Raw genomic sequence first — 262,935 nt, 5'->3', positions numbered from 1 at the left:
GCATCGGTGGACGATGTAGCTGCGTTGAGCAAAAAACTTAAATTTCCTATTACCGTGAAAACGTTATCGGGAGAAATATTATACTCGTCGCCGTATAGATCTCGAGGAGCGCCAATCGAGATTGTCGATCACAATTCCCACGCGTGGTCGCAATCGGTAATGATATTTCCACGGGATCGTATTGTTAAATTTTATCCCGTGGAATTTTCCACGGCGGATGTTGAGAATAATAATTCCGATGCTATGTTCAGATTTATCAAAAAATTAAGCGCATCTGATCCAATATCGACATGGTTATTCTCGAGCGATGAAAGATACGATCAATTTATTTTGCCATGCGGTGATATTTACCGGGGGGAAATATTACACGAGTCGATGAAAAATCTCGCGGTGAAATATTCGTCGAATCCCGATCAGTTACTAACGAATTGCTTTACAATTCCGTCTGTGGCCGCTCATGCCGCTAGAGAGAAAAACTCGTGGAAACCCACAAGGAACGAATTTCTCGCTGATATTCAATTTAGTTGTATCGAATACGGCCATGGCGGATTGTGGAATACCAAGTACAATTTCGAAGATATGATCTCCGTTGACATGAGCGCGTGTTATCCTGGAAGTTTTCTTGGATATGGCGATTGTGCAGATTATTTTGCTAAATTCGGCCATCCTACCAGCGAGATGACAAGAGTAGCGATTAACGGACCATTGCCTGATTTTGCCATGACCGGATTCGCTTGTGTTACTTCGTTCGAGTTTGCTGAAAATTTGCATAAAATTTGTTATATTTGGTTCGGAAGGCATTTCTCCCAGCGCCGTTGGGTTCCTACGGTGTTGTTAAGATATATGCTGGATTCGTCGATGTTAGTGTCGTTGACAGTGAGCGAGGCGATTATATCGTATAGGAAACAAACTAATGTGTGGTTGCCGACGGATTGTGACAACGCGAAAGATATTGGAAGAAAAATAATTGGTAAATTTACTCAAGGTGGATCCGTTGATCATAAACACCGACACGCTAGGTTGTTTATCAACGATGCGGAGATGGATTTTATGATCGCCGATACGGTATCGCGAGGAATATTCTGCAACAGAGAGAATATTATCATTGATGGAGCGAAGTTAGGTACCGTAATTAGCTACCTTGACGGAGAATCGGCGCAATATACGCATTTGCGGTCGTCGATGCTCGCTTATGTTAGTATAAATTTGCTGTCGACGATAAATAAATTTTCTGATATCGCGGTAAGAGTCGCAACGGATTCATTTTATATCGATAAAAAATACCAGTGTAGGCTGGAAAATTTAATTACCGACGGTAGTTCATGGGGAACTTGGAGGATAAAAAATGAAGATATCCTAGATTATTGCGAAGACGCCGATGTCGAAGATTGCGATAAATTTCATCGAGATAAATTTGAAGAATCTTCTGTGGCCGCATCTGCATTTGACCCAATTTCACGCGGCAAATTCGTTTACCTAAATGGGCCTGGTGGTAGCGGTAAAACAACGCGAGGAATAAACTTATTTGCAAACTCCGATATGATTGTGTTGACTCCGACTCACAGATTAGCGCGAGAAATAAAGCAGCGCGGAGTTAATTCGTGCACGTATCACAGTTATTTCAAGTACAGCGGTGGATCATGGGATTCGGCTCGTATGGGAAATAAATATATCAACAAGATTATAATATTTGATGAGATTTGCACGGTGAATTTAGATATATTAAAATCGATCTTGACTTGGCTGGAAGGGAAAAATACCGCTGTGATAATGTGCGGAGATCACGGTCAACCTGATCCGATTGATGGCGAATCTCCTCACGAATGGCTCAGAAACTTCGTTGACTATTATGAGGAAATCGACGCCGATTATAGATCGACAGATATTTTACTGACCGAATTCAAAAAATTAATTCGACTACAACCGAATAAGATTCAGTGTGACGTCATGAGGAGAATAATCGACGAGACTCCGATGAGCGATTTTCTAAATTTGTGGCGTCCCGATCATTTGATCGTTGCTAGTAGGAAAATTATTCGTGATATTATTCAGGAAATGTTATTCAAGCTGCATTGTGAGAAATTTCCAACGTTACAGGTACCGTTATGCTATAGGCCCGCCAATACCAGGAAACAAAATATTAATATTATTTTACCATGCGGAAAGGAAAAGATTTTGGTCTTGAACGATATTATCTTTGTTGATATTAATCTCGTTAATGACGCGATAAACGCAGAAAAATCGCCATGGAAACTAGGATACGCAACAACGATACACTCGTCGCAGGGATTGACCGTCGATGGTCAAGTTTGGATCGTCGATGATAGAATTTCCTGGTCAAATTTAGTGTATTTAGCCGTGTCGAGAGTAAGAAAATTATCCCAGCTAGGACGAATTCGAGTAAATCACATTAGTGACGCTGGCGGTAGTTGAGTATCTTCGGGGATTATTTGTAATTCTTCCTTGGTAAATCCGCGTTGAGGCGCTAACGAATCCAGAATATAAATAGCTGGTCTTCGTGACGATCTTGTTACGGCGGATATTTTGTGTGTTGTAACGCTCCAGGTTGGGTCGGTTGCTCTTTTTCTGCCTCCTTCGGCCTCGCCTTCTTTATATAAATATCTGACTGTGACGCTACCTAGTACAGGCTGAATTGTGGAATCTCGCTTTAGGGGTATATTCGATTTTGTAATTGCAATTGCGGGTTTCATTGCTATTGTTCGAGTTACTTCGTTATTTAGCGCGTTAATCACATGAGGCAATCTTGATACCCAATCGTGAGATCGATTATCTTGAATAAACTCGCGTGCGTACTGGTATCCGAATAATCTTTCTGCGAGCGTTTTGTTGAATCTTTCAACGATAGCTTGATTACGATGAACACCTACTATACCGCGACGAATTTTCACGTTGTTCTTTTTCATCAATGAAGTAACCGCGCCGAGGAATTCTCGACCTGGATCAACCTGGAGAAGATTCGGCCATGTCAACGGAGATCGAGAATAAATTTCGCTAAATGCCTTGGCAATTTCTGTTGCTGTTTTATTCGATAACGGCTCGGCTTCTTTATACCTGCTGGCGATATCAAAGACTGTCAAAACGTATTTGTATGTGACTCCGTCAACGGTATCGTAAGGAAGAAACATAAGATCCGCTTGATGGACCTCATTAGGGACACTGACAGTGAAACTCGCGTATGGTATTTTTTTAGGCGGAGGAAGATATATTTGTCAAATTGCCTGTTTTGGTAACCACGATTCAGCGACGGATTGTTTTACTTTAGCGGCTTTAGCGAGTTTGGCAATTGCTGATTTTCCTCGCCAAAATCCTCGCGGAGAATAATATATTTGTTCCATATTATTTACCAGCACCGAATACTAATTTACCTTTCATCGCGCCTTTTACCAGCCAAGTTGCCAATTTCTCTTTGAAATTTTTATTAGGAATCGCGTCTAGTGCGTGAATTAGCCTGATATCAGCGAGATGTCTTTGTTGTAAATCCCCGCTGCGATACGCAAGATCGTGATAGTAACAAGCGCTATCGATGGCGTTTACCGGATTTTCGCCTTGCCTTGGTTGGTTATTATCGTCGAGTCTGATATCGAGCCTTGTTCCGGGTCCACAATAATTATATCCTGGTAGATGCTTTTCTCCGGGATATTTTGCCCAGGGGGTCCCAGGTAAATTTGACAAGGAGGCGGCAATGTCTCCTCCGGTTCTTCTAGTTTTTTTTTTTACAAATCTGAACTTGCGTGTCTTGCAAACTTCGCATTCTCCTGCAATTGCGTTTCTGTTATTGCGTGTAACGATTTCGGTTGGATTTAACGTAGCTGTGTGAGTGCGACACTTAACACAATATAAATCCATGTATTCTAGTAACATGAATGTAATTGATTTTTCAGCCACGAAGCGACGCGAGCAAATAAAACACAACGCGGTATTACCAAATTCGATTAGAATGATAATAATTGGCCCATCCGGATCTGGTAAGACACAATTGTTATTGAATTTGATAATGCGATGGCTAAAATGGGACAAATTGTATTTGGTTGAACCGTCCGTTGACGATCAACGATGTTATCAAGTGCTAAAAGAATTTAGCGACAATACCGACGAAGGCACAATCGAATTCATCACAGATATCAATGAAGCTCCATCCGTGGAAAATTTGGACGGTGATGTTAATAATCTTGTTGTTTTCGATGATGTTATGCTAGATAAACAAACTAACCCGGCTAGGATATTCTCGCGTGGCAGACACAAGAATACCGATGTTATTTACGTGACGCAGAGATATACGCAGATTCCCAAGGTGATTAGGGACAATTGCAATATTTTGTCGGTGTTCAACGGCGTAGACACGCACACGTTGAGAAATATTCATCAGACCTGGTGCAACGGCGACATGGACATAAATAAATTTAAAAATTTCTTCAGCCGCGCTCAGGCAACGCCGCACGGGTTTATTACGATCAATCTTCATGATCCACGCAGTCGGTATCGAATTGGTCTTGATCAAATTTATTCATGAAAAAGCAGCCCCGGAGACAACAAAAAAATTAACACAAAAAAATCTCCCTAAATTTTATTTTTCCTGTCCTGGACGCTATATTTACTAACACACCGGCGCGACCAACCGATGCATCCGGTCTGAAATGCACGAAAATTAGCTTCCGTAGAAGGCCGTAAAAGTGAAATCTGAGGCTTCTACGGAGAAAGTTCGCGTAGGAAGCTTTATTTTGTCTGTTCACGATGGTCTGTTAAACTTCCCTGCTGCTCAATGTCGGCAAGTTTCAAAATTCTATATGTACTGTTTTATATTTCTTTAATTGAGTGTGCTGTTAAATTTGTCAATTAACGAAACGAAATTGCTGCTATATAGTGAGCAGAATTATGCTTATTGGACTCTTACCAACATTTAAACGAACAGGGGATATTCTGCGTTTACGAGGAGTACAACTGTTATGCAGGAAATATGATAGGAGTGGTGATTTATTTTAAAAATAAGGCTTTGTTTGGGATTCGAACTCCGGCTGGTTATCGGATAAAAGCGAAAGGTGCTGATGGTACCGAATATACTGAAATGTTAATCAAGGACCTTAATTATTCGCTGTTTTGTGAGGAGATTCAAGACAGAATGCGAGTCTATCAGGTGAATAAGAGTATTACTGACAATAACATCGCCAACTTGTCTTTGCGAAAATAGTTTCAGCCACATCCTAGTTAAAATTTATACGGAGCCAGCGACAGAATTGTTATCAGACATTTGTTTTAAAAAGTTGTTGGAAATATCGATAAGTTTTGTTATCTTACTGTGATGATTGGTAGAACTAATACTAATCGGATTAATTATTGGTTTCACATGTTAGTAATTGAAGTTTTAAACGGTTCGATGCCTAGTTATTGACCACCTTAAAAACATCAGAACATATAACCGAATTGAGAATTTAGACCTTGTAAAACAGAAAGAAAATACACGAGGTAATGCTGGAAATCCTAACAGTTTTAAAAATCTAAGACCGGTAGTATCAACTAACTCTGAAACTAACGAAGAAATGTCCTTTCCTTCTATTACATGTACTCAAGGTTAGAAAAATTTGTTGCTGATGGAGTCTATAAATCTACCACGTCGAAACGACATGATATAAAATTATCTTTCGATACAAATCACCTGCTATTTAAAATATTTGCTACCTCGCTATTTGTCAAACAGAAATTGAGATATTTAAATTGTTGTTTTTTTTCGTATTTGACTAGGATCTTTTCGTATTCCAGCATGTGATCAAGTTATATGCTGCTTAACAAAATCAAATTATTTTTACCTCGTTCTGCTTCAAAGCGCTTTACCACGTTAACATAACCATGAAAAATATTTTTACAGCCTCTTCCAGCTGAAAGGGAATTGAAATATTGGCTCGAATAACAAATCTGTCAATTATTTGATAATTAAAATAACATTGCAGTTTATTCACATATTAAATTTCTGAATATTTCTTTGATTCTCCCTTGTCAAACAACAGTGAGCCCATTTCATAATAGTGTCCCTATCATATCGAACAAATATTGTTTTATATTTCTCAAGTTCTGGTACATCAGAATCTGTCAGTAGCACATCAAACGCCGAGCAAGGATCGTATTCAACGAGAAAATTTAAATACTTTTTTCTGTTTTTTGATCACTCATAAACAGCTTGACAGCGTCAAATAATATTTTAGCTCGGACGAGTCTTCTTATTTCCTCCGGCATTTTATTACAGTAATTTAGATAAAAATCTTGTGTATAATATGTCTCAAACAAATTTCTTGTTTGCGAAAAGACTCAGATTTTTTGTGATGTTGATCGCGATACAGTGCATCAGAATTCTTCGAATTCCAATAATATTCATGTAAAACATCTCAAATTTGATTTAGAAACATTTGTATTCCCTGTCGTTGATGATAAATTGGCTGATGAGTCGGGTATAGTATAAGAAGGTGAACAAGTTTATTTAGCATCAAAATTATTGTGTAATGTAAACATCACCTGTCTAACAAGATTAAAAAGTTTAATTTTACTGTCTCTGAGCGTCAGATATTTGGGAGTTGGCAAAGCTGTTTATGAATCGTGGACAGTTAGAAGCTTATAGCTGTCGGAAAAATATAAAATTTGATATTCTGTTTGTTAAGATTTTTAACTTGACGGGAGAGCGTGCACTAACAACAGCACTAAGACACTATTTGATATTGTTGTGCAGGCCAGTGAAATCTAAGTCTGTCCATTTGAAATACGAAAATATTTACAACGACTGGATTGAATCGTTGGATCGCTAGTGATGTCATAAAAGATATTTGATTTCACTAGTTGGTATCCAACTACTAAAACTATCACCGGAACCTCTCCATTAACCAGCTTTGTTTTACCTTTTCTTGTTATCACTCACTTGATAATGATTGTATCCTGTTCTGTCCGCTGTAGCTCCTGTTCATAGAAACTTCCAATAATTTCTTCTCCTAATCAATCGTTCAGCATATACGTCACAGGTATTGTTGTTAAACTTTTATCCAGAACGAATAATGTCTCGGAACAGTTAGGAGTGAACCTTTTCTCAAAAGTTTTCTTCACTAGTGAAATTTTAACTCTATCACTCATGCTAAACTTATTTCTTCGCTACATATTCTCATTTGCTAACACTGAATCGTCGAAAGCTTCATTTGGTGACATTCCAAGTGTTGTATGTTTAGTGTTTTTTTAATCCGACACAATCTTTGGCAGATCATCAATATACCTGTTAGTGATGTTGTCTTTAAGTTGCTTGTAAATCTTTTTCTTAGTGTGCGATTCAATCTTTCGACGAGGACACTTTTTTCCTTCATTTCCGGTGATGTATTTGGTGATGGTATTTTATTCCATAAACTGCTCGAATTGTTTATTAAAAATTTTGGCTCCGTCATTTGTCCATACCTTATTCAGTTTTCTTTCTATGCTGACAATAATACTTCGCATCGCATCAATTATGGTTTTCCCTATTTTATCTGTAACAGGTACACTAAACGCGTATTTACTATACATAGCAACTACATTCATCAGGTTCCTTTTATTGTCATTGTACATAGCAATTGTGACATATCGGCTAAATATACTGCACATATATTATGAACTGAGTTTGCGACAACTTTTCGTCGAGGAAATATTTTTAGGTCATATGCAAGAGCAATCTGCAATCCATCGTCATAAAGTACATTTTTACTGAGTCCGAGTTTATATTTTGCTCCAATTATACCTTGTACTAGCATATTATCAATTCGCTCTTTTATTCCCTTCGGTATCATATCGCTTAGCTCATGAAGCATAATACGGTCGTAACCAGATTTATCGTTTTTGTTGTCACAGTGACATTTGTCATGGCGCATTGCAATTTCATCGACCTGATTGTACGGCTCCTCCTCCGGGATATGTTTGTCATTTCCATCAAGCTGCTTATCGAGCGAATTCCAAGGTCTAATGTACCTGTGAAATGGCAGGGTCCACCCACCTTTGGGTTTCTGTAATTTACCAATTAACTTGTGAATATCTAAGCCGGATCCGATTACAGCTCGTTGATTACAACAATGGCAATAAGTTACAATTTTATCCTTCTCTATCCACAGATCATGGTCAGGTTTACATGTACAGGCTTTACCTAGCATTTTGGTCATAATTTAATCGTCGACCAAAATAGAAATTCTTGGCATTTCCTGATCTCCAGGTACTAGTGAGTCACGTTTGAGAAACATATTCTTTTTACTACCCCAAGTAGCAAAAAACACTTTTCAGCATTGGTTGGTTATTTTTAGTAGTTTCTGTGGTGGGGCTCTCGGAGCCCACGTTTGTATTTTCTGTTTTATTTCTGCACTTCAAGCAATAAGTGGTATTTTTTATATTTGCTTGTTACATAAAATTGCAATTTTTCGTTTTCCGAGCTTGGTTTAGGTGTAAATTGTAATATAAATTTGAGAAAACCACCGCTTTGCACTCTATGCTTGCATTCCGGACATTTTTTTGGTAAACATAACACGGTAATATCCACAAGCTGCAGTTCTAACTGGTTGTAGTTGATTAGTCGAATACTTGATTTTGTTTATACTTTTGGGATGATAGCACGTACTGTTTGATAATATCACCCGGTGGTAGCCTAAACGAATCAAAATAGTTGTTTTTTTACAGCGCTACCCAATGAGTGACAGATCCATCGTTGAATTTTTGGATATTTAAAACACATCTTCTCCCTCCATGTTGAAGTGATAACTTATCTTTAGAAAATACTCCTTGACATCCGTTGATATCTTTCAGTTTATCTACAATCTCAAAGTTGTTTAGTGGATTGATCTCAGACGATCTACCTCCTTGTACCGGGTAGCATTAGTCCCCCACGTCCTATTCCCAGCAGACCGAGAAGTAGACTTCCCGCTATTCCTGCTAGCAACTGACCTATGAATCCACCTTGGACTGCTTTCCAGTTCGTCTTTTTATAGTTGTTTTACGTTTCTTTGCTGTTTTACTTTTCTGAACACTTCGTGTTTTAGGCATTAGTTATTTATAACTGTTCCACAAAAGTGAAATGCTTAGTATTTTACACTAACTGTTTGAGACCGTCACCGAAAACAGCTTATTTCGTTTCTCCGGACATGGCCCCGAGTCAGCAGCTATCCCTAGTGTGCCTAATACTGCCAGTAATTTATGGAGTACAGTTTGTGCAGTAGTTGCCAGTGCAGGTCCCAGTCAACCAGCATGGATCCCTTGCGATTTGGACTTTGCAGTAACTTCGGCTGTTGATACACTTACAATAAAAGTTTTTTTCAGTCGTATATTATTGAGTTGCCGTTTTGTCAGCATTAGTTTTGTAGGAAGTGAATCGCTTTGGGATTTTATTCTGAAATCTATCTTCAGCGAAACAGACTGTCGTTTAATAAAAGCTTGTGTTAGTTTTGTACTTTTCTCCGGCGATAAATTCACTTCATGTACAATGTATTTCATTTTTGTGTTTATTTTACTTGTCTTTTTATATAAAAAATATTGTACTGCAGTCATTCCGCTGCTTGTTAGGGGATCAATACATTCCGCCTGCTTCTCTGATAAAATTGTAAAGTGCAAAGCACCTGGTAGTCAGTCTAACCAGAAAATCAATACATTCCACGACTTGTCCGATCAAGTTTTACCACCCACATTCAAACTTGGAAGGTCTTCTGCACTTGGTAGAATCTATCGTTAAGTATCTGTCAGATACAATTAAGGCGTGTGCATAATACACATTTTCTGGAGCAACTGGAGCCTGTCAAAGTGTCTATGTGACTTCAGTGTCAGAATTCGACCCGATAACTCGTTCACTTATGAAATTTGAGATCCGCTATCAACATCTTGATATTTTTGCATAGCTTCCAGAAGGTACATATACGCACGAGATATGTTTGTCAGCTAATGTTGCAGCATGAGCTGTAAAGTTACATTCGATCACTCTTTCTGGATACCGCTTAGAATTAATTCTAACAAATATTTGCCTAACATCAGGAATATCAAATACAGAATTGTTTTGAAGCTGGCTTCCACGTCTATTCTGTTGTTGGAACACAGCAAAATATATGCCTTAGTAACTGCTCACTTGGTGATGTTGTTATCCGTCATGTGTTATTGATCGAATTCGGGATTGCGGTTTGATAAACTTTGTTCTGTATAAAGATGTATTTTTTTTATGATGAATGTGGTTAGCATAGTTTCAGATTATATTGCAGGTTTGCACATTCCCTCGGCCTGCGGTCTGGATCCGGCCCGCGAACGTGGTCTGTCAGACCTCAGGGCAATTTTAAGCAACACATAAATCTGGCCCGTGTATAGTAATTATATTAACGAAATTAGTGTTTGCGGCCCTCTAGTTGTCTTAGAAAATGCAATCTGGCCCTTTGCCGAAAAAATTGTGCACCCATGTTCTATTGATTTATCTATCGAAAGAACTACACGTGGCATCAACAAGATTAGCTGGGACCACTAACACCAATAGCATTGATCAGAAGACAATCGCTTTGATCAGCTCGGTCAAGTATAACTGTATGTTTTATACCACAAAATACCATTTTTTAGTAACTGTAAAATCCAAGTATTGTGCCAAGCGGAAGATCATGGTGATCTGGTGTAAATTATCTGTGAAAGCTCGTCGTTTTACATAAACTTCGTTATACTCTCCATTTCTAATATTTATTATATTATCATGTTTACTATGCTAACATTGCAGTTCCATCAGCTGCACCAACTGGTGCAGTCATTGTAAGAAAATTACAATCTGCTGTCAGAGAAGTCCTTGTTCAATCTGCATCTGCGTCTGCAGCTGGTGCAGTAATTTCAAGAGATAAAACATTTGTGATGAGAAGGTTCGAGTAAAGCTAGATCAGCATCAGCATCAACGACAGATCCTTTTTCTTTAAGATAATTAATTTCTTTTGAAATAACATCTCAACTCCAGTATCTTTTATCCACATGATATTCATTGCAATAGATCTCGAGTAATGGTCGCTGAACGAAACTATGTTAAGAATAGTACTTGCAATTGGTAGGTGCATATAAATATCTTCCACGGTTGGATTAGCTAGTTTATTTCTGGCACTTCTAAACAAACTCCAACCGTTATTAACAAATATAACTTGTGTACCAGCTGGTATTACTGCACCAGCTGCTGTTCTTACACTTCCACGTACTTTACGTACGGCTTTGTGTTGTAGCAAAAACACGTCCTCGTCTCTTGTATTAAAAGTTTGAATGTCACTTGTGACACGTTCGTTTGAGTTTTGTCGAGATATTCAACATATTTAAATTCTGTTGTCGAGTCATTTGTTGGTATTTCCTCGGTCAGATCAAGGTAATTTTTAACAGATGTTCTTTATCTGTTATTGTTAGACAAAACTTAGAACGCCGCAATATATAGTCGAGTGCTAGAACTATGAGGTCTAGTTTTAGGCTGAGGTGGGAAAGCTTTTGATACGTCTAACGCGATAGGCGCTATTTTTTGTGATTCCAGGTACAGTTCCAATTATTGTAGAGAACATATTTCTATTTACACAAAACTATCTGATAAAAATGACTTTGTTGAGCTCACTTTAGTTACTTAACTGTAGTGAGCAGAGCTCACCGACCTCTGGTGCAGATGAAATGTTACAATTTCGTCATTGAGATTTAGCTGCCGGCCGGATAGCTCAGTCATTGCATCATGATAAAAGGTATTTGATTTTCAACATTAACGGGATAGTAGATTATCTGTGTTGGATTTACTTGCATTAATGAACCAGGTGGTACGTCAGGAGAAAACTTTCAATAAATTGACCTTTACGACTATGTGCTGTATACGACGAGGTGGCAGTATAGCAGATTATTAGGCTAGAATTTACTTCTGTTATATCAAAGGGTGACTTGCCATCGTATAAATTCGAAGCTCTTTGCGATTCAGAACGGTATTGTTTCGAGGAAAACTTAATAAAGGCCCGAAACTATTTATGGTACTGAAATCAACAAAAAAATTTGTTTTTCAAAGTAATTGTGGCACGCAGTGTGTTATAGTTGGGAATGAGCTTAAAAGTATCTAATAACTTTATTGCTTTATTTAGATCTGTAACGGTATAAGTGCCTTGTGGTATCTTAGAATCCAAGCCCGGCCAACTGGCTGGATTGATTGAAATGTAAAATCATTCAAATTAGTTCTGGTATTTGCCATAGCGTGCCAAGCAGTAGCTGGTACTAGGTCTATTTCATATTGCGTCGGGGACGTTTGCGTTCCTGCGTCGAGCTCGATTAGTGGATTATAAATAACAGAAACGTTTCCACTGTCCGCCAAAGTCTGTGATGACTCAAGCAGCAATATAGTTGATAATATTCCTATTTGCTCTGATAAATACGGCTGAATTGCAAGCAGTTTGTGCTTTGCTGTTAGCGAATCAGATCGTTGTATAAAATATAATATTCGTCCGATGTTAGATAACCGTTTGATCTGAGAGTATTTAAAATTTCAACAATTTCGTTGTCGATTTCTGTGCTCGTATTTCTTGCTTCCTTGATGCTATTAATACCATCAAACAGCAACCTTTTTCAGCGGTCCAGCTAAAGATTTTAATTTCACTACCTTCTACTTCAGGTTTTTCTTCTGGAAGACGTTTAGCACGCTTTTTACCAGTGTTATCAAATACCGTATAGAATATCCATTTGCAAGAAAATTGTTTATTTCTATTTTTACATATATCTGATTTAATTAATATTTATTTTAATATTATTGTTTGTCAGCTTTAAAAATTTATTTATATTGTACTTGCTTTTATAATATAATCTTGTTTACGTGATTTAGAAATATTTTCTGAAAATCTGTCTGACCTAACTCTAATTTTAAACACCTAATATTGACCTGGTTCCCGACCTTAATTCAAAACTAGTAAAAGTCACGTGAACAATTTAATTTATTTTTATTGTGGGAATAATAAGGGTGATATCGAGGCTGTATTGAATACGTGACCCTAGGCTTGTTAATAGTTAATGTGAAGTAAACAATTTCTTTTATTTTATTCTTTGAGTAAAATGATTGGTTTTCGTCAGGGCCATGCTGAGAGTACGTGATGTAAACATGATCATGTGAACGTCCTACGGGCACCCATTCTGCGCCTGAAAATTTCTGTGTAACCATTGTTTTAGAGAAATAATCTCAGTCTGGGCTCAAAGCACTTCGTGTCAAGGTGTTCTTTTTTGTGTCAGTCTTAAGTTATTTTAATGTTTATTCGAATTATTTGGATTCTAAAAATTAATTCGTTTTTCTGGAAATCTGGAAATATTTTGATTGCTCATACAGAATTTTTGAACAAAGACACTTCTTAAAATTTTATTTCGATTTCCAACACCGGAGTGTTATTTCTTGTCTTTATGCAAGGAACTGTAGATAACAGTATAGTACAGGATACAGCATACGTCACCGCCTTCCGTCCTGGAGTCTTCGTCGGGATTTGAACTTGAATTCACACAAATATTTCATTATTAGGACTTTCAAAATTTTATTCGTGGATTTTACTTGGATTATTCTTGGATTTGATTCTTGAAACCGCAATTTTTGTTAAAGCTTGTTGTTTTTACTCTTTCTTGTGTTACTGTTTTTTCGAGCCTAAACACATACCATACAAATTGGGGGAAACTCAGGGAAAATTTTGAATTTTGGCTAGAATATTTCAGAAAACTTTGTTTTTTGAAATTTGAAATCCCCATGTTTTTTAAATCTTTAGTGGATTCGACAAGCTTTTTCTAAAATGTCATCAAAACTGGAAATCTTTCTTTCAAATCCTACCCAGGAACAACGAGATCTTTTCAGGAAAGATGAATTGATTAATCTTGCCAGAAAATACGATCTTTCGGAGGTAAAGGCTTCCTTAATGAAACAAGTAATAAGAATTATTTTGGTTCAGTATTTGGTAAAAAAAGAATGTTTTGGATAAAAGTGCTTTGGTTTCGATCAGTAAGTCAGTATCAGACTCTGACATAAAAGTAAACGAATTAGAATTAAAGTCCAGGATGGAATTGGAGTTGAGGAAGCAGGAACTTCAGAAAGATAAAAAGAATACAAAAGCAAATGCAGTTGCAATTGGAGAAGGAAAAAGAACAAATGAAATTGAGGAAAGAAAAAGAACAAATGTTATTTCAAAAGGAATAAAAAAAGTTACAGTTTGAGAAAGAGAGACAGGAGAGAGAGAGAGAGAGAAAGAAAAACAGATGCAAATGCAGTTAGATAGGAATGAACAAGAGATAGAAAGACAAATGCAGTTAGAAAAAGAACAAAGATAGTTACAGAAAGAGCAAATGCATTTACAGTTGGAGAAAGAGAAGCAAGAGAAAACAATCTAGATTTTGAATCAAAATACGGTGTCCATAGTCTGTAGCAATATTGAAATTTCAGCTACGAGGTACAATAAATTATTATTTCGGACAAATAGCAGCAGGGAAGTTGTACAGACCCCCTGGCACAGACTAAAATAAGCCTCCTACCAAACATTTATCCGTAGAAGCCTCAGAAAGCAGAAATAACGCCTCCTACGCAAATTAATCCGCAAAATTTCAACCCAAAGTGCATTTTCAGGCATAAAAAAAACAGCATTTTTTTTGGGGGGGGGGTATTGTAAAATTTGTTTGTTATTGCAAGATTAGATTGCAATTTTATGAGTAAATTTGATCAAGACCAACTCGATACCTACTACGAGGATCATGAAGATTAATCGTGACAAATCCGTGCGGTGTTGCCTGAGCGTGACTGAAGAAATTTTTAAACTTATTTATATCCATATCGCCATTGCACCAAGTTTGATGAATATTCCTCAGCGTGTGAGTATCAACGCCATTGAAAACCGATAAAATATTACAATTATCTCTAATAACCTTTGGAATTTGCGTATATCGCTGCGTCACGTAAATCACATCGGTGTTCTTATGTCGGCCACGCGAGAATATCCTAGCTGGGTTAGTTTGCTTATCTAGCATTACATCATCGAAAACAACAAGATTATTAGCATCGCTGTCTAAATTTTCCACTGATGGAGTTTCATTGATGTCCGTTATAAATTCTATTGTGCCATCCTCAGTATTATCGCTAAATTCCTTTAGTACTTGATAACATCGCTGATCATCAACGGACGGTGCAACCAAATACAACTTATCCCATTTCAACCATCTCATTATCAAATTCAACAACAATTGCGTTTTTCCAGATCCCGACGGTCCAATTATTATCATTCTTATCGAATTTGGTAATGCCTCGGTGTGCTTTACTTGCTCGCGTTTTTTCGTGGCTGAAAAATCAATTACATTCATGTTATTAGAATATTATGGATTCATATTGTGTTAAGTGTCGCACTCGAACTGCTACGATAAATCCAATCGAAGTCGTTACACGCAACAACAGAAATGCAATCAAGGGAGAATGTGAAGTTTGCAAGACAATTAAGTTTAGATTCGTAAAAAAAAAGATAGAAGAACCGGAGGAGACATTGCCGCCTCCATGAAAAATCTGCCAGGATTGCCTTGGGCGAAATATCCAGGAGAGAAACATTTGCCAGGATACAACTATTGCGGGCCTGGCACAAGACTAGATATAAGACTTAACAGTAATAATCAACCAAATCCTGGTGAAGAACCAGTAAACGCTATCGATAACGCATGCTACTATCACGATCTTGCATATCGCAGTGGAGATTTACAACAACGACATCTCGCTGATGTGAAGCTAATTCACGCAATAGACGCCATTCCTAATAAAAAATTCAAAGAAAAATTGGCAACTTGGTTAATAAAAGGAGCAATGAAAGGTAAATTAGTCCTAGGTGCTGGTAATTTATAATGGAGCAAATATATTATTCTCCGCGAGGATTCTGGCGAGGAAAATCAGCAATTGCCAAACTTGCCAAGGCAGCAAAAGTAAAACAATCTACCGCTGCATCATGGTTATCAAAGCAAGCAGTTTGGCAAATTTATCTTCCTCCTCCTAAAAAAATACCATATGCGAGTTTCTCTGTCAGTGTACCTAACGAAGTTCATCAGGCCGACTTAATGTTTCTTCCTCACGATACCGTTGATGGAATCACATACAAATATGTTTTGACGATTGTTGATATTGCTAGCAGATATAAGGAAGCAGAACCATTATCAAATAAAACAGCAACAGAGATTGCTAAGGCGTTTAGCGAAATTTATTCACGATCTCCATTAACATGGCCGAAGCTTCTCCAGGTTGATCCAGGTCGAGAATTTCTTGGCGCGGTTACTTCACTGATGAAAAAGAATAATGTTAAAATCCGTCGCGGTATTGTAGGTGTTCATCACAATCAAGCTATCGTTGAAAGATTCAATAAAACTCTTGCAGAACGATTATTCGGATATCAGTACGCAAGAGAATTTATTCAAGATAATCGATCTCATGATTGGGCAACAAGATTACCTCACGTGATTAACGCACTAAATAATGAAGTAACACGAACAATATCAATGAAGCCCGCAATTGCAATTACAAAGACAAATATACCACTAAAGCGAAGTTCCATAATTCCGCCTGTGCTAGGTAGCGTTATTGTAAGGTATTTATATAAAGAAGGAGAAGCCGAGGGAGGAAGAAAAAGAGCAACCGATCCAAACTGGAGCGTTACAACGCATAAAATATCGGCCGTAACAAGATCATCGGGAAGGCCAGCAATTTATTTTCTAGATTCACTAGCACCACAACGCGGATTTACCAAAGAGGAACTACAAGTAATTCCAAAGGATACTCAATTACCGCCATCGTCGTTAATGTGAAATTTAATCCTACCCAACTGAGATAATTTTCTTACTCGAGACACGGCCAGATAAACTAAATTTGACCAGGAAATTCTATCATCGACAATCCAGACTTGATCATCTACTGTTAATCCTTGTGATGAATGTATCGTTGCTGCGTATCCGAGTTTCCATGGTGATTTTTCGGCATTTATCGCATCATTGACAAGATTAATATCAACGAAAATAATATCATTTAAAACCATTATTTTTTCTTCTCCACATGGCAAAGTAACATTAATATTTTGTTTCCTAGTATCAGCTGGCCTGTAACACAACGGAACCTGCAATGTTGGAAATTTCTCACAGTGAAGCTTAAATAGTATTTCTTGAATATTATCACGAATAATTTTTCTGCTAGCAACGATCAAATGATCTGGACGCCACAAATTTAGAAAATTATCCATCGAAGTCTCGTCAATTATTTTTCTCATCACATCACATTGAAATTTATTAGGTTGCAATCGAATCATTTTTTTAAACTCAGTCAATAAATTATCATTAGATCTATAATCAGCATCAATCTCCTCATAATAATCTACAAAATTTCTAAGCCATCCGTGCGGAGATTCACCATCAATAGGATCAGGTTGTCCATGATCTCCGCACATTATTACTGCGGTGTTTTTCTCTTCTAACCAACTTAGAAATGATTTTAGTATAACTAAATTTACCGTGCAAATTTCATCAAATATTATAATCTTGTTGATATATTTGTTTCCCATTCGAGCCGGATCCCATAATCCACCGCTGTACTTGAAATAGCTGTGATAAGTACAAGAATTAACACCGCGTTGTCTTATTTCTCGAGCTAATCTGTGAGTTGGAGTCAACACGATCATGTCAGAATTTGAAAATAAATTTATCGCTCGTGTGGTTTTACCGCTACCACCAGGACCGTTCATGTAGACGAATTTGTTTCGTGAAATCGGATCAAACGCAGATGATGCTGTTGATATTTCATCGCATTGGTCTTTATGAAACTTATCGCAATCTTCTACATCAGCGTCTTCGCAATAGTCTAGAATATCCTCGTTTTTTATTCTCCAGGTTCCCCAGGAACCATCGTTGATTAAATTTTCCAATCTACACTGATATTTTTTATCGATATAAAATGAATCCGTTGCGACCCTTACCGCGATATCGGCAAATTTATTTATCATCGACAGCAAATTGATACTCACATAAGCTAGCATTGACGACCGCAAATGTGTATACTGCGCTGATTCTCCATCGAGATAAGTAATCACGGTACCTAACTTCGTTCCATCAATAATAATATTTTCTCTGTTGCAAAATATTCCACGCGATACTGTATCGGCAATAATAAAATCCATCTCAGCATCATTGATAAATAACCTAGCGTGTCTATGCTTATGATCAACTGATCCTCCTTGAGTGAATTTACCAATTATTCTTCTTCCGATATCTTTCGCGTTCTCACAATCCGTGGGTAACCACACTTCAGTTTGTTTTCTATACGATATAATCGCTTCACTCACCGTCAGCGATATCAACATCGACGAATCCAACATATATCTCAACAATACCGTAGGGACCCATTTGCGTTGAGATAAATGCCTACCAAACCAAATATAGCAAATCCTATGCAAATTTTCAGCAAGTTCGAATGAAGTAATATGAGCGAATCCTGTCATGACAAAATCGGGTAACGGTCCGTTAATTGCCACTCTCGTCATTTCGTTGGTGGGATGACCGAATTTAGCAAAGTAATCCGCACAATCGCCATACCCAAGGAAACTTCCAGGGTAGCATGCGCTCATGTCAACAGAGATCATATCTTCGAAATAATATTTGGTATTCCATAATCCTCCATGGCCATATTCGATACAGCTAAGTTGAATATCATTAAGAAACTCATTCCTTGTAGGTTTCCACGAATTTCTTTCTCTCGCGGCGTGAGCGGCAACAGACGGAACAGTAAAACAATTTGTCAGTAACTGATTTGGATTTGATGAATACTTCTCCGCGATATTTTTCATCGCTTCATGCAGTATTTCATCACGGTAAATATCTCCTCGTGGCAATATAAATTGATCATATCTTTCTTCACTTGAGAATAACCAAACCGATATTGGATCAGACCTGGCTAATAGTTTGATATATCGGAACATTGCATCAGAATTGTCTTTTGCGCCATCCGTGGAAAATTCCACGGGATAGAATTTAATGGAGCGATCCTTCGGGAATATCATCACTGACTGAGTCCACGCATGTGAATTATGATCAACAATTTCGATTGGAGTTCCTCGAGATTTATATGGTGATAAATATAATATTTCACCCGATAGCGTTTTTACCGTAATAGGAAATTTAAGTTTCTTGCTCAGCGCAGCAACATCATCAATCGATGCGCCATCAGTAACTGTCTTTGCCCATGAATTAATTTTATCCAATCTCAATTGGGTCAGACCAGATCCGCGACGAGCATTTTTCATATGCTCGATGACGCGCTCGGCAACGCAATTTATCATCGGTGATTCTTTCATCGCGGGTAAATTTTTCGCATCAGGATTATTATTCAACCGATAAATTCCATACACTACAGCACTGGAAGGATAAGCTCTAGCGTAATAAGGACCATCAATCCCTAATAACAATCCCGGTTTCGAATTCTTATCAAGAACGACATTTTTCTTACCGCCGCGTACTGGATCTCGTTTGTCGCGAATAATCCAAGTATCGTCCGGCATTTGTGCAATAAATTTTATTCCAAAGATAAATCGTTCTTCTTTGTGTTCAGATTTTATATGCTCGATTATCTTTTTCGCTCGCTCCAGATTCATCGTAGCATCAATGAAGTTAGTTTTCCAAGTTGACCAAACATGAATTGCTCCATCATCGAAAAATTCTTTCTTTGCACGATCAACTTCAGGAACAATAAATTCTGCCTCATCAAGATCAAATAAGTCCATTATTATATTTTAGACAAATATCTAATTATAATAATGAAGCAATGCGCTTGGATAATAGTCGGATCAACAAAATCATGTGACAAATCCTGCAGAGGTGAATATTGCGGTGCTCATATATACGAAGTTCGACGAGGCAACAAAGGACCGCAACGGTGTTTAGTTTGTCAAGTTGGCATTCGAGGAAAGACAAGATTGTGTTTCTCCTGTGGAGGAAAGAAATATCGTGAGCTACGGAGATATTATGAAAAGAAATCTTCCTCAGTAATTTCTTGTGAAGAAGATTATATTAATCGTTTCAAAGCAAATTATGATTTAGAAGTATAAAATATTATATATGGAAATGAAATCAACGATTCCTATGAGTGAATATAGATCTCATCCAACCATCGAGGGGTACGAAGCATCTAAGGATGGAAGTGTCAGACACATCAAGACAAAAAATCTTGTTGGTCATACTGATATGTACGGATATCTCAAAGTTTCAATCAGCAAAAATAATAAACGAAGAAGAACAGATTACTTCGTTCATAGATTTGTGTTCGAATGTTTCCATGGACTCATCAAGGATAATTTGGTTATAGATCACATTGACGGAAATAAACTCAACAACAAACTTTCCAATCTTCGCGCGGTAACTTCGAGTGAAAATTCAAAATTTGGTAACGCTGGAAAACATCCGAAAGATGCCAAGTCAATTAAGTCGGTAAATCAAGAAACAAACGAAGAAATTATATTTGTGTCGATGTATGCTGCTGCGAAATTTTATGAAATTACTCCAGTATCGATATGGCGAGCAGCGGAGGGAATAATTCACAGAACATTTTCCTACAATCTCGGTGAGTGGATCAGATTCTTCTATGTTCCAATAATATTCGATGATGATGACGACGATGAAGAATAATTAAATACTACAAAATTAGTATAATGGACGAAGAAACAATAAACGATATCATTGGAGAGATTAATAATTTGAAAAGAAAAATAGATCTCCCATCGGATCTTGATGTGAATAAAATCAGATCAGAATTCGAAACAATCATCCTGGGGAGACTCGAATATAAATATACCCTGCCGTCAGAATATAAATTAATAAAGAAAATTCAAATTGCGATGTACCAATCACTTGCAACGGTCAGTGATGACCACATCGAGGATTTCGTTAAATTATCGACGCTGGTAGAAAAGGCTAGGTCGGTTTTATCTGACGCATACGAATCAAGAAAAATTACAAATTCGCGCGTCAGACAGTTGAAAAGACTTGTCGATGAAAGTAAGCTAATTCCTAAATAAATTTCACAAAAAATAAAAAAACATATTAATTTTGAAAATTCTCCTGGATTTTATTTATTTTTTTCGTTTGTTTTTCCCTGGGATACAGATTTAGGATTTTACCAACAAGCTGATACTTAATGTTTCTCCGCGAATATCAAGTAAATTTCCATCTTGATTCGTTAGTTTGAAATTTATCCTTGATAATAATCGATTATGACATCGCAGATAGAACGGATTAACTGGCTCTTTTATTATCAGATAACCAGGAGAGATGTTAGGAGAAAACGTGTATAATATAAATCCCTGCTCCGCTCTTGATATTGCAGGATCAACATTATAACTTCCCTCTACAACATCAGCATGAAGATAAACAGCGATAACTTCGGTTATATTAACAATGCCAGGAGAAATATGACGCCCTTGTCCAAGTCCATCATTATCATGCATCAAGACCGATTCTGCTTGTGATTTCTTCTTAACCCACGCGTCGTGTAATTTAGGAAATAACCTATCGACTGTATCAGTGACAAATTTTCTCATCTCATCAACGTTATAGCCGGGAAACTTATAATTTGGCAACGTCCTCTCGGTTAGATTATGTCGTTGCATAAACGCGTTAATAATAAAACCCATACCAAAAACGGCACTATTTTGTATATAGCCTGTTGCTAGGTTGTTAATAAGTTCCATATCAGCGGCTAATTTATTTATCCGCTCTGTTGTTATTATAATTTCGTTACACGAAGTTTGTACATTAAATACGCACTCTTGGAAATAATGTTCCAGTAGATCTTTTTGTCCTTCGTATTTGTCGATAATTCTAACGAATAATATTATAATGCTATCCTCGAACAAATCTAGCATATAAACCGATCCTGATGAAAAATCAAAACTCGCCTTAGTTTTCTCATATTGATCAATATAGTCCAAGTCAATTCCGTGGTAGTTTTTTTCATTGCTGATAAAGTCGGTCTTCTTCGGTTCTGGTGTTGTTATTCGACCAGGCGGAATATCAGGCCAGCCTAATACCGTCCTGATAGATGAACGGTAAATATCTACCATATACGGCGATTTTACTTCAATGATTGATGATAACGTTGGTTCATGTGCTGATATCTTTATTCCTGGATTAGCATCGCCAGTAATATTCGATATTCTAGTGTTGAACTCGCTATTTATCTGTTCAATCTCATAACTGCCAGTTGGTATACTAACGACAAACCAACTAGGAGTTCCATCGGCGTGTTTCTTATCAGCAACAACAAGTGAATTGTTTGATAATAATTTACCGAATGATTTTGATCTGATATTAGGCCAGCTATTATAAACACGCAATTGTATCAATGCCATTTCCTTGACGCTAATTGGAATTGGAAAACTAATACTAAATTCTGGATTAGTTGAGCTTAGTGATATTAACGTTGTTGTCGGCGGTGTTGTGTTTGTCACTATCTGGACTAACTCGGACATTATTATTATTCATTTGTTCAATCTCAGAGTAGATGCTGATCATCGAATAAAATTCTGTATCGGATATAACTCCATCGTTGAGACTTTCGGAAATCAGCGATGATAACTTCGAATATGCGTCATTGATTTTAGTTAGTTTATTTTTGTACGATAATAGTTTCTCACTTGTGCACGAAGATATTTTTCTTGCAATGATATTGAGAACACCAGCTATCGTTGTTGTTGATGAAATTATTATCGTTGCTACGATCGGTGCGATTGTTGTTACCACGGATAAAACAATACCCGCACCGGCGATTATTGCTGATGCGGTATAAACAACAACATCAATAGTAACTAATCTGCGCTGGTATTTCTTTATTTTTATTTGATACTCGTCTATTTGTTTTTTTAGTGAATCTTGCCATGATCGCGCAAGATTATATCGATAATCCGATGCGGTCATTATTAGTTATTTATCTAGCCAATTCTTAGTAAATTTTCAGCTAGTTGGAAGTTTATCTAGCTAAATTTGATTACTGGAATTTTTTCAGCTGGTTGGGGTTTCCCTATTTCGGCAACTATTGTTCCTGAAGAGATTTCATGCCATGTGGCTAAAAATTCGAAAATTACAAAATAAAACACTTGTCCCGTGGTGGTTCTATCCGGCGGTGTTAATCTGAAAGTCTCAGTATCATTTTTGTTCATAGAAATAATAAAAAATCCAGGATAATATTCACAAATGTTGTATTTGACAGACTTCACGCTAAATTTTGTTTTTCCGGCGAGAATATATATTCGATAAATACCTTGTATCGGCGCGGTAAAAGAAAAAGAATCATTTTCAGGCGTCCAGATAAGATCTTGTGCCCCCAACACAAATGACACGTGGCAGGATAAATTATCTGCCACTACTTGATCTGGTATATTAAATTTCGAAAGTTTATTAATTTTCAATTTTGATAATTTTGTGTTGATACTTAGAATTTCTTTGTCGTACAATGTCGTATCAACTTTTTCACTTATTGCTGTATTTACCTTAGCAATTTCTTCGTTGATAGATTTTACTCTCTCGTCAAGATCGTCGTGTGATGTTTTATCGACCTTTCCATTAATGATTTGACGTATCACGGAAATTTCTTCATTAATTTTGATAATATCCTCGTTGATTTTTTTTGTTTTCTCGTCAAGAAAATTATGTGATGTTTTATCAACTTTTTTTTCCATTACGGTATTTATCTTGGTAACATCTGCGAGAATACCAGTAACATCATCGCCGATTTTCTTCGTTCTTTTTAGGAGATTATCATGTGATGATTTATCAACTTTTTGATTTGCTAATACACGAACCGTTTCAACTTCCTTATTGATTTTAGTAATATCTTCGTCGATTTTCTTTGTTTTCTCGTCATGTGATGTTTTATCAACTTTTTGATTTGCTAATACACGAACCGTTTCAACTTCCTTATTGATTTTGGCGATATCTTCACCGATTTTCTTTGTTTTCTCGTCGTGTGATGATTTATCAACTTTTTGATTAGCTAATTCACGAACCGCGTTAATATCATCGTTGATGGATTTTGTTTTCTCGTCGTGTGATGTTTTATCAACTTTCTGAACCATTGCGGTATTTATCTTTGTAACATCGGCGAGAATGTTAGTAACATCCCTGGTTGTTCTTGTTAGTTTTTCACCAAGATCGTCGTGTGCTGATTTATCGACTTTCTGTTGTGTTAATCCACGAACTGCTTCAATGTCCTTACTAACCTTAATAATATCATCACTGATTTTCTTTGTTTTTTCGTCGTGTGATGTTTTATCAACTTTTTGATTTACTAATCCACGAACTGCGTTAATATCATCGTTGATGGATTTTGTTTTCTCGTCGTGTGATGTTTTATCAACTTTCTGTTGTGTTAATCCACGAACTGCTTCAATGTCCTTACTAACCTTAATAATATCATCACTGATTTTCTTTGTTTTTTCGTCGTGTGATGTTTTATCAACTTTTTGATTTGCGATTTGACGCACTGCGTTAATATCCTCATCAATCTTCTTTGTTTTCTCGTCGTGTGATGTTTTATCAACTTTTTGATTTGCGATTTGACGCACCGCGTTAATATCCTCATCAATCTTCTTTGTTTTCTCGTCGTGTGATGATTTATCAATTTTTTGAATCGCTAATCCACGAACTGCGTTAATATCAGCAAGAATGTTAGTAACATCCCTGGTTGTTCTTGTTAGTTTTTCACCAAGATCATTGTGTGCTGATTTATCAACTTTCTGTTGTGTTAATCCACGAACTGCTTCAATGTCCTTACTAACTTTAATAATATCATCACTGATGGATTTTGTTTTCTCATCATATAATGATTTATCGACTTTCTGTTGTGTTAATCCACGAACTGCTTCAATGTCCTTACTAACTTTAGTAATATCATCACTGATGGATTTTGTTTTCTCATCATATAATGATTTATCGATTTTCTGTTCACGTACTGCGTTAATATCTGCGAGAATACCAGTAACGTCCATGGTTGTTTTTGTTAGTTTTTCACTAAGATAATCGTGTGATGATTTATCAATTTTTTGATGAGTTAATCCACGAACCGTTTCAATGTCCTTGTTGATTTGATTGATATTATCATTAATGGATTTTGTTTTCTCGTCGTGTGATGATTTATCAACCTTTTCACTTATTGCAGTATTTATCTTTGTAACATCGGCAAGAATGTTAGTAACGTCCCTGGTTGTTCTTGTTAGTTTTTCACCGAGATCATCGTGTGATGTTTTATCAATTTTTTGGTGTACTAATCCGCGAACTGTTTCAATATCTTTGCTGATTTGATCAATATCATCATTGATAGATTTTGTTTTCTCGTCTTTCTGATTCATTAACACACGCATTGTTTCAATATCAGCACTAATTTTCTTTGTTTTATCGCTAAGATCGTCGTGTGATGTTTTATCAGCTTTTTGAAATGTTAGTGAACGCACCGCTTCGATATCTTTGTTTATCTTGGCAATATCATCGTTGATGGATTTTGTTTTTTCAACAAGATCATCGTAATCATCACTTCCACGTAACGATTCGATGTGTTTATTGATTTTTGCAATATCATCGCTAATTTTCTTTGTTGTCTTGCTAAGATCGTCGTATAACACTTTATCGCCTTTCTTATCCATTGTGGTTTTTATTTCAGAAACGTCAGCGATAATATTAGTAATATCTTCGTTGATCTTTCCTACTTTATCAATGAGGTCATCGTGCAATTCCTGATCAACTTTTTTCTTTGTTAGTTGATCTGCGACGAATGAAGTATCAGTTGTTTTCTTTGTATTATCATCAACTTTCTTGCTAAGTTGTTTTAAGGTTTCATCGAGTTTTTTAAGATCATTAGTTAGTTTAGTTAGCTGCTTTGTAAGTTTTTCCTGATCTTCATTGTAGACTGCCTTATCCAACTTTAACAATAATGTCGCTGATAGTTCTTTATCAGATTTTTCTACGTCTGCGATATTTGCCTTTGATGGTAAACTTGTGATAATATTAGTAACGTCAGTGATAGATTTTGTTACTGAATCTGATAACTGAGTAAATTGCTTGATGCGTTCGTTATATTCATCTCGGCTAATCATATCAGTTACTTTGACATTGCTAGTTTGTAATCGACCTTCGGTGTTTTGAAAAACAGCAATTTCACCAGGATTTATCTCTGCCAATGATAGAAGATTGTTAATGTCTTTCTTGGTTGCAAAATTTGATGTATCGATTTTTTTTTCTTCATCTGTTTCTTCTTTCTTTCTAAAGAGAGATCTACCGTAAATGTCAACCATGATATTTATCTACGGTATATTCAAATAAAATTTTGTGATAAGGGCGGGATGATTTTGAAATTGCATCAAGAACGTTAATTGATTCTGGACCGCATATTGGTGGATCGGTTGATGTTTGCGTTGGAAGTGTTGAATACCAAACTGGAAGTTTCAGCGAGGAAATATATTTGAAAAATTCGTTTGGTGGTGCTAGTCCATACGAATCAAAGTAAATGATTTCGCGAGGATTAATCGCGTACGCAACCCAGTGAGTGCCAGGACCAGAATTTTTATCGAGATTTATTATTCCTGTCTCGGTAGAATTTGGTTTGTCCGGTAATTGATCTCGCATGAATACTCCTCTGAAAAATCTTATTTTCTTTTTCTTTGCTTCATTGATTAAATCTAAATTCGATGATGGCGTGATGATCTTAGGCCGGATCCGTACATTGGAGGTCGTCCTAGTCTCAGGCCGGATCCGCGATGGTATTTTTTTTTACCGTATCTTCCTCCGGTAACTTTATCCAATAATTTTTTAACTCCGAATCCAGCCGTTGCTGATAACGCGCCCGTTATCAACGGAGCTAATAAAGGCAATAGAAAGGGAAGGAAGCCACCTACCTTGATCATGTCTTTCACTGCGCCAATGGAGAGAGTTACATGAACACCAGAATTCGCTGATCTGGCTTTGGTAAATCGTCCGTGTTGACCTCGTGTCAGTGATAGTTTGTTAGGTCCACCGTGAATCTGATTATTTTTCAAGATTAATTTCAAACCTCTTCGCGCTGTTGTTGCTGCTTGAAGTTTTTTTATCTGACCCGGGGTCAGTGTTACGCTAACGTGTTCGTATGGCATATTAATAATCACTTTATCTAAATTTAGAATTTATCACATATTTTCTACGGGCGCGTCGATGACTCTCATTCTACCACTGATGCCTTCTAGGATCATTGTTCTATCACTAAGGATTATTGCAATTACCTTGTAGTTAAGCCCTCCCGTGTTAATTCTGGTTTTGAAATGAATATCGACAACAGATTGTTTTACCAAATCGAGATGTTCCAATGAAAAGTAATAGATGGGATAAAGTTTATTAAAATCTAGTTGTGATATTTGCAAACCAGTATCAATATTTTGATCGCGACCCATGAAACTTAACAATCGATGATACGCACGGGCCGTAGAATAATTTTCAAAATCAATGGATATTTCCTCTGATGGCTCCTGTTGACCGTTTATTCTTAGTGAAACGTTTGTTGCTCCAATATTATCAAATATCATATGACTATATAGTTGATGATATCTTTGAGTACGTAGAAATGCAATAAAGATATGCCTCGGTGCAGATGTTCCTTGCTGTGATGCAATACGCCAAGTGTAATCGCCGTTAATATTGGTAGTTGTGGAATCTGTTGTTGTTGTCAGCCATGACATCACAGATTTACCACCTTGGTTCATGAATGATAATAATTTTTCTTCCTCGATTATTGATGGAGTTATCGCTGGCATCCACAAGGTAAATTTTAGTAATCTTACTATGCCGTTATTATTCGCGGCATCATTGGGACCTATCACGCCGGTAGCGTAATCGACGGCACCTTCTCGCCAAATAGCATCGTTGCTATTTTCTTTTCTAATAAACGTAACTGTGTGTTTTGCTCCATAAATAATTTTTCTAAAATGCCTACAAAATCCAAATATATGAGATAACGGAATAGCACAAGCAAATCTTCTGTTACCCCCTGCTAGCATAAGCTTTCGCGTGGCAAATCCGAGATTGTAATCAGTGCGAGAGTTAATAATCATATCTTCAATAGCAGCGGCTCCAGGATTAGGAGCGGCGCGATCGTTAGGTTGTCTGATGTTAAACGGCCTGCTCTCTGGACGATCAAAATTATCTTTGGCAAACATCATACTAGGACCGGCTGATCTAGTAAAATCATCCGAGTATCTAGCTAGGCCTATTATCGTCGTTGCTAAGTCAACATCGTTGGTAATTGACTCAATTTCTCTTCCGTCAATCATGTAAGTGGCGCTCTTGAATAACGCAATAATGCCGTTGTTGACAAATCCGACTCTAAAATCTGGCCCATAATTGGTACCATCCGTTTTAACAACTTCCCCAATAACTTCGATATATGCCTCAGACGGAAGAAAATATCTTGTTGTATCGTGAACTTGAATTTCCAAGCGATTAGGTGTATTTGGTTCAACCGCAATATATGAAAAATACTGGAAATCTCGTACTGATGTATCCCTACCTACAGGCTCGTCCATGTCAAACACTTCATTTGACACTCTTGCGAACATTATTATTAATGATATCGTCTAAAACGAAGACCATCTCCTGAAATGAAACTTGTGTTTCCAAGATTTGTGTTTGCAATTTCATGCGCTAGATTTGTGTTTGCTAGATTTGTGTTTGCAATTTCATGCATTATATTTGCCTTAGCAACTTCCTGTGCTAGATCGTTTATTTTCTTATTTGCTGCGTCGTTTATGGTTTTGCTAATTTCGGGCGGCATTTCGCTGGTGATAGGTAATTTGACTGGCCGTTTTTTACGTATTAAATTTAATATTTTACTTTTGACAGCGTTGAATCCTTTACTAGCTAAATTGCTAATACCAGAAACAGCGGTCTCGCCAATCTTTCCTATTGCTTTTAATCCTAATTGTTTGAACACAGGACCAATTTTAGGTGCTACTCGAGTGACAAGACTTCCAATGATATCGCCAAGTCCATTACCGTGAACGTATTTATATACTGGCAATCGAGAGTTAACTACGCGGACTTGATTGGGTCTACGTTGATGTTTATGAACAATCATATTATTTCAATTGTATTGTTTTAATCAATGAGCTCGTCAATAAGTTCCTTGTAAATGCGAGAATCAATTACACCGCCGCGAAATAACCGCTGACAAATATTTGATGCCTCGTTGATTATTTCAGGAGAATTATTTCCAGCTCGTTTTCCTCCGATTAATACTTCAAGACGAGAAACATCGTTGACAACACTGTCGGGGCAAACAGTATATCCGCTTCCTGTTTTTGGTTCTTCAGGTGATGCCGATGGCAAGAAAAATTCTCCTTCTTTTTCCTCACGATCTAATCGGTTTATTTCTATTCTAAAATTTTTGTAATCGGGATCATCGACATCAATAGGTTTTTTGATAGAAGCAAAATACACAGTGGGTATCCATTGGTCCCTTGACATTTTTAAATCACGATATTTTGTTTTCAAATAATTTTCTGGTTCTATAAAACCAACCCTTGCGATTTGAATTAATTTATCTTGGTCACTAAATTTTTCAAGAACATCACGGGTAAAATATCTTGATGGCATGATTCTTTTTTGTCCAATTTTTGTAAATTCCTCTGGTTTAGTTTCAATAGATGAAGATAATAATTTTCGCGACCGATCAGTATAACCTGTGTGTTCATAATAGTTTATATCATCTAAAAATTTAGCATAATCTGGATCATTGGATTTAACCGCTGTGACGCCCCTATGCACATAATATATCCACTTTATCCATTTAGTAAATGTTATATTTTCGGCCTCACCAGGTTTCATAAATTTTTTTCGTTTTTCTTTCTCGTAATTTTTTGCAGTAAATTTTACAACATCATCCTGGTTCATTGATTTTATCATTGCGACTGTCTCATCGGTAAATTTATCGGCACCTGAATATCTTCCTCTTCTTTCTTGGGGTTGATCTCGTTCTTCTTCTTGTTTTGGTTGTATTTGTGTTTGTGCTTGTGCTTGTGTTTGTGCTTGCTGTAATTGATCTTGCAACGCTTGTGCTTGTGCTTGTGCTTGTGCTTGTGCTTGTGCTTGTGCTTGTGCTTGACGTGCTTGTGTTTGTTCTTGATGAATTTGATCAAGCTGACCAGGAACAATTCGAGTGTGTTGCTCGATATCTCTTGTCATAGGAATAAGCCCGAGTTCTCTAAGTTCCTTATCTTCCTTTTTACTACCATATGCAACTTGTTCGATCACTCCGGTGACTGGACTTAACAATTTTGATGATATTTCACCAAAATGATATTGTGAATCATCGTACTCACGAACTTTTTTCTTAAATAATCGTTTTGTCGGAATAAGTTTCTTTACTGCTGCTAATTGCTCTCGCGCTAATCTAGCAGATTGAGGCTCTCCAACTGTGCTATTTTTTTTACTCATCTTATTTTTAATGATATTGTTTTATTGTGAAATAAAATTAGCATCCGCAACCCAATCTTGCAATAACAAACAAATTTTACAATACCCCCCCCCAAAAAAATGCTGTTTTTTTTTATGCCTGAAAATGCACTTTGGGTTGAAATTTTGCGGATTAATTTGCGTAGGAGGCGTTATTTCTGCTTTCTGAGGCTTCTACGGATAAATGTTTGGTAGGAGGCTTATTTTAGTCTGTGCCAGGGGGTCTGTACAACTTCCCTGCTGCTGACAAATATTTGCATTTGATTTAGAAGGATTGAATGATAATTTAAGATGGAATACGCTGTATATAACATCGATATTTTATGTTGTGCTTCTCGTCAATTTACAACTGATCCTGTAGAAATCACAAAAATATATGCACTCGATAACCTAGTATAATTCTGGCGTGCTAGCAAGCCGCGAATTTAATTTGATCATAATATATAATGTATATTGATCCTCCATCGATCAGAGTCGCAAAAGAATTTTATAATTTTATACTAAACCAGAAAACGGAGGTGGAAGATGCCACGTTAAAGATGAAACAATTCTTTTCCGAGGTAAGCATATGACGATTATGCCTGACAATGAAAAATACGGCACATATTTTAAAAACAGAAATAAGACAAAATTGTCTCTGGTTCGCACAGAAAATTCAGATTATTTTAGTACGCTTACCTGGGTTATTGTGGATTGTGTTATAAGACAAGATGGCCGCTATCGCTTAACCAGCTTGAAGCAGCTGTTCCGTTTTTTAGTGCCGTTTTCATGATATTAGAGCTTGTTGCCTATTTTCATCTACGTTATTGTGTTCATTATGTATTGGTTGTTAAATTCGTATGTGTTTCTTCATCTCCTTGTTTTGGAAATGAGAACAATTAGACTTTTTCTCAGCTATCTTGCTCCACTGTTTTTGAACAAACCGCCATCACGTGATACTCGCCAGTCAACCCGTTTATGCTACGATGGACCCTGATTAATTGCTTTAAATGATCACTCCTTGGCTCTCCACACTACATTGTGCTCTAGACTAAACGAACTGGGACTCCATTCATCATTACCTAAATATAAACAGAAGCGAAAAAAAGAAACGTTGTTTCAAAGCTGGCCGGCGTAGAACAGGAAGAAGAATTCAAGTTATCTCCCTTATTTCGGCTCAACAATTTAAAAAAAGTTCGACCGTTAATTTAGATCATCATCATCATCATCATCATCAGTCTCATGACCTAGTGTGGTCGTTGAGGCACTGTGCTGCTGAACATCTGACCAGTTCCCTCCACTTGTCTCGATCATGTGCCAATGCCAACTCCGCAAAACTTTTCCTGGTCCATTCTGTGATGTTGTCAGTCCACTTTTTTCTGTGTCTACCTCTCCTTCTGCCACCCTGGACGCTGCCCTGCAGGACTGTTGTGGTTAGACTGTTGGCTCTAGTGACATGGCCATACCATTTCAGCTTTCTCTTTTTGACGGTGGTGAGGAGGTCCTCATATTGGCCTACTTCGCGCCTGATGGTGTTACGCACTTCTTCATTTGTGATGTGGTCCATGTAAGAGATGCCAAGGATGGTTCTGTAGCATCTCATTTCAAGTGACTGGATTATTCGTTGTAATTCTGCTTCCAGGGTCCATGCCTCACATGAGTACAAAAAGACTGAGATGACTAGAGCTCGCAATAGTCTGATTTTAGTTTTCAGACAGATATTCTTGTCTCTCCAGATGGGTCTTAGCTTTGACATAGCTGCCATTGTTTGTGCTGCTCTTGACAAAATTTCTGCTCTTGATCCCTCTTCAGTGATTATGGAACCAAGATATTTGAACTGGCTCAATGTTTCTAGTTCATGTCCTCTGACTTTAATCTTGGCTGAGATTTGTTTGCCACTATTTGTCATCAGTTTTGTCTTCTCAGCGCTTATCTCCATGTCAAATCTGGAAGATGTTTCATCCAGGTTCTTTACTAAGGTGGCAAGCTCGTCTTCACTGCCTGCCAGCCCATCAATGTCGTCTGCAAAGCGGAGGTTGGTGATGGTACGCCTTCCAATGCTGACTGTCCCACAGTGGTTCTCCAGGGCTTCGCTCATGATGCGCTCTAAGTAGATGTTGAAAAGCGTGGGTGACAGGAGACAGCCTTGACGCACTCCCACTGTTATCTGGAACCAGTCCCCCACAGCACCTTGGGCAATTACTGCACTGGTAGCCTTGGCGTACATCTGCTTGATGGTATTAGTTAACTTTTGACCCATGTTATACTTCTTCATTGTGGCCCACAATGCCTCATGCCACACTCTGTCAAAGGTCTTTTTAAAATCTATGAACACATGATAGATGTCTTGTTGGTGTTGCGAGTACTTTTCGCACAGAACCCTGAGATTGAATATTTGTTCTGTTGTGCTTCTTCCACTCCGGAACCCGGCCTGTTCTTCAGCGATTATTTCTTCTGCTTGTGGTTTCAGTCTGTTCAAGATGATCTTCAGCATTACCTTACTAGCATGGCTGATCAAACTGATAGTTCTGTAAATTTGGCACAGCTCGAGATTGCCTTTTTTGGGAAGTGTTATAATCAGTGACTGGGTCCATTGTGTTGGCCATTCACCTGTCTGCCAGATTTTGTTGCAGATTTTTGTTAGTAGCTCTTTCACTGATTCTCCCCCATTCTTGATAAGTTCAGCTGGGATGTTGTCTACTCCAGCTACCTTCCCATTCTTCAGTGCTCTTATTGCTGACTCCACCTCTTCTTTGAGAATGGGGAAATCATCATCATTTGAGGAGTTTGGAACTTCAAGCACCTCTGGGTGTCCTGTGGACTGATGGTTGTAGAGTTCTTTGCAATACTCAGTCCATCTTTCTGCAATGTCACTCGCTTCTGTGAGGCATTTTCCATTTTTGTCTTGAATGGTACTGACTCTTGGTTGTTTCTGTCTGGTGAGGTCTTTCACAATTTGGAATGCCTTTTTGCTGTTATTCTTTATCAGACTGTTCTCCATTTCTGAGCACTTTTGTCCAATCCAATTTTCTTTTGCTTTGCTCAAGTTTTTTCTGATATTCTTGTTTATTTCTTGGTACTCAATGCCCCTGTTGTGTGTCTGGTGTTTTTTAGTTCTTTTCGGGCATCACACAACTTCAGAATCTCTTCTGTAACCCAGGGTTTTTTCTTCGGGCGATGGAGGCCAATGATGTCCTTGGCAGTTGCTGTCATGACTTTGTTGAAGGTGTCTGTCTTCTCATTGACATCACCATCCATCGCAAGGAGTGGAGCAAATTTTCCTCCAATTGTGGCTTGGAATGACTTGCAGATGTTAGGGTTCTTCAGTTGTTCAAGGTTGAATATGAGCCTGATGTTTTTTGGCATGTTAATTTTCTTCAGCCTCGCTCGAAAGTTCATAATCACGAGGTCGTGATCACTCCCAACATCAGCACCTGGGAATGTCCTTGTTTTTGCTCTATTGATGCCAGATCGATAACGGTTTTGAACCAGTATGTAGTCGATATGGTTGTGATTTAGATAACCTAATTCAAATCCCTATTAATTCGTCAACCTTTGTGTCACCTATCCAAGAGATACCTCTGCGTATTGCATTATTCAATGCCCAATCAGTAGGACCACCGGAAAAGCGCACAGAATAGTTAATTTTATCAACGACCAGAATATTGACTTCTTTTTCCTGACAGAAACATGGCTAAAAACATCAGGCGATGAGCCCAAGTGTGTGGATCTAACACCCACTGCTTACTCCATCAAGTCGTTCCCCCGTAATTCTCGCGGAGGTGGAACTGCTGTCATCACAAAGAAATCCATGATAAAACGTCTTAACCACACTACAACATTCAATTTCGGCCACACATCGTTTGAACTAATCCAAACCACACTCACACTGGAGCAAAGGTCAGTCCATTTTTTCTGCCTATACCGCCCTCCTCCTAGTAGAAAAAACAAGCTGGCTGACTCTCTCTTTTTGGAGCAGCTTCCGAATCTCCTGGACTATGGAAATTCGATAGGTGGCAACCTGATTATTCTTGAAGATTTCAACTTTCACTTTGACTGTCCCGGAAACCCAAATACATCAAAACTCATAGATTCCTTTAATGTTTTCAACCTCAAACAATCTGTTAACCAACCCACCCATAAACATGGTCACATTTTAGACTGGATTCTTCATAGACCTGATGATAACATTCTACAGTCCTCCCTGGTATCCCATGACCTTGCATCAGATCACCTCTGCATTATATGCCATCTTGACGTATTAGTCCCTAACCCTCCACCTTTATCTGCTACTTAGAGAAATCTCCGTATGATAAATAGAACCAAACTAATGCACGACATCCAAGCTAACCTAACAACTTGCTTACCTCCTACCGCAGAACAACTCGATAACTGCCTGCGTTCATTGCTTGACAAATATGCCTCAGCTACCAAGTGCAGAGTATCAATTCAAAAGTGTTCTCCATGGTATAGCAGTGTCAGGGACCACCTTCGCACTGCTAAAAACGACCGCCGTAAAGCTGAGAGGCTCTGGCTTTTCACCAGACTCACTATTCATAAGCAAATCTATGAAGCCGCTAAGAAGAATGTCACAAATATAGTCCATGCAGCGAAATCAGCCCACTATACTACTAAGATCATGGAAAGTTCCAGCTGCAAAGAGCTCTTCGAGATTACTAACAAGCTAATGTCAAGGAACAAATCTACACCACTTCCTACTACCTTCTCTCCAGTCGACCCTCCAAACATGTTTGCAAATTTCTTCCGTGACAAAGTAAAAACCATTAGAAGTAAGCTTGACACCACAAGTTCAGTTGACTTGTCGTCACCATACAGTTGGGATACAGAATTTGAGCGGCAAGCATTATCAGCATTTGAACCTGTCTCTATGGATTTCGAACGTACAATCCTGATGAAGAGTGCACCAAAGTCATGTGAACTTGATCCAAGTCCAACATCACTGCTGCTTGAGTGCTTAGATCCAGTATTGCCTTTACTACCTGATGTTATTAATACCTCACTCTCATCCGGGGAATTCCCATCATTTTTCAAAAGTGCCATTGTAAAGCCTCTGCTGAAGAAACCAACACTAAAGATTTAAAGAACTACCGCCCAGTTTCTAATCTCCCATTCATATAAAAAATCTTAGAAAAGGTTGTTCTATCCCAGCTTGTATCTCATCTAAATTCAAACAGTCTTTTTAGCAATGTACAATCTGCATATGCCCTTGCCACAGTACTGAAACTACTCTTCTAAAAGTAGCTAATGACATTTTCTCTGCATTGGATAGCGGAACGATTGCAGTCCTCACCCTCCTTGATTTGTCTGCAGCATTTGACACAATAGACCATGATATATTACTTCACCGTCTCCAGCATGTATTTGGCATTCATGATAAAGCCTTACTGTGGTTCAAGTCCTACTTGGTCAACAGGACACAAATTGTATCTGCAAATGGAATACACTCCAGCCCAGTTGATCTATGTTGTGGTGTTCCACAGGGGTCTGTTTTTGTACCTGTTCTCTTCATTCTGTACACTCAGTCGCTCTCAAGTGTCATAGATCATCATCCAGTGTCTCACCAATTGTACGCTGATGACACCCAAATATACAAATCTAGCCACCCAACTGAAGTTGATGCTACCATCCAAGGTGTAGAGAGGTACATTTCTGATGTGAAATCATGGATGACATGTAACAAGCTGCAGATGAATGATGATAAAACTGAGGCCAGCCATTCTGATCACAACACAAAGACTTTCTCATTCACATCCTTTACCTCAAACAATAAATATCAGCAACACCAACATTAAATTCACACAATCAGTACGAAACCTAGGTGTTACTCTGGACAGTACTCTCACATTGCACCAACTAGTCATGAACATATGCAAGGCTACATATCTTGAGCTGAGACGCATCAGCTCAGTTCGCAAATATCTTTCAGTTGATGCAACTAAAACACTTGTTTGTTCATTAGTATTTTCAAGACTGGACTATTGTAACTCATTTCTGTCTGGTTCATCTCAATATCTGCTCCAGAAACTTCAAAAAGTTCAAAACACAGCTTCTCGGATCATACTTAGAGTACCACGATCAGAGCACACTTCCCCGCTGCTCTGTACCCTACACTGGCTATCCATTCGATCCAGAATCAAACACAAAATTTGTTCTCTGTGCTACGTTTCACTGACAGACTCTAGTCCAACATACCTATCCGACCTCACCCATGTGTACACACCAGCAAGATACTTACTCTCCTCTTCTGACAATCGTATACCCATTATTCCCACTATGAAAACAAAGGCATATGTACAGCGTTCTTTTGCATACCAGGGCCCTGCAACGTGGAATGAATTGCCCACTGAACTTAGACACACAGACACCGTGATGACATTCAAGAGGGTTCTCAAAACTCACTTATTTCGACTGCAAGAACAAACTTAAAGACCTAATAATGTTTCCTACCTTAAATATTCTCAGCATGTTTTTTAATGTTTTCTAATTTCATGGTGTTTGTTTTTGTAATCATATCATTATATGTTTTTTATCTTATAGGTGTTGTCTAATGTTGTAAAGCGCTTAGAGCTTCTAAAGATTAGGCGCTATACAAAGTCCTCATTATTATTATTATTATTATTATTATAGACTCATATTCTGATGATATTGATAATCTTTACAATACAATATCTGATAATAAATACACAAAGATAGCAGCGGATGACGAATTAAAAAATGTTTTGTCGATAAATCAATAGTCATACATGGAAATTTTATCAAAATGCTTGAACCTGGCTCTCTCATTAGTGGTAAGAATAATCTGTACTTGTTTCATCATGAATATGAAAGCTACATAATAGTAAAGCTGAAATTTTAACAATATCTCGGCTATTGGCCGTGTTAAAAGTCGTCTGAGTTTATATTGTGATATCAGATGATCGCGAATGATCTAAAATTTATATGAGACCATCCTCAGAGCGTGTGTATGAAATATACAAACAAAATTGTGTACAATCCCAGCCTAGTTAATAATAGCGGACTGAAATTGTATGTGACTGTTAGGTTTAGTACTTTTATGTAAATATAAATATAACTCGCTGGCGATTTCAATTAAAAACCGCAGTAGTTAGCTTAAAGAGGCGTATCTAAGCCAAACCTATTTTGTATGACGACAGTGATGATTTGACAGGTCACCAATAATAAAATCGACGTTATTACCTAAACACAGTTGTTTTCGTATCTTGTTTAGACTAACATGGGGCCTTGGAGGGGGGTAATCATGCTGTCGTTCTAATACAAAATATGGTTTTGTTTACATATCCCCTTTAAGCTAACTACTGATATCCATTTCTGTTAACTGTACCAGACACACACACACACACACACACACACACACACACGCTAAGCAGCAGAGAAGGCGAACAGCCTCTAATTGACTTACTCTCAAATCGTAAAAATAAGCCTTCCTGAAAATCACAACAAGAAAAATCGCAAAGAAAGATCGCGGCGGTGACTGGGGGTGCCGAGACAACACCCTCGCTGCTGATACTATCCAAAATATTTATTAAGACCTATACGATAACGCAATCGTAGGTCATTTAAGTTTATTGTACAGTTATAAATCCATGTGGGGTTGACTGAGCCTGACTAAATAAATTTCTAAACTTAATTATGTCCATATCTCCCCTGCACCAAGTCTGATGAATGTTTCGTCACGTGTGTGTATCAACATCATTAAATAAAGCTAAAATATTACAATTATCTCTGATCACTTTTGGTATTTGTGTATACCGCTGAGTAACATAAATCACATCTGTGTTTTTATACCTGCCTCGAGAAAATATCCGATCTGGATTTGATTGTTTATCCAGCATTGCATCGTCGCATACAACTAAATTATTAATAAATCCATCAATATCATCTACAGATGGTGCTTCACCGATAACAGTAATAAATTTAATAACATCATCACCGTTTTCATCCAACAACTTTGCGTTTTCGTTAAAGTCTTTAAGTACATCGTAACATTGCTGATCATCAACTGATGGTGCAACTAAGTACAACTTGTCCCATTGGATCCATCTCATTATCAAAATTAAGCAGTAGTTGCGTTTTACCAGACCCAGATGGACCTATTGTGATCATTCGGACAGAATTTGGTAGCGCAGCATGATGCTTGACCGGCTCTTGCTTTCGTGTCGCTGAGAAATCAATTACATTCATGTTGTAGAAATATACTACATAATATGGATTTATATTGTGTGAAATGCAGGGCACGTACTCCCACAAGTGGACTAGCAACTATTACAACAAAAAATAACAGATCAGCAGTTACAGGTAAGTGTGAGCAATGTGGTACAAAGACATTTAAATTTATTTCTAATCCAAACAATATTTTAAAAAAGAGGAGTGATATTGCCGCCCAGTCAACATAGTTACCAGGAACACCATGGGCTAAGTACCCAGGAGAAAAACATCTTCCAGGATATAATTACTGTGGTCCTGGTACTCGACTTGATATCAGACTTGATAACCAAGATCAACGAAACCCAGGTGAATATCCAGTAAATGCTATTGATAAAGCGTGTCACGCACATGATGTAGCTTATAAAAGTAAAAACCTACAAGATAGACATATTGCAGATGTAAAATTAATTCATGCGCTAAATTCCATAAAAATAAATCTTTCAAGAATCATTAGCTAATTGCTTGGTGAGATCTGCGATGAAGGGTAAGCTTATATTAGGAGCCGGTAAATTATCAACCGATTAATATTATAATCGAGTGGATTTATTATAGCCCAAGAGGATACTGGAGGGGTAGAGCAGCGATTAGTAAACTCGCTGAAGCAGCAGGTGTCGAACGTTCTACTGCTGAAAAATGGTTAGCACGACAAGCAATATGGCAAATTTAACTACCACCACCTAAAAACATTCAGCATGCACATTTTAATGTTCGAGTGCCAAATGAAGTTCATCAGGTTGATATTTTATTTTTGCCTCAAAATTGGAAGACGTCAATTAACATACAAATACGCGCTAACTGTCGTTGATGTTGCAAGTAGATAAAAGGAAGCAGAGCCGCTATCAACAAAGACAGCAACCTAAGTAGCTTTTGCGTTTGAACGAATTTATCAACGTGTTGGTCTACGATGACCACAGCTACTACAAGTTGATCCTGGCAAAGAATTTCAGGGCGCAGTATCATCATTAATGAAGCAACATAACATCAAAATCAGACGAGGACATACTGCAATTCATCGTGATCAGGCAATTGTTGAGCGATTTAATCAAACACTTGCTGAGCGGTTATTTGGATATCAATACGCGAAGGAAATAATTCAAGACAAAAGATCTCGCGAGTGGGTTGCAAGATTACCAAGTGTTATAACTGCATTAAATAATGAAATTACTCGAATAACTAACATGAAACCTATTAGCGCAATCACAAAAAACATATACCGTACAACGACGTGATTTCTCAAAACAACCAATATTGGGTAATGTTACTGTAAGATATTTATATGAACCCGGTGAACTTGAAGGTGGTTAAAAAAAAAGCAACTGATCCTGTCTGGAGTATTACGACACATATAATTTCCAGTGTGGTTACATCTACAGATTAGATTCAACTGCTCATCAACGTGGATTTACACGTGAACAATTACAAGTAATTCCTGAAGACACACAGTTACGACCGCGATCAGTTAACTAAAGCCGTTACGTCGATTATACTCGAGGCAGGTCAGCATCACATATTCGCGAGTATGACCAAGACTACTATCTTTTCTATCTATGGTAAATTGTTTTGGATTATTACTCGAGTACTGCCACAACATTACTGTATTACAGCTCGCATAATGATTATTCTGCTGTTGTTTGAGCGCTACGATAAATTCAACTTCTAGATCAAAGTCTCGTTTTTTTTGTCACATTGTTTATAACCAGCTATTTTTTTTTTCTTACGATATCGCTGTCACCTTTTCATTTATCGAGGACATCATTGATGGTTTCTGTAGCGTCAATGACAATTCGCAGCTGAGATATTCTTCTGACTCGAGACACTGCGAGATAAGCTAAGTTTACCCATTCGACACGATCATCGACAATCCAAACTCGCGTATCAGAGATGGTTAACCCCTGAGATGAGTGAATTGTCATTGCGTATCCCAGTGTCCATGGAGTCTTCTCCGCTCTCAGCGCATCCTCAACAACACTGACATCAACTGCGACAACATCATTTAATACAAGATTCTGTTTTCCGTTGAACCGGTAATTTCAACTTCGATATTCTGTCGTCGTGTATCAGCTGGTCTATAACACAATGGCACATGTGGATCTAAAACTTTTCTTTATGCAACTGAAACAACCGCTGTTGAAGTGTATCACGAACTATTTTTCTGCTTGCCACTATTAAATCATTTAGTCTCCACGTTTGCAGAAAATCGTTCATAGGAGAAGTTTCTGAAATCATTTTAAGCATTATTTCACACTGAATATTATTCGGTTGTAGTCTGATTAATTTCTTAAACTTCCTTAATTTTACATCAAGAGATCTATGATCATCAGTTATCTCCTCGTAATAATCCACAAAATTCTGTAGCCATTTGTGCGGAGATAACCCAACAAACGGTGGTGGTTGACCATGATCGCCGCACATGACCACAGCTGCATTTTTCAATAACAGCCAATCGAGAAATTTTTTTAATTTATCTAGCGACACTGTACATATCTCATCCCAAATGATGATCATTGAAATATATTTCTCTCCCATTCGATCAGGAGTCCATGTGTCTCCCTTCCATCGAAAAAAGCTATGATAAGTACATGATCCTACTCCTCGTTGTTTCATTTCTCTTGCGAGTCTGTGTTTAGGTTTTAAAACAACCATATCATCCGAACTCTGCCAAAATAATTCAATAACTCGCGTTGTTTTACCAGAACATCCCGGTCCGTTGAGATAGACCGTCTTGTGTCTGGATACTGGATCATACACAGATGCCGCAGACGATAATTCTGATATCTGATTATTTTGTTAATAAATATCTTTGATTTCAACATCTGCGGATTCAGAATAATTATATAACGTTTCTTGTTTTATTCTCCATTTATCCCATGATGCATCATGAGCATTAAATTGAGTCAGTAATTCTGAATATTTTCTTTCGATACAAAACGAATCCGTTGAAACTCTGATTGCAGTGGTAGGGAATTTATTTATCATCGATTAAATTTATAGAAACATAAGCGAGCGTTGAGGATATTAAATGAGTAAACTGAGGTGACTCAGCTTCAATATAACCAACAATTGTACCTTATCGTGTACCGTTAGACAAGTAAGCGTTTTCTCGACTTACAAATATATTTCTCTTCGTTGCATCGGCAATTATAAAATCATGTTCAACATCGTCTATGAACAATCGTGCATAATGTCGTTTATGAACATATGCCCCACCTTGAGTAAATTTACCGATTATTCTTCTACCGAGATATTTTGCGGTTTTATTTTCATAGGTGGTGGTAACCAAACTTCTTCTGAGGACGGTATGATATAACTGCCTCACTTACAATCAATGATATTAGTATTTTGAAATCAAGCATATATCGTAACAGCACTATTGGTGCCCAAAGTGTTTCTGAAAAGTGCTTGCTAAACCAAACATAACAGTTCGGATGAAGACCCTTAGCAAACTCGAATGACTCAATACGGGCGAATCCAGTTAGATCAAAATCAGATAGGGGTCCGTTTATTGATACTCTAGTCATCTCGTGTGTGGGGTGTCCAGATCTTTTAAAATACCCAGAACACTCTCCGTAACCAAGAAAACTTCCCGGATAACACGCGAACATATCAACCGAGATAACATCGTTGTGGTCATACTTGGTATTCCACAATCCACCGTGTCCGTATTCATAGCAGCTGAGCTGCACGTCGTCGAGAAATTCAAATCGTGTTGGTTTCCACGAATTTTTCTCTCTTGCAGTGTAAGCCGCAACTGACGGAACTGCAAAACAATTATTTAGTAATTGTTCAGTATTCTCTGTTGAAAATTTCTGCACAAGATTTTTCATTTCTTCATGAATAGATTCTTTGCGATATATTTCGCCGTTAGGTCGTACAAATTGATCATATTTTTCATCATTTATCATCGGAACTCTTAAATACAATAGCCATATTGATACAGGATCGTTTTTACTTATTTCGTGAATAAAATCAAACATGTCTCCGCGGTAAAATCGTACGGTTCGATCTCGTCGAAATATTGTTACTGCGCTGGTCCACGCGTGTGCATTATGATCAATAATTTCAATCGGAGCTCCCTTCGACTTATTCTTTGATTCGTATAAAATCTCTTCGTTATCGTTGCTACTTTTATTGGAAATTTTAATTTACTTCCTAACTCGGCGACATCATGTATTGTAGCTTCGGTATCCTTAACCGATTCAGCCCATTTGTTTATTTTTTCACGTCGTGGATCCGTTAACCCATTTCCACGCATCGCGTTTGTAAAATGTTCGATTACCCGTTCCGCTACACAGTTTAGCTTTGAAAATCTCATTCGCGCAAGATCATTAATGTTGGGGTTATCATTTAGCTGATAAATTCCATAAATAACCGCGGTCATAGGATACACTCGAGGGTAATATGGTCTGTTAATTCCAGTCAACACTCCTGGCTTGGAATTTTTTACTTAACGCAGCGGTTTTTCCATTTGCAAGGATAGGGTCACGTTTGTCACGGATAATCCACTCAGCGGAATCTGTTTCTGCTAGTACAACAAATTTTATTAAAAAAATATTTTTGATTGTTGAGATAATCGATAATCGTTTTCGCTCGCTCATCGTTCATTGTAGCATCAATGACTTCTTCGTCGCGTATTATTTTGAATGTCGACAATACGTGAGATGCCCCATCGTCGCGAAATTCTTTTTTGGCATCCCGAATAATATTAATCAGATTATTGGTCGGATCAGCCAGAGCTCTCCTCCGCAAGTCAGTAGTTATTCTGTCAAGATCGAATCTGGATTCAGGAAACGAAGTTTTCCACTGCTCGATTGTAGATAATCTCCCAAACTGTTCCATATTATATTTAAAACAAGTATTTAAATTAAGATATTATATATATACAATGACTCAAATAAAGAATCAATGTAGGTGGCTGATGATAGGGTCTTCAACGCCTTGTAGCAAATCCTGTGTAAATGAATTCTGCGGACAACATTTACTAAGGTGCGCCAAGAAGGTTTTGGTCCAAAACCGTGTTTACGGTGTGGTGTTGGATTTAGAAGGAAAACGCACTTGTGTGTGCAATGTGGTGGTAAAAGACATAGAGAACTAAAACGATATTATGATTAAAAAGATAACAACGTTGACTCTGCTCCTGATAATGTTATAAGAAACCCTTAAGATTATATAGCTACATTTGTAAAGACAAATTATAATTTAGACAAATAATATTATATATAATGGAGCAAAAAGAATTTGTCCGACATCCTATCGTCAAGAATAATGAAGCATCTCGTGATGGTGTAAGCAGACACTGTCAGCGGGAAAAAAACAGTTGGTACTGTTGATATTTCCGGTTATCTTAGATTTAACTCTGCAGTAAAGAGGTATTGCTGTCACAGGTTTGTGTACGAGATTTTTCACAGGGTGATCAAAAACGGTCTTGTGATCGATCATATTGACGGAAAAAACTCAATAACTCCTTATACAACCTTCAAGCTATTATACAGTGTGACAATTATGCACGTGGTAATTCTGGAAAATGCAGAACTTTGTCAAGGAGAGCACTTAAATCCATAAATACTGAGACCGGTGAAGAAATAATATTTCAGTCAATGAACGCTGCTGGCAAGTATTTCTGTATTAGCCCACGCGGGGTTCACTATGTAGCAGATAAAATAACCAAACCAGCGTTTTCTCAGAAGAATGAACAATGGATTTAATTTTATTATGTTCAAATAGTGTTAGATACGGACAACATCCTTGATAAAAACAACGTATACAACTTCATCGAGGTAAGTTTTCTCCGGTAGATTAATTATGCAGTTATCTTTGTTACTGATTAATTATTTTATCATTTTTAGCCACCGCGATCACACAATTTAAATGTCTACGTGATAATAGACATAGCACATTGAAGAATTATACACGTTTCCAGTGACTCATCGCGTGAATTCCCAAAATAGTTCATCATATAAGTTCCCAAATAACTCTCGCGTGAATTCCCAAAATATCTCATCATGTAAATACCCAACGACTCATCGCGTGAGTCACTGGAAATATGTGAATAACTATAAAGACGGAGAATCGCGACTTCCTTGTCAGTTTGGACTGAAGTGTAAGCAGCGAATGTAAGTGAAATATTTTCTTCGGTAATCTAGAGGTTGCGTTTTACACAACTGTATTATATCACATAGTTGAGAAATATACTTTAAAGATATATTATATACTATATAATGAATTATGAAAAAATGTATGATATTATTTCTGCTATTAAAAAATTAAAACATGACGGTATAAATATATCTCATGAACTAAATCCTGATAAAATTATTTCTTATTTTGAAACATTGGAAGAACGTAAATATGAAGGTGGATGCACACTACCATCAGAATACAGGTTCCTAAAACGAATTCAAACGGAGATGTTTCGATTGTTGGCTACAGTAAAAGAAATTGAGGTAGGGGAATTCGTATCTCTCTCTCGCGCGCGCGCAGTAGAAAAAATTAGATTGGAACTGTCTCGTGAATATGAGGCAAAGAAAAAAGACAACACTCGCATAAGACAATTAAGAAAAATTATGTCAGACACTGTCAGTGATAATGTAAAATGAAAGTTAGAGTCATTCGTGGAATTTGTCTTTCTCTCACTGATTTTAGTCGATTTGTCAGTAAAACAAAAGATAAAAAGCAAGGACGGGGATTATCTGTTTTTACTTTTTTTTAATGTGCCTGATCTGTATCACGCGTCAGTGATATTTTTTAGGTATGTAATTTTCCCTTGTCCTTGATAAAATCAAGGGAGACAACACTCTACGATTAATAATCCTCGAAAATCGTAGATTTTTACGATTTCACATAAATTTAGACTGAGCGTTCCATTTCGTAAGTCAAGCAAGTTGCCGGTTTGGTAAGTTAGTTTGAAATGTATTCTTGATAATAGCGGGTTATGCCATCGTAGATAGACTGGATTGATCGGTTCTTGCACAATCAGATATCCGGGTGGTACTTGCGGTGTAAAAGTATATAATATATATCCTTGCTGTGCTTGATTTGATATTTCTGTGTTTGATAACTTCCATCAATTGCGTCACATACAACATTGACTGCGATCGTTGAGGATATATTTACAATTCCCGGCTAGATACGGCGTTCTTGTCCGTGTTGTCCATTGTTGTATCGGAGAATACTTGCCAGCGGCAGTGTTTTTCTCCATTGTTCGAGTATTTTAGGAAAAAGCTCGTCAATGATATCATTGACTGATTTTTTTAGTTCGTCTGCGTTATACCCGGGAAATTTAAATGTAGTAGATCTGATTCATTTATTGATTAATATTTGAGAAATTCTAGCTTGGGTTTTTCTTCTGACTTAACTACAGTTTTCACAAAACATTCGTGAATAAATTTAAAATCAGATAAAATTTGATTTGATATTTCTATCTGTTTGATGATTTCTTTCCTCGGCGATGACAAATCAAGAAGATATTCTGTAAAACTCTGTCGTATTTTTTCTTGATATTGTTTGTGTTTTTCTTTAATTTCACCGAGTAACGTGTTTAAACTTGGTACACCACTACCCCTCTTATAGGTGCTACCATTTTTAGTTACTTGGCAGCATCAAGTAAGTCAAAATTTGACATCGGCGAAATTAACGCAGTGTTCCTGAAAGTCCCAGACCCTTTCCTCGATGAGTTTCTGGAAGCCTTAAGCCCTTTCCCGCTGCTTTTTTTTAATGCCATTCCAGCAGCGGTTCCAACAGCACCTAACGCAGCTGCTTTTGCAACGGCTGGGGCTGCAACGGCTATCAGCGCTGGTATTGTCGCGAGAAGTGGAAAGATACCTCCGGTTTTAATGGCGTCGCTGATAGCTCCGATGGAAAGTTTAAGTCGTATTCCGGTTTTTGATTGTTTGGATTTATCAAGGTGTTTAAGCTGACGAGATGTCAACGACAGTTTATTTTCACCGCCTGTGATTTGATTGTTTTTTAACGTTATTGTGGTTCCGGATTTTTTCACTGAGTGGATTGTAGTTTTTTAATCTGACCAGGAGTCAGACTGACACTAACATGATGGCATGATGACATTTATTAAATACTCCTGTTTTTAAATCGTTACATATTTTCCACTGTTGCATCAACGACTTTTATTCGACCACCAGCGCCTTCAAGCAACATTGCCTTGTCGCTAAGTATAACTGCGATTGCTCTAGCACCCCCAGCACCAACAGCTCCTATACGAGCTCGGAAGTGTATATCAACGACAGATTGCCTGAATAAATCAAGATGTTCCAGCGAGAAGTAATAAATCGGATACAGTGTTGTAAAATCGCGCTGAGATATCTGTAAACCAGTATCGATGTTTTGAACACGTCCCATATACGACATTAATCGATGATATTCACGTCCAACATGATTATGCTCAAAATTCAGCAATATTTCTTCAGATGGTTCTTGATGTGCGTTTATCCTTAAAGCAACTTCAGAAACTCCAAGTGTGTCAAATACCATTGGATTTCTTTCTTGATTGTTTACTCGCGCATTTGCCTGAAGCGCAATAAATATCTGTCGAGGTGCTGTCACTCCCTGCTTTGATACTATTTGCCACGTAAACATCTCAGCGGAGTCAACGGGGGCACTATCTGTAGTTGTTGTAAACCATGACAACAAAGACTTCCCGCCTGTGTTTATGAAAGAAAGTAGTTGCTGTTCTTCAGTGATCGATGGAGTCAGTACCGGCATCCACAGTGACAGTTTTGTTAGTGTCACTATACCTTTATTAGCTGCATTAGAACGCCATATTGCATCGTTGTCAGTGGGTTTTCTAACAAGTGCTACTGTATGCTTGGCTCCAAATAGAACTTTTTTGACATCCCTGCAAAATCCAAAAATATGATCAGTGGAATCGCGCACGAGAAACTTCCATTCGCGTTTAACATCATTCGACGTGTAGCAAAACCCAAGTTAAATTCTTAATTGCCACCTATAACCACAGTCTCTGTATCTGCATCATCGGCGGGGGCAGTGTGCTTTTTTGGTCGTCTTGTAGCATATTGATTATTATTAGGAAAGTCATTTGTATCCTTCGCGAACATCATCGTTGGTCCGGCCGATCTTGTGTAATCGTCGGAGCATCTTGCAAGACCAAGTATCGTCGTGGCAACGTCAACGTGTTCAAGATATGATTCAATATCCTTTCCATCAATCGAGTATGTGGCTCCGTTAAATAACGCCATTATGCCATTGTTAACAAAGCCGACTTGATCGTTATTTCCGTATGGGGTATTATCTTCTTTTACTAGTTCGCCAACAACTTCGATAAACCCTCCAGAGGGGAGGAAGTATCTACTTGTATCCTGCACTTGTAATTCAATTCTTCCACGTGCGTTTTGGTACACGCGTATCATAAGAATAATACTGGTAATCTCGCACAGACTCATCCTTTTGAACTGGTGCATCCGGATATACGCTTGAACATTTCCTATTATAGTTGTTATCGTCTAGCACGAAGACCACTTCCTGCTATCAGACTTGCAGTTATATTATCTTCGATTTCTTTTGTGGAAGGTACAGCAACCAATTCTGCTAATTTTATTTTTGCGGCTTGATTTATTATTTTACTGACATTCGCGGGCATAACTTCGGTGCTTGGTAATTTTACTGGTTGTTGTTGAACAACCTTTCGTCTGCGTATTAATCGTGCTATTCTGTCTTTGATTGCCGTGAACGCTTTACCAGCAACATCGCTGATTGCATCAGCAGCTTTTTCACGAATAACGTCAGTGGCTTTCATTGATAATTGTTTTGCAATTGGCCCTGCTTTGGGAGCTATCCTTGTAAATTATCCCTGAACAACATCGCCAAGTCCATCCCCGTAATACGCGCTGTAAACGGGTAATCGTGAGTTTACTACTCTGACCATCTTGGGTTTGCGGTGAGAGTCATGTATGATCATCTTATTTGTTAGTTATTCGTTTAATCGCTGTGGTAGCCGTCCGCGATTTCATCAATAAGACCACGGTAAACATTAATATCCATAATACCACCTTGAAATAATCGTCGACAAATATCAGCTGCTTCACTGATTATTTCTGGCTCGTTTTCCTCCTGTGAGAACTTCTAGTCGTTGCACGTCATCGATGACACTGTTAGGACAAGTAACAAGACCACTTCCTGTAAAACCGGTGTCAGACGCATCGTGAAGTTATTCTTCAGAATAATACATTTCTTCTTCTTATTGCGGAGGTGGAGGCTCTTGCTTTTCTTTTTGGCTTTGCTTTTCTAGCCGTCGTTGTTCTGCTTGTTGTCGTTGTTCTTGTTCCATTTTTTCTCGTTCCATAAACACAGGGCGCCTTGGAAGGGGAAGTTGAACCTGTTTTTGTTCTTTTTCTTGTCGTCATTGTTCCATTTTTTCTCGTTCCATAAATGAAGGACGCCTTGGGAGGGGAACTTGAACCTGTTTTTTTCTTTTTCTTGTGTTCGTTGTTCTGCTTGTTGTCGTTGTTGTTTTTGTTGTTCTTTCTGTAGTCGTCGTTGTTCTCGTTCTTGTCGTCGTTGTTCTTTTTCTTGTTGTCGTAGTTCTGCTTGTGCTTGTTGCATTTTATCATATTTGTCTACTCCGTCTAAAATCTTTCTATAACGCATGTCTTGTTTGTCTATCTGATTAATACTCTGGTTTATTTTATACACCCAATCATTCCACGCCTCGCGACTTACACATCTAGCATGTTCAGGTTTTAAAAAACTATTTCTCGAAGGATAACTTGCGACAGCAAACCCACCAAACTCGACTATATCACTAGTTTTCATTAGTTGATACCGTTTTATTCCTTTTATACCAACTTCAGTAAATTTATTCATGAAACTAATTCCCCTTCCCTTTTTTGGTTCTCCTGCGTCTTCAGGCGGAGGCGGATGTTGAAGTGGAGGTTTAGGTGGAAGTTGAGCTTCAGCTATACCAGCTGGAAGATCTCGTAAAATCTTTTTTGTTTGTTTAGTTCTTTCTGCTGTTTTTTCAGTAGCCGCTAAAACCCTTTCAGTAACTGCTGTGATAGGCTTAAATAATTGTTCTATACCCGTTGAGAATTCAACTTGTGCTTCTTGACGCGCTTGTCGCTTTTGTTTAACAGCATCTCTCAACGGAATATATTTATTAATTGCTTCTAGTCGCTCTCCAGCTAATCTGGCTACGTAAGATTCCTGCGTTGGTGGCATTATCTGATATAATTTTATTCTAATTGATAGCAGCAGCGAAGGTTTTTTCTCGGCACCCCAGTGACCACCGCGATCTGTTTTTTGCGATTTTCAGGAAGGCTTATTTTTAAGATTTGAGAGTAAGTCAATTAGAGGCTGTTCGCCCTATATGCTGCTCGCTATTGCATTTGCTGCATATCGAGGTCTCGGGTATGGGACCAAATACACAGGACATTGTTCTAACTATCCTGGAATGAAAAGAGATAAAGTTTCTACTAGAAAATGTATAGCAAACTGTGACGTATTGAGGAGGGTATATAGGATTAATTTGAATATGAAATTTCGCAATGCAAGCGAAGACGCAAGACGCATGCGTTTACATAAAAACTACAAATTCAAACTTATAACACGCATAACAAATGACCAAAACGTGGAAACTGTAGATAATGGAACGTCATGGACAATTGGGACTCCCATTATCTAGTGCATTCAAACGTAATTGTTGCTCGTTTTCTTTCTTCCTACAAGACGGCTCCTAAAGAAATATTTGCAAAACTAAAATAACTAACAATAAAAACTATGGACGCACATAACTATTGACAAACATACGGAGAACGTGGACAGTGGTACATAATGGACAACAAGGACACGCTTACACAGATAGAATGAACTATCATTACAAACTAAGGGCGAACACACTTGTTGACAAAATCATGGAGACTGCGGACGTTGTTACATGATATACAATTGGGATACGCTTCAATTTAAAAAAAAAAAAAAACGTTATTGGCTAGTTTTTCTTCAAATTTACCTTAGAAGTCCAGGATTTGAAAATAACAAAGCGGAACCACGAAGCATTTCAAGAAATCAGGACAATCTGTATACTCTCAAACCCAAATTACCTCCATAAATCGTAAATCAAATAAATGGAATTAAAAGTAATTTTAGCAATATCCAAGATATATCAAGTCTGTTTTAAGATACTTGGGTAATCAGTGAAGAAAACGTTAAGATTTATTTCATTAAAAATCAAACCGATTTCGAGCGTCCTCGTCTCTTTTGAGTGCGAGTCGAATAACGTTTCTAAGCTTTTAGTGGACGAGCTTAGATGTGCGAAGAATAGAGTCTTATAACTTGACAGGTCTTGAAAATAACACTTAAGAAAGTTTCAAGAATCAATGAAATACATGTACATTTAATTTCTAATGTTATTTTCGCTACTTTGTAAAAATAAAATTGAAGAAAGTTGGTTTCAGTTGCTTACGAAATATTGCTGTTTCTAGCGTACGATGGAAAAGACCCACTTAAATCAAACCCTGTCTAAAGTACGAAACTGTAGAGCGAAACCGTCGCTAGCAAAGATGTGAGCATCACGTGGTTCACAAGCTTATTGTCAATCTGACTGACTTCAAAACATAATCACCGTCATCTATCTTCCTGCCACTATATATGATACACAAATTCAAATCGTCATAACTTAAAAATTATTCAACCATTTTACATGAACGTTTCCGCATGCCCAGAAATATTACTTTTAATTCACTGGGTAACATTTATTTGTATGGAGTAAGTATAAACATAAAATACTTTGATTTTATATGATGTACTAAGCTAATGAGTAGGGAGTGGTTGTGTCTATTCTGGCCTTAGGTTAGTTGTGGTTTGGTTATTAATCCTGGGCGTATCCCTGGCACTTTCCAGAATCAAAGGATTATAACATTATAATTTTTCCTTTTCTAGGTAATATTTTTATTTGTACTTCATACAGTAGCTTGCTGGTTCCTTTCTTGTACATATATGGAGTGCATAAATAACCTCATGTATCAAAATGTCTTTTGGGATACCACACGTGTATTTAAATTTATAGAATCAACCTATTCCACAAAAGATGAAACACCATATCACACATGATATTTCAAGCTGAATCATTTGTGTTATTCTTACTGAGCTCATTCTATTTGGATTATATAATAGTTATTAAAAATGACATTTATGTATTCAGTTCTACCTGATTATTGCATGCACAAGATCATAATACATATAAAACAGCATAATATCACAATGGAACAAAGTGCACACATAACTGAATATATATATATATATATATATATATATATATATATATATATATATATATATATATATATATATATAATAGTATACATCATAAAAGTTCCCTTATTGCGAAAGCATTGTACAAACAAGTAGCTAGACTAGTCAAGCTACTTGGATTAAGATTTAAATTTTTTTATGAATATTCTATTTTAGGCCATCTTTTTGTAAAATACCTTTCTCTGAGATACCTGTATATATTACATTGTTAGAAAAATGATGTTCATTCTTTCATAATGTGGGCAAATTCTATCAGATATATCAATACCATGATGTATATTGGTCTCCATAGCTAAAAGATGACCGGAACATTAAAATGTACGTTTTAATAGAAGTCCCATAGATTAAAACTTTTCGAGATTTAACAAAACTTTGAAAACATCTGTAGCTTTCTGGCGTTACACCCGTAAGTTCAACATGCCATTTTTGTATCACACAATCTCTAACTCTTTGACGAAATATCTTGATGGACAAATTAATATCTCCAAAACTTTGCTCAATCCATCCAAAATCAAACTCATATGAATACAGGAAAAATTATTCACGCGTATTGCCCATGGAATATGATTTTTTCCTTCAAGATCCTTTAATATTAGATGATATTTATAAGAATACCATATGAACTAAAACGTAGCCAAAATTTAATACACCGTATTTCGTAGGTAACACATAGTAGGTATCTTCCACATTCTCCAATTGCATCAGCAATATTTGTTGTAAGTGAGAGATTTAGGTATCGTTTACAAAAACTTGTGTTAAACTTTTGTATTAAATCTAAATATTCGCAGCCCCAGACCTATGAACTGTAATAGAAACTTGGTTAAACCGATGTAGCGAAAAGTCTAAAAGTATAAAAATTACTAAAGCAACCAAATGTATCTAAATATAGATTCACTATATTTCTGAGCCTGTGCAATCAATGTATATTTATTTGGCTGTGCTCCATATCAGTTTGGGGATACAACCTAAAACCATATATTTATACAAAGAGACACATTAGATCAAATCGCCTCTAAAACAAATGCTGTTTTTCATTCCCTCTCAACATTCCACCATTTCTAAAAATAATTCATTTCATTTTATCTAGATTGATACATGAATTGTGAGAAATTGTTTTGGAATGTATATTTTCCTCCCAATAAAATCACTGTTTCAGCACAGTTTGCTTCACTATCGGCATAAGATCAGTATATTCTGTTTTCATTTATAAAAATGCCATGAGGACATTTTACGTACTGCTTCAATAAAATCATTAATGAAGAAGAAGAACAAAATTGGACTAAGAACACAACTCTGGTAGGAGAAATAATATGTTAAACTGGTTGGTGTATTAGCACATGATTTCAGATTAGCATACATTGTTTTAAGTGTATTCATGAAATGATAATGAACTTTTTTTGATAACGAAATGCAAGGTTTCAAATGAAATATGGCATTAAAAACACTGAAAAATCGATAAATAAACAAAAAATATAGGAGGTTCTAAAAAAAGTGCAAATGTTTTGATCACCTTGTGTATGGGTTGGTCTGCGTTGGCCGGTGTGTGTGTTTGTGAAAATGAAACATTTCCTATGATTACCTGAAGTGGATTCACATTGTATTATCACTCGTGACTTCGCCACTCGTGACAATACACTACTATGTACTCACAAAATGTAGATATCTTCTATATATTATGTTAATTACGATTTATCTCCTTATCTGTCATTGTAATTAATATTCTGATTGAACGATTGTGAACCTGAAAGCATTAGAATATCAACGTGAATGAGAAGTTTCATTTAGTTTTGTTTCCAAAATAATACATATACGCTTTCCATCCTAAATGTGTTATATCATTTTCACAACACAATTTGACACAACCTACGCATGATATGTTTTTTTTCTTCTGGTATTTGCAAAACATTAACCTATTATATGAACTTTTCTCTTCAATGATATAACATAATTTAATATTGTCGGTTAAACTGTTTTTGTAACGTAATGCGTGCTGGGTACATCATTCTCCTATGAGAGTTAACCTTTCTTGTACGAAGCTTTGAAAGAAAAGCAAATAACGAAGTATTATTTGCTTCAAGAAATAGAAACATATAAACAATGCTTGCACTTGTTATCTCCGATCTAAGAAAACGTAAACCGTCTAATATTGTCGGGCACATTGTTCTCTTTATATTATACGTAATGGGTATACCATTATTCTGTTACTGTGATCTAAATAACGTGCAGCAGATATGCTGGTAAATAAATCCACAACAGTTCAGTCTATACTGTTTTGATGGAATCATAAACATGCCAACATCATCGACAAGGATCTCTTGGCGAATTAGGCGACATTCAGTACGGATGTATCCTGTTTTCAATTCGACGGGTTACACACTAATATGTTGGAAGATGGTGGGGGCTAACTGATACAGGTGTACTAATACATCTAAGGTATATAGATGTAATTCCAATCACCTGCGTAATTCCGTCCACTTTCATAGTCTTAATATCAACGCAGAGGCAGCAAGTATCCCACGCGTATTAACATGTTTAAAAAAAAAAAGAAAACAGCAACAAAAACCAGCAGAGCCTGTTTGTTAGCTGAGCTGTTGCACTGGTGATCATGGGTATCGCGAGAACTCTAAAACTATTCTGGAAACGCTCTCAAAGGGGACGATTTAATGTTGGATCAAGGAAGGTTTTGGTTGGTACTAATCTTCCCTGATATAATATATAATTGATCATTCTTAAAGCGGAGAGTTGTGTCTATGCAATCTAAATATAAATATGTGTCCGATTATTCATATTCCCAATATTTCCAAACAAAGATATGGTCGGAATTACCATAATATGTGTCTATACAAGAGGTAATTCCGACCAGTTTTGCTGTGAGATACTTGGAACATATCATAAATCCTTTATAATTGTTATCTATTTAGTCTGCTACCTTTTATGAATATATCAAATAATTGACTAACTGAGCGATGAACGAGCTTAGATAAATGGATCTACTGCTTGATCATTATATTTATAGAATACATAGAAAAAAGTTGCCTTCACCCGATGATACGCCATAAAATCACGTGGAACTAGTGTACAATGGCCCGACAGTCTCTATGTTTTCATATATTCGCCCATTTCACCTTTCTCCATTTTCAATCAAATTATCCACCAGTTAATGACGCTATTTCGAAATCCCTGCATTTAGCCATTGCTCGCATATACTAATTTGTGTCTTATAATACTTGCAATTATCCTCATAATTTGACTTTTTGTGAATTTACCGTAGTGGTGTATTTCAGAGAAGTAATGGGAGGTAAGGGTGCTGGCGGGACTAAATAGCATTCCAGTCAAATTTTCTTCATTCTGCCCAATGTGCAGGAGCTTACGCGTGAAATGATCGCACATAAACATTTTGACGTAATGAGCTGCTAATAAGAATTACGTAGTTTCCAAATTCTGATCCACAGCTTGGAAAGGTAATGTACTATGTAGGCCTATAATGTAGACTACGTTTGAAACCTTAGGAGAATAAACTAAAGGAATTCGTTGTTCACAAAAAAAAAAAATGTTTAATCTAGCACCTTCTTGAGAATTTAAATTAAAAGACTTTCATATTTTCCAGCTTACGATTCCAAACTATCAATGGCAGAATAGAAAGAGTTATGCAGCTTGTTGTCAAAGCCAGTCCCTCAAGCCACATGTACCTAGTGCGGAAAATATCCAGAAGTAGATAATCAGAATTTAGCTGGATTGACAGAAAAACTGTATCCCTCCATTCATGACCAACTGACAACTTCATTCATTGGCGGAGTAATTCATATTATGACTTAATATTTCAATTTTAGATAGAGCGAAATGGGATTTCTTTTTTTTAAATAAGTGACTGAGCGCCTGGTAAGCCATGCAGTTCAAAGGTCGCTGGGCGGGGCTATGTCCATTGTTCTTTTAATGTAGTTTATTATTAAGCCTTAGGTAGTAAAACAAAATGAGCAGATAATAAAAAGGTTATTGTATTTGTATGGGGAAATATAAGCTCGTTTTCGTCTGAAAAATACTGCTTTCCTCAAGGTCATGCAATATTTTTCAGAAAAACTCGTTCATATTTTCCAATTCAAATGCAGTAACCTATAAATATCTGAATTTGTGAAGCAAAACACAAATACAATATTTTCTTCTCGCAGCTTTTTGGTATAATTTTATTAAACAGGAACAAATAATCCTTGAAAATGAGTAAACTGTATTTTATTCCGTAGTAAATTATATCATAAATCAAAAATAATAGTACCCATACATATACACGAACTATTCAGTATACTCTTATTTCAGTTATCTATAGTTCCGAAACTGGATGCATACATGTATTTATGTACCATAATAATTTGATATATAAAACATTTCTTTTAAATGAAGAAAAACTTCCAAATTCATTGCACTCCGCTCCCTACTAAGAAAGCCTTCTTAACATCTCCATTTTTTCTTAATAATATACTTGGATATTTCGCAGTTAACATAACTTATTTTATTGCTGAAAATATCACGGCATCTGTTTTCTGTAAATATACTTACGGAGGATTCCATAATCGGCAAAATGACTTTTGGTTAAACATGTTGTTTCTTGACTTTGTAAACAAAGAAAACAATATCATAACGGATTCAACATGGTCTCGCGTATATTGTTTATACCAGGTGCCATTGTCAATTGATGCTCTGAGTGCAACTGAACTTGCTTCTGTTTTAACCTTTAATCCAAGTTTCCCTGAATACATTTTATGTTCCACATAAAACGCAAGAAAAATATTTACCAAGACATATTTGAAACTGACTGATCTTCTTGAAGTTATTGATGATTGCAGGTGCATAGGAAGTGCGGGCCGAGCTTAAGGTACAAAAGAATGTGTTTTGTGACAAAACTTTGTGTAATTGATGTTTTGCTTTCACGCGCAAATATGGGGGATGATAATTTCTTTGATTTAATTGCCAATTCTGATTCAGTTTTCATAGAAATTGGACACTATTTGACATCAGTGAACAATTGGTTAAATGTTGGCTTGGGTATACTGTAACTGCTTATTTTCTGATACTCTTTATTTAAACTCCTGATGCAATTTTTGTCAATTTTCTTTCATAAAAACAAATTCAAAATATTAAAACAACTATTTAATAATTGAAACTTTCAAGGGAACATAGCAAATACACAGACAAGAAATAAAGAAAATAATAATGATATTATTATTATTATCAAATATTACTAACAAATCAGAGACATAAATTACTTATTGGAACAATAAACATACATATGACAAAATTATATCAAAACTAAATTATGTGAATTCACCTTCTTTCATTGGATGCCAGATTGTCATAATCTATCCATCACTAAAGTATGACACTAAAGCTTTTTCGAAGACAGCTCCATCTGTAAAGACAGGAGTACTCCCCCACAACACATCAGAACAGAAATTACAATTCTACTGAAAATATTTTCGTTTTCGCAAAGCACGAAAAACTTGAGAGCCGGAAAAAGAGCTTAAGTTACAGAAATATCATTTCAATTTTTTTTACTGAAGCTGTATCATTTTTGTTTTACGTTTGATATACAAAAGTTGATTATTTTCATAATTTCAATACTATTTCACTAGGTATATAGTAAATACTTTCACACAGACAGTTCTTATTGGTACAAACACTATTTATTGGTCCTCAAACAACTATAATGAGATGCATTAATCTATTTGTGTATATATATATATATATATATATATATATATATATATATATATATATATATATATATATATATAGCAACAACCAAAGGGGTTTCTTGACCGAGCAATGTCAAACCATGGCGAGAATCCCGCTAGAAGTCATATGTTTCGTTTGATTCTAAAGACTTCCATACAGCTACTGTTGTAAACAGGAAAGTCTAAAATGTCCAATCCCTAACTAATTTTTCTCTAATTATTACAAGAACATAGATCTCACAACTTCCCAATTGTCTGTCAGCCGCACAACTGCATGGTTTCTCTTCATTAACTTTCGCCAGTATTTCACAACTATACAACTCAACCATTTAATATAGGGAACTTGTTTTTACTACGCCACCTTAGGCTAAAAGAGTCATGATTTTAAGCCACATTTCGCCTGTAACTCTACACTATATTTACCACCACAGCTACAAATAAGTGCGCCTGCCGATGACGGAACAGTCCCTTCTCGTTTATTCCACTGTATGATTTGCCAGTCTCCAGTCATAAATACTGCACCTGGAGTCACACCATCAATTCACCCAATTAGATCTTAATAGGGACTACTGAACGACAGGGACACTCATGTGATTCTGACCTGAATTCACCAAAAGTAAACCATGACATCATGAAGTCTCACTAGCACTTAACTCCGTGACGTTTGCCCCATGTAACTGGCTAACTATTTCGGTCTGAGGGTTATATCCCCAGCACCGACTTGACTTTCCATAATCAAACAAATGATCACAATAAACTAAGATATCCTAAAAAGGGAGAGCTATAAACAATATATATATATATATATATATATATATATATATATATATATATATATATATATATATACACACACACAGAGAGAGGGAGAGAGAGAGATACATAAATATACAAACCCAGACAAGTTTGTACTTTTTTGATAACCTGGAAAAAATGTAACTTGCAATATGTTGGACACTTCAACAAGTTTCTAAGTTAATCTATAACCATCGCTTTCATATAAAACATTGTATGGAACTTCAGTTCTCCTCTATTCTTTTAATACATTTTAATAAAAGTGATTTTGCTTTCATGCCAATCGATACTGTGCATGGAGAGATAAGCAGACTAATTAAAGAAAGTTACTGGATTCATAGGTTACATACGTTGTATCACAATGGCATTAATGCCAAGGCATTGTATAATATTGTATAAAATTTTAAATAATTGGTATATTGTAAAGATATATCCTTTATAACTATATAATAAATGGTATTTGTGATTGTCTCTAGATTATTTCACTATATATATATGTGTGTGTGTGTGTGTGTGTCTGTCTGTCTGTCTGTCTGTGTGTATGTATGTGTGTGTCTGTGCGAGTGTGTCTGTGTCTGTGTGTTTAATGAAAATTATAACTATTTTCAAAAACACAAAATGAATGGATAGAGGATAAGAAAGAGAAGACCACAAAGTAAAGTGATAACATTTACAAATGATAGCTTCAAGTTAAAGGTACATATCAGCAGCAACTATTTCTAAGGTGTTGGAGGGGGAGAGGAAATTGTTGGTTGATTGAACTACAAACAAAAATGTTATCGGAAAAGAAGAACTTTAAAACATAGTAATCACAACATATAAAAAAAAATGACGAAGCAGTTAACTTAATCGAAGTATGCATTGTCGAAATAAATATAAAGACCACTTTAAATACCTCCTCATTTGGATAACGCGAGAACAAGAAAAGGGTGATTGCCCATACGTATTTAAAATACATCAATTCAAAATGATAATGTTCCTACAGTGCGGTTTTGAGGAAATTAATATTTAATGAAAGTGAAAATAGTTGGCAGTTTGAAGTACTCCGCACGAATAATTGCAATTAGGTGAATATGGTAAATGTAATCTTGTATGTAGCATTTAGGAATTTCATGTTACTTTTTCTAATAGCCCTTTTGTAGTAACAACCAACAAAGCCATGCGATGATCTAAATCAATATTCGTATGTTAAGTAACAATATTGGAAGTAGTATTTAGTTTGGTTGTGTGATAATTGTGATAAAAATATTCAGTAGCAAGGAGACAAGTTGTAGTTTGGTCACAAATTAATTTTATCGTATTTTGGAATCAAAACAATTTATATGAATTAAATCAAAATAATTTTAATCCAAACTGAATAGTGGTAATAGCATAAAATCTTTATCGTAAGTTTGTAAGTGATAGCTCTGACACAAACTGGTATGATAGCATCAGCACTTTAGCGTGTCCTGTAAACGCGACAGCAAATGAAACAAGAAAAGATACATCACGAATTTGTCTTCTGTATCAGCGGTATAAAACAATTCACGTGTCCATGATCTGAAGATATTTGTAGCAGTCCAACAGACTATGCATCTTCAAATTCAATTTCTGCCGTAATGCATCGTTTGCATAAGCTATCTGAACCAGATATGTACATGTGCAAATGTATCCAGATATCAGGGACAAGCTCAAAATTATACACTTCAAAAATTCTATGTGTCAATTAGGCATGAATAGCAGTAAAATGATGAATTTTAAAATTCCTCAGAATATACACAGTATGCAAACATGTTTAAAATTTACAAATTAAAATCAGACTATATACATCTAACAGCAACTCAGCTTATAAACTTGGTGTCATAGGGCTGGAATGAGACTTCCAACTTTTGACAATACATGATGCAACTTAGTTTAAACAAACTGCCAAATCTGTACATGACAAAATACACCAGATGAATTAAGACAAAACTTTCTACATAAAATACTAACTTCGTTGGTACATAACGTTTTCTTCTAGTATAAAGTAATGTAATTTGTTTATATAAAATACGTTTGCTAAAATTGATTGGTTCTGTACATTCAGTATCCAGCTCATTGCTAATACTTTACCACAATACTGGAAAACACGCCTCTGTTGCAGTGAATTCTTTAGCATAACTATGTGTTGCCATTTTGCCTCGCTTGTAAGTCGAGTTCATTTACAAACTACGGAGACCATTATATCATGCTTGCAGATCAGGATAAATGCGGATTGTTATAATGTTTACTCCTAACAAACTGCATTGACACAGAACTGCCAAGGCATTTTGCGAAGGCAGACACATGCCTGTGTAGTTTGTAGTTGAACTCCACAATAAGTGAGAATATACGATAATATAATCTTCAAGCGGGATGAAAGTAGAGAACCAAAATTCGCTAGTACCGAACCAACAAGTCAATGACCTAGAACATACCTGTCTTGACAGTAAAAGAGCGATATGAATCCAAAGGTTCTGAGAGCAGATCCAACTATTTAAATCATACCCTATTTCATACTTATTTCTTCCTAAATTAAGGTATAACTTTCAACTCGATTCTTTTGTATCCCACAAATTATGACAGCTAGAAAAATAAAACAGAATTATTTGCTCTTAATTTCATATTTTGATCCCAAAACATTTGGCCTGAATAATGATGTTGATATAATTGCAATATTATAGTAAGATCATTTTGGCTGCTTTCAGAGTAAATTAAATTTTGTTGCCTGAAGGACACTTGAACATCATTCAATGCATTGATTATGTCTAATATCCCACACCTAACTAAACTATTGAATCAATTATCTCTTATCCAAGGGTGTAATATGACACACGATTGAATAAAATTCATTCCTAATTACATTTGCGAAGATGAGAGTTTTATATCATGAGGATATGAGAAAGATAGTTATAATATCCCATTTCATTACACATGAAACAGGTACAAACGTAGATATTGTTACGACACTGTAGTCCTAAATTAAGTATAAGAAAGAAGAAAAACCAACAAGTTAACAGATAATTTAGTAATCAAAGTTATAAAACAAAAATTAAGAGTAACTTACAGCATTATGAACTGAATCCAAAATAAGCCTAAAAACATTCTATTCAAGTTCAAAATAATCTGATGTTCTGAATGAATTTTCGATCTTCGATTGCAATCGTCTGCCAACAGTCCTGATGTATCAAAACATCATTGTCAAGAAGTCCTTTGAATAGTTCATCCTAGTCCCAGAATAATATTTTGTCTAATGAAATCTTTATAATTGCAATAAATTATCCAAACAAATGTTTCCTCTCAAATAATATATAAACACAATAATAATTTCAATTTTTATGAATTGACCCCGTTCTGTACAATTTGATTAGATGTAAACGATCACGTGATATTGATCTGGAATATTTTACCCATCGATACATTATGCGGACTACTTTTGGTTTCCTGTTTCCAGATCATTGTATGTGAAGTTATATGTATATCAACGCCTTGGACCATACTAATAACAACAACAATCCCACACCCACCCCTGATTTCCGATCAAATTTTTAATATAAAAAAACCCCATTAAAATTGTCCATTATAGGTTAAAACAATGTAATTGCGCAGACCTCCCTGCACTCCAACACTCACCCCTTTTGCCGAAGAAGGCATATGGCCGGCTTTACAAGCCAATCTTCAGAAATTATTACATTTCGCTTTGATAACATCTTCCAGCAGCTGCTATTAAAAGTCAGGGTCATTTGACGAGAAACGTATCTCACTAAATATGGACACGAGTTTGCTTTTGAATGGTCAAAATGTGCGGAAAGTAAGAACAACGATTGCTATAACAACACCTGCCATATGCAAGCCTAATGTTAAAACAAGAATAACCTGGTTTAACTATTTTCATTATATTAAAATAAAATGATCATAACAAGCTGATTAGATAACTGGCATGACTAGCTCTGACACTCTACTATAATATTACTACATACAAATCTACCACCCTTGGCTAACGAAGATGGGGCTATGTATTCTATCGCAGTGAAGAGGCTAATGAAAGAAAACTTCGATCTAGCTAAAAGTGAACGCTCTGTTAATTAAATCTGCTGATATTGTTACAGAAAGAAAGTAAATTGAAATTATAAGGATTAAATGATCATGGTTGGGTATTTATCGGTGCGTAAATTGTTACCTAAATCACTCACAAAGTGAACATAAACACATGGATAAATATCCAACCATGATCATTTAATTCTATAGTAAATACGTCTGACGACGTCTTACAACAAGAACATAAGAAATAAGACTCCAAAATGGGAATCCGAAATTGGAATGAATGAACTGCACAGTTCTCTCCTTATATACATATCCAAGTGTCAATTACGACTATATGTCACAACATACTCCACGTGACAGACATTACTCAATCTAATATTTCATAATATTTACTCACGTGACCTAACCCATTTAATTCTTCTAAGAACCCACCTGACTTAACCCATCCAATGGGACATAACGGTTCAATATAAATTTAACTTATCAACGATTATTTATAGCTTAATATCTATAAAAAAATAAAATATATAACCATGGACAAAAAATGAATTACATATTATTTTCTTTATAGAAGATTATTTCAATTTATAGTCTTGAACAAAATTTACACACAAAACAGGCAAGTCATATATCAAAGGTTGAAATAAAAATACAGATATACATAACAACATACAATATCGCCATCATTCTGATAATAGCACTGGTCTACAGTCAAAATGCTTCGGAAATAAATGTAGTCAAACTTTGCTAATAATGGGTCACTGAGAACGAAGTTGATGCTTAAATGTGCTGATTGGCTCTAGTTTTAAAGATATGATACTGGGTCAGTAAATACGACCCTTAACTTGGTAACTTCGGAGGATAATTGAGTTATAAAGGGAAGAGATCTCAACTTAAACCAGAAATGACTCAAATACATCTGTGACGGTATCTATTAATAAATCTTTGACTGGGTTTGGACAGTACTTGCATTTAGGCAAAACAATGAATGATGCAATCTGAAGCTGATATTGAGTCATACATGACCTGAATTGCGTCATGTTATCCCATGCAATCATACCTAAGCTTAGATCACTCTGCTGAACGAATTACCCTATATCAGCTCTAGAAATCATACAGTGTCCTGCTCTCTTACTTGTCAGTGTTTGATTTTGCAAAGGGACATATTTCTGTTTAGCCAAAAAGAGCAGAGATGACTTCTTACTTGTGTGAACAATGCAGATGTTTGTGGTGAAGTAACTTTTGCATCACAAAAGGGCAGTATAACCACTATGGTTAAGAAAGCCTATCACCTTTATTTTGGCTGAAAATCGGAAATCAGGACAAGAGGTGGACCCACACGTATGCTGCAACACTTTTGCAACCAATCTTCGCCAATGATTGAACAGAAAAAAGATCTACGCCTTTTGCAGTGCCAATGATTTGGGGAGAACCAATAGATCATATCAGCAATTGTTACTTATGCATGGTGCCTCCAGATGGGAAAGGTGTGTCAAAGAAGAAAAAGTGGATTGTGCATTATACAGCAATTCCATCATCTATACGCCCAGTACCACGCGGAGAAGGACTGCCGGTTCCTGATTCACCAGAATCATTATCACTTGAGTCAGATGAGCAAGAGAAAGAGGATGAAGCTTCTCGTCCTGAACCATCAATGTCACATGACCCATATTTTCTCCCATCCTCCTCCTCTGAAGCACACCTTCTAATACAAGGTGAACTAAATAACGTTGTCGGGGATTTGGGACTATCCAAGAGTAAGGCAGAGCTGTTGGGCTTCAGACATCAGCAGTGGAATCTCCTGGCAGGTGACGTTAGGGTTTCCATGTTCCGTGACCATCAAAAGGATCTTGTCCCATTTTTCATCATGGAAGTTGATCTTATAGACTACAATAGCATTGATGGTTTGATCGCAGCCCTCAACATCGTTTATGATCCAGATGAGAGGAGACTGTTCATTGATTCATCGAAGACGAGCCTTAAATCTGTTTTGCTGCATAATGGCAAAGTTTTGCCATCAATTCCAATTGGTCATGCAGTTCATATGAAGGAAACCAATGAAAACATGAAACAACTTTCGAGGTGTATCAACTATGGCCAACATCAGTGGCATCTTTGTGGCGATTTGAAGGTTCTTGCTCTCTCGTTTTGGATACACAAAGTACTGCTAATTTCTCTACAAATGGGAAAGTCGTGCGAGAGATTCCCACTACATCAAGAGAGATTCGCCACTCCGACAGTCATTGGATTCTGGGATGAAAAGTGTTCAGCATCCACCAATTGTTGAATCAAGGAAGACTTTGTTACCACCCTTGCACATCAAGCTGGGTTTGATGAAGAACTTTGTCAAGGCCATGGATAAAACACAAGCATCTTTCGAGTACCTTCGTGGAAAATTTCCAAGGTTAAGTGAAGCTAAGATAAAGGAAGGTGTATTTGTCCGTCCTCAGATTAGTGAACTTCTTCGAGATGATGCATTTGACTGCGCATTGCATGGCAAGGAAACGACGGCATGGAAAGCCTTCCAGTTAGTGGCAACAAAATTTCTCGGAAACAACAAGGCAAACAACTGCCGGGAGTTGTCGGAAAACCTCCTCAAGGCATACAAAAGCCTTGGTTGCGAGCACGTCACTAAAGATACATGTTTTGCACTCTAATCTAAATTTTTTCCACCGAACTGCGGAACAGTGAGCGACGAGCACGGCCAGCGATTTCACCTGTTCATTGCAAAAATGGAGAAACGCTATAAGGGCAAACGGAGCCCATCAATGCTTGCAGACTATTGCTGGACAGTGACAAGAGATGCTCCATTTAATGATACAAGAGACAAGCCAAGAAGCGCAGAGCAGACACTGAATAAGGACTAAACAATGTACTTATATATACATAATAATTATTGACCTTTTGTTTCATAATAAATTTTATTTATAAAACCCTCTTGCTGTTTGTTAAAGTGTTATATAAACAGAACAGGTGAAATATTATCATGTAAGGAAACCATAAACACATGAAAAGACCTAGATTCCTAGATTTACAAATTCTGAATAAACCTCTGCTATCTACGCAATATATATATATATATATATATATATATATATATATATATATATATATATATATATATATATATATATATATCTGTACAATGTAGAAACTTAATATAATGGAAACAGTAGCCAAGCAGTTGTTTTAAGTGTCATATTTGAATTCAGCACATCAAAATCCATAATAAATAACACATGTTATCTCTGAAGCAGATGACTTCTAAAAAATTATAGACCAGTGTAATTAAATGTACATTTTCTGTGAAGTGGTGTATGGAAAGTACAATGCAAGTGAAAAAAATAATCCTTTAATTGTAACGTTGACGTAAATGCAAGCTATTTAAATTAAATTTGATGTCAACTGAAAGGCTATTAAATGTACCTAAGGCCCAGATATCCATGTAAGTACAACTTCAATAGTAAATGTACGACACTATTGTACAGCTAATATATGCTTTTGTCATAAGTCGTGAAACAAGATAGGTTACTGTGCATATTAGTTTCCTGAAAATGTGGAAAATGCTGATGTAGAAGAATCCACACACAATGTATTATTTATTTCGATAATACTTTTCAAAATAGATGACTTTTAGATTATTATGTATGATATGTCTATCCCTTTTGAATAGGGCGAGTTATGTGAGCATGACTAACACATAATGTACGTGCTCATAAGAAATCCTGACTTCATTTCTTCTGATAGAATGGTCTTAGTTTGTCATATTGTTCTTTACATTTTTTAAAAGCACATTTGATGAACAACTCTGCTATACTGCTATTTAAGTACTTCTACTAGCACCTGCACAAACAGAAAACTGTTAAGAATTGCTTCCTATGAAATTCGTAATTTAACTACAAACATCCCAGTTTGAATTTTAATCATAATTATCATTTGTCTTTAGATTTTGTATGAAACACCTCAGACTATGATATGTAAGATACGTTTACCGAAATATACAAAACTGAAGGCATACACTCCAAAGATAAATGTAATCATCTTTATTTAAAAGAAAAATAAACTTGTTTTCATTACAATGTATTACTGCACCTAAAACTTGAAAAGCTTGTGACCTTCACGATCTGATGTTTAATTGAGCAAACAGAACAAAGTTTATAAACTTTGCTTAACAGAGCAAAACATCGTTTTTGCAAAATCTACGTTGTTCATCTTCTATATTACAGTATATTGCAGAGTAAAAGTGTAAAAGAAGCAAACCTTGCCATTTATAGGGGTCATAAGAGTTTTAAAAAAAAGAGTGTCATAAAAGCATCAGTTCCAGTCTGTTTTCTTAACCGAATCTTGACTCTTCTGTGAACAATAATCCGTCTCACAATATGTCAGTGGAACTGTGCTATCCATACACTAGACTGTTATCGATTGATACTGCACACATCAAATTGCTGGTTATTTTCATTTACTACAATTTTATCACATGCTATAAAATATTCTTTAGATACACACCTTTTCACCATTTGCACTGCCTGATGAACGTATCAAAAATCATCTTCTTTGTCAGTTTAAGGCTTATGTCAAAAATGAGCGATAATGTCCTCAAATACAGATCTTGTCTTGTCCTCTGCCGTCGAAGCCTCTGTGAAAACGAAAAACATGTTCAGAAACAGAATTGTAAAACTATTTTAACATATTTATAGCAAATCAATGTAACAATAGATAGAGAGAGATATCTACGGATATAACATATCACATGGGTCCCCTTACAAAAATCATAAGTTATATCCGAATTTGGTTGCAACTGAGGTTGAATGATGTATAATAAACGGAAATAGGCCTTTATATACATCCGTTATTTATGTGCATCCAACTAAGTGCGTGTTTGGGAACTATCCGGATTAGGAGTAGTATGCGACTGATCCATTGCAAAAGAGAGATTCAGTTATTGTAATAAGACAGAGGTATAAGCTTAACTTTGCATGTCAGTAAAATGTTCATTCCGTTCACAATAATAGTGGGAGAAAACGACGTTTCAATACATACCATTTGTATTAAGAAAAACATTGAGGAATTTGACAGCTTTTCCAATTTAATACCTATATATCGGTCTGTCTGCCGAAGTTTCAAACCAAACATTCAAACTTTAGAAATTTGCACCCAATACAGAATTTAAGGACTAATACATTCATCGAACAGTGTGGTGCTTTATTCATTGACGCTGGCTTAAACAAATGATGGGACTTTATTATGAACCATGAGGACCGCCAGTCTCAATTGTATTATATGCTTTTGTGCCATATTTTGCATTTGTCTGTATATGGAATGAATCAACATAGCGAAACCTTTCTGCTTATGTTAACGACACCACTGCAATGTATCCTGTGGCAATGCTTGATATGTCTATAAAAATAACCAAGAAAATATGAGATATCCTTATAGACCGCTGTGTTGTCATGGAGGTTACGAAAGCTCGCCATTCAAGATGATTTATTAATTGTGGATGAAAACAAAATGGGCAATGCATTGGATATTAACAAAATGCAAAACAAATAAAATTAAAAGACCTAATGAGTGTGAACATATAATCTAATTTATTTATTACTACTAAATTGGCAAAAGTAAGCTATTTAGACTTAGTGTAGACAACTTATTGTCTCTTTCTTGATATATATATATATATATATATATATATATATATATATATATATATATATATATATATATATGTGTGTGTGTGTGTGTGTGTGTGTGTGTGTGTGTGTGTGTGTTTAAGGAAACGTACCAGAAGATCGCTTAGAACGTCCCTGTTTGTTATTCCAATGTGTTATATGTTAAGTTAAATAATGAACGACTTAAATGTATATTTCCAAACGGTGTGTGATGTGATGTGATGTGATGTGATTTTGATTTTTAACGTAGCTTTCAAAAATTTTCAGTCATATCACTACGATGTCTGCAATGTGGCAGTTTATAGTGATGTCTAGCACTGGGGCATCATGCCGCAGACATGTAGCATGATGTCCCACCCAGTCACATTATCCTGACACCAGGCCGACCAATCCTAACACTAACCTCTTAATGCTGAACGCCAAGCGAGGCAGCTGTTAGTACCATTTTTTAAGTCTCTGGTATGACTCGGCCGGGGATCGAACCCACGACCTCCCGCATCCGAGGCGGACGCTCTAACCACTAGGCCATCGGAGCGGTCCCAAACGGTGTATCAAAACAACAATAAAAAGGAAAGAGCCAGATAAGAGTTATATTTGAAAGTATTTAAAATGTTCTTCTTACAGCTAATATCCAAAACAAAAGTTGAAATGAAGCAGACATTATTGTCTTTTGATTAAACAGTTATGATCGGTGAATGAAGTTTGGTTTCGATGTAGTCATGCTAAAACGAGCATTTCTACTTTTATTAATTGCGACACAGTTGCTTTTCCACGAGGTTTCTGGTTTGCTTTTTAAAAAAACGTATTTAATATATTAGTTTACGTTTAATAAGGCAAATGACCGATTGGATGCTTTCAGTAAGATACTTTCAAGGGTAATTTACTCGCACACTTTACTTGCTAAGCACAAAACCTTACCTAGAATTTTGCAAATGGAGTAAAATATAAAGAAGAGAACCATGCACACCTGATGTCGTTAATCTAGCGCACATGACGTAGCAGTTGAAAATTACGCTAACCAAGTTTATCTAATATTGCAAGAACACGACCCTCTATCAACTACCTCCCAACCTTTCTATCATGTTAATAATACATACTTCACTATAGCATGATAAACAGTCTTTGCAAAGATAAAGGCATATGTAATATGCATATTCCACAGTCATAACTGAACGTATCTCAGATCTTTGTAAGAAAAACATATTTATCAAGTTTTATCGAATGCAGATGAGAAATATCTTCCCCAGAGATGTAACGCCGATCCGATGCAAATCACCTCTTTGGTATGATAAGATGTCGCTTATAAAGAGCCCAAGATCATGATCGAAGAATATTTTCATCAGCTGGAGTAATATCCTATCAAAATTCAGTTCCCAGAGTGGTATCTTTCTCAGACAATCTGATACAATATTGCTTACAAAATATGCGTAGATCTTGTTCATAAGTATACTCATCCGACATCTTGATAAGTTTGATCAAAACCTGATCCGAAATATAATAGTTAGAGTACTGAAAAGCTCAGCAAATCATATTTAAGATGAGTACATCAATACGAGTGAACTTGGCTCATGCTCATTCTATTCTAAGATCTTGACAATGTAGGTCTCTTCAGTGGCTTCACTACGGTTGGTGTCACCCAGTGCGGTAACTCATGGTGTCAACCCCACGGACCTCCTTCCTGCACAAAAATTCAAAACTTTTATAGACAGTCATGTGCGGTAGCTCATGGTATCACTCGCATGGAAGGGCCCCGAGTGGCCGAGTGGTCTAAAACGCTCATCGCTCCGAATCACTGCCATCTCACCTCTGTCTGCTTGGGTTCGAGTCTTAAGCTCGGTTAACGTGTGTACGTAAGAAAGCTTGCCAGTAACTTCTCGTGGGTCGCTTGTTCTTCAGGGGGTTTTGGCCGACATGTATAGCCTATCTTGTGCTGAAAAATGGCGCTTACCCTTACAACATCAACAAGAACAAAAATCACCCTCGTGGACCTCCTTCCTTCACAAAAATTCAAACATTTTATACAGTCATGTGCGGTAACTCGTGGTGTCACCAGAATGGACCTCCTATCTACACAACAATTTAATTTTTTTTATAGACAGTCATTTTGGTGTCCCCCCCACCGATGGTGTCACCCGGTGCGGTCCGCGCCCTCTATTGACGCCACTGAAACTATTTACGCTCATCCGTTAAGATAGAAGATCACCGTATGCGTGGACCTCACTCGTAATTGTACCCATTCCAGACCTTGAGAGAATAAGCCTATTTTCCATGTTTGGTTAAATTTGAACCATAAATACATTCTTCATGGTGATAAAAAAGATCACGCAGCCATTCAGATGTGTGTGTGAGATCTGGATTTTTAACAAAGCTTCAAAAATATTTCGGTCATATCGCCACGATGTCTGCAGTGTAGCATCATGCCCCACCCAGTCACATTATCCTGACACCAGGCCGACCAGACCTAACACTAACCTCTTAATTCTGAGCGCCAAGCGAGGCAGTTGTTAGTTCCATTTCTTATAAGTCTTTGGTATGACTTGGCCGGGGTTCCAACACGCGACCTTCCACATCTGAGGCGGACGCCCTAACCACTTAGGTCACCGGAGAGGTCGCCAATCAGATGTAATATCACTTTATTATTACGCTCATATCCACTCATTAGCAAACTTGTGAGAGATCTTGCTAATATAAGCATATTTTCCAAGTTTGATCAAACTCTGTCAATCAGAAGCAAGATCACATCATTGATCACTCTCATTTTCAAAGTTACCTGGGATATATTTGATTATCAGCCGATATTCCAAGTTTGATCAAATTCGGATCAGAAATATTGCCTACAGAGTGGTAACAAGTAACTGTTGATGGATGGAGGATGGACAACACGAGGCACAACAGATGCAGGACCATACCTAAAACTTATATTACCTTATGCACAGATGAGATGAAACTATTTGTATTCCTCCTCTAAAGAAGGAATGAACAGTTGAAAACGTAGTTTATATTGGATGCTTTTACAGTTTTCCATCGAAACATATTGTATCTATAATTACAACCAATGCTTGGATATGACCCACGTTTACTAGTTTTAAAATATTTAATTTCTATAATTGTTTGTAGAAACACAAAGTATGCTTGTACAGAATCGAACACTTTGATACAAAAAAAAACGTCATAAATAAAATAGCTTACTATGAAGAAATTAAAATGATGTCAACTTTACTCGATTTCTTACCGCTCTTTATTCTGTTTTTAACAGTTTCTTGAAATTTCTTTTGCAGAGATGGACTCAAAATGTTTGAAAATTCAATGTCTGGATCAAGCTTGCGTAACAGCACTGTTGTAAGCAAGGATTCTAGTTTGTCATCAGTGCTAGCGCATTCTTTTATTTTATCATGGTCATGTATGTTGATGCTTAAACGGGAGAGCATGTCATCAGCTAGGCGATCAATTTCCTCTTCATCCATTTCTAATAAACAACGGTGGAACGATCTCGTGTTTATGCATCTTGCATATGGTATGTCAGGGAGTACATTGTCTTCCAATTGTTTAAACCCTATAAAGAGAAGGCAATAATTAAAAAAGACTGATACAATTATCTACCCTTTACAGACAATTTAATTATTTATGATAAGTGCTTTTACGGAAAAGTTAGTGCATACAAATGTTCAGTTTATAATGAAATGAACATGACTTAAAAAACTTCGTAAACATTTGAGAATAGGCACTTTTATCCGTATTTTTTATATATTTATAGGTGAAGGATGAAACTTGAACGTATGTGCAGAAAATTTCAGATTTAAATACCTTCTCTGAGCTTAGAAAGTAAATTCCATGCATCAAGTCTTTTCCCCTAGCTAAGCAAACAGACATTTATTATTCTTTTATCGGCTAAATGAAGAAAGACATTGTTATTTTGTTCGACTTTCCCTATATGAACGCAAATAAGAGGACAATATCGATCTACAGTAAAGATGCATACTTCCAACCGGATACTTTTTGATGTTTTGGTTTATTGTTTTGAAAGAGCTAAGCTTTTATTTTCCTCTGAGGCAGGAATGCTTTACACCCTTACGATAATATGCATTGACATATTTTCTATGTCCCGTAATCTGTACCCAACCACTGAGTTCCCTTAATAAATCTTTTGAGCGCAGACAATTGTAAATAAGAATTAAATAAAATATTAAACTGAAGACATTGCATTCTGACAGGTACCTGAACTAACTTAGCGTTCTATAATAATTATCAGTCTCCAGACTCTAGACGGGAAATCTGTATAAATCCATCCACGAGGCCATTAAAATCAACACTATTCCCTCGTATTTTACTAATCGATATTTTGCGAAACTCTTTTACCGCCAGAGAGATATCTTGTACATTGTTTCTGAAACCACACCAAAGGTTTTCGAAATCTCTTTCTTTTACAAACCCCGTACAACACATAATTGAGAAACGGAAAGAGTTTATATTTATGTGATTAATAGAATATAAAAATCGTATTCATTTTACATGAAATTAATGAAACTCGTTGAAAGGTTAATGATTACTGCTTGGCACCGTAGACCTTGTGGCAGTTTGTCAGTCACAACCGAAACATATTTGGACTGTAGCGAAGCTGAGGTCCATATACCTTTAGGGTCTGACTGACTGGTCCATAAACTGCCTTTCAGCACCATGTACTATTTATTATATTAAAGCGAGCGAGTATCGATCCTTTTGTGAGGGGAAGCAATTCAGCAAAGGGTACTTCCCAGTGTTCAACTCGTGAATAGTTCCCGAATGACGTCATCATCAGCCATCTTTGTGGTTTGCTGGTAGATTTACCGTCAAGTTTATATGGTGTTTGGAAGTTAAAATAAATTCATTGAATTTCAAAATACTGTTACAAAAAATACATGCATAAACATAATGCACATCAAGCTTTCTGTTAGTATCTATATTTGTAATGTACAACTTGATTTTAATATACTGCAAGCAGCTCGTGGTAACTCATGTTAATCAATTTTTTTTGTTCAAATGAGAATCTTGCAAGGGGTCTCTCCAAAGAAATATTTTCATGCAGACCCATGCACAAATATTACGTGCAGTCTTCTCCATCGCAGACTTTTGTTTTCCACACGAAAAGAACAAGGCGGTTAGAAACAGAATAAACAACTGAAGCTACGACTGGTTATATTCAATTAAACCGCATTGACCAAAATTATATACTGTCACAGGGAGCTTGAAAAAAAAGGAATCCTGGTTTGATCTTCAGATTTATTTGGATGTTATTCATGAAGTCTGAAAACAAACCTGGATAACTGATGGTGAAGATACCAATATACGCGGTGGTGCAAGTAGATTTTAACTCTTACTTCTACGGTAACTACCCCCACACTCCAAATTTTGGTTACAGTTGTACCGGTAATAAATGTCTTACAGGTGCGGCGTACATGGCCCTACAAGCTTACTTGCACCACTAAATATAGGTGCAACATGTTTCAATATACTGAATTCAAACTCATTTACTTTTCTGCATTATTATGGGAAAAGCTCTGAACTACTAAAGTTTGAGTTAAGCTCTGAACTACTAAATTTTGAGTTCCATAGATAACTCGATCACTTCATAGAATACAAAAATGAAATGTATTCTAGTCAATGTAAAAGGTAAATCATTAACATTATTACAAACAGTAAAGCGAGTTCTTACTTAACAGATCCTCTTGTGTAATATCAGTTTCCGCAACCATCTTAGCTATCGTTGGACTATGTAGTTTCAACCTTTCAAAAAAAACCTTAAATATTCCTTGAGGTCCACTGATGACTGACTTTATCAATACGTCGACAGGATGCATATAACTGTAATTTATATCGTGGATTTCCTTGTAACCAACAAATTCATGTTCTAGAAGATGATGCAAGATCTCGTCAGCTTGTGCGTAGGATAACTTGGACTTGATATTCACATACTGTTTTAAGATGCATATAATGCCTTTTCGATGTTCGGTGATTTCTGCAAAATATTGATTGTGTTTTTATATGTAATTGCAGAAGAATTTATGGAGAATAAATGGAAACGGTGGCCTCAAGACTTATCTTCATAACGAATGTTTTTCTTTCAATCTCTAACAAAAATGGCATTTATCGCTTTATCAATAACAAGATCAATCACTTATTTATAGATATGCATTATTGAATTACCATAAGATACTCCAGGAATTCTTCATAAGAAGCATTACAAAAATAATTTAAAAAACCCAGACCTCACAGATAAATATTATTCGAATATTGTGGGATGACTATATATATATATATATATATATATATATATATATATATATATATATATATATATATATATATATATATATATATTATAAGGTCAAAAAATAAATAAAAGAGTGAGAACCATGAAGTTTTATAAAAATTCAACGTATGATATATTTACCTAGAATACAAAGTGAAAATCTACAACTAACTTAAGGTATTGCGAATTAAGTCCCAAATAATCATAGAATTTCTCACACATGTCCTAATGAATAAAGTTCAGAATACTTTAGTGGTATTCCGAAATAAATCCGACTCTGAAAGTGATGAAGTGCCTGTAGTAGCCGGGAGTCTCTAATGTACTAGTGTATCAATGTCCTGGATTGAACTGATGTGCAAACAGTCTTTTGTTGAATCACTATAACATATAATCCTTGAGTGAATTTTACTATTATTCCAAGTCTTCTGTGTCCAAGAATAACATTTGTCACGTCTTTGTTTTTCCAGGGATGAATAATTTGAAATAAATATTTTCAGCCCCCCAAAAAACAAACAATAAACACTTCAATGATTATAAGACGAATGTCTAATTTTCAAGTAAAGTAATTATGTATGTGTGTATGTATGTATGTATGTATGTATGTATGTATGTATGTATGTATGTATGTAGGTGTGTGTGTGTGTGTGTGTGTGCATGCATGTGTGTATGTATGTATGCATGTATGTATGTATGTATGTATGTATGTATGTATGCATGCATGCATGCATGTATGTATGTATGTATGCATGTATATATATGTTTTTGTGGGGTCTACAGTTACGTATTTCTGCGAGAGTGCCAGGTGCCAGGGTGAGGTTATTTGCATGTACAACATGCATAATGGACAGACAGTTGGCACACATCTGTGTCATTTTCATGTACTGTGGCTAAAATACATAGTGTATATGATCCAAGCACACAGCTAACTAAAATGGTTCCTCCCATGTGATCAAATCTCAGCATGAATTAGTCAAAAGTACCCTATCTTTAGCAGTTATCGCTCGTTTTTATACAATGTACCTTGAAATTATGAAAGTGACATTGACCAAGCGGATAAAGACGTTTTGGTAATTGTACATCTAAGGCCAAACTGTATAATCAATCACCTAAATTACACCCATCAATCATAAACCAAACTAAAGGTTATTAAATCTCTTTAAACAAGACTTAAGATATACAAGGTCGTTTCAAAATAGCGATGATACACAGTGGGTAAAATCGGGGAATTTTTCTTTCTTTAAAACTCTAACCCTATGTAAAATGCGAAACTGTAGAGCTCAACCATATGCATGTTTACCGGTATATCAGCACACTATTGACTGTATATTTCCGAAGGAACGATAGGCATAAAAAATGGTAAACGTAAAATACTAAGGAAAACGAATCTCCCAACCAAAAGTAAATATGCATCCCAAGGTAAAAGATACAAGATAAGGATCTAGCAAATAATTTAAATATGGCTAATCTTGTATCTCGTCGAAAAATATTCCAATGGACTCAGCTCATACTAGCAAGAAAAGATCTGTGCGTGCCCCCTACCTCCACCCTATAATTTACATATTTTGTTTAACCCGTGGTTCGATTCGATATCATTGGAAATAGCCCAAATGGGCTTCATATCGATTGACTGTCTAACGTCGGTCACATGACAGTTGGCTAAACAATAGCAATAACTGAAGGCAGATTTCGGCACTTTTGATAAATTCTGATTTTGTTTTCAGTGTGGCAGTTCACTTTTCTTTCAGTCCGGCAGTAATTTCTCCTTCTAGCCTTAACCGATTGAGATAGTGGTGTCATACTGAGAGTATTGTTTCACCATGATACATAGATGATATCAAATATATTAGATCTTGGATACCATTCTCAGGGGAGGGGAGGCAGAAATAACGTATGCATAGGTTACATTGACAATTCTGTTTAACGTGAACTCAGTCTACAACAAACGAGGAATGATGATCATATATGTATGGTATGACGTTTTATGAGGTTAATTACATGGCAACGAAGAGTTCAAATCCTGAACGGAGTTTATTATTGGTGTGTGGAAAATAAAAGGACGCTTATATTGACCTAAATCCCTTGTTCTTTTATTCGCAACTGCAGCCATGTTTTATATCTGACTGGCATAATTTGTATGAAAGCTGATTTCCAAAATATCGTATCTAATTCTATATTTGTTCCAGGATTATCTATTGATTTTAGTTTTTGGCAACTATATCTGATAGCTTGTTGATACTATTTGTGAAGAAACTGAAATGCTTCAGTATCAGGATGTCCTTTGTCAATAATTATCAAACTGTTCAATGGTTTTATAAGAGATTGCTGAAAGTTTGTTTCTTCTACTTATAGCTATATTTGTTGACTGATCAGTATTTTTTTTACAAACTTTAAAAGTCTTAATGTTGAGATGCTCTTGAAAAGTGGTTGTATAATGTTGAACTATTTTTCAACAATCGTAAATTAGTTAAAATTTTACAAAATCTTTATGACAGAATACGCTATATCAAATTTGGATCAATCTCATCGGGCGGTGTTTTAGGATAGAAAGTTTTTAAAATCTTAAATTACGGTGGGCATATCAGAATGCCATATCCATCTTTGGTACAAATTTTAAACAATTGTGACAGCATAATGCTTAGGCCTTTGATGCTTGAAAAATCTCAATCTGTTTCAGTTCAAGTTCATTTCCCCAAGCTGTATGATTCACTTTGTGTCTTTTTTTCAAACCTGCAAATAATGAGTCAACTTTCTTTATAAAATATATTGTTGTACTCAGAACACAAAGGAAAATGGATGTTAGATTTTTTAAGGCTCAAACACTATACGCGAGAAATAAAACACTGGACACAATTCAACTCGTAAGATCAACTTTTCGACTTAGTGGCTCTAGCCAAACCGTAGATAATATTTTGCAGTTAGTTGCTAATGCCTTCAGTGGGATAAGTTTGAAGAAAACAAAACTACTCGTTTAACAGTTATATTTATGCTAAAATGGATTCCTTTGTCATAAAAGGGTACAGATTAAGACAAAGTTTTGAGATTGGGCTTGAAACTTAATTTCCATTCACAGCTAATCAAACCAAACTTTTCATAAGTAAAGCGCTCTGCAATTAGCTGAAGAACAATCTTTAACTCTGATTTAAAGCTTGAACGGTTCTAACAGTTTAGCAGTTACTTCCCTCATTTGTTGAGAACAACAAACTGACACTCTCAATCATTCTCCCTGGAAACATCGATCCATAAAATCTGAAGTCAATAAAATCTTCTTTCTGAAGAAGCAAAGCCTCAAAAAAAAATTCCTATGAATTTACTGATTACTCTATCACAACCCCGATGATGTATTACCTATCCATGCAAATATATTAAAATAAGTGGTGGAATCGTTTTTATATAAAAAAAAAACCTGTTGTGCAAATGTTATTTTCTTTGTATGATAAAATAATTGGCAACGGTAACGTTTTCACTTAGACATCACTCAAAACAAAATTATAATAAACTATATATGTTATGGAATGGTCTGGAATCGTTTTTACTGTACATATGGCTTGGATGAATACAAATACTTTAAACCCTAGTAATGAAATTTTATGAAATACAATTTAAAACAGCAACAGTAACATCAACATAAAACATGAACAAGTATCAGACCTTTCTATAGGATTTTGCTATTAAAGAAATATAATTCATTATCTTGTAAAGCCAAGATTAAACTGAATACTGCATGATATTAAACTTACAAAAATGATGATTGGCACTTGATAATTTAACGTTCAAAGCTACAGTGATACGGTGCTTCTGATTTTTTAGTTCAAAATCATTCTCGATTAATGTTTACACATATTGCATTATGTAATATTGAAAATGTCAGCACACTTCATTGTATTATGTGTAATGAACAGTCGAAAACAGGGATACAATTCGTTTATTCATCATTCAATTGTAAGAAGAATGTTACATAAATTTGTGTATTAACTGAAAGGTAACTATGATATTCAATTGGATTAGCTGTTAATATTATGCTTCTAGGTTTAAAAAGTATGATATGGAAGCAAACAAAAGCACCACTTAATTAGTAAACACATTTACTGAATGTACATTTGAGCTTAAAATGGTAGGTATATGCAATATACAATATGAACTTCCATATGCCTACAACTGAATTACGTTGTACATTATGTTAGCATGTCTCCAACATATTTACATCAATGATCCTTTAAAACGATTTAAAATTGATTCAATCTGCATCAGCATAAACATCTATAAAACAACAAGTGGATTTAAAAGTAATTGCATTAATTAAACATATTCTCACGCACAAGGCTATTTTCTAGAATTGCATAGAGTTTTAAATCATTGATTTTCTTTTTTCACGTTTCATACATACATTTCATCGGGAAATTGAAGCACTTTTGTTTTTAAAGGCATAATTTTAGGTCGGAAGCACTATTTAATTTTCAAGCACATGTGTATAAAATTAAGAACAATTCGGTTGGTTAATATAACATCTGCTCTATGTGCTTTGCCAACTGACAGCAGGTCAATTTCTTTTTCCGTTTGGAGATCCACTTGAGGCAGGCAGTCAGTTATCTCCTCACTGAGCCCATCTTTGAAGTGTCGTTTCTTAGTCAATGAGCAGTGTGGTGTTGTCAGCACTCAGTATAGGAGATGTACCAATGGCCGTATATTGTCTTTAAAGCATCATAGAAGTTCTTGATGTCATAACTGTCTGCATAGGACTGAATCTCATCTACCCTATTGCTCAGTCATGGGTCTTGTAATTCTATGAGTCTGCATAAGCCAGTCCTCTTGATGTTATTGAAGGCTGCTTTCTTGGATGATGAAGTGAAGTCTTGCAAATAGGTATGCTGTAGCTGATGCTTCTCATTCAGAAGTCTCTGTTTGGCAGCACTTTTCTTATCACACTAATTTAGTAGGGTCCGAATACACCTGTTATCCTCTTGTACAGATACACCTGGCTGCCGCTGGAAAGTCCTTTCTGATGGATCAGTCGGTCAAGTAAATGCACTCACCCCCTACCTGTGTAGATAGACTGGAAGAGATGTGCAGCAAGCGCCGTTGGAACTGATGGCTATCTAGTGAATCCGGTCTCATCTCCAGTCGTCTCGACACTGTCACACCATTAGATTCAGACAGTCGTAGACGAGGGCGACTTTGCACAACTTTTCCTGACTCTATAAGAATCTCAACTGACCCTTCGACAAAGAAGGGGGTATAAAAATGAAATGAATACTTCCCGTTACTATTGAGAAGGTTGTATACAATGGCAAGTATACAAGGAGGTCATTTTAGATATAAAATGTAAAATCTCCATGAAATTGAAATTAGCAGATTTATGCTAGTACATTTTAATATGCTATCGATACATGGGAAATCACATATAAAAATTATACGATATTATCCGCAACAATGAATTTTATTTACACGAATATCTATTATTTACAAAACACCATTCAAACGTACCCAATTTTGTCTTTTCTTTTGGCCAACTCACAGTACTTCCTGGGCATTGTAATGATGACAGCATTACGTGACAATCGACTTCAACGTTTGGTTTTTCAGGATTCGCGGACTTTTCCTGTTCAATTTGGTGTCCCTTGGTTACCTGACAACTGGTTAGATTATTGCTTGGCATCATTTCCTCCAAATCTGCAAATAATGAGTCTGAATATAGAACATATCAGTTTCCTTTATGGACTCTATTATTGAACTCATAACAGTAAAGAAAATTGATGTTATATAAAAGCATAAAGTAAAACAAAAGACAAAATAGATATTAAATCAGATAGTAAGGTCAACCTTTTGTCTTTAGCCGGACTGGAAATACTTTTTTCCATCTAGTTGGTATTGTCTTCATTTTGGGACAATTTTTAAACAAATACTCGTTTAACAATTATAATTATAAGGAAAAGGATTCCTCTGTCCGATAAATTATGGATTAAGGTCAACATTTTTAATTGGGCATGAAAATGAGTTTCCATTATCAGCCAATAAAAAGTGACGTTTCATAAGTAAAGTGTCTTGCTTATTTAGTATTTGTACCTATTATCAATGACCATCATGCAGTATACAACGACCAATTGAAGTTAACTACAATTTATAGTTCTTGCAGAGCTCGTTTCAAGTCATCTTTCCAAAATATGTAGTCTAATGATATAAGCCGTTATTGTGATGTACAAAATGATTCTGACATTAAATAGCACAATCCTCACAAGAGAAGATGGCAGTCCACTCACCGAACTCCAAGACATTGATTCATATGCACAATACACGGCTAATCTATTGAGGGTAAACTATTAAAGTATATCAATATATAATTTTACCATTTACAATCATTGGTATTATGCCTTTAAATGCAATGCTCATTAAAGGCCTGATGCTTAAGCTAGTGTGTATATTTCATGGAAACATCTATGTGGCCATGGGCTAAAACAAATACATAGCCTCTGTTAGTAATACATAAAATGTGCATAACAGTAGTCTTTGTTTTAAGGGTTTAGCTTTATCAGAGATGCGTCTAATTATGATGTTACTTGATTCGAACATAAGCACTACCCAGTAAATGAATTCTAGTATGCACAATTTCAACAATGTCACTTTAGCATGAAATAGAGGTCATTTACCAATGCACATCCCCTTAACTAGTTACATTATTATAAAAGCTAGTATGCATATAGCGTTCCAGAAACGTGTTTCCTCAAAAGTTATACGCAAGCACCTAACCAAAGCCGATAAAATACGAAATATAGGTCACAATGATCCTCTTTTTGTTGTACATATATAGTACTAGCAGATATAGTTGCATATCATCGTCAATTTTATGATTATATCATGAACAGCGCAAAAGAAATAACATCAAGCACGAACTTTAACACAAGTCTGTGTGGTAACAAATATTATCACTCATGACCTACATTTGCAATGAAGATTTAGCCGTCACCAAGATGAATCTTTTCACTGAAATTCCTGTCACTTTATTGGATACATATCATGCAAACACCACTGTGGCCATAAGCTAAAGTCAACATCATGACCCGAGTCGGTCAAATGAAATGTAACTCAAAGGTTACTAAGCTAGACGTATACAATCATGAAATTTATTTTATATATTTAGCATAAACATTTAAATCCCAACATTTAAGCAAAGTATATGATGCGTGAAATGTGAATCACAGTGTCATACGTTTGTTATCGGAATGTAGTACTCATCAGGATGCGTCCCTTCACCAAACTTTATGGCTCCATGTGTAAACAGAACTAGAAAAGCAATGTGATCATAAAACTGAACAAAAAGCTTAACAAAAGCCACCAAAATGTGATATGTATGTCACAGTAACCTTCTTTTGCTGTCCCAGAGTTAGACATCACTATAAACTGTTACACTGCAGACATCGTATGACTGAAAGATTGTTAAAGCTACATTAAAAATCCAAATCACACACACACACACACACTTGGTCAAGGTGTGTGTGTCCGGTATGCGATCGGCTCAATATCGCCTTATTTCTCCGATTTGTTCCATACGAATGATACAACTCTACAATAATGTGTTTGACGTTCGTACGTTTTATGTGAAGCTTTCATTCCACATATTTTGTTAAATATGACAAGCATGTTGCTTTATTCGAAATCAGTATGTGAAATCTTCCATTCGGAAACGGATGATTGTAATGCAGCTTTGGCTACTTTATCTGCCCGTTCATGACCTATTATACCAATGAGATTAAGTAGTCAACATTACAGAAAACGTTTTCCTGATTGCATGAAAGCATCATGTTTTTCCTGATGTATGTCAGAGTTAAGATTATGCAAGGCTTTCAACGTGGAAAGGGAATCCGAAAGGATGAAATTTGTTCAAAGCTTTGAGTGGACCTGTAACTTCTGTAGTAAAGATTTCAGCTGTATCAGGTAATCGGTTTGAAATTGTGTCATGGGGTGTTGCATTTATACCCCTAACATTGTCTAAAGCTTTCAAAGCTCCTTTACAGAGAGGTACGTATGGCTATATTAAAAGGTTATGCTTTCATTACATTTGCTCTAAAATAGGAGAGGATTTGATGCGGTTTTATTTATAAAAGCTTTAATAACCTTGGTGTTGATTTGGGAATACAGAATCTTGCAATATTTCAAACCTTGATGTTTGCTGTTTCTAAATGAAGACGAGTTCTCATGCCTTAAGTTTTTTAATGTATAAGGCTTGGTATTTGGTACTAAACACTAAATCTTATGTGGGGTTAGATGGAATAGAAGACTGTATTGTAATATACTGGAAAGTCAGTTTTGTTTGTCTGAGATTAAGTGATGGTTAATTTGCCTCGGTATAGAGGCTTTCTGAAGGGCAGTTCACCATCTTGGTAGCCACCAGCTTTCTACGAGGAACCGAATAAAAGAGATGGATTGTAGATAATCATATCTAAGGATGAGTAGGATCATGTGGCAGGCTGCAGGTGGGTATACGACTTAAAATGCAAAGATTGAGTTTTCGAAGCATTCTATAATATTCACTTTTCCGTGTGAATCTTTACAGTCACAAAGTCGCCTATGCAAACCAAAAGGCATTGTTCATTAAAATGGTCAAAAGTTCAGACTGACTGATTGATTGAATGGAATGTTTGGAGGGATATATACTGAACATAGAGTTGACTGGTAAAGCAGAATGAAAATATATTCCAGCAATATTGGTCTTGTCCGATTGTGATCAAGTTTTTTATGCAACTGAGTGTTAGTGTATTGCAGAATCTCTGAATTATATTGTTTTTGTTTTTGGATCTGGTCATTTTATTCTTAAATTGTTCAATTTAAATTGTTCTTATCGAGACATATTCAGATTTAGCTCATTAACGGACACATTTATATTTGTTCTAGGTGTATTACCTGTCATATTAATACTTTTCTCACTTGGGATGCAAAACTAAAGACACGAAATTAGATTCCTGTACTATTCATTCCCAAAATAACTCATTAAAATCAGAAGTGATCGCATTATATTGCAGGTAAATATTCTCCTGTTCTTAACCCTGGATTGCAATTTCTGTTTTCACTTTAGATGCTTTCTTCAACATAATAGCACGTCACATATCATTTTGAAGAACAATATTGCAGAACGGACATAGATTTGTCATTATCTAGATATCATGTGGCATTCTAAATATATAGAGTAACTTAAATCTTTAATGATTTAATATTTACGTTTTATACTTTATGTACTTCAACTTTAATTAGGTTGGCTTCGATTGCAACCTTTTGTTCTATATCATTGAAATCCTTTCTTAATTGCTTCAGACTTTTATCGATTTCGTCAGTATTTCCTTGCGCCACACATATAATATTAACAGGTTTTCGACCAACGTATTCTTTGGTATATTTTTTTCCTATTCTAGCATTAAATTCAGTCTTTAAAGTTGGTAAAGACTTATCATTTATCATTTGGATTTTATAGCCAATGACGTAAATTTATAAATATTCGGCCAATCTCATATACTTCACTTTACTTTCATTCACAGTTATTTTGTTCTTGTTTTCAATCTATCGTTTTGGTCAGTTTTGTTAAATCATTACTTCGTTGCAGCTGCGAGAAAGTATTAGTGTCAAAAGATGCCTTTTCTTACAAATGTATAACAGATCCTTTATAAACATTCTTGTTGTGGAAGGTGATTGGAATGCCAGGATAGGCGAGGACGCTTGCATGAACTGGAAAGGAACATGTGGGCGCTGCTGCAATGTACAGACAAATGAGAGAGGACTGAGGCTCCTGGAATTCGCTAGTTACAACGACCTTATGCTGGCAAACACCTTCGGTCAGCACAAAGTATCCAGAAGATGGACAAGGCACAGCCCAAGCAGAGACCATCACAGTCAGATCGACTACATCATGGTGAAGAGGCGCCTACAGTCAAGCATAAACATCGCCAAAACTAAAAGCTTTCCCGGAGCGGACATAGGAAGTGAGCATGATCTGGTGATGATGACATTCAGGCTACATCTAAAGAAGGTCAAGAAAGAGAGCCACACAAGAACAACATTTGACCTCGATAAATTGAAGGATCCCGAAGAAGCAAAAGCCTTCCAGGCAATGATTGGTGAGAAATTTGCACCGCTCACTAACCTCGATGCTGACAATACCGACATGGACACGATAATCACCACCTTCAATACAGCAACGACCGAAACAGCCAGCGATCTCCTCAGTAGACATCGCCCAGTCAAGAAACCCTGGGTCATAGCTGAGATTCTGAACCTCTGTGACAAGAGGAGGGAACTGAAGAAGAAAAAGAACAGTACAAAAGGGGCAGAGCAGTACAAGGAAATAGTCAACCGGGAAGTCAAGAATAGCTTGAAAAAGCAAAAGAGAACTGGATAGAAGAAATGTCCAAATACATTGAGGGAAACTTGGAAAGGAACAACAGCAGGAAAGCATACCAACTGGTCCATGTTCTAACAAGCACAAAACAACGGTGGGTTACATCATTACAGGACAAAGCCGGAAACTGCCTCACAGAACAAAACAATATTCTGAAAAGATGGGCAGAATACTGCGCAGAAGTTTACAAGCACCGAGTCACAATAGATCCAGAGGTACTGAACATCCCTGCAGCAAATAACAACGATAACCACCCTATCATACGCGAAGAAGTAGAAACCGCAGTGAGATCACTGAAGAAGTGTAAGTTAGCAGGAGTGGACAACATCCCAGCAGAACTAATCCAAGCTGGGGGAGAATCAATGATTAGCGCCCCACAAACAACTGCAACAAGATCTGGTAAACAGGAGTATGGCCATCGACATGGACCCGGTCACTGATTATCACCCTCCCCAAGAAAGGCAACTTTCAACAGCGTCAAGACCACCGTACAATCAGTCGTGTAAGCCATCCAAGCAAAGTCATGTTAAGAATACTGCTTAACAGACTAAAGCCACAGGCTGAAAAAATCATTGCCGAGGGGCAGGCGGGGTTCAGAGCCAGGCGCAGCACAAAAGAGCAGATCTTCAACCTCGGGATATTGTGTGAGAATTACATCCAACACCAGCAAGATCTGTACCACGTCTTCGTGGATTTCAAGAAGGCATTTGACATGGTAGGGCATGCAGCATTGCGGGCGACCATGTGGCTGTACAACAGCAATGCCAACCTCATCACAGTAATAGAGCACCTCTATGACAAGGCCACCAGTGCAGTATACTTCAACGGCAGCATAGGGGACTGATAAGCATACAGGGACAGTCAGCATCGGAGGCAGAACAATCACCAATTTAGGTTTTGCTGATGACATTGATGGACCAGCAGGAAATGAGCAAGAATTCGCTAGCTTAGTAGAGAGACAAAACATATGCAGCCTATGGCATGTAAATTAGTGCAGAGAAGACCAATATGATGACCAACAAAATCAAGGGCATCAGCAGTGACATCAGGGTCCAAGGTACAAAGCTAGAAACAGTCCACAGCTTCAAGTATTTGGGGGCAATTGTAACAGATGAAGGATCGAAGCCTGAAATACTCTCCAGGATTGCACAGACAACAGCAGCGCTGACAAAACTGAAGCCCATATGGAAGGACAAGAACATCGCACTCAGCTCAAAAGTCAGACTGATGCACTCACTGGTGATCTCCATATTTTTCTATGCGTGCGAATCATGGACCATAACTGCGGACTTGGAGAAAAGGATACAGGTTAAAGAGATGAGATGATTCCGAAAGATCCTCGGCGTCACATACAAAGACCATATCACCAATTAAAAAATACGGCAAAGGATAAGACAAGCCATTGGGCCTCACGATGACCTCCTGATCATAGTGAAAAAACGGAAACTGCAGTGGTATGGGCATGTCTCACGATCACCAGGACTTGCCAAGGCAATCCTACAAGGCACTGTAAAAGGAAGAAGAAAGAGAGGCAGACAAAAAAAGAGGTGGGAAGATAACATTCGAGAGTGGACAGGCTTGACACTGAGCGACTCACTGAGAAAGACGGAAAATCGACAGGAATGGAGGAAGCTGGTTGTTAGGTCTTGTGCGGTGCCCCAATGGTCGTCCAGACTACGGGACTGATGATGATGATGATGATTATAAACATTAACTAAGTTGTTTATATCTTACTTTGTGTATTTTATTCTTTAAGATTGTATTCATTTGTTCAAGTTTAGACTAAACGTTCATCGGTTTGCAGAGATTTTGTATTACTTCCATATAACCTTCTTTAGATGTGTAAATTTATAATCGACTTGGTCCCTCCCTGTTTTTTTTTTTTACAAATTAGTATCATCCAAAGTCTTACATATCTATGCATCAACATTTCTTTGAACAAACTGATTAATAATTGTGTCAGATGTTATTTTACAGGAACAACTAAATTTGTAATACAGTTGTTGTTCAAGTTTAGATCATTGTTTACTGATGAGATTACGGAATGAATTTTGTTTTGTTTTCCGACAGATTTGAAACTAACATCACGATAACCCCTTCAAGATGTTTATCCTGTAAATGTAGTAATTACATTATAATCTTCTCCAAAGTGTATTTCTCTCATTTTATTTCACTCCCGTAAAAGTGGTTTATAAACTCATGAATATCTTTTATTCGTGTGTGGCCAATTGTCCTCCTGATTGCATTCATTCTTGTATCTTTTGTACACTTCTACTATTATACTAACTTTATCATGACTTATTTCATTACTGCTTTTTGATTTACTTACGATATTATCAGTACAATTCATCTTGCTTCTAGGAGGTTACTATCTTCTCATTTTTTTAAAACTTAAATGTAGTCTAGTGTCTCTTTGAATCTATTGCAAGAAACCCAATTAAAGATGCAGTTAACCCGACTCTAAAAATATCAGCTACAACATCCATTCCACCTGCTGCAGTCGACATACCAACCTCTACAAGTATAGAAACATGCATGATAGTACTTTTTCCCGACACCAATATCCCTTTAACTAATCCATTCTTAATGTTCGTTATTATCACAGCATTACGTTTGATAGCAGCAACTCTAGAGCAAACCAGTTCAAACTGTGTAATTGGTTTAACACGAGGAGGAGGTGGAATAACTTGTGATGGTGGAGGAAGTGGTGGTGTCGATAGTTCATTAGTTAGAAAGTTTAAGGAAGTGTGATGAAGAATCCGAACTGTTTTTTTGGGTTAGCTCAAGAAGAAAAACCAGCATTGCCAAGTATCAATGGGAGTGAAATAATGTGGATGTTTACACTATCTGGAAACGTTCGTTATTGGCTGATAATGACAGTTTACCCATATTCCATTAATTTGCGCGTTTGTTGCAATTGTACTAAAAGGCTTATAGATGGCAAATAAAGATTAAACAACATTTACATATTTTAAAATTAAAATACATCAGCTGCTGCAATCTTTGATTCTCGTTATAAACGCTTGTTTGCCATTTTCATCGTACATTACGTTTTTTGCACTTATATCATTACCTATCTATTGACAAAATTTTGCAAACTAATAATTAACTGCTGTAATTACATTTGTATGCATGGCAAGCATTTACTCTAGATTAAATGTATCAAAAGGACTTCCTTAACCCTCTTGTTCCACCCATTACGCTACATATTTTCATCACCATGTCAATCTGTAATAAAGACATGCTATCATTGTTAACATCATAATTTAGTCTAGCTTTTGATTCTTAATTTTGTTGAAATTATTTTGTACTAATATTAAAGTAATTATATGCTTTTGTACGCAATATTCATTTTTCAAGCAACGTCTTTAAAGTATCTTGCACAGTGAAAACAGACGGTGCAATACGTGTTTTGTTTATCATGAGCACCTGATATACATATAACATCTAACCAGATCCTGAAATTTATTTCTTATATTTCTTCTTCTGTAAGTAAACTACCATCTTGTGGAAAATAATAGACCATCTTATTTATTCATCACTGGTTAAAGTTTCATTGGTTTCTTTAGGAGGCATTTTTCTCCAGTAAACAACGCTTCCCGTTCTGTAATTATAATGACATTTGTACGAATCGTAGGTTCCTCAAACCCCATATGTGCAGTGTTATTTTCTTCAAATACATTGTCAATCAACTTTTAATTTTGTACATTGACTTGTTTGTCCATTAATGAATCTCAATCAAGTAGAGGAGGAATATTTAAGCTATTACATATTATATTACATTAAATTATTTTAGGTATAAACTATTGTTCGATGGATGAAAAGCTTGATCATAAACTTATCGTGTTGAACATTATGACATTCTTCGTATCTTAAAGTTTACGCGAAACCTATCTCATGTAAACATTGATCGTTTTTGTTGTCTGTACATTAAATCTTTTTTACTTTGTAGATTTTAAACAGCTTAAAGTTTTGCAATACAAAACAGTGGTCTAATGGTCGGGATGCAGCTTCGTCAAAGAAGCGATTGAAGCAGAAGGGTATAAGCTTTTCCAGATTTGTTATGTAATGATATGATATCTTTTGCACGTAAATGTAGAAAGTTGGTTTAAAAAATCAAAATATTTTAAAGAATTTCATCATTATCGTGAAAACTGTATGAATATTCTACCCTTTCTGGCCAAAGTCGATAAGGGTACAGGAGAAAATTGTATGATATTTCCTAGAAGTGGCATAGATTATTATCTGGTTCTGTCTTATACGTGATTAATAAAGCAAAGCTTAATCAGAAGAACAATTAGAGATTTCTCTGCTCCGGCGAGGAATATTCAGGTTTTGATGTACTACTGCATACCTTTCATGTCCGTACCGAAGCTCATTTGGAACGAGTACAGCTTTTGAAGCCCTCCTCCCTTTTCATAAGACAAAGCTGGATTCCTTTCCACCGCAGGATCCGCATGTGAAATGGGTCGTTCTGGTTTTTCATAGACTTCACTGTACACATAAGGATCATACTCCTTACAGTATTTTGCAAGTAGTTCCTGGCTAGAAGAATACACCGAGTACATACATTTTTGTTACAATTACTTCAAGTATTATTGTAAAATAATATAATTGAAAACATCATCACAGACCTTGACTAAAGCATTCATTCGTTTTAAACAAAACTAAAAATATAATCTGAACTGTAGATGCACTATATATATATATATATATATATATATATATATATATATATATATATATATATATATAAAACACAAGAGATGCATACTTTCTCTGAATAGTAAATATAAATCGAACGATCTGTTGCATATGCGGATTTATGATATTGAAATTCACTTGTTGAACAATATATCGCATCTAACAACAATTATGTCAAGTGCATTCACACGATGCAAAATAATGTTTGTATTGTACAATTTATGAGAATGAAAATAGAATAAGACAGTAAGGAACAAAAACGGTCGTTGGATTGTTTTATTGTTTTATATTCAAATATTATGATATCACGGTTATCTTTAATCCTTGAATCATTTTTATTTCTTCATAGATCATATAAAATATTTGACATCTGATCGCTTGTTAATACTCAGATATTAGGTTATTTTGTGAAATTCATCATTAAAACATTATGATTATGATCAGGTTTCCGCTTAACGTTTTCGTTTCCAGAAAAAAATTGCAGGAACATCTGTTCTTGTATTTCCATATACTTCTAACAGAGCTGCGTCCTTCAAAACGTATGTGTTAATTATGCAAAAGTTCATAAATCTTACCCTGTCTTGAGTCCATCAAGTATACCTAGTATGGTTTCCATTTTTTGCCGTCTAGAGGTGTTCTCCCTTGAAATTGTCTCCTCCAAAAGCATTTTTTGATATGCATTCAGACCAGGGTTCCTATCAATCCACTTAAACAAACGAGCTGGATCCATTTCTTCTGCCATGAGCTTTTTTGCTCTGTTGCTCTTGTCCGCCTGGTCGTCGTCTACAGGAAAAATAACATAATATAACATTTAGTTAACAATTTTCCATGTATATAAAAACGGTTTGTATGTCAAGTTCTGAGACGAATTTTATCTAACCCTGGTTGACAAATAAATGTCGGTGGTCGTTGCTTCCGGCTTCCTCCATCCAGGAGATGGGTGGGACGCTATAGTTAATCTATAGGGAACGAAGTGGTGACGTTATATACATGTCATCTACGGAGTTAAAGACTATGTGTATACAAATGTACTTTGAAAAATAAATGGTACAAGTTTACATTTGCTTGAATTAAACTCTACAAAAAATTATGTTTTACTTGTCGTTCTATCTATTATCTTTCTATCTGGTACATCTACCACATCAACCCAATTAGCTTGGATAATAATTGTGTAGTTCCCGTTTGATCTATCTAGTTATATGTACTATTGTTTCATTCTTTAGAAGAAAAAAAGATATAAATACCTTGACTTCATACCTTTGAGGTGGCCTCTATTCACACTATAATCTGTTGATAAACTACATATTTGTCTGCAAGTTAATACGAATACCAAGCCATATTTAATATCCGTTACACCAACACTTTAGCACTTTTTGCATACTTGTGTATAATATGAATGGTAAAGCGCAATCCACACCGGGAAAAAATTATCTATTGTTTTGTTTTAGCAGCGAAGTCGATAATGGCGCGATCACACTGTCTATTACTACGCCAAAAAAGCGCGATAGTAGATTTCAATTCTAAACTCTAGATCATATTATATTAGTCGGCTTTCATAATTGCTCCACCTGGTCCATATCTACGTTTACTTAACATAACTGCAATAAAACATAATAGTTTCAAATATCTATGATACATACCGCAACACTGATTTTCTAAGAGTTTTAAATAAAATTATAAAAATAAATCTACTCTTGGCGGAATTGGCAAGTTTATTATTCCAACTTTATTCCTCCGTAAATATATGGTATGTACATTAATAAAAAAGAAAACATTATTGGTTCAACACTTTTAATGAAGTTCTGAAACATTTGAAGCTTTTTTTAGAAGTAATAACATTGGACGATTTTGTCCATATTTCCGCCAAGCGTAATATAATCACCACAGCAACCCCAGTCAACTCTCTCTCTCTCTCTCAGATGATGATACGCATACATGGATTAATAAATAGAAACATAGTGTTTGAAAACTCATCGTTGCATTGTATGTTCGCTTGAAAAGTGTGAACAACACCGAAAATGACTATTTATGATCTTTATGCATTCATCGGTACTGCCATCAATACAAATCTCTCTCTCTCTCTCTCTCTCTCTCTCTCTCTCTTACGATTACAATGTTCATTATAACATATCCAGCACAAGTAAATTCCGAAGAGTGATATGGCATCAAAATAGAACAGAGAATACAGGAAAGTAACAGACTATATGTTTTGTACTCTCTAGATTTTGTAGGTCTATTTTTAAACCAGCGTGAGAATATTGTTATACTCGCTGCATACAATTGTCTTTGATACGAAGGGATGTACACGTTTATTAAGAACGTATACCTAATATGGCAACACTCATTTTATTATTAAGTTTGCTAATGCCATTTACCAGCACTTAGTCTGCAACGACGGTGATTGACATTGTACGAACTTCAGGGTCTATAGGACTTCCATTCCAAGGAATCCCCGTTTGCAACCAGCGTATACTTACATTTAAATGAAAAGTGAGTCAAGGTAAGTATTATTTTACCTTTTCATTCCTTCAAGCAACTATGTATGACCCTCTCTCTCTCTCTCTCTCTCTCGGTGTATATTCAATTATTTGAATGGACTCAAAATTGGGGCTTTCGATGGGGGCGAGGAACTATATATATGAATATATGATTATTATAATTTGACAGAGGTTCCGAAAGCATATTTTGTGCACATATTCTTTAAGTACTGTACACTATTCATGTGCACTATTATAGACCGACATGCCTGTCCGTATTCCTATGCAACAATAACAAGAATATCTCACCGTGCGTCCTTGTCAATAACTCAGTTTCCGAGAATTGATATGAAAATATATGCAGTAACAACTTGAGACGACGAAGCATTTGCTAACTTAAAACGAAATGCACTGAATAAACAGGTATTACCTAACGTTAGCAGCTAACCACAACTAATCTCAAATCCAGATGCTTGTAATACCCACATCAGTCCACACACAACATGACCCTGGAGTGATATACTCCTGTTTTCAGTAGAGTTGAGATGAGCAATTGTTTATGTAATGGACATTTTTGTGTATTTAACATCTGATCCCTCCTAGAGACAAACATGGAGGTGGCCAAAAACTATACAGCAACACTATTTCTAATGGTTACTATATGGGCAACACATCACAAGAAACTTTGATGTAGTCAGCTACTTTTTTGCCATTTTCTAATCAAACAGAACCTGTCGTGACTACAAGGTCATCAAAGATAGAAACTATTGAAAATACACTAGTCCGTCAAATATGGACATAAAAAGTCCAAATTATAAAGTGTTGTCTAAAAAATATACCGTTTTTATTCATTTGAATGTTATATGTATTGTCATTCTCTCTTTTTCATTAACACACAAATGATATGTCATAGTAATGGAAACATCATGATATGGACGACAATTCGGATTATACAAAATTATTATTTGTCACATATACATAAAAGGAGACAGATAACTGCTGACTAAGGTAGGGGTCGCGGTGTATAAATCATTCCTCAGTTGATTCTCGGGTGTCATATTCACATTCTAGAACAGATGATGCATCATTAAGAAAACAAGTTAGTGATGCTTTCTTTGTCAATCATCATTTACCCATCTTTTGCATCCAAACAACCATAGGACACTAGGCACGGGGCCACAACACCCAATAACTCGAGCACCAGCCTTGCAGGTATATTACTATCCTTTGATGGAGTCCGTGGAATCGTTCTTCTTGTATTGGATTCACAGTGAATATATTTTATTTTGAGTGACGAGACTGGATTTGTACATGTAACAGACCTAGAAAATACATGCATGTAATAACATCATACAGCCTCTCATCTTTGAGACGTTCATTTGTATAGTTTGGAGCCCGTTTGGATTGATAATTCCCACAGTGATGTCAGGCAGGCAATGCCAGCCTTTTAAATTCGTTCAGTTCACCGGTGGATCCATCCATATTGAAGTACACTTTGCGCTTATTCAGCAAGTTGTTCTCTTGAACTGTTATCTATATTTAATTTGAATTGTTCGTTAGCTAGTTTCTTAATTTTTTGTTTCATTATATGCTATTGTAATGTAACATTATATGTTGGACTTGACATTGTCTAAAATTTAGTTCATTTTCTGCTTGACCTAAATTGTTTTATATTTTATTCTGTAAACAATAAATAACTAGAATATTCGATATGTATATTGGCCTAATATCAGGATCATTATTAATAGAAGCAGATATTTTTATTTGGGTCTAGATCGATATTGGAATTTGACTGGTCTACCTGATATAGTCCATGTTTTCTAGTTTTCTTTTGTAGTAATAGGTTTATAATAATAACTATTTTTTTTATCTTATAAACATTAGATCATTATAGAAGGTTATTGTCAATTAGGTAATAGTTTTGGGGTTTTATTTATAGAAAATGCTACTTCTGGCCCAAGGTGAAGTAGGGGACTATATAATTTCATTACAGAAGGGAAAATGTATTCGTCGTTTAAGAGCGAGCACAATCATGTTGTATTATATTATATGATGTGTCCTTTATTTCATTATGTCTCAAATTACTGAATTCAATTCATTATTTTCTCTGAAAATACAGAAGTGCTCTGATAACGTTCTTGGACAGATACATTCATTGGAATTTATAGTGAATTCAAACCTGGAATTTTATTACTGTGATTTAACAAAACACTGTGGACACATCAGCAATATACAGCTTACAACAGACACATCAACACCTTCAGCTTTGAATTTAATTTGGACTTCTAGTGAATTTTATTAAGGACTTTAAATTATTAGGATTTTTGTCTGTAATTCTAGGATTATTTGGGATTTAATTCAAAGTATGTAACTTCTTTTTTCATTTTCAATTTGTATTCTAGGGAAATATAGTTATGGAAGTTTACAAAGCTTGCTGCTTTTCACTCTTTTCTGTTATTTACTTTAAGATCATAGACTTGTGACAGAACCAGGATTTGAAACCTGTTCGGTTTCTTTGCTTTTTCTACCATTTTTCTTGCCATCGCAGCTGTTAATGGATTCATGATGGCCAGGGGTAGTCAAAATGTATTCATTAATGCACAAATGATTCGAAGGAAGTCCCCGATATGAAGAATAGTGTGTTTGGAACTACTTTCTCAAACAAACATCCACTGTTTCACTCATGCATTAACACTCTCTACTACCCATCGAACGTTTGTCACCAGTCTAGAAGTGTTGAAATCTTTTGCTGAATGCTGCATCTGTCCTTTTTTAATGAAAAACTGGCATCTCAACTTTAAATCCCTGTTCCTTTAGGAAATCCACAGTCACGGAACCTCCTGTCTACAACAGAAACCGTCTTGAAATGACTTCAGCATTCATCTTACAATGTGTTTCGTGCTTGCATCGTTGTTATAATGGCCAGCTAAATATGGCCCTAGAACATTAAAATAAAAATATTGGTTCCCACAGCCATCATTCGCTTACATACATAAATACATACATACATACATACATACATAACTACATACGTCATATCTCAACTTTGATGGTCCTTCTTCCTTGCCTGATGAGGACTATTTCCATCTTGGCTTGAAAAGGGATCAATTCCTGGAAGTGTTCCCTTTCTCTCTAGAATACACTGCGTAATACACCTGGTAGATCGCAACTGACATGCCTATGTGTTTTTCTAACAATGCTGGGGGTAGGACTTCCAAACACGATTTTATCCACAATTTTCCATCTAAACATATCACAAGTGCAACAAATAATTCAATCAATGCGGGAGCTTCTTATGCTTTACTTTGTTGGGCAACACCTGGGGGTTTCACAACATCACATATGATGTATTATAATCTGTGCAAACCACTCCACCTGCAAGGGGGATATTATTGCTGGAATCAAAGAGGTAGTCCTTGTCCTTGATGCCATGACTTTGACTTTGTTTTAATTAGCTCGAGCACATCTTGTATAGGAGAACCAATATTTGTTATTGAAAAGTGGTCAAACTCTTTTCTTGCACCGATAGATTGTAAATTGACAGATCTAGATACGATAGATATTAATTCCAAAAGAAAAAGAAAGTTATGAGGTGAAGTGTGCATTTGGACCTGGTACGTCAATATGGCGCAATAACGCTCTACCATTTGGGCTATGAAAGTCAACAATCACCAAACTGTATATCATACAGATGATACATTTTTTGCAAGAAGATTTATATTACTGCCGACGATCCTTTGTTGTTTGCTTAGTTTTAAAAAATTAATATTGTTCGAATATGAATAAAGACTTAGTTAACAAAATGTAATGAAGTCTACGCTGGTTGTAACTGTTCTCTAGATCTGAAAATTGAGAGTTTCATTTAAAGATTATATGTTCGAAAATGCACTGAAATAGTGTGGACATTACACGTAGCAATTAAACAGTATCCTGATGGAAATGAGCAAAAATCTTGTATTTCTTTATAAAATGGTGGTGACGAAACGTGCAAGTTCTTTCGATCCATTTTTATAATGTCAGATAATTATTCTCCAAGAAAAAGAGTACTTGTAGTGGGAGTAGTACGTGGCGGTGGAACACATTTTATGATGTGCGGGTAGGTGTAGGAGTAGGGAAAACTATTAGTATTCAAATTTGCTGTAAATGGATCCATTGTTGATATAGTTATTGATTTTGTTGTACCTATGCAAGAAAACATAATAACAACTTTCTAACAGTACATTTCAAACTCAAACGTTAAATCGGACTATGTTGTTGGTGGTGACGAAACGTGCAAGTTCTTTCGATCCGTTTTTATAATGTCAGATAATTATTCTCCAAGAAAAAGAGTACTTGTAGTGGGAGTAGTACGTGGCAGTGGAACACATTTTATGATGTGCGGGTAGGTGTAGGAGTAGGGAAAACTATTTGTTATCAAATTTGCTGTAAATGGATCCATTATTGATATAATTATTGATTTTGCTGACCTATGCAAGAAACTGTTACACCGATTTCTTTACATAATTTTTATTAACCGTTCACCTAATGGTATTTTAACTTCACATTTGGATTGATCTTTTTAATATTTTGCCTATTTATGTTCCGCATGGTATTTTAACTTCACATTTGGGTTGATCTTTTTAATATTTTGCCTATTTATGTTCCGCATGGTATTTTAACTTCACATTTGGGTTGATCTTTTTAATATTTTGCCTATTTATGTTCCGCATGGTATTTTAACTTCACATTTGGATTGATCTTTTTAATATTTTGCCTATTTATGCTCCGCATATACAGCCTTTTCATTTTCCTCTTTTTAATTCCTTTGTTCATCTATTATCTCTCTATACTGTACAGTATCAGATTCCATAGATTATATTGTCAATCTGAAAATTTCTATCGAATTTATGTAGCCTTTTAATTTTTTATTATATTCTGTATTTATTTAACTTAGTTCTCAGGTGAAGGATCTTCTTTGGAATTTTTCAGTGATATTTATAAATTAAAGTCTTGTTCACTTACCCATGTCTTTAACGGCCTATTTGTGTTAATTATTGGCATCTGTATTTCCTCAGGTACTTCTATTTCTTCCCTATGTCTACCAGTAGGTTCAGTTGGATATAGTTTACTTTCGTTCCTGGCTTATAATGTATGAAAAGCATCATTTTCTAAAGTTTACCAATCACGGTAAATGAACATGTTAGAAACAATATCTGGCCTATATTTTGATTTTCCCAACTTGTCACTTTGTTTTTATATATTGATCCATCCTTTATTATTTTTTATGAAAGTTCTTATTGCTAGTTTTAATTTGATATTATATTCCTATGTATTGACAACATTGTAAAAGTATGACTTGTCTTTCATCGCTAAATTATTCATTATTAGCTGACATTATTGTTCAACTATTGTAAAATCATGCATTGTGTCATTTCTTACCTATTCACCCTATGTAAAGAGATATTGGCGACTTTCAAAGCAATATCAATAGTTGCATCCTATATTATAACTTATGCATCTACATCATCATCTTTAGGATGTTCGATTCTTTCATTGCACAATCTTCACTACCGTCACAAGCCACGTTTGGTTATTTAATAATGAAGTAAATAAAAAGTCTATATTAAAACATTAATTGGGATTCACATAAAAAAATTATGCGTTGCGTTTGAATGATTAAAATGGAACCATATTTCTACAGAAATCGAAGAACCGAAACAGTAGTCTACACTGTAAAATTTATAATAAGCAAAGCGTTTCCCAACAGGAATGCTTTCGAAGGTAATTAGATACTTCACCGAATATTTGTCACTTGAACAAAATTTGTCTCTATCTGTACTAAGAGAGTGTTTATTAAATTTCAAAACATAGAGATTTAAAAAGCAGGATAAAATAATAAATGTAGAATTTTTAGAACAAACAACTAATGGTAAAATTTGTTTTGCTTTGTTATTAATGCATTTGTTCCTCGAACTGCATATGTTGTAATAGGTACAGTTCAACAAACTATTTGAATTGAGAGGTAAAATCTAGCAATAAAATAGATAAGACACCACTGTCCAAAATATTGTCAGTCATGTACTTAACGATCTTGACCAATGAACCTTCTTTCTTGTAATCTCATGATCTTTAATGTTTTACCTTTAACAAGTTCTATAATTTTAGACATGTTTACGACCAATTTTTTTTCCAGCATTTTACCAGTGTAATATTTCATTTGCTTTTCACGCTCAGAAACAGCAAACTAGGTACACGGTATAAAAATGCTGAATGTGAGGGTCACCATCACAAACATTCTCAGGGTTTGCAAGTTTATTCTTCTTCAAAAAAAATTAATTGATGGTACCTCTAGCATAATTAATGTTATGCCTAATTTGATGCTTTGATTTAATGTTTATAACATACTTCTTTTTGCGTGAAATATCCTTAAATGTTCATTGCTGTGATGCCCTTGTCTGAAATACTTGTTAAAATTATCTCTCTTTATTCTCGCTTGTTGAAAGTATTCTTTATTCACAGTATTCTATTTTTATTTGTACACTATTTTGCAAAATTTGCTATAACTCGGGTGTGTGTGTGTGTGTTTATTTAACACACCTTTGTATTCATGCTCTCGACAGTATGAACATATTTTTAAGATAAATCTTGCTTATTTAAGTAGATGCATTTGAAAATAGTTTTCACTACTCAAGTACTATCGTAACTTATTTTAAAACTGACCTTTCTAACATAATGACATCAGTAATTATCCAAATTTTTTCCTTGTCAAAACAAATGGAAGGCAAAGAATGCAAAAGCGATTAAGCATGCGATATCGTTAGCTTACGTTTAACTAAATGAAAGAAATAAATCATGGGCCTCTTTAGTATAATTATTTATAATCGAAACAAAACATTATTAACACATGTTACTATGTGATTTTAGTCTCTAGTTTTAATGTTGCACACATCATCTGGTCATGTTGTTTAATATGTCGATACGTTCAACATCAACAATAGGTATTTAAAAGAAGTTTTCATCTGGCAATCGGCTACCTGATTAGCAGATGAAGTTTTCCTGGAAAAATACTTAACACACACACTATTTTGCTAGATAAATAAAAGAAAATGTTAAGCAAAAAAGCACTATCAACACATCTATCATATTTACGCTCTGCTATTGCTATTTTGTAAATAATGCTTTTGCGAAAGCTATCGTGATTTACAATCGGTTCATCCGTCCATCAACAATGGACATTTAGAATATTTTCAAGCTAATAAATCCAGTTTCTTGTAGCCATTTCACAATAATCGATAGCAAATTTGCTTTTCACTGTCAACATTTGTTTCTTAATAAACAGTAAAACATTTGTACGAAAAATGGGTAAAATTCCATCTGAGACAACAGTACAAGAACGACTGCAAAAATGGCGAAATTAGAATTTGTATATACTACGAGCTCGAATAATAACAGGGTATGAGAATGAGGTACAGAAAGTTTTGAATTTGGTTGAAGCAGAGATGAAAGTACTTTCAGCCAGTGTGGGTGTTTCAGCAGCTGACTTATATTTACACTGGTCAACAGTGAAATCATTGCTGACTTGAAAAGGCCCTAATCTGTAGTATTTTGGTGTGCCGAACACGAATATAACCGTGAAAAATTTGTATTGGCTCTCGTTTTGAAGATATTCATATACCTCATTTTCTATGTTTCACTGTGTAAATTTCTCCAGTAGGACTGCAGCAACATCCGGAATAATGATGTAACATTGCATAATACCATCATGCTCACATCATCCACAGTTGATTGCATCATTTTCTGATGCAATGCAATACTAATGCCATGCGGCTGCTGAAGTAAGTTGACGTCAGCAGTGTACTATACATGTGTAGGCCTATTATACTAATGCCAGGCGGCTGCTGAAGCTGACGTAAGCAGTGTACTATATAAAGCCCAATCAGATAGGTTCAGTATTTAAAATATTTTAGACGTTGTGCGAGACAGTTCAAGCTACTGTTACATAAAACTTATTATTTTATCCATTTACGTACAATAAAGAACAGTAATGCCTCGAAAGTGTGTTAATACCGCGGACAATTTTTGCTATATTTGTGGGGAAGTGACATTTGCCAACCAGAAGAAAAGTATCAATTCTCAAGTGAAGAAGGCATATCATCTTTACTTCGGATGCAAGGTTGGTGACCAAGACAAGCCTTGGGCTCCGCATATATGCTGTGCTACATGTACAACACAGCTTTCACAGTGGTTGAATTGCAAAAGGTCATCAATGCCGTTTGCAGTCCCAGTGGTGTGGAGAGAGCCAAGCAACCATCTAAATGACTGTTACTTCTGCTTGGTTCCTCCTCTTTCCGGCGGAATAACGAAGCGAAAGAAGTCGAGAATAGTCTACCCAAACATTCCGTCTGCATTGAGACCAGTTCCACATGGTGAGGGACTTCCTATTCCAGAACCTCCAGCAGAATATTCTCTTGATTCATCTGACGAAGACAAAGGTGAGTCGACCTGTTCTTCTCCTGGTCCATCAGCATGCAGTGATCCAGATTTTCACTGTGGTGCATCATCAACCCCACACAGAATAACACAGGAAGAACTAAATGACCTGATTCGTGATTTGGACTTATCAAAGAACAAGGCAGAATTGCTAGGATCAAGACTCCAACAATGGAATCTTCTAGAAGAAGATGTCACAATTACTGCATATCGAAAGCGCCACCAGCAATTGGAGCCTTTCTTCAGAAAGGAAAGTAATCTGATATTCTGTTCCGATATTGAGGGCCTCATGAATGCTTTAAAAATCACCCATGACCCACAAGAATGGAGACTATTTGTGGACTCTTCGAAACTGAGTCTCAAGGCTGTGCTTTTGCACAATGGAAACATTCTTCCATCTATTCCAGTAGCGTATGCTGTCCACATGAAAGAGACATACGATAACTTAAGGCAGCTACTGAATTCCATTGAGTATAACAAGTACAGCTGGCACCTCTGTGGTGATTTGAAGGTAGTTGCCCTTTTAATGGGACTGCAGCAAGGATATACAAAATACATGTGTTTCTTATGCGAGTGGGATAGCCGAGCAAGGGAAATGCACTACATGAGGAAGGAATGGACTCACAGGCAGAATGTAGCCATTGGAGAGAAGAATATCCAACACCCAGCTCTGGTTGAGGCTCAGAAAATCTTGCTACCACCCCTTCACATCAAACTAGGTTTGATGAAGAACTTCGTGAAAGCCATTGACCGGACTTTGCCAGCATTCCGATACCTGCATGAAAAATTCCCTCGACTCAGCGAAGCAAAGATTAAAGAGGGAGTTTTTGTGGGTCCTCAGATTCGAGAGCTTTTCAAAGATGACCGGTTCAACAACTTGCTGGAAGGTGACGCGAAACAAGCATGGAATGCTTTTCGCCTAGTTTCTACAAACTTCCTCGGAAATGTTAGGGCAGAAAACTATAAGGAACTAGTAGAAGACATGTTGATGAAGTATAAGAAACTTGGCTGCAATATGTCTCTAAAGATTCACTTCCTTCATTCCCATTTGGATTTCTTTCCTAGCAACTGTGGTATTGTTAGTGATGAACACGGCGAACGTTTTCATCAAGATATCGCAACAATGGAACAAAGATACCAGGGAAAATGGTCCACTACAATGCTGGCTGACTACTGCTGGACACTCCTCAGAGATGCTCCCGAACAGCTGTACAAGAGACAGGCGAAGAAATCTAAGATGTAGTCAATGACTTGATTTTTTATAGGTAGGCTATTACAGTTGACCTTTTACTATTGGAATGCATTTCGTTATGTAAACATTAATTTCTTGCAGATTACAAAAAAACTAGAGCCAATTTTGCAATTTGACTGTCATATTCGTGTTCAGCACATAAAAATTGATAAGAATTGACTAATTTTATTTCAGTAACATGACTTTTGTAAAAATTTGTTGTCCAGTGTTATCAGAATACCTGCTGGACTACGCACAGTAATGATATTAATTTCTTTTGAAAGCATCGAATGATGAGATAATTTGGAAAAATATTCTAAAACACAACGAAACAGTAGCATCTGCCATCATCCACAGTATTGATGATGTTGAAAGCAGAGAGATATGTAACAACAAAGCAACCTATGGTGCTAATTGTGCGTTGTACCAACAAGTAAATAAAAATGGAAATCTTCATTTTAATCATCGACGAGTACGACATATTTAAGGAAATATAAATTCATATCAGGAAACAATGTATATGTAAGAGATAACTCATAGACAATCTTTATCGCTAGAAAAAATAAACTGTTAATCAAGACAGGTATATTATAAGCAACGGTCTTCCTGAAAACACAACCTATTTGCCCAGTCTTATTGATAACTGTAAATGGAAAGTATATATTTCATTACAGATAATGGACTTCATTGTTGGTTATTACAATGTTTCTGATTAACACTAAAGGAATACATGACACTAATGACAAGAATACAGTAAAGAATGTACCAATTCATGAGTGTTATTACTGACTGGAATGTATATACACAGGGCGGAGGGAATAACTGCAGATGGTTATGATGAAGAAGTATAGATATCGAATGTCTTAAACAATTCAGAAACTGAAATACTCTGGGTAACACTAACACAGTGTAAATACCTATATAAAATTCAAACTTGTTAAGATTCACTAGTAATAAAAATGTACAGGCATTCAATGAATCTGATACTGATTGCGAGTTTTTTAAGCAAAAAACATTTACATATTTTTCTCGATCAAATCATTACGAACAATATTACTCCGATGACTATGATTTTACAAAAATATTTGTGGGCAGCAATGTACAGTTCACAAAGTAGGTAAAATGCTAACACGAATGAGAAAGATTACAAATAGTTATGCTATGCAGTCATGACTCAGTTGAATAAAAAGAATTGCATTAAGTACTTGAAAATGTACAGTTAAAACCCAAAGGGTAGAGACCTTTAAATCTGAATTGAACACGGAATTGACGTAAAATAATATTTCAATATTTGATAGAATTAAAGCAATGAATTAGACAATAGTGTCTCGGAATCGGGCAACAAAATAACTGGGTGATGCGCTAGAATATGTAACGGATTTAGTTGACTCGTATGGTGATAACGAGAGTAGTTTTGTTGTTTTACCGTGACCAATAGTAACTGACTCACTAATACATGCATCTTGTTGTAGATCGTTCGACGTATTGGCATAAGTGAAAGAGGACAAAGGAGCCAAAAGATAGTTCGTTCAAAGGATGCGAAGTTTGAAACCATGTATTTAGAATCTTGAACATTGAACTTTGAATGTTGATAATGCATATCGTTACATGAACCATGTGTATTTTTTAAAAATTAAAAACATGTTCACGGTATGGTGAAAATAAAACTCATTAGTTGTATATGACAACATCAATATAGTATCATCCAGTGCGTTTATACCTATATTCGTGGTACAGTCTAGGTTCATCTTTTGTCTTAATGGCATGGAGTCTTAGGCAATGCAATGCATAGTGTGTCCTAGTTTTAAGCCTTATTAGAGTATTCGCGTTTGTTTTTATTAAATTTTTTTTCGTTCTATTGTTGCATTAAAAAAATTTTGGTCAGAGTTCGTAAAGACTCTCATACTTCAGTATCATCAGTATTTCATTCGCATACATCGTGTTCGGTGTTTTCACTTAATCTATATCAAATCGGGTTCAATCTTGCCACAAATACAAATACAAAATATACGAATAGAAGTTGGCTAGCAAAATTAACAGAACGCCGGGTGTATATTGCTTTACGAGTTACCTAAACAAGATTCTCCGAACTGGCTTGGTATTGCATCAACTGCATATCAAAAAGGTGAAATGCCATTCTTTACATCGTTACAAGTATCGTCAAGTACAGATAATCTTCAAGCTGTAAAACACAGCATCAATGATATCTGCCAATAGAAAATACATAACTTCCAATCCCCAAGAAAAGATATACCGAGGAGTTTGATACTTAAATATACCATTGTGTATCTTTGGATTTGTATTTAACCTCTAACAAATGACATTCAAAACCATGAGTTCAAAATAATTATGTTCTAGGCATGAACAAATCTACTGAAAGAACAAAATAGCGATACATATGATTTGTGCATTTAGCTATTTGTGATGAACCGTTTGTACTCAATTTGGTAGAAACAGAAATAAATTTGTTTTTAAAAATCTGGTTAAATGTCTAACATCGTTGAATAATCAAACATCTTTTTCAGATTGAAATCTGTTTTTCCTTGGAAAAGTAACTAGTTGCGTAGAGCATGATTTTATCATCCATACCTCAGCTTTATATTTCGACATGGAGGCATAAATAATATGTGTTCGTCACCAAACGTTTCATATAAGGTTGCTGAGCTAGAAAGTACTACTTTTCATACAGGCTAACACACAATCACATACTACAATCGTTCTCTTTTCATTAACTTTAAACCCGAGTATATTTATATCTTTAGGTTTCTGTAATGTAGAAATACGTTTGTTTTTTAGTGTAGTCAACAACTTAGGAAAGGCTGGGTGTTTTTGCGATTGCGATCCTTTATCAAATTCTATTGCAATGGAGGTAAATAATTTCCATCTGATACAAGTTTTTTCAAGTCCAAGTGTGTATTCAAGTATCAAGATTATCGGGTATCTGGAACAGACTTTCTATAAACAGTCTCATTTGTTTATCATTTGCCCACCTGCATTTTTCAACGGTTTAATGCGGACTGATTGACCAACCACAGAGATTAGTATGTCTAGACGAATGTTTTATGCTTTGTCATATCAAATACACATCTTTGACAATGTTCACAATTTCATACCCACAGAAGGCGTGATTTCCCTTTGAGCATCTATGCTGTATCGTGCTAATACCTATGAGATTCACTTTCAAACATCAAGTACATATCATAATCAGTTATTAATATTACAGTTTAATACAATATATTTGTATATCACCATCGTGTGTTAAACCTACAGCAACATGTAGCGTCAAATTTAAAGTATTTTTATACAAACATTTCCTAATTATTCACAGATGTCACTGCTACAATTTCATACTCTTAAACTAAGTAATAGTAAAGAGCGAAAATCAACAATTGTTTTAAAAATTAAACAAATAATTTATTTCCCTAGAATACAATTAGAAAATTTACAACGAACTTAAAGTATTGTAAATCAAATCCTAGATAATCCTGAAAGTTTAATCAAAAGACCTAAGGTTTATAGTATTTCGAATGAATTCCAGTGGTGTTCCGAATGAATTCCAATCTTGAATATGCTTGAATGTACGGAACGGAAAGTGCTATATCTGGATTCCTATAGAAGAATGCTTGATAATAGTAGGCAGAATTAATATTTTAATACAAGTAATACTACCATACAGGTTAGAGAATTTTTAAATTCGTACTCTACAGAGATTCTAACCAGGGATAGCACTTTCCATTCTGTCTCGTGTATATTAATAATTCTCTATAATTAATTCTATATAACTTGATTTCTTTCATAGGAATGAATGTGTAGTAACATGATAATTAATTACTAGGTCGTTATGCGAGTGTGTCTGCTACACACGAGTGCATATAACACCGATTGAGTAGCATCATTTTTTGGTGATGTGTGCTTAGTCGTGAGGAAATATGGGCTCGTGTATGCAGGCAAGGCAATGGGTGTCGTTTACCCGATGATCTGGGCTCGAAACTCCGTAAAGAACCAATTAAACATTATCTAATCTGTATGATAGTATTATTTGTATTAAGATATTAATTCTGCCTACTATTATCAAGCATTCTTCTATAGGAATCCATGGATAGCACTTTCCTTTCTGTCTGGTGTATATTTATAATTCTCAATCATTAATTCTATGTACCTTGATTTCTTTCATAGGAATCCGGAATGACTGTATAGATACATGATAATTAATTACTAGATCGTCCTGCGAGTGTGTCTGCTACACACGAGTACATATAACACCGATTGAGTAACATCATTTTTTTTTCGTGGTGTGTGCTTAGTCGTGAGGAAATATGGGCTCGTGTGTGCAGGCAAGGCGATGAGTGCCGTTTACCCGCGGACCTGGCTTCGAATCTCCGTAGAGTGCGAATTAAAAATTCTCTAACCTGCATGATAGTATTTTATATATATATATATATATATATATATATATATATATATATATATATATATATATATATATAAAGAAACCTACCTCCAAATCAATGGAACAGCAACGGGTAAAACAAATGGCCCCTTCGTATGCTAGTATTTTTATGGGAAAACTTGAGGGTCAGCTTTTAGCATCGTTTGAACTTACACCATATCAGTTGGTATGCTTTGTCGATGATATAGAAATTAATTGGCATCATGGAAGAGAAAGTCTGGATGATTTCATATCAATGGCAAAAAACCTCTATCCCTAATAAAATTCACGGCAGAAGTCTCCAACTCAAACCACGTCTTCCTGGACACAACAACCAGACTAGTAGAAAACAAACTCCATACAGACATCTACTAGAAACCAACCGACAAACACCAGTATCTCATCCCAAACAGCTGTCATCCAAACACTGCATTATGGACATCCCATATAGTCAGGCACTGAGGATACGCAGAATTTACTCCGACGATGAAACATTCCTAAAAAGGTCTGAAGACCTATCAAAACATTTAATTTACCGAGGCTACGAACAAATCCTGATTACGGAAGCAACACAAAGGGTTAAATAAACAAACATCGATGAGTTACTAAAATATGGAAAGAAGGAAAAGGCTGATAGGATACCATTTATCCTGACCTACCATCCAGACAACCCCAAAGTAGGTAAAATCATCGCAAAAGACTGGCCCATAGTGGAATCGTCGGACGCACTAAAGTTAATCCTTCCTAACAAACCTGTAGTAGCCTACCGGAGACCAAAAAACCTCAAGGATATCCTAGTCAGGGCGAAGTTAACGCCAATCACTAATCAAGACCATCCCGGTCAATCTGGCCCCTGGGGCGATAAAAGGTGCAAAACCTGTCAACATATGATAGAGACCAGGACATTTTCTAACACAGTGACTAAAGAAATACTAAATATAAATGGTCCAAACAAAACGTGCAAACCTGAGAATGTCATTTATCTCATCATATGCAAGATATGTAGCCTTCAGTATGTCGGAGAAACTGAAAAGCTACACAAAAGGATCAATTTTCATAGATTTGATTGGATGCTGTACAGAAGCTCGGTCGCAGAACACTTCTCCTTCCCTGGCCATGCTTTCTGTGATATAACACTTATTGCAATTTCTCACAACCCAAAATGGAGTTCCCAAACCAGGAAAGAAAAGGAATCTTACTAGATACATCGGCTTAGAACATTGAAACCAAGCGGTGTAGACCAGGAAGACTAGAAAAAGACTGCCTTGCACTAAGAAAATTATCTTTTTCAGCCGACACATTTTCTTTTAAATAATTCTCTAAATTTGCTTAATAGCCTATAATGACTACTATAACAATGAAATGGCCGCGATATAATATGCGCTTACATAAATTTACATACAATAACAAATGTCATTATGGCTCATCAGTTTTTAGGTTTTCTAGTATCAGCAACAAGTTGAAATAAACTAGGTCAAATATAATACACTTAAAGATTTAATTCTGTAGAAACAGCCATGTAAAGTTTTGAAAACATAACCGTTTTTCTGTTTTATTTGTTTGTCTTGTCTATATTTTGTATTTGCCTTTGAAAACGACCCATTAAAGAGTCGAAAGCGCTCAGGCTAGTTAGATACTAGTTTCGCACTGTTCTTTGTAAGTCTATTGCATTTATCTTAATTAATCCCTGACACACCTCTTATATATATATATATATATATATATATATATATATATATATATATATATATATATATATATATATATATATATATATATATCACGTTATGAGTAAGGAACAATAGCCAGATTGCAGCATAGGCTAATTATTCGCTTCATAACTGTTGCGAGTGTCAGCCTTGCGAACAATGAGTGTCAAAGCGATGTGTACACAGCTGGCCGGCCGGCTTATGTTAGGATAGTGTAAGCCGACATCAAAAGGACGGGTGGGAATCCAGTTGTATATAACATGGCCATAAGAACTTGTTACTGGCGCCTTATTTGGCTGCGTGCAATTCACAGGTAAGTGGCATGAATTGCCGGTGTTGGGCTTAAAGGAACATCATGTGGGGGTCGTAAATCCACCCTTGACAGACTGCCGGGGAGGGGGGTAATGTCTGCTTATTATGTAGACCATGGGTGAATCGACATCCACTCGGAATTGAGCAAGGCGTGGCCACCATTGGAATCGCAAGTTTAAATCTAATGTCTTGAAACTAAACGTCAGTAGTCGCTAAACCATCTTGCGGGAATTAAATAAGGAAGTTATAAGCTACTCCGACGTCATTCGAAATTGGCGGGAAACATTGTTATTCTGAGAATTACAAAGGAGCTTCGGACAGGAAGCTTTTAGGGACCGGAGGAGCTGTAGGAGACAGAGAAGGGAAATACCCTGGTACAGTTGGTCCCGAGTCTCTGGGAGACAAGAAAAGGAGAGAAAGGAAGTGGAGGAAGTGGAAGGATGAAGGACGTGGATGTTGAACTGAAGGGGTACTGGGTACCAGTCAAGAAATACTACAGATGAGTAGAAACACAGGACAGGAGGAAAATCTATCACACTAAGTCAGATGATGAAATAGGCCGTCACTTGGTAAACAACTAATACTAGCTTCATTATTCTCTATGTGTATGAACTTAATATCAGGATTTTTATTTAACTAAGAAAGAAGGAGTAAATATGTTGATTTGGGTCAGGGAGATTGAGTTTCCTAAGTGAATGTTACAGGTAATTATGTTGTAAGTAAACGAGGTGCATTAGATCATTCTAGAAAGTTATTTTCCATTAGGTAATATGTTGTTTTAGAAAATGCTAATTGTAACCTGAGGTCAAGTAGAGAATACATATATATTGTAACTATGAGGATTTTACCATTCGTGCTTTAACATGTAGCACTTTCAAGCTGCATTACGTCGTGACCAGTTTGAGCAGAATTTTATTTTCTTCAAATTATTGAATTCAAGTTTTTATTTTCTCTGGAAATACAAAAGTGCTCTGATAAATGTTTTGGAGAAAGACATTGACTGGAATTTATACTGAATTCAAACATGAAATTATGTTTCTGTGATTCAGCAAAAGACTCTTGATACATCAACGCTTCAATAGCTACCACAGACACATCATCGACTTCAGTTTGGGGATTTTTTCTTGACTTTTTACTGAATTTTATTCAGGACTTTAAATTATTAAGACTAGTGTCTGTAATTCTTGGATTATTTTGGGATTTAATTCGCAATACATTAAGTTTTTTCTTCTCATTTTCACTTTGTATTCTAGGGAAGTAAATTATTTGTTAAATTTTACAAAGCTTATTTCTTCATCCTATCAGGCAGTTGCATATGTCAGTATTCACTGAGAGGCAGATACATATCTCTGTGTAATGTTGAGTATTCAAATAGTACTCTTGCTAATTTCTTGTTTTAAATTAGCTTTGTACAATGGCAACAATAAATAAATAAATAAATAAATAAATAAATAAATAAATAACATGTTCCGTGACATCATTCATTTTATCTCTATTATATTCTTAGAAAGGGACATTTGGTAATATGATCTGTACTCATTTATTGTCTATTTCATGTTTAGGCATTTTTATATGTTTGATCATTAAGTCTAGCTATACTTTGGTCGAACCAAATTCTCTATTTTTCCAAATCATTGCTTCAAGCAAGACTAAATACCAGTTTTTAAAAATCATGCAAATCTTTACTCATAAAATATAATGAATTTTATATTTATTTGCTGATGTATTTTTGTTCTATATATGGTTCTCATTCACTAGCTAAGCAACACAAATTCCTGTCCAAACAAAAAGAGACGGACACAATTTATCTATCTGAAGTTTTATTTAAATAATTGTTTAATTTAAATAATTTCGGTTTATTTTGCAGATAATCCATCTTTCTGGATTCCAGAACGGCACTTTTAATATTATACTGACCACCTCTATAAAAATGCAATTTGGTTCCGTAAAGTGTCTGATTTGAAGATGCGGTATCTACGTAAACGTTTGCGTGCTTTCACCCATACTTTTCCAGGCTTACCAAGTGATTGTATAATATCTCTCAGCACAAGCATACAGTTTAGCACATTTGCTGGATAATGAAAACTCTCCATTATATTAAATTCGGCGAAATATAACTCTTTCTAATCCTGGACACGAGAACATTTCACTCCAAAGAATTGTTTAGAAATACGTGTACTAAAATGCACTCGCAGCAAGAGTTAAAGAATATTTAGCAAGAAGACAAAAATAACAACTTGGCCTTATATATGCCATATGCGCTTCTTTTTATTAATAGTTTTGCTTTGAACTTTTGAAAAGTGACAACTTTGGAAAGTACCAGAACAAGATAATTTGGCGTTCGAACTGGAAAGTGAATGTATATAATATTAAGCATAAATACTTGTTTCCGAAACCTCTGAAAATATAATAGTACACGTGTCTAATTCACAAAATATGAAATGATAGAATGTGATTAACCTAGCTGAAAATCTTTCTCGATGACATATTCACCAAAATCAGCCATATTGTCTGACCACAACAGACTGAACCGTGTATATATTCACTGTCATTTTGGTAAGAGATATAAACCTGAACCATTCATCGCACTTACCATTTTCTGTGAATGTTCCGTCAGTTGCATCGAAATCAAGGTAGATGTGGATTTCCTCTGGGCCTGTAATAGAATTTATTTCTCTTATCGGTACTTTTGTTCTTTAAAATTGGTATGAGTCCCAAATGGGGCTGATATTGTTTAAGTGGGTAGTTGAATATCTCCGATCGAGATCGCACATCCACAAACAACTGAAGCTGCAGAAGCTAAAATAAAGATTGGAGCACTTAATGCTTTTTCTCTGGACTAAGCATATATATATATATATATATATATATATATATATATATATATATATATATATATATATATATGATCAGTTTCTCGGCATGAAAAGCATAGGTTATTGATAAATCCCTGCATTAGGCCTTGGGTCTCTCTCATCTACAATTCTACAATGAATTTAGAAACTGTTCATGGTCTTTAAAGTACATTCACTTACGTGGCAATTAAAGGGTTGCTGACCATTCTGCTTAGCCAAACATACTAACCTTGCTTCAAAATATCAATCTGGACTTTTAAAACTAATTTTCTGGAATAAACTTACAAGGTACATTTAAAGCTGCATATCAGTGACATGTTTAGTTCTTCAGCCTAGAAGGTACATTGCATTATTAGGAATGGTAGAGATCAAATGCCAGCTTGGTTTAACGTGTTTATGCATGTCTGCGACAGATGTAAATATCTCACAATCGAGATAGTTGAGGGGTAATGGGAAGCATGGCAATTTGTGATAATAATATTGAACTTCAATAATATAAAGGTCCATATTATTTGTTTGAGCCACCTTGTCAGAGAAAAATAACCATAGCCTTTGATTTTCGCTAATTAAGACTATAAATGAGAGAGTGGGAGTAGTGTTATATCGGTGTAGAAACTATCAGTTGTACCAGAAATTAACATGAATACCTTATTTAAAATGTGACAAACATGCTTTTCGCATCAAAAAATTGTGTTGGTTTTTTTTTTTAAATCTTTAATATAGTCTTATTCTCATTTTTCTCCAATCTTAGTCCAATGAAAATTCACCAGAAAAACTATCCAGTGAGACCTTATCGCAGTTTATTCCACTAACTGTGTTCTAACTAGAAATCTTAGCCGAAAAGAGTTTTGCAAGTTTTTTCTAATGATGTTGCATATGTTGTGAAAACGATTTTTTGCAAGGTTTCTTTAGTTTTGTATTTTACTCCATATCTAATAGCACCTCAGTATGCTTGTTCGAATATTACCATGCCCCTATGTCAGCAAAATTTGTGTCAGAGTTGGACACGTTTTGCTCAATTTTTGTTTTTATTTTTATCTAGTCGTTTTAATATTTTCTACCTTTACTAACGGCAAAATTATCTTCATTATGGATAAATTTAACAATCCTACAGGCCTGAAATGTGATTGCAAACTTTCATCAGTTCTATTCGGTACCATTTTTAAAAGTTGTAATTTAACGTATTTCCAATTTTGGTAAAACTGGCCAGATTTAATGGCGAATTGACATGAATTATATGCATTTGAAAGCCCTTATTGCCAGAATGTTTTGTATAAAATGTGGACATTTTCTGCCGAGTAGTTTCTAATAAGTTTTTTAAATTTTGTTTATATATAGTATCAGCTACCTCATTTGATAGTCGATTGACGCCAATGTTCTTATAAATCTAAATGTCCTTCATATCAGGATCTTTTCTGTCAAATTTGGTCCAATTTTGTTGAGTAGTAATTGAGAAGAAGTAGTTTTTGCTTTGTTTTATTTTAATATTTTAGTAACGAGACAATATCTGATGGCGGGTAGGCGTCATATGCACAAAAATGAACGACCTCTGTGACCAGAATGATTTCTGTCAAACGCGGTCATACTCAAGGAAATTTTTTGAGTCATCGTTTAAATGTTTAATTTTTTGTGAGTGCGGCTAGATGTCATGGTGGATCGGTATCATTTGAAATAAAAACTTTGATAGAACTTCAAACCGGAATTGTTTTTAAATTCGGTGAAATTCTTGATGAGTTTTCTCTGTCACTAATTTAAGGTGTTAATGCTCGTATGAACGGCAGCCTTATTTGATCATTTAAATAAATTTGAACAACTCATGCCATGGCCCTTGCTATGAAATTGGCCAGATAATGTTGAGCGTCTTGTGATAAGAATCTGTAGAAAGTTATTTCTATATTTTGTAATGCTGTCCATATTTAATGGAGGAACGGCATCACTTTAATAAATATAAAAGAGCTTCATTCCAGCATCATGTGAGTGAAACTTGGTAAAATTCACTTAAGCAGGCTTTGGAGATAAATAAACAAACAAAAAAACTTTAACTCGCAATGAAGTAAGTATTCAATATTTGCTTAAAGTTAACGTAGATAAGGCCATACCTTACATTTGTTTACAGAAAATAAGGCTTCTCGAAACGCTGGTCGCATGATAACCAAATCATAATATTACAGATATTAAAAGAATTTGTCGCTGTACCGGTATGTCGGTAGTTTCTGTCAAGGACTGTACAGAAATTACCGATGAATCTTGGTATAACTTCAATGATATTAACAGCTTGTTTTCATTATTCACGACAAAATAGTTTTAAAAAGCTATTTTTACAAAGCGGTGTATCAGTCAAATTAATGGTGACAAATATAATTATATTTGTGGTCCTTGAATCACATCTTAGATACCTGTAACATATGTCAACGCGGAGGCCAAATGAACTGTAAAACTGATCCGGGCAAAATCCAAGTTTGATAAAAATGTCGGATTAAGCCCCCTGCCCATGTCATCTTTTGGTTATTTACTAGCATTAAGAGCACTTGTCGTAACAATACGTAATTTCTCAGTCCACTAAATATTTTCTGGTTTGTTGAGTAAATGTTTTTAATGTTTACTGGCCGTCTCTGATAAATATATTGCCGGCGTCAGCATCCCATTCCAAGTTTCCAAATCCTATTATTTTAATAGTGCAAGTAGAAAAGTGTAGATTTCAGTATTACAGTTCATATTTTTATTAACAGACTCTCTAATGTCAGCACTATGTCTTTAACTCAGCTATAGTGCAAGCTTAAATAACCCACTGTAGTTAGAGCTTTGAGATAGCAGCTTATAGAACAATTAACATACACAGTTAGCAAATTCATCTACAGTAAGGTACTGGCAATTTAATTATCGGTGGGCTGTGACTTACAGTTTGGACTGAAAACTTTTCTTTTCTTTTATCTCGAGATAATCAATATTTTTCCTAATAATATCATAGAAATAATGTCATGTTATTTTTCTGTAAATAGGAGCAAGATATCTTTTCCAGTTATTGACAGAAGGACTTTAACAAAAAGGTGACATTCTTTTGCCTCTGAACATTGAATTGCTTTTGGTCCTTATTATAAATATAATTGCGGTATACCGTGGTACGTATCGTGGTACGTATTGCGGTACGTTGACCGCGGTAGAAATTTTTTTTCGGTACCCAGCTCTAAAAAGGACTAATGCGGAAAGAAGAGAGCATGTTGGAAACTTATATGGAATGACGTTTTGGTTGCAGTTTAATTGGCAAGTAAATGAAATAGGTGTAGTACGATAAAGATTTGCCAATACCGGCGTTTTTCTGCGCTAATTTCGTCCATATGGTAATGTATGATTGTTAAACAAGGCACTGCAAACCTATGATAAATAGAGCTTTTAACTAGAAAATTACTGAAGCAGATGAAATATATAAGCATTTTGGACATAATGGTGTGATTAGATGTTCTTACCTTTTTTGTCAGAAGATTTGATAAAGACAGTTACACATATCAGACTCATTGGCTCTTTTTCTATTTCAAGGAATCCTTTCTCGACGAGGTCTTTTATCTTCCTCTCGATTGATTCTTTACCCAATTGTTCAATGTTAAAGTTCTCCTCTGTCAAAAACTTCAGTATGATTGATCCATCCTCGGCCATAACAAACATCATATTTTCAAATACAGAAAGAACAAAGGTCCTTGACGTATTTATCCACTGACGAAGCCATCTCAATCTTCCTAAAGTTTATAAATATAATTTCAACACAGCTGTGAAATATAATATTTCTAATGCATGCAAATACAACAAAAAAGCTATTTAAGCAGACATTTTATTATAGAAACCTATAAGGGGATAGATTTATCTGTTCACAGATTATATATACAGATATATACTCAATACCAAATGCAAACACGAGTAGACGGGGGCACACACACACACACACACACACACACACACTGTGAATTTGCTATTTTGATGTAGTAATAAATTCCTAAATAATTGGAAAGAGAGAAGAAAGTCAAAATCCTAAGCCATCGGAAAACAAATTATAGATATATGAACGTAAAAATGGTAGAAAGAGGTGAAAATACAATTACTTTGAAACTTAATCATATCTGTTCATTTTTAAATCTGCGAAATAAATGGGGATTTGTGACACCTACCACAAAGAGGGAAATACTCAGCAAATATATAAAGACGTGACACAAAGAGGGAAATACTAAGCAAATATATAAACACGTGACTACAAACACTTTAAACGTAGTATTGATTTTGCATAACAACCTGGAGCTTGGCTGCGAATTGTCGTCACCCAACACACAGCAGTAATCATTAAGAGTGACTTATTCAAATGCATATGCGGAAAGACATTGACATATAAGTATTCATTCATATTTCACATCAAAGTACACCAAAACATACTGGGAAGAGAACTCGGTGAACGGACAACAGCAATCGAGCAATGTGCTTTTAATGTTTTAAAAAATAACAAGCATTACACTTCAAAATATCACAAATGGAGTGGGAAGGGTCATAGGAAAATTTGAATAATCCACGATTGTGCCTCCTATCGCCCATGTTCGACCTTTACGACGAGGGCATGTAACTTATCAAGTAATAATATTAGTAACCCTACTTTCTTTGTCGACGGGGTGCTAAAATGCTGCCATATACATCAATGTAGCAGAATACTGTCAAAAGGTTTGAAAATATTGCATTCATATCTTTGCACAAATCAATTGTCGGATTATTTAATACAAGAACTGCAAAATGTCAATAGAAACACGTGCAAAAAATATGCTTTAATTTCTTCATACAGACTTTGTTGTTTGATCGTCCGCCGTAACATTTCATCTAGAACTACTTCCGTTTTCAACCTCGTTTTATGGTGTACCATAAAAGAACATTGCATCCTTATTTGGAAATGAAAACAGATCGTAGTAAATATGGCGTGCTATGATAGGGCATGTTAATCACCAAAAACGCAAATAACAGCCTATTTGACATTTCACATTTCAGTTCATTGTGCTTTCTCCTCTATACAAACTCGCAAGTAGCATATGCATGCTTACTGTTCGTGCAGAGTGTAATTCAATATATTAATAACATATCGTAGAATATTCAGATATGGTACAGCAAGCCTTCTTTGGAAAACGAACTACCGTGAGAATCTCGTGTACTTTGTCATGGGGACAAAGTACAGTTAGTGTAAACATGTAAATATATTTTATCATATATAGATTTAATTACTTTATGATAATCCAAGCTTCCTGGAAAATACAACTCTACGTGCTATATCATCGTGTGACCTCTAACGCAAACAACATCGTCTCTCCACTGTGAACTTCTAGAACATTTACAGCTCCTGCATCGCTCGTGAGTATAGCCCATAGCAAGCCAAAAGTATTATCATATCTTCGGTCTTGTTTTCCAGGATAATTTACTGTCTCCCTTGAACAACTATTGCTGGCACAACTTTAATTTGTCTCAATGCGCTTTGCATTCCTTCGGTCGCAGTGGATGATAAACAATATCTAGAATGCTTTCTTCGCTGAGGCTCAATGTCTCTTGCAATGGGAGAACTGAAAGACTGTATCAGTTTAAATAGGGTACAACAATTTATGCTTTCTGTTTTTAGTGTGGGGGTGTCTTTTCTTCTTGCAAGTGAAAAATAGAATATATTTCAGTTGCGTATGCTTGTGAACGTTTCAACAGATTAACACAAGAGCTATTTGTTATACATTGTATAAATATAGAAGACATCAAGTATACGGATTTCTAGGCACTTTCCAAGAATACCATTCCTGTCTCAGGCTTTGGCTCATAAAATATTTTTTAACTGAATACACTTCTTTTTCGCCCTAAAGAAGCGTTCATATTAACAAGGCTGAAACGAAAATTTCTATAAATTAATCGAATTAACAATTATTGTTGCTGTGGAGCAAGGCACGAAAACCTTATCATCAAGAAGCAATAGAAATATACATTCCAAGCTTCTAGTCACCTAGTAATAAGTATGCACACCAACTTCATCGACGGGGTAAAATTTGACTTTATATTTATCAATTGAGTAACCAAGTGTGATTCATGCACTTTCATTTGGGTACGGACATGTGCTATTTTGCTAACTTTTTGACCTAATAAGGACTTAATCGTTTGTTAGCTTAACCTATGACCATTCTCTTTGGTGTGTGCACATGACCATCTTAGGGTAACATTAGGCATTTAATGTGAAATGTTTATTTACTAAGGGTTGTGACATATTTTGATGTGATTTTTTTTTATATTAAACCTGTACACCTGTATTCATCATCAGTGCTTAATCATATTTCTGCCCATAGAATGGTCTAATGATTTTATAGTATCTATTTTTGTTAGAACTTTAAATAGCTTTTGAAAACTGTGTCACTTTTAAACACCATAGTATGTTGACAGGTAGACACAGCTTTCAGTATTTACTTACCTGTTTATCAGTTTTCTCTCAATATTTACATCTGATTCTAACTGCTATCATAGCAAATACATCTGGCTTTCTTGCGTTAAAATGTTCTATGGGCCACTTTATCATTCAGAGTGGCCACACTCATTTATCCTCTTAGTTTACTTTCTTACAGGCCATGGACCACAGGAAGTGAAATGGGTCATCCTCTTAGTTTACTTTCTTACAAGCCATGGACCACAGGAAGTGAAATGGGTCATCCTCTTAGTTTACTTTCTTACAGGCCATGGACTACAGGAAGTGAAATGGGTCTTCAAATGCCAAATCATTAACGAGGCAGGAAAAGTTGGTTCCTTCACTAGCGGTGCTGAGGATTGATGCTGCTGCTTACTCATAAAACACAACCTTTGACCCGAGCTGTGTGTGATAGACAGTTAACGACAGGCAGGTTTGATGTCACAACATATACCATTGCATCCTTCTTTCTCTGCTGACAGCACGTCTTCATCATCAGGCTCATCATCCGCAGTTCAACATTGACCCATTTTGGATACCAACACAGAGACCAAACACATGGGACTTTCACTGTACTCAGATGTTTTATCCAAAAGTGAAATTGATAGTTATGGTTGATTATCATTGACAACTTCCTCCACGTGCTCGATAGCCTAACCACCACCACCCCATTCACTCACTGTCTCCTCCTAGGTCTTGCTTTTCTTTCATCCCAGATCCCTTTGCGTATTCTCGTACCACTTCAGAATAAGAGAAAATGTGAGATGGGAATATCTTGATTATTCAGTTCGACATTTTCTAGCAAAAACATTCTCTGCACTGGTGCCTTTAATGTTTTTCTTCAGCGTATATGCTTACATCTGACGAGGTGGAATCGTTATCTCCTTATATGGAGCTAATTTGTAGAATTGCTGATTAAATTCTAAGTTGGTATTACGTATGATACTAGTGTCTGTCGCCCCTGTGTCACGATGCCAATCAAATGGAACCAAATTTAAAATGACCTGTATTTGACAGCCCTTTCGAGAAAGCAGCAGCCTTTTGGTTCCAACTGGGATTCCACAAGATACTTCACACAGGTCATGCAATAAACGTAACACATCCATTGTCATGGATGCAAATACTCCCAGATGTATTGAGACTGCGAGGATGCCCGCCCTATATTTAAGTGCTAGCCAAGCCGACAGCTTTTGGTTCCAAATTGTTTCCAGATTCATCCGCAAATTCCCACAAAAGCAATCTAAAGAAGCTTATTCCAATGCGTGACAGTACATTATAAGAAACCATCCACTCTAGTGTCTTGGTGTGTGTTTGATAAATTGTTGCAGGGATATTGTCTATGGACACGACAGTTGTTGGTCGATGGGTTTCAAAACGGTTTTCGTCATGGTGTTTTCGGTAGACTGTTCACCATAGTCTAGATTAGAAATGTAAAATCTAATTACGCATATTTGCTAGTTGTTCCTTGAACTTGAACAGTTCAATATAATGTATATTTTTATGGGGTACTTAATCCATGTCATTCATGGTCCTTGGTGGAATGGTGAGTATCTAGCAGATCACTCGGCAGGCACATGATGTTCACTTCCATTTCAATGTGGGCTGGTAAATATTATCCGTCGACACTTGAAGAGCCAGTGCAAAAAAAACATCCAGAGTGATTCACAATCCGAGAGCAAACGACGAATCAATCGTCTTTATTCAGATTACATATTTGGACAATAAAACAAAACCCATTTATTTTTACCAAAACGATATCCGTGTAAAAATAATGTACGTACAACTAGAAACATTTTCACCAAGAGTGCGACTCTAATGTTAATGTTTTTGCTTCAGATAGATATGCTCGCGATGAAAAAATGTTGTGCCAATTGTATCCCGCATTTTAAAAAAGATAGCTGCTGCATGTGAAAGTTCCCCATCCAATATATATTATTGTTTACATATATTTAAGAATAGAGGATTAATATATCATGAAAATAAATATAGTTTATATTTTTAAGTCATCAGTAGCTGTGATCACAGTATAACATCTCTCTCTCTCTCTCTCTCTCTCTCTCTCTCTCTCTCAATAAGATAATGATGTGATACACTGTATAGGTTCAATCCTTACTACTCAATCAGTTTTCGGCGACCGCTTATAATGTCCCCCCCCCCATCTCTCTCTCTCTCTCTCTCTCTCTCTCTCTCTCTCAATAATACTCTTTATTGCATGCTTGCTGGATAATACACAATAAACCACGCCCACCTTATGGACTCAATGTTTACTCCGTGGTGATCATCGGATGTAACACCATGAACAAGCGTGGTGTTCAGACTTATAATTCACAAGATGCATCGTCGACTTTATCCAGATACGTGGCGATATGATGGAGAAACTTTGTTTTAAAACCATAGATCATTATGGTTTTGTGGAGCTTTGCCAACTTATGGCATACTGAAAACATTACACGCTCCTTGTATTAAGCATTCGTTAATGGGACCAACTGTCAAACAATACTGCATTTTGTATTTCACATACAATCTGATTCAAATAAACGTCTGAAAAGAAGCATTTAATACACAATAGGTTTTTTTCCAAGCAACTCATGTAAGTGTCTGCAACAAAGTTTGGCTGAATCTCTTTGACGTTTGCAGGTTGCCCAGTTCCAACGACTCCACCCTCACAGCAAAGCCCATCAACTATATCTCTACACCTGCAACCGGAGAGCTTTTCAACACCTTGCTCACGTTGCTAACACTGTCTTTAGCTCCAGGAACTGGAGAACTGGAGAACTGTACCGTAGTCCACGAGACAGCGTTTGGACAATTTTAACTGAGAATTTTCCTTCTACTTTCAACCTTTATTTATCAGAGTCACATGTATGTTCGATTGTAGATTACCTATACAAAGTCTTATGTGCCCTGAAAACAATTTCAACTCATCTGAAATTGTTGATATTCATAAATTGATAGATTTACCTGTTCCACCTTCTTTATTTCTGATTAAATATTAAATACGCAGGAATATAATTTGCAACGATCCTTTGATTTGCGTCAGCCTATTACACTCACAAACACACATGCAACCGAATATTAATCAACGTCACTTTCTGCAATTTACTAGTGTACTTTATTAGGCATTCTTTACCAAGAAGCGGACATAACGAACAACGTTATAACTCTGTATTTCATGATGTGTGCGTGTGTGTGTGTGTGTGTGTGTGTGTGTGTGAAAGGTCTTATGGGTATGACTGGAATTAGGTTCTTCTTTGTAAATGATTTCATTGCTACAAGGGGTGCTGTAGTAAAAATATAACATTTTACCACTACCAGCAGCATGTTTTCAACATGAAAAGTTTCTGAAGTAAAAAGACATTGTCAGTGGACATCTACCGCTAAAGAGAATAAACGCACATGACAACCATATGACGAATAAATGGATTAAGCACCGGGGAGTTCCATATTCATTGCTTAATATGTTGAATTGACGGTGATCTACAAAATTTTCCACAATTACAAACATATTTTCCATACTGAACTGTTACGTGCATCTAATCAAAATTTTAACAAAAATTAAATCATTTGCTTTATATTATTTTCATAACTTCATAGCTACCAAACAGACGAGGTACTTTACTATAATTTGTATCAAATGCCAATGCGAAAAGTTTCTTTTAAGCGATATGTAAGTTACTGAATCTTTAAAAAGGCATATGCATTTAATTTGCTCCATCATTTAAACCAGAACCTTTAAAATAACGGAAATGTTCATGTAGAAACCATGTATTTTACCTTTTTATTTGTTTATATATTTATTTATTTATTACAACTGCCGTAGTACGTCTGCAGTAATTGTAAGCATGTCTGATGTCGTAATGGCAGTCGTTCCATTTTGTTTGTAGCTGAATTTATAGTAATGAAGCTAAGAAAAATATATAATGATATATGCATATTTGGTTCAAAAAGATTACGTTTGTTTTATGACCAGCAAATGTGCTATTCTTTACTTAATTCTTCTAACGTTATTCCAAAAGTCCGCGGAATAAACAAAATTTCCTATTTCTTCTTGCCTGCTATGTAAACCTTTAAACACGTACACTCTCTACCGGAACTACTAATGGCCACTGAGGGACAGTACCAGTGATAGCGATAGTGTTGAAAAAGGAACATACTCTCGGAAAACAAAAGTCATCATTTTTCAAATCAGTACTATTGCACATTTCACAAAATTCAATAATAACAATAATAACAATAATAATAATAACAACAATATATTTAATAACTTTACAGAAATTAAATAAATGGAAGATTTTTCGTGTAATATGTTTTGTTTAAACAAACAGCGCATACTCTACTGTTTAATAATGACTTTTATATTGATTTTCATATCGAAATTTTCCTAGTGTTCTGTGTTTTTGCTGTTGCACAAAAGTACATTGTATCGCAAAAGATTATGACTGACATGGGCCAATTTAAATACATCTTTTTCTATTTCTCACGGTACAGTCTAGTAGAAAATTGATTTTGCCGGTTGATATTTTGTGAAGATTAATTGGTACGAAATCACAAAACAATAGTCCATTGACTAAAACATGAACGTCAGGTTTATGCTAGTTTCAAAGAACAAAATGCATTTAGAGGAATTATGAACTTTTCCTGCATGGCACGTCTACTCCTGATCGAAATAAATCTATCGGAAACGAAGCATGGATATTGCAAGTACAGAATGATTTATCAACATGAATATATTTTGATTATAACCATATTATCTGTTATGTTTCACGGCAATCCACTGAAAACTGCAAGTGTAGTTACTTTCACAAAATTCTGTCATACCTGCATCCAACTGTAAGCGGAAAATGGCAATAACTCATACAACACTCTTGCGAGGACAAATATTTGTCTATATGCGTACCGTTAGTCGATTTACAGACATTCACGTCAATCCATGAAAACCCGGAAAAATAGGAGAGTCTTGATACATTAACAAGACAGTGTCATACCCTGATTTGAGCTACAAAAAAGATGAATACCCCTAACAAACGTTGTGTAAGAAAAGTGACTTGTCCATATGTGCATCTTCAGGTACTGAATACAGCATCAGCAAAACATCACGGACATATTCAAATGCTAAAGAACAAGCTGCGCTAACAAAATAGTGTAGTACACTGCATTGAGCTGTAAGACACACACTGATACATAAACACCAACTCTGAAATTTGCAAGAGCAAAGTGATTTATCCATGTTGCATCATATTATGACCAACATATTTAACAAGTTCAGATAATCAATTAAAACGGCATGATTGGGTGCGCGATAACGATGTTATCCATACACTGATACAAAACAAAAGAGGAATAACTCTGTCAAGAATACTGGAACAGTGATTTGTCCGTATGTGCATCTTCAATTGATGACATAATTATTTACCGTGATCGGACACCATCAAACGTTGAAGGGACTAGTTGCACTAACGACGTGCCATACAATACAAGAGATAGTGGGCAATAGCTACAAAAATGGAACACCAAAATCATTAGTCAAATGCGTATATTATTACGATGATGACAATATTTAATGTGTCCAGCCCATCCATCATAGTCTGATGGACTTGTTGGGCTAGTGAGTGTCGAAATGACGGAATAACACAAGGATAACTGTCTTTCTACTGGTGAGTGTAAAATATGTAATTATTTTGAAATCGCAATTATTTTATACCGTGATGATAAACAATAAAGTAAAGTGAAATTTGTCTGATATCACTTGCTTACCCTTATTCTTTCTTTTCTCTTTCCACTTTCTGTATAGACGGGGAGGTAAGAGATTCTTAAGTTCAAATTCTACATCAAAGGAACATCTCTGCATCTTTCTAAACATCATTCCAATCTTCTCGTCATTTTTCTTGCACTGTACTACATCTTCGTGGTCTTTTACGGTAAAGTAAAAGCGGGATAGCATGGCATCGTTTATATCATCTATGACGCTTGTAGAAACACACAGAGAGTGCTCAAAAAAGTTTATATCCTGATGATCTATATCACATCCGCCGAATAATAATGCAAACATGCTCCTTTCTTCATGGGCTTTTTCTTCTACTTCTGCAAACTCTTTGGAAAAAGAAGACAAACAGAATTTATGCTTATTCGTAACACTCTTGGGGAAAACAAATCCACAGCACTTATGAGAATTTGACCTAATTATCAATATTTATCTGGTACACATTAATTTGCCATCAAACTATCATGAATTGACCCAAGCTGCAAAAGTTATTTTTCTTTTGTTATTGTTTTTCTAGAATCATTATATTTTGACTTACTTATTTCTCGCTTATACTTGCTTCGATACCAAACAAAATGAGGCAACAAATCAACTTGATATTTTTCAAAACTTCGTTAACTTTTGTTGTTATTTTTTCTTTGCCTTCACGTTCTCTGAATGTTGTTCAAGAATAATTTAAATTTACCTTCGATTCTACAGCATTTCACCTCTACACGACAGGAACGAGTCTAAGGTAAAAAGTGCATTATTCTTATGACATCAATGTGAATAAAATGATTGGTTATCATACATATTAAGAAAGGCAATAACTCGTACAATAATTATTGGATTGTGACTGGTAATTACGCATACCTTCAGCTGATTACTATAAAGGTTTCCAAGGTTTTATGGAAATCCCTCAAAAATTTCAAGACTAGTGGTTCATACGAATTATGTGCAAATATGAAGCGGTCTGCACTTTGATGGTGTTGATTGTGTTCTTTGGGGGTTTATGATGTTTCGGGGCATGTGGATTTAATATGCTGCTAGGAGGCGATTCTGGTGGTATCTAGTGTTTTAGTTGGTCTAGATTAAATATGTTTCTAGAGCATGAGTTGATGGTATTTCTAATGTTTTAGATGCATTGTGCGTATGTTCTGAGATTTTCATTTTTGTTTTAATTTTTTATATTTTAATTTTTTTAAAGATATGGATGCAAGATATGGACCAAAAATTTGGATGAAAGAAATATTGTTTATACTCGCATATAAGTCGAGTCCAACTGCAAAATAAAATTGATCCTGATCTGTCGTCGAATAATCCGCCACCAGATCTGTGTCTTTGGTATTTGTTTGACTGATTATTTATTAAACTGCATAAAACCGCATCTTCCTTACGCGACAGTATATATGGATGGATCTTGCAGTTGGACTCGACTTAAAAGTGAGCGTATACGGTAGATGACAATTTTGTATGCTAGATACGGACAAGAATTCTGAATGAAAGAGACTTGTTGTTGTTGTTGTTGTAAGGTTTAACGCCATATTTCAGCACAAGATATGGAGTCAATTATAAATGGAAGAGGAAAAACCACGGAAACATCTTCTGACTCACGAGAAGTTCTCACATACCCACATTGGCCGAAACCGAGACTCGAACCCACGCTGACAGAGGTGAAATGGCAGTGATCCGTAACGGTGATCACTTTAAACCGCGCGGCCACTCGGGGCCCCCGAATGAAAGAGGTGTCATTAGGAAGCGTGCTGAATAGCATCTATGGCATTTAGAAGGTCACATATGAAATTCCTCAACGAAAACTCGGCAGCAAGGTTATATATTTTAAAGAAGTTTTTCTTGGAGAAGCAAACATTAAAACCCAACTCATATTGCTGTAATGAGACCGGCTGGCATATTATATGATCATCAAATCAAATGTAATGCAAGGGATATTTTCTGTCCGAAATTATTCGCCAATAGAGCGCTCGATGTTCGAAAAAGTATAATGGTATTGATTTTCATTGCGGTCTACGTCGGCGTTTAACGGAGCCAACATTCATTACGAATAACGCCAGGTTAATTTTCATCGCCGTATAAATGAATAGATTTTTGTTGACATTTTCATCGATGTATAACTAAATTGATTTCCGTTGATATTTTCATCGATGTATAACGTGGCTTATTTTTTCGCTGATGCATTCATCCATAACCTTGTAGCCGATGTTTCGTTTATATTTTTCATCCGCAACCCTCCAAGCACCATAAATACTATTGAGCACACCTCCTGAAAACACATCTTCCATAAAACAATTCTCATTTTCATCCAAATATTTCAAGCAATATTATCAACGATATTGTTTCATCCAAAATTGTGTAACTATAGAAATCCTGCATCAGTATCCAAAATACAGACAATGGATGTTAGGACTTGGTTATTTTATCTGCAATACACTTGCAGAAAAAAAAAAACGAAATATAATGAATGGTTCAGCAAAGAACTATACCTGGTACAATTAAATTAATTTTTCTTTGCTCTCGTAGACTGATATATTTATGAGAAACTAAATATATGTAAATTCATTTATTTTGTTATGACAAAAAACTCTATCCACGAAAAAGGTCAAAATAAAGGCAGAAGAATAATATTTTGATTTATTGCGACAATTAAATGAGGAAAAAAACATCACTATGGATTAAAACTATTTCAAGATAAATTAGAAACAACAATATTAAGCATGACACCAAAATATGCTTAATCATATTTAAGGTGAAAGACCTACTAGAAAAACATTATGTTAATTGTCTAGGAAATTACTCCAAAGGCACCAGAGAAATACACCATCTACATCAAATTTTTTTTAAAAAAATTACCTTTGTTATTTACGCAGATTGTTTGCATTATTTTGGACTCGTACTATCTTATGAAGAAATCCTCTGCCGAATTTATTACGTACGACCATGAACTTCCATGTTGCTCTTTAAACCTTGAAACAAAAGCTAAGGTCATCCCTTGTGTGTGGTGCTATCAGTCATTTTGCTAGAAATGTTTATTATTGCTTCGCTTTTATTGTTGTCGTTATACTTAATTTCTTCTTTTGTCGAATGTACCACAGGGTGGAATGTATTATAGGATATCTAGGTAGAGGATTATCAATTTAGATATAAATTATTCCCGACAACGAAAGACTGACACTTGTGTTTGCGGTGAAAAAGTTTGATTGCAACCTCAGGTATTCTACTTTCGTATCTCATCCACTCTGTCCTGCCACGATGGAACGAGCACGCACAATTGCAGGATGGGTAGCCTTGTTGTAGTCATTCAATTTCGAGGCAAAATACCATCCAGACTACACTTACCTAAGTGCAGATCGTTAATAAGGGGAACAAACGAAATCAAATCTTTCAAAACGCTGACTCGTTACTAGCGAGCTGCCACCTAAGAACGCTGTTGAAACAAACTGAGCGAAACCTAAAACCCGTACAGAACGTTTCGTAACTCAAAGTCCAATGTTTCAATTTTTCCCGAGATAGCCCAATATAATATGGCTTAACTGCCGGAATATGAAAACCTCAGGTATGTATAGAGTTTCACAGAAGATCAACAATCACAGGATTGCAAAAGAGGTATGATAAACTTGGAGGCTGTATTTGTAAATTTTAGCGCGGTTCAATTAAATTCATGTTGTCATCTGCTTCCTAAAATCTAGTTTACCGGTCTAGGAGTATGAACATACATTAAAATTGTAAATATATGTGTGATGTGTTCATAGCATCCGAAACAAAGAATACCGATTAAGAGTTTCTTACTTGATCTATCTTCATCTGTAATTTCAGTTTCCTCTAACGTTTTTGCTATGTGTGGATGCTCACATTTTAATCCCTGAAGAAAGGTTTTCACTTCACCCGAATGTCCTAGAATGACCTTCTTCAGGACTAAGTCAACGAGGCGTCCCCTTAAACATCTTGAGTTTATTATTTCGTCGTACTCCTTCTGACTCATATATTTCTTTGCCACGAAAGTTTTAGCAATTTCTCTTCCGCTTTCCTTGGTCATTTCTGATTTAACATAGACGAACTGCTTTACAATGCAGATCTTATTCTCCCGATCATCCTCAATTTCTGAAGGAAAAATATTAAAAAAATTCAAGCAAGTGAATATGAACATTATGAATCGTAAATATGTTTCGTGCCTTAATTGATAACAAATGCCCAGTATTACTGTTACATTCTTTACGAATGGTTATGAAAAATGAAAATTGCAAAAATACTGGCATAAAGCAATTTGATGTACCAATAATGTGGATATTTCAGACGGAGACTCTCCCTATGCCATATAATTATGTTTTAACAATAGGTAATCACTACTGTAATCTCTAGAAAAGTGATAAATTTTCACTTATTAGTCATTGACATAATGGAAGCGTAAGTAAAAAAATCCATGTTTGAATTGTTAAACATTTTCATATAAATCCCTTCTGATTCTCTCTCTCTCTCTCTCTCTCTCTCTCTCTCTATATATATATATATATATATATATATATATATATATATATATATATATATATATATATATATATATATATATATATATATATATATATAAACAAAGTCATAAAACAGGATGCAACACAGTGAAATAGAAAGGGAATCTCCGAGGACCTTGAGTATAGCCATTTGTTGAAGTACTGGATGAATGGATGAAATGAATCCTTATAAACCTCACGTTGGTTGCAGATACTTCCATCTCCCGTGCTAAGAATGGAGGTGAGTCCGAACGGAAAAGTTCGAAACTGAAATACCCCTTGGTCGAGGAAAAACCGGAGATATTTCCGGTTGGGAGGGAAAATGGAGATGTAAGGACGTGCCTCTAAAGATTGATATAGACTGACCAGTTGCAGAATCGTATGGTGTTCTTGACAGATGTCCGTCTTCTCCAGCTTGAAACCTTCTTGCCAAAGAAATTTGTCAAAACGCAAAAGGATCGATCATAAGCCAAAAAATTCGGAATTTATTTAACACCATACAAATCTTTGACTAGAAAGGCCGGAATCTTGTAGATTGTATCAGTCTCTTCTGCAGAGAGGTGTTCACCTCTTCTTTTAGAAACCACAGTACGGACTGGTGAAAGAAGATGGTGGTCTTTATGGTTTGGAATATTCCCAGAAGCAAAGTCGGAAGCCATCCTTTAATGTGGATAGGACCAGTACATCATCCGTCATGCCTGACCAAACTCGTGAAAATAAGATTGAAGGAGCTCCTTGGGGACGTCAGAAACAGAATGATACGACAGGAAAGAGCGTGAATCCCCAGAGTCAACCTCTTTTCTCTTGTGGAAAGGATGGAATTTCAAATACTCTCCCCTAAGTTTTTCCCCTTTCACGCCTAGCACACGACAGACTAGAAGTAGCTTTAAATTGAGGTTGCTTCCGAGACTGCTGAGACTGGATCTGCTTGAAAAATTGAAGAGAACGTCCCAAATGGAAGTCAGGGTTGATGCGCTTCTTGGCTTGTTTTTTCGCTCCAGGAGTGGTTGCAGATGACTCCGCAAAGTTTTGAGGTCCAGAAAAGAATTTCTCCCTAAAGAATTGAGCAGTCATTAGAAAATTCATGTTGTGCTCCATTATTATTTTCGACATCTGCAAAGCAGCGTTTCTGCGGAGGTGTAGCAGGTGCACAGAGAAAGCCATGTACACAGAATTCAAATGCCGTAATGTCTTTGCTTTAGCCTTGAGCGAGTGGTGAAGCGCCGCTTGAGACGATTATTTACACTTCGAAAGACTGAAGTAGACCACATAAATAGATTTGCATGTGTGGTAATCGCGACTTGAGTACAGATTTTAAGCTCTAATGCCTCCAAGATCCTAACCGGAAAGCGAGCACAAGTCTCAGTCGAAATCGCTACTTTTTACCCCCAGCATTTAGCGGAGGCTTGATGACTACGCCTGAGTGGACTCTATATCTTAATGCAAGGACCAGCGGTCACAGAGACAGTTTCTACATAATCTCCGGACCATTGAGGAATGCAGGCTGAAACGGGTGTTCTGTCTCTTAGAATCTCTCCAAAAAAAAGAGATATATAGAATCTATGTTGGGGTTTAGGCCGAGACAAGGAAATCCCAGTCGCGGGTTTATATTATATGTCTCCCCACGAGGCTTGCCCGAGTGGGGAGACATATAATATAAACCTGCGACTGGGATTTCCTTGTCTCAGCCCAAACCCCAACGTAGATTATTTTTCTCACCCAAGGTTTTCCTTTAAAGTAAAAAGAATTCTGCACTAGTGTTCACGTCCAATGTTTACATGAAGCGCATTAATATAAATATGTTAATGAGGGCTGTGGTGTGACCGCTGCGTCCTAATTACACAGTTTATACGCGTGAGCAAAGAAAAATAACAACATAAAACGTCGCATAATAATGAGGTATTATCACATTTAATATATGGTTGTTATCTGAAACTGACAATAAATAATTAATATTTATTACAAGAAACTGTTTTATTTTCATCAGTTCCAATTTGAAAAGTTATATTATAAATAATAAAACAATATTGGCTACTCAGCTCTACTGTAGTTGTACTTAGTACAAGCTGTAACGATGAGTAACATCTTTCTTTAGATTATTCATGGTTAATTAGATATCTGTGTCACTATCGTATATAACTAGTCTTTTCTTTGGAGGAGGTGAAACTGTGTGTGACATACTTGTGTTGTCCTTAAGATTGATTGTAAAATTACCCCCTTGTATAAATAGACCCTCCAAAAACGGATTCTAGCGGATAAACATGTGCTAAACTTTCAAGTTCACGGATTCTTTGAACATTTATTTTTCTGTCCTGGAAATATGGCAAGTGCTACTGTGAAATTTGCTTATGGATTAAGGTATTGGCGGATAAATGATTCCTTCTGGCTGGTAAGGGCATTATTTGTCTTTAAATATTGTAGTTATAGTTTTGATTCAACCGGGGTACAATGGAGATGCTTAACAAAATTAGAAATAAATAACATGTTTTATGTAACACTTTTCTGGCTGTTACTAATTTTTCCGTAGTTGTTAAAAGAGTTGGGAGGCTATGAAGTGTATAGGTCTATAGTCTATATGCATGGAGCAGTGTTTTCTATTATAAATACTGTTCATTTCATTCAGCATTGAGAACTTTATCCTATCTGTAGCACAGTAATTTTCAGGTCAGCGTCATTAAATGTAGCTTACAGTATATACTTTATTTCACACGAAGTATCTAAAACTAGTTAGGTAGCTTTCGCTACAATTAATGACGCTGATTTAAAATTGTACTGAGCTAGGACTGGATATAGGATAAAACTGACCATGCTTGTAGAACGAACAAGCATAATACCAAAAAGCTCGACATCATATGCGTTTGTATTTGTCTCTCTCTCGAAATGTTTTTGTATGGTGTGTTCTCAAACATGGATTTAACTCAAGTTACTATGTTTTTGTTATATATTTGTTACTGTTGTTGTTTGATTTTAGTACAACTACGTCAGGCACAGCAGAGACAACGAGGGTTTCTTTTCTAAAAGTAGTTCTGAGCGCGTGGACACCTTGACTGAGACGACTGATCTGAGATGACTAGAGTGAGACAGGAAAAGTAAGGTTAGCAAAATAAGTAGATTTTTCTGTCGCATGGGTTAGAAAATCGTTTTGATATCAGAACAAAAAAATATCGGACAAGAATCAGAGTGACTAATTCGTATATTTCATTTACCTCCTTATCGAAGGTCCAGACATTTATATCTCCAATACGTAGCACAACAAGTGGGATAAGATTTGGGCACGAAATGGACGGGGATGATAATAGCTGTCAGTTCCTCCACGAACTGGGTCGACTGCGCCATTATCAGAGAAGCGTGATCGTCCTGAGGCTTCTCCTGACAAGATGTAGGACTGTCTCTTAGTGTCTTTCTGAGGAGAAGGTGACATGATAACAGGGTCGTCTCCTTTCTGAAACACTTCAATGGAGAGGTAGGACTGACCCTAAAAATGGACCTTCTAGGTGAATGAGAACATTGCTCATCTCTTCAAGATCGTCTAGGTGGGATAGTATCGTCCAACTCCTTTTTGTTTTCCCCGGTCAGACGAGAAGAAATCGGAAACGTCTGACCTAACTTGACAACATCGGATCAAGCGTCAATGATCCTTCGGCCTTTTAAGATTTCCTAACCACAGAAGATACTGAACAGTTTTGCCCAAAACGGAATTAGTTTTCCCTCAAAGCAAATCCTTTAAATACCACATGTTTGAATATTCTTTCCCACTTCATTAGTTTGTCTTTCATTGTCTGGAATTCTGTCTTCCTTACCCATTTAATATTTTTAATAAGTATAAATAAGCACATGAACCAACCCTAAAGGTTACTAATCTCCATTTAAAATTCAATCGTTAAAAAGGCAGCTTACTTAGTGACTCTAAGTCTTCACATGAAAACTTATAAAAAGTATCAAGAGCTATTATTGGTTCAATATGTTAATCAGCTGGATTGAGTTTATAATATTGCATGCAAACATGTCAACAATTTCTCCGAAATATCACAAAACAATAAAATATCATTTGCAACGTAATAGTCGTGAAAATCACCATGAAATTTTAATTTCAAATTTTCCATGGCATAGTTTACATACAGTGAGTCTTCTATTATATTCTGAGACTAAGAAATAATTAATGTTTTCTTTTAATGGCAGCAGATTGATTTATTTGACCCTATTAAAGTTTTCTATGTACTCCTGTGAGTATATTCTTCTTTAAAAAAATAGCTTCCATTTCGTTTAAATGTTCTATTGTCTCAAAATGTTTATTTAACGAATCACCAATAAATCAACAGCTATCTATTATACTAACATTGTACTACTATTGTACTATTATTGTGTTTAGTCAAATGATCATTAAGGATGAATCATTGAGTCCATTAATTGTCAGGGGTTGGGTGACCCAGTCAAATAAAAGAACGTTTTGAATTACATAAAATAGAAGGAATACTCTATATATCTATTGCCAGATGTGATGGGAAATATCTTTTCGATCATCTTGGGTTTACGAGTGTATCTTCAATTTTTTGCATCCCGTTCAATGGGGGTATCTATTTTACTGAACCATAACTTTCAGTTTACCATACATAGAGAAAAGGCAGATGTAAATGACAAGATAGATTTATATACTTCAACTCAAAATTACAGATATACAATGATAACCATTCGTGGTCCTAATACTGACACATCAAATTTCTACACTGAAGTGAGGCAGGATATAGAGGACTTAAAATTCAAAATATAATTATTGGAGGTGAGTTCAACGTAGTTATGAATCAATTACTTGATACGTATAAAGTTCAGCTTACTAAATAACCCAAAGACGAAACTGATATTTGTGCTGAATATAATCTAACTGATATATGCGAAAAAGAAACATGGATTCAGACAGATTCGCTTTGAGAAAGAATAACCCCAGCGCTCAGGCCTGGTTAGATTTCTTCCTAGTTTCAGAAACTCTATTTACAATGGTAAATGATGTCTGTACAGAACGATGTAATATAACAGACCATTATCTAGTTCAAATAACTCTTACGTTCAAAACAACAGAAAAATTCAGAAATTTAGCAATCCTTAATTGAAAGATTTAGAATACATTGATCTTGTTAAAGACTCATTTCAAGATTGCCAGAACAAATATAAGTCTCGCGCATCAAATTCTAAATTGTAACTAACAAACTACAACTTCTGAGATTAGATTCTCCATTAAGGACTAATTATTTTTAAATGCGTTTATTAGAAATATGAGGGAAACCTATTTATTATGCTTCGTATAAGAAAAGACAATAAGCTCAGCAGGAAGATCAAATTACAAACAAGATTACTATCCTAGAAGAGGAAAATAATATAAATAAACAAAAAATAAAGTAAAAATAGCCAGTTAGTGGAAATTCGTGCTAGTAAAATGTATGGGGTCAGAGTAAGATCTATGGCAAAATAGATTGAAGAATTGTAAAGGGTTTCAAAGTATTTCTCAGATTTGAACACACAAACTATGTAAGTAAAATAATGGAACATTACACAAAATGAGCTTGAATATTAAACAGGAACTAACTTATACTATTATAAATTATATTCTTATCACAATTTAGACCCAGTTAATTTTGAGGCTTCATTGAATTTTATGTACATCCCTCAACTGGATAATATACTAAGCAAATCAATTACACTAACAGAAGCAACATAAAGTCTTACAAACATGCTGCATAATAAAGGTACATGACCGGAAAGATTTACAGTCGAGCTCTTTAGAGTCTTTTTGAGAGGTATTAGTTAGTATTTTGCAAGAGTAATCAAGTTTGCCCATAATAAAGGGGGTGAACTGTCATCAACTCAGAAAGAAAGGTGTTATAATATGTCTCCCAAAAGGGGATATGCAAAAACAATTTTTAAGAACTGGAACCCATTTCCTTATTTTAATGTACCATAAAACTGGCATCAGTATGCACTGCAAATAGACTCAAATCTATAATTCCATTAATTAAATGATCATAAAGGCTTTATTAACGGCAGATACGGCGAAGAAAATATCTGTACTCATTATGACTTATGTTCTACTCGAAAAAAAATGCAATTTACTTGGAATTTTTCTTGTAACTGATTTTGAGATGGCATTCGATTATGTTTAGTGGCCCTATATTGGTAAAGTTTTAAACTTTCTAAATTTCAGCAAGGATTTTCAAGGCTGGATCGATAACTTTTATAAAACTACGGAATCTTGTGTCACTTTAAATGGACTATATTCACCATGGTTTGAAATAAAGAGAGAATTTACGCAAGGTGACCCCCTACTGTATTGGACTTAGAATATAGTACTACGTACTAGTGTGAACCATTTTCCCGGTAGTGTGCGTTTATAATGAATTGTAAAGTAGTGTGCGCGATGGTTCACGACCCACTGCTACCTATGTACTTGGAATAATAATAAAAATATAATAAGGAACGTTTCCATGACCAACAAACTTTTGTGCAGATGTCTTTGGTTTTACACATTCGCATGCAATTTTTTTCTTTATCATTTTCTTTACAATACCAGCTTGATTTCACTGCTGTTAATTTGTGTCTCATTTTTTATCAACTGATTACACTTATCAAATCTAACAGTACTCATTTGTACAACTAAAAACAGACAACTATGCATTTTATTGGAGGGGAATAATTTTACAACATGAAATCAAAGAGGCTGTGTCAAAAGGAGAAGAAATATTTCTCTTTATCTGCATACACAATCATATGTTATATAAATGTTTAATAAAATATGAAAAGCATAATATTGAAGTATTTCACTGAAAATTACAGCAGTAGATGGGCAGATATGTTAATTAAACTGATCAAAGGATATCATATATCGATTCTAGTTAAAGGATTCACAGAAACTTAGAATGAAGGTCAGGAATTATTTACTTGGTTATTTGACAACTGATACATTTTTGGAGTGCCTATCAAAAAAATAATTACAATGGGGTATCTACCTAACCTTCCATGAGCGATTTTTAAAGTGAGAATGATCGTATGATATGATTTAGTTTTAAACAAATGAGAAGACTTAAAAATAGCGAATACTAGAAGGAAATTATAGGAGGAAAGAAGGATATTATAGGAGGAAAGGAAAAACCTACCGAAAGGAAGATACAGGTCAGGTTTCTTACATAAAGAGTGATCTGAAAAGGCGAGTGCCTTATACCACTCGGCCACCCGGGGCTCTTCTAAAACCTGTTGCATAAATAGATGTGCTTGTGAAATAGACATTTTTAAGTTTTTCACTTGGGAACCAAATAAAAGACATCAAAAAACTCTGATCCTTTTGTTTTGATCACTAATTAAAATTTTAGCAATATGTCCATCGTCCTGTCTGCATACATGCCAATGGGGTTAATTATATTTTTGATGTTCACCATCATCCACAGTTTCTACAGCAGATCATTATCTAAGCTTCCCTAGCATATTTTGGACTCTGTAATTAAATGATGTTATTTATCTTACTGCTTCTTATCATGCATGATATTTTGTGCGCATGTTTATAATCCTCCATTTATGATATTTTTTTCATTGAGTATATTCATTTCATCTACCTTTAATAAGTGCCCGACTACTGAAAACTATATTATTCTCAGTTAATAACGTATCCTACACCACTGGATCTCCACCAAGTGTATTTCTTTTAGGCCATTAACTCAGTAAAAAATCAGTTTTAAAAATGAGCTTTGCATTTCAAGCTTATTAATTTAGACGTATCATTTAATTTCCTTTCGTGTGAGATACATACAAATATACTTAATTTCAGAAACGGCTCGTAAACGTAGGGAGGTATGACCTTTTATTATTTTAAATTATTATGATGTAATAAACACTATGAAATGAGTGAATGCTAATATCAGTCACCGTACTGACAACTAATTTCAAACTTGACAATTAAAGTCTAATAACTACATTTCATAAACGATTAACAATTTATTCGATGTTTTGATATACAAAAATATCGAATATCTTTATGTACAGGATGATTATATTTATCATGTACACAAAAAGTATCGCATTGGAGTGAGCAACGCAGAGAACATTCTAGAAAGAAATTATTTGTTTTTCATCTAATAACAGTGTAATAAACTGACTCAATGGCGTAGATAAATCGCAAGTAAATCAAGTGAACTTAATGCAAATTTCACACACAAACACAGACACAAACAAAGGTAACACTAACATATTACAAAGTATTGTGTATTTTAATGTTATTAATACCGAAGATGCTATTACAATTATCTCCCTCTGTTTTTTAAACTGTTCTTCAGTATTCAAATCCATGTTCAATATATTTGTGTGTTTACAAAATGTTATGGGCATATTCAGTTAAATATTGCAAACATGTTGCAAAGCTTACATTGAATAGTCATTTGCATGTCTTAGACATGTGTTAATTTCATTATAATTATCTTTCATATTTGCTTTTACGCGTCATTTTGGACAGTAAAACTAATACTGGTGGCGGCCAAGAAAACAAATGCTACTCAATGGTTCTATGTTTAATTGTCGTAACAATTTGCATCATTGATTGTTCTGAAAACGAACTAAATGGTCATAATAGCATATATCTTTTATACCTTTGTACATCATTTAAACGCAATATAAATTTAAATTGCTTCGAAGAACACGTGTTGGGCATTATTTTGTGTTTAAAAGCCTGATAAATGTATGATCTTCTTAAAACGTGGTTTACTTTTGGTCTTCACATTGAAATAGATGAGCAAGGTGGCTTAGAAAAATATGCAGTCGTTTTATAACTGGTAAAACATTATACGTGCACAGTGCTCCAATGCCTAAGAGTCGGACAAACACAGTTGTTAAAAACCTAATAATGTATGATGGTTTTGCAAGTATTTGCTGTGGCCTTAAAAACATATCCGTACTAATCTAGCTTTTCCTTGTACCAAGAAAAGAACCTGCAAACTAATTATATTAATTATTTAATTGTCATGGGTAGATTTAACGCACGATCTCGGATACCGAATTTGATCAAATGTGTTCACACAATGTCATCTCACTTTGCCCACAATTTAGTGAGCTAAAGAGACCTAAATAATTATATAAATTGATGGCTTGCCTTATCGAGTAAATTACCATTTGCTGATTAAACCACTTCTTCTTCACAAGAGAAAAGAGACAGAAGCTTTATTTGTATCAAAAGCCAACACTTTTTCATCGAACTGGTAAAGTTACAACAAATGTAACAAAATATAGCTCTCAAAGAAGGATGTTCTTTATATCGAAGAACTGAAGGAGAAAAAAATACCTGCACTGCATGAATGGTCAGATAACTTATATAGGCCTATGATGTAAAAAGATATATGTAAGTACTACTTACCAATCGATGAAACAGTCTGAGAAACGGACACTAGGTTTTTAGAGTTGTCTGGTCGATTGTGTGGCACACTATCAATTCGTCCCACTCCGTTATCAATGTTATAAACATATGATATATGTTTTCCCTTTTGTTCTTGAAGCTATTCATACTGTTTTAAACGATGAATTTCTTCTTTTCCTTGTCGCAAATGCAACCCGTCTTCTAATAGTTTTTTTACTTTTTGTCGATAATAATCGTCATTTTTGAAGTAGTTCAAACCAATTAAAGATTTCAATCCAAAAGGAATTTGAAAATTCCCATGTTTGCTATCGCAAGGCATTGTGTAAATGGGTACCAATCGCCATTGCTGATTTTCATCTTGTATTCTCTTCATTAAATATTCCTCTCTACACAGCTTCATCTCTGCATCTTCGCAGAACTCGCTGGTCATAAACAGAAATACATAAATACACCTCTCGAGAACCAATTCAAGAAGCCGAATCTTTGATCGAGCTAGCGACATGAGTTCATCGCAGTCATAAAGAACCACCTTCACCCTATCAACCCCTTCCAACTGAATATCTGCCCTCAGATGATCACAAAATCTTTGTGCATCTTCTTGATTATCCTCACTGTAGATAATAACAGCATCGAAATATCCCACCTTAATATCAGGGGGCATACGTCTTTCATAGTGTTTTAGTTCCTCAAACCACAAAACGTCTCCAGTACTGCTGCATGGTGCATCCAGACGTAACTCTTCTGCATCTTGGAAGGAGGATATGTAAAACCCGTTAGGGTGAGACTGCACATTATTTTCCACATTACATCCCGCCATGTCAAGGTAGCATAGTATCAAGGCATCTGTAAATCAGAAGAAACAAAATAAAATAAACCTTCGAATTTATTGAAGCGGTCCTAGTATCATGTCATTATCAAATTTGGAAGATGTCACTAGATTTGAAGTGTGTTTTGCGACGATTATAATATAGTCCCCGGTGTAACATTATGCAAAAGAGGAATGTGGAAAAATACGACGAAGGCATGCGGTCCTTTTTGTTAAATAGGTGTTACACATTACGGAATATAAATATCAGTAATATTTTATCTATGTAATTCGATTGCTATTCAATTTTCAATATCCAACAGAAAATTAACCATGAACTGTTCCAAAAATGAACTTTATCTTTATAATATTTTTTGTAATGTAATCTATATAGAGGATTTTAAATGGGCAATAATTTAATACTGAATTTCTGAACTTCGTTGAATAATATCCAGCTTTTGCGAGCAAATGCTGAATATTACATTCAAAGAGTTTCAAAAAATTAATATTAAATCATTACCCTTTTACGATATGTTTTATTGCAGTTTTTTTTCATTATAATAAATTATATAGAAAGAAAAAGACATAATTTCGTTTATTCTGATATCTTCCATGAGTTGTGGGTAAAAAAATAGTCTCAAACAAAGTTCATCTACCAAAAAAGTAGATGATTCATTTTAACAAACTATAAATCAAAGAACAAGCGTCCACCCGAATGAACAGAACATGTTATAAGACAACGATGATTTAATCCTGTATGAACGAAAGCATGAGAAGGAATGAGATCGGTATGAGAAACTGCAAAGTGAGGGAACAAGAGCAGATCTGGTTACGATCACGACGCAACCCCGAATTTTTTCAAAGGCAATAGGGACTTGGTTTGCAAGTGCAATGATCGGGGGTGGGTCCATAGCGCATCCTCTTCTACCATCTGGGATGGGGTTATAGATCCTAAACAGGGAAGTTAAATCCTCTTTACCTGATCGTCGGAAAACGCATTAGAACCGACTAGAAGATACAATACATCGTCGTCCTGGTCTGTACCTCGAGGGGATGCAGAAAAATTCGAACCGCAAAGATCCAATTACGGGGAAGGTAGGGAAAATAAGGACACTGACGTCTAGTAACTCTTCACGGGAAGTAATTGGACTGTCCCTTGAGACAGCCTTTTTCTGAAATACAAGAAAGCTTCTCGTCTCTCTTAGAATTCTTAGAGTAGGTGAGTCGGACCTTTTCCTTCCTAGATGATGCCTCCTGAATAAAAGATAAGGGAGAGGTCTTCATCCCTCAACATCAGTGCTTCTAGAAGGCGGTGCGGAAGCCATCCATAGCGCTGTAGGATGATGAATATCATCCCTATCTTGAAAGGGGAAACTCGACATCCCCTATAAATTGAATGGGAACATATAAAGGAGGAGAGTGTCAGTCCAATCCCCTTTTCGAGTAGACAGCATAAATGCAGACTCTGTCGCTGTGACTAAATATTTCAGTGGTTGGGGAGGAAGAGTAGACCCGATGCTTGACTCCATACCTAGATTCGGCGAGTGTTGACCGGTGAGTGATATACGTATAACGAAGCTCTTTGACCAGTGGCTGATGTTCTTTGAACGGTGAACAAAACAAAAAAAAAACATCAGTGAGTTGTGCATGATGCCAGGTGATATTTGTCTGATGACCAATGTATAGTGACCAGTGTGCCGTGGTGATGAAAATTCAGAAACCAGTATCATGACCTAAGGCCAGTGATTGCGTAAAGTGAAGTCACCTGAACGTACCGGTGACTCAGATCGGTCAAAGTACACTTCCCATAACTAGGCATTGTCTTCAGATGTTTTTTTTCAAACTGCTCATAGTTAGGGTACCAGGCGAATGATGACCCTTCCACCTCCGGATATAAGCCACTGCACATACTTATGAAGTCGTTGCCCCTCCCTCTTTAAGTGTGTGGGTTGGGGGTGGATGGGGTGCACTCTATCCTAGCTTTGAAACTATAGCCGTTACTACCGCTGCAATCGTCCTAGAAGCCGTACTCTATCGGGAATGGTGCTGAACCTCACTTTCATATTCAGGAAAGTGCACTCGATCCCAACTTCAAGCTGAGAAGATGCTTTTTCCTCTTCAAGGTTGATAACAGCTGCTCTTTCCAAGAAGGAGCTTTCCCTCCCTCTTTTACTGGGGGAGGGGATAAACACGATGCCAGTAGTAGCATACACACTTTGGATCCATTGGGATTCAGAGGGAGAGGTTTTAAGTTATTACCAGATAATGTTGGACTACAAAAAGCAAGTTGTACATCTGTACATTCGTGCATATTTTGTACACGAAAGACATAAAGACATTTGGTATGGATATTCCATGGGGTCATTTTGTGCAAACACTTATCAGTAAATTGTGACATTTGAAATAGAATTTATGAATAAGAAATTTGTTGATCACAAAAAAGATGTGTAATAGCCAAACAATTTGCATTTATCGAGCTATTATCTTTATTGGTTACCCATGCATGAACTTCAAATTCGTGTACTAACAGAGGTCTACACAATTGTAAAAAAATATCATCTATAAATTTAAACTTATGCCACAACCACTACTTGATTTATGGTTGTTGTTGTTGTTGTTGTAGGGTTTAACGCCATTTTTCAGCACAAGATAGGCCATATATGGCGGCCAGTATAACTGGTGGAGGAAGAACCCTGGAAACCCAGGAAAGAACCACCGACCCACGAGAAGCTACTGGCAGGCTTTCCCACGTACCCACGCTAGCCGAGCCTTGGACTCGAACATATGCAGACAGAGGTGAGATGGCAGTGATCCGGAACGGTGAGCGCTTTAGACCACTCGGCCACTCGGGGCCCTTGATTTATGGAGGAACGTGTAAATTCCATCAATGCGACTAGTACTTTACATAGCTGATAATAAACTAAATGTTATAAACAACCGCTATAATAATGAGAACTATAATAATGAGAACCCGTACCATCGCTATAAATATACCAAACCCTTAATGTGAAAAACATATATCTGAAAAACATTCAATTTTTTGCTAGAAATTTTCGTTTTCCTACAACCCAAGAATGATACGGGAAACAGGTATGGTAGGTTGCTCATTGTGACCTTAAGCGCTGAAAAGTATCACTGGATTACTTGCGGAAAGGAATATCAAATCCATGACCATTTTAACTGGTTTTATGTGCGTGGTCCCCTCGCTACCATCTAATGTCACATCGGGACAAGGGTTTGAACTCAGGCCTCCCTAATTCATGACAGACGTTCTATCGCATGGGTTAACCAAACTATTTTTTTTTCTTAAAAAATAAATAAATAAATAAATAAAACTTTAAGTGAGCGTCTGAATATACTATTTCCATTCTTCTTTAAACTCAGGTTTTACGGTGGGTGATCCAGTATTACTAAAATAAATGTATAAGATGCTGAAAGGTTCGAACACAAGCACGAATAAAAGAACAAATGATAAAGCTTGTCATTCGCATTTCAGTGAGTGAGTCTACCAAAGCTTATTTGATAAAAGACAAAATGTCCCATGGTAAATTTGGTAAGCAATAAACAGAATGTCAAGAATAGAACCCAAGAACAATGGATACCTTTTAAAATTTAATCTGCAAGTAAAATCTGTAATCAACACAAAACCACAACTTACTTATGACACTCAACACGTCGAAAATACTTAAAGAGTAGCGACCTTTAAGCGATCTTTTTCTTCCCTATAAATGCTAGGATTGACACAAAGTGCTTCATAACTGTAACATGTTTTAAAATGGGCACGCCCTAGTACACCATTTAAATTATACATGATTAATGAAATTAAAATTATTTAGTTCAGGAGAAAGAGCATTACAGGAGGTTAAAATAAAATAAAAAATGGGTGATAAAGAATTAAAGTAGATTATGGGGATGATCGGGAACGGCTGATGTCACACTATTTAGAGTTTTATCATTACAAATCAAAGCAGCCTAATCCATTTGATAAACTTTGTGAATAATGGTTTCTAAAAGTACAACAACAGCTATCAGTCAATTGAATACCATCAATGGCATTGCTTCTCAAGCCAATAGTGACAATAATGTTAATGAAGAAAAATTGAACGACTAGTATAAACACTGAAAAAGACATAATGTAAAAAGATGCACAAATGTTAAAGAAATTTGATTAATTTTCTTGTAATTTATCTAAACAAACTGTATTAGCTTTGTCATGAATAATTCTTTCACTACTATGGGATGTTTACTTAAAGTGGCTGATTGCAATTTTTTTTGTTACAGCAAATTCCTGTTTTGTTGCTTGTAGCTTTTATAAGCGTCATATCTGCTATTGTAGTAACAGGAATTGATACATTTAAAAAATAGTTATCTCAACAAGCAGGTCAAGACCCAAATGTCGTGCATACGACAGCCCCTTGCAATAAAACATGTGATGACCTAAAATTAAAGTCAAGTGTTCTGTAAGCAAGTATACCGCTGGATCCATTATAGTGCTTTCATGTTCATGTATGAAGAACATACAATAAGGGGTGTACAAAATATAAAGAAATAATAAAACAAGAGTCCCAATAAGGGGTGATGCTTTACTGGCCGAGAATAATTTCTAGGAATTCAAGATAAGACTACTTCTTCCCTTTAATTGCAAAGTGCTGAAACAATCTCTGATATTCTTGTAATATTAAGATTTTCAAACGTGCTGCTGTGATGGACGTATTCGATGTCAGATTAGCATCATTTTATTTAGGACCAAGTAGACATCACCAAAAACGTTTAGGTTAAAACCCTATGTCACTATGACTATCCAATCAGTGGTAGTAGCGACGGCAAGATTTTGAAGACAATCATCACAGCAGCCACATTGTATTTATGATCGCCATCATTTTAATCTGCGACAAATAGGCATCATAAAAAGTCTATTGGTGAAAACCCCAAGTTCATATATTCATCCATTTGGGTGGAGTAGAGATAACATTTTTCTAGATAGCTTGCATCAGTTTCATTTAGAACCAAGTAGACACCATAATACATTTTCTGCTGAACACCCAATGTCAAAATGACTTTCTGTTGAAGTGTAGTAGCGATAACAAGATTTTCAAGATGGCTATATGTGACTTCAGATCAGCACCATCTTATTTAGGACCAACCAGACATTATAAGAACTATTCTGGCTGCATCCCCGTGCTAATATGGCTTTCCGTTTTGGAGGAGTAACAATAGCAAGATTGCCAACATGTCTGCCATAGTAGCCATAGTTGGATATCGGGGAATCATTTCACTAGCACTTAACAAAGTAAGAAGTAACTGACACAGCGTTTCTCAAACATGTGCGTAAATCCGATACATCGTCGCAAATTGCGCACCTGCCTCAAGGTCTTACCAGGGAACTCTGCAGCGATTGGGGACAAGAAAGATATCCTCAGTGATGTAAAATTTCTGCACGAATGACAGCTTCACAGACGATAAACATCTTTACTGACAATCATTATAATCGCAGACGAAGGTTCAAGATCTAATAAATGGTCTGACGGGAACATTCAGTGCCTTACAGACGACATTATAACAAATTATCATAAGCTTTTTGGTAGCAACACCACAACAATTACAGAGATAACTACAAATATATATATTGTAAAGTTGAAAGATGTTCATAACAACTAGAAATATAATAGGCTACTAAGAACAATGGAAAAATGAAGGCAGTGGGCAATGTATTAATAACAGCACAAAAAGGACAACTTATTCTATATATAGTTTTAAAAAACATTCTGCGTCTTCTTTGTATCAACATCCATGTTATAAGCATTGTAATTATGATCATTTATGCTAATGTCAAATATAAACATAATGTTTATAATTTGACTTATTTAGACGAATATAATTTGCAATTAATATATTGTTATACGTTTTCTTAGGAAGTTGCTTCTCTTCAATATCTACTGTACCAATCAATATGAGGCTATTTACCTCCATGTGAAGATACCCAGACAACTTACACATACCAAAGCAGACTAATGGAGATTGAAGTGGATAAATTGATCTTACAAAGAAGAATATTGGAAAGATCTGAAACAATGTACCAACTGAAAAAAGAAATATGGTGACACAACATCATACTTCTGTGTACCCCCAAAAATATTTAGTAAGATACAATTAGTCAAATGGAATTCAGTGCTTTCTTTCTGTAAGTGGGTTTTATTATATCTATTTGTGTATATAATTTATATATTTTATTTTTCTATGATCACTATTAACCTAGCGATATGCATATTTTTTGAATAACTTGAAACATATGACAGCCAACCAAATATTATGAAAATGTATAACTATTAGTCATCTCTTGCAAGTAGTTCACAAATAAGAAAATGTTTCAAAATCATCCCAATAGTATCTGTCTGATATTGTTTCCACATTCATGGACAAGGCCATCAAATACCACTTCATTATTATTTCTTCATTGTCATCACATATATAAAGTTTCATTAATCGCCTTGTTGTGCAGTTTGAGGACCTCTGCGACAATCTTCACATATTTTTATAGCTGGAAGGATAGGTGTCCTGAAGTTTTGTGGATACACCTATAAATGCAAACAACAAAGTTTTAAATTCAGATGAATAAAGATAAAACAAAATTTCACTTGACACTGTTCAATCAAAATGAGTTACCATCGTACTTGAAAATCTTATACCTTGCAATTAGAATATATATGAAAAAGTTTGGCAGAAATAATAGAAAGCATTATAAAACATAATTTTGTTACCGTTATTTTAAAATGAATCTACTGACAAAAACCTTTAACAACATTATTTGGACGCATTGCTGTAAGCTTAATAATTTTGTTATAACCACAGGAGTCTGATGTTCTATCAATAAATTACGCTTGTGACAATTCGAAAGAACATTATCTATACTTAAATAAGTGACAACATAAATTACCTTATATATAGTACATTTTATATTTTTACAGTACAGATAAAGTTTTTTGGTGTTGTCGCAAATTTTAGTAGTTTTTTATTATAGTAAAACGTCAGACTAGTTTGGTATAAACTTTCACAGGTACTCAAATAGCCATTTATTACTTTGATATTTATGATGCGTCGGCAAATTTGTATGTACGGAAATGCAGGGAAAGATGTATGTGGTCCTTTGTACAGTTAAACCAGTGCATTGAAAAACATATATTGGTAGGAGAGACTCTACTTCATCAGTCTCAAGACGCATAGCTGTAAAGACTTAATGAAAGGATATTTAGAAAGCGATTTGGCATGGCTTTTGTATATTACTAATGGTGTCGTTTAGATAGTTTTGTTATAGGCTCTTGTTTTTATTTTACATACACACGATGCATAATAAGTAATCTTCAAGAACCAAAATATGCCCTGAACTCCCTAGCAGCCAGCAGATTCTCATTGGGCAAGTAAATGCTATTTAACAGGGTATTTCTTGGATAGAGACATTCACTGGAATTTATAGCGAATTCAAACCTGGAATTATGTTACTTTGATTCAACAAAAAACTGCTGACACATCAACACATTATAAGCTACCACGGACTCATCATCGCCTTCATATTTTAGATTTATTCCGGACTTCAACTGAATTTTATTCAGGACTTTAAATTACTAGGACTTGTGTCTGAAATATTTGGTTTATTTTTAGATTTAAATCGCAGTACGGTAAGTTCTTTTTTTATATCATTTTCACTTTATATTCTAGGGAAATAAATTATATGCTGAATTTTACAAAGTTTATTGCCTTTCACTCTTTTCTATTACTTATTTTAAGAGCATAGACTCGTAACAAAATGCAGGGTCTGATGGAGTAGGGGGTGCTAAAGAAAATACCCGAACACACAAAACCTACAGTCACATGTCACTTGAAATTTGACCACCAATTAATACTTGCGCATATTTATTATGTATTACACGCACTTTCAATAAGTAAACATACAGACTTTTGCTTTGGTGCTCTTTAGAGAAAAGTCAGGACACTTCTGAAAGTTTCGAACCCACTACCCTCTAATACTTAACATGATCCGGCCATGAACTTGACACAGGTTTCGCTTTCAGTTCCTTTATCAGATTGGACTTAAAAGCATAATATTATACTCATTACCCTACTATCTACACACCAACATTTTGGCACCTTTTTATCTGGGATAGTGATAAAGTTGTCTAACACAAAAAACTCCACAGCTGAAAGTGAATCTAAACTTCAAAAAGAGATACAAAAAGGGAAATACTAAGCATGAAAAATGAGCAGAGCAATAAACCAATACCTAGTAATGCAGAAGCAAACAAAAATGTAGGATCTATAGATCTGGATAAGAAAACAATTGACTCTCCTGGTGATCTGAATGATGCTGAAAATCTGTTGACTTACAGCCAGAGGTAATAAGTGGTTGTTACTTAAATGTTTTGTAATATTGGGAAAATATGACTTCTGTTCAAATTGAAATCATCTAAACTACTGTTCAAATTTTACAGTGTTGAGAGCAGAAAGTATTTTTGAATATCTTCACGGTACAACTAGGGATGCAAATATTCAACATCAAATTGTAAATATGTGCAGTTGCAGGTGATGTGCTGCTTATATATGGCTGACTCTGTTCTTTGATATTAATTTGTGTGGTATAATCTCTACATTTTTGGTAACATTGGTCTCCATTTAACAAACGTTTAACAAGTATGTGCCATCTTACAGGAACTGTGTTTGATTTCCATGGTATAAGAGTAGCTCCCCTTGAATATTCTTGATTTATGATTGCGTCCAATAGTCAAGAAACAGAGTAGAGTTATATTGGGGCTTTTAGAACAAGCTCTCTGATCTAGGTCACTTATATAGGTCCAAGCCGTCTATAACCCATGAATATATCCTAGGATCACACGGAAGTGTATGATTTGAGCAAGTGTATTTTCCCCCGGAGATGGCGATCAAGTGAAGACACTATAGTATAGGTGCTGCAGCCAGGCAAGTGAACAGGCAAAATGGTTAATATATACTAGCACACATTTACTGACTTTTCGTTGATTTTAAATCCACTACATGTTTTGGCTACTCACCCTGGTTCAATATCGGTGATCGGAGTCTCCAGTGATTTTCCATTTCCGCCAACATGGGGTAGAACTAAGCCATATTAAATATTGTATCTTCTATAGCTATCGAATATAATTTACGAATCATATATTGACCGCTCCGGTGGCCTAGTAGTTAGAGCGTCCGTCTTGGAAGAGGGAGATTGTGGGTTCGATCCCTGGCAGAGTCATAACAAAGACTTACAAAAATGGTACTAACAGCTGCCTCGCTTGGCGCTCAGCATTATGAGGTTAGTGTTAGGACTGGTCGGCCTGGTGTCAGGATAATGTGACTGGGTGGTACATCATGCTACATGTCTGCGGCATGATGCCCCAGTGCTGGACATCACTATAAACTACCACACTGCAGACATCGTAGCGATATGACTGGAAAATTGTTAAAGCTACGTTAAAAATCCTAATCACACACACACACACACACACACACACACACACACACGAATCATACTGAGGCTACATTGTACTGCCCACTAGAAGTACTGAATAGACACGTATTCGCGAATACCGTCTTGGCGAGATGATTTTATTAGATCTGCCAGTTACAAAATGAAATGGCTTCAACAACAATTCCGACAGCACCTATAATAGTTGCGGCAGTCGCGATTCCTGTCACAGCCAGACCAACGGTATCTGGTAAGGCTAGTTTGGAAATGGCTTCTACAACAACACACATGCGTTAGTATTTCATGATCAACGTGGTTCTTTTGATGATTTCATCTAGCAGTTGTTGCTTCGCTTCAATTATTTTCTCACGTCGGTAACACTGGAGATCTAAGTTATTCGATTAATAATGTGATCGCGTAGAATAATTGATCGACAGGCCGATCTTGATCATGTGCAACACGCACACGAAATTCGAATGAATTACTCCTTTTACTGATACTAGTGTCATACAGTTATAGAAATTCTGTCTAGGAATATTTCAGTCTCCGGAGATTGTGCGTTCTGAGGATCTAGCACCACGTTCATATAAACCTTTACTTATTAAATCATTGAATAATGACTGATATAATTGTTATCGTCTTCGTCCAAGAACTATTACACGGACAAGTGCAACCTTGTTAAATAACATTCGAGATTTTCCACTTCTTGTATGAGTCAATGTTGGTGCAACATAACCAACATAGAAACAATCTCTGATTATTTTCATGCCTGGCTGTACAGAAAGCGACCGGGAATTTTCACGTGCTAATGTAATGATATGAAGCTGACGTCGATTTGGTACTGATGATTATAACGGTATATTTCTGTTTGGCCCTAAGAAAGATTATATTTCAGTACATACGTGGGTTTGTTAACATCGTTTTGAAGCAGATGTGCGTCAACAAGTGAAACTTATTGCTATCAATGTTAGCATCACTAACCAACAAATCTAACACCTTATCGGAAAATGTCACAACCTCATCACCACGTTCAGAATCCATCACTAACATGCAATGATAAATCTAATCTTAAACACAAACGCTGAAGACAGTTAAGTACTCTACTGGATAGATGTTAATTTCTTCGAACTTAATTTCGACCATGATTTTAATACTATGTGTGAAACTTGGTTTAACATTGTCACCTCTAGTGTAACATACCACAACTTATCCTTCGTTATGCTGATTATTTGAAAAGACTATCTTTTCACTCCAGTCACCGCTATATCCGTTTATAATAAACGAATACGATCAGAACTCGCCCTCCTCTAAGACGAGATGTTTAGGTGTCTCAAAACTATCTCCAACAGCTGTGAAATAAATCGGACATTTACTATACCAATTAATTTGTTCTCCTTCGCTGGTAGATATTTTCCGGAATATGCTCCATGAAGTTAATAAGCAAGGTGGCGAAGGCACTTTTGCGAACCGTGTATGCACATATTTGTTTCTTGTAGAATCAGCACTATCAACATAAACGTAAATATTTCCCCATTTTCGCTGATCAAGACCAGGTTTTATGCACCAGCGCCTCCCGGCCTATTAACGATTTCTTGGACTTCCACTTTAATGATGTCAGTTTCCCACTTCGATCTTCACAAATCACAAGCTCGCCCATGACAACGGCAGCAACAAGCCAGCTATCAAACTCAGCCTAATCCGTTTTGGTGGCAAAACTGCCAAACATCCACATCAGCACGCGTATAATTGAGTAGCGTCCATAAATGTTTGTAGACATTTTGTATTATGGTAAGCGTACTTACTAGGTGGCAATGTAATACCGACAGGTGTTTATGGTATTGATGTGGATGATGTTCTGTTTATCGCAGATGCGCGTAATACTTCATGAAAATGATAAACGCATATTGGCCATGAAAGTTTGTAATGTCCGAGTCAAACAAAACATTGGAAGACGCCTTTGTCCGCCGTTGTTAAATAATCAACAACTTCAAGTGGTGGTGCATACCAGTACGAGTAAAAATACAATATATGTTGATGTGTAATTATGTATGCAGCCCAATGCATCCCACGTCCCGTTGTCACGTCCTAGTTGATTATGCCAGTTTCCTTGTGCGAGACAACATCGCCGGAGCCTTAGGCTCCGAGTTCATCCAACATAAGGACGTCCTGGAAATGCTTCACTGATTTTACCGTCACGTGTAAATGTAAATCGCAGCTGCTAACAGTGCTGTAATGGCGGTAAGGAATGGAAATATTCCTCCTCTCTTTTGCATTTGTGTCACCTCTGACTTGGATAATATTAATGTCACTTAGGTGTTCTTTCGTTTGGCCGCATTAAGCTGATTAAGTTGTGTTTGGGTCAGTCACACAAGGGAAATTCCAGTTAATTGTCTTAGAGAAAGCTCCAATGCGACCCTTCAATCGTTTCTCGTTGCGTTTATCTTATTTGATTAAGCCGGGTTTTGCTTGGACTATCATTGGCTTTGATCCACAAATGATTTATAGCTTCTGATATGCACCAGACTATGGTTAAAATCAAAGTTTCTACTACGGATTCTTGATGACCATTTAAGCGCAAAGAAATTTCAGACACTCCTAGTTTGCAATAATCATTTAAAATTATTTTGTCACCAGTTTGTCCAGCACGTGCCAAGCGACAGTCTGAAATTCCACAAGCAAATGCCTTGATAAATTGATACTTTGGTGGTTGGGTAGTTATTTACCATGATAATTGCTGAACATTGCCTTCATACGTGTCTTTGGTGAGTGTGTAAAATATCAGCGGCGATGTGTTGTCACAACTCATAAACGGCAAAGTCATCCAAAATGCTAATTTCGTCAATGAAATTTTGTCAGCAGCAACACCATCAGTACGCCACTTGCATCATTACTGTTTTCCTTTCTGTACAATGACACGGTATGTTTGGCTCCAGAAATAGTTTTGCGAACATTTCTACAAATCCCAAATATATCAGTGAGATTAATTGGGCACTAAAATGATAATAAGGAGTCAAGAAGGTTTCCTCGACTGTGTGCAAATTCAATGTTCTAACTGCGATTATAAAATGTTAAATTTTATATAGCTGCAGCAGCGGGGTGGTATTGGGGGAGCTGCACGATCCTTATGCCGTCGTGCTATAATTTGAAAATGATCAGCATGTTCATTTGAGTTCTTGTAAAACATCACAGATGGCCCAGCAGATCTTGACCAATCGTCACTGTATCAGGCGAGGCGGAAAATCGTCGTGGCAATATCGACGTTGCTCAAACATGCTTCAAGTTCCTTACCATCGACGAAATAATGCATGCCAACGAGGTAATTAGCATCGTAATTATTATTATTTGCTTGTATAACTCTTTCGTCAATTTCCAAGAAGGCCTCACGAGGAAGAAAATAACGAAACGTATCATGCACGTTTAAATTTAGTCGACCTCTCTGGCCAAGGTATGTAGCCGGATACGAATAATACTGAAAATTTCCATGTCAAATACGGGATCGGATACCTCTTCAGAATTTTCGATTACTTATGCATTATCGGTTTATACTAATGACTTCTTGACCCTTTCGCCACTTGCCAATCAATAAATCGATGAGCAGCTTCATTTATGATTTTACTGACCTGCGCAGGACAATGTTTATGTCGACATAAAAGTAATTGTCTTTAGTTCTACCCGTATTACTCTAATCACTAATCGTCGTAGTCGATCTCGAATTGAATAAAATGCTCTCAAACCTGGATTTTTCAAACAATGATTCAGAGCTAATCATCGGTGGACCAACTTCGCTAGTCAAGTATCACTGATGTCTTCAACGAGTTCGTTCGTTAGTAAGCAAAAGGTTTCCTGCTTCATGATGTCGTGGCCACCACTAACAAATCAATGCAGCTTCCGTAATGACTTCTAGTGCAATGACACACGCGCGAACCTATCCCAATAATGTTTCCAACTTGTCCTCAAGTTCATCGATTTGTTGGTCAAAAGACACTCCTTCGCCTGCGGGTTTAAAACTGGTTTCGACCATATAGTTGATAAAACACTGCCCCACGTTGGCCTGCACGACCATTTAGACCTTTTCCATTTTTTGACGGTTCCCACTCTGATGGGGAGAAATATGTTTCTTTCTCGTGTGTTTTCTCGCAGCGTGGTGGGTAATGTACGACTTAAGCCTGCCAGTCTTGCCTGATTTATTATGTACCATAATTTATATATTTCTGAACAAATTGTATACATTCTGGCCACTCTAGCTCATCCCTGTTTAGTTTGCTAATGTCAACCCACACGTTAAATACCAATCTAGACCATTGTTCACGGATGTAACTCAGGTTCGACTTCCCACTCGTTAATTCACACCCCAACATAACTTTTTAAAACCTTGTATGTAGGCTTTAACACGACATAAGCTTGATCATCTCTGAAGATCTGATAGCCTTTCCATTCGTTAAAATTTCAAAATTTGTTATGCAAATTTGGCTTGAACTCGGATCTTGCTCATCCTGAACCATCGGAGCATATAATTTGGTGTCTTTCTTTTTCAGCTATGGTTTCATTTAATTCTAATTGCACAGTTTCTGCCGCGGATGCTTTGATATATTTGGCACATTTAGATAACTTTCGAATTGGAACCTGTTTTCCGCTTGTTCCCATCATTGATGTTAAACACTGCGTGATTTCCATTCTTTGTACGATCAGTGGTGCAACTATGTGCTTGAAGTACAATGTACGATCTACCCATGCAGTCTGTTGTAACTGCAATCAATCTTTGACACGTTGCGTACATCCATATATCCATGTAAAGTTATTGTTGATCACGTCCAGTTTTGCGACGCCGGTAAGCAGCCTCTGCTTATGCAACGCTGCCGGATTTCATTTTCTATAACTGTTAAATTGTTTATCCAAACCGGTTCGATATTTCCGCTAGTTTTGGTCAAGTCAACAGTGAGTAAACCATACGGTTCCTGGATGACCTCCACAACCATATTACGAAATTCATCACACGAAACGTCTGCGGCACAACAATATCCATTCAATGTTTGGCGCGTAATTGCTATGAAATATTATGAACATATTGCAGTTGTTACAGATTAATTTAGGCAAGTGTGCGTTACTTTGAGTCAAATATATCATGTCTGTGTGCTTATGTCGGCCTCAGGAAAATATCCTCGCTACATTGATTTGGTGTTCAATTATTACCTAGTTGCCAACAACAAAACAAAACGATTATTCGCGACCATATAAATACGCGTTAACCATTTTAGATGTCAGCAGATACAAGGAAGCACAGCCAATGACGTCTAAAGATTTAACATGTGTCGCTGATGCGCTTACTTATGCACATTTACTGTTAACATAGCAACGGATATTACAGTAAAGATTTTCACGAAGCTGTTGCTAATTTGTTATCGTGTGCGGTAGATTCGTATTAGACAAATAAAGATACGTCTCTATAAAGCCATTGTTTACTGATTTAACAGTAAACTTGCGGAACGATTATTCAGAAGAATTGTTAATGAGATCTCAGAGATCTAAATCTCTGACTGAAGAACGATCTCACGAATAGGAAATACGACTTCCTCTAATCGTACAAGCACTAAAAAATGAAGTCAAACCCACGACTGGATTAAAACCTGCTGGAGCAGCAGGGAGGGCGAATCCTACAAGCTACTTTTCCGAGACACCCCTTCCACTGAAACTTTTCCCGATAGAAGCGTTATTTCCATGAAATAACACTTTTATTCAGAAAACGAGACAAAAAAAAATGTCCTTGAAAATGCTTTGTATTTCCGCTGATATAACGCGAGTTACTTCAATAAATCCGACTCGTATCCGACATAATTTCCACGGTGAGGTATCATCGAAAAATCAGGTGTAGTTTGCGCCTCCCTGCTGCTCTACGAAGACGAAGATTTCCAAGGAAACATTTTTATGTTAACCATACAATGTATCAAGTCCGATACGGTATCTTGTTCTGGGATCGTGTAAATTTATTGTCACAAATCCATGCGGGGTTCTTTGAGCGCGACTAAAGAAATTCTTAAACTTATTAATATCCATATCGCCGCTACACCAGGTTTGATGAATATTTCTCAGCGTGTGAACATCAACTCCATTAAACACCGCAAGAAGATTACAGTTATCCCTGATTACTTTAGGAATTTGTGTATAACGCTGAGTAACATAAATCACATCAGTGTTTTTATGACGACCCCGGGAAAATATTCTTGCAGGATTTTTTTGCTTGTCCAGCATCACATCATCATACACTACTAGGTTATTTATTTCCCCGTTAAGGTCTTCCACGGACGGAGCTTCTTCAATATCAGTTATAAATTCAACAACATCCTCGCCGTCTTCACTCAGCGCTTTTGCATTCTCATTAAAATCTTTTATAACATCATAACAACGTTGATCATCCACAGACGGAGCTATAAAGTATAGTTTGTCCCATTTCATCCACTTCATTATCAAGTTCAGCAACAGCTGTGTTTTACCTGAACCGGATGGCCCAATTATAATCGCGCGGATAGAGTTTGGTAGCACTGAATTATGCTTAACTGGCTCCTTTCTTCGCGTCGCAGAAAAATCTGTAATTTCCATTTGTATATAAAGAATAATAATTATGGATCTATATTGTGTGAAGTGTAAGGCACGAACCCCTACAAACGACATAACAACCATTACAACAAAAAATAACAGACAAGCACTTTCTGGTAAGTGTGCGCAATGTGGCACAAAAAAATTTAGATTTCAAAAAAAAAGCCTGACAAAGTCAGCGGAGGTGACATCGCAGCAACCCTCGGACGACTTCCAGGTACCCCTTGGGCTAAATATCCCGGAGAAAAGCATCTCCCAGGATACAATTACTGCGGTCCAGGGACACGACTAGATATCAGACTTGATGAACAATCTAAACCAAAACCGGGAGAGTATCCGATAAACGCTATCGACGCAGCGTGTCACATACATGATGTTGCTTATCGAAGTAAAGATCTACAAGACAGGCATATCGCGGATGTGAAATTAATTCATGCACTAAGCTCCATAAAAAATAAATCATTTAAGGAGTCACTCGCTAATTGGTTAATAAGATCAGCGATGAGCAGCAGGGAGGGTGTACAGACCAGGTGGCTCAGATAAATTTAACCCTCCTACCAAACATTTATCCGTAGAAGCCTCAGATTTCAAAAATAAACCCTCCTACGCAAATTAATCCGCAAAATTTCAACCCAAAGTGCATTTTTAGGCATAAAAAAAAACAGCAATTTTTGGGGGGGTATTGTAAAATTTGTTTGCCATAATTGAATTATGGTGCAAATTCCGACTGCGGATACTAATTTTATTTCACAATAAAACAATATTGTTGAAAATAAGATGAGTCGAAAAGTTAGCACAGTTGGAGAACCTCATTCGGCCAGATTAGCACGAGAGCAATTAGCGACATTAAAGAAGTTCATTCCGACAAAACAATTATTTAAGAGAAATGTTCGTGATTACGAAGATATGCAACATGGAATTTCAGAAACTTCGGCAAAATGGTTGAAGCCAGTGACCGGAACAATTGAGCAGGTTGTATATGGCGACGAAAAAGATCCAGATGCTAGAAAACGTGGAATCTTTCCTATGTTGAAAGGTATTGAGGATCAATCACGAACATTACCCGAGCGATTAGCAATAGCAGCAGCGGCGCAACAACTTGCAATTGCTGATGGAGGAAAACCTGGAGGTGGAAAACCTGGAAAAGGAAAACCTTTAATGATAAAAGGGAAGTTTAATATCGATAATTTAAGAGAAAATTTCACCGATGAGGGATGGGAAATAATATCGCAGCCCCTCTCGACATTGTATAATATAGATGAGATTGGCCAATTTGCGGAGGAATATTTTAGTGGTCGAACTGAATTTTTGACTGCAGTGGGAAAAAAAAGATATGCAACTCGCGATAGTTGGTATGATATGGTATATAAAATTTACACACAAACAACATCAATAAGTAAGATAGCGGATCCGCGTTACAGAAGATTTTTAGAAACGGCAAGAGATACACAAAGATATAATAAGCAAGAGGCGGAAGAAAGAAAACAACTGGAGAAAGAAAGAAAACAACAGGAAAAAGAAGAAAGAAAACAACTGGAAAAAGAAAGAAAACAACAGGAGAAGAAGGAAAAAACTAAAACACGAGGAAGAAAAGCAGCACCACAGGAAGATATTCAACCACAGGAGCCAATATTTCAACCAGAGGAATTAGGAGCTAGACCAAAGGAAGATATTCCACCACAGAAAAAAGAAAGAAAATCAAGAAAGAAAAAAGATCAGAGTGATAAACCAATAATTGTTCCCGAATTTATATCATCACCGGTTAGTGGTTTGTTTACAATTAATCCTAAAGTGTCTGCTAGAAATTATTTGGATGAAAAAATGCTGCATTTAACCCGCAACTATGAATCAACAGTTCAGATGACTGCGGATAATTCTCCGGAAAATAAAAGATTACTTTTGCGAAAAGATATTGATGTTGATAAAATTAAAGAAATTGATTGGCTAGCAATAATGTATTTTGGTAGTATAGAACAGCCGATAATATACGAAGATGAAGGTTTTGGAAGATTTTCATCAGATGTTATTAAATACAGACTTGCGGGTGCGAGAAAGACAATTTCGCCACCTAAAAGTAAAAGTTCGTCACCTAAAGATAAAGGTTCACCACCTAAAAGTGATAGTCCTGAATCATTTTCCTTTGATCTTCATCACCCTCTTCTCTCTCCTACATTATATCCAAGGGAACCTTCTACATTCCCCTCTTGGCGACCCCCACCTGTGGAACCAACAGCGTCAAACTACAGGGGTCCCACTGAAAAACCAACAAGATGGGGAATCGACCCCGGGGAGGGTGCAACACTTAGGGGCGGTTCACCTTCACCTCCACCAGAAATATATTTACCACTGACGTCGTCGTCTAGTTCGTCAGGAGAAGTATTTGAGGATCCAGAAAAAAAATCAGGAAAAGGATATGGAAGCGGATATTCAGTTTGCCCTGACAGTGTTGTCAACGACGTATCTCGCCTTGAAGTATTAATCGGAGGAAAGCGAGCCGGAAATAATTCCCGTGAGATAGTCAACGAAGCATCAGATATTTGTCAGCGATTATTCCGTGGTGGTATCATCGATTCTCACATTTACAAGGAGTTTGTCGATGAACTCATCGATTAAATCAACATAATTGAAATAATATGATTATTCACAAAAATCAACGCAGACCAACATTGGTTCGCGTAGTAAACTCTCGATTGCCAGTATACAAATATATTCACGGTAATGGATTCGGCGATATCGTTGGAAGTCTTGTCACGCGAGTAATACCTAAAATTGGACCCGTGATTAAGCAATTTGGGTTGAAAGCGATAGGAAAGATCGGCGAGACTGCCATTTCTGGTATCGGTAATTTGGCCAGTAAAGGCTTCAACGCTATCAAAGATAAAATATTAAGTTTAGTACGTAAAAAGCAACCCGTCAAATTACCCATTACCAGCGAAATGCCACCTGAAGTCAGTAAGGCCATAAATGATGCGGCAAATAAAAAAATAAATGATCTAGCACAGGAAGCTGCTATAACAAATCTAGCGCAGGAAGTTGCTAAGACAAATCTAGCGCAGGATGTTGCTAGGACAAATCTAGCAAATACAAGTTTTGCTTCAGGTGATGGTCTTCGTTTTAGACGATATTATTAATAATAATGTTTTCACAAATGTCAAATGAAGCGTTTAACATGGACGAGCCAGTAGGTAGAGACACATCAATGCGAGATCTTCAGTATTTCTCGTACGACACAGTTACACCAAATACTGATAATCGCCTGGAAATTCAAGTTCACGATACAACAAGATATTTTCTTCCATCTGAGGCATATATCGAAGTTACCGGTGAAATTACTAGAGATGACGGCGTTACTCTCTATGGAGCAGATTTTAGAGTCGGATTTGTTAATAACGGTATTATGGCATTATTCAAGAGCGCCACTTACATGATTGATGGAAAAGAGATTGAGTCAATTACCAATGATGTTGATTTAGCAACAACGATAATAGGTCTAGCGAGATACTCGGATGATTTTACCAGATCAGCTGGTCCGGGTATGATGTTTGCCAAAGATAATTCTGATCGTCCTGATAATAGACCGCTTGATATCGGACAACCTAGAGATCGCGCCGTCCCCCCAGTCCTTATTAATACTGTCCAAGATCTTCCCCTCGGCACTAATCCTGATTATAATCTTGGATTTGCCACGAGAAAATCCATGTTGTGGGATCTACGTAGAAAATTCTCTTGTGCTATTCCGTTATCTCATATATTTGGATTTTGCAGGCATTTTAGAAAAGTTATTTACGGAGCAAAGCATACCGTAACATTTATTAGAAAAGCAGATAGTAATGATGCTATTTGGCGAGAAGGTGATATCAATTACCAAACGAACGTGGTAGGTGCAAATGATACCACGAATCATGGAGGTAGGGTAAGATTACTAAAATTTACCTTGTGGATGCCAGCGATGACTCCATCATTAATCGTGGAAGAAAAATTATTATCATTTATGAATCAAGGTGGTAAATCTATCATGTCATGGCTAACAACAACAACAGATTCCACAACTACTGATATTGATGGTGATTTTACTTGGCGCATTGCATCGCAGCAAGGTACCTCTGCGCCACGTCATATCTTTGTCGCTTTTTTGCATACACGAAGATATCATCAATTATATAGCCACATGATATTCGATAATATCAGCGCAACAAACGTGTCACTGAGAGTAAATGGCCAACAGGAGCCATCCGAGGAAATATCCATCAATTTTGAAAATTATTCGACAGCTCGCGCATATCATCGATTGTTAAGTTTCATGGGTCGCGATCAAAATATCGATACTGGATTGCAAATATCACAACTAGATTTTAATAAACTTTATCCTATTTATTACTTTTCCTTGGAACATCTCGATTTGATAAAGCAATCTGTCGTCGATATTCATTTCAAAGCTAGAATTCGAACAGGAAATAATTTATATAAGGTATTCGCAGTAATTCTCAGTGATAGAACAATGATCTTGGAGGGTATCAGTGGTAGAATGAGAGTTATCGATGCACCCGTAGAGAACATGTAATAAATTCTAAATTTAGATTAAGTGATTATTAATATGCCATACGATCACGTCAGCGTAACTCTGACCCCCGGTCAGGTGAAAAAACTTCATGCAGCAACAACAGCACGACGAGGTTTAAGTTTAACCTTAAAAAGTAATCAACTTCACGGTGGACCTAACAAACTATCGTTAACTAAAAATCAACACGGACATTTCACCAGAGCCAGATCAGCAAATACTGGTATTCGCCTGAATCTCTCAATAGGTGCAATCAGAGATATGATCAAAGTAGGTGGTATTTTTCCTTTATTCGCCGCTATTCCAGGATTAATAGCTGCGGCGGCCCCCATGATTGCAAAAACAATAGGATTAGGTGCACTCGGTGGGATAAGTACCGCATTAGGAAAAAAGATCGTCGGAGGAAGATATCGCAAAAAAAAGGGAGGGATATTCCCTCTTCTCCCCCTTCTCACAAAATTATTGCAGCCGCAACAAGGATCAGGCCTTTACCTAAGACGACCCCCGTACGGATCCGGTCTAAGTCGAGCCTACCAGCCTCAAATTTAGATTTAATAAGTGAAGCAAAAAAAAAGAAAATAAAATTTTTCAGAGGCGTATTTATGCGAGATCAACTACCGGACAAACCAAATCCTACCGAGACAGGAATAATAAATCTCGATAAAAATTCCGGCCCTGGCACTCACTGGGTTGCTTACGCGATTAATCCTCGCGAAATCATTTACTTCGACTCATACGGATTAGCACCGCCAAATGAATTTATCAAATACGTGTCAAAACTAAAACTTCCGGTTTGGTATTCAACACTTCCAACACAAACATTAGCAGATCCACCAATATGCGGTTTAGAATCAATTAACGTCCTTGATGCAATTTCAAAATCATCTCGTCCTTTTCGCAAAATTTTATTTGAATATACCGTAGATAAATATCATGGTTGACATTTACGGTAGGTCTCTCTTTAGGAAAGAAAAAAAAGACGTAGTCGACATCGATACATCAAAATTCGCAACCAAGAGCGATATTAATAATCTTTTATCGCTGTCAGAGGTGGATCCTGGTGAAGTTGCTGTATTTCAAAATACAGAAGGGCGATTACAAACTAGCAACGTTAAAATAACTGACATAATCAAGCGAGACGAATACCGCGATCACATTAGTCAATTTACTCGCCAATCGGAGATGGTATTAAAATCTGTTGCTGATATCGCCGATATTATAGCAAAGTTACCCCTGAAGGCCGATAAAGCATTACACGACGAACTTCAAGATAGAATGACAAAAAGACTTAACAAACTAAATAACGATCTTAAAAAACTTGACGATATTTTAGCTAAATTTAGCAAAAAATTTGACGAGAATATAAAAACATCAACTGATACTTCCTCCGCCGCAAACGAACTAGCAAATAAGAAAGCCGATGACGATCTTAGCGAGAAAATAAAAAAAATCAACGAAGATATCGAGAAAATAAACGCATCTCAAGGAAATGATGCAAATTCCGAAGCGATTAGAATAATAAAAGATAATCTCGAAGTAATTCATATGTTATTGCAACATAAAGTCGATATAAAATCACATGAAGAAACAAAAAAAACCATTAAGGAAGTTAACGACAATATCAATAAAATGTTTGAACTAACACATAAGAAACTCGATCCATCAATGTATCACGGAGAAATAAAAGATATCAATGAGAAATTTCTTACTTTAACAACAAACATCAACGAAATCAGCACAAAATTATCATCAATGAAATTTGGAAGATTATCGCGAATTTCGATACCAGAGGAAGTAGAAACAAAAAATCTTACCTGCAGTGTGCCATTCGTGTTAAGGACAAAATCCTATATTTGGAGTATTAAAAATGCCACAACCGATTTTAGTCTCACCGTGCCAATTACCGGTATATATCGAATACATATTATCTCTGATACGAAATTTAGAATCCGATCGTGGCATAAAATCCACGAATTTTATCCCTCATCTTTTATTATTTCACTAAAAAAAGATGAGGATACAGTATGCAATCTGGAACCACCAGATAGAACTACCACAGGACCGGTGGATTATTTTGTAATTTTCGAATTTTTGTCGGGATTGGAAGTATTTGGATAAATAATGATTATGCAATTGTTATCGTAGGATACTAATAAATGACCGCATCGGATTACCGTTACAATCAAGCTCGCCTATGGCAGGATTCACTAAAAAAACAACTTGACGATTATCAAACAAAAATAAATAAATACCAGCGCAAATTAGTTATCATTGATGTTGCAGTGTACGCGGTATCTGCTGTGGTCGCTGGTGCAGGAATAATTCTATCCGCGGTAACAATGATAGCGCCAATCGTAGCAACAATAATAATCTCGTCAACAACAACAATTGCCGGTGTTCTTAATATCATCGCGAAAAAGATATCCTCGTGCGCAAGTGAGAAATTATCTTCGTACAAAAGTAAACTAACTAAAATCAATGACGCGTACTCGAAGTTATCATTGTTACTTTCTGAAAGTCTCAACGATGGTATTATATCCGATCTAGAATTTTCTTCAATGATTAGTATTTACTCGGAGATTGAACAAATGAATATTAATAATGTCCGAGTTAGCCCAGATCGTGACAAACACGACACCGCCAACAACAACGTTAATATCGCTAAGTTCAACGAAACCCGAGTTTAGTATTAATTTCTCAACACCAATTAACGTTAGCGAAATTGCATTAACACAGTTGCGTGTCTACAACAGCTGGCCCAATGTTAGATCAAAATCATTCGGTAATTTGATGTCAAATAATTCACTAGTTTTTGCAAATAAGAATAAACCCGATGGAACACCGGATTGGATCGTTGTTGGTATACCAACCGGTAGTTACGAAATTGATCAGCTGAATAATGAGTTTACCACTAGAATATCAAATTTAACCGGCGATGCTACTCCGGGAATAAAGATATCTTCACATGATCCAACATTGTCATCGATCATCGAAGTAAAATCGCCGTATATTGTTGATATTTACCAATCGTCGATTAGAACCGTATTAGGTTGGCCCGAGGTTGCACCTCTAGCAGAACCAAAGAAATCGGATGTTATTATTCCAGGTTGGTATGATGAAACCCTTCCAGAACTACCGGAACCAAAAAAGGAAGATTTTACAACCGACGAAGGATGGTATGGAGATATCAAACACAAACCTCTGATCCACAGCGCCATCAATCTCATGAATAACCACAAATTTAACCTGGTAATGTTCGCTTTCACTTTTATTAACGAAAGAATTCTCTCATGGTTGCCTCTTCCTAAAATCCCCCCAGATGTGAAAATCTTCGACGCTACCCACATTAACAGGATAATAGCCCCCATAGACGGTATCTTGGTAAGAAGAACACTAGACGAGTTTATTCAAGAACACGAATTACAATTAAATTTATTGCGAGGATCATTTCATGAATGCATCCTAAATAAATCTAGTTCATGTAGCGAAATTATAAAACACGTGAAAATTTTAAATCAACTTGCGAATGATATTGAATATTATCATGATATGTTTATTCAGGCGATAATCGACGATATATCAATTGCCGACTATGTTCTTCCTATTAGCAAATTCGAGTTGATCAAGAACTCGGGTGAGAAACAAAAATTCATGAGAGTATTTGAATTAACCGAGGAAACACTGCCAAATTTCAAATTTCCCAATTCTGATTTTGATGCGATGAGAAAATCCGTCACTGATACCATCGATGATTTATTTCCGAAATTACATGCTTCATGGACCAAAAAAATATATTCAGAATTGATTCTTAAACACAATAACGATCCTTCCAAACTTGGACGACATATCTCGCCGGGTATCGTTAATATAACGGAAGTTATCGCGATTTATCTTCACGCGGATGTTGTCGAGGGTAGCTATAATGTTGATTCGTCAGTGTCGAATCAAGCGAATCAGGGATTTGTATTGTATTCATTTTCACCTAGCGCATCTCCCGGTTATTTGATAATCAAGGAACCAATGAATCCGTTTTACCTGCGATGTCATAATCGATTTTTGTCAAGAATAAATTTCAAATTAACGGATCAGAAAGGAAATTTACTTGATATACGAGGAGAAACTGTAAGTATCAATCTTTTGGTGAAATCGTGAGAATCTCTGATTTTTAAATCGCAAGTGAGATTTTCCAAATCTGTATCCCAGAAATATTTCTGGGCGAAAAAAATAAATAAAATCCAGGGAAATTTTCAAAATTAATCTTTTTTTTTTGTTTTGCGGAGATATTCAATTATTCTTCGTCACTCTCCGAATCAAATATTATTGGTACATAGGAGAATTTGATCCACGAATCAGCATCATAAGAAAATGTTGCGTTATATTTTCCTTCTGCCACAAATTGTACTGATCGTGGTTCAATAAAGAAATGTTTTGCTGCTGCATTCATCGATGTAAACGCGATTTCCTCACCTGTTGCTTGATTCACTGATTTAACAGTCCTCGAATAATTAGGAAATCCACGGTTATTACCAAATCTTGAATTTTCACTCTGGGTTACCGCGCGCAGATTGGAAAGTTTATTGTTAAGTTTATTACCGTCAATGTGGTCGATAACAAATCCGATCTCTATTGGTCCTTTGTAGCATTCGAACACAAATCTATGATTCAAATAACATTCTGTTCTTTCATTTCTTTTATGGACTGTAAATTTGAGATATCCCGAATTACAAATACTACCAACACGTTTCTTTGTTTTGATGTTTCTGACATTACCATCCTCAGATGCTTCGTAACCTTCGATGATGGGATGCGATTTATATTCACTCATGGGAATCGCTGATTTCATTTCCATATATGATATTCTCTTTGTTTAAATCGAAATTTGCTTTGAAACGATTAATATAATCTTCTTCGCATTTTATTACCGAGGAGGATCTTTTTTCATAATATCTCCGTAACTCACGATATTTTTTCCCTCCACAGGAGAAACATAATCTTGTCTTTCCTCGAATGCCAACTTGACAAACTAAACATCGCTGTGGTCCTTTGTTACCTCGTCGAATTTCGTATATATGAGCGCCACAATATTCACCTCTGCAGGATTTGTTACATGATTTTGTTGATCCAACTGTTATCCACGCGCATTGCTTCATTATATTTAGATATTTGTCTAAAATATAATAATGGATTTATTTGATCTTGATGAGGCAGAATATATCATTCCTGAAGTTGATAGTGCGAAGAAGGAATTTTTTGATGATGGAGCGATTCATGTTTGGTCGACATGGAAAACTAACTTTGTTGATGCTACGATGAATCTGGAGCGAGCGAAGAAGATAATCGAACATATAAAAAACTCACACAAAGAAGAGAGATTTATTTTCGGAATAAAATTTATTGCACAAATACCCGATGACATTTGGATTATTCGTGATAAACGAGATCCAGTACGTGGCGGTAAGAAAAATGTTGTTCTTGATAAAAATTCGAAACCGGGATTGCTGCTGGGGATTGATGGTCCTTATTATGCTAGGGCGTATCCTTCTAGTGCTGTTGTTTATGGAATTTATCGGCTGAATAATAATCCTGATGTGAAAAATCTACCTGCGATGAGGGAATCGCCGATGATAAACTGCGTAGCTGAGCGAGTTATCGAACATATGAGGAATGCCCGTCGCGGATCTGGTCTGACTCAATTGAGATTGGATAAAATTAATTCATGGGCAAAGACAGTTACTGATGGCGCATCAATCGATGATGTTGCTGCGTTAAGTAAGAAACTTAAATTTCCTATTACGGTTAAAACACTATCGGGTGAAATATTATATTCATCGCCGTATAATTCTCGAGGAACACCAATCGAAATTGTTGATCATAATTCACATGCGTGGAGTCAGTCGGTAATGATATTCCCGCGAGATCGTGTTGTTAAGTTTTATCCCGTGGAATCTGGGAAAGATAGTTCCGATGCAATGTTTAGATATATCAAACTATTAGCCAAGTCCGATCCAATATCGATTTGGTTATTTTCTAGCGAAGAAAGATACGATCAATTTATCTTACCACGCGGAGATATTTACCGAGATGAAATATTACACGAAGCGATGAAAAATATCGCGGAGAAGTATTCGTCTAATCCAGATCAGTTACTGACAAATTGTTTTACTGTTCCGTCTGTTGCTGCTCACGCTGCCAGAGAAAGAAATTCGTGGAAACCTACAAGAAATGAATTTCTCAATGATATTCAACTTAGTTGTATCGAATACGGCCATGGAGGATTATGGAATACCAAGTATTATTTCGAAGATATGATTTCCGTTGATATGAGCGCATGCTATCCTGGAAGTTTCCTTGGGTATGGCGATTGTGCAAATTACTTTGTTAAATTCGGTCATCCTACTAACGAGATGACGAGAGTGGCAATTAACGGACCGTTACCTGATTTTGTCATGACCGGATTCGCTTATGTTACTTCGTTCGAACTTGCTGAAAATTTGCATAAAATTTGTTATATTTGGTTTGGTCGGCATTTATCTCAACGCAGATGGGTCCCTACGGTATTGTTGAGATTTATGTTGGATTCGTCGATGTTAATATCATTGACGGTAAGTGAAGCGATTATATCGTATAGAAAGCAGACCGAGGTGTGGTTACCCACGGATTGTGAGAACGCGAAAGATATTGGAAGAAAAATAATTGGTAAATTTACTCAAGGAGGATCAGTTGATCATAAACATCGCCACGCTAGGTTATTTATCAATGATGCTGAGATGGATTTTATTATTGCCGATACAGTGTCTCGTGGAATATTTTGCAACAGAGAAAATATTATTATTGATGGAGAAAAGTTGGGTACCGTGATCACTTATCTCGATGGAGAATCCGCGCAGTATACTCATTTAAGATCATCGATGCTCGCTTATGTGAGTATCAATTTGCTGTCAATGATAAATAAATTTTCTGATATCGCGGTAAGGGTTGCAACGGATTCATTTTATATCAATAAGAAATTTCAATGTAGATTGGAAAATTTAATCACCGATGGTTCCTGGGGAACTTGGAGAATAAAAAACGAGGATATTCTAGATTATTGTGAGGACGCGGATGTAGAAGATTGCGATAAGTTTCATAAAGATAAATGTGATGAAATATCAACAGCATCATCTGCGTTTGATCCGATTTCACGAAACAAATTCGTCTACATGAACGGTCCTGGCGGTAGTGGTAAAACAACACGAGCGATAAACTTATTTTCAAAATCTGATATGATCGTGTTGACTCCAACTCATAGATTAGCGCGAGAAATAAAACAACGTGGCGTTAATTCTTGTACGTATCATAGTTATTTCAAGTATAGCGGTGGATTGTGGGATTCAGCTCGAATGGGAAACAAATATATCAACAAGATTATAATATTTGATGAAATTTGCACGGTAAATTTAGTTATACTAAAATTATTCCTGAGTTGGTTAGAAGAAAAAAATACCGCAGTAATAATGTGCGGAGATCATGGTCAACCTGATCCTATTGATGGCGAATCTCCTCATAGATGGCTTAGAAATTTTGTGGATTATTATGAAGAGATTGACGCTGATTATAGATCTAATGATATTTTACTGACCGAGTTTAAAAAAATGATTCGATTGCAACCTAATAAGTTTCAATGTGATGTGATGAGAAAAATAATCAACGAGACTTCGATGGATAATTTTCTAACCTTGTGGCGTCCGGATCATTTGATCGTTGCTAGCAGAAAAATTATTCGCGATGCTATTCAGGAAATGCTATTCAAGCTTCACTGTGAGAAATTTCCAACGCTGCAGGTGCCGTTGTGTTATAGGCCAACTGATACTAGGAAACAAAATATCAATGTTATTTTGCCATGTGGAGAAGAAAAAATATTAGTTTTGAATGATATTATTTTCGTTGATATTAATCTTGTCAATGATGCAATAAACGCAGAAAGATCGCCATGGAAACTCGGATACGCAGCAACGATACATTCATCACAAGGATTAACAGTAGATGGTCAAGTCTGGATTGTCGATGATAGAATTTCCTGGTCAAATTTAGTTTATCTGGCCGTGTCTCGAGTAAGAAAATTATCTCAGTTAGGTAGAATTAAATTTCACATTAACGACGATGGTGGTAATTGAGTATCCTTTGGTATTATTTGTAATTCCTCCTTGGTAAATCCGCGTTGTGGCGCTAGTGAATCTAGAAAATAAATCGCTGGCCTTCCTGATGATCTTGTTACAGCTGATATTTTATGTGTCGTAACACTCCAGTTTGGATCAGTTGCTCTTTTTCTTCCTCCCTCGGATTCTCCCTCCTTATATAAATATCTGACCGTGACGCTACCTAACACAGGTGGAATAGTAGAATCTCGCTTTAGTGGTATTTTTGTCTTTGTAATTGCAGTTGCGGGTTTCATTGATATTGTTCGTGTTACTTCGTTATTTAGTGCGTTAATCACGTGAGGTAATCTTGTTACCCAATCGTGAGATCGTTTATCTTGGATAAATTCTCTCGCGTACTGATATCCGAATAATCGTTCTGCAAGAGTTTTATTGAATCTCTCAACGATAGCTTGATTGTGATGAACACCTACAATACCGCGACGGATTTTAACATTATTCTTTTTCATCAGTGAAGTAACCGCGCCAAGAAATTCTCGACCTGGATCAACCTGGAGAAGCTTCGGCCATGTTAATGGAGATCGTGAATAAATTTCGCTAAACGCCTTAGCAATATCTGTTGCTGTTTTATTCGATAACGGTTCCGCTTCCTTGTACCTACTTGCAATATCAACAACCGTCAACACGTATTTATATGTGACTCCGTCGACGGTATCGTAAGGAAGAAACATAAGATCAGCCTGATGGACTTCATTAGGGACGCTGACAGAGAAACTCGCATATGATATTTTCTTAGGCGGAGGAAGATAAATTTGCCAGACTGCTTGCCTCGATAGCCACGATTCAGCGACAGATTGCTTTACTTTTGCTGCCTTAGCAAGTTTGGCTATTGCTGATTTTCCTCGCCAAAATCCTCGCGGAGAATAATATATTTGCTCCATTATAAATTACCAGCACCTAGTACTAATTTACCTTTCATTGCTCCTTTTATCAACCAAGTTGCCAATTTCTCTTTGAAATTTTTATCAGGAATAGCATCTATTGCGTGAATTAATTTAATATCAGCGAGATGTCTTTGTTGTAAATCTCCGCTGCGATATGCAAGATCGTGATAGTAGCATGCGTTATCGATAGCGTTTACTGGATCCTCGCCAGGATTTGGTTGATTATTATCGTTAAGTCTTATATCTAGCCTTGTACCAGGTCCGCAGTAATTATATCCTGGTAAATGTTTCTCTCCGGGATATTTCGCCCAGGGAGTTCCAGGTAGATTTGTTAAGGAGGTTGCGATGTCTCCTCCGGTTCTACTTTTTTTTTTACAAATCTAAACTTGATTGTCTTGCAAACTTCACATTCACCTTTGATTGCATTCCTGTTGTTGCGCGTAACGACTTCGATTGGATTTAGCGTAGCAGTTCGAGTGCGACACTTAACACAATATGAATCCATAATATTCTAATAACATGAATGTAATTGATTTTTCAGCCACAAAAAAACGCGAGCAAGTAAAGCACACCGAGGCATTACCAAATTCGATTAGAATGATAATCATTGGACCATCTGGTTCTGGAAAAACGCAATTGTTGCTAAATTTGATAATGAGATGGTTAAAATGGGATAAATTATACTTGGTTGCGCCGTCCGTTGATGATCAGCGATGTTATCAAGTACTAAAGGAATTTAGCGATAATACTGAGGATGGCACAATAGAATTTATCACGGACATCAATGAATCTCCATCAGTAGAAAGTTTAGATGGCGATACTAATAATCTTGTTGTTTTCGACGATGTGATGCTGGATAAACAAACTAACCCAGCTAGGATATTCTCGCGTGGCCGACACAAGAACACCGATGTGATTTACGTGACGCAACGATATACGCAAATTCCGAAGGTAATTAGAGATAATTGTAATATTTTATCGGTATTTAATGGCGTTGATACTCACACGCTGAGGAATATTCATCAAACTTGGTGTAATGGCGACATGGACATAAATAAGTTTAAAAATTTCTTCAGTCACGCTCAGGCAACACCACATGGTTTTGTCACGATTAATCTTCATGATCCGCGTAGTAGGTATCGAGTTGGTCTTGATCAAATTTACTCATAAAATTGCAGTCGGAATTTGCACCATAATTCAATTATGGCAAACAAATTTTACAATACCCCCCCCCAAAAAAATGCTGTTTTTTTTTATGCCTGAAAATGCACTTTGGGTTGAAATTTTGCGGATTAATTTGCGTAGGAGGGTTTATTTTTGAAATCTGAGGCTTCTACGGATAAATGTTTGGTAGGAGGGTTAAATTTATCTGAGCCACCTGGTCTGTACACCCTCCCTGCTGCTGCGATGAAATCTAAATTAGCATTAGGCTCTGGATAATTAATAACAATGGAAGCGATTTATTATTCCCCAATCGGATACTGGAGAGGTAACTCAGCAATTAATAAACTCGCCAGCGCAGCAAAAGTAACACGCAAGGTTGCCAAAAATTGGCTATCAAAACAAGCAATATGGCAAATCTACTTACCACCACCTCGACAAATCAACTTTGCACATTTTGATGTTAGTGTGCCCAATGAAGTTCATCAGGCTGACATACTATTCCTGCCTCATGATACTGTCCGTAGAAAAATATACAAATACGCGCTAACAGTAGTTGATGTTGCCAGTAGATACAAAGAAGCAGAACCGTTAGCGACTAAAACAGCGTCCGAAGTCGCCTCTGCGTTTAAACGAATTTATCAACGAGGACCTCTAAACTGGCCACGATTATTACAAGTTGATCCTGGCAAGGAATTTCAGGGCGCGGTGTCATCACTGACAAAGCAGCATAACGTTGTTATACGACGAGGGCATACTGAAATTCATCGGGATCAGGCAATTGTTGAGCGATTTAATAGAACACTCGCTGAGAGATTATTCGGATACCAGTACGCGAGGGAATTCATTTACGATACGAGATCTCGTGAATGGGTTGCAAGACTGCCAAACGTGATAGCCGCACTGAATAATGAAATTACCAGAACAACAAACATGAGACCTGTAAATGCAATCACAAAAAAATATATACCCCGCGTCAGTGAACGTGTTTCAACGCAGCCAACGACGCTAGCGTCCCCACTGCTGGGTAATGTCACCGTTAGGTATTTATACGAACCAGGCGAACTCGAAGGAGGAAAAAAAAGAGCAACCGATCCCACATGGAGTGTTACTACACATAAGATATCCAGCATAACCAGATCAACTGGGAGAAACGCAATCTACAGATTAGATTCGACTGCTCCTCAGCGTGGATTCACACGCGAGCAACTTCAGGTGATTCCCACGGATACACAATTACCACCTCGATCACTTAAATAACTGCAGCAACACCTCTGCGTCGATTACACTCAAGACAGGTCAGCATTACATTTTCACGCGTATGACCGAGATTGCTGTCTATTCTATCCACGGTAAATTGTCTTGGGTCGTTTTTCGGATACTGCCACAGCAATAAACAATTACAACTCGCACAGTGATTATTCTGACGCTCACGTAACGACAACACAGCGTTGATATCCAGGTTAAACTCTCTATTATTTTTCTTATCACTTTGTCGGTAACTGTCTAATTTTTTTCTTATTTGATCTTTTTGCGTTAACTCAACAACGGCTGACTTCGTTGACGTATCTAATACAATTCTTCGTAACTGAGCCATCTTTCTTACTCTGGACACGGCTAAATAAACTAAATTTGACCATTCGATGCGGTCATCAACGATCCAAACAGTTGTATCAGAAATAGTTAATCCTTGTGCTGAATGAATCGTCATAGCATATCCTAGTGTCCACGGTGATTTATTTATTGCTAATGCATCTTCGACCGCATCGACGTTAACTGTTACTATATCATTCAATACTAAATTTTGTTTCTCTGGTTTTCCGGGAATATCAACATCAATATTCTGCAATCGTGTATCATCTGGTCTATAACATAACGGCACTTCCAACGTTGGAAATTTCTGCCGCTGTAACTGAAATAGTCGCCGCTGAAGTGTATCTCTGACTGATTTTCTACTTGCAACAATTAAATCATCTGGTTTCCACGCCGTTAAAAAGTTATCAAATGAAGTCTCTGGAATTATTTCACGCATTATTTCACATTGGACTTTATTGGTTTGTAGCCTAATTAGTTTTTTAAACTCCTTTAATGTGTCATCAAGCGCTCTGATGTCATCACGCATTTCCTCGTAATAATCAACAAACCCTCTCAACCATTCGTGGGGAGATTCGCCGACAAATGGTGGTGGTTGACCATGATCGCCGCACATCACAACTGCGGTATTTTTCGTTAACAACCACGTCAGGAACCGTTGTAATGTATCCAGCGGCACAGTGTCTATTTCATCCCAGATGATTTTCTCCGGGATATACTTCGTTCCCATTCGCTCAGGAGTCCATGTACCGCCGCTGTATTTGAAAAAGCCGTGATAAGTGCAGGCCTTTACTCCGCGTTGTATCATTTCTCTGGCAAGTCTGTGTGTTGGTGTTAGCACGACCAAATCAGAACCGCGAAATAGTTCGATTGCACGAGTTGTCTTACCACAGCCTCCAGGTCCGTTCAAATAAACTGTTCTGTGTCTAGCAATTGGATCGTACACAGAAGGCAACGACAAAGTTGTCCACGACAAGGTTGTTGATTTACGATATTCATCTTTAATTTCAACATCAGCTGATTCACAGTACGCGTGCAACTCTTCCTTTTTTACTCGCCATGTTCCCCATTGATCATCCGATGTTGGTAAATCTAACGCTGTTAAATCGTCTTCGTTAATATAAAACGAATCTGTTGCAACCCTTACCGCGAAGGGAACTCTATTCACCATCGACAATAAATTTATAGAAACATAAGCCAGCATAGAGGATCTCAAATGAGTGTACTGAGCTGAATCACCGTCGATATAACTAACAACTGTTCCTAATCGTTTTCCAGGCATCCCCGGCAATGATATTATTATATCCTCGCGGCTACAAAATGTATCTTTCGCAGTAGTATCAGCGATAATGAAATTTAATTCTTCTTCATCCATAATTAATCGACTGTGATGTCGTTTATGATCATATGCTCCACCTTGAGTAAATTTACCTATCAATCTTCGGCCGAGATCTTTACAGTTGCGCTCATCATGTTTATACGCCAGTGTGCGTAATTCTTCTTCAGACGCTGTAGGATAATTTAATTTTAAGTCAGAATAACACGCAGTATCAGTTGGAGTTGGTAACCAAACTGAGGTTTGTTTTGAGTAACAAATAATCCCCTCACTGACAACAACAGATGTTAGTATTGTTTTGTCAACCATAAACCGCAACAACGGAAACGGCACCCACTTCCTTTCGTGGAAATGTCTGCCAAACCAAGCATAATTAATAGGATGTAACCGTGTTGCAAATTCGAACGATTCCACGCGAGCAAATCCAGTCAGGTCAAAATCAGGTAAAGGTCCGTTAATAGCTACTCTTGTCATTAAATTTGTGGGATGTCCAAATCGTTTAAAGTATTCAGCGCATTCGCCATAGCCAAGAAAACTTCCTGGATAGCACGCAATCATATCCACCGATACCATATTATCACTAACAAATACACTATTCCATAAACCGCCGTGTCCGTATTCGATGCAACTCTGCTGAACATTCTCGAGAAAACTCTTCATGGTTGGTTTCCAATTATTTTTTTGTCGTGCTATATGTGCGGCAACACTTGGAACAGTAAAACAATTAGTTAGTAATTGATCAACTTGCTCAGTTGAATATTTTTCTGTGAGCGCTTTCATTTCATTTTGTAACTCCGCAGTTCTATATATTTCTCCGTTCGGGGTCACGAACTGGTCATAATCACCAACTTCAGAACTTCTAAACAACCATACCGATACCGGATCGGTTTTACTTATTTGATAAATACAATCAAACATACCCGCGGAATAATACCTTATAACACGATCGCGTGGAAATATTTTAACTGATTCCGTCCAGGCGTGGCTGTTATGATCAATAATTGTTATTGAAGCTCCACTACGGTTGTATTTCGATTTATACAATTCCTCGCCTGTTAGCGATAATACCGTTATAGGAAATCTTAATAATTTTTCTAGCGCGGCAACATCCTTAATTGTAGCCCCTGTATCTTTGACTCGATTAGCCCATGTTGTTATTTTATTTTTTCTGATCTCAGTTAGACCATTTCCACGTGCTGCGTTTTTAAAATGTTCCATTACTCGCTCAGCTACACAATTTAACATTACTGATGTTTTCATTGGCGTGAGTTTATCTACACTTGGTTTTTTTATCGGATATATTCCGTAAACGACTGCAGTTACTGGATACGATCTGGCGTAATACGGTATATCAACCCCCGTCAACATTCCTGGTCTAGAATTATTGCTCAACAAAATAGTTTTCCTTTTAATGTCAAGGATAGGATCATTTTTATCACGGATAATCCACGTGTCATCGTCGTTTTCGTTGACCACTTTGACAATAAATTTTATCTGTATGAAATATCTTCTATCGTCGAGATACCCAATTATGTTACGCGCGATTGTATCGTTCATGGTAGCATCAATGATAACGCTCGCGTCGGGGATAATTTTATATGTCGACCACACATGTGCGGCACCATCACGACGAAACTCTTCCTTGGCATTCTTGATAACACCAAGCAGTTCCTTTAACTCTCTTCGTCGACGATCAGTGGTTAACCGGTCAAGATCGAATCGAGAACCTGCGGGTTTTATTCTGGATAGTCTTTCAAAACTCATTATTATAAGTAAGACAAGTATTTAAATAGACAAAAATATTATATATAATGAACGAAAACTCAAAGAGTTTCTCTGGAAATGCAAAGCATTTCTCATGCAAGTGGATCAAACTAAATTCATCAGCGCCGTGTAGCAGACGTTGCAGAGGCGAATACTGTGGACAACATGCTCAACAGGTCCGCGGCGGGAGTCTAGGACCGATACCGTGTATCAGATGCGGCATTGGAGTACGAGGAAAAACGCAATTATGTTCAGCGTGTGGGGGGAAACGCTATCGAGAACTAAAACGGTATTATGATAAAAAAAATCCAGACTCGAACACGTTCTCGGAGCGTGATTACATAAATAAGTTTTCAGACAAATTATGAATTAGACAAATGATTTGCTTATAGTATAATGAATCAAGAATTCGTCCCCGAACAAGAATTTGTTCCACATCCAACTATTCCAAATTATGAGGCAAACCACGACGGAGTAGTACGACACTGCACGCGAAGACGACCAGTTGGTGGAGTTGATAATGCTGGTTATTTAAGATTTACTGTTACCAAAGGGAGGTATTTATGTCATCGTTTCGTCTATGAATGTTTCTTTGGAGTGATCCCTAAGGGTTTTGTCATTGATCACATTAACGGTAACATACTTGATAACTCTATAAACAATCTTCGCGTGGTCACTCAACGCAAGAACTGCCTACTGGGTAACACAGGGCGTTGTAAAACAGTTGCAAGAAGAGCTATTAAATCTATAAACGCAATTACAGGTGAAGAAATTGTATTCCAGTCAATAAACGCCGCCGGTAGGTATTTCGGTATTTGTCCACCTTCTGTACAGCATGTCGCAACCGGGATCCACAAAACAGCATTTTCAAAGAAGCTCAAACAGAAGATTTCATTCTGTTATATAACTCTTATCGCTGACACAAACGACGATAACTCCTCCACGAGTGTGTAACGCTTTGCAGAGTTGTCGTTGCTGGTCAGAGGATTTGCTCCCCTGAGAAAGCCACCTTGATAAAATATTTTATCGAGTTCATAACATGTAATCATTTATTTACCGTAGAATATATATTTTTTTACAAACAATATCCTCGTTTTACTGAATATATCCGACTGTTTTGCTCTTCTGTGCTTGTTATATGACCGCGCTCGAGAAAACATACAATTAAAATATTTTAAACAAGTCCCGCCCACTGCTAGAGCGAATTTCCAACTCGCAAGTAACAGTTGGGTTATATACGAAATCGCTCCCTAAGACCTTTGGGTCGATCGAAAGTCAGCACGCGCAAGCAAAACCATAAATTTAATCCGCCAATGGCGGGTGTTTTTACACCATCCAATGGTCGATTCAATGGATGGTTTTGCTCTGCTGCTGACCGTAGAAAATGACCCACCTGTGTATGTTTGTGTCGTCATAGGATAAGGTCTCGGGATAAGATTACATGTTCATTGTGCCTTTACTTGCTGTCATATGACACTCGAATCAGAGGTTAAAGGTTGTTCTGTGTTGTATCGTCCCTCCCGAGCTTCTAGACCGTTATTTGACGATCTAGAAGTTCCTCATGGGGTGAGTGACCCCCAAAAATAAACAGATAGATGGATGCATAAAGCTCTACGTCACCTGGGTGCCCACCAATAGAAACATTCAGAAAGAGTGTTGGCCAAAAATAAACGGTAACATGAGGTGCCTAAGGGAAAAATCACAACACGAAGGTCTAATATAAGACCAAGAAAAAAAAATCCTAACAAAGGACTCATGAAAGAACCGTAGGCCGGTGAAGAGTACCCAGTAAGTGATAACCGCTCATCATCTATCTGTTTATTTTTGTTTTTGGTGATGCTAGCACGAGAAGTCCCTTGGACTTCCAGAGAAACTCTTCGAGTTTCCACGCTCATGCAAAGCATTTTTCATGCATTTAAAAATATAAAAATATATAATAATATGAATCACGAAAATATAAATACCATACTTGTTGAAATTAAAGAATTACAACAGCGAGGTTTTAATATTTTACTAGACACTGAAACAATTATGTCAGATTTTGAATCCTTGAATGAGCTATCACAATCGGGGAAGAACAATCTCCCCGCCCGTTATAGGTTCATTAAGGGTTTGCAAGATCGCATTTACAGATCACTTGCCGGGATAACTGAAAATCAGGTATCTGAATTTATTCCACTGTGCCGTGCAGTTGAGAAGATTCGTCTTGGATTGTCAAGCGAGTATGAGACTCGAAAATTAATTAGCACCAGGGTGAGACGGTTAAAAGGTTATATAAAGAATCTAGACACGGAAATGCCTTGCATTTCTGACGAAAATACTAGTATTTGTGACTACGAGGCCGACAAGGAAGTATAAACCGCATAGCGTGTGACTCACAGCACAAAGTGAAAGTAGAACCTGAGAAACGCTAGCGCCCGCTTGGAGTGTAAAGCACATTTCCACGGGTAAAAAAAAGTGTATTATTTTTTTTTGCCCGAGCGATGCTAGCATCGCCAGAAACTCAAAGCATTTCTCTGGAAGTCCAAGGACTTCTCAAGGGCGTTTTCAGATTTTCAGGATTTGCTTAAGCGTTTCAACATCAATACAACAATGAGAATAGTTCATAATCTGTTCTCGTTGACACCAAGCTGTGATCATATGATTTTGCTGTAACTGCGTCAATTGTGACGGAGTTAACAAGAAGTCTTCGTTGCCATACACGTCAACGATTATTTTAACGGGGAAATACTGTTCTGGGGGCTGACTCTTTGAGTTTCCAAATGCGGTTTTTATTGCCGTGTGAAGAATTTGCTTATCATGAATATGAACTCGTGCGTGGATGTATTCGTGTTCCATTATACACAACTGTTTTTTTTTAATTGTGAAACGCTATGCGTGGAAACTCTTCGAGTTTCAGGATTTCACCAGTAAGTTCACGGAGACAGTCTCGCCACGCAGGTCCAACAAATTTCCCCGTTGGTCGACGAGTTTGAAATTTATCGTTGACAACCACGGATTATTACACCGCAGATAGACCACATTGATTGGTTCTTGCACAATCAAAAAACCAGGGGGGTCTTTTGGTGTGAACGTATACAGGATAAACCCCTGTTGGGCAGCGCTAGCGCTGCCAGCGCTGTAGCTACCGTCGATGACGTCACATACAAGATTGACCGCAATAACATCTGTGATATTTACGATCCCGGGTGAGATGTGTCTGCCATCGGATGCTGTACTGTTGTCGTGCTTGAGAATAACCGGCTGCGGTTTTGTTCGCGTGTACGCGGCGGAAATATCTTCGAAAGATTCATCGATGAGATCCTGGACTGATTTTCGTAGCGTGCGCGCGTTATATCCGGGAAGTGTAAATTCTGATATCTTCTCCACGGGAATACCAAATCGGGCTGCAAACTCCGATCTTTTTTCGTTTCCGTAATCGCCCTTGAGATCCAGTAGATACTGAATTATTTTTTGATTTATAATTTCCATCGCGGATGCGAGTTTGTTTAGTTTTTCTATGACGGTGATAATTTTATCGCGAGAACTGCTTGTAGAAACGCTAGCGTTTCCAGTTCCCGAACTGCTTGCAGTTCCACTTGTTATATCAGAAATATAATCTTGAAAATATACTCGCAACAGTTCTAACTGTTGTTTATGTGCTTGTTTGATCGGATTAAAAAAATGAGCTTCTATATCTTCTGGTTGGTAATCCCGGGATCCATACCCATCAAAAAAAGCTGACCGTAACACATTTACGGGAACTTTAGGTGATGTTGCAAACCAGGCCTCGCCGGATATTAATTTATCTGCAAATAATAAATGATCCCCGACGAGGTCGTGTAGTACTTCTTTGTTGGTCTCGAAATCTGATTTCGCGGGTGGTGGTGGACCCGGTTCAACCTCGGGTCGTTCTCGTGGCCATCCTAATACTGTTCGGATTGAGCTGCTATAAATATCCACGGCGTATCCCGGTGTTGAGATTTCAATGACCGCAGACAGCGTTGGTTCGTGCGCGGTCACAGATATTTTGGCTTCCTTGCCGGTGATTCGTTTTATTTGGCGTTGTATCTCATTGTTGATTTCTTCGATCTGATAACTCCCAGTGGGTAGCGTAATTGTATCCCATTCAAGTTCACATTGTTGTGGGTCCGCGCTGGGTTTCCCGAACACAAACGAATTATTCGGCTGCAAACCACCAAATGATGCCGACCTGATATTGGGCCAGCTGTGATACACACTGAGCTTCGACAACGCGATTTCGTTCACCCGAATTGGAGTTCGAAAATTAATGCTGAATTCTGGTGTCGTCGAGGACACTGAGATCATTGTGGTCCTTACCGGTGTTGTGTTTGTGACTATTTGCTGAAGCAGTTCTTGTGGCGTTGCCATCAGTGACATTATTTATTTGTTTAGTTTTCAAATAGTCATTGTACGCATCTGACATTAGTTTGAATTCAGAATCTGATATCAACGTAGCGTCGCTGGATTGCACGTCTAACGATGATGATATCAGCGATGATAATTTCTGATATGCGGTCGTGGCTGTATTTAATTTTGTCGTGTAATCGTGTAATTTTGTGTTAGCACACGAGGATATTTTTTTTGCTATGATGCCGAAAACTCCTGCCGTGGTTGTGGTCGCACAAACAGAGATCGTGGCAGCGACTACTGCTGTTACCGGAGTGACCGCTGATAGTATTACTCCCGCGGATGCAACAACGGCGGATACTGAATAAACCATAACGTCTAACACTGTTATGCGTCTGCGGTATTTTTTTACTTTTTGACTGGTTACTTCGATGACAGTTTTTAACTCAGATTGCCACTCACGGACTTGATTGTATCGATATTGTTGAGCATCTGGCGTCGTTGACATTTATTTAAAAATCGCTGCCGATTTTCAATTACGCGGTAACCAATTGAGGCGTTGCAGCGACGAATTCCAAACAAAACCAGTAAGATGTTGCTGTTAAACTATCGTCCTCGGCTTCAAGCATAAATGTTTCCTCGGTTCCGCTGTTTAGTATTACAGTGCAAACCCCGGAATACTTATCGGTGGAATGTCTCCAAGGATATGTTGTGAAGATTTCAAATTTAGCGGCTGAAAACACAGACAACCTGTAAACACCGGTGGCTGTTGCTGTATATTTGATAGTGTTATTTTGTCGTGACCATGTTGCGAATCCCGATGATACCGTGAATACGATGTTGGTGATATGCCCGGGAGTAACTCCAGTGGGAACTTTAATCAGACTGGTTTTGTTAACGATCTCAGGAATTCCCGCTACGATATTCTGCTGTGTTTGTTTGATCGTGTTAATGTTATTTTCTATTATCTGAACTTGATCTGAAAAACTTTTTTCCGTTCTGACTACACCTAACCGGGTATTAATTTTGTTGATATCGTTGGCGTTATTAGTAAGATTTGGTATGATTTCAGAAAGTTTCGTGTCGACGACTGGAGGAGTCCCAAAGAACTTATCCACGACCTCATCAGTTTTTACGAAGTTTCTTTGGAGTCTTTTAAACCCGTTCACGTGAACATCATACTCTGACCGCAGCGTATTTAGTTTACCGTTGACGATGTCCACGTATTGTTTGTTTGACGCATCCTGGTCGGATTCGGGATTCGCTAACGCGGTTATTTTGTTGCCGTTCATGCTTAGTTCTCCGGTCATTACGTCGCCGGATTTTGTTACTTTATCGCTGACTAGGCCAGCAACGAGTTGGTACTGCGCGTCGACGTATTGTTTATTTGCGGCATCTTCGAGACCTTCCGGATTTTTTAGAACGGTTATTTTGTTGCCGCTCATGCTGAGTTCGCCGGTCATTACGTCGCCGGCTTTTTTCACACATTTATCAACACCTTTATCAATACTGTCTTTGATGCTTGCGATTGATATATTCGAGTCCTTGATCCGGCCGCCATCACTAAATGCAACGAAGTTATCCTTGGTAGCTCCAAGAACTCTGCGAATTATATCATTCCACTTAATGTTGCTCGTTCTTAGTTTTCCCTGCTTGTCCTGAAAAATAGCAACTTCATCTGGGTCAACTCCAGCTATATTCAAAAGATTATCGACTTCATCTCGGGTCGCATATTTTGAGAGATCAGCATCTGTGCCAGGTTTGACTTTTCTTGTGAAAGGTCTTCCGTAAATATCCACCATTATTCTTATTGCTGTTTTTCAAATGCGAGCATGAAAATGCCTAGCATTGGAAACGCTAGCGTTTCTCGATGCGGTATATTCATACACTACTCGATGCGGAGACGTTGCTGGATTTCTTGAGATTGCATCAAGAACATTTAAAACCTCGTTTCCACAAATGGGCGGATCAACTAATGTTTGTGTTGGTAACGTCGACTGCCACACTGGAACATTAAAAAATCTGCTGTTGAGAGTGCGAGGCACTCCGCGGACATACCTGAGAAACTCAACTGGCGGTGCTAAACCGTACGAATCAAAATAGATAATTCCGCGTGGATCGATCGCGTAAGCAACCCAGTGAGTTCCAGGACCGTCTTTGTTGTCGAGATTGATAATGCCAGTTTCTGGATTATTCGGTTGTTGCGGTAATTGATCTCGCATAAATACTCCTCTAAAATGTTTTATACGCAATTTTTTAACAGCATCGAGTAAATCAAAATTAGAAGCTGGAAGCTTCAACATCGGGGACACTTTGTGTTTCAGTGTTAGAAATTTTTTGGATACCATGATGCGGGAGTTCCTGGTAGTCTTAGACCGCGTCCCTTTTTTTTCTTGTATCCGTTTCCGGTTGCTTTCTTTAGTGCCATTCCAGCTGCGGATCCAACTGCACCGAGTGCTGCGGCTTTTGCTACGGCTGGTGCTGCCGCGGCAATCAACGCCGGTATTGCTGCGAGAAGAGGAAATATTCCACCGGTTTTAGTCATGTCCTTGATAGCTGCAGCAGAGAAATTAAGTCGGACACCGGTTTTTGCTGTTAGTGCCTTATTAAAATGTTTAATCTGAGTATTAGTCAACGACAGCTTGTCTGGACCACCAACAAGTTGATCTCGTTTTAGTGTTATTGATGTCCCGCACGTGCTTGCGTTCTTCGATTGCAATTTCTTTGTCTGACCGGAAGTCAAGGTGACGTTAACGTGACTGTATGACATTATATTTCAGAAACTAATCTAATTGTTACATATTCTCGACTGGAGCGTCAATGACTCTCATTCGTCCGCCAACACCTTCAAGCAGCATTGCTTTATCGGAGAGTATAACCGCGACAGCTCTAAACCCAGCAGGCGGGCCGGCGGGAAACTCACCTACATGAGCTTTGAAGTGTATATCAACGACAGATTGTTTGGTTAGATCCAAATGTTCCAGCGAAAAGTAATAAATCGGATACAACGTTGTGAAATCCAACTGTGATATCTGCAATCCGGTATCAATATTTTGATCGCGTCCCATAAATGTCATCAAACGATGATACGCACGCGCGACCTGATTGTTTCCATAATCTATCAGTATGTTCTCAGATGGTTCTTGATGCCCGTTTATTCGCAGCGAAACTTCAGAGACAGCAAGTTTGTCAAATATCATATGACTCTGTAGTTGGGAAGTCAACCTCGCATTTTGCTGGAGTGCAACAAAAATATGTCGCGGCGCTGATATTCCCTGTTGTGATGATATATGCCACGTAAACTGCCCGAGACCGGCACCTTGAATGGAATCTGTTGATGTTGTTAACCACGATATCAGTGATTTACCGCCTGTGTCCATGAAAGAGAGTAACCGTTGCTCTTCAACGAGTGATGGGGACATCACTGGCATCCACAAAGCAAGCTTGAATAATATTACTTTACCGGCAGCAACACCGTCTTCTCGCCAGATGGCTTCAACGTCATTACTTTTTCGGTTAAGTACAACTGTATGATTGGCTCCAAAAATAACCCTTCTGACATGTCTGCAAAATCCAAAGATGTGAGACAGTGGAATTGCGCATGAAAATTTCCTACGGTCACCTGATAACATTAATTTACGCGTAGCAAAACCTAAATTGTACTCTGGACTAGGCCTTAATATTGGAAATGCAGCACCTGGTCTGGCCGCAAATCCAGCCGGTTGCGGGTCTACAGCAGTGCCTTGTGCTGTTTGCACTTGAATAGCAGATCTGTGTTCAGGATGATCAGAATTATCCTTAGCGAACATCATAGTCGGACCAGCTGATCTAGTGTAATCATCTGAGTATCTCGCTAATCCCAGGATTGTTGTAGCAACGTCAACATTATCCTGAATTATTTCAATTTCTCTTCCGTCAATGCTGTATGAAGCACTTTTGAACAGCGCCATGATACCGTTGTTAACAAAACCAACTCGAACATTAGCTCCGTATGCTGTATTAGCGTCAACATCTGTTACAAGTTCACCCGTGACTTCAAGAAATGCTTCAGCGGGCAGGAAATATCTACTTGTATCCTGGACTCGTAATTCAATTCGTCCGCGTTGATTAGGTACTGTTGCCTCATAAGAATAATACTGATAATCGCGCACGGACTCATCTTTTAGTGTTGGTGCATCCATGTCGAACGCTGGATCAGATATAGGTTTAAACATTTTATATAAAATTATCGTCTTCTAAAACGAAATCCGCTTCCTGATATCAGGCTCGTATTTATTTGTTCGGGTGTTTGGGTTACAAGCTCTGCAAGCTTTTGATTGGCGGCCTGATTTATCACTTTACTGACGTCCGCGGGCATAAGTTCAGTACTGGCCAGTTTCACCGGTGGTGGTTTTTTTGATCTACGAGTTAACCGTGATAGTCTATCCTTGATTGACGCAAATGCCTTCCCGGCGAGATCACCAACAGATCCAAGGGCTTTATCCTTAATGACATCAATAGCTTTCATCGACAATTGTTTTGCAATTGGAATCGCTTTAGGGGCTATTCTTGAAAACAAACCAGTAATTGTATCACCAAGACCATTCCCGTAAGTTGCTCTGTAGACTGGTAATCGCGAGTTTACTACGCGGACTTGTAACACACGAGCGTGTCCGGGTTGAGAATTGTGCACGATCATTTTATTTAATTATTGTTTCTCTAACTAAATTTGCTAGTCGCTGTAGTAACCATCCGCGAGTTCATCAATGAGCCCCCGGTAGATGCCGATATCCATAATGCCACGCTGAAATAGTCTCTGACAGATATCTGCGGCTTCATTTATAATTTCCCGAGAGTTGTTTCCGGCTCGTTTTCCTCCTATGAGAACTTCCAACCGTGATACGTCATTGATGATATTATCAGGACAGATGTGGTTGTTATATCCGCGACCGGTGTAACCTTTTCCTGTTTTCTTTAGTTTTGCTGATATTTTAACAATTTCATCAGTTACAGATCTTTCCTTTTTTTCTATCTTTTCTACCTTAGAGTAGGTACCCTTTTTCGGTATTCCTTTTTGTAATTTTTCTTTTTCATCCCTTAAATCTTTTAATTCATTTTGTAATTCTTTTATTTTGCTTTTCAGTATTTCCTCTTCTGATATATCGTGGGGGATGGGCGACGAAACAGGAGTGGTAAAATCATCATCAGGAGCGCTAGCCCCCATTTGTTCAGGTGATGAAATTTCAAGCACTGGATCAGGCAGTGTCATTGCGGGGTCTATTTTTAGAGCTGGTGGTTTCTTCTCCTGTAGTCTCGACTGTTTTTTCATTTCCTTTTCCTGTATTTTTTTCTTCTTTTCTTCCTCCCCTTTCTGCCTTTTCATTTCCATTTCCTGTATTTTTGCCTGCCTTTCCCTTTCCTTTGCCTTCATTTGTTGGTCTCTTAGTTCCTTATTAACCCCAATTACGCCAGTTTTTATAAAATTATAGGTATCATCAGTGCTAGATATTCGAGAAATACCTCGGTTTACTTTGTAAACATAATCCCTCCAATCAGCCTGGGTTATACCCGAGGCAGCTCCTGGTTTTAGAAAATTTTGCCGGTTAGGATAATTTAAGACAATCCAAGCAGAAAACTCCTTAAGTTCATCCACGCTAGTAAGTGGAATATTTTTTATCTCAGTAATACCATCTTCGGTAAATTTATTAATAAATGTTTCCTTAGCAACTGTCACTACTCCGGCGGCACCTGGATCAACTACAGCACCTTCATCTGCCTGTTGCTGTTTAAGTTCTTCTATTGCTTGAAGTAACCCTCGTTTTGTTTTGGTAGGGTCAGCAGGATCAGTTTTTCCTACAATTGCAGTTTTAACTTCACCAGTAGCTGCTGTAATAGGCTTAAATAATTCCTCCGCAGATGTTGCAAACTCAACTCGCGCTTCTTGTCTTGCTTTTAATTTTTCTTTGACGGAATCACGAACCGGAAGAAATTTTTTAATCGCGGCTAGTCGTTGTCGTGCCAATCTAGTTGTGAATGCTTCTCCAATATTTGCCATTATTTATTTGTCCACGATTTAATTTCCCCGCGAAAACTCTTCGAGGGATCGGGGACATTTTTTTTTGTCTCGTTTTCTGAATAAAAGTGTTATTTCATGGAAATAACGCTTCTATCGGGAAAAGTTTCAGTGGAAGGGGTGTCTCGGAAAAGTAGCTTGTAGGATTCGCCCTCCCTGCTGCTGCTGGTGTGATTCAGCAAAAACTGTCGCCGTTAATTATAAGATCGTTTCACAGCCAGCGCAGTTAGACCCACTCGGCAAAAACATTTGTTAGGTATGTGTATACGCCTTGGAGTGAGAAGGTGGGCAACGTCGCGCTATTGGCCTGGTATGGTCCACGACATATTTACAATTTCAGACCGAATTGATTTTCCAGGACAGTCAATACGTTATGGTTTAGCGCCTGGAGCGCAAGCACTCTGGCTTCAACCATGAGGACTCCTCGACTGATGGCAAATCCTCTAGCAGAGCATTTAAGCCAAAGGAATTGTAAGTCGTTCCCGCGAATACAGAACTGCCAACAAAATAAATTTTAATCCTTTAATGCGGCGCAAGTATATCAATGCGCGGACGTCCTCAGTTTACGAGCTCAAATATCAATCGTAAGATGGTTGCCAATCGCGTGTTGTCCGTACGCGTAAGTGGTAATTGCATCGTGAAATATTTATCTTCTGGTATCAATCGGTCTCAAACTGTCCTTGGTGCATCAGTATACAGCCATGTGATGAATCGCTCACAAAGACATTTCACATTCATCTCGTGTCTGAGATCTTTATGCAAAATAAGCCGTGGAAATTCTTTCAACATTTTGATTTTTAGGGCCCACCACAATCTATTGTATTTCGGGTCGTAACCCCACGTATTCCTCAATTGGTTGACCAAGCACTCGTCTTTGACTTTTCCTACGACATTTTTGCTGGTGTTATTAAACAATGAGTGTTCTTTCAGATACTTGTTATTGTCAAATTCGCTCGCGAGTGTGTCGGATGCAATATCGGAATATATATCGTCGGTGGCTATATGCATTAGTAAACAATCGGTGTCTGTATAAAGGACCTATACACGATCCTTGTTTAACGGTATTATTTTGCTGTAATAGAACTCGTACAGGAGCAGCTTCGGCAAATGCAGCACTGACACGGCAATATATAGATAGGTTTTGTTAGATTTTAATTTTGATTATTATACCACGTACAGCAATGAGTCCTCTATCAAATAGCTTACGTTGCTGTAATGCCGGGTCATCGATAAGCCTTTATAGCTTACCTTGTTCACTGTCCCTTACTAGGTCGACTCGAATGTGCTTTCGCAAATTCTCCATAGTTTTTCCAAATACAGAATTACTCATGACATTGAAAAAATCTTTCTCAAACTCATGTTTAGCATCCGTTCGCAGATATGTATTCATCTCTGTGTAGGGTGTTATCCAAATTTGTTGGCGAAATCTAAGCTCCCAATGAACTTTACATTCACACATTACCAATCACAGATATAACTTCACGTTTTGCATGTGCACTACAAAGTTGTTTTTGGACCATCAGTTCGTGACAGTCTTGGTGCATTCAGTAAACTTTCCTCTGGATTCGTCCAAGATTGCACGCTGTTAAGAGGGCAGACTCTAGCGGAAAACTGACTGCACTTCCAGTGCTAGCGGATAAATGCTAGATCAGCTTCAAATAAATATCCGTGGTCGCTGTTGCTTTTTAACCCTTGCATGTGTTTATCAATGTCGATGTGCAATTGATCAGTCCATTATAAACTGTCTACAGCTAGGGGCTGCATCAATGTCTAGTCTTACAAGTTGTTGGCGATAAGATTCATGATGTAACTGTTTAGAATAATGGGGTTATATTCGTCCACGTCTGTGTTGAATGTGTGAGCGTATCTTTCACTAACCATTGATATTCCGCCACAATGAGTATTCCATAAAGAGATGCATATCAATATCAATGAGCAGTTCTACGTCCACCTTGGCCTTTTTTTGATAAAGGTGCATCCAAAGCCATTCTCGGGGACATAAAGTAATGTGCTGTGTCTAAATTATACCCCCGGATGGCAGTATTACGAAAACACCTCAAAGACATCCGCGAGCAGAAGCAGATCTCGTTTTTTTTATCAAATACAGATCGTGATAGCCACCTACATTTTTGCATTCAAACGCGAAAAACATGTTTTTTGCATGTTCATAATCTGTTTCTAGTATAACCGTTCGGGATAGAGACGAGTAACAGGCGCTACTGGTGGCAACTGAGTATCATCAAACATTTCCAACTTCCAGTTCACTCATGTACTGGTATGGGTACACTCATTTTCTGGTTATCAACTTCAATTTGTCAGGGTTAGCGAAACCGTATCAACCGGTAATTTTGAAACTTTCTACCGCCAGGTTACTAACTAACTTATTTTGTCTTTAATTGAGGATATATATATATATATATATATATATATATATATATATATATATACTATTATTTAAGGTGGGTCGTGGGCAGTTTTGTCGTCCTCAGACGGTTTCGTGGGCAGATAAAAGTTCGTGGGCAGATTTCCATCTGCCCACGAAGCACGTCGTCCTTTTCTGCACTCTTGCCACAAATATCAATAAAATAAATGCATATTTATGCTGCTGAATGTTAAATATTCGATAAATATTCATCTGCAAAATAAATAATTGCCTTTTTACCTATTTATTTCCATTTTTTCATTAATGAATTGAATTGAATAGCACAACTTGAGTTACCTCCCATTATGTACTAGTATATATTGCACCTTAAAAATAGATTGACCCGGAAGTAGTATGTTTCAAATTTACTGCCCATGATGACAGGGGATCGTTACAAAGAAAATCAAGGGATGGGGTTCTAACCTGTAACAATATAATATGTTAATAGTGTTACAGGTTAGAACCCAAATCTGTTGATTTTCTTTGTAACGAGCCACTATGCCCGTGATTATTATTGTGAGAGATCAAAACTGCCCGGGAACCAGGATGTGGAGTGAATAATCTGCCAATGTCGCCAACAAGCACCATACATATATACTATTTATTTTGATATCTAAGAAGTTTTCAATAATGCTAATTAGTAACATTATAATGAGTGAGCTGTTATATGTCTTTCGAAATACCTCTATTCACTATTGCTGGTCTTGAGCCCAAACTAAGAGGATTGTGGCTGTCATTAGAAATACAAGTGATACCATTTATTTAAATCCAGGCTTAGTAAGTTCATAACTTCACTTAAGTTCATAGTATATGCTGCTGCATTTTCTTCTCTCAGTCTACCATTAACAACGACAACAAAAGAAAAATGGTGTTTACTCAGAATTTGTTCCTATATTTATCAAAAAATTTGTTTTGGAACAGATATTTTGTTGGAAAAGCTGAAAGAATAAAATTGGGGGAAAATCATGATGGTATAATAATACAATTGTTTACTTATAATAAAAGAATACTGGATTTAGTGTACAACATCCTTGCAATAATTAAATGGCATTGTGAATATGCAGAACCCCAATTCTTTAATGTACATGTACTGTTTAAGGTACAAAACTGTTTTGCATACTTCATAACTTATTTCTCTAATAGTGCAAATAATAGGAGACAGAAGACATTTAGAAAGAATTAATTTGTCAAAATAAGTTAAATATCAAGATTAGTTTAATGGACGTTTGAAAATTTACTATTAAAGTAAAATTGCCTATTTTTGAGAGAAACATCCTAATAGTAATACACGTAATTTTATTTAAATTAGCAGTAATGTAGAGGATGCTGATTTATTTATGAAATATACCATAAACGTGTGTTTCATGTTCATTACTCCAAAGTAAAATACCCAAGAACCACCTCAGAAAATCAGTAATGACATATTCACGTAAAACACAAAACACAATTCTAAAAAGGTGATGGAGATGCAGTTATCAGCTGTGAGTCACATAGCTAACACATGTTGAGTAGCAGACTGGATGATTGGTATGGAACGAATTGTATTTGCCTTGTCAGAATAGTTGGTAAAGATTTTAAGAGGACTTCCTGGTTGGAAAAAAGTGAATTGGAGAAATGTATTATTTTTTTCATCGTATGTGTCCTTGTTTCACTTCATTAATAATAATGATATGACTTTTGACAAATCTTTTTGTCCGAGTGACTCAATGCTGATAAGTGTAAAAAAATGTCGAGGCTGCGACAGATGTGTCCTCTGTAGAAATGGGTGTTTATTAAACTAGGTCAAAATTAGGTAGTGTAAAAATAGGAAGTGGAACAATACACAATATGGAAAACGCTCGCTGTGGAAGACATTGGGCGGACATACAGACACATCAAGATGTATTTAATAAGATTCATACACATATTATATACTGTTGTATAGCTCTCCTTGTATGCTTCAGATTTATACTATAAACATTGAAGTGTGTGATACCGAGACAAACGGCAATGGAAGATGCACGTATCAAGGTTATGAAGATTGTTAAATTCACAAGCGATACAGAGTCAAATATACCAAAACTTTCATATTGCATTTTCTTACATTTCTACTATCACAGATCGATTTAGACTGATGCGAAACCTATCAATTTATATCAAATTTGTCAAAATCGGGGTTTATTTACTATTGTTATGAGTTATTCACCTGTATGGAAAACGATCGTATAGGAAGACATTAGGCGAAATGACAGACAAAGGAAGATATACTTAATAAGATACATACACATACTATTTACAGTTGTACGGCTTTAATTATATGCTTTAGATATATAGCAATAGCATCGAAATATGTAGTACGATCGCAAAACGGCAATGGTAGATTCACGTAGCAAGGATATGCAGATCGGTAAAGTCGCACCCGATATTCAGTAAAAAGAACAAAACCTTCTATTTTGCATTTTCACACATGTCTATTGGCACAGATCGATTTAGTATGATTAGAAACATATCAATTAAAATCAAATTTGTCATCTGATATCAAATGTGTCAAAACCGTTGTTTTTGCGATTGTTATGACTTATTCGCCCATATGAAAAACTTTCGTATAGGTCGGATCTAGGCGCACGGACAGACAAATAAAGACGTGCTTATTAAGATATATACACACATTTTATAATATTGTATAGTTTTAATTCTATACTTCAGATCTCTAATATTAGCATCGAAGTATGTGCTACAATCACAAAACGGGAAGGGTGTATTAAAGTAGCAAGCATATGAAGATCGGTAAAGTCGCACCCGATATTCCGTAAAAAGTGGAACTTTTTTATTTTGTATTTTCACACACGTCTATTGGCACAAATCGATTTAGGCAGATGAGAACCTATATATTAATATGAAATTTGTCAAAAGCTGTGTTTGTTTACTATTGGTATAAATTATTCACCTATATGGAAACCGTTCGGATAGGAAGGCATCGGGTGCACAAACAGACATATGAAACCGTACTTAATAAGATACATACACATATTATTTAATGTTGTACATCTTAAATTATATGCTTCAAATCTATAGTATTAGCATCCAAGTATGTGCTACTATCGCAAAACGGGAAGGGTAGATGCACATATCAAGGATATGAAGATCGGTAAAGTCGCAAGCAATAATGAGTCATAAATACCAACTTTTTTATTATTAATTTTCTCGACTTTTTTTGGCACAGATCGATTTAAACTGATGAGGAACCTATACATTGATATTATATATGTCGAAATATATGGTTGTTTAAGATTGGTACAACTAATTTACCTATATGGAAAATCTTTGTGTTGGAAGGTATTTGGCGCACGGAAAGACAAATGAAGACGTACTTAATAATATATGTAAACATGTTATATGCTGTTGTTTAGCTTTAATTTTATGCTTGAAATCAGTAGTATTAGCATCGAAGTATGTTGTAACCCCCCTCCCCTTAGTACGCTACTGCAAGCAGACTTTGTTAAATGCTAAGAGACACTAATTGCTCGAAAATTATAATTTAAAAATATTTATGTATTTATGGACTCGTATATTATAACCTTATAATGCGCCTTCATTTTCCATCAGGTAGGTCTCCAGGTCGAGTTGTCATGAAAAACAGGAACCAGTATCGTACATTCTTTACTAAGCGACTTCTCCGATGGTGCAATGTGTCTATAGAGCGTCCGCCTCGGATGCGAGGGGTCGCGTATTCAAACCCCGGCCGAATCATACTAAAGACATAAAAATGGTACTAGCAGCTGCCTCTTTTGGTGCCGATCATTAAGAGGTTAGTGTTCGGATTAGTCGGCCTGGTGTCAGGATAGTGTGACTGGGTGGGACAAGTTTGTCTTATGTCCGCTAAAATGCAAAAGCCTACTGAACCAAGTCGAACAGGTTACGTATTATACAACTTATTTTCGAGGTTTCAGCGCCCCCCCCCCCACCTTAAATGCGTACATATATTATCAGTATACCTCCATGCTCAAGCCTATGCATTTGGGTTACCCCCCACCCCACCCCTCTATGCGTACATACTAAATGGACGGCCCCTAACCATTCATGAGATGGTATTGATTCAAATTTACGAGTGCGATTGTGATGTACGCATTTCCCTACACAAACACGGGATGGTATTATTCAACCGTACATGTCCACAAAACTATATATATTTATAGATATATGTATACAACCATGGTACATCAATTAGGTATCTAATTACATAATGACAGTGTAGTGGTTAGCAAATTTGAGAAATATACTTTTTTATTCAGACACCATGCCAAAAGGAAAGAACTAACTTACAGTTTACGCTGAACTAAATTAAATTTACTATTTTTGTTTCCAGCATGGTCGGAATATGTTTACATGTTTCATATTAGGAAACAATTTGCATTATGGCTAAGTATATCTAAGAAGGAAATAAGATGTTCTTACAAACTCTTATTTTGTTGGTGTATTGGTTACCTCTCAACATATGAACCATTCTTTGCCATCTCACGATTATAATCCGTATGTACTTAAGCGTTGTCTCATTTGTAGTGTTAATTTTTAAATGTATACTTTGCTTGTAAAATGATCCCACTTTATATAAATGTACAAACACCGCAATCGTGATGTGCTTACAGGAATACATTCTTCTGAGTTCTACTGAAGTCAGTTATTCAGTATAATTTGTAAAACGATATGGACTGATTGATAAAAGTGACTGTTTTCTTTACTTTGGTTTGTCGCAATATTTTTCTAACACAGTACTAATATACACTGGTCACACATGACGCCCCAAAGAAGCAGTTGTAGTTAATTCTTTTTTACCTGTAGTAATGGGATTTTTACAATATATGGCTGTGGCAGATGTACGTCGATTATCAGACAATGGTCGGCTTTTGCACTATTCGCTTATTTCCCTACTTCGAGTGCGGACTGATTGACCGTTAAGCAAAATCTCAATTAATCTCTGCGATTTATGTGCAACGTACGATATTGTCCCCAGTGTTTATTTAATTCCATCATCGTTTAACAAAACTTCTTTTCTTATCCTCTCTAAATCAACTTTTGTTGACCAAAGACAATACATTTTATAAGCAAGGCAGAACGCAAAATCACATTACCCATCCACGAGTACAATGAAAATATGTAAACAAAAATAGTTAATAAAATTCCAAGGTATGTATAATATTGTAATATATTTTGGAGTATGTTCATTTGTTTACCGCTCTCCATTTTAAGGATTCCTTATATACTTGCTTGAATATGGGAAGTCGGTGCTGGGATTATAGTCTTTAGACCAAAATAATTAGCCAATTACTAGGGGCAAACGTTACGGAGTGAAGTGTAAGTGAGTTTCAAGATGACATGGTTTACTTTTGGTGAATTCAGGTAAGAGCCGCATGAGTATCCCTGTCACTCAGTAGTCCCTATTCAAATCTAATTGCGTGAATTGATCGTGTGACTCCAGGTGCAGTATTTATGACTGGAGATTGGTAAATTATACAATGGAATCAACAGAAAAGGACTGTTCCGCCGTCGGCGGGCGCCATTTATTGTTGCTGTGGTGGTAAATATGTTACAAAGTTACAGGCGAAATGAAGCTAAAAATCATGATTTAAAAGGCCTAAGGTGGCGTAGTAAAAACGGTTCCCTGTATTAGGTTGTTGAGTTGTATAGTTTCACGGCGTGAAATACTGGCGGTAAGTTACGGAAAGTTAACGAAGAGAAGCTTTGCAGTTGTGACATTGACATACAATTGGGAAGTTGGGATTTGTGGTCATGTATTAATTAGAGTAACATTACTGATAGATTGGACGCGTTGGACTTTCCAGTTTGCAGAAGTAGTTGTACAGGATTCCTTTGAATCGGGGAAACCTATGACTCGTAGCGGGATTCGCGCAAGGGCTTGACATCGCTCGGTCAAGAAACCCATTTGGTTGATACAATATTTCTTGCGTGAGCATAATGCAAATGTGTATATTGGCTTGCACTGTTTGCAGCTGTGATGTACGATGTTAAGATCTCAGTCGGTCAGGATATTCTTTAACAACGGTATCTTTTATCCTAACACGTCTTTCAATACGGTACCATTTACCCCTTGCAATAAAGTATATCAGTTGGAGGTTGAGGATGAACTAATCGATATTGAATTTCTCTAAGTACTGTTTGGTCAATGTTCGGATCTCATTATCTTGTTATTGCAAAAAATATATATTGGTTATAATCAATTACACCTTTAGTTTTATGATTATTTAGACATTCTATATAAATCCAGCATGGTATCAGTTAATATTTCGACGATATTGTTATATGTGACCAGTACATTTGAACATGTATGATTATAAACAGTAAAATTAGGCATTTAAACTGTAGGAAAAAAAATTCTACTGAAAAATGTTTCATCAGCATAAAAAACTAAGGCTTGTCAAATCCGAGACTAGCAATATTTTATAGTACCTATATTTGCTCTTTTCAGGCCAAGTTCTCACGTAATGGCTTGTTTTAGTAAATTGCTTGTTTTTGTGTGGGGTTTTTTTTGGTGCTCCCACACAAAATGCGCATGCGCGGAATTTATTTTCCGTTGCCATGACGTATAAAAGTTACCGGCCATGCACCAACATTTTTCTTTATACATCAGATTTGCATAACATGATTAAAAGTAGTTATACTTGAACAAAAAGAACCAAAAAAAACCTATAAAGTGTACAGAAAAAATAATTTAATTTCTCGAAATAAAAGTATACATCACTGTTACTTAGATACGATTTTCCACCTATAGAGGACGCCAGCAGGAAATGACGTACATTTATCCCCACAAGACGAAGTACTGGGGGGGGGGGGGGGCCGGCACCAGACAGACCCCCCACCCCACTTTTCCAAAAAATTATAGTGTTTTATGTGTATTTAGTATGTTTTATATTATGCAAAAGAATTTAGGTCAAAAAAATTTAATTCTCCTTTTTAACGGGGTATTTCTTTTAAAACCTAGTTTTATCTATAGGGTTCTTTTTCCGAATAGGTTTCCATCTTTCCATCACCTGACTTGAAATCCCTTCCCTATACTCTTGGTTGACCTTGGCTAGAGGTCGCCTATATCCCGTGTGTGCTATATATATATATATGCTATAGTTTGTGTATGCTATATTTTGCTTCCATGTTGGGATAGCCTTTATTTTTTCCCAAATCTCCCCAGTAATCTTAGGACCTTATAATCGGATCAAGAAAAGGTTTATTTTTATTTATTTAATATATTTTTGAATTTTGGCTAAGTAACGGTGCATTATAATTTAATTAAGAAAAAAAAAACTTAATGTGTTCTGTGTGCAAATATATTGTGTCATTATTCACATATTGGATTTGTAAATTGAAATCCGCTGTACTCGAGTTGGAGTCCATACACTTTTTTATTTGCTTGTATTTCTCCCACCTAGAGTTAGGCCGTCTCAAATTATTTATTGGATTTCTGCCAAAATCTCTAAAAATGGTTGTTCTTCCCACACATACACACACACACACACACACATACACACACACAGTGGGGATTTACCGTGCAGTGCGAGAGCTGCACATTTTGAGCAAATAGAATTAGAAGAGAGACTTATTAGATCCTTTGTTTTCGTGTATGTATGTAAAGTTTCCTATATGAGGTGTTTTTCCCGACTCTTTCATAGCCCCATGACGTCATTATCTCGTTCTTTTCCCATATAGTTTCTCTGTCCCGATAATTAGGATTTGTGATAGTTTACGTAATATAATTAAAGTCTATTTAATTATTTAATTTTAATTGTAATGGATAATAAAAAGAAACTGAAGCTGTTTAGGAAAATTTATAAGAATCTAAAAGGGTGGCGGCTACAGCAGATTCCAATCCGGGGTGGGGGTATGAGGGCAAGGGTTCACTTTGTGATGGTCCCCTTTAAGGGGAGATTATCCATTGCCCCATCTCCCTCCCCTTCTTTTCACCCTTTGCAGCCCCGTCCCTCCCATTCACAAATCTTCCTAGAAGTTCTTTTTTCTAATTAATTTGAAAGGATTACAAAAAAATTTGCCTATTCATTTTTTTTATGTTTATGACTTGGTCACACGCCATCATGGTTTTAGTTATGTTATCTGTTATTTTTCCTATTAAAGTTTTGTTAAAGTTGCCGTCTTGATATAAAACTTGGTTTCTTCTGTATTTTTATTTCTTGGATATCTCCATAATTAATTGTATCCTGTCTTGTTTCCTAAACTCGCACTGTGCCATCGCATGATATTTTGTGAAGTTCGCACATTTGCACATGAGATAATTTACATGTATGCATATGTCGTGTAGATATTTGAATATCAAGCTTTGTATTTTTGGAGAGCCGATGTTGGTCCAGTACCTCTAAGGTCTGTCCCAATTAACCGAGATATTTCCTCCTCTACTTTATTTTTAATTTTAGAGGTTAAATTTTCCCTTATCCAATTATATGTTTCCTTAGTTTCAATTCCCCAAAGTTCCTCATTTTCCCTATATTTACATAAAAGTTCCTTTATACTTCTAAAGGTCCTTGTTGTTTCTAGTCTTTTTACCAGTTTATTATTTTTGTAGATGTCACTTATGTTTTTCATGCTAAAACCAAACCAGTAAATGTATAAAGCTTCCTAAGGGGTTTTGGGTTGGATATTTACTTCTTTTACATTATAAATTAAATACTAGAGAGGAGGCCTAACTCGAATCGGGAGAAACACAAATAAATAAAGAAAGAAAGTGCGGACCCTGACTCGAATACAGCCTACCTCATTTTGAAAATAGACTTTAATGTGAGAAACACCACACCATAGTCAATCACATAAAACAAAAGGTTTTATTTTAATTTCAAATGGTAGTATACCGTTCATCTCGCCGGAATTCTAAATTGCAAATTAATTCAAAAGCAACTAAATTTATACCAGGACAAACAAATAAATTTGAAAAGTCCATAGAAAAATATATATTAAGACAACAGAGACAAATTTGACATAGTATTGCTGTCCCTACACACAGACTATATAGCATACACACACCATAGCATTGATACACATAGCATACACGGAACATAGAAAATTCTTGACAAAGATCAGTAAAAATCAAGGATATGAAATCTGAAAATGGGAATAAGACCCATGTTTCAGACTACTACCCTTTAGAAAACACTAGGACTAATTATAAACTAAAAGTTTGATCAAAATTCCTTTTTTAAACTTTAAACAAGCACACACATCTTGGGGTATACAAGAGTACATGAAAACACTTTATTTTTTATGTGGTGGGGGTCATCTGTCTGGTGCCCCCCCCCCCCCCATGATACTTTCGTAACTCATACCTGCGAAAGATTATCATTTGCACTCACATTGTATGTTCTTTAAAATAATGATTTTTTTTTTTATTTGCGAGATATCGTCGTATAGTTAACCTGGATACAATATAATCTTGGTCCGTTTGCACCTTGAAACTTATCATGCGTGAATGGCAGGCGCCTTCAAGCAATCTGGTGATATTTTCGTCTCTTTTGCGATATTTTTTTTATCTGACATTAGCGATACACACACTGTAAGGATGCATACGCATGCCGGCATCCGCTACATTTACGGAGTTCGTTGATATATTTTGTTCTGTAAATTTCGCATGATGAAAAAAGAAGGAATACATTATAACAATGCAAGGTTAGTTTCTTTTATTTTATTTTCAATCAAGTGTTTGTTTATTGTACCGTGCCGGGGCGGGGTGGGATGGGGGGGGGGGGGGCACAAATTCAACACAAAATTAGTTCCTTTCTTATCTGCATGGAATAATGGAGCAAATATGATTGACGATATTGACTGGTAATAACAAGCTTTCAATTTACGCGCGCACACACGAAGACAACTTGAAAAATAGAAACAAACAATAAAATTAACTGGTAACTTCGCACTTGCTCAAGGCTTTGTAGTTACAATGGGGGGGGGGGGTCTGTGCTATTATCTGGTTAGGCATGACTATTTCGCAGAAATACAAACAAATCTTTTGAGATGAGCATAAAATACAATTATTTCTTTTCCTCCATACATTTACGATGCTCTCAAAGGACCCACATATTTAGGTAAAAGTATGACCGTTACCAGGCGTTACCGAGTTGAAAATATGCCGAGTAAACTTACGAATTACGCCACGTACAATGTATAAACAACACTTGGCAACTTTTAATGATAAAAGATGGTGTTTTTATTTATTTACTTATTTATTTAGTTATCAGAACTCTTTCAGAATAACAATGTAACTGCCGATTATACAGCTCGCCTCTAAGAAGATTTTCGTAGTTTCCAACTGCCATGCATAAAATAAGTTTATGCCAAAGTGATCGTGACCTACAAAATGTTGGCCATTGTCACAGGGCATAAAATTCATAAAACAATAAAGAACATTCCTTTTTGTTCTACCAAAGCAGCGGAACCATAATGAGTTGATAAAACACAAGGATATTTGTTGTTATTTTGCAAACCATTGCTAATAAAATCAGCTTCAGAAACTATTATTATTGTCCGCCCTAGAGGAAAGATTTTACAAGGTGGAAATCACTGACTGTCAGTATCCCTGGAATGACAACCAGTATGACAACTATAACTAGTTTGTGCATCAGTAAATAATCTTGAGTAGCCACTGCACCTGAAATGCGTGCAGTCCATTCATCGAATACCTCCTATTCATTCATTGTATAATACACATTTTACTTACTAAGAATACCCTATCACAGTATAAATGTTTAGTCATAAATCGGGAAAGTTTACAACTGTATATGCATATTTATTTCTATTTTAACCGTACTGTCATAAAGGTACTTCTGTGGAGGCTAGTGTGTATATGTCATGATGAAAGCTTATGTCATTAATAGTTTTCTTTCTTTGCTCTTTACAAAAAATCAAAATAATAAGACTTTCGTTATCTTTTGTCAGATTTCATATTTTCTTGAGAATTTTTTTAAAAATGTATCTGGAAAGTAAACATAAAAAATACGATAATTTAAAAAATGAAATTTGGGTCTCCATCTAAAGAATTTATATATTCTTAGTTACTACTCAGTAATTTTTAATTATTCATAAATGATTGTAAGATAAATTAGTTTTACAGTGTAAAAGTGCGAGTTTGCTCCATTTACAGAAGGGTTTACTTGCTATTCTCTTTGTATAATTCTCCCAGCTTTAAACTACAGATACAGAACATTACATAAGACAGCGAATTTCAGTCTTAACCTAAAGCTCGAGGCTGGAGAAGAGGTCACTAAATTACCGTTTCCATAGTTACACACTGGTCAGATAGAGCAGTCTCCCGCAGGTATCATTCCCTATAGATGAATTAGAGGCCAAGTAAACTGCCTTCATTTCATGAGCTATACTAGTGTAGTATAGATGAAATAAGTTTTAAATTGCAAAAGTTGTCTCTTTTGTAACCAAAGTGCAAATCAATAAAGAAATATAATGACATGTAAAATTACATGAACAGCAATGAAGGATCTTTTCACGAGAGTCGCAAAAGATTGAAACTATTTAACGAATTTCATAAATTTCATTTTAAATAAACTTAAATGTAAGATTATGTTATGTGTATCACATGACAGAAATGATATTCAATAAAAAGCATAAAAATAGGTTACATAATTGACTTTAAATTGCATTCGTCATTACACCTTCAATTCATATGTCGTCATGCCGGCATTTGCTGAGTTACTGGGTGTTATTAAACGTATCATATAGTTACGTATGATACTGGAAAATATCATATGGGTATATTAATCTTAAGAGGAGCAACATTGGCTCAGTGGTTAGCGTCTCAGACCTGCGACCGAAAGGATGCAGGTTCAACCCCTGCCATCGGATCAAATCCTCGACCTTATTGGAAAATAATGAGATAACAAGTACATTCTACAAAGACATGGAACCTATTACCTCCACTGAAACGTACGAAATGATCATCTAAATTTGCAACAAGTGATCAGGAGAAGTGCGACCTGTTGAACTCGGAAGTTTGATATGTTACACGTTTAAAAGATTATGATAAACAGTTACCGCATTTTGAAGTTAGAAATGAAACTTTTATTTCTGCCATCATTATATATAAACAAGAAATTATAGATGTAGTAACTAGTCTTGACCTAAACAAAACCGCTGGAACCAATCCAATAAGTAATAAACTTGTACAAGTATAGTTGAAGAAATGTATGTTCCATTGCAAATACATTTAAATAAATCACTCCCAGCCAGCGTGTTCCTAACACAGTGCAAGCTAGCGTATGACATACCGATGTATAAGAAAGGAGATAAAACACTACCGTCTAAATGCAGACTAATTGTTGACTTCAGCTAAATTATATACACTATTCATAAGTCCAACCTTAGAATATACTTCTGGAGTCTGGGATAATTGTTCTATTGAAGATTCGGAAAGATCAGAATAAAGGGGGGAAAATCAGATGGAAGATGCACGGATCGTTCCAGATCTATACCCATTAATTCTTCTAGATAGTCTCTTTATGCGGAAACTGCTTGGTTTGCACAACGAAGGAAAAGGAAGAGATTATGCATTATGTATTCGATTATAAATACTCAAGTACCTAACTATTTAAACGAACTTCTTCCACAAAGGAGATATGAGGCATCTAATTATCGTCTACGTTACTCTCAAAGTATCACACCAATCTCAACCAAACTTTATATTTTCACACGACCTTTTACCATATACGATTCGTCTTTAGAACTCTCTGCCTGATGATATCCGAAATCCTCCAAATCTTTCTATTTTTAAGAAACGTTTCTCTAATTTAACTAACGGGTCATCACACAAGCAGAAAGACATCTTATTGTAGGTGAGTAGTCACGTCACTTTTCAATGATAAATCTAGACTTAACCAAGAAGTGTATTGAAAGGTAGAGCGAAAGAGCTGGGATCTTTGGCATTAGGTAAGGGGCAATAGACAAAGTGTTCAACTTCTTCATTATCATAAGCACATGCACACGTGAAAGAGTTAACTAAATTCACCATGTAAAGGTCGGATTTCAGGAGACTACCTGCTTGTCTAAGTTTAGTATGTAGGATATTAAGGTGACATTTGTCAGTAGCGTAATTTTAGCGTGATGACCCGTTAGTTGAATTAGAAAAACGTTTCTTAAAAACAGAAAGATTTGGAGGATGAGAAACCTATAAACTAATATCAAATGTGTTAACATCGGTGGTTCTTTACAATTGGCATGACTTATTTGGTTATATACAAACCATCAAAAAACGGCAAGGGTAGAAGCGGGTAGCAAAGATATGAAGATCGGTAAGTCGCAAGCAATACCGAGACAAAAAAGGCAACTTTCAAGGTAGCATTTTCACACATTTATATTGACACGGGTCGTTTTAGACTAATGAGAAACCAATGACTGGATATCAAATAGGTCCAAATCTTTGTAGCTTTTTTTACGATTAACATGACATATTTAGCCTTATAGAAAACGATCATGTTGCAAGGATATAGGCGCACGGACAGAGAAATGAAGATGTACTTAATAAGATACATACACATAATTTTTACTGTTTTATTGCTTAAGTATATGCTTCATATCACTAGTATCAGCATCGAGGTATGTGATACCATCGCAAAACAGCAATACTAGAGGCACGTAACAAGGATATGAAGATTGGTAATGGTAAAGTCGCAAAGGATACTGGGTAAAATATATAAACTTTTCTAGGTTGCATTTTCACACATTTCTGTAGGCATAGATCAATTTAGACTGATGAGAAACCTACCAAATAATACCAGATTTGTCAAAATCTGTGTGTGTTTACGATTGGTATGACTTATTCGACTCTAAGATAAACGTTCGTGTTGTAAAGATCTAGGAGCACTAACATTCAAATGATTATCATCGAATTATATGGTACCATCTCAAAGCGGCAAGGGTAGACGCACGTAGGTAGAATATAGAATATGATGATCCGTTGATGATCCGTAATATCGCAAGCGACACCAAGTAAAAAATATCAACTTTTTTACTTGCATTTTCACACATTTATATATTTCACAGATCAATTTAGACTGATGAGAAACCTATCAATTGATATCAAATTCGTCTAAATCGCGTTTTTAAAAAATTACTAATGTTATAACTTATTTGCCTATATGGAAAACGCTCATTGAGGAAGACATTGAGCGGACATACAGACACACAAAGATGTACTTTATAAGATGCATACACATATTATATATTGTTGTATAGCTTTCCTTATATGTTTGAGATCTATAATATTAAAATTGAAATATGTGGTACCGTGGCAAACTGCAATGGTAGAGGCACGTATAAGTCGCAACCGATATCGAGTCAAAAATACAAACTATTTTATTTTCATTTTCACACATTTCTGTTGGCACATATCGATTTAGACTGACGAGAAACCTAACAATTGATATCAAATTTTGCTAAATCGGTGTTTATTACTATTGTAATGACTTATTCACCTGTTTGTTAAACGATCGTATAGAAGACATTAGGAGAAAAGACAGACAAATGAAGACGTACTTAATAAGATACACACACATATTATTTACTGTTGTACAGCTTTAATTATATTCTTCAAATTTGTAGTATTAGTATCGAAATATGTGGTACAATCGCAAAACGGCAATGGTAGTTTCACGTACCAAGGATATGAAGATCGGTAATGTCGCACCCGATATTCAGTAAAAAGAACAATCTTTTTTATTTTGCATTTTCACACATGTCTATTGGCAGAGATCGACTTAGAATCATGAGAAACGTATCAATTGATATCAAACTTGTCAACATCGTTGGTTGTTTGCGATTGGTATGACTTATTCGCCTATATGGAAAATATTCGGTTAGGAAGGCACTAAACGCAAGGACGTACAAATGAAGACGTACTTCATTAGACGCATACACATTATTTACCGTTGAACAGCTTTTATTATATGTGTCAGGTTTATAGAATTAGCATCGAAAAAATGTGATACGATCGCAAAACGGGAATGGCAGATGGACGTAGCAAGGATACGATGATCGGTAACGTTGCAAGCGATACTGAGTGAAAAATACCAACTTTTCTATTTTGCATTTTCACCCATTTATATTGGCACAGATCTATTTAGACTGATAAAAATTTATCAGCTGATATCAAACGTGTCAAAATCGTTCTTTGCGATTGGTATGACTTATTCGCCCATATGGAAAACTTTCGTATAGGTCAGATGTAGGCACACGGAAAGACAGATAAAGACGTGCTTAATAAGATACATACACATATTTTATAATTATGTACAGCTTTAATTCTATGCTTCAGATCTATAGTATTAGCATGGACGTATGTGCTACCATCGCAGAACGGGAACGGTATATGAACGTAGCAAGGATATGAAGATCAGTAAAGTCGAACCCAATATTCAGTAAAAAGTACACTTTTTTGTATTCTGCATGTTCACACATGTCTGTTGGCACAGATCGAGTTAGACAGATGAGAAACCTATATATTAATATGAAATTTGTCAAAATCGGTGTTTATTTACTATTGGTATGACTTATTCGTGTATATCGAAACCGTTCGTAGAGGAAGGCATTGGGCGCACGAACATACATTATGAAGACGTACTTAATAAGAAGATACATAAACATATTATTTACTGTTGTACAGCTTTAATTATATGCTTCAAATCTATAGTATTAGCATCCAAGTAGGTGCTACCATCCCTAAACGGGAAGGATGGAAGCATCAAGGATACGAAGATCGGTAAAGTCGCAAGCGACAATGAGTCGCAAATAGCAACTTTTTTATTATTCATTTTCACACCTTTTTTTTAATTATTTTTTTTTTTTTTTTTTTTGCACAGATCGATTTAAACTGATGAGAAACCTATAAATTGATATCATATATGTCGAAATCGGTGGTTGTTTACGATTGGTACAACTTATTTACCTATATGGAACATGTTCGTGTAGGAAGGCATTTTGGCGCACGGAAAGACAAATGAAGACGTATTTAATAAGATATATAAACATGTTATGCTGTTGTTTAGTTTTAATTTTATGCTTCAAATCAGTAGTCAGCATCGAAGTATGTTGTAAACTCCCCCTCCCCTTAGTATGCAACTGCAAGCACACTTTGTCAAATGCTAAAAGGCACTAACTTTCTTGAAAATTATAATAATCAAAAAAAATTCCGGATTCGTATATTATAACGTTATAATGCGCTTTCATTTTCCGTCAGGTGGGTCTCCAGGTCGAGTTGTTATGAACAACAGGAAACAGTATCGTACATTCTTTGCTAAGCGATCGCTCAGGTGGTGCAGTGTCTGTACAGAGCGTCCGCCTTGGATGCGAGAGGTCGCGGATTCAAACCCCTGCCGAATCACACTAAAGACATAAAAATGGTACTAGCAGCTGCCTCTTTTGGCGCCCATCATTAAGATATTGGTGTGAGGATAATGTGACTGGGTGGGACAAAATGCTGTATGTTTGTGGCATGATGCCACATTGCTAGACATCATTATAAACTGTCACAATGCAGACATGGTAGCGATATGATTGCATTTTTTTTTAAAGCTACGTTAAAAATTACACACACACACACACACACACTTTGCTTAGTTATTTGCTATTTGAAGAGATGGAATATTGTTCATATTTCAACCGCTTTTTATTAATGATCATCGATGTGACCAACATATACGATAATAATACTCCCGATGATGATGATGATGGTTGTTGTTCTGATTTCTGTATTACTACTGCTCCATGGGTATATTATATATCGAACTTGAAAACAGAAGCACTACCAGCAATAAAGCAGCTTTGAAAACAAATCGCACTTAATCGATATCAATATATATTGACATCAAAATGAACGTCAAATGCTCTGTGCAACTGTATCGAAATGAACTATTACATGCTGGGTTTTTTTTCTTTTTTTTTTGGGACAGTTTTAGACCGAAAAAAGTAGTACTTCAAGGCTCTGTCTATGGTATAAATATGTTCATGTACACTTTTCCATTGTAACTTTAAGTGTATAGACTGCAAATACGATGAAGCACAAATCGAGGACGTCGAGTGTTAGCATTGGAACAATGTTACTACTTCGGTCGAGAAGGATAACGACCTATATATGTATTCCTGCCCACTACCATGTAGGATGTATCAAACTGTATATTACTCAAGCGCTCTTTGTCGAGCGTGCTGGTGTGTGTGTACAAAAACAAATGGAATATAATAACTTTAACTGAAATATATACAATTAAATTCTATATAAAAGTGATGCGGCACCTGGGAGTAAAGCAAAAATGGAAGAAACAAATTTCCGGATCGCTACTATCAACAGCAATGGGATAGACAAAGCGAAAGCAGACAAAGTAGCCAAAGAAACAAACTTTGGTGTAATAATGATACAAGAAACACACTATAGAATTAAGCCAGAGTTCGAAATTTTAGTAGAAGACAAACTTAACGCAATAAAGATATGCAACAATTTTGCAAATAATGATATTAGAGTTGGTTGCAACAATAATATTTTTAAAAAGCTGGGAAAGGTTTGAGGAGGGGGGAATTTTTTAAGGGACGGTTGCTACGTGTTAAAATGTTTAATTGGCATATTATAAATGTGTACATGCCAGCTAATAGAAATAAGAAACTAATTTTAAAGAAAACTTATACACCTACCTACAACAATATTCGATGGAAAATCTAATCATAGGGGGAGATTTCAACTGGGTAACTATAAATTAAACCAGTCTAGCAGGATTGATAAATTGTACGGAAATTTTTATGATCCATTAATATATATTAATACTGCAATAACCAACCAAAAGCTATCAGACCATTTCATGCTCACTATTGACCTAAAAATGAAAAAAATAGAAAAATGTGGGTCAGGACTATGGAAACTAAATAATAAGATTTTAAATGACAAAGAATATGTCGAAATAATAATTAAAAAAAGAAATTGAAACCGTCAAAAATGAAGAAAATATTAATATAATAATTGATTGGGATGTTTTAAAAAACAAAATAAAAGGAATAAATATTCAGTACTCAAATAGAGGGCGGAAAAACCCCAGAAAAAAAAGACAAACACGAACTCAAATTAGAACTAAGCAAAACAACAAACGACGATGGAGAAAGAAAAAAAAAAAACGATTGACAGACAAAATTAAAATCGTTGAAGAAGACGAAAATCAGGGGAGAATAATAAGGGCGGGAAAATTTACAGAGATCTACAACGAGGCAAAAAACGTATATAAGCGAGAAGAATTTAGAAAAGGGGGTGATACAATTTTAAACAATATCAAAATAAACAATGTAACCCATACTGTAAAAGAAGATATCCTAAATAATATTTCCAAATATTATAAAGAACTATACACCACACACCACACAGAACATATACTTCAGCACAATCGACAGCTACTTAAAAAATGTCGAATGTGAGATGACATCAGCAGTACATAGAGACCAATGTGATGATGTCATCTCAGATGAAGAAATCACAAAAAGTATATCAACACTCACAAAAGTCACCAGGGAAAGATGGACTCATCGTGGAATTCTACCAAAAGTTCCACGGTGAACTGACGCCGATCTTAAACGCTTTGTATAATAATATAGTTTTAAGTAAAAATAAAATGACTAAATCTATGAGGGAGGGAGTTATCACAATTATATACAAAGGGAAAGGGAATAGAGACGAGATTAAAAACTGGAGGCCTATATCACTTTTAAACACGGACTATAAGATTTTAAGTAGGATTTTAACAAATACAGTAAAGGGTAGGATAAACAAGATAATTAATGTAAATCAAACTTGTGGGGGAGGGATATACAAAACAATATTTTAAACATTAAAACTATAATTAACTACATAAATGAAACTGGTATGATGAGTGCTATGGTACTCTTCGACCAGGAGAAAGCTTTCGACTGATTTGAACAAAACTGTATAAAGAATGTTTTTAAAAAATTTGGTTTCGGACCCAATTTCCAAAATGGACCAAAATCCTACACACTGGGATAATTAAACGGGAAATGCACGAAAGAATTTGAAATACAACGATCAGTGATACAAGGATGTCCACTATCAATGCTAGAATACGTAATGGCAATATAAATCCTACGTCACACGATAAGAAACAACCCAGATGTGCAAGCAGGGGCGTATTAACCATTAAGCAGACTAAGCACGTGCATAGGACACCAGGGCCAAAGGGGGCACCACAAAGTTGAGAAAAGGGTGAAAAGAAAGAAAGAAAAAAGAATGAAGATTTGTAAAAAAAACTGATACAACTAGTGCAAATTGATCATGATGTTCTGTTTCTTGATCATGGTACACCCTAGGGTTATCTTCTCAGGTGTACGTGGAAAAGAGGGGCGCGCCAAGATTTGTCAGTGCTTAGGGCACCAGTGAGCCTTAATCCGCCCCTGATTATACAAGGCATACAAATACCAAACCTAAAAAAGAATTAAAAAATGCTCTAACATGCATATGATTGCAACATCTTTATAAGACAGGGGAAATGCTATAAGCGTCGGGTTCCAAAATAAACCACAACAAGCACGAAATCTTAAAAATAGTTAACTGGAGGGGCAACCACCCTGGATTATCGCCCCCCCCCCCCCCACACACACACTTACTGAGAGACACTGTAAAGGCTCTAGGGGTTTACTTTGGTAATAAAAAAAAGAAGCTGTAGAAAATTATGAACATATTATCAATAAAATAAGAGAAAATGTGAAAATCTGGCCATGGCGCCATTACCTATCATGGAGCGGGCCCAAGTGGCCAAGACTTATTTATACTCAAATATTAACTACATAATTAAATCCATAGATATGGATAATACAATTTTAAACAAAACAGACAACGAAATAATAGATTATATATGGAATCATAAAATGCATCATGTAAAAAAAGAGACATTATATAGGGCCAAAAGTAGAGGGGGCTTGGGGTTGCCGAGCCCTCTACTACTATAATTAACTAACATAATCAATAGATTAAAAAAAAAATGCACTCAGACCCGGCTACAGCGTGAGAAGCACCGTACATCTACTGGTTCGGCTTCACCTTGAGAAACCGACCAGAGATATACAAAAATAACAAATTAATATAAAAAAATCGAAGTGCCACGCAAACATATGAGAACTAATTTTAAAATATAGAGACAAAACAGATTTATGCAAAATTTAATAAGTAAAAGTCACGCTTGGATTAGGGAGGAGGTAACCAAAAATATAAAATGTAGAGTAGAGCAGGACAACTGAGGGGGTAAATTGGACAAAAAAATTGGAAAAATTGGGGAAAATAAGATCTGTCAAAACACAAAGTATAATTTTTAAATACCTGCACAACACCTGGCTAACAGGCGAAGAAACAATCAAACATCGTATGCTGAGGATAATGCCGAAATGCCCTTTATGTAAAACAGCGAACTTCACCAAACTACATACGATTGTCCAATGTGATAAATCTAAACATAATAGGATAAAGTTAATAATGAAAATTTGCAAAAAATATAAGCATAACAAAAATAACATTTTATTCATAGATTTAGACTACGAAAACAAAATCGTTCTAAAATGTATAGACTATATAGTAACTACGATGATATCCTGTGGACAGGTGATAAAGATTTTTAAATAAGATACGTGGTAAAAATAAGAATATTAACCACAACAAGAACTCAGTACGTCTTACGACGAATAGATACTTACCGTCAGGTTGATATAACGCAATTGATGTTGGAATTGGGGGAGAGAGGGGGAGGGAGGAATAGGTATTACAGACCGAAGGGTCGCGTAGCGCAATTGCGAGCTGATGCCATACCCATACCCCCTCCTCGCACCCCACAACAGCCATATTTCAAAGAAAATTTCAAATTCTATTTCAAATATTTCAAAGAAACCCATATAACTTTTTTTTTTTAAAAGAGAAAAGGGAAGAAAGGAAGAAAGAAAAAAAATAAAAGAATTTTGTAATTTAATTTTTTTTCTTCTTTCTCTGAAAGAAAATTCTAAAGACATATATAGGAAGGGATACAGGGAAAATATAAGGGGGAAGTAAATGGCGATGACATCATGGGGCTAAGTCACAGGGCTCAGTGAAGTGCATAGGCCCATCATGAGTCTTTGAAAACACCCAATGTAGAACATAAACAGACAAAATAAAGACACAAATACATACTGTATAACACTTAGTTTAAAACCCTACTAACTTCTCCCGCACTGCATGGTTGACCACTATAGAATAATGTGGTCTCATAAATACGTTTGGATCTTTCAATAAAGCATAATCAGATAAACTAAATAAAGGAGGCCTAACGCGACCCAGGAAAAACACATAGAGAATAAAGAAGCGTGAACCTTGGATCGAGCGTAACCTACCTATCAACATCTTTAAAGACTATTATGAGGAACGACACATATTATCACTCGAATAATAAAATAGGAAATTATTTTTTTTAAACAAAGTCTAAATAGTACACCATTCCATCGTCAAAATTAGAAAACCATAAAACAAATTAAAAGATACAATATAACATCATAAAGGAAGAAATACAACTGGGAAAGATATTTGATCTATACTTGCTGTCTCAAACATAAAGAAAATATAGCATACACACAATATAACACCATTACATATAGCAAACACTGAGACCTAGGCGACATATAGCAAAGGTTACAAAACATTTCAAGGGAATGAACTTCGAGCAAGGTGAGGGAAACCAGACTCGGACGAACAACCCTTTAGATAACACTATGGAAACATAAATACCCCATCAAAAATTCTAAAAACTAAATTTTTTATATAAAATTTTGTTTTAATAAAACGTAGAACACATCTGAGGGGGAAATACACAAATATAAAATACTTTTTATTTTTTTTGGGAAATGGGGGCATCTGTCCGTTGCCCCCCCCCCCACTCCCAAAAAAGTGTGTGTGTGTGTGTGTGTGTGTGTGTGTGTGTGTTATTATACCCATTACATTACTTGCAAAATATATATGGTGCTGACATTTTCGGCAAGAGGGAGACCTACCGATATTCTGCATATAATTATTTTAATGTTTTTCAGAGCGAGAGTATTGGGGCCTGATCTGTTCAATATATTTCTCAACTGATACAGCAGGTATAATCAGAGGCGTAGCGGGGGGGGGGGGGGGGGGAAGGGGAGTACATATGTCCCCGGGCGCCAAGGTACAGGGGCGCCAAAATGAGGCTTACAACGTTACATTATAATAAGTAAACAAGGGTAATATTCAAAAATGTGATTAAACGGGGAGGGGGCTGGGGCGCCAATTTTATAGTTCGTCCCCGGGCGCAAAATATCATAGCTACGCCTCTGGGTATAATAGAGACCCCCCCCCCCCCGAGTTTGCCACAGAGCGCTCGTGTAATATACGGTTTAATACAAAATACATGATTGTGGGCAGGAATATACAAAATTTGGTCGATATACATGATCGTTGGTATCTATTCAAACGAGGGCCATGAAATACATTAGCAAATTCCTACAGTATTTTAAGGCAGGCGATTACGAATTATTTAAACCACGTTTTTCATCTGTCACAGATTTTATAATCATTTTGAAGTGGCTGCTTTATCTCGAGGAAAACGAGCGGTAAGTGTTATACAAAACAAAATCTTAATAGCAATTTGATCACTTTTGCGTCATTTGACAGTAAGAATAGTAATAAATAGAGGATAATTTCTTTTCCTACGTTAGGCCTAATACCTGGTATGTTTTTTAGTGTGGTACACACACAAAAAACAACCCAAAAACAACACTAACAACATTTTAAAAAACCCACAAAAACGAGTGCCGTGCCGAAGCCACGGGCTAAAATGCTTTATTATCATTTTTTTTTATTTATAGCATCAATCACAAATTGAAATATATACAGTATTAGCGTTGGAAAAGAAAGTTTTCTTTTTGTTATATTTTTTTTTCTCACCCTAGCGAAACACTTTCTGCAAATGACCTTAATAAAGAAAAATAATAAATTAACCTAAACCACTTTGAATGTCGACCGTATCTTTTATTTACACGGCATCATGCGCGGAAGAAAATACCAACTGAACCGGGATTTCAGACAGCAGATGAATTGAAGTTGATTCATTGAACATCATTAGCAATTGTACAATCAAACAGATGCAACAATGAAAAGTGGAACTATGAAAAATCGAGAATGTTAGATTTGCGAAGGATTTATTCCGAATCATTGTCTGCTAATAGAGAATTCATGTCAGTTGCTGTGTCGGCGATGCCCACACAGCGCGCCGTCCAAATGTGAAGTTGCGTTTTGCTGACAGACATAACACTGTGCCATAATTTATCTGATGGCATGTAAAGAAGCTGCTTAAATTATAGTATTTAAAAGTTTCTTCATTTTGTAAGAGCTCAAGAAATTAATTCTGGTTTGAAAGACAAGATGACGGTAAAACTCAGAAGACGTAGCTGTACAGTACCGTTGGTGTTGGAGACGTCATAATAAAGGTAACTGCGTTAACTTCGCTTTTTGTTTGGTAATTTGTTGGATATTATCTTTTGCTGATCTTCTTTGAGCTTGGAGTAAATTTTACATTCTGAACATTTTTATTTGCACTTATCTGCTTAATATGTATTGCTGGGATATCATATAGAATATGAAGTCAGTATAATGGTACTATATTACATATTTGAATGATAAAAGACTGGTAAATGATATAATGATAAACTACAAAATAAATAATTTGCCCAATATCCCAAATATGTTAATTAAAACAAACATTGAATGTAAATTCAGATATAATGAGCAGTTGTAAGAAGTAAGAAATAACATTTTATCCATTGAACCTGTTATGTGTTATCATCATCAGTTTTAAAATAAACACATGGAGACAAGTTTGCTTAAATTCTAAAATTAACACACACACACACACACACACACACACACATATGGTATTTTAATCTAATACAGAAATGGTGACATTGATATATGCAGACCAATAGTTTTTTTCTTCTACAGATATAAATTAAAAAGCCTAATTCTGAGAGTTTCACCTACAACATTCATGATGGGAAAGGGCCACTAATTAAGAGCTGACATATGTGGAAGAAAAATACCATCCATGTTGAAAAGGGCTAGAGGTAATGTGAGAAAACATAATTTATCAATCTTATTTAACATTATTGTTGATATTTTATCTCAACTGGTCAAAAGGCTAAGTGGGTTTATGTAATGGTCCAGAGTGTGTTATTTATTTCACATCCCCTTCTGTCTTTCAACAGTAAGAAATTAGCTACTTTGGAGTCCATAGTTCTGATCAATTTGTTTATATAAAACTTGGTTTTGGGCTTAAATCAACATCTTGGATAAATCTAATAATGAGCAAAATCCAAGTATATACATGTGATCATGTATAAGATTAGTTGAGTTTTTTAACCAGCCTAAAAGCCATACTTCCACAATATAGGCTAAAATCATTAAGTTGTCCTTGAAGTTTGATGAGTGTTAACCATTAATAATAATAAGGTGATCTTTCATCTGAGTATGTTACCACCGCATGCAATATTTATACATGTAGTGCAGTTTTTACTAAACGTAGAATACATGCTTATATAAATGAGATCTAGATTGAAGAAGTGAAGATGCATACAAATACATGAAGTTATAACCACTACTGCTGATTCAAGTTTGATCATGCTTGGCCATTGGGCTTATAGAGTCAAGTTTCACAATGATGCTTATTATGAGTGTGATAAAGGTATGGTAGTGAAGTGACCTTGCATCTGATTGGCAGAGTTTCTTATGATTTGCACAACAGTGTTTATGATCCAATTTAGATCTGACTTGTTTAATTATTTGCTTGTATGTCTGAGGCTATAAGCAAAATCTATGCATATAATGTGGTGGTTCTACATCTCACTAGCCATTCTTGCTACTGCTCTTAAAACTATTTCTCATTAATTTCATCAGACTTGGTGAATAGATTTATCTCATCAAGATATAGCAAAAGAGCAATTTTGTAAAAAAAATATTCATTCATATTAAACTCAAATTCTGCATCTGATTGGTTGACCTTGCAAATACTATAAGGGCTCTATTTCTGACAAAAAGATTATTTTGATCTAATGTAGCAGAAATGCTTATATGATCAAAACATTGAACATATTTGATGACAAATAAGAAATAGTTTTTCATGCAAATTTGATAAACATTGATAAATCGGTTCATATCATTAAAAGCTTGGAAGAGTTTGATTACATGTGAGACCATCACATATTAATCATTCTTTATTTAGAGAATTATTTTTGTCAGGATTTAGTAAAATATGTAAAATCAATATGGACTGGTTTTGTTATGTACAGCAACACTAGTTGTTTACTGAGTACTGAGGGAATTGGAGTAAGGCAAGGGTACATTGCAGTAGGTAACCTGGTTGACTTGATAACAGGATTTTAACACAAACATTTTTATCAGGAGTCTAGCATACTAACCATTGATTCACTGCAGATCCTGCCCCCATTAGTTACCTTTTAATACATAAAGCATTTGGGTTTTTTATGTCACAAATCCCATAGGGATTAAAATTAACATCATAGGTCTCACTGGATAGTTTCGTATTTTGACATCCCTCTAATTTTTAAGGTAGAAGGCATGAACCTAATTATCACAAGCCTAGCATTTATAAATTTACACATAAGCTAAATCTATAATGTGGTTCAGATTTACTTTGAGTTAGGCATGGAAATAGGTTGGCTTGTTGGTGACTGCCTGTCACAGTTAGATGAGCATTGGAGATCATATGCGTAACTTAGTCTGCAAATGAGCTGCCGACTTTTATTTGTGTCTGCTACAGAGGTAAATATAAAAAAATCTTGATGGTAGAGGGGTGATGAAAAGTATGCTAATTTGTTATAGTACTAGTGAACTTTATTCATGCATAAGGCACATACTGATTCTTTTAGTTGCCTTGTCACAGAAAAATATTGAAAATAGCTATTTCTAGTAAAAAATGAATGTAAAATGTACCTGCATCCTTTGACCCTACCAGAACCAAACTAAAAGCTCAAATTTGTGCAGCTGCTTTTGCTCATCACAAACATAATTGGGAGTATAACTGCTAACCCTACCCTCTAGCACACATTTCATTCATTCATTGGATTAAAGTCACGTGCACCTTTCGGTATGTGCGACTGTTTAGTTTGTACACGTTTGTGTACTTTTTGAATTTAGCGATTAACTTATACAATGCCCCCAAGCAAGCAAGCCGAAGCCCAGGTGCCCCAAAAGGTCCCGCCCAGGCTCTCATCGCTGCAACCTTCTCCATCGTTGTACTCCGTTGGTGGTCTGTTTCTGCATCCTGCATCTCCTTCCTCTCTCATTTCAGGCAGTAACCGAAGCACACCAGCAGCAGTATTATGAAATTTTCGTTGCAATCAATGCCCAGTTCCCTATATTTATTGGGCTATTCCTGTACTATCTTGCCAAACATGTGATTGTCACATACGCTTCAGATATTCCTGAGTTGTGAATTTTCCTATCTTTTGTAAGGTCTATTAAATTTTGTGTACTTTGCGTACTTGAATTTTCCGAAAATTTTTTCACATCTAGTACGCTTTTAGTAGCCCTTTATTTTGTTTTGGAGATCTCAATTTGGTTAAGTATTTCGTACGTGTGGCTTTAAACCAATCAGTGTGTTTCAGGGCCAGTAAGTTGTTGGTCAAAAGAGGGCTTTCGTGGGTCAGAATGAAAGCCCTATGTGGTAAAATTTGTTTGTAAAAAAGAAAAAAAAAAAGAAAAGAAAAGAAGAAAAAGGTGGGTAGGGAGTGTGTATGCTATATTTGTGTAATGGCTATAGACATTTTTGTTCGTTTTTCTGCTTTTCCCACATATCCCGACAACACACATTCACGCTCACTTTCTCATTCACACTTATAAGTAGATGTGGGGGGGTGGGTGGCCTTATTTCTTTTGTTTGATTTCGGGAAGGCAATTCTTTTCATACGGGGGGGTGGGGGTGGTTTGATTATTTGAGGCATACTCTTTTCATTGTTTCTGCCTTCATTCCCCAAGGTCTGCAAGTGTCCTGTTCTTTCTTCTTTTACTGCCTTAGGACGTTTAACTTCATCCTGTGCCTTTTCCTGCTCTTCTTTATTTCAGCTCTTTCTGCCTTATCCCGTGTCCATTTCTATTTTGGTCTTCTCGTCCTTTTGATACTGCCATGTTCACCATGAGATGTTTTCTTCGAGGGAGGTGGTTTGATTGCCTTTGTTTCCCTTCGCTTTGACCACTTGGCTATTTACCTGTTATTTTTGTTTAGCTTAGCTATTTGTGATTTATTTTAATGTATATTTTTTTTATTTTTATTTTTTTATATTTTTTTTATTTTTTTTTGATCCTACGGGACCTAGCATGCCGTTATAATTCCGAAACAGTGATTTTGTAATATTTTGTCCTTATCTGGTTTTTATTGTTCGGGTTATGATCGGCTGTGCCAGTCTGTGAACCCACGATACCGAGCCGGCCGTCACAATTCCCAAACAGTGATTTGTAATATTTTGACTGGTCTTTGATTTACTTTTTAATATTTTTTTTTTTGTTTTTTTGTTTTTTTGTTTTTTTTTTCCTTTTTTTCTTTTTTTGTTTTTTTTTTTGGAACCTACGGGGCTTAGCATGCCATTATAATTCCAAAACAGTGATTTTGTAATATTCGTCCTTATCTGGTTTTTATTGTTCGGGTTATGAGCGGCGGTGTCAGTCTGTGAACCCACTAGCCCGAGCCGGTCGTCACAATTCCCAAACAGTGATTTGTAATATTTTGATTGGTTTTTTTCTTTTTTGGTTCGATCTTTTAGGTTTATTGGTTTTAATTTCTTTACATGGTCTCTCTTTATACCCAACTCTTCATTCGGTTTAGATTTGTCCCCTTTTGCCTATTTTGTTAATGAATGTCATGATGTTATTATAGGTCATTCCTATGTTATTGTTTTTTGCCACAAGTAACTCCGGGTATGTCCACCGTTCTCCTATTTGTTCCTGTTGAGATTTTAGTTCGGCCCTTTCCTGGTTGTATTTGGGGCATATATTTATTAAGTGTGCGATTGTTTCTGGAGTTGGGCAGTAGGGGCAGTTTTCGGTTGGTCCCCTTTTTATGTGTTTCCCTGTGCATCCTGCCAATAGTGTTTTACCTGTTCTTATTCTATTTATTATTGTTATATCGTATGGATTTTTGAAGGTCGGACTTTCGACTTTTCTACTTACTTTTTACATCATCGTGTGTATTAGACTGTTTGCATCCGATTTTTCCCATAGCTCTTGCCACATGTCATTGATCTTGTCCCATGTTATTGATTTCAGTGACGCTGTATGCTATATTTTGGGCTTTTGGTTCGTTTGTGGCGTTTTTTGCTTCTGCATCTGCTTTGTCATTGCCTGGGATTATGGATGTGAGAGGGTATCCATACGAATTCAACGTGTTTGTTGTTTTTTTCAATCTCTTTAAGTAGCGATCTTGCATGATTAATCATATTAGGTCTGCTCTTGGATTGGTCTGTTGCTAACGATTGTAGTACACTGTAAGAGTCGCTTAGAATGACTGCCTTAGTTGTGGGGTATGTTAATGCCATTAGTATTGCCATGAATTCTACCGTGTATATAGCGCATTGGTCTGGGAGTCTTTTTCCAACGGCGACATCTAATTTTGGGATCACTATCCCTGCTGCAGTTTTATTTGGATTTTTGGTTTTTGATCCATCTGCGAAGATTTGCGTGTATGTCTCGTATTTGTTGTCAATGTACGTTAGTATTGATGCTCTTAGTCCTATCGGGTCATTTTGTTTTTGTCCTAGTTTACGTAAGCTAAGGTCTATTTGTGGTGTGGGACAGGTCCACGGGGGGTCTGGGTAGTACCTTATTTTTTCTGGGTTGATATTTGCGATTTGAAATTTCCTTTTTAATTCTATAATTATTTTCCCACTAGGTATTTTTTTATTTTTTCCTTTTGTATCGAATGGTTTGTCGCATGCTAAGAGGGCTTGTAGCGTGAGGTGGTTGGGTTGGTGTATTGATATTCGAGTCGAGTATCACAGCATCAATTCCTTCCGCCTTAGGTCTAGCGGGGGTTCTCCTACTATTATTAAGATATCTTGTGTGGGGGTACCATTTAGGACGCCGGTGCATACCCTTAGCGCTTTTGATTGGACTGTGTCTAGTTTCTTTAGTAACGTGGCGTTCGCCGCTCCATATACCTGGCAACCGTAGTCCAATTTTGCTCTTATAAGTGCTCTATATAGGGTAACGAGTGTTTTTTGATCAACCCCCCAATTCACCCCTCTGAGGTTTCTGTGGAGGTTGATGTCTCGTTTGCACTTCGTTACGAGTTCTTGGATATGAGCTGCCCACGTGAGTTCGTGGTCGAATACCATACCTAGGAGTGTCGCTTGTTTTTCGAATTTGATGGGTACCCCCTTTAGGGTTAAGTTTGGAGTGGGTGGGGGGTGGCCACCTCCCGGATTGAAAACTATGCCTACTGTTTTTAGAGGTGACAATTTAAATCCCCATTTATCTGTCCAATTTCCTATATCGTTTAGTCCTTTTTGTAAGTGCTTGGTCGTTTCTCTGCTGGCTGGGTTGCCAGTTTTCCATACGGCGCTGTCATCGGCGAATTGGGATAAGTCAAGGTGGTTGGGTTTTACCGCTGTTTCCAGGTCGTTTATCATTATATTAAATAAAGTTGGGCTGATTACGCTTCATTGTGGCGTGCCATTTTCCAGTTTGTATCGTTCGGAGTAGTCTTGTCCTAGTCTGACTTGTATCTTTCTATCGGTTAGGAAGTTAGCAATAAATTTGTATATATTGCCAGTTATTCCGTATGGTTTAAGTTTACTTATCAGTCCCTTAGTCCACATTAGATCATATGCTTTTTCCATGTCTAAGAAGATGGCTGTAACATATCTGGATTTTTAAAATTTTTCTCTAGATGCTAATTTGACAGCGGTTTCTAGTCTCATGAGTTGGTCTATTGTGCTTCGGTAGTTGCGAAACCCGCTCTGTGTATTAGCTAGTAGTCCTTTGCTTTCTAAATGGTATTTCAGCCTGTTGTTTACCATAGTTTCCATTATTTTACATATATTGTCTGTTAGTGATATGGGCCTGTATGATTTTATATCGCTTGAGGGTTTTCCAGGCTTAAGAATCGGGACCACTACTGCCTTTTTCCATCTTATAGGTATGGTACCGGTTTCCCATATTTTATTAATGAGGTTAAGTGCAATTGTGACAAGTTTTTTGGGTAGGTTCTTGTACATTTCATACCCCAAAGTATCCTCCCTGGGGGATGTGGTCTTTTTGCCGGCGAGGGCCTTTCTCCATTCGGCTTCTGTAAACGGAAGGTTTAGTGGGCCGTCATTATTTCCTGCTTCCTTTATGTTGTCAGAGTTGCTTTCCTCAAATTGCCTTTTATGATTTTTAAACTTATCCTCTAAGTTGGTATTGCTACACATGTTGGCGAAATAGTTTGCGAATAATTCTGCCTTATGTTTGTTGTTTTGTCCAGGTATGTTGGGGGTTATTGATTTAGTTTTGCCTCTCATTTTTTTAATTCTTTGCCACACCTCCTTCGATTTTGTGTTAATATCTAGTTTTGAGCAGAATTCTCTCCATGAGTTTTGTTTAGCTATCATAATAGTTTGCTTGGCAGTTTTTTCCTTTTCCTTGTAATAGTTAAAGTCCCTATTATTTTTAGTTCTTTTGAATTTGTTTAGAGCTCTTTTTTTCTCTTTAATTGCTATTTTACATTCATTATTCCACCAGGGCACCGTGGGTTTGGGTGCTACTCCTTTAGTTTTAGGAATTGTTTCTTGGGCCATTGTGTTAATGGTTTCTGTTAATTTGTCATTAAAGGTGTCAATGTCCCGGTGATATATGGTTTCTGGGTCGATTGAGTCACCTATCTGTTTGAACCTAATCCAGTTGGCCTGTTCGTATTTCCATCTTGGTGTGAAGGACGCTTTATTTTGAGGTATTCTAATTTGTATTTCTATATTTATAAGGTAATGGTCACTTCCCATAGGGTCGCTTTCATCAACTTGCCAATCAGAAATGCCTGTTAATCTTGGTGTGCATAGAGATAGGTCTATTGCTGATGTGTGGCCTGTTCTGTCATCTATCCGGGTGTGCATTCTGTTGTTTAGAAAAACTAAGTTGCATTTTTGTGCCCATTTTTCTACAATTTTTCCTTTAATGTCCGTCTTTTGACTCCCCCATAGTTCATTGTGCGCATTGAAGTCCCCGCATATTACCACCCATTCTCCACAGTCTTTAATCATTTTGATTGTTTCGTCTGCACTTAAATTGCGCTGCTCATTTGTTTCATAGAGGTTAACGATTAGTACCTGCTTAGTTTGAGCGGTTATTTTGACTATCTGTATTTCGAAGTCATTGGGCGGTCTACTATCTGTTAATTTATGCATTTCTGATGTAATTCCATCTCTAACAAAGGTTGCTAACCCCCCTCCTCTTGCTGTGGGGGATCGATGCTTTAGGTATTTGGTGTTGTAGCCTATGATGTTTGGGATACGTGAGGTATCATTTAGGTGGGTTTCCTGTATGCATATAACATCTGGTTTTCTTTCCTGTTCAAGTATTTTGTTATTTAGTTGGTCAGCGTGGGCCCTAAGGCCGCGTGCATTCCATTGCCATATTTTGATTTCTGCTCTGGAATCCATCTCTAGTGCAAAAAGTCTTAATAGTTTGTTTAATTTACTGTTGTTTTCGTTTTATGCGTGTTTCCTACCAGTGAGGGTGCTACCTATTTATTTTGTTTTTGGTATCCTGATTTTTGTTTTGGCCTGCTTATAGTTTACCCCATGGGAGATCATATATTCGACTATTAGGGCTTCTCTAAGAGCCCTGGGGCATTCTGCGTGGTTTGGTTTGTGGTTACCACTACAGTTAGCGCAGTGCTGATTGGTGGCGCTACATGTTTTCCGGTCTGGGTGGTGAAGACCACATTGATTGCACCGGAATAGGTTTCCGCAACTCTTAGAGTAATGCCCCCAATTTTTGCTGTTGCCACAGAACCGTGGTTTGTTTTTGAAAGCAAAAATTTTTTTAGCCTCGAGTTTTTCGGCTATTTTGATAGTTTCTGGGGTGGCGCCCTTAAAAAAGAGTACCACTGCAGTGCTATCCTTTCCCCTTCTTGTTTTTAGGCGGATTGCTTTCTCTACTTCCTGTCCTTTACTCCTTATGTAGTCTACTATTTCATTGGTTTTATTTTGAGTTGATACGTATATGACTCCTTTGTTGTGTGTTTTTGGGGGGTTTGGGTCTATGTGTTGTTTTGTTCTGTTGTGTCTAGTGACCTGAACATTTATTTGGTCTATTCTTTCAATTTCCATATATTTGGCAATCTGTTGTTCAGTGGTGCATTTGATTATCAGCAAGTCGTCTCTAGTGCTTTTAAGCGTGAATTCTCCTTGGTGATGTTTGTTCAATTGCCATGCTATGGTTTTAAAGGCTAACTTCGTTATTTTGGAATTTACTTCCTTGACGAAGAGAGTCAGTTCAGCGGGGTGTTTCTTGTTTTGGATATTTTGCAGACTGGTCTTTTTTCCCCTGGTGTTTGTCTCTTTAGCTGACTTTGTTTCGTTGTCCATAACCGGCTTGCTGGGTCTTGTATTCTGACAGTTAGTGTGTTCCTTATTCTTTCTAACTGGTATTTGGGATTTGGTTTTCCTATTATTCTTACCTTTTGTTGAGTCGTGTGTGACTGCTTTATTTGTGGTAGGGTGAGGGCGTTCTGTTTCATCTAGTAGGTTCTCAGTTTGAGTCCCCTGGCTGCTAGTGTTTTTAACCAGCGTGGTCTGGGTTGTTTTTGTGCTTGTTGAGTATTGTTCCTCAGTTTGGGTACTCATGTCGGATGTAGTTTTGCGGTTACTCGGTAGATTGTCCACATTCTCGTTTACGCTTGGTGACAGGTAGAGTCTACTCATCGAGTCAGTTGGGGTCGAGTTGAAAATTGGCGTTAAGAACTGTATCTGTCGTTTTTCTCTTAGGGGGGATGAGACTGCTTCGGAGTAAGTTTGCCTTAGTTTATCTGCCTTTAGGTTGACCAGGCAGCTGAGATAACTATTTGATGATGTGACATTAATTTTGTTGTTATCCATCTTGAGTTTCTTTATTTGATGTAAGGTATATATGACGGGATATTTCTTTAGTTTTAATCCTGGGTTTGTTTTGATTTCTTGCAATTTATTTGAGTTTAATTCTAGCTTAAAGCTATCTGTCTTAACTATACTTTATTCTACTTAGTACTATGAAAAAGCAACAGCTGTAAGGGGATATGCAAATAGCTTTTATTCTGATTTGTGTAATTAATTATTATATTACTATTATCCAATTTAAACTTATTGAAAATTATTTTCTAGCCAAATGGTCAAAGTAAAAGGTTTTACTTACCCCGATCCAATTTTCTTTTTAAGATCTTTAGAGTTTTTAAATACAGCCTTCTAATTATACAAGTTTCATTACATTGGTCAATAATTAGTCACATGTGATGACACTTGTAACTAATCAAACCACAGCAACTGAGAGCAGACTAAGCACTGATATTTATATGGTACAGTGGCAATATACAGTCTGTCTGCCGCAACACATGAAACAAACTGGACAAATCTGAAAGCCTTGAATTTGACTTTATTTATCTGTATGGTAGAACAGAACCTGAGTTGAAAAGCTTTTAAAGAAAGACCTTGATATCAAACCTAATAATAACTGCAGGAGTTATATTATGGATAATTAACCATTCTCTCAGTTTCAAACTGGGCATTCCATCCCATGGGGTTCTAAATGTAAACCAAGTGTAACTGATATCCTAATGAACTGTAAAGACCATAGCAGCACAACAGCAGGGGACCAGGTATGTCCAGATCCAGAAATCACAGACCAGTTTCAAACTGATGATGAACCACATAAAAATTACACATCTGCTAGAACTTATGTTATGAAGATAACTTAAATTGCATTATTATTAATCCTCCTCCTCACATTCATCATAATTGAGATGCATCATATATGTTTTATTGTAAAATAGTTTATGCAACATAATTCAGTGAAGACCTTTGCTGCCAATTTACCAGTGAACCATTTGTTTCAATGAACATATTTTATGTTGTAACAAGGAGCATCATTTAAACATTATGATACACTTATCATACCTGTATATGAAATCTTAATACTAACACTTATACTTGCAATACTACTACTAATAAAAACACCTGCATTGATAATTTGATTATGTTCAATTGGACTTGTATCTAAATGATCACCAGCTGTATGAAAAGACATATTTTAATATATAGATATTGGATGGAATACTAGTTACCACAATTGAATAGTCATATGATAAATGATATATTATTTTAAACAATTTATATTTGCAGTGAAACATACTTTTACATTATTTTCACTTAAATTTCATTTATAGAGCAGTACACTCTGCATTCATTAAATTACTGAAATGGTTATAATACAACAACAAATACTGCAACTTCCAGAATCACAAAAATCAAAAGATATAAACAAAAACTTCCCTACATGTATCAACAGTTGTCACTTAATAGACAGAACTCTGAAGATTTAGAATAGGATGTTAACAAATTAGGTATTCAAGTTAAAAAGAAAAAAATACCAAGTAAGCTTACTACCAAAAAATCAAACAATAACAGTGAATTTTAGTACATTCCCAGGAAACAGAATATATGATTTTTCTTAACTTGATCTGATACATCTTAAATCTATAGAAAATGATTCATATTGTATGACTAAAATATTATGTAAACAAAAATTCCATCACTTTTTTCAGATGCAACATGCATACCCCAACCCATCCTTCTTGATCATAAAGTATACCAGCATTCCACTATAAGATGGGGAGCTGTAGTGGCTCAGTGGTTAGCTTTCTGGACCTGTGAAATAAGGTAGGTTCAAATTCTACCATCAGACCAACCTGGGTTAGCTACCATGGTGTGTCCTTGGGCAAGGCACTATACTTAAAGTGCCTTGGCACTAAATAACTTACTTGTGTTGGTTTACCATAAAAGGCCAAACCAAACACAAAAAAACAACAACTTTAAAATATGAGTTTTGTCAATACTAAGTAATTGAAAATCATACTGAAGAAATGTTTTTGTTAATACAGATTAATGGATCTAAAAAATCTCTTTCTTCTGCAGGAGTTTAAAATGTTAAATTAAAAAGGTCATGGTACACATTGCTTTGTTCGTACACATCAGGCTCCGTAACCCATATCCAACTAAAAATTTTAGTAGAGTCTGAATAAAACATATTTTAATCTGGATGATAATATTCTTTCTCCATTCATATATTACACCACCAAGATTGATCCAAATAAGATTACATTTTGCTATAACACTGAGGATGAGTATGCCTCTTAACAACTTACAAATGTGGAGAGAATGGAGTTAAACTGAACTTTGATTTCTTTTCAACCATAGCACAAGATGATCATTTATTATGAAAAAACCTGAATAAAGTTGGAGTTCATAACCATGACAGTCTTGATACAATATAAATTCAATATATTATTGTTGTCTTGAGGTATAGTTCTGTATATTACAATCTCACACAAGATCAGGGTATATTTTAGTACCATACAGTTAATTCGGGATTGTATTAATACCTATTCTGGTGAATGAACATTAAATAAGATTTACTATTTTGGAACCAGTTGCAATAAAGTTTACTAAACAAGAGAAAATATGACTTTACTATAATATCTAAAATGTAAAATCTGCAAACAGAATACTTGCTTGACTTTACACTTCAACTATATCATAATATTTATTTGAAATGAATTTATACAAATGGCATTAAATTTGGTTTCAGGCTGGTAATGACAATGGTAGTAGTGAATAGGGACGGTCTAGGGACTAGGGAACTTCCATGTTAAAAAGGGTATATCCACTCTGGGGACTATGTAATTTAACATGGGAGAAAAAAAAAAAATATCCATTCTAGGGACAAGGGGAATTTAACATGGGAGAAAGAAAAAAAACTATTCACTCTAGGGACAAGGGAAATTGAACATGGGGAATAAATCGTGGGACTGTCTTGGGACTAGGGGAAATGGAACAGGGTCGGGACCCTATTTTAATAAGGTCCCGACCTGATGGGTTTATGAAAATGGAACAGGCGAAAATTGAAACAGGGAGGGGTCTCTATTTTTTTTTTATTTTTTTAAACAAAAAAATAAAAAAAGGGGTAGGCAATTGAAAGTCAAGATCTTTTCGAGAGATAGGAATGGCCCTGAAAAGGGCCTTTGGTTTTATGTTAATATACCCTTAACATAAAGGGCATCTGTGACATCTTCTTCTTGACCTTAGGCTGTGCCTGACTGCAGGACCATAGATTAAGACTCTTTTGAGGCATCCTTGATGCTCCACATAAGATTCTTCGCATCCACAGGCTGGTGTCTGTCCTGTGGATAACTGTCCAGTTGGATCGGACATACATTGATATGTCCGTCCGGAACATCATCGAAGACACAAGCGTTGAAGATTGTACATCGGTCCACATGTTGGGGTGCTGAGTAACAGGTGAAGGAATGCAGTGAACTGTACTTATTTATAGGGGGAGGAAGGATTGAAACGGATTGAGTTTGTTGACCAATCCAAACACGCGTTACAAAATTCAGTCAGCCCACGTCCAATCCGAAGAGAGCAGTCTGTGACGTCACATAGTCTATATAGATTCGCTAGCGCCTGTGCGTAGTCAATCTAAGCGACAGTTTTTCAACATGACGGAAACTCAGAAAACGATCAGTTTGGGTGCACTGATGGTGGAGACTACCCAAGGGAACCCAGACTTACTTTCAGAAGAGGTGAATTGGGATTTTGTGGATTTTTTTACCTTGCAAGAATTTGTTCCTGAACCTTCGTCACCTTCTCCTTCATTACCGCACATGGAAAATTTTAGACAGAGACAGAAAGAAGAATTGGAGAAATTTATACAACAGCAAAAGGAAGCGGAACAAGCTTTTCTCCTACAGCAACAGCAGCAAGAAGAAGAGGTAAGAAAAAAACAAGAAGAAGAAGACGCAGCAGCAAAGAAACAAGGGTGTCAAAATCAAACGGTCACGGTACTGTTAGACATTTTAGTTAAGAAGTCTGAAACAGATGTATCAGACTTCTTTATTACGGCCGAAGAGAATACGACCTTCCCAAGCTAAACACTCCAACCCTGTGACTACGCCTACTGCACCATCCTTAGTGATTTCAACGAAATCATCATCAACAGTACGCAGTCCAGAAGTAGGCCTTGGCCATGGCAAAGGCTTAAGACAGTTAAAGTTGATTGTTTAAACTCACCCCTTACACCAAAAAAGGCCCTTTTCAGGGCCATCCACGTCTCTCGAAAAGAGATAGGCTTTCAATTGCCAATAACTAAAAAAAAACATTTTACCCAATAGTACCTGTCTGTGTATGAGTGTGCGTGAGTGTAGGTTCTTATTTTAAAATCAAAACCCAAAGACACTTACCTTTTATAATTAATTTATTCTTTTATAAATATTTACAATTCACAATTCACAACAGAGCACTTTAAAAAGTTCATAGACTTATTCTGTCTCATTGTTCACTCTCTGTTTTTTTAATTTCTTCACCGTCATAGTCTTTTCCTCCTCTTCCTCCTCACTTTCTTCCCTTCTTTTCTTCTCCTGTTTCTTTTTCTTCACCTGTCTGTTTTCTTCCTCTTCTTCTTCCTCTTCCTCTGAAGAATCCCTCTCTTCTTCTGACTCCTCTTGTTTCTTTTTTGGGCAGTCTGGTGACCAATGTCCTTTTTCTTGACAATAATAACAGGTATCTTGACTTTTGTCTCTTCTAACCCCTTTTTTTTCTTTTTTGACGGTCTGGACACTCTGAAGACCAATGCCCTTTCTTCTGACAGATATAGCAAGTATCTTGACTTTTATCTTGAAAGGAAGGAGAGTAGTCCCTCGGCTGGTCTGAAGAGAATTTTCTAATGACCCCTCGCAAAGCTCTGATGAAACGTTCAGTCTTGGTAGTCTCTTCCATTGTTGTGCTCAGTTTGAGAGTGAAATGAATAGTGAAAGGACAAGACACATACCCTTTATATACGCTGGTCTGCTATGACTATAAATTAATCCATGGTGTTTAAACTTTAGTCATTTGACTTTTTGCTATCGAGATGAAATGATCCAATTCATTTGAGAAGAAAGAAGAAGAAAGTAAGAGGCAGAAACGTGATCTATCGCCTCGTACTAGGGCTGAAGTCTTGGCACAAATTCATGCCAGTGATTTTGAAGAGGACATGAGTGAACCAGAATCCAAACCCTCTAAACAAAGTTTACCACCCTTAGTCAACCCTGAAAAGTACTATGACATTCGAGAGACGGAAAAGCGTCCCTCTAGAAAATTTAGAACTACGGCTTACAAATACACAGTGAAGTTTAAAGATTTCAAGTCTGAAGTACTGTTAGAGAAAGCAAAAGGGTTCATCACCGACATGTGGGATTCTTTGCTCACCACACTCAAGCGACAATGTCAACCCAAAGAAGATGATCGCTTGAGACTTTCCATACAACATGACGGCTTGAAATCCCCTGTTTGGATCGAGTTTAGCAGCCCTGCAGAATTGACCACTTCCAAAGTCATGGACAAGATTCAACACGTGCAACAATCTAATGACCAGTTTGACATCACCGATGGAAAAGCCACACTGGACATGACCCACGTCTCTCCTCCTCAAGGGACCGGACAATGCAGAAAGACCTTATTGGTCAACAACCTTCGCATTACCAAAACAAGTCTTGTCCAAATTAACAATTTTCAAGACCACATGTGTTTAGCCCGAGCCATCGTGGTGGGATGAACCTATGCCGACAAGAACGACACGGTAGAATGGAAAAGAGCCTGGGAGAACATTCGAAAATCGAACCGAGCCAAACAACGAAATGAAGCAGAACTTCTGTTACAACAAGCATGCCTGTCCAAAGACACATCCTGTGGCATTCCTGAGATGCAAAAATTGCAAGATGCCCTAGCTCCACGATACACCTTGAAAGTGCACCCTCAAGAAGTGCGCGGGTCTCTGTTGTTTCGAGGGAAAGACTTTAAGGATGGAAAATACATTCACCTCTATCATCACGATGACCATTTCGATACCATTACCACTATCACTGGATTCCTGGGATACAAATATTACTGTGAGAAATGTGACTTATGATGGTTATAATAATCGAGAGCAACACAAACATTGTGGATCGAAATGCTCAGGATGTTTGGCCTCTCAACCCTGTCTGAGCAAAGGGCAAGAACCAGTGCATTGTCCTGCTTGTCTGCGCACATTTGTCAGCCCTGCCTGTTACCAACAACATCTGAAGATGCAAGGTTCACAGAAGAAATGTGCTTGTCAACTCCTGAGATTGTGCCCAATGTGTGGACAAGGTCTATGTATCAACAGTACCAAGGCACACGTATGTTCAGGAAAGAAAAAATGTCACATTTGTCACTGCATTGTGGACTTGGAACACCAATGCTACATACACAAATACCAATCCCAACCAGAGAAAGAGGATGGTCACAAGAAGAAGAAAGGCAATTTCATCTTTTTCGATTTCGAATGCATGCAAGAGATCAGTATTCACATTCCTAATTTCTGCGTGGCTCATCGAGCGTGCGAGAAGTGATTCAAGAACCTATCTTGAGTTATTGCCCTCACTGCAGTAAGATTCCTGGAGGGCGTGAAAAAATCTTTCAAGGACCGAACACACTAGCGGATTTCACACAATGGGTCTTAGACCCCATCGACAAGACGTGGAGCCAAGAGGACATCGAACATTATTATGGAGATTGTCATTGTCATGCCACGGTGATGGCTCACAATTTCTCCGGATATGATGGACAGTTTCTTTTGAGATGTTATACGGAACGTGGCATCGAGCGTCCTAAAATCACTTTGAACGGAGCCAAAATCATTTTCATGCAAGTGGGACAAGTGCAGTTTAAAGATTCGATGAGCTACTTAGCCATGCCTTTGAGTCGAATGCCTAAAATGTTTGGAATGACAGAAATGGCTAAAGGGTACTTTCCACACTTTTTCAATACAGAAGCCAATCAACACGCCGTTCTACCCCATTTGCCTCAGGCTCACTATTACGACCCTGACAACATGCATACCGAACGAGAAACTTTCTACGCTTGGTACCAGGCTCACGCCTCCGACCCTTTCGACTTTCAGGAAGAAATGCTAAAGTATCGTCGTTCCGACATGGACATTTTACGGCGATGCTGTGGAAAATTTCGAGAACTGTTCATGGAACACGGAGGGGTTGATCATTTAAAAGAGGCTTGCACCATTGCCAAAGCGTGTTCCTTAGTCTACCGACAACGATTCATGCTTGAAAACACTGTGGCTGTCATCAGTCCTCAAACGACCAACTATGTCAAACGTCAATACTCGGTCAAAGCCCCATGCTGGTTGCATTACTTGTGCGACAAGGAAGACAAATGGATTCAGCATGCCCGCAACGGACAGGGCGAAAGATCATCGGAATGCATTCGGTCAATGGCTGGGACTTAGAAAACCCCAAGATCATGTACGAGTTTAACGGTTGCTTATTTCACGGATGTCCCGTCTGTTACCCTGACCGCGGCACTAAAAATCAGTTCTTACAACGAACCATGGAAGACTTGTACCAGGCCATTTGTCAGCCACGCCTAAAGTTAGAACAGGAAGGATACCAAGTGGTGGAAATGTGGGAACACAAATACAATCACCGTTTGAACACCGATCCCGAGTTTAAACGCCTCATGGAAAGTTACCAGTTCATGGACCCCCTGAACCCAAGTAATAGTTTGTACGGAGGAAGGACCAATGCCACCTGTTTGCTGTACCAAGCTGACGAAGAGAAAGGAGAAGAAATCATATACTTGGACGTGTGTTCACTGTATCCCTACGTGTGCAAATATTGTTGCTTTCCTGCAGGGCACCCACAATTGTTCACCGAACACATCGACCTAAAAAACATTCGACAATACGAAGGCTTGATCAAGTGCAAAGTTTTGCCTCCCACGAACCTATACCATCCCGTCTTACCTCGCCATTGCCAAGGCAAACTTATGTTTCCTTTGTGCCGTACTTGTGCTGAAACGTGCAACCAAGATCAACCTTGTCATCACACCCAGGAAGAACGGGCCTTGACGGGGACATGGGTCAGCGTAGAATTGTTCAAAGCTCTGAACATGGGATACCAACTGTTAGAAGTGTACGAAATTTGCCACTTTCCCAAGACACAATAATTCCACAAGGGTGACCCCACGCAGAAAGGCATTTTCGCAGACTACGTGGATGCCTTTTTGAAACTGAGCAAGAAGCCAGTGGCTATCTGTCCTGGTGTCACACTCCCGAAGACCAAAAGACATTCAGAGAGAAATTCTGGGCACAAGAAGGCATTACTTCAGATCACATTGAGAAAAACGAAGGCAGGCAATCGTTTGCCAAAGTGATGTTAAATTGCTTGTGGGGTAAAATGGCACAATGACCGTGTTTACCCAAGACGGAGTATTTGACCGAACCTTCCCGCTACTTTCAGATGATTCACGACAAAGCCAAATTCATGAAACACGTGGACGTCGTTCGTGAGGATTTGATCTTGGTGAATTACGAAGAAGATCTGAACTTTGTAGAAGATGACCCCTTTGGAAATGTCATCATTGCAGCTTACATGACAGCTCATGCTCGCTTAAAATTGTACGAAGCTTTAGAACTGTTAGGGGAACGTGTCTTGTACTTTGACATGGACAGTTGCATTTATATCGATCACCCGAGTCAACAGCACCCTGACATCGAAGGAGACCGTTTAGGAGCCTGGACAGACAAGCACCCCGATGACAAGATTCTAAGTTTTGTTAGTGGTGGTCCCAAAAATTACGGCTACGAATACTGGGCCATACAAGGAGAAGTGCACACGAAGTGTAAAGTGAAAGGACTTACTCTGAATTATCGTACCAGTCGAGTGGTCAACTTTGGCATATTGAAAGAAGCCTTGCAGTCTAGAGATAGTGACCACCTATCAACCCAACAAGATTGTACGTTTACCCACACACCACATCGTCAGTCGACCCTTGGAAAAAGTCTATCAAATCGTGTAGCAGAAGCGAGTGCGGCTTCCCACCCACTTTACTTTGCCGTATGGACATGTCGGTATAAAACATTGGTTGTAAGAGGATAGCCACCCACCAGAAGGATGACTTCGCCGCAGCAAGAATCGAGTGAGAAATCCAGTGAGAACTCCAAGTTCAAACCCTACCACTTTCCAGTCTTCTTACCTGACTATTGTGATTGTGCCCGTCGATTGGACATGTTTCAAAAATGGCCTACGGATAGGGAAGGATTACCTTCTTCGTATGTTTTAGCTAGAACAGGATTTGTCTACTTCGGACCCGAGTCAGGATTGGGATACGAAGTACAGTGTTTCGCTTGCGGACTGAAGTTACGAATGGATCTATGTATCTACAAAGATTCAGCTATTCTGGAACATACTCGATGGTCTCCGCACTGCCCTTACCTTTCAATGGCCTTTCCACCCATTAAACTACGGTACAATTATGACGGTACCTTAGAGACGGTACCTTCCAAAACTAGACGTAAACACATTGCATCCTATTTCATTGTTGTTTCTTTTCCACATAATAGCTTATTTTTTATAAAATGTTAAACTTTACTAATCTTTTTTCAAGATCACTTTAGTTTGCAAAAATACGTCTTGTCATTTATTGGCATTCTACATTGAATTTTGTAAACTAGCTATAAACCTGACCTAATTACTCAACTTAACTGCTGACAGAAACAGTCTACAGTAAATGTATTTCATTTCTATAGCTCGATGGATAAACATTACATCTTTTAAAGCTGTGCACAGAATAGGCCGACATATCACGAGTCAGGAAAACATGGGGGTGGTATCCCCTGTGTCCAAAATTAATATCATTTTGAATAGAATATTCTAGTGACAATTGCCTCTTTTCAAATGGTAAGCATTGCTTTTTTTTATTTTCATCAATCTGTCAAATTCGGTATGCATTTTGCTTTAATATTTGAGATGGAAACCTTAGGTGCATAGAAATGTCAGACAGCATTGTACATCATGGATGGTGTCCAACATACTTTTATGATCATAAAACAAAATCCCATTTTTTAGTTATGGCCACTGATTTAAAAAATATTCATCCAAGCTAAATATAATAATAATAATAATGAGGACTTTGTATAGCGCCTAATCTTTAGAAGCTCTAATCGCTTTGCAACATTAGACAACATAAAAACATACACAATGATATGATTACAAAAACAAACACCATGAAATTAGAAAACATAAAAAACATGCTGAGAATATTTAAGGTAGTTAACATTATTAAGTCATTAAGTTTGTTTTTGTAGTCAGAATAAGTAGTTTTGAGAGCACTCTTGAATGGGATCACTGCGTCTTTGTGTCTAAGTTCAGTGGGCAATTCATTCCATGTTGCTGGGCCCTGGTATGCAAAAGAATGCTGTCCATGTGACTTTGTTTTCATAGTGAGAATAATGAGTATATGATTGTCGGAAGAGGAGTGTAAGTATCTTGCTTGTGTGTACACATAGGTGAGGTCGGATAGGTATGTTGGACTAGAGTCTGTCAGTGAAACGTAGCACAGAGAACTAATGTTGTGTTTGATTCTGGATCGAATGGATAGCCAGTGTTGGGTACAGAGCAGCGGGGAGGTGTGCTCTGATTGTGGTACTCTAAGTATGATCCAAGCAGCTATGTTTTGAACTTTTTGAAGTCTCTGCAGTAGATATTAAGATGAACCAGACAGAATTGAGTTACCATAGTCCAGTCTTGAAAGCAGTAATGAACACACAAGTGTTTTAGTGGCATCAACTGAAAGATATCTGAGAATGGAGCTGATGCGTCTCAGCTCAAGATACGCAGCCTTGCATATGTTCATGACATGTTGGTGCAATGTGAGAGTACTGTCCAGAGTAACACCTAGGTTTTGTACTGATTGTGTGAATTTAATGTTGGTGTTGCTGATATTTATTGTGTGAGGTAAAGGATGTGAATGAGAAAGTCTTTGATAAGTAAGTATGGCTTGATTTAAATTGTGTTTTTCATGTGACTTGCCAGAGATTTTTAAATGAATTGATAAAGTAACTTGAGACACATTTCAAAGTACATGTTTTAAAAATATTCCATTGATTATTGCTGGCATTTAGAAAAATGCAATGCATCCTTTGTTGTGAAACTTATTTTAAAACATTGTATTACTCATGCAGAAGCCTGCTTGAAAACTAATGGCAAAGCAAAGGCAAATGGAATGGAAGAGACCATATCAGAGACCCTCAAATATGCACCCAACCAACGCAGAATGATAAAAAACAAGGTAATCCAAATGACTCTTATTTCATCAATATTGGATTCAGTTTCGTCTTTTAAAGCATAGTATTTGCAAAGCGGATGCATTTCTAAACTGATAACAAAATCAGCTTATCCTATTGCCCAGGACTATCAGAGCTAGAGTCCAGCTAACTACAATATGCATATATCTTGTCTGATCGGACAAGTGCCTCCATTTGGAATTTTTATTCACATGAAATATTTGGATGAAATAAATTCATCTTTGTGCAAATTGATTGCACCATCCACTTGCCAGAAATGACAAGTAAGTGCAAAGTTATCTTGTATCATGGCTTAATGATAGTAAGGGAAGCACAAGTGCAGTGAAGAAAATTTCATACATTTTTATAATGCTGATTAACATGACTTCTGCATATGTAACTAGTGCTGAGATGATATGACTTTATTTAAGCATTACAATTTTGTTTTAATTTGCAGGTGCCTGAGCAGAAGAAGTAATAGATAAACTTTACAGTGGAGTTGGAGACTGATTCTGATTCATAATCTTAATTAAATCTAGAAAATAAACATTAAAGTCATATTAAAATATCTGTTGTATTGTTTCCTTCTTTCATTTTTCTCTTAAAAACAAATGTCTGAACCTTTAGTCTGTAAATTCAGTGGATTCCTTATCAGCCCATCTACTTTTACTTTACACCATGCTACTTTAAAAAAAAAATGAATTATCCCCATTGGGGTAGGTCCCCCCAACCCCCCACCCTACTTTGTCAACTTACCTGCCACATTTAAATCTAATGGAAGGCCCTGCTGTAAAGCCTGTTAGTAAAACTACCCAACAAGAGGATTTCATACATTTGCAACTCCTAGATGGATGGTAATGTTTTCATTTTTGTAATGTAGATTTGGACATTCTTGCCACCAGTATGGAATATGTGTTTCAGAAACACAAGCAGCTTTCATCAGATTTGCATATAGGTTTTATATGTTGTGAGTATGTTGTAGGAAGTTTTTTTAAATAACATCATATGAGATGATGCCAGTGGAAATGGCAGAAAAGTGTCTGTATTGTTCACCAACTACACCTTGTTCTTACAAAATGTGGCTGTTACACATTCCCATGATGATGTCACTGACAGCCATCAGTGAGGAATGCCCCAACAAGCATAATACAAATTGCTTCCATTGTAATTGTTACAATTCCATTCTGACCACTCCGGTGTCCTAGTGGTTAGAGCGTCCGCCTCAGAAGTGGGAGGTCATGGGTTCAAACCCCAGCCAAGTCATACCAAAGACTTACAAAAATGGTATTAACAGCTACCTCGCTAGACGCTCAGCATTAAGAGGTTAGTGTTAGGACTGATCGGCCTGGTGTCAGGATAATGTGACTGGGTGCAACATCATACTACATGTTTGCAGCATGATGCCCCAGTGCTATATATCACTATAAACTGCCACACTGCAGACATTGTAGCAATATGACTGAAAAATTATTCAAGCTACGTTAAAAATCCAATCACACACACACAATTCCATTCTACGATCCAGAACCAACACTAATTCCGTACTACAGTTCTTGCATTTCAATCCAATTTTGCTTTTGAAATGTAGTGCCACTCAATTCATAATGAACCCATTCATTTCAAACACTCGCAAATACTTATTATTCCTGTCTACAACTGAAAAATATCTATATAAAAAAACGTGTAACTGTGTTTTATGCAAGGGCATGGAGATGCACAAAAACTTGCACCTGAAGCTTGAATAAAACCCCGACTGTGGATAAGACTTTACCCATCGATTACCCCAGCTTGGGGATAAATTCCGACCGTGGCGATTTATTATATATCCTATGACTGCTCCAGCTTGAGGGCAAAATCCAAGCACATCCCTAAAAAGATAACAAGTATAACGGCTCTTTACCTTCTGTAAATGCCACTTGAGCTTCCTGATGCTGTTGTATCTGCCATTTGACAGAATCACGAATGTGGATATATTTCTTAATTGCCTCTAGTTGTTGAGCTAGTTTAGCTGTATGAAATTCCTTTGTGCAGACTCACTCATTATTAATATTACAACAGTGATTTAATTACACATCACCTGTCAGCACACCGATGATAAGTCAGTTATTTTATAACACACCAACAAGCTTGCCCCTTGCACCCCCCCCTTTTTTTTTTATTTGGGCACCTGTGGACATGAATCTGCAAGGCTCAAATTGTCATTTTTAATATAAGATCTCAACATTTTTAAGGCCTTAATTTTAAAGACATCCTTAAAACCCCCAAAAGGTTATCAACTGGATCACCAGCCTTCGTTTAGAGTAACAGCAAGTATATATATATATTTAGGTCTAAGGAAACACAATAAAAATGTTTGATTTAACAATGACATATTTGCCTCAGGTCTGTGATCCTGAAGTGAATATTAACTGTCCATTTATTTTCTTGGCTTTTCTTTACTAGGAAATTGATTATAGAGATTTCTGCAATGGTGAAGGCAATGTAAAAATTGGTTACTATAACATACTTTTTACGCCATGTTTGAAAAAATAAATCCAATGGAAAGGTTATAGTCTGAAAATCTTCATTAAATTAAGTTAATATAGGGGAAAAAACTTTAAGAGTTCATAAATATTTTTCAGTGCTGAATAAAGATATAACATAACACTTTCTGCTGTGATTTTAATAGTTTCTGAGAGCATGAAAAATTTCTAGAACTATAATGTATAAATGTTTTCAAAAGATTATATTAATATGAGGGAAAAATCTGTTATGAAATAAACTGACAAGATCTTGTATGAATTCATGTTATCTTTAAATATGATATTTGTGTGAAAATATCTGGAAGAAAAAACAAGATGGTGCCACTCACACATACAATGTGGTTGCCACAGTAGCCATATTAAGAAACTTTTTATCGCTACTTCTGAATGGATAATTGTGTCAGCGTGTCAACATGTGTACAAAATACTTATGTTGATGTCTAGCAGGTCCTGAATGAGAATTATGGTGCTGTACAGACATCCTATAAGGCCACCAATGTGGCCATCCTGAAAATCTTGGTATAACTACTTCTCCTGAATGAATCGTCATATCAGTGAAAGACTTCTTATGTCTAGTTGGACATAAATGAAAATAGTGCCAATCTAACCTCCAATATGGCTGTTTTAATGGGCATCTGGAAAACCCCTTCCTTGCTACTTCTCCTAGATGGCTGGTCATTTTGACATTGTGCTTTCACTAGATGACCTATTTGATGTCTGGTTGGCCGTAAATGGAACTATGCATATGGTTTTGATGTCTAGTTGGTCCTAAATGTGGTTTTTGCTGCTCATAAACTTCTAATGGTATTATAGTTGGTTCCTTAATGAAACTGCTGTACAAAATTAAAAGGCCTTCTCACTTTCTGTCAAGTTGGATACAATTATCTTTACCAGCTAGGATTTCTTGATCCTCTTTTTTATACATCAACCCTTCGCATATGTAGTTAGCTAAAACAGTATTTTGAACAATTAATTGCCCTCTTGCAAATACAATCCCAATTGCATGCTTTTACCAGTGTGAGAGCTCCTTATATAAGTAGCTAAGTATTCAGTAACTGAATTTCCACATCCACATGCATCAACTCAGAATTAAAAGTTGCAAAACATATACAAATTTGAAAATCTTGAGACATGTGTCACTTTGCATGGTGGGTGTTATGATTTAAATGCAACAAGGAAATTGAATTAGGGTTAATTTCTTTAAGCTGTATTCAATCGTGGGGCCCTGGATTATAGAATGGTCTAGGCATACACATCACTAATCAACTCTCTCTAGTCCAACCAATGTGTGTATATGAGAAAGCTTGCCAGTAGCGTTATGTGTGTTGATTTCTTCCAATAAATATGTTGGCTGCCATGTAAAGTCTATGATGTCCTGAAAAATGGTGTTAAGCTCCATACAAGCAAGCTAAACAATCAATGATATAATGGAACAGTAGACACCATTTTAGCTAAATATGCCAAGAATTGATTTAGAGACTTGGTTAGTGATGATGACTTAAAATTGGCAAGGGATTAAAAAGATAAAAGAAATGACCTTTCATGGCACTGTAATATAACAAATGAGGAAAAACAAAAGTTTATTGCATTTGAACCTTTTGTTTTTTCACAGTTTCAATTTAAGTCATAAGGCCCCTTATTTTGCCTTACCAAACATATAGCAAGTTATTACCTCAAGCCCTAGCACTAATAATGCCTCACAAGTAAGCAGTCTTTTATGAAGTCTCAGGTCTGAGTATATGTCTAGCAATACTTATGTCCAGTTTGTTTATAAAATTCTTTCTCACATGGTACAGTTTTCAGAGAGACACGATAAATTCAACAAGTGTGGTAATGAAGGGACAGGCATTCTTTATTTATGCACACATCCCAAAGGGACATTGCTATGTTTGAATCAACACTGAACTGAAGAATGGAGCATCAGCTGCATCAATTAAAATATTGTGGCCCACACAAAATACTGCAAGGACTATAATCAATTTATGAGTGCAATGGGCATGAATTACTGTAGCAGACTGGAGGAAGTAATCCGAATTTATTAATATCTTGAAGCTAAATATAGTAAAGTTTTCATCTATAATCTGTGGAATCATTTTTGCACACAGTTTGCAGGATTTGTCTTTGGGTCATCGTTTTTCTTTTTCTTCATCTTTCTAGCTTATGGTATCTTGATAAGTCTTATGGTGCCGTGCAACTGCACTTGATGATTACCACAGCCAGTGACATTGTATCAAATCTTCTGGGATCAGATGATTCAATGCAAATTCCACATAACCTATCACCATCCTCATGTTTGCCATCTGACTTACTAAGTTATTTTGCCTAAATAATAATAAAAACAATCTGGTCTGATGTATTGATAGCGTTCTGAATGACCATAATATATTCTCTGTATCTATCCTAGAAAATCCTGAGTGGATTGCTGTTTGGTTTTAATAAACCAAAGTAATCCAATGAAAGGCATTTTACAGACACAAGTGTCTGTTTCCTGTATGCAGTGATTAAATGATAGTATTATGTCTTTATTTTTTTAAAACTGATGATACATATGATCACCTTCAATGTGCAATATTAGTTATGTTAATTAACGAGTGGGCAATATTTGAATTTCAAAGATAAAAGTGTATGCCATGATCACTTTAGTAGGATGATTTGTCAAGTGAGGTTATCTTTTCTGTTTGAATAAATATTGTTAACTAAACTATTTTCGCAAGTTATGACATAAGAATGATTCAAAGAAAGAAAATTCATTAAATTGAACATATAAAATGTAATACTGCAACAGAGTCTAGATGAACTATTTCTTCAGAGACACAATCCAGACTCTGTGGCAGCAAAATTATCAAATAGGACACAACTAAGAGACAATCACATTTTCAGTCACAATGGTTTGACAATTATCAATGGCTTGAATTCATTGACTGTGAAGGCAAAGTGATTTGCAGTTACTGCAAAAAAAGTTCCCAAACTGTCACAGATTTTAAATTCTACCAGTGGACTTGTAAGTGTAACTGACAAATTCAGGATTTAATCAAGCAAGTCTCATGATAGTATTATACCTAATAAAGCAAAATGTAGCACAGTATATTCATGACACTTAGGCCAGCATGTACAAAATATTCCTCAAGTTACAGTTGCTAGCACTCCACTAAGAAATGTCATTTTATAATAAATAAAAATGTAATGGAAAAAAAAATCGATAAAGTGATTGCACTCTTTAACATAGCCTACTACCTAACTCAATAATGAAAATGATTTGGTTCATTATATCTTTGTGTTTTATGGAATAAATGCATACATCTGATTGAATTTTAGGCAAGAGACTGAACTTTTGGGTTAAGTTAAAATGTATGTGGAACAAATGCATTTTCTAAAACTACTTGTATCAGTGTGCAGTGTGACTTTTCTTTAAGATAACTCAAAATGGTACTGGGTATATATCATTTTCTTCAACTGCACACTGTTGTCTTCCATTTGATTTGATGACTTACAGCTATACTGTCTACACAGTAGGCCTCAACGTCAGGAAAAATTCTGTATACTTCAGTTACAGCTGAAATAAGTTTTGCATTAGTACCTGAATCAGACAAAAAAGGTTGTGTTCTGGTGTGTGAATAGAAATGGCTAAAAGTAATATAGACAAAAGCCATAAGAGTACACAAGTTACATATGAAAACCACCAATTCACTTGCATGTGTGGCATACAAGTTCAAAGATTTGCTTCATGTTTATTTCTGTACACACATTGTTCAACTCATAAGATATTTTAAGAGCTATTTCTCTATTGTATGCATAATTCATTTACAAATGTGATTAGTGGGCCACACCGAAGGCCATACTATTAGTTCACTTGGCAATATGGTAACGTCAGCTGAAAAGCATAATCATCCATTAAAAGAGCATTATGATATGAACATTAGGTATTTAGGACATATAGATTTTTCTTTTCCAAATGGAGTCCAAGTAATTATTGCCCAATCCAGGTATAATTTTGTACACAAGTAAAGAACAAAATAAGATAAATCTTCATTTATTTGCAATTGACAATACACTTCTTAATGAATATACACTTTTGCATTTATTTTGTATCACTTGAATAAACAATATTTCTTTCAGTTCATTTTAAACTTTTATTTTATATCACTTGAGTAAACAATATCTCTTTCGTTTCATTTAACACTTAGAAACAGGTTCTTCCAGTTACAATAATCAACTCTGGAAACAATAAACAAACTGGAACTTTTGACCTAATTATATTACATTTACTAGGGTTAAAACAATAAATTCCTTAACATAATAAATTAACAGTTCCAGTTAATCAAACACAAAATCACCTTTTATACAGGGTGTGAACTGTTAATATTTACAGGATAAAGCTTATAGTTTCCAAATTGATTGAAGCTTACATGTTGCAGTTGCTGGCACATATCTATTTCCAGCATGGTTTGCATACATTCCACCTTTAATAATTTTGTTACTTCCCTACCCCACCCCATTCAGTAACAAGTATCAAAAATCAGGCTCATTCTAAGGCAAAGTCTGTAACTTGTGTACCACAGTCATCAGAGAGACAAAGATGCAAAACTTTATGATGCCTGTCAAAGGAAGAAAACAGTTTGTTGTTTACCCAAGTTTTGAACCAGTTAACTTGAATTCTCAGACCATCAATTGCTACAGCCCCACTAATTACAATTGTTAGGGAATAATGAGAACTCACCTTCAGTTATCTGTGTATATATATAATTTTAATAACCAAGAATACCGGATGTCTGGGAACATTATAGCATTCAATGGTAACGTCAGAACTGAGATGAGAGAATTAAACAAGCATAGTACATGACATAATATATCCATAAACTATTGACTGGGAAAAATACTACAGAACACCATTTCTGCTGGCAGTAAGATGTTGAACCTATATGTCATAAATATCAGGTTGGACATCTAGGACCAGTAATATTCATAATGGGCAGTACCCACCCCCCACCCCCCCAAGTGAGAAGGGCCTGATTTGTAATCTAAGCCACCCAACCTATCACAGCCTTTATAGTACTTGAAACAAATATTGAGTAATAGTAAAACAAACTCTGAAAGTTATTAAAACCAATTTGTTATATTTCCATAACTCTGCATAGTTAACTGTGCAAGCAGACTTAAACATATCAGTGTATGACAGTTAAATTGAGCTATAGCATCGATTAACAGAAGCTACGAATTCATCAACAAGCAGTGAACAATCATCTTCACAATAAATGTCAAACATTAGCATCCATAAGCTGTCAAGACAAGTTGTTACACTGGATATATAATCATCCATTTATTTCAAACAAGCTGTGAAAAACGAACCTCACGTCCGCTATATGTACGCTGGCCATTGCAAAGGATGCTTTAATAGATTAATGTTTATCGTCGTGTCTTGACAACCATTTTGCGCGCGCACACCGGAAAGTCATGCTATATATTTGTTACTTGTGAACGTATTCGTGGGCAGTACGCTATATATTGTTCCCGTGACCGTATTCACGGGCAGAATGCTATATGTTTGTTCTTCGTGAACGTATTTTTGGGCAGTTACTTTGTCATCTTCAACCTAAAGGTCAAAACTGCCCATGAAATATATATATCTGCCCACGAACCGAAAACATGAATAGGACTATAACATAAGTGTATATACTTATTTTCAACATATACATAATTACTATGTAAGAAATACAACCTATGTATATGTATTTTGATTTGAAATGTAAACTATATCATGTCCTTCCCGTAAACCCACTTTCGGGATGACTGCCCACAACGCACCTAAAACGTGTATATATATATATATATATATATATATATATATATATATATATGATGGCATCTGTTGTTCCAAACTTCAAAAAGGACATTCGTATTTTAAGAAAAAAAAATTATGGGCTCCCCTCTTTAATTCTCAAACACAAACACACACAAACAAACAAATATGGCAGAGTGTCATCACCAATGTATATGGCCAAAGGCCGTACAAGTTCAAAGCCAAAGAATAGTCTTTTAGTCTAGAATGGCATATTTGAAACGAAATATCCGGTGGTAAATGTTAAATTCTCATTAGAGGCCCAACAGACCCATACTGTCACGATGTTACATCTAAAGAGACCATAAAAACTCATAAAAGTGAGAAAAGTTGTGATTTATTAAACTTTCGTTGTGATTTTTGTTATTCAACAAAATATGAAGAAAAAATTAAGTGTTTATATTTTGTTTTGGTTTTGTACCAAATCTGATTAACGTTTTAACTCTATGGGGCAGATTATTTTCAAGGCTGACCTATGTTTGTGAGTAAAACTTCGTAGGAATCTAACGGCATTTACCTGTAGGTGAACACACACCCTAATAGAAGTCAACGTAACTTTTCACATGTTCTCCTCCGCTTTCCCACCCTAATATTGAAATTTGAAATTATTATTTAGTCGGGACGTATAATACCACTGTCGAACCACTGTGTAACATCAAGCAAGCGATTGGAAAAGTAAGAGAAGACAATGACTAACTTTATCTCAGTTAATTAAAATATTGCACTTTCGTTTAGAATATTACATGCAACAGTTTATATTGCATTGTTTCATTCCCTCGGAGAACTGGGTCAATAAAATGCTTGAAAGTAAATCTCTCTCTCTCTCTCTCTCTCTCAGACTCACACATACACACACGTTAGACGTATGACTGATATGACTGATGGATAAAACATCTATTTGACGGGTGACTTGCCTATCTATTGCCTCCCATACCTTCCTACTTACCTACCTACTTACACCCCACCTTAATTCTGACCATTCTACCTCCCCACATACATACATACATACATACATATCGACAAGCCTATACATGTGTAATAGGAAAAACCGTTGTACTTTCCAAGTTCTAAAAATACATTATAGGGCTGGGTATAAGACAGTAGATAGCCAGAAATATAATAAGAATAAGTTGCAAGATTGTCAAAACATATATCGATCGACTTCTATGTACTTTTAGTTGGGCCTGCTTTCAAATGTGAACAGAGTAACTCTGCTCTTTATATAAACAACCAAAAACGACAGCGTAAAACTAAAAAAAGTACATTCAATGGCCTTTTTTAAGTGCGACGTTGGTTTATTTTTAACTCTTCAATACAAACGATCAATTCTTTTTGGCTGAAATATTCTCTCGCGGTGTCTGAATTCAAACAAATAACTCTAGTAGTTAAGTGGGGCACATTACTGACAATGGGAACATACATTACAAGACACACACCCCGGCACGTTTACGGACACGATGTTTCAGATCACCCTGGGCACTTTTACGGACATTGGGAATTGAACAAAATGAATATTAGACCTGTATACGGACAATGGGACTTACCATAATTATTATATGCTCATTTGTTTTCTCCGTTAACTTTACATGGTCAGAATTGTTCAGTATTTTACGATATTTCACACCTTCATATTGCACTCACATGCAGGACACGTGTGCCCAATAGTGTATTAGGAACCACTTTGTAAACAAATCATGTACACTCGTGTAACAGATGCTTTACGTCTTGGTTAATTAAATTTGTTTCTGAATGAACTAAAGTAGATGTACTGCCACGTACTATCTGCTTGCTACATTTCGCGTTAACATTTTTGATACAATGTTTCGGATTTTGGCGATAGACGCCATATTTCATACAACTGCCGGGTACCTACAAATAACGTACAAGTTAAAAGGCATAAACTGTCTCCTTTAGCTGGTAATAAGAATGGCAAAAAAATATACTTACAGTTTTACCTCCTGAATTACCTCAAAATGTACTTTATTAGTTCTGCAAATCCGAATTATATGAGCCATGTCATGGGTTTTCAAGCGTGATTACGTATTTCGAAACTTTACTGTAATTTCGACTATAATCCAAGTGCAATTACATCCTCCTTACTGCACTCAAAATGTAATAAACATTATATTTCATAGCCTATCTTCGATAACTGAAATTGAATGACTTCATATTTTTCCCACATTATGGTTTCAAACATTCAATGGCGGAATAGAAACACACTTACAGATGTAAGCACGCTGCTCCGTCGCCGATGATATTCAATGTACTTCAAATAGAATTGTCACATAAATCCAGTCCACAATCAGGAAATTTTGTAGAAGCGACAAAATAACCAAATTCTATTCATTCCAGATCAAATGGAAAAGTTGTTGCAATGCACATTCATTCACAATATGACTCCAAATTTCAATTGTAAGTAGACCAAAACGCCATTTTATTTAGAAAGTTATGTCATGCGCGCGACTAAATTCAAATTCATCTGGGCGGAATTATGTGCGAATTTATAATGTTCTTGTTGTGTAATTATGAATCTGCGCTTGTGTATTTAGTTTGGAATACGGCATACATTCAGTTACTTTGTTTAGTGTAGTGTATTTTTGTTTACATAATTAAGCCTTAGATAGAATAAGAAAATGAGCATATAATAAAAAAGGTTACTGCATTTGTATGGGAAAACATGAACTCGTTTTGTCGGATGGATGTACTGCACTCCCAAGGCTGTTAAGTATTTCCATCCGAAAACTATCGGTCATATTTTCCCATGCAAATGCAGTAACCTATACATATAGGACAACAAAGGGAATGGAACAGATTAGGCTACGTCACGGTACTGAAGACTGGTAATAATGTTGCAACAATGTTGCAAGTGGCTGCCCTCAATCGGAACCAAAGAGCGGGGGGAAAATACTCGGGACATAGACATATATTTCTCACCCGTGCGACAGAGAAATCTAGCTGTTTTGCTAACCTTACTTTTCTTATCTCAGTCTAGTCTTCTCAGACCAGTCGTCTCAGTCAAGGTGTCCACGCACTCAGACCTACTTATAAAAAAGAAACCCTTTTTGTCTTATGCTGTGCCTGACATAATTGCTCTAAAGTCAAACAACAACAACAATAAATATATAACAAAACTTAGTAACTTAAGGTAAATCCATCTTTGAGAAAACACCATACAAAAACATTTCGAGAGAGACAAAGACACACACGCATACGACATCGAAGTTTTTGATATTATGCTAGTTCGCTCCACACAGCACGGTCAATTTTATCCTATATGCAGGCCTAGCACAATACATTTTCAGGTCAGCGTCATTAAATCTAGCTAAAGCTACATAACTAGTCTTAAATACTTCGTGTTAAACAAATTATATACTGTTAGCTACATTTAATGATGCTGACCTGAAAAATGACTGCTACAGATAGGATAACATTCTCAATGCTGTGTGAAATGAGCTATGACAGAAAACACTGATCCATGCACATAGACTATAGACTTATACACTTCATAGCCTCAAAACTCTCTTAACAACTACAGAAAACTTAGTAACAGCCAGAAAAAATGTGTTATGACAAACGTGCTATTTTCTAATTTTTTTAAGCATCTCCATTGTGCAATAGCTGAATAAACAAAATACATTATTATTTAATGACAAATAATACACTTACCAGCCAGAAGGAATCATTTATCCGTCAACACAGTAATCCATAAGCAAATTTCACGGTAGCACTTGGCATATTTCCAAGGCAGGAAACTAAATTTTCAAAGAACCCGTGAACTTGAAGGTTCAGCACATGGTTACTCGCCAGGGTCCGTATTTGGAGGATCTTTTATACAGAGGGGGTAATTTTACAATCAATATCAAGAGCAACACAATTATGTCACAAATAGTTTCACCTACTCCAAAGAAAAGGGGTTATATACGATAGTGACACAGATCACAAATTGCCCGTGAATAGCCCAAGCATGGGCACACATGCAACATGTCACTTTTCGTTATAATAGTAGCCTATACACTACAACATAAGTCTGGGCCCAGTATCGTTTCATCATTTACAATATAATTTTCTAAATTGGAACTGATAAAAATGAAATTTTCTTGTAATAAATATTAACTACTTATTGTTTATTTCATATAACATCCATATATTAAACGTGATAATACCTCAATACAATGCAACGTTATTTGTTGTTCTTTTGTTTGGCTCACGCATAAAAACTGTGTACTTCGGATGACATGCCACAGTTCTTTGTTACTTTAAATGAAGTTATTGGGTGAGAAGAAAATCTACGTTGGGGTTTGGACCGAGACAAGGAAATCCCAGTCGCGAGGGTTACATTATATGTCTTCCCCCCCCCACCTCGGCAAGCCTCATGGGGAGACAAATAATGTAACCCCTTGACAGAGATTTCCTTGTCTCGGTCCGAACCCCAACATATATTCTATATAACACATACCATATACAACATACAGACATAGATGGATGAACATCAATCTATGACATAAACAACTATACAACCAACTAAAAGAAATAACGTACAACATAGAGACATAGATGGATGAACAGCAGTCTATGACATAGACAACTATACAACAAACTAAAAGAAATTTAGACAAAAAACCAAATCTTTTCGAGGCATATGAGTGGCACTGAAAAGGGCCTTAATTTTTTTTTTTTTTTTTTTTTTTGTTAACATCATTCCGTCAACATAGAGGGCATCGCAAATGTCTTCTTCTCTCCCTTAAACTTCTTCTGCCTTTTGGACCATAGATGATGACTCTCTTCAAGCAGCCTTGTCTCTCCACATAAATTCTTCTTTTCCAAACGCTCATATCGGTGATTCGGATAAATGTCCATGATGATTTCACATACATGGGTAAATCCGTGCGGAACAGCATCGACGATACAAGGGTAGATGATTATACGTTTGTCCACATCCTGTGACGAGAACAGGTGAAGGAAATTAAATGAACTGCGGTTATTTATAGTGGAAGAGCGGATCGAAACGGGTTGAGTTTTTCACCAATCATAACACCCGTTACAAAATTCAGTCACAGTGTGGAGACTGTATTCCAATCTGAAGAGAGTTGACTGTGACATCACATTCCATATATAGGTGCGGTAGCATCTGTGCATCGTGAATCAATGCGACAGAGTTTTCAAACAAGACGGAGACTAAAAAGACACTGAATTGGGGTGCACCGGCTGTGGAGACGAGAAGCGATGATATATCAGCGGCTACCAAAGTCAACACAGTCTTCCTTCCAGAAGAGGTCAACTTTAATTGGGATTTAGTCGATTTTCTTTCTTCTTCGCAAGAATTCGTTCCGTTACCAGTACCTTCGCCACCTTTTTCCTTACCATGCGTCGAGGATTTTAAACAGAGACAGAAAGAAGAATTGGAGAATTTTTTACAGCAGCAGAAAGAAACAGAAAAAGCTTTTCTTCTTCAACAGCAACATCGAGTGGAAGAGGCAAGGAGAAGGAAACAACAAGAAGAAGAAGCATCAGCAGAGAAGAAACAAGGTCTAGGAGAGAAGGAGTTCAGTGAAAGTCAAACAGTGACGGTACTCTTCGACATGTTAGTAAAGATAAGGAGTCTGAAACTAATGTATCAGACTTATCTAACACGACCCAAGAGAAAACGACCTTCCCGAACAAACAAACAAACGCTGTTACTAAGCCTGAGATACCTATCCTAGTGATTTCCACCAAACCATCATCAACAGGAGCCAGTCCAGAAGTAAGCCTTGGCCGTGGCAAAGGCTTAAGGCAGTTAATGCTGATGATTACGTCCCGTTCCTGAGTTGTTGTTTTATATATAAAAAACAACAAAAGAAAAACACCCAACGGTCCTTTTCAGGGCTACTCACTTATCTCGAAAAGAGATACTATTCATTTTGCCAAAATCAATTAAAACTCAAACTCCCTTTTTGCCCATGATGTACGTGTGTGAGTGAGTGCGTACGTCAGTATAGGTTCTTATCATGATTATAAAAATCAAAACCAAGAGACACTTACGTTTTCTGTCTGGTCTATTCTTGTACAAATTTTACAATCCAATTTCAAAAAAGAACACCACACTGCAAAACGTTCAAAGACTTCTTCTGTGTCTTTGTTCACTCTCTCTCTCCCTGTTTTTTTTTTAAATTTCTTCACTTTCACAGGTTTCTCCTCCTCTTCTTCCTCACCTTCTCCTCTTTTCTTTTCTTCTCTTTTTCTTTCTGTACGTGTCTGAGTTCTTCCTTTAAGGAGGTTACCTCTTATTCCTGTCCGGAACCCATCTCTTCCTCTTGTTCCTGTTGTTTCTTATGGCATTCTGAAGACCAATATCCTTTCTCTTGACAATGATAATAGGTATCTTGATTTTTGTCTCTTCTGACGCTTGTTTTACTTTCTTGACGGTCTGGACACTATGTAGCCCAATGCCCTTTCTCCTCACAGATATAGCAAGTGTCTTGACTTTTATCTTAAAAGGATGTAGAGTAGTCCGTGGGCTTGTCTGAAGAAAACTTTCATATGACACCTCGCAAAGCTCTGATCAGAAGGTCGATCTGTGTTGGCTCTTCCATCGTTCTGGTCGGTTTGAGAGTGTAAAAATTAATACTGGAAGGGAAGACAGTGACCCTTTATATATACACTTGTCTGACATGGACATAAAGGTACCAATGGCGTTTAAGATGTAGTCATTTGACTTTTTCCAGTCAAGATGAAACGATCGCATCATTTCGTGGAGAAAGGAGAAGAAAGTAAGAGGCAGAAACGTGACTTATCACATCGCACAGCAGCTGAAGTCTTGGCACAAATTCATGCCAGCAATTTTGAAGATGACATGAGTGAGCCAGGATCCAAACCCAGAGAGTCTACACCCATCCAAGGATCACCACACCCATTAACCCCTTAAAACTACTACCACATTCGAGAAACGGAAACACGCTCCTCTTGAAAATTTAGAACTACGGCTTACACTTACACATGGAAGCTTAAGGATTTCAAGTCCAAGGTACCGTTGGAGAAAGTAGATTGGTTCATCACCGAGTTGTTGGATTCTTTGTTATCCACACTGAAAAGGCAATGTCAAGCAAAAGAAGACAATCGCTTGAGACTTTCCATTCATCACGACAGTTTGAAGTCCCCCTGTTTGATCGAGTTTAGCAGCCCAGCAGAACTGACACCTTCCAAAGTCATCAACAAGATCCAATACGTGCAACAATCATACGACACGTTTGACATCACCGATGGAAATCGACACTGTTCATGACCCACGTGTCTCTTCCGCAAGGGACAGGCCGCAAAAAGGTGTTATCGGTGGACACCCTTCCTAGCACCAAAAAGAGTCTCGTCCAAATTAACAACCCTCAAGACAAGATGTCTTTAGCCCGTGCCATCGTCGTAGGACGAACGTATGCCGACAAGATCGACACGGTTGAATGGAGCCTAGCAAACTATTCAAAAATCGAACCGAGCCAAACAATGATGAGAAGCAGAACTCCTGTTACAGAAGCAGGTTTATCCTAAGACACACCCTGTGGCATTTCTGAAATGCAAAAATTGCAAAACGTCTTGGCTCCACGCTACACGTTGAATGTTCACCCTCAAGAAGTGTGCGTACCTCTTTTGTTTCGAAGCAAAATATTTAAGGATGGAAAATACATTCACGTATATTATCACGATGAACATTTCGATGCCATTATCAGTATCAGGATTCCTGGGATACAGTTATTACTGTGAGAAATGTGACTATGGCTATAAAAATCGAGAGCAACACAAGCATTGTGGATCGAAATATGAGGAATGTTTGACCTCTCAACCCTGTCTGAACGAAAGTCAAGAACAAGCGCACTGCCATGCTTGTCAGAGAACTTTTGTCAACCCTGCCTGTTACCATCAACATCTGAAGACACAAGATTCACGGAAGAAAAGTGCTTGGCAACTCCTGAGATTGTGCCCTACGTGTGGACAACACATAAGTAGCAATAATGACAAGGCGCACATTTGTCGAGGAAAGAAACGATGTCACATTTGTCCACAAATCGTGGACTTAAAACATGAATGCTACATTCAAAAATGCCAGTCCCAACATGAAGATGACCAGAAAAAAGGGAACTTCATCTTTTTCGATTTCGAATGCATGCAAGAGACCAGCATTCACATTCCTGTGTGGCTTATCGAGCGTGCTTGTAGTGCATCCAAGAGCTTATCTTTAGTCATTGTCCTCATTGCAGCAAGATTCCTGGAGGACGTGAAAAAATATTTCGAGGACCGAACATGCTAGCCAATTTCGCCCAATGGATCTTAGACCGCACCAATGAGACGTGGACCCAAGAGGACATCGAACGTTGCGGAGATTGGCATCGCCATGCCACAGTGATAGTTCATAATTTATCGGGATACGATGGGTAATTTATTTTGAGATACTATACAAAACAAAGTACCGAACGTTCTAAAGTGACTTTGAATGGAGCCAAAATATTTTCCATGAAAGTGCAGTTTAAAGATTCGATTAGTTACTTGACCATGCCTCTGAGTCGAATGCCTAAAACGTTTGGAATGACAGAAATGGTCAAAGGTTGTTTTCCACACTTGTTCAATACCGAAGTCAGTCAACATGCCTTTCTATCCCATTTGCCTGGGGCTAACTACTACGACCCCGGACAACATGATCATCGAACGAGAAGCTTTCTACGCTGGGTACCAGACCAACGCCTCGGACCCCTTCGACTTTCAGGAAGAAATGTTTAAGTACTGTCGTTCCGACGTGAACATTTTACGGCATTGATGTGAACAACTTCGAGAAGTGTTCACGGAACACGGAGGGATCGAACCTTTGAAAGAAGCCTGCACCATTGCCAAAGTGTACCTCCAACGATTCATGCCCGAAAATACCCTGGCTGTCATAAGCCCTCAAACGACGAACTTTGTCAAACTTCAGTACTCAGTACTGGCTACATTACTTGTGCGAGAAGGAAGACAAATGGATTCAACATGCAGACAACGGTGAAGGCGAAAAGACCATCATAAGGTATTCAATGGATAGCTGGTACTTAGAAAACCCTAACATTGTGTACGAGTTTAACGGATGGTTTCTTCACGGATGTCCCCTTTTATGTCCTCAACGTGACACAAAAAATCAGTTTTACAACGTACCGCGGAAGACAGGAATGACGCCACTTGTCAGCGACGCTCGAAGTTAGAACAACAAGGATAACAAGTGGTGGAAATGTGGGAACACGAGTACGATCACCATTTGAAAACCAATCCCATGTTTAAACGCATCGTGGATAGTTACAAGCTGATGGACCCTCTGAACCCTCTGAACCCGCGGTACAGTTTGTACGGAGGATGGACGAATGCCACCACTTTGCTGTACCACGCCGACGAGGAGAAAGGAGAAAAAATCAAATACTTGGACGTGTGTTCGCTGTATCCTAACCTGTGGAAATATCGTCACTTTTCCGCAGGGCATCTGCAATTACTGACCAAGCACATCGACCTGGACAACATTCGACAATACGAATGATTGTTAAATGGAAAATCTCTTGCCTCCCTCGGACTTCTACCATCCCGTTTTACCTTACCATTACTAAGGAAAACTGATGTTTCCCTTGTGCCGTACTTTGCCAAAACGTGCACCCAAGACCGACCTAATCAGCACATCCAGAAAAAATGAGCCTGGACGGGAACGTGAGTCAGCGTGGAAATGTTAAAAGCTCTGGACCTGGAATACCAATTGTTAGAAGTGTACGAAATTTACCACCTTCCCAAGACAGAAAAATACCACAGGGGTGACCAAACTCAGAAAGATATTTTCGCAGACTAAGTGGATGCCTTTATGAAACTGAAACAAGACGCCAGCGGCTATCCTTCCTGGTGCCACACTCCCGAAAGCAAAAGAAATTCAAAGAGAAATACTGGAAGCAGGAAGGCATCACTTTAGACCACGTGGAGAAAAACGAAGGAAGGTGATAGTTTGCCAAAGTGATGTTAAGTTGCTTATGGGGTAAAATTGGAACAACTGAAAAATTGTGTGGGACATGTGAATTTTCTGAAACTACTTGTCCTAGATGAGTGGACTGAAAACAACATTTTTGTCAGCCATGTACTTGTGTCAGTCTGACTGTGCCTGATACCTCTTTAGAATTAGAGACTATTTCCCGTCAAATTTATATCAAAGCTTGGTAAATAAGATTATACCATCAAGAGCGTGTTTCCCCAAGACGGAGTATTTGATAGATCATTCCCGCTAATTCCAGATGATTCACGACAAAACTATATGCATGAAAACACGTGGACGTACTTCGTAAGGACTTGATCTTAGTCAATTACGAAGACGAACTGGACCTTGTAGAAGCTGACGAATTTGGAAATGTCATCATTGCAGCTTACGTGAAAGCCCATGCTCGCTTAAAATTGTATGAAGCTTTAGCACAGCTAGGAGATGCGTGCCCTGTATTTTGACACAGACAGTTACATCTACATCGATCGCCTGGGTCACCGGCACATTGACATCGAAGGAGACCGTTTAGGAGCATGGACGGACGAACACCCGACGACGAAATTCTAAGTTTTGCTATTGGCGGTCCTAAAAATTAAGGCTACGAATACCGGAAAAATGGAGAAGTGCACACTGAGTGTAAAGTGAAAGGATTAACTGGCAATTATCGCACCAGTTGAGTGGTGAACTTGGACGTACTGAAAGAAGACTGGCAGTCTGGACAGGATGGAAAGTTTACAAAGACCACTAGCGAACCGCACAAGATTGCACGTTTACCCACACATCAAATCGTCAGTCAGCCTTTGCAAAACGTGTATCAAATATTGTACCAGAAGCGAGTGCTACTTCCCAATCACTTCACTTTGCCGTACAGACACGTCGATATTGGTCAGCATATAAAAGTGACTACGTCAAAGACCCATAATTCATTGTAACTACCAAGATCAAGCGAGAAAGATAAATACGTTTAAACAAACATCATTCAAGTTCGGGGATTCTCAAGTGGAGTGTTATACTGTACCTTGCGATGAGAGCGATGCCGTACGCTGTGACTTCAGCGATTCAGTACCACATCATGGTAACCTTGCTATGACTACTACTGCTTACTACTGCTACTACTACTACCACTACATCTACCGTGGAAAGTGATGATGTACGTGTCACACGGATATGAAAGCGATGCCACTCGTTATCATGGACTCTTTACTTTTTTCATTGCCAAGGTCAATCTCTACAGATGTCATACAAACATGAGCAAACTCCTGCGGATTTCACCGTACCCTCCTCGAAATGAGCCTTCCTGTGAAAGACGAATATTCGCTCCCTGTGTGTTTGCCTGAATACTGCAACTATGAAGTCGATTCCAAATCTTCCAAGGAAAAATGCCTAAATATCTGGGAGGACCTACCCCCGGAAAATTAACCAGAGCCGGATTTATCTACTTGAGCGGAGGGGATAAAGTCAAATGCATCAGTTGTGGTGTGTCACTGCAAGGCATCATTCATATTACTCATGAAACCAAACGCTTTTTGACAGAAACAAAGTAGCCTTGACTGAACTGGCTGATCCCCGCGTTGACACTTCAACCAAAAAGCAAATTAATTTGAAACTTGGAGATAGCGATTCACTAAGACGTGTCATCATAAGCTCCTTCTTAAAATGGGATCCTAATGCCCCCAAAGTTCTCCCCAAGAACAAAGTCACTCCCAAAAACGCCAAACTAACCACAAAGAAGGAAAAGAGCAACGGTGTCAAGACCAAGTCACAGTCACAAAAAACAAAAAGCAAACACAAAAAAACTAAGAGTTCCTAGAAAAAGAAAAGCCAACAGAAAACAGTTTCTACCCGCATGAGAGACACTTCGGCCAGGACGCAACCTTACATTCGCAAACCACGACCTGCATCAACTGTAACCGCGTCTCCAGTAGCCTAGGGTTCTGTCACTTATCCGTTGCTGGTGATGCCAGCCAAAACGAATTTAACACCCGTTCTTCCTCATTTGATGAAACAATCGTAACCCGCGTCTCCAAAACCTTCTCATTCATCGGTGACACTCTCCTCCTCTTTAGCTACAGTGGCAGCTGCTCACAAACTACCTGCCCCTAAAATCAAAGTCCAAGAGAGATCCGGCACGCTACAGAGTTTACTGGATTTGTTCAATAAAAAAAAACTGTCCCGATTAAGTCCGTTCCGAACCCCTCCACGGCGTGTGATGCCTGTCATCAAGTTGATACGACGCAAAGACAATCAGTGGCGACGCATTCCAGTATAAAACATACATGAGGCAAAGAATGGGAATCAATTTTTTGTGCCCCTGAACACCCAAAGATGTCACCCCGCAGAAGTCATCCCTCTTCTAACAACAAAGGAAAGGAAAGGAAAAGACTTCCTCCTCGTTTAGTCAAGGATGTGGACTTTGTCCGTCCTGTCCAAAGCTTCCTTACCCATGCGAAAAACAACTCATTCAAACAGCTCCAAAGACGTCCTCGATACCATGTGCGAATGTTGGCTGAACGTCTTGAAATGCAAGATATCTTTGCCTAAACACCAGAAAAAATACTCAGCAAAACATCGTCACGTTCTTTGCCAAATGGTTCAAAGGAAAATATTCAATCGTCAAAAGAAAAGATATTGGTACAACATGGTGGAATTTTGCCCATGTTGTTTGGACCCTTGCTGAAAGGTGTATTGGGAACAATGATGTGAGGACTCATGGGAGAAAGATAAAAAAGACCAATAAGATAAAAGATGCCTTTTGGGTCCAAAAATCTCAGACGTGACCATTGAAATCCGATGGAAGGACGAAAACTGGCTTTAGTGCCTTACAAACGATGGATGGAATACCATCGTTGGCAAGAAAAACGAACCCCGCCTTTGCCTCCCAATCCTCATTTGACTGAGATGTTCCAGTTACAACACGAATTGCCGTCGTTGATGGATCACAACGATTTGTCTGAAAGAGAAAATTCGCAAAAGTACGGTCAGCTATTGCAACGACTGCAACTCTTTCACCAGAAAGCTTTAGACGAACAGCTCTGCTAACTCTGAAAAATTTTCAGACCCTGAGGAAAAGTTCATCAACATCACCACCACCACCATCAGCGGTCAAGACAGATGCAGCGCCATGAATGCCTGAGGAAGACGAGGTACGAGAAATCTTTCAAACACCGTCAGCAGCTCCCATTCCTAGTAAGATTGCAGCGTCCTTGTTGACCCCTTCCCCCCCCACTCTCCAACGAGAAGAACTTAAAACTGGGATAAAAAGATGATGTCCACTCCTCCTTCGACAGAAGTCAAAAAGAAAGAAAGGAAACCAGAAGTGAGAAAAGAAAAGAAGACCAAACCCATCACATTATCACCTCCATCACCGAAATTACACTCGACTTCTACTCCCGTGTCACGTCGAACACGTAAAGCCGTTTCCAAAACATCATCGAAAGTAGCATCAGCGAAGAGTGTGTGACTTATTAAAAAAACGGAGAAGGTGTTAGCCAGCATTTACTACGATCAATCCCATCCTGCAGGTTACGGAGAAGTTCAGAAATTGTTTCGTGCTTCCAAAACCCGTCTGAAAAGTCTCCGTTTCCCTCAAGTGCAACGATGGTTACAAGAACAATCCACGTAAACTTTGCACAAACCCATTCCACGACCCTTTTCCAGACGTCGCACCCGAGTGGAGGGCATCGATCATCAATGGCAAGCCGATTCAGCCGATGTCTCTCATTTGGCCACCTACAATCGTGGCTAAAAATATTTGTTTTATGTCATCCACGTCTTTCCCAAATTTACCTGGGTCGTGCCATTGACTTATAAATCGAGCAATGAATTAGTTCGAGCCCTGGAACTGGTGTTGAAACAAAGCGGTCGTCACCCACTTCGATGGCAAACCTACAAAGGCACCGAATTTCTAAACCAAGCTTTTCAAAAGAATTAAAGAAACGTGACATTCATTTTTTCACCACCGAGAATCCCGAAACCAAATCCAGTATTGTGGAACGTTTTCAACGCACCTTGAAACAAAGCATGTGGAAATATTTTACACATCAACACACTCAAGTACATCGACGTCTTACCGCGCTTGGTTCTAGCGTACAACCAGTCTTACTATCGAAGCGTCGGACGTGCCCACCAAGAAGTGACTTCCGACAACGAAGTGACTGTTTTAAGCGTTTGTTTGGTACGTCCCCAACGGTGACTGTCCCCAAGAAAAGTGGAGTGTTGGCAGTAGGAGATTGGGTGCCCATTGGCAAAGCCAAACGCACTTTCGATAAAGGTTACTTACCCAACTGGACCACCGAATTGTTTCCTGTCACTGGACGAGTGCGTGGCCGTCATCCTGCTGCAGTCTATAAATTGGAAGACATGAACGGGAAATGTTAAAAGGAACGTTTTACTTGCCGAAGTTACAATGCGTAACCCAAACAGAAGACGAAGCATTCTCGAACGAAGAACCCATAAAGTGGGAAAGTGCCATGTCAGAGAAAACAAAGTTCATTGGAAAGGATATCCTCCCAGTTTTGATTATTGGATCTACGCTTCGCAAGTTATTGGCTATCAAAAGAAGTGACCATCATGCCATTCCACACAGCTTCATCTACCTCTACCACCACAGTGACCACTCCTTCACCGAGTTCTTCTCTGCAAGATCTACAAAAGCAACCCTTGTTGGTGTCGTGTGGAGAACGTGTGCCTAAAACGCAAATCGTCTTTTTCTACCAAACCTTTGTTGTGTATTGTGTCATCGGTGCTGCCATTGCCAATTTGAGTTTGCAACAAGGAGACAAACAACTGTGGACCATTTTACTGAGCAGTTGCATCTGTTATCTTCTTCCCAATCCTTCTCTGAAATACTCCTCGAACGGGAACAACGGTAGCCTTGTGCCCAACGCCAGTCACTACCCCAACAACAACAATCACCAAAATAATCCTCTTCTATATACTCATCTGACTTCGACTGACCCCTCGGATAGCAGCAGAACTCTTGAATAATAAATAACAACAACCAAGTTTACTTGACGTTACCCAGTGACAGTTCCATGGAAGTATTTCCCAACAATAATTTGTGTTGTTACACGGACAAATTACCTCAGGCCATCCAATTCAATCACGAAGCCCACTGAAAAGTGGTTTTGGTAGAAATCATTCACCCGACACGTCCTAAATATCCTTCCAAATCAAATATTGTTTGCAGTCGAAGTTCATGGCAAGCAAGTGCAAAAGCACTTGAATACCAATGTAAAATAGGAGAATAAAACAAATAACTCACAAACTCAAAAGTGGACCTATAAAACTGAAATTCCACCAGGCTATTAATTTAGCGGTCAATATTTGGTGAGCACGAATGCTATCAGGTTCAACGTACTATTTGGTAAAGCTTTGGAGAGTGTCAGGAACAGTGTCACCATTGAGAACCATAAAATGGCTCGTCGCCTACTGATTAAATTTCCGGAGGGTAAAGTGTTGTCCATTTTATTTTGTCCTGAATTGGTTGACATTTTTTTTGGGGGGGGGGGGTGACAGAGAGATGAGGATGACAATTATCAATAAAAACGAATTACCAGTCATTTCCAACAACGATTCTTTTACCAAGTTATTTCGTTCCCCGGTAGAAATGAACGAAGGACTCAATTTGATCTTCGTGTACGCCGATGTGGTGGAGTACAACGTGGTGGGACACACCTCCGTGCCGTTATTTCGTGTCATTCCTTTTAAAGTGGATTTTGCTGAGGAAGGTGGAAACACCTATCACGTTCACCGCGAACTTGTAGATCCTCACTATTTACCCGTCAGCAAGTCGTATTTTAACACAGTCAACATTGCTATAAAAGGAGATCTGGGGCAAAATATTGAAACCGATGGTGACACGAGGATTGCACGCTTTGAAAGATGCCACATTGACGCACGGCGAAGAATTTCTCCAAAATGTCATCATCGACAAACAAAACCCTAAAGAAGCTTTCTTGAGAGCAGGCAACAATGTCTTGCTGAAAACGAGCAGAGACATTTTGGGCCGACGAGAAACTCCTATAAATGCCCTGGACGCTACCAAGTCATGCATTCCTACTTCCCTGAGGCCACAGCAATGACAAGGCAGAAAGAGACGACGAAAATACCCCTTTAGAGGACTTCACACTCAAAAAGCTAAAAAGACTAAGAAAAGAAGAAACGTCCCAGACTTTGACGTTTTTGATTATTAAATCATAGAGACAAAATATAATGCACTGTTAGATTTTCGCCTGTTCCAAGTCGGAGCTGGATATATTTGCCTTGCCACCCACCATGATGACGATGCAAGATTCCCAATGGGTCGAATTAAATCCTGTCTCCTCCTTGAAGGATTCAGCTCCCATTGAGTTGATTTCAAAGGACAGCCAGAAGATTACATCGATCTCAATAGCAGTTACTTGTACTTGGAAGTCCAAGTGAAAAAGGTGGCAGATAACACCAATCCGAGAGAGAATGACAGAGTAGCTCTCGTCAACAATTTCATGCATTTCTCGTTTAGCAGAGTGGATTTGTACTTGAATAACAAACTAGTCATCAGCAGCATGGATACTTACTCTTACCGAGCGTACCTGGAAAGTCTCTTGACGTACGGAAAAGAAGCCAAAAACACTCATCTGGATGCTTGCATGGTATGGAAACCTGACACAGCGGGCAAGCACACATTTAACTACACAGCCCTGACAGCTGATTACGATCCTAACAATACTGGCTCTAACGACCGTCGAAAGAAAATTAAGCAAGGACGTATTTTAGAACTGATGGATCGTTTGCATTTGGACATGTGGTTGCAAGACAGGTATTTGCTGAAGGGGGTGGATATCCGCCTGAGTCTGAATCTCAACAGTAACGTTTTCCATTTGATGGCTCATGCCAACGAGTACAAAACCATCATTCAAGAAGCGTGGAAGCGTTACCTAAAGTGGGAAACGACATCAGCCACACTTTCAGCAGAAAGACCGCCAAGTATCCAATACCACGCTTGGAAGTAAAAACCTTCACCATTCACGCTAACCAGCGATCCACGATCGAAGAGTGTCTGTTCCAAGGACAGTTACACAAACGTTTAATCATTGGTATCTTCAAGAATTCGGCCTTCATTGGAACCCACAATGAAAATCCTTTCCATATTAACAACGTTAACAAAATTTAAGTCAGTCGGGATGGCAAGACCTTGTGTGCCAGACCTTTCGAACCTAGCTTTGAGCAGAAAAATTACTTGAGATCGTACTTGACCTTATACGAAGCCACCGGACAGTTAGGGACCAATACCAGTCACGACATTTCGTACGAGGATTATGCAGGAGGCTACTCTTTGTGGGCTTTTGATTTTACTCCAGACCAAGGCAGCGACGATGGACATTTCCATCCTATAAAATACGGCCCAACTTGTGTGGAACTTCAGTTTGCAATCCCACCCCAGACCACACGCTGATCGTCATCCTGTATGCTAAATTTGATAATACGATAAAAATCAACAGTTTGAGAAAAGTCATTCTAGACTATTAGAAGCTGTCGAAGACTGCAATCCTTCTTTGAAAAGTGGTGAATCTATGGAAATGGAATGGGAGGATACCGTGGAAGCACAACCCCAAGACTGAGACGAAGAGGTCATAGTGATGAAGTCCAGATGGCCAGAACAACATTTAATCTCCTGTTTTGCCAAACATTTGGCAGACAAAAGTACGGAATTGATCAAGAAAGATTGCTATGGATGTCAAAACGATCATCCAGGTCAAATTCAACACGACAAATTTCTGATTCTGAGTCAAAAGGAAAATTGGACGAGTATCTAGACGAAGCTTGGGGTCTCATCTCGGAAGAAGCCGTGGTGCATTAGTGGTATAAAGACTTGCGTGATTATTCCTCTCCTCCACTGATGGCTCTAAAGATCCATCACATCGAAGCTCTCTTGGCTCAGAGTGCAGAGACGAAGCGAAGAAACGGTTACTGTCAGACATCTTCAATCAAAAGGTTCCGATTGAATTGATAACTTGTCATTATCTGTGAAGAAAACAAGAAATAAAAAGCAATGCGACACAAAAAATGGATACCTGTGAACTTTATTATCTTCTGAACCATGGCTCGTACACTGCTTCTTGGAATAATGTCGTGTGTGCTAAAGATGAACTGACTCATCGCAAACCTCAAGACCATCAAGCTTATGTCATCAACACGGACGACAGTCATCTCTCAGGAACACAATGGATAGCCGTCTACTTTCCTAAAGAAGGTTGTGTGCAGTATTTTGATTCGTATGGAATGCCACCTTTGGAAGACGACATCATTGACTTTATGTGAAGAAATGCCAAGACGACACGATTCAATAATGTGAAATAAGAGAGACATCTGGTAAAAGGCATGACAGAGGAGGAGGAAGTGGAGAAATTAAGAGGCATCATTAAATCAAAATATGTTAGAGCTGAAACTTTGAAGGAGGCACTTGATGGTGTCATCAAAGACAGATGCTTTTTAGAAGAAATACTGAATCTGACAGAGTGGTCTTTTGTGAAGTGGGGATTAGACAATTAAAGAACGTTAAAGAAATGATGAGAAAGGAACTGAAAGAGGAGTGAAGAAGATAAAACGTAACTGGGCAAAGGAGAGAAAGAACAAAGACAACGGAAAAAGAGGACTTTGAAAGACTGAATCAAACTGGATGAAGGTGCAGGAGAAGTTTAGATTAAAGGGACATCCTGACTGGATGCCAGAGAAGGAAAAGAAGAAGGGAATAATAGAGAAAGTGAGAAGATGGTGGAAAAAGTGGAGAAAATAGAAGTCATTTGTGTTGATGTTTATGTAAGAGATGGATGTTCATCCATCTATGAATGGTGTATGTTGTATGTTTTATATATATCTATGTCCCGCCAAACGTTCAAAGTCCCCCCCCCCTTTGGTCGTGATTGAGGTCAGCTACTTGCAACATTGTTGCAACATTGTTACCAGTCTTCAGCACCGTGACATCACCTCACCTGTTCCATTCCCTTTATTGTCCTATATTAATGGTAAGTCTCATTGTCCGTATAAAGGCCCATTATTCCGTATGTTCAATTCCCATTGTCCGTAAACGTGCTCAGGGTGATCTGAAATGTCGTGTCCATAAACGTGCCCAAGAGGGTCTTGTAATGTAATTTCCCATTGTCCTAATGTGCTCCATTTAACTAATAACTATGGTTCAAGCAGCTCCAGGTGAAACTGTCACTCCGCGTACCACAAACAACATTTGTGCTTGAATGTAAAACCAAACTCTGTCTCATTTTGACACTGAATAATTTTTTAAACAAATTTTTTGCCAGTGAATTGGTAAAATTGATAACATCCCGCCAATCAGACACAATTTCACTCATATTATAAAATGTAGGACGAACAAAGAAGTGTGAACTAGGTCAGTCTGTGCTAGGGTTGCAAATTTGTAACATTTCTCAACCAAACTGAAACAACAAACAAACAAAAAAACATCCTGGTTGACGAAAGTATTGTAATATTAAAAGAAAAATCTTTAGTACAGCACTCCAATTTAAAAAATGTACCAAAATATCTTTGGTCTCAAGAGCAACAATATTCAGTCCAAGAATTGGGTAAGACAATGTCAGGCCAGGTATGACTGTCAAATGGGGTGGGGGTATTTGGATTTGTAACGTAGCATTGACAATCTTATAGTCATATCGTTACGATGTCTGTAGTGTGGGAGTTTATAGTGATGTCTAGAACTAAGAGCATCATGCCACAGACAGGTAGCATCATGTTCCACCCAGTCACAATTTCCCGACACCAGGCCGACCAGTCCTAATACTAACCTCTTAATGCTGAGCGCCAAGAGAGACAGCTGCTTCTTATAAGTCTTAGTCATGATTTCCCCCTGTCAAAATATGGTGGTCTAATATTAATATTCCATTGTTGCCATAATGAAAAATAAAAGAATGGCGGCCTAATATGTTCATTTCCCGTTATGCGTTATAATTCGCAGACCTTTTTTAACATAGGATCGATCTTATGAGTCAAAGTGACACATTATACTACTGCGCTGTGACCCAGACCAACCCCATGGGTGGGCAACGTGCGCCACCGCACAGGACGCAGCGACCAAGGGGAGTTAAAATCGACCATGCTATACACGAAAAGCGCATTTTTTAAAATAATTTATGTTTTCCTATTAAAAAATAAATTATAATGTTGAAATTGTAGACCATATGTACGGCTTATCTCATTAATCATTAATTGAAACGGGGGAAGGGGACCAAATACAACGTTCACACAAGTCTAATTGTATCCTAGGCTGGCCCTGCTCTGACTTCTCACCTCATCAACTTTATGTGAAAATGTATCAGGGGACGTCCATTAATTATGTCAACAATTTTTTACCCCCCTCCCCCCCCCCTTGTCAACAACTGTCAAACTTTCAGTGACCCCCCTAATAACATTTTACCCCCCCCCCAAACTAACAATATTTTATACAGCTGGCTTTTATGCTAAAAATAGAATTATGGAAATTAAAAGGTCTACAAGTAAATTTTAATACATTTTTTTTACTTGTCTGACAGATTTCAAATTGACTATAACACTCTGAATTCATGAAAAAATCGAGAGTTTATATTCTAGCTTTTATCATCTTCCCATGGGGAAGCCAAATGTTCCTCAATTGTTATAATGGGCATAGTGGCTGATTCATTAATTTCTTGTGGAACCGATACACCCGACAAGTCAACATCATCTTCATCTAACCATTCTGCGCTTAACATCTTTCCATGAGCAATAATTGCCATCAGCTCTCTCTGTCTTTTGGCAGCCACTCGTATTGGCCGAATTCTTTGCGGTTGAGGAGCATGTGGTAATTGCCTAGGCCCAAGATCGCGTTGTCGGTGCTGTTGAATATGCTTCTTCAACATGATTTGTAAAGCAACATAGAGGTGACAGATTTTACAGATTCGTTCAAGCAACGACAACTGAATGGAAGGACAATATAGATCATATGGAAGAATTTTGAATGCCTTTGCCAATCGAGGTAGCATGTTATCAACTTTCAAAGACTGATTGAAGAAAAGGGATGGAAATCTGTGCAAGTCGCTCTCAGATGCATCTGGTGCTTTAAGGCCTATCTACAGTCTACAATCTACATTGAATAAAAACAAAATATGATGATGCAAGACTATGACTTCCTTGGTAAGAGCTCAACCGTAGGATTAAACTGGTGGGCTGTTGACGGGCGAGCGAGTGTGTGCCATACCAACGCACCGACTAATTTCCTATTTTTTGATTTATTAAATTTATTGTAAAAAATAACATTTTTGACGTCAATTTATCTTGAACTCCTTCTCCTCCATGTCAACAATTGTCCAACTTCTTCACCCCACCCCCACCCCCCATTTTGTTGACATAATTAATGGACGACCCCTCAAACGGTGACAGAAAGGACCGGACAAACTCGGATTAATACTAACCTTGTCACATAATGACATCCAGAAACCTGTCAACCGATTATGTATTTTGACTTCGCTATGTTTCGTTGTGTTGTTTTAGTTGCAAGCAATCGTCTTAGTATCTCGGGTAATTCTGTACAGCCGCGTCACAAAACATTGATGAAGTAAATGGTTTTAAATGGAACGAGTCTGCTATTTGCCGTCAGGGGTAGCAGCAGAGAGGGTGAACAGACCATAGAATTCCGACAAAACAAATAAAACAAACAAATAAATCATCTCGTAGAAAGGTCCAGATTTTACAAATGAACTTTCCTTGAGATGTTTATTTTTGCAATAACCGATTGTGCTAATAAAACCTCAGTTCGAAATAGTATCTGAAAAAATAAAGTACTCTACGTGTTTATTTATTTCTTGTTTATTTTTTTGACGACCAACGTTGGTAGGTACCCTCTCTGCTGCTATTAATTTACCACCATACCAAGTTTGATGAATATTTTTCAACGCGTTCTCGCTGTCGTTTTTCCTCATCTGTTTCATCTTCATCTGAATCTTCGGAATTTGTTCTATGTTTCAAGTAATATTCAAGTTCTGATGGTGGTTTTTCTACTTTGGGATTTATGTTCTTTCTGTGTTTATAATATATCATCAAACTTCTGTATTCCTCTTCTGCTGATATTAATTAAATTATTATGTTATAATAAAATGGTACATCCAGAATCTCATACTACAAGAACAGCACGAGAACGATTAGAAACAATTAAAAAATTTCTTCCTGTCAGAGACTCATTTAGAAAAAACTTGCAAGCGCAGCAAGAAGCACAAGTTGAGTATGAAGAGGACACTAAAAAACTGTTTAAACCCGTCACTACAGCTACTGAGAAAGCTGCGGCGGCTGCTGAAAAAACTATATGGGGAGATATTGCGGAGAAAGATGAGAGGAGGAAAAAGGGTATTTTTCCGGTATTAGAAAAAACAGCAAAAAGAACCAAACATACAAAGAAGATTTTACGAGACCTTCCAACTGACATAGCTGCAGCTCAACCTCCACCTGTTGGTGAGGAAATACTTGAAGGTATTGGAGAACTTCGTGCTGAAGTCGCCGATGTGAGAAAAAAACTTGCATCTGAACCCAAAACAGCAGAAGAGAGCTTAAGATTAATTGCAAGATTTAACGAAGGAGTTGTTGAGGAAATTAGAAATATTGAAAGAGAGAGATTACCTGAGATGATATCAAAAAATATATCTAATAAATCTAGTATTTTAAAACCCGGTCATGAAAAAACAAATGATGATAATTTCATTAAATGGATATATCGCGTATATTACAATAAAAAACAAGCTAGAGGTCAAGAATTTAAAAGACTTAAAGAAGAAGTAAAAAGACTTTATAGAGAGAGACGGGAACAACCAGAACAAGGAGAGTCCTCCCAGTATCAGCTTCCTCCACCTCTGCAACAAATAGAACAACAACAATCTTCTTCGTCACAGCAAAGGTTGATGTCGGAAATTAAAAAGGCTAAAGAGTCACTTAAATCGCCCTCCTCGAAGAAAATTCCTTCACCTTTACGTAAAATTTCTGCACCGAAAATGACATTTACACCGACAGATTCACCACCTGGATCACTCCCGGTCACCACTGAAGTACTTACTCCGGTAATGCAACCACCAGTATTTAAAACATCTCAAGATGAACCTAAAACAGGATCTGGTTTATGTCCTGATAATATCATCAATGATGTGTCACGGTTAGAAGTTCTCATAGGAGGAAAACGTGCCGGAAATAATTCACCAGAAATAATTAATGAAGCAGCTGATATTTGTCGGCGACTATTTCAAGGTGGTATCATGGATATTGGCGCTTACCGAGAACTTATTGATGAGCTCGTTGATGACTAGTTGTTAGATAAATGGTAAATAAAATAAGATGATTGTGCATGATAATCATCGTAAACCCACACAGGTTAGAGCGGTAAACTCACGATTACCAATCTATGAAGCAATTTACGGAAATGGACTTGGTGATGTCATCCGAGGATTATTCACGAGGATAGCTCCAAAAGTAGCACCTGTTGCAAAACAATTATCGATGAAGGCTATTGATATTGTTCGTGATAAAGCTCCTGGTGCAATTGTCAATGTTGCTGGTAAGGCGTTCTCGGCGATCAAGGAAAGACTAGCACGATTATTGCGACGAAAACAACAACCACCGGTGAAACTGGCAAGTACTGAGGTGATGCCTGCAGACGTAAGTAAAATAATAAATCAGGCTGCAAATCAAAAACTAGCGGCGATATCTGAAGATGCGGAAAAAAATATAACAGCAAATTTAATAGCAGGAAGTGGTCTTCGTCGACGATG

The 262,935-nt window shown here is 36.8% G+C and overlaps 2 protein-coding genes and 1 long non-coding RNA gene across 3 annotated transcripts; 1 reads left to right on the top strand and 2 right to left on the bottom strand.

Moving 5' to 3' along the window:
• Positions 1 to 65,723: 65,723 nt before the first annotated feature.
• Positions 65,724 to 137,307, bottom strand: LOC149798953 (uncharacterized). The gene is made up of 11 exons (XM_089957872.1): positions 137,174 to 137,307; positions 127,076 to 127,387; positions 123,286 to 123,621; positions 114,548 to 114,814; positions 110,822 to 110,884; positions 90,177 to 90,384; positions 89,252 to 89,442; positions 80,001 to 80,186; positions 73,923 to 74,225; positions 71,466 to 71,786; positions 65,724 to 67,203 (listed from the first exon to the last, which is right to left on the bottom strand). The coding sequence occupies exons 2-11, from the start codon at positions 127,320 to 127,322 to the stop codon at positions 67,142 to 67,144; spliced, it is 2,184 nt and encodes a 727-aa protein (XP_089813998.1). The 5' UTR covers positions 127,323 to 127,387; positions 137,174 to 137,307; the 3' UTR covers positions 65,724 to 67,141.
• LOC149798951 (uncharacterized) lies at positions 137,307 to 260,785 on the bottom strand. Its single transcript, XM_089957873.1, has 2 exons — positions 260,599 to 260,785; positions 137,307 to 138,016 (listed from the first exon to the last, which is right to left on the bottom strand). Exon 2 carries the CDS (start codon positions 137,988 to 137,990, stop codon positions 137,313 to 137,315), a length of 678 nt encoding a protein of 225 aa, XP_089813999.1. The 5' UTR covers positions 137,991 to 138,016; positions 260,599 to 260,785; the 3' UTR covers positions 137,307 to 137,312.
• Positions 209,470 to 231,371, top strand: LOC149798952 (uncharacterized). Its single transcript, XR_016420851.1, has 5 exons — positions 209,470 to 209,861; positions 210,373 to 210,494; positions 221,213 to 221,327; positions 230,704 to 230,810; positions 231,263 to 231,371. It is a non-coding gene; the product is annotated as an uncharacterized LOC149798952 (long non-coding RNA).
• Positions 260,786 to 262,935: the final 2,150 nt, after the last annotated feature.

The sequence above is a fragment of the Sinohyriopsis cumingii genome, chromosome 5 (genome assembly GCF_028554795.1).
Source record: "Sinohyriopsis cumingii isolate HCF-2022 chromosome 5, ASM2855479v2, whole genome shotgun sequence".
Taxonomy (NCBI): domain Eukaryota; kingdom Metazoa; phylum Mollusca; class Bivalvia; order Unionida; family Unionidae; genus Sinohyriopsis; species Sinohyriopsis cumingii.
Note: the sequence above shows the minus strand (reverse complement) of the source record. Positions and strands in the feature narration are given on the sequence as shown.

Bases quoted from the DNA above. Each gene is read 5' to 3' on its own strand.
- LOC149798951 (XM_089957873.1), bottom strand. From the start codon at position 137,990: ATGGCGGGATGTAATGTGGAAAATAATGTGCAGTCTCACCCTAACGGG.
- LOC149798953 (XM_089957872.1), bottom strand. From the start codon at position 127,322: ATGACCAAGGAAAGCGGAAGAGAAATTGCTAAAACTTTCGTGGCAAAG. The intron at 123,622-127,075 runs GTAAGAAACTCT...CTTTTTCCAAAG, and splicing joins TACAGATGAAGATAGATCAA to AGTTTGCAGAAGTAGAAGAA. The intron at 110,885-114,547 runs GTAAGAACATCT...ATTCTATTACAG, and splicing joins CAAATCTTCTGACAAAAAAG to GCCCAGAGGAAATCCACATC.